Here is a 250948-nt window from a genome sequence, read left to right as displayed (position 1 = left end):
ATTAAATTATTTTTTTCACTTTTCTTCTATATTTAATTCCTACTTGATTGGTTGGCCTAAAAGAGTGTAATAGAAGAGAAATAAAAGAGTTAATTTGTTTTTTATGATGATAAAATGGAACGTTAAACTCAATTAAGTCTTTTCCAGTTAGTTGGCTGTGTTGATTTGAAACTCTATTTGATTCTTAGAAACAAAAAACCTGGAATTTGACTCGGGAGAGGAAATGAGACTTGCGGCGGTGTGGGAGTTTTACGAACTGTGTGAACGCCGTGAAAACCGAGGGCAGTGACAATATGGGGGGCTGTGGGGCTGGGAGTTGAAGGCTTCAGGAACTAGGAAGAGAAATAGAATTGGGAAGAAAGAGGAAGAAGGAAGGGAGGGGGGTTATTAAACCTTAGGTCGAAACAATGCCGTTTGACTTAAACCAAACAACGTTGTTTCACATATATTTTTTTTAATAAACTTCAAGTTTAAAACAACGTCATTTCAATTAATTGAGTTAAATGACCTATAATATAATATACCTATAATATAATATAATATAATATAATATATTTAGTCGGGCGGTTTGGCTATTTGAACCATATTCAATTCGAGAACGAATTGCCGATGTCGATCTTCATATATTTTACCGCCAGTCGATTGGTTCTCTACTAATTTTTTCTAATTCCGTAATTTGGCGGCCGGTTCGCATTGGTCACAGCCGGTTTCCTCGATTTTTGTACACCCTATTAGGTACGTAAGAGAGGGGTAGGGAGAGGTGAAGGAAATGACGGGTCAATTGGGTCAAGTTTACAGGTTTGGTCTATTTGGACATAAATCTAGGCCCGCCATCATTTTTTGGTTTCGTGCCCAATGATAACCTTTCAATAAAAGCCCAGAAAACCCAAAACCCTTAAAAATATCCAGAATTGATAAAAAGAACTTGTTTTTTTATCAATAAACCTAATACTATGAGAAATGATATTTATAGTTTTAGAATATTCAAATTACATCCATTTTCTCTAAAAAAAAGATAAATATGAGACTTACATATAAAAAAAAAATTATTTTTGTAATAGTAGACCCTATTTTTACACTATTTTTTTTAAAAATAAGTATGCATGATTTGTACACTTAAAACTATGAAAAAATATACTCATAAACTATTTTTTTATCATTCTCTCATCATCTCATGATATGATATTAAATGATAGGTTCACAAGTGAAACATAATAAATCATCTTCAATCATTTTATGTCATATTATGGAACAATGAGAGAATGATGAGAATTGTATGATGAGTAACATTACTCACTATATCTAACATTACTCATTTATAATTGAATAATGTTACTATGTCTCCTCAATTTGCTCTTTCATTTTGATCGCTCATGCATTTATTTATTTTTTAATTTTTTTCTTAATAGTTAAGGAAATGACTATTAGTGTATTTGTATTTTTTTTATTTTTTACAAATGTTCAAACATGTTTAACAATGTTTGAAAAAAAAAGAGTGTAATTTACATTAGAGGGCACACGAAGTAGCAAATTGAGAATGCATAGTAGCATTACTTTTTATAATTGAGCATTGTTATTCATAAGCTCTACACACCATACATTACAATTTTTTTTTTTATAATTTTTTTTCTGGTTTTACTATTCTTAAAACAATTGAATTATTTTACTCATTATCTATATACCATACATTTGGTAAAAAATTAAAAAAATTACAAAAAGAGTGGTGTGTGGTGTATGAGGCTTATGAATAGAATTTTTGTTTATAATTATATATATGCATGCTGGATCTAGAGTAGCAAACAAACCAACTGCACCCAACGCTTGGTTTTTAAAAAGAACTGGGGCAAATCTGAAGGCGACCAAATTGAAGCATCACAAGGAATTGAAAACTGATCGAGTGTAACACCATTTTAGTTTATGCATATGCTTTGTATTATTGTATTTTTTTTTTTTTGAGAAATATTTTTTATTTATATTAGATTTTGTTATTTATAGTTACACTTATTATAGGGCACAATTTAAGTAATTGTCATTTGAAATCACTTAAACTGTGTTGCTCAACAAGAATAATTGAAAATGACAAATTCTAAAATGAGTAATAACATTACATTATTGTCATTTTTTTAAAATTAATAAAGTTCCTCTAATTAAATCATCTTCATGTTTTACATTGGTTTTAACAAAAATATAACACTATTAAGGTGGTAGTCTAGTTGGTACGAGCTAATATTTCATGGATTCGAGGTCAGGTGTTTGAGTTAAGACATAAGTTGAAACCACTTGTAATGGTAAAGCCTGACCTTTGGGTCATAAGATAAGTTTTGGATCACCTGGATACTTTAGTGGTATTGTGGTGACGACCTCGTCTTGGGACAGTAGTTATGACTCAAACCGGACATTCTGTAGCTAGGAGGGGCTCCTATGGTCATGCTCAAGGAAGATTGCTACGCTGGTCGCCCCCGCCTTCCTTCTTCAAAAGAAAAAGAAAAAAAAAAACATATTTTCCACTTCTAGAACTTCCATGCATAATATGGCTGTGCAACTCGTTTTTTCCCACAAATCCACACACAAAAAGAAAAACCAACAACGTCCTGTATGCAAGATTGGCAATCAATAGTTTCTAACGCATACAATATACTTTCATGTTCTATATCATGGTCCATGAGATTATCATAATATCTTCTAAAACTTTAACATTTTCGATCCACGTGATTAAAATGAATTTATCTACTATGATTTTTGTTGTTGTTCTTTTTATAGATTTCAAATGAATCTAATTTTTAATCTCAATATAATTTAATACAATTAGTACTGTTCATTTGAGTATTGATTCAAGTATTCGGTTATCAGAAATGCTAAACCTATCGAAAAAGTGTTTCGAAGTAATTTTTTTTATTTAGTGATTAAAGAAGTATTTTTTAATGATACTGTAAATTTTTTATTTATTTTAAAAATATTTATAATGATTAAAAAAATACATGAAAATAAAAGAGAAATAGAAAAATAAAATGCACTCGAAACACACTTTCGACACTTTTTAGGTGAGTGTAGTGTTACTGTTACTCATCCGGCTAGACTAGGATTCGGATCCTGACGTATATCCACTAAGTTAACTTGAGTTAGACCAATATCCAAAAAAATACAGATTATTTAAATCTAAAAATTGTGATATCCACCTAAAAAACTAACTTTTTTTTTTTTTTTTGTTAAGGTGCAAAATATCTTCTAACATATTAAAATAATTGTTTTCCTAGTAGTAACTCTCTTATAGAATTAGTATTGAATTTATCATTTTAATCTTTAAAATTTAATAAAAATTACATATTTTTCATAAATTCAAAACTTCTCTATTCATAACTTCACATTGGATTAGCTATTAAATTAATCAAAATAATAATATAATATTATTTGTTTAATAATAATATTTTTAATTTATTTTTTTCATAATTTACAATTACACTAACTATATATTAATTAATAATTTAATTTGATACTTAAATTATTATTTTTCAACTTAAATATATTGTGGCTCAAAATTGGAAAATAATAATTTAAGTAAATAAAATAATAGTTATAGAGTGTGAATAGTGAATCTTCAAATTTGAAGATGAATTGAAATGCACTGTAGCTAAAAGTTTCAGATTTTATTGTTTGGTGAATCCAATACAGTGATTTTAAACATAAATTCATCAAATTTTGAAGATTGAACTCATTTGGTGTCCAATGCCAATGCTCTTATATTTTTATTCATTATTCTATCAACTCTAATTGGATCATGTATTTCATTTGTTAAGTCTAGGTTACATTAAAATGTTGAACTGAGTTGAGTTGAGTTAATAAAATATTGTTAGAATATTATTTTTTAATATTATTATTATTTTGAGATTTGAAGAAGTTGAATTGTTTTATTATATTTTGTGTTGAGATTTGAAAAAATTATAATGATGAGTTGAGATGAATTTAGGTTCCAAACGAAGCCTCTGAATAGCTTTAAAATGCAACGGGACTCTGAAAATAATGTAATGTTACTTACAATCACATTACTCGAGTTTAATTCCATAAAACTTTCAACGATTATTTTAAAAGAAGAATGTTATATTTATAAAGGGAATATATAAAAAGAATTCTATAAATTGACGTAATTTTATATGATTTATTAGATCTATTTTATAATAAAAATAACTTTACAATTTAACGAATTGTAAAATTATTTTTATATAATTTCTTTACAACTAAAGTATTTCACATTTTAAAAAATTGCAACTTGTGCAGTATCCAAATCACGAGCATATTGACCCATAAATAAGTTCAAATTAAATAGCGAGACCAGCTTAAAGGCACAAAGAGAAATCAAAATTGAAGGCATCTTCCCGTGATAAATAGCTACATGACCCAAAGATACAAAGAGAAATCAAAATTGAAGGCAACTTCCCGTTATAAATTGTGATAACAAATAACAATGGTACCCCAACGGCCCAACTTCACATGAACGAGGAGGCATACACCCGATGAGCATGTACCATATCTAAGGGCTAGTGGTTGGAGGAGGAGGGTAGAGGGATGTATCTGAGGAATTTGTGTGTTTTCCGATGATGGGAGCCGGAGGTAGAGTTGTCAAAGGAGGTAATGGGGGCAATACGGGCTTAGGCAAAGGCGGCAACTCCATGCCCGGCAGTGGAGGCAATATGAGCTTTGGCAGCATGGAGGGAGGTGATATCGGTGATATTGTGGGCGTCAAGTTTGTAATAGGTGGTTCTTCTGGCAATGTGGGTGCCGAAGTTGTAGCAGGCGGTATTTCTGGTGATGGAAAGGGTAGTTTTGGTGATATGGCTGGTGGCAATGGCAATGACGGAGGCGGTGGAACAGATGATTTTGGTGGTGGAAATTGCGATGGTGGAGGTGCTAGAAGGGGCAATTTTGGTGATTTGCGTGGTTGCAATTGCGATGGTGGAGGTGGTGGAACAGACGATTTTGGAGATTTTGGTGATTTGGCTGGTGGCAATTGGGATGGTGGAGGTGATGGAAGGGGCGATTTTGGTGATTTGGCTGGTGGCAATTGCGATGGTGGAGGTTGGAAAACGAGCAATTTTGATGATTTGGCTGGTGGCAATTTGGATGGTGGAGGTGATGGGAAGGGCGATTCGGGTGAAATGAAATGGACAGCAGAAAATTGAAATTGTGACGGTGGAGGTGATGAAAAAGGCAATTCTGGCGATAGGGCTGGTGGGGAAGTTAGGAATCGAGGCAAAGGAGGTAATTTGGGCTTAGGCAAGGGAGGCACAACCCGAGAGATTGTTGCTGGAGACGGACCCTTGGAGTTGGAGTTGGCATCGTTCAAAAGATGACGAGCTGTTGAAGCCACATTGCTGCCTGTAAACAGCAAAGCAACGAAGAAAGTTAGAATCCAACAATGACACGAAGCCATCACCAAGTGAGAATATAGTTTTGTCAATGTTGGGCTCAAGCAGAGCTTGAGCTTAAATAAGCAACATGTAAAAGCATGGTATTTTAGTGGGGAAGTAAACGCCCACTCGTGGGGCTTTATTTTTCACATCGGTTTAGGTACATTGAGTTGTCCGGGGCTCTGCAACCGTGTTTGGTGAGCTAGCCACCACAGCTGAGATTTTGGAATGCACTAAAGCAAGCAATTGAATGAAGTAATTCAAATGCACATGCATGTTTCCAATTTCTAGCAGTGTCATGAGGTATTGCTGTAAATCCAGGGTGCCATTGAAATGGTTCTTGGAGAGTAAATGGATCATTGAGCAGAAAGAAAATATAAAGTACACAGGTCAACCAAAGTCCTTTTAGTTCTTCCCAGAGAAGAATCAGTCTTACCAAAAAGGAAAACAATTCAAAGTCCAAACTCCATACAACGGCTGGATTATTTATTTATTTTTTTCCTTCTCTTATGGTGCCATTGAACAAGGACCAGTGCAGCAGCAGCTACTCTCTGTGGCCCATCAAAACGTTTTCAAGCGTCCAGTTGCCCAATATTTTACTGTGATTATGTGGGACTCGGCTGGCTAGGACTCTACATTAATATTTACTTTTAATATTGTGTCTGTCTCTTTTTGTATTAAACAATCTCGTAAGATTGATCAGACAATAAAAGCAATAGACAAAAACGTTTAAAAAATAGACCTTTACCCAAAAACTAAAAGAAACTAACAATGGAACAAACTTAATTTGACCCCCAGAAAAAAAAAAAAAAAAAAAAAAAAAAAGGGACTAGCTTTGTTGCCATGCATGATGCATGCAGGTTGAAAAACAGAGACTGCACGACCAAGCCCTCTGAGCGAGGTCAGACTGGTGGTAATGATAACTACCGGGTTCCAGTCTTTGTTCTTTCTATGGACGTACGTACGTATGTATAGCTTCCTAACATCCCATGCGAGAAGGGCGCCAGATCATCCTCCTCTGTTCCAATTTTCATTTTTAGTTTTTGGATGGTAAGATTTTACACAAGAAAAAGATAATCGAGTCTTGAATTTGCATCCTTAATTCGTACGTAGCCATCCCATATAATAATAAACTGGAAGAGGTGTTACCAAATCTAGGACCATGCATTTAATTCGCGTCGTCCCTGTCTATTACTTGGCTTAATTTATCAAGCGTTATGGAACTTTTTTTGGAGTCGTATTTCCTTATTAACAAATTTAAATCCTCCATTTGTTTTCTTAAGGCCAGATGCTATCTGCGTCCAATTTTTTATCATATTACATTTTATAATAACTTGTATAAAGTTTTATTGTAATATGTTATTTTATTTTGTCCTTAGATGTAATTACACCTTTTTGAGGTTCTTCTGCCATGTTTGAGAAAATGAAAGAAGGGGAAGAAGGTTATCAGATTCAATGAACCTGGCTCTCTGGTACCATGTAAGAAAAAAAAGGAAAGAAAAACTCAGATGGCAGCATAGAAAGATTGAAAGCAAGGCTTGTTGCAAAGGGGTATACTCAGCAGGAATGGATCGATTATCATGAGACATTCTCACCAGTGGCCAAGATGGTTATTTCTATTGCAGCTGTTAGGGGTTGGCATTTACATCAGTTTGATGTAAATAATGTCTTTCTCCATGGAGACTTAGAGGAGGATATTTACATGAACAAACCACCAGGTTATACAAAGGGAGGATGTTTGGGAACCATGAAAGTGGGGACATAAAACAACATGCGCAACAAAAAAAATGAAGGGAAAAAGAAAATGAAACTGCCGATAAGGCTTCTTGGTTATGCTATAATATTATGGTAATCTCATGGATTCTCAACTCTGTTTCATCTGAGATTTCTGTTAGTATTCTCTACATTAATACGGCACATGAGATCTGGAATGATCTCAAGGAGCAATTCTCTCATAAGAGTCGATTTCAACTCTTTCTCAAGGCCAGTTGATTGTTAGTGCCTATTTTACTAAACTGAAAGGTCTTTGGAATGAATTAATCAATTACAAACCAATTTCGGTTTGTTCTTGTGGAGCTGTTCACAAACTTAATTCCTATGTTCAGCAAGAGCACATACTTCAATTTCTTGTTGGTTTGAATGAGTCCTATACATCTATTAGGGCTCAGATCCTCTTAATGGATCATTTGCCTCTTCTTAACAAGGTTTTCAACCTTGTTTTACAAGAGGAACAGCAACGTACGATTTCTATATCTCCTGCATCTTCACACGACAATCATGCTTTTACTGTGAAGTATGATACTAATTGATCTGTGAAGCCTGTGTTCAAGAAAGAGCATCCTGTGTGCAAACATTGTGGCCTTGTTGGTCATGTTATTGAAAAGTGCTTCAAGCTTCATGGCTTTTCTCCTGGAAACAAATTCAAGCCAAGGCCGCAGTCCATGGTCAATCAAGTTGTCTTTGACAACACCTCTTTGGCTGCATCTCTATTTTCATTAATTGAGTCTCAATACCAGCAGTTACTAGCTATGCTTCAGCCGTCTGATCCTGTTACGTCCTCTGTCAATCCACCACACACTGCTAATGCAATTTCCTCTGTTTCAATTGCTGGTATAGACTTTTCTCATATTCTATCTATTTTTTCTTCCAATTGTGTTTTGCCTACTAATCTTGGTTTGTCTTCTTGGATTCTTGATTCGGGAGCCACATATCATATGGTTCCATCAACATCATTTTTTTCTTCCTTCATACCAGTCATTAACACTACTGTCAAGCTTCCAAATGGTCAAAGTGTATCTGTTTCACATACTGACACTGTTCACATTTCTAAGGATTTGAAGCTTAGAGATATTCTTTGCATTCTAGCTTTTTCATTTAAATTAGTTTCTGTTAGCAAGTTAACCTTGACTCTAATTTCTTCTTGTTGTTTTTTTTTTTTTTTTTTTTTTTTTAATAATTTTGTCTTTATACAAGACCTGAATCAATGGAAGCTGATTGGAGTGGGTAGGCACAAGGGAGGGCTCTACTTTTTGCAACAATCAGGCTCTTCTACTAGTGATTTACTTCAAACTCATTCTTTACCTGTAATAGCATCTAATTTAGCTAAACAATTGTTTGTTTGTTCTAAATCCTCAAAACATGCATTGTTTGAACTTTGGCATAATAGATTAGGTCATCCCTTTGTTTCTAGGATGAAATTTTTACATAAACTTATGCCTGATATGTTAGATACTGACTCTCTATGTCTTGTTTGTCCTCTGGCCAAACAAAAAAAATTGTCATTTCCTCATAATTCTCATATGTCTGCATTTCCATCTGATTTGGTTCATTGTGATGTATGAGGACCCTTTTCTACCCCCATTGTTGAAGGTCATAATTTTTTTTTAACAATTGTTGATAATTGTACACGGGCAACATAGATTTACCTATTAAAATGCAAGTATGAAGTTTCTTCTCTTATTCCTCAATTTTTTAAATTTTTTAAAACACAATTCCATAAATAAATAAAAAAAAAAAAATTCATACTGATCATGGTACTGAATTTTCTTTAACATCTTTCCTTTAATCTAAATGTGTTATCTATCATTTCAGTTGTGTTGAAACTCCTCAACAGAATTCTGTTGTTGAGCGTAAACATCAACACCTTTTAAACACTGCTTGGGCCTTAATGTTTCAGTCCAATTTACCTATTCATTTCTGGGGTGATGCCATTCTTACAACCACTCATCTTATAAACAGATTACCCACACCTTTGTTGGGAAATAAATCACCTTGTGAACTACTTTTTCAATCACCTCTCACTTATGATCATCTTAGAACTTTTGGATGTCTCTGTTTTGCATCTTCTCTACTTAGATTAAGATCTAAGTTTGATCCTAGAGCACGACAGTGTATACTTCTTGGTTATCATTTTAGTATTAAATGTTACAAACTGTTAGATCTTACTACAAATAATACCTTTGTGTCAAGACATGTCGTTTTTCATGAGCATGTTTTTTCTTTTAAATCTCATTTTCCTTTTGTTCTACCTTCAACTTCAAAGCATTTTAATATTGTTCCAGGTTAACCATCAATTTTTTTGAACATTATAATATGCCTTCAACTGTATCTTCACTTCCTGCTGAGAATTTTTTTTCACCAAATACAAATTCTTCCACTACCTCTCAAAACCATGCAGATACTAAACCACAACCCTCTTCATCCACATAAATTAATTCAGTTTCAGATTCATTCATAGAATCTGAAACAGTTTCTCTTCCAATTCGTAAATCATCTAGAGATAAGAGGAGCTCTTGGTTATTTGCAGCATTACTAGGGCAACTCTTTTACTACACACTCTACATCAAATTCCACAGGTTTTGTTCCTATACCAGTAGGCATTCCATATGATCTTAATCATTTTCTTTCTTATCATAGACTATCCCTTAAACATAAACCCTTTGCTTTATCTATTATTGCTGATATAGAGCCTGAGTTTTATTATCAGGCAGTCAAGCACTCTCGTTGGAGAGATGTTATGGCTGCCGAGATTCTAGCCTTAGAGAATAATAATACTTGGACTGTTACCTCTTTGCCTATTGGAAAAAAACCAATTGGATGTAAATGAGTTTCTAATATCAAATATAGAGCTGATGGTTCTATTGAGCGTTACAAAGCTTGATTGGTTGCTAAGGGGTATACCCAACGTGAATGATTAGATTATTCTGAAACTTTTTCTCCTGTGGCAAAAATGGTTACTGTCTGTACACTTCTTGCCATAGCTGCTGTTTAGAATTGGTCTTTGGTTCAACTTGATGTGAATAACACTTTCTTACATGGGAATTTAGTTGAGAAAGTTTATATGACACTTCATTCTGGTTTTCATACTAAGGGGGAGTCTAAAGTGTGCAAATTAAACAAATCACTCTATGGTTTGAAACAAGCATCTTGTCAATAGTTTTCCAAGTTTTCTAATACTTTTCTTGAACTTGGTTTTAATCAGTCTAAAGCTGATTATTCCTTGTTTACTCGTTCCAATGGTGCTTCTTTCATTGCACTTCTTGTGTACATTGATGATATGTTGATGACTTAAAACTGTTGTTGGACACTAAATTTAAGCTGAAAGATCTGGGTCAACTTAAGTACTTCCTTGGTTTGAAAGTTGCAAGATTTCCTAGAGGCATTTCCCTATGTCAACGTAAGTATGCACTTAAGATATTACAAGATGCTGGATTTCTTGGTGCTAAACCAACAACTTTTCCAATGGAATAAAATTTGAAACTCAGTAAAGACAGTGGTATTTTATTGGCTGATCCTACTGTTTTTAAAAGATTAATTGGTAGATTGTTATATCTTACTATTACACGGCCAGATCTCACATTCTCTGTTCATCGGCTTAGTCAGTATATGGATAAGCCCCGTGAACCTCACTTACAGACTGCTTATCGTGTTATGCAGTATGTCAAGTCCACTCAAGGACATGGTTTATTTTTTTTAGCTGACTCTGCTTTTCAGATCAAAGCTTTTACAAATTCAGATTGGGCTTCATGCCCTGATACTCGCAGATCTACTACGGGCTACTGTGTCTTTTTTGGAGATTCCTTGGTGTCCTGAAAATCTAAGAAACAACAAACAATTTTTTTATTATCTGCGGAGGCGGAATATCGTTCGATGGCCACTATAACTTGGGAAATTGTTTGGATTCTTTCCTTACTCTCAGATTTTAGAGTTTCTCATTCTAATAGTGCTCATTTGTTTTATGATAACATAGCTACACTTCATATTGTTGCTAATCCTGTCTTTCACAAGCGCACAAAACATATTGAGCTTGATTGCCATTTTATATGTGACAAGCTTCAAGTTAGGATTCTTAAGACATTTCATGTTGGTTTTCAATATCAACTTGTTGATGTACTTACTAAAGCTTTGAGCAGTCATCAATTCTCTACATTGATAGCCAAGATGGGAGTTCATTCCATTTACTCTCCATCTTGAGAGGGAGTATTACATTTTATAATAACTTGTATAATGTTTTATTGTAATATGTTATTTTATTTTGTCCTTAGATGTAATTACACTCATTTTACTCATTTTTACTTTAGCCTTTGTAGTATAAATACCTTGTATTATTTTACAATACTGATTGATTTCGGAATATACACACAGGTATTTTTTACATGTGTTTTACATTTAATAGATCATGTTCTTACAATATCTCAGAAGCTTCATCGACTTAATTATCCCCGGCCATTATTACATGGATTTCTAATTAACTTGCCAGTCATCGGCCGATGCTGGTGTGCTAGAAAAATTGACTACTCCGCAAAGCTTGATAAACTTCCAAATGCAAAATGAATCCAGATAGGAAGAGATCAGGGAAAAAAATAAAGAAAAGAGAAGAACGATGCACGAGGACTGTAAAACATCTAAAATATACTAGTACCCCATATCGATTATAAGAACATATATATATGATCAAACGAATTACTCCATAAAAGACGTAATGTGTGTGTGTGTGTGTAATATCCATAATTTAACACTAGATTAGCGATATCGATGCATCCGTATATGCCTGCAACACTCCCATGCAAGCAATATATAGTAATGGCCAGTACTGGGCAGCACATATATACAGATAGATCGATAGTAAAATCGCCATACTCATCAAGGGTTAGTGATTGCAGGGGGTGGGGAAAGGAACGGGATGGTAGGAATAGTCGGGACAGTAGGAACAGTTGGAATGCTTGGAAGTGGGGGCAAGGTGACCTTTGGGATAGTTGGAATGCTTGGAAGTGGAGGCAATACTGTAGGATTTGGCAGCGAGGGCTGTGGTAGTGAAAGCATAGGCGGCAATACTACTGTTTTAGGCAAAGGAGGGATTCCTGGCAAGGTTAATGGTGCAGGAGGTGTAATCGTTGTCGTTTGCAGAAGATGACGAGCTGCCTCGCTTGCATCGATGCTCGACAAGCACACGAGGGCGGATATGAATAATGCTAAGATGAAGCTGGGTTTGCAAGAGGTGGCCATGATCGCTGAAATCAATGAAGTTCAAAGGCGGATTCTTCGTTCACTAATTCAGCAAACCGATGAAGTGAATTTATATGGTGATCAGAGGGGATGATCATGTTAAAGGCCGTCCGTCACGCGGTTAATTGGTAATCAAAACTTTGCGTGATGCGTGCGGATCGGATGGAGACAAATTCCTAGTTAATTGGTTCACGACCTCCCTAGCTAACTTTATTTGACCAAAACGCCTTACGTTGTTGACCTATATATCATGTGATTGGGGCTTAGTTGAACAGATTCCTCCCATCCCTAGAGTCACGGCCTGTTCGGTTATCTAACTTGAGCCCACGACGCAGTTTTGATGCCACGACACGTGCGTACGTTGATCTCCGAATCACCCTTTTCTTTCTAAATTAAGCACTTATAACCCAAGTTAGTGCATGATGGACTCAGGACAGAACAGCTTTATAACCCAGCTTTTATCACTAACTCAAATTAATATAGATAAAATATGTGATAGAAAAAAAAGAGAGATAAATAATTAATAAAATATATATTTGATATATGCACAGTAATTTTCAAATTTAAAAAAATTTTTGAAAGTCACTGTAGCTAAATTTTAAATATTTAAAATTTAGCTAATCCATTGTGAGCATATTTTGTTCTCTAATAGCTAAATACTCAATAAATTTAACTTTTAACTAATCCAATAAGAGTACTCTAAGCCTGTAATTAGGTATATACACAGCTACTCTACTTGTTAAATTTTAGATAAACTCCACATTTATTTATGGCGTGTTTAGTCTAAAATACACCTCTTAATTGGCGTAGATTGCGATATTCTGCCATAGCTGCCAGATGAAATAAAATTAGAAAATAAAATGAGAGGTGGGTTTATTGTTGAAAACTTGCTTAAGAAAGGAAAAAATTAAAAGGACACTGCTACATGGACCGAAATTGTGACCGAATTCCATTTTTGTCTTCTATTTTGACTTACTTTTTTCTTTTTCTTTTTTGAAAAATTAGTTATCTTTTATTCATACAAAATAGATAAATAAGAAATAAAAAATATATATTCGGTCATCCATTTCATTTGTTAGTCAAAATAGCATTTTTCCTAAGAATAATTAGGGTTGATGGGTCGGCCTCGACATCATACCCGCCCCCGCGTGGAGCCAGGCTGGAAATCCACCAGCCCAAGTAGATGGGCGAGTTGGCTGCTTAAAAAAATAAACCTATGGGTGCATGCAATGATGCAGGGGGCAGGTGGGACTACCCACCCGCCTGGGTTTCACCCGTCCGACCCGCATGTATACAAGGAAAAAAATCCAAGTTCCTTTTCATTAGTCCATTCTCTCTTCTCTCTCAGTCCCTCTTGCCGTTCATCTTCACCTCTCATCTTTCAAATCTCATTTATTTTTACAGATGAGATAAGATAAGTTGAGATTAAAATTAAAAAGTTAAATAAAATATTTTTAATATTATTTTTATTTTAAAATTTGAAAAAATTAAATTATTTATTTTATTTTATATTGCAAGTTAAAAAAATTATAATAATTAGATGAGATGAGATGAGATGAGATGAAATGAGATATTTTCTGAAAACAAAAATCTCTTCTCTCTTCTTCATCTCCTCCTTCATCCTTAGCCCCAATGATGCAACAATGCAACATGTCTCATTCTCTTCCTCTATTTTTTCTTCTTCAAGATAGTGATATACCCATGGGTCATGGATCTATACAGGTCGTGAGCATGGTTCTTTGCTCAAACCCATAGTCACGATTGGTTGAAGTTCTTTGTCCCGAGCCACCGATCACAACATGGTCGTGGGTTTGCTCAGAGATCCACGGCCATGATAGGCCATGGGTCTCTACGAGTCATGGTGTACATCGCTGCAGTTTGATTTTTGTATTTGAGATTTGGTTTAAGAATTTGATAGATAGATCTATTGATTTTGTGAAGGAATTTATGAAATCTACAAATCTACATTATTTGATGGATTCAATATGATTTGCAAGGCCATCCGTCCGCCAAGAAGTCGAGCAGAGTTGCTCACCGAAGCGGGATGAGACCAGATGCCGGGGTCCATATGCAACCCTCCGCCCATGTAGGTATTAGGGGCAGGGTGGCCAGCTGCCCGCCCACTAGAGGTTGGAAGCAACCCTAATAGTAATTATTCTTGCCACTTAAATGTTTATAATTATGAGGATTTATTTTTCTTCTTCCATTAAGAATTTGTAATTTTGTTTTCTTTTATTAATTTCCTCGCAATTCCACCAGATTTCGAACCAACGATCTCACCCAACAACTCAGTCTTTAATTAAGGTGTGGTACCATTTTACACGAGAGTAGTGTTAATTGTACAGTTTTACTCGCAATGTACTAATATAGCAGTCCCACATCGTCACTGTCAACGTTTAAATTTTGGAACAGGGGAGAGTTTGAAATTCAAATCAGACCTATTTCCCTCAAAGTCAAAGTTATCTTCACTCTCTTTATTCGACGTGACAGTATTGACATCAATACGTAATGCTTTGTGTGTAAAACTATATAGTACAACCAACGTTAAAATTTTTTTTTTTTTTAAAAACTAGCATTATTCTTTACATAAAACCAAAAGTAAACCCATTGAGATGCTTATTACTTATTAGTGATACTTGCCCAATGAGCAACCACGTAAACGTTAGCACACATGTTATTACTTGTAATCTAGAGTGGTTACTATGAATGACAAAATGTTCTGTTTCGGATGTTATTAATGCACATGAAGTTTTAGGATTTTATACCTTTGTTCATGTGTTCCTGTAACACCAGTAAAGGCTGAAAGTGGCACAAGAGGAACATTATGAAACCAAGGAAACAACTCCATATTAGGAACTCAAACTCGTACGAGCAAACAAACAATATAAACTGAATTAAATGATCAAGACAAACTACGTATATATGTAAAGATCAACTGCAACAAACGTGAATGCCTCGAGTATTAATTTGCCCAGCGATGGAAGAATTAAAGACAAGAAGGCCTTCGAAAACTAACTGCACTGTATATCGCCCTATATAGACCACGAAAAACTCCATGAACTGAAGAACTTCGACTGAACTTCCTCAAGGGCTGGTGGTTGCAGGTGGGGAGAGAAGAAGGGAATGGAAGGAAATCCAGATGGAATGGTGGGGATAGTGGTAATGGTTGGGAAAGGGGGCAGGTTTACTTTTGGGAAAGTAGTGGGTACGGTGGGGAAGCTGGGAAGCGGAGGCAGAGTGGCGGGATTAGGCAGAGATGGTTGTGTTGGGATTTTTGGGACTGGGGGCTGCGGCAGTGTAGGAATAGAAGGCAAAGGAGGCGGCAATGCTGGTTTAGGCAGAGTGGGGACAGTCGTTTGTAAGAGTTGACGAGTTGCTAGGCTTACATGGATGCTGGAAAAGGACAGAGCCATGAAGAAGCCAAACAGGAAGTAATTGCAAGAAACCATTATTAAGGTTGAACTAACAAGGTTAATTTAGAACTGATGGAGCATGAACAGGAGTGAGCAATCAAGAACTCTGCTTTGGGTTTAAATAGCCAGTTAGAAATGTGTGGAGTGTTCGTCCATGATGTTTGTTGGTTGTGTATGGATGGGAAAAATAAACTGGATTTTCTTCCATGTTAGCTCACCTCCTTGTCCATCACTTACTGAATAAATATCATGTTGGTTCACCATGGTCTCCATGCTGCCGATGCAAAAGAGTTTGTGGATACCATACGATAAGATGGGTAGTCTTGAAAGTTACGCAATAAATAAATAGATACATCAATCTAAAATATTCAATAAAAAAAATGTAATTATTTTTATAATTAGTGATATGGATATATTTGTAACTTAACAAAGGGATGTTAACAAGTTTTTAACTTTTAACGCACTGTTCAGAATACCATTCATTTATAATATAGAGGAGGCTACTCATCATTCCACACAAACGAAACCATAAACCTCTCTTGTTACTATATTCTGATGCACTCCATTAACAGCGACGGCATTGTTCAAGCGCTTCATTGTCGATCTATTATTCGTTCCATTGTCCATTTTGACCATCGATGTTGCCCTAAGCAGCTCCTCATCTCTTTGAAATTGTTCAACCAGCTCTACCAACAACCTTGCCAGTCAAACCCACTTCACCTAACCAAACTACCAACCTTCGTCCTTCAATTCTAACCATTATTGCATCCCAACCCCGCACAGCCCACATAATTAAGTCCTTTGCCTGCACTGCAAAACTTAATTTGCTAATTAAAGCCCACACTCCCCGACTATTCCCCACTGTCCTAATCTGCCCCAGCCCACAACTTTGGTGTCATACCCACTTCGCCAAAGTTGACGCTGCTACCTTTTTTTGCCATAGCCCATATTACACCTATGCCTACTATAGTCTATCCCCAACTATCCCGTGACAACCCACATTGCCAATAAAGCCCACTGTCGTAGACTTGGTTACCCAATTAATTTACAGGGTTCGCACCACAACGAGAACAAAAGAGGTGTTAGTGTCGAAATATCACGCCTTCTATTTTCCAAGAAGGCAATGGTCCTTACTGAATGCTAAACATAATCACAATAATAAATGTACGGATCCACAAATTAATATGATTTTATATAATATATTAGATATATTTTATAATAAAAATAATTTTACAATTTAATATAATACATCAAATTATATTAATTTATAAATTTTTTTTTTATAATTTTTTTTTTTAGTAAAACATTTCTCCACCAGACTTTGTTAGAACTTGCAAAAAAAAAAATATATATATATATATATATTTTACAATTTAAACGGTCACATTTGATCTTACGTTGGAATGAACCAAAAGGAACGGTGTTTGACCGTGTACATAATCATATAGCAAGATTCTGGTACATGTTCGCCAGCGTCCAAAAGTGAATTAACTCCATAGCGAACTAACTCCGGCTGTACAACAAAAGTGGCCAGAAGGAACCCTCTTCCCAAAGTTGTAACACGCTCACTCTCACTCCACCAACGGATAAAAACAATTATCTAACATACGGATTTACTACGCACTGACTAAAATGCCCTCAGAACTAAATCATCCCCAACCCCAACTTAACACAAATCCCCCAGTCATTTCTGACAATCCCCCGGTCCTTTTTCGTCTATCCGAATTCTCACCTTCATTTCCTTCACTCCTTTCCAACCACAGTCCTCAACCGACGAAATCCACTGTTAGAGAGAAGGCGAGAGAGAGAGAGAGACTCTCTGTGCGTGCGTGTGTGTGTCTGAGCGAAAATGGACCCTAATAACAACGGGGCAGAGGCGGCGAGGTGGGTGAGCATAGCGGAGAGGCTCCTCATCGCACGTGACTTGCACGGTGCCAAGTCTTTCGCGATCCGAGCTCGTGACTCCGACCCGAGTATCCGGATCGAGTTCGCGGACCAAATAATCGCAGTGGCCGATACCCTCATCGCCGGCGAGACCCGGACTATCAGAGACCAGCACGACTGGTACGCCATCCTCCAACTCGCCCCGCTGACTCACAGCCTCGACCTCATCGCTACCCAGTACCGCCGACTTGCCCTCCTCCTCCACCCGGAAAGGAACCGTATCGCCTACGCTGATTATGCTTTCAAGCTCGTCTGTGATGCGTGGTCCGTCCTGTCCAACCCTTCTAAGAAAGCCGATTACGATAACGCGCTGAGTGTTAACTCCGCCTCCGGATCGACTCAGCCACCCCACCACAAAGAGCAGCAAGAACCACCTATGAGAAAAAGCCCTCGAACCAAGGACGGAAAAGCGGTAGTTGAGGAAGATGGGCCGAGTTTCAACAACGTCGCCGAGTCAACTCGTCAGCCTCGGCCTACTGCTGAGCCGGCTCGACAGAAAGAGTCGACCCGGAAGACTCTTCCGACTGAGCCGGAATCCTCGAATTTCTGGACGGCGTGTCCGTACTGCTACGTTCTATATGAGTACCCTAGGGTTTACGAGGACTGTACTCTTCGGTGCCAGGACTGTAAGAGGGCGTTCCATGCGGTGATGATACCATCACCGCCGGTGACGGACAAAGACACTTATTTCTGCTGCTGGGCGTTCTTCCCGCTGGGACTTTCTGTTAATGCTAAAGACACGAGCGGGTCATCGAAATGGACGCCCATCTCGTCAATGTTCGCTTGTCCTGTTCAAGCAAGTGGATCAAACCGAAACGTTTCGAAACGGAACAGTGGGCCGTGGGTTTATTACGACGACGAGGAAGCGTTACAGGAAATCTCTGAATCGAGTGAGGATTCTGACGATGAGTGGGGGAGTGGTAGGAGGAAGAGAAAGGCGAAGAAAAGAGCCTCCGCGAGCGCAAATGCGAAGAAAGTGCAGAATGACAGAGTAAAGAAGGGGCAGCCCAATATGGGTATTGGTGAAAATCTGGATTCTTCCAGGGCTGATTCGAGTAAGAGAGCGACTGCTGCGGGAGGTGCGAGGAAGAGGGGCACGACGGAGTTGGGGAAATTGGATTTGAATGTGGAGTTTAGTAATGAGGCGGAGGAGCCCGTGCGGGGGATTAGTGCAGGGAATGGGGAGGAGGATAACATTGAAGGGATTGGGTTTTTTGAGGGTCTTGATGAGTTCTTGAGTAGCTTGCCGATTCTTAAAGGCTAAAAAGGGTTGCTTGGTGAAGTAAGACTCGATCCTTTTCTTGTTGCTGTTCTTGTTTTGTACGATTATATTAAGTGGAGCTGCTGTGCATTTTGTCAGATGTGTATCGTTTAGCCAATCTTTTATATAATTCCACAGCAGTTTGCTCCCAGTCTGTTTCGTAACTGCTATAAGGAGGATTGTTTCCTCCCTGTGATTAGCCTCTTGTGTAAGACTCGATGACCGAGTTTTTAGTAAAGTTTGGTAACAACGGTGCCCATGAAGAGGACCAGGTTGGTCGGAACCTTTATTATCGTCTCTTCAATAGCTTTCTGTTAAAGTTACTCAAGACGATACTCTAAATAAACACTAATTAACTTCTAGTTTTTATTTGAGTGTTGTCGCTTCAATAGCTCTCTACCTATGTTCCTTTAATTGAAAAAGATTCTCTTCTCATGCTGGGTGGTCGTTTTGAGATTAACATCAGTAGTACCTTACTGAACAAAATTTTTTAGTAGTCCGGTCGTGCAGATCAAAGTGGCATGGTTGTTCTATGGTGACTCCGGGCCTTAATACATTGAGTTACTATGTTTTAGGGCATGTAACAGATTTATTTGCATCGTTGTTGCCGAACAGCAAAACTTAATTTATTGAACAATCCCCTGCTAGTGTTTGACCTGGTATATTGGTGTTTTCAACAATATCTTGTCAATTTTTTTTTTCTCTTCCTCTGTTCAGCTCAAATATACTTAAAGCATATGAACTTTTTGTTTGTTGTTTCAGATTCTGTGGCCCCATTGTGTGTTTCTTGTAGAAGCAGACTTACTGATACAGAAATTTTGTCTTTGATCAAAAGCTTTTATGATCTTAAAGAGTTAGAAGCCAATTAAATCTGCAAAAGGATATACCAAGCCCTCTTTCTCTCTCTCTAACATAATATTCCCACTTCTAATATTTTTCTGTCAATGTGCGTGCTTTCCTTATTAAGATTAATGATCGGATTCAAGTACATCCAGTTTGTGAAATACTATTTTTGACCAAGTGATCTGGCCATAATTCTGCTTATTTTTAAGTTCTATTTATTTTATTTGGGTAAGTTATTGAGGAACCTGATTGTTTTTGAAAATATTGCTCATCTTTTTTCTAGTTCTTTTGCTGATAGTAAAAAAAATCATTTGTCTTGGTGTACTTTTGTGATGGTATTCTCATTCTGTGTTTTCTTTTCAATGAAAGAATTCATGCAGCCTACATAACACTTTACTTGACGCTCATTATATGCTAATTTTTCAATGGTTGCAACAAAAGGGAGTTTCATTGTCTGGTGCAGTTGTAGAAGTCTCAGGTTTTCAGGAGCAAGTACATGGGTATGAGACTTTTGAGTCTTATTCTTGGTCATGTGCTATTTCTTTTTATCGATCAAAAAGAGTTTTGTTGACAATCAAAACTCTCTAGTTTAATTTAGAGTTGAATAAACTGTCATCAATAAAAATACATCTCCAAGGAACTTTTGCTATGTGAAACCTAGTTATGCTGAAAGTCATAGTTTTGGTTGTGATATGTTTTACTTGCTTTACAATTTTCCAAGATTGAAAATGCAAAATAGTTTCTTCTCTTCAAAAAATTGCCATAAGACATGAAAATCAAAATTTAAATGTATTAGTGTTCAATTCTATGCTGTCTTGATCTTAAGTTGAAAATGAATGGACCCTGATGTAATAATCCTTATGCTTGTTTCTTTTCCCAAATCTAGCTTTTATCTAACCACGTTAGTTTCTAGACCAAGCATTTCTCTTTTTATAAACACAACTGCAGATCACCTTAGAACCTCAGACATTCTGTGTGTGTAAAAGCTTAGTTGGAAACTCTCCAAAACAACTCTGGATATCCTTTTAGAAGTCATATTTTCTGGGAGTTGGTGAAAAGAGGTTCTTATTGCCAGAGAACAAGTGTGGGTTGATAAAGGATCTTTGCTTTGTCAAGAGAATGGACAATTCAAATTGCAATGGTAGTTTTGACCCGTCTCCTGCAAATAATTACACAACAAAGTGGCGGTTCCTGAGACAGAGTGACTCAAACATGATAGAAAAGCTGAGTATATAAGCATACCACCTTTGATTTGTACCATGTAACCTGACAACATGTATGAGAAAGTAACTGGAGTTTATGCTTCATGATCTTAAACCTGCAATCCAATGCTTATATCATCACCTGAGTACCATCATTTGCAGCTAATCAAATTTTAAAGAAATCATGTGAAAATTACTGTACAGTTGATTTCCCAAGGCTTCACATTCTTGGTAGGATTCTTGATACACAGTATGGAGTCTTTACACTTTGTTCTAACCATTGACAATTTATATCGAACACCATTCTGCCTATTGGCACTACTTTCTCTGGTACTCTCAATTGTCCGTGCAGAAGGAAGCTGTGCTTGTGTCATCTCTGATGCGAGCGGTGCGGTACCCTACTCTGCTTCTCTCTTCTGCCCACATCTGATCAAAGTTGCATATGGCCAAGTGACCTTATATTATGAGGTAAGTTTTTCTCAACTTAGTTCTATGACTGAAGTTTGGATGTCAGTATAAGAATGTAACGTACTGGAATCTTTACCTTAGTCTGCAAACTTGTATAAATCATTCATAATTTCTTATAGTTTGACCCATATAATAATGATCATCACAGTGCAGGCATGTTCTTACTCACGAGTCCTCTCAGATTCTCATTGCAGATTTACTTTTTCTCTCATCCAGTTCCCTCCAGATGAAGAACTAGGAAGCTTTCATTCTCTGCATATATATGTCCATTACAGAGAAACAATCTGCCATTCCAAATTCTAATGCGATAACTGATCTTCCCAAGCCCTGAATTTGGCTTGACATTAGAAAACACTTTCGTCTCTTGATCAGTAGCTGTTCCCCCGATTCTTTCGTGGCAAAGGATATTTTTCTTTTGGTTCCTTGACTTTCTCGTTTCTCCCCCCTTGGCACCTCTCACATTTTGTTTCTTCTCTACTTTTCTCCTTATTTTTCATGTGTTTCCCACGTCATTGTCGCCAACGCGGCACGCTTACCGCAGTTGACGTTAACGTAGCACATCGCTTAGGTACTCCTAGTCCTATTTTCACGTGCTTCTTTACTGGCCTTTTCTAGTGGTTATCATCGCGCTATTCAATTTTGCCAATGCGGCTTTTTTGATGTGTTTCACGCGCCGTTAAGATAGACTCGCCGAATTTAGCACGCGCTACATCTACCAAGTCTGGATCCGGCCCACAATAAAAGAAAGCGCATGAGTTCGGTCCGCTTGAATTCCTCGACCAATTCCTGCTTGACCCATTTCGAAAAGGGTAATAGTAGTGGATAGGGCTGTAAAAATAAATTGGAAAATCGGATCAGACCAGTTGGTTTGGTCTGGGACTGATTCCTCTATTTAAAAAACTAGTCATAACCAGTCTGGTCTTGATTTTATGTTTTCTAAAATTAGACCGGACCGATTCACATATTTATATATTTTTAATTATTTTTTAATATTATATATAATATTTTTTATATTATATGTAACTTGTATAAATTATAATTATATATGAAATAGTGTTATATTATAATTTATAACATAAAGTTTTAATTTTAAACATGAACATTTATTTGATTATATGTCTTAAATATAAAATATATATTAATTACATTTTATGGCTTAATATATTCTGAATACATCCCTTTTGATAAATATATAAGTTGAGGAACGCTTTGGAGCGGTCCGATTGGCCTTAACAACCCTCAATGAGAACCTGCCATATCAGCAAATCTACTTTAAGTATGATGAAGCTTATCACACCATATATCATATAGAGATCTCCTTATCACACCTGATGGGATGAATCCTTCAGCAGCCCTCTATCATTCAAGCCGTTGCAGAGTGCACTTTTTATAACAATTTATATGGGACAAGAGGTAAGCGAAAAATGAAGAATTTTCAGCAGCTTTTCCCCATGATCATATTTCCAAATTGAAAGATTACCAAATTGAACAATTTAATTTGTTGAAGATAATAATAAAGAAAAGAGTGGGCTTTATTACTACTCGCAGAGCTTGATCAGTTGCTTTTTCTAAGTCTGCCTTTTCGCCTAGCTCTGCTTCTCTTCTCAAACAAGCCTTCCCCCTTTGGTGATCGAAGCCAAACTCTTTCGCAACTTTAAACAAGTCTTGGAACATAGGATGCTTCAAGTAGGATATTGGAACCATGAAGCGCTTCTTCATCTTTTTCTCTTTCTCTCCCATGTATAAGGCAAAATGGCCTTTTGGAACATTGATTAGCACGGTACTGGTCATTAAAAATTGATGCTTAGAGGGAGACCACCTTTGAATAATTTACTTAGAATGAAGAATCGTCTCCAGTAGACTAATACCCATTTTTTGCCATTGCTACGTCAAAGAGATGAATTTGCAGAGATTTTTTTTTTTTTTTTGTAGAAGTGATTAGGATTTGCTGTAGTGCGGCTCCATTGTAGTTTAGATGGGAAGTCTACGTGGCATCAATTTATTGGGAGGCCGTTCTTTCATAGAGGCCGGTCGGATTGATTATAAGATTTAACTCATATTAGTAATACTTTTTTTTGATCGGTAACTCATATTAGTAATACTAATATACAATAGTATATTAAGTACTATATTATCCCTAATATGTAGTAATAGCACTATACCAATAGTATTACTATATACTAATAGTATTAGTGTATTACTAATATATATATATATATATATATATATATAAGTATAAGAGATTAGAGATTTAATATATATTAAAAACTGAAAAACTGGTAAAATCGGAAGTATCGGTTTAGGAGGGTAATCGATGAAGTATTGGCTCTTAAAAATGTAAAACAGGTGTATAACGTTTTGGTCTCAAAATTTGTCCAAAACCGGACCAAACCGGATTGGTTACATCCCTAGTCGTGGAGTGTGTGTAATCGTTTTGAAAAAGAATGAGGTTCATTATTAAAAAATTAATTTTTTTTATGCAGATCTCGTATTTACTTACTTATTTCAAAGGAATTGTGCGGTATTTACGCAATTCACGATTTCAAATATCATTTCTAGAATCGAGGTTGGGCTCAATTTGACCTACCAAATCTGAAAATTTAAAAAATTAAATTGAGAAACGAATTTTCTCTCTTTTTCCAAAGTCTTGGGACTTAGAACTTCAATCTTTCCTTCTGGGAATATGATCACTCAGGCCGAAGCAGCTTTGCGTTATGGACTCTGCACTTTTCGGAATCAGTTTTGTTTCCACAGAAGAAGTGGTTCTTTTAAAAAATAGAAAGAATAATTGGGTTGTTAATGTACTAGAGTCTAGAGAAGAAAGAAACACCACCACAAAATTCCTAGTCGCTAAGAACACTTAAAAAAAGTCGTAATTCTGAATTTCTTATTCTTCAATCATGTCATAACTCCTCAACCCGAATTATAAGGCACTTTTGGTCTTCGATAAATAACCAAATTTGTAAATCGATGTAAAAAATACATCCTAAATGCAGTCAAAATTCAATTTACAGAGATAATTTCTCTTTTAAATTTAATTTTATCATATTAACAACTTGTAGCGTGTGCATTTATTTCATACAAACTTGAAAGTATAATGATTAAATCTCGAGCCACCAATCCCCCCCCCCCCCCCAATATATTATAGATATGCGTAACCTTTGCTTCAAAACTAACATTCTCACTCTTGAGATTCTTTCTAACATTTTACTCGCACTCTTTTATATTTATTCTATATTCACTCTTAGCCTCGTTTATTTTTACAGATGAGATAAAATGAATTAAGATAAAAATTGAATAAAATATTATTAGAATATATTTTTTTTAATATTATTTTTTTAAAATTTAAAAAAGTTATATTATTTATTTTATTTTGTATGATTTAGAAAATTTGTAATGATTAGATAAGATGAAATAATAATAGTTATGAAAAACAAATGAGGCCAAGCGATGGAGCATTGGAGATACGATATTATTGAAAATTAAAGATAATTCGATAGAAATTTTCAACTAAATAACAAACTCTAGGAGTGGGCAGTGAGGGCCCACTCCCTGCTACCCCGCCCTGCATGGAAGTCTCCTAGCGGGGCGGGCTGACCCCAGCGGGGCCTTGCCCCACACTCCACTTGGCACCCCTCCCACATTTTATATAAATATATTGTATATAGATATATACAATTTGTTAAAAACTTAAAGTTGAATTTAAGTCAATGGATTGCCTTAGCATCCTGGACCAATATTTATATAGGAGGTTAAGACAATACAATAATCATACTTAAATAATGTGGGATTTAACAGATCAAAAATACAACTCTAATGAATTTATATTCTTTTTAAATGTATACATTTTAATTTATAATTTGAGCCTAAATAAATTTTAGATAAAAAAAAATTTATAGACCCAATAGGTCATTGGGTTGAGCAGGGGCAGGGCGGGCTACGGTTTCAACCCTACCCCTGCTTCTTGGGGATGGGGTTTGAAACCCTCCCCCGCATGGTGCGGGGTGGGGGGCAGGGAGGGGGTCACCCTGCACTGTATGGTGCGAGTATCACCCCTAACAAATTCTTTATTTTTTAAAGATCAATTAAAGTTTGTAAAATTCGGAATTGAATTGACAAATCAAATTTTGTGACATGGTTTAATGGAAATAGATAAATAACCCATGAACTGCAAACCAACGTGTAGAAGCACAAGTTTAAAAAACGGTTATAGAGTCGCAGGAAAAGATAAAAAAGAGGGCAGACAACTGTAGGGTTTCACACGACCTTTTAAAGTGGAAAGTCCCACAACGTGGTGGAGCACTGGAGCTTTATTGCCCGTAAAGTGGAATGGAACAAACACTTGGCCCATTTCTTCGAACTTCGGTTTCTCCGTCTTTCTTGGAGACACAGACAACTGTTTCTTGATCCAACCAACCGACTCATCTGCATTTTCCTTGTTTTTAGTTTTTAATACCAATGCTTCTTCCAGATCCACTCGCTGCCACGTTCATTCCAACACCCGCAGAGTCCATTTCACCTTAGACCTCTCTAATGGCCACTCCTTCACCAACCTCCTTTTCGCAGCTCTTCAATTCTTCCCTTGATGCTCGCAGAACTTCATCAAAGATATTGACAGTAAGTTCCGGCATGCTCTCTCTCTCTCTCTCCCGGAGGTTACTCGTTCTGTTTGGTTTCGTTAATCTCTTGCCGTTGACAACAGATCTTTTGTCCTAAGCTGAAATCAGGAGAAACTGAGCAGACCCATGTGAGAGTATTTACTTCTTTCAAGTAAGTTGGTTTTAAATTTTTAATTAGTCAACATGTCTTTCAGTTTCAATCTCGTATATCGATCTCTTAATATAAACAATAAATAAAAAGTTTGGGAATTCCCTCTCGTTAATGATCACTTTGAACTGAGAATTAGAAACTGGGCCTCAAAATTCACCCTACATAATGGTGATTTCATTTTTGGTTTGTACAAATGACATTTCTTTTGGTTCGAGTGCCATCCCTATCCTCTGACACAAAAACATGTCTCCACATGAATTATAAAAATCAACCGCTTTAATTGTATGCCTATGATGCTTGCAGGACTAGTCCACGTACCGAATGTAAGGCTTCAAAGGTGCCTCCAGGATCGACTCTGAAACTTGACAATAGAAGGGTGGAGAGCTTGGCTGAAAGTGAAAATGGATGTGATTTATTTGAAGATCTGAAACATCGGTTTCTGAGATTCAAAAGGCGTAAATTTGAGTAAGCCGCAAATAACTCTGGCCTAAGGTTGTAGGCTTCAAACCAATTAGTTTCTTCTAAAGTCACTTATATTAACTGCGCAGGGAAAACTTGGAACATTTTCAAAATCTTGCCCAGGGTCAAGCACCGAAGGTGATATTTTTTAGTCCTCATTGTTTATTATTTATTACATGTGCTATATAAATGTCGGGAACATATTGGACGGATAAGCCTTGGTTTTTCCCTTTTTATATTTCCTGAAGTGTCTGGATAGGTAGCCTGTTAAAACTAACAAGTTGCGGAACAGTTCATGATTATTGCTTGTGCAGACTCTAGGGTTTGCCCCTCAAACATCCTGGGGTTCCAACCAGGGGAAGCATTCATGATCAGAAATGTAGCAAATCTGGTGCCCCCATTTGAGGTGCATATTTCATTGCATTTGGTTTATTTTGAAATTCTATTTGCCAACAGGTGAGCATTGTGGCCACAAAGCATAATCCCTCTTCCTTTTTCCTTCTTTGTATGCGCAGGGTGGACCCTCAGAAACAAATGCCGCATTAGAATTTGCTGTAAATTCTCTTAAAGTGAGTATTTCATACCTAGATTTCTAGTGCGTAGGATTCTTTCTTTCCATGAATCATGTATCCTAAAAGCCTTTGAAAAACATTTTATTGATGGTGAGGGTGACGAAGGCAGCATAACAGTTCACTAGGCACTCGGAATTATCTGTAGTCGGGATTGATCAATAAAATTCTCTGACAAAAAACTTAGTTGCAGAGTCAGTTAATGATAGGTAAAGTTCTGTCTGTAATTTTTACGAAAACTTTTGAAGGAAATATTTCAGTAGGAGAATGAAATTCTGTCTGCAAGAAAAAAAAAAAAGTTATGAAAAAAGAAGTATATTTTTTCATTGCAAAGTTGTTAGAAATAATTCGGGACTATGAATTCAAGCGTCAAAATATATCAAATCATGAACCATAACCTTAAGCCAGTTTTCTGCGTGGGAATTGCTTAGAAATTGAAAAATATTCATTGGTTAATTCACTCTGAATCTTGCATCTTTAATCTGGAGTTTTTTTTCCTTTCTATGAGATGATATAACGACATAAGAGAGGCTCAAGCCACCACATATAGGTCAATACTCTAAAAAGACTGGTTAATGGTACAATTGGAGCCCCTTCAATTCATTATAAAGAGCAAAACCTTCTCGCTTCCAAACAATGCAGAATCCCATTTACTACCAATACACTCTCTTGGTACGGGGCTCCAAAAATGACGAGTGATAATTCCTATTGCAGGTGGAGAACATACTAGTTATTGGCCACAGTTGCTGTGGAGGCATTCGTGCCTTATGAGTATGGAAGATGAAGTAGATTCAAGGTAATTAAGACAACTGTACCCTTTTTCTTACTAGCCTTTGCATATATCATTAGGTACATGACATATTAGTACTTGGCATAGCTAGCAGTGGATATTTGTTTTTCACTTGGCTGAACGTTTCTATACAGTAGCTTTATTAGAAGTTGGGTTGTTGTTGGAAAGAATGCGAAGTTAATCACAAAGTCTGCAGCTTCGAACCTAGGCTTTGACCAACAATGCAGACACTGTGAGAAGGTAATTTCTTCTTTCATCCTTAATTTAAAAAATCAAATCTCATGGTATTACTGTGTGATATAAACAAGTATTCACATCCTTATTTCTGCAACAATGTAAACGTGTTCTCTAATAATAGGAATCGAGAAATGATTACTAGGTTAAGAAAGGGCACCTTTTGGCACAAAGACAATCATTCTAAATCATAATACAGTCAGGAAAAGAGGGCACAGGTACAGGGTGTGGATTATAGCGTTGTGGATGTGCAGGTGAATGAGTTTCAATGGGTGAAGCTTGTGAGCGGAGGTTTTAGAAACGCAGTAGAATACTATTTCTTGAAATATATTGATCCTCTTATAAGAGTTGGGTCTTTGTGTGTGACGTGTTAGTACACAAGCTTTGTGCAAATACAAAATTCAAGGCAATTATTAATGGAAGGTGCTCTGAAAATAGAAGACAATATTTCAGATTTATGAGAAGTTCTTGCTTCTTGTGTCTCAAATGCTCTTAACACGTTTCTATAACTCTACTACAGGAATCAATCAACCACTCCCTGATAAACTTGCTCACTTACCCATGGATAGAGGAAAGAGTAGCTAAAGGAGAGCTCTCAGTTCATGGCGGGTACTATGACTTCATCGACTGTACATTTGAGAAGTGGACAATGGATTACAAGGGAAGTAATTGGGAGAAAAATAGCAGATTTGCCGTCAAAAACCAATTTTATTGGTGCTGAATTTGGATTAAAATATGGCAACTGGACTGAATTCTTTCTGATTGGAAATTCCTGTTGTAAAGTATCAATCCTAAGTTTGTACCGAGACGTTTGCTATTTGAAAGGACCTCTTAAGCCAGCTTCGCTGAAGGGGTGGTAGCTGCTTTTAAAGTTGTGGAATTGACTTTTGATTCTACCACAATATAATCTTTGTTTCAATTGAGAAAGATGAAGTCAAGCTTGTAAACATGGGCTGCCTCAGATGAAGTCAGCTAGCAACATCGTCATCATCAATAAGCCTGCCACGAGCGGGACATATGCATTGGCGCAGAGCTTTTCTATCAAACACACGTAATTGGAGTAATTACGACCTCTCAATGGTATTAGTTTTGTGGTTAATACATATCAAGTTGATATTTAAGGTTTTTACGTGAATAATGTGTTGGGTGTATCGATAATCGAGGTTGCAAATTAACATTTTAGTAATTTTATGCATCTTGCATTTCCGAATAGATGAACGGATTATCGCACTTTCAAATCCTATTCATGGACCTCCGCTTATTGGAAAGAATCAAAACCAACAAGCATCGGCCCCATAGCCATCTTGAATAGATAGGCCTATTCTATGGTTAAAAGTTAAAAACATTTTCTTCTTGGGTCAATATTTCCTTAGGTCCAGTGGTCCAGTTTTATGAGGCTTCAACCCAAGTTCCTAAACAGTAAGTTCTCGTTTGAATATAAAAATATTTTCAATTCATCTCGTTTCATCTTATCTAAGTATTATAATTTTTTTTAAATTTTCATACAAAATGTAATAAAAAATTTAATTTTTTTAAATTTTAAAATAATAATAATATTTTATTCAACTAATTTAAAATTATTTCATTTTGTCTCATCTCGTTTCACTATCTAAACTAGCCTTAAAAGAAATTAAATTGACCAAGTATACATAACAGATAATTGAATCATTGATACTTGGTGACAAACGTTTCGATCAATTGCCCTAGGAACCAAATTCGTTTTGTACAAAATCCAATGGCAATAAAAGCTGCCAATTAATAGATTTTACATTTATAACTCAACTACTCTGGACAAAGTGTGAGTACCTGATTTCCACCTTCTGATGCCTGCCTATTACTTTCCGTTCCCAACACGTAAATCGTTATAAATAACCAATAAATTTGGGAAAATACTGATGAATATTTATGACGATCGTTTCTGAAGCTGTACGTGTGTTTGTGCGTGCGTGTCTATATACAGGTGAGAAGTTTGACAAACAGCACCAGAGCTTTCACACCCACCAACCTAATCCGCATGACTTTCCCATATATCACTTGTCCCAAAAGCGGAAGATAAAATTTTATTATTTATTTATATCTTATTACTCTCCTTTATATGTAAACCAGATTCTCTCTCGTAAAGTAAAATTTAGAGTTAGGACTTCAACTCAAAATTTCTATTCTTATATTATATAAAATTATTATTTATTTAAAAAATTTAAATTGATAAAAATAATTAAATTTTATTATCTATTTTATATCTTAACATGTAAAAATTGAGGCCCAAAACATCGTGATCATTATGCTCAAGCAAAAATCTAAAAACTTGACTTCGCTCTAGCTCCGCTTTGACTCTGATATTGTACATGTAACAAATATATTTATATAAATAGAATTTATATGGTTAGTTAAATTCGATAATAAACTTGTAATTAGTAATATGAGTTAATTATTATAAAATAATATACTTATACTATAATATAAATAGACTAAATTAAATAATAATAGTTTAGTATATATAAACAATGAACATAATATTATTACTACCATGTAATACTAATGTATAATAATACTAATATAATAACAGTTAATACTAAGTCTAGTATATAATTAAGTTAGAAATAAGTTAAACACTAGTATAGTACAAGTATAATACTAATGTATAATAACACTAGTATAATAACATGTAATACTAAGTCTAGTATATATCAATTAAGTTAGATAGTAAGTTAGACACTATTACAATAACATGTAATTAAACACTATAATATAAGTTTATAAGATGAATAAGTTAGACACTAGTATAGTACAAGTATAATGAGTTAATAAAATGTAATACTAATGTATAATAACACTAGTATAATAAATTATATTTAAATACTATGGTACAAGTCTATTTAAATAGTAATTTTTAATAATCAATACTTACAATTAAATTAAGTGATAAAAAAATTATAAGAACTATAAATAGAATTATCAATACTAACAAACTATAGTATGAAAACATATAATTAGGTGCTAACGAATTAATATTTACTAATAATCAATACTAACAATTATAAAAACTATAAATAAAAAACTTAGGGCCAAAACAAAAATTAAAATTAAAAGTAGGGTTTAAAAAAATAGGGTTTAGTTTAGTGTTTAGAGAAAAAAAGCCCAAAACTGGAGAACAAATTGGGTTTAGAAGCCTAAAACCGAAGTAACCCAACCCAAAAGGTGCTGCCAGCCCAAATTCAGTCAAAACGGCACCGTTTTGGCCACTTTTTCTATGCGTCCGCCAAGCAAAACAACTTTGTTTTTATAGGAAAACTAACTACACTGACTACTTTTCTACCCAACCCCACCCCCACGCACGACCTTACTCTCATTTTCATCTCAGATTCTCTTAAACCCTAGGTCCTAACTCAGTTGTTGCCTCTCTTTGTCCTCTCTCGCCGTGCGGCCGTCGATCAATTCCACCTCGCCATCTAACTCTCATACTCACCCATTCACTCTCTCTCTCTCTCAAAGATCTGCAATTTCGCTTAGGATATTAAGACATCAGAACCATCGGAACAACAAATACCATCAAGCGCAATGGATCAAACAACAAAGCACGCAAATATGGAATCGGAGCAACCAACACCCCTACCTTTGGATCCATGTCTCTCAAGTCTCGATTTGTGTCAATTTTTTTAGGTTTAATTTTTTGGTTTTAATTTGATTTTACATATGCATTTTGGTTTTATTTTTTGGATGATTTTGGTGATTGGGTGGTTCATGGTTGTTGGTTGTGATCTATGATTGGTTGTTTGTGATTTGTGATTGGGTGCCGGATGGTTGTGGATCCTACTCTGCTCCGATTTCAACTCTGACTTGCAGAAGCGGAGTTGGAGCATAGTCTACAGTGGTCGGAGTCAGAGTTTGAATCTAAACTCCAACAAAGTCAGAGTAGGTATTAGGGCTTACCGACTCCCGATTGAATTGGTGCTCAGCCCTACTCAAAAGTATTAAGTGCCTTATGTGCTCAGCCCTACTCAAGAGTAATCAATGCCCTCTAAAAAATACCAAAAAAAAAAAAAAACTTTCATTTGCCCCAACAATGGCTCAAGACTGCCTTCCTAACTTTATCTCTCGCATGTTGCTAACTGGCATAACCGCTATCATGATGTTGTTGATGAGCTGCAGCACAGTCTTTGCAGGGGCTCGACACCTTTTGGAGACAACGATGCTAGAGATAGCATGGCTTCTTAAGCTTGAGTTGCCACCGCTTCCCGATGTACCGAGTTTATCGAAGCCTAAGCTACCAACATTGTCCAAGACTGAACTTTCACCGTTATCAAAAATCGCGAGTTTGCCTAGGCCTGAACTGTCGATTGTGCCGAAGCTAGTAGTGCCTACAATACCTCATCTCCCAGACCTGCCGAAGCCAGCACTCCCAACCGTCCCAACACTTAACAAGGACATTCTCATCCCTCCTCACTCAACCAACAAGCCCTGAAATCTTTGCTCACCATCATCGTGATATGGCTAATTTGATCTTCATGTTCGGCTAATTGATGCAGTATCCTGTTGTCATATATGCGCCAGAGATTGGTCGTTTTGGAGTCTTCTACATGTGACTGACTTGTCGATTGTAATGTCAGTTCATATGCGTTTGTTTTACTGCATGTCGTTGCTTGATCAGCATTAATACTGATTCTGTATTGGTCATAATTCGCAGGCTTCAGTGCCCACAAAGGGGGGGAAAAAAGATGCCAAGCTTGACACGATGACCACATGAATGTAGGCTGTAGCGTTCCAAAATTCCAAATATGTGGATATAAAAAAAAGATGTACACGTGTATGTTGTTTGTGAACTATCATAGAACAAATTAATATCATTAAAGTCTAAAACGGCAATATTCTAAATTCCGATTTGTAATTTATATCATCGTCATGGGAGCTACAACTCATACACTATCATTGGCTATATGATGAACATCGATCAGTTACGTACGGATGTGACTTCATATAGCTAACCTAACAAATGACTATGCAGTCTTTTACTATTATTCTTGTTGTTTTTCATATTAAAGTGGTTTAACGGAAATGGAAAATGAAAAACAGATAAAAAAAATTTCAGTGATTTTTTTTTTTTTTTTGGAGAAATAAAAAAAGATGAGAAATTAGATAAGCAGAGGGGAAGTTTTTCAAATCGTACGCTGAGAACTCGAACTCATAATTTGGGCCAGAAAAATGGCTGAATAGCGCTGGGTAGTCAGAAGGAATCGTTTGGAAAATATAAAACCCAACCAAAAAATAGAAAAGGAGAAAATAAAACGAAATGGAAATTTTAAGGCCACATATTGATTTATCATCCTATATACTATATTTATTTATTTTAGTTTTATTCTTGTTAAATTAATTAAAAAAATTAAAAAATTAAAAATTATGTATAATGTATAGTATAAAGATGATGAATAAAAATTTATAATCCGATTGTCTATAAAATTGTTTATATTTATTTAATTATTAAAAATTTTGTTTTTATTTTATAATTTAAAATTTTATTGCAAAAGGCGTAATATATATATATATATATATATTAATAATTAGGTTTAAAGACATAATTTTCCATAAACAAATAATAATAGGACAAACAGAAGAAGAAATATTTAACTAATAGCTTTTCAACCCTTACCAGATTGATGGTGGTGGGGGACATGACGGGTACGAGGGTACAAACATGAATAAGAACTGTCAGTGAATGCGGCCAGCCTAGTTGTACGGAAATCAATGTTTACCATATACAAATAGGAAACCCAAATGCAGATTGAATTGCGTTTATTTTTTTTTTTTTTTGCACCACCAAATTCAAAGCCATGAGACAAAAAAAATTCTAAAATTGAATATTACTATGGTTGGCCATATTAAGGTGGTGGGATGCTGTTCTTTATGTAGGAGGTGTAGATGGACCCCACGGAAGAAAAAGGCTCTCTCTTGACCATTGGGGGCTTTATTATTTATTGGTTACTGTATTAGATCGATGTCAAACAGCACGGCGAAAGACAACAACCCAGAAAGTTAAGATAGATAAAGTAAACAATGACACCCATTAATTCCGGAGAATCCCTATATCTCCCACAGCCTCTGGCAACTTGCAATCTCTTTGAGCTTGGATTGGTAGGGTTCCCTGTTCTTCTTCTTCTTCTTCTTCTTCAACTCCACACTACTTCTTACTAGGGTTTTTTTCCCCCCTGGTTTTTGGTGACATTTACCAAAGTACGGCTCTTTGTCCCCTTTTCTGGACAGCCCATGTTTCTGTTTTCCTTTCTTTACTCTACACACCACTATCTCACTCTCCCTCTCTCTCTCTTTCTCTCCGTTTTTTATTTACGGAAATGCTTTATCCCTAGCAGACTTGTAGGGGATCTGCTAAATTAATTGACTTTTCGTGTGAAGGGTGGTTTGAATTTTATTCTTTTTCTCTTTTTTCCCCGGGGATCGAGGGGGAGAGTAAACCCAGTTTGATTCTTTGGTTTTTTTTCAAAAGATCGGTCTTCCATCTATTCTTATCTCAACGATTTATACTCTCTATTTGTGAAAAGAAAACTGCTAAATTTGATGCCAGTTTGTGTTTTTGTAAAGATCATTTCGTGATTTCTTTCTTATGTTTTGATTTTCTTAACGATTAGCATTGCAGCTTCTCCTTTTATGATTCACTTCGATTGAATTTTTAAGAAAGAAAATCATCCCTCTTTGGTGCAAGTATCGTTTTGATTTCTCCTAAACCATCTGAAAACCTATGTAGTATGACCTCTATTTCGTATCTCTCCACGTATCACTTTGTATCTTTCTTTCAAAATTTCCTTGTTAAGAGCTTCTCTTTTTGTCGAATACTAGTATAGACTGACTATTTGGTGGGTGTGATGAAGCGTCGGACGATTTTTCCGGGAAAATGACGAGAAAGAAAATTCAGATCAAGAGGATCGACAACACTACGGCACGGCAGGTGACTTTCTCTAAGAGGAGGAAGGGACTGTTTAAAAAGGCTCTGGAGCTCTCAACTCTCTGCGATGCTGAAATGGCACTCATTGTCTTTTCGGCTACCGGAAAGCTCTTTGATTACGCCAGCCCAAGGTTTCTCTCCCTCTCTCACACCTCTCTACTTATAGAAGAACATATATCCTATTAATTAGAGTAAAGTAAGTAGCTGCCTACACCTTTAGATTGACTTGTTCGTGCATTCACAAATGATTTCTTGAAAGAGAGCCAGATGCTTGAAATAAAAGATCTTTTAAGTAACAGGACTAAACAAATTACTAGATAAATGACTGAGAATGTACTACGATACATCAAATAAAAGAAAAAAGTACTACAGAATCATACGGTTTCTGCATACATAAATCTCAATCTTCATGCTAGAGATAAGCAAGAGAGACATAATTAATTTCACCCATAAGGGTTTAGCGTACGTTGCTAGCTGCTACTCATTTTGTAGACTGCTCGCTATAAGCCCTTGTGATAAGGTTAATTATAATTTACTACTAGCTTATAATGAGTAATTGATTTTTCAATTCATGTAACTCTAAACCAAATGCTTTAATCCCAAAACATGTTCCTAAATTAGTAATTCATGATATGATTCATTTGTATACACCCTATATTTTATGAAGATATCCTTATAGAAATGATGTCAACAGATTAGTAGGAGGACAACAAAAGTGGATAAAACTAGGAGGAAGTGCAAAAAGATTAAGATCGCAAGTTAAGGCATGCATTAAAGGAAAATGAAAACATTTATAGTTACATGAATCTCAATTCTACAAAGTAATATGACCAAGCCCACCATCTGATCTTCTTTGGTAAAGAACTTACAAAAACCCAACCTCAAAATCAATGGATATGAAACGTCTCATGTGTGCAACTTTATGATCAAGATGAAAAATGTAAGTGGAAAGCAGCTACTTCAATTCGAAGACAAATCCGTATAATGAAGCCACTTAAAATGTCCTGTCTTATCGATATCCTCAATCAATATTATGTCTTACGAATTAACGTCATTGTGACTAGTTTGTTGTTTTAGGATTGACCCTCCTTAAATCCTTTTCCTACCTTATATATATACGTGTGTGTATATATAATGTATGTATATATATATATGGTGCATGTATGACGTTAGTATCAATTAACTAGCTAGTTGTGGTAGTACTGATATATTGTACTGATAAATAACACTGCCTTTGCACTTGCATTCTTAATGTATGGAAAAAGTTCAAAGTGGGAGAAATATATGAGCAAGTACTTGAGATTATACATGGATCTTATGCTCTATATGATATACAATCACAAATAGGAGTAAAATATCGTAACAATGTTAACACTACATTGAGTACTGTATTCCAGTATGTATTACGTACATGCAAACTGGAGAACCTAAATTAAATTGTTTTTATATATCCTAGAACATATATATAAGCTAATCTCCCTCATAATTAGTGGTGCCTTTTCCTATTAGTGATGCTTGATTGATTCCGAAACTGTTTTTGCTTACATTTAGTACTAGTGCTTAATTTTCCTATATATATCAACCATGCACATCATGATCATCATCACCTCACGAAAAACTTCTCTAATTAAACTCCAGCACATTCAACTGCATGCACTGGAATCAAGCTACATTTCCTAACTGTTCTGTGCTTCCATTAATAGTAATACTGCATGCTAGCTATTTCCAATATCTACCAGGTCATCACTGTAGGAAAAATCCTTCTCTAATTTTTTGTTTTATAAGTAAAAGATATTTATATTAATAAGAATAGGGATAGCCCAAGTACACAGAAAAATCCTTCTCTAATTAAACTCATGCACATTCGACTGCACTGAAATCAAGCTGCATCGATCTGTCACCCACATTGAAGGAAAAATATAGAGGGGAGTAATAAAGATCAGGATGCTTCACCGCGTATTCTCTAGAACTAATTTGTCAAAAAACTACAAACACTTCGTTTCTTTATATATATATATATATATATATATATATATATATATATATATATATATATATATAAAGATGTTAATTAAAGTTATCCCGTCAGATACTTGGTTTCTTTCTCTCTTTGAGAGAGAAAAGGAGGTACGTAACACAAGCACGCACTTAATTACCAGGGGTAGATCATAGGCTCACCATCCAAGTCATGAAGAACACCAATGAGATACAGGAAATCTTGTATTTTTTGGCAATTATGAGATACAAAATATCACCACTAAAGAGTTCAACAAGGGATACAAAGCAACGAATTGCCACGCACTTATCAGAACTCTAATAAATGATAAGAGTTATTACAAGAGTAAATCTTTCTTCTCATGAGGCAGAGGCTGGTTTTAATTCAAATTGACACCTTATGCTTTTCCACTCACGATTTGGGTTTTAACTAGGTTAATTTGGAATAACTCTCCGAGCATATAGGCCTAATTACAACTTACATTGTTTCATGAAAAGACATTGAATATAAAGCTAGGACCCTTGACTAGATAAATCTAATAAAACTTATGAACTAAAATGGACACTTAAAAAAATGAAAAGATATATAAGCGATACCAAAAGCTAGAGATCATGATTGAAAGCAAGATCAGATCAACTTTAAAAACTTCATAGCATTCTGCCATCTCAGGCACCTGGCCTATTGTAAACTTGCCATAACTTCTTCTAAAAGAACTCCAAATTGCAAATTCTTTAATGCATCGGAAACAATAGACTTAGAATGTTGATGGTACATGGCAAGTATATATATAGGCTAATTATTTTGAAATTATCCTAAACTATTTTTGGAATACCCTAAGAAATACATATTGATATATTTTTTAGCTTACCTATATATATATATATATATATATATATATTTTCAGTACCTCATAATTTAATTAAAAGCCCATGACAATGTTATTGTCATTGAGGTGTTAAGTAAGATGATTTTAGATTCTGTGGAAGGCATTTTTGTCATGTCCCAAATTTTCTAAATATTGGGGATGAACCTATTGACGTCACAATAGTAATTTAAAAAACAAACGAATAAACTAAAAACTTCTCGATATAAGAAATTGAGTTCATATTTTTTTTCATCTCACCAAAACCATCAAAACAGCTTAGATTGTTCTTTCATAAAAATCTCAAATAAGACCCTAACTATTCTATAGATGACACTTATTTCCTAGCTCTCATTCTAACCCTCCTATGTGTCCTCTAAGCTTCTTTATTTGCATGCTCCTCTTTAATATCTGTAAAATAAGAAATTTTACAGGTGGAAAGTAAGTCCACGACTCGATAAGTATGTTGATTAAGCTGGGTGTAATATATGAGCCTCATTTATTAAATAAAAAATAAGATTAAAATAAAAACGAAAACTAAAATCATAGTATTGAATGTAAATTAAAAATCTTGTACTATGTAGGGAAGCACTTCAAAAAATTTATCTACATAGGGAACTATCCTTTCAAGGATAGCTGTCATTCCCACAAACTCATCTTAGGTGGGTCCCACAAAACTCACTCCACCATCTCAACTCATTATTATTCATAAAGAACTCAACTCAACTCGACTCAGTTCAGCTCAACTTAACATTCAAACGGGACCTAAAATTACAAGTTCTGATTAGTATTAAATCTCTCATATCTTGATGGGATATGACAACAAATATTGTCTGATATAGCATAAGCTGAACAATTCAAGGAAAGCTCAAACCACATATGAGCTTATGGATTTGGATTTTATAACTTTAGGGTCTAGAGTGGGAGAGAGATAGCTAGGCATATAAACTGGTCTCATAGCATTTGTAGCTGGCCGAGTGAATTTATTAGATAGTATTAAATGTTCAATAAATACTTGAGTCTCTCTCTCTCTCTCTCTCTAAATCTTAAAGTTCGGTCAAGAACTTTGAGAGATCCAAATCCACCTTATATTTTATCTCATTAAAGTCATTATAAATTGCAATAAATTCTTCCAAACAATTTGAGATTCTATTCATCACCATTCTATACTCAGTTTGTGGATTACGATTTTTGCTCTAAATTCTTGACGTCCTTGTTAGATCATTCTAAAGTGTATGGCTCAAGTGCACAAATCTATTGGTTCTGATAACATTTATAATACCCCAAGGAAAGTTTATGTCACACATGCACCTATAGTCAAAAAGTTGTAGTCGATATTATAATTTGAGCCTTTTATAATAACTACAAATAGAAAAACTCATCCCTCCCAAATAAGGTGAGATCCATTTGTTGTCAATATTTCAGTAAGTGTGAAAAATAAGACCTAATGGGGATCTTAACATGCTCAATCCATGAAGACAAAAGTCATGTAGCTCAGTCTGGAAAAAAAAAAATGTCTCTTGTGGGAGGAGATTATCTATTTAAATCCTATTGACATTGTAGAATAATTAGTATATATCATGTTTAATTTTAGAAGCTTATAACTTCATCAGAACTTCTATTTTATTCTGGGAAAAATAAAGGATGAACGAACTAAATCCGTTCTTGGTTTATTGTTTGAAGTATGCAGGAGGTAATTCAGAAGCTTGATCTGCGTTCAGAGAATATTGACAAAATGGACCAACCATCTCTTGAGCTACAGGTAAGATATGTATTTTCAGCGCGTGAATAATGTCTCTTTTAGAATATTTTAGCTAGATCATGACATGTTGATCATGTTATTAAATAAACGAATAAATAGTTTGAGGCTACGAAGATTTAAAACTTTCTGGACTCATAAGACAGTGCATAGTGGTACTTAAAAAATAAACATTACTATAATTTTTATTATTTTTATTACTATTATTTTGGAAATCCGATCCGTATCATTGACTATCTTGTTAGATTCTTAGCTAATACCTGCCAGACTATAACTACAAACACATTGCCAGGCCAACATACCCTCCTTTCAAGTTAATTTTATATTAACTTCATATATATGGAGCTTTAAAATTTCTTCAAAATTGATTTATGTGGTTCCTCTAACTTTTGGGTCTCAGCTTATTAATATCCAATGTTTATCAATATTATTTCCTAAATGATTGTCAAGTGTGTTAATTCAGGTAATCGTTTTGTGATGAGGAAACATGCTTCCAGATTATTTCATATTCCATCTCAGACTTGACAAAGCAGGATTGCCAAGTTTCCAACATTAGATTGCCTTTTTCAAGATAAACATTAGTTTTGTTTTTCTGAACATGTGTGGTTTCCTTTTGGGGGGAGCTTTTTACAAGAATTTTGTTGTAAAAGGTTTTACTCTGTCAAAAATGAGGGCATATCAATAAAGTCCGAGGCCTAACCTCTGTCATTTAAAAAAAAAAAAAAACAACTGTCATGAAAACTTTGAAACTTTCATATAACAGAAAATCATACTATGGTATGAAAATTAGCCTGGTTCGTTTTCTGAAGCTACTTAAACAAACTCCTTGTAGAAATCCCAGATTGATTATCCAAACATCTACGACATCCTTAAAAATTTCTTATGAAAAGGAAATGATCACTTCGTTATTTAGCAACGTTTCTATGTTACAAATGCTTGTAAACAGATCATGTACAGAATATCCTCATGAAAAATCTTCTTAATGGCTACTCTTTGTGCACTTTTAGCTTCAGCGCAATACCTGCACCCTATTGAGCAAGCAAATCGTGGAGAAGACTCGTGACCTGAGGTACCATAATAACATTGCTATCAACTCGACTGTAACAACATGCACATTCCACACAAAGTTAATTAATGTTGAGAAATTATTACACCCAACAGGAGGATAAAGGGCGAAGAGCTACAAGGATTGGGTATTGAAGAATTGTTGGAACTAGAGCAAATGCTTAATGTAAGCATGGGCCGTGTTTTAAAAACAAAGGTTTGTCTCTGTTTGCTGGCATTATAATGTAGCATTTGAAATTTCTGTACATGTGTCTTAACATAGAAAAATTTTTATGTGTTTCAGAATAACAGATTTCTAGAAGAGATCAATGCCCTTGAGTGCAAGGTTAGGTCCCAAGGTTCTAGTTTTTCCAAGACAATTTATGCAATTATTATAATCTCAGAAGCTATCCATATGTCATTCTTAAGTGATGGTATCTATGAATATGTAGCTGTAAAGAATGACTTCAATTTTAGAAGGGATTGTTTGATTATTAGAAATGAATACTGGGATGCAAGTTGGCGCCAGTGTATAATGAAAATCATGAAGAAGTCTGGCATATAATAAAACTAGCCGCTGACTGCTTTTGCTACATTGTTTATCCTAAGACTCCATCTAAACAGACTTCCACTCCCGCCAAAAAGGGTATCATGTGTCTAATCATGGACATTAAGAAATTAGGTAATAATTATCACGTTGAATTAAATATCTTTCCCGTTAAAGCTTAATCTTTTAATAATAATCTGAAATCTTTCTCCCCGCCTCTCCCTCTCCTGGCCTCTTCTCCTCTCTCTCTCTCATCTTACTTCGTCTTTTGTTTTTTTTTTTTTTTTTTTTTTTAATGCAGAGAGCAGAACTGATGGACAAGAACCAGCAACTCATGAAACAGGTATCAGGTCTCGATTTTCTTTCTTTTATTTGTTTCCTACTTTCTCATTTTAATGAAAATGTCTCTGCTGCAGATGGAGAATGCGTTTAACGTCGCCAAAACACACAATCTACTTGAAGAAGGTCAGTCATCTGAGTTAGCCACCAATATCTGCAGCTCAGCTGCTCCTCTTGATCAAGACCCTGACATATCCAACACTTCTCTCAAGTTGGGGTAAGTTTGCAATTTTACACTGATATAATTTCTGTGGTTTTAGCATGCATTTTATAAAAAATTCAATCCAATATTCAGAGACCTCATATTTACCAAAGCAAATATTTAGAGTGCTCATATTAAACAGCTTGACTGAACATGAGATGGATCTGTCCTTGAGTTTTTAATTAGTTGTTGGACCTGCATTATAACAATACATTCTTCTAACATTTTATTGGGGCTTATCGAACTAGAAATATTATAATGGAATGAAATATATAGTACTTGCAGTCTCTGCAGGGTGATATCAATAATTTTGGTTAGTGACCAAATGCCAAGATATGGAGAGAAACTGTTTTGTTTTACCTTTGTGTATGTTACCATGCCTCGCAGGTTACCTTTCCCCGACCGATTTTGAAAGATAAAGAAGAACAAGAGTGCAAGGATTTACATTTTTCCAGCTGGAAAACAAGCATCATGGCTAAGTATATATCAAAACCAGCTGATCAGTTTTAGTTCATGAGTAGTTAAATTCCTGCAATCTCCCAATTTGTTTCGGAAAGCCGATTCAAAGAAAGTCGGTAAAATATCATGTACGTGTAGGGTGATAAGCTGTAGAAGAATAAGTACTATCATGTTATGGACGCATCAAGGGGCCAATTTGTTTCAAGGGAAAGCTGTAAAGTCGGGGGGAAATAAGATCATCAAGGGCGGCGGCGGGGTTGAAAGAGTTGGGAAATGTGGCGAGATATTTCGAGTATTCTACTTGACAATGACATGAATATAAATAATGAGTAGAGGTCACGGAATGTAGCTCTGAATTAAAGGCTTCACAAGCCCAAAAACGGACCTCTCGAATCAGTAATAATATGAGAGGTCCCTTTTTTTTTGCTCCGGCCGGCCACATTAATATTATTCCTTATGATGATCTAGTGCATGCCTCTGTTTAATTAATAAATAATATATTCTTGGTTTCTGGTGCATGTAACTGCTTGCGATTCTTAATATTCTGAGTTGCTGCATATAATTAATTATAAGATAATCCATGAAAGATGCAGTCACGGATAAATTAATAAGCAGAAATGACCAAAAGTGGCAACAAAAACAAACTGTTCTTATCGTTCGGGTACTCGATCGGAGCCCGGACACGGGTGAACAGTCTGATCAGGAATTAGTGGAGTTTACAATTCTTCAAACATTTTGTATAGAAGTTAATGAATAATGATTAATTAAAAGTACAAAAACAATAATATAGGAATTAGCAACTATATGAATGGCCAAGTTTAATTAATTAGCTTCTGGAAACTTCACCATGCATGCATGCAGGTAGGCACATACATACATACATACATATATATATATATGTATGTTTACCTAGTAATTACTGATCAAATTAGCTAGCTAGGTATAAACATTATAAAGTCACTTAAATGCAACCGTGAACTATGTAAACGTCATTGCCTAATCGCTTTGAAAAAAAGTGGGGTTTACTATTAAAAAATTAAATTTTTTTATGTAGATCTCATATTTTATTTTATTTTTTAAAACGATTACGCGATGGTTACACAATTTACAGTTGTAAATATATTTTCTCATTTATTTTTATCATACCAACTAGGTAGTGCTAGCTCAGGCAGTGGCAATTCCTCCAAAGTACCAGCTAGGCATATATACATACGATCATGGGCATGTAACAGATCTAATATATATGTGGACTGTCATCCAGCAAGATCGGGACATTTTCTGGGTCCATTTAAATTTCCTAGCTCTACCTTTTGCAGTACTAACCTGTTTTCATCCATCGAAATATATTATATATATATATATATATATATATTAAGTACATCACATGACTCTTAAGTACTTATAATTTATTAATGATTATAAGGCCGTATCCTAGCCAAACTACGATAACTGATCCATTTAGTTTTTTAGATGATCATGTGTTTATACTTATACTAATTTTCAGAACATCAAGAGATTTGAGTTAAATAGATTATAAATAGGGTTACTGAAGTACTTACTGGTCCTAATTGGTTAATTATTGAACCAATAATATTAAATTATATTAAACTGCAAGCTGCATGCAGCAGCGCTAGGGTACTCTTGACGCAAATCATGACTAGTTTTTGTAATATTCGACAAACTGGAGGAATTAAAAAGTATAAAACCCATTGAATAAAATTATAAAAGCTGATAATTTTATTATATATTATAATTATAAAGTATAAACTAGATCCATCACACGTCGTTCACCTCAAACCACGACAGCTAGCTAGGGTTGTTTGATCAAGCTGGCTCGTGGACGCCACACGCTTGATGTACCGTGCGCGTAGCTCTCGTCCATGCGTTAGTCTCGTTCCCGCTCAAGACTTGTTCCAAGTCTCGCGTCGTATGATCGTATCACACACTCCAAATTAAACCGGTTCCCTCTCTCCCTCATCTTTTCCTAAAGCTAGCGCTCTCTCTCTCTCTGTCTTTCACTTTTTGCATCAGTAATTCTTCCATTTTCTTAACTCGAATGAGCTATGGATGAAGAGTACGACGTGATCGTTCTCGGGACTGGCCTCAAGGAGTGCATTCTTAGTGGCCTTCTCTCCGTTGATGGACTCAAAGTAATGCGTCTCCTTTACCTCTCTGACTCTCCTCTTGTTTGGCCTGTATTCGTTGTTTCTTTTTATCTTCTTTGTCCGTTGTTTTAGGTCATTGTAGTGATAGAATCATAAAAGGTAGCTAATTCTCTGGATGATCCCTAAATGGTTTGGAGAATGTCGTAATACATGCGGAAACAAGAGACTTTGTCAGCTTACAATTGACAATTGCTTTTATTGTTTTCAACATTGAGAATATTATTATAACAATACGTCCTTTTGGCCCTCCCATCAAAGTTGAATGCCTCGTATCCGTACAACAGTTAGTGCACAAGTATTCATCATTACAAAAGGTTTACTCAGAAACGGCAGATACCAACAACAAAATGATTAACGAGGCATGGAGTTCTTATATGATCGATCATGATTACAACCCATCTGCCTTGACGGTGGCTTCAACTTCTTTGTAATTTGAATTCAACTTATCGGAGATTACACCTTTTGGGTTTCGTTTTGATCGTCAGGGCAGGAATGTATTGCTTTCTTCTTTTGAATCTATGCAGTTGTTCTATGGCGAATCTCATTTTTTCATATCTTGTAATATAGTATCCAATATTAGAAGGATTTCAGCCATATTGATGGCGTGAAACACTAATGATGGCGTGTTTCTCTATCTTGAAAGGAACCTGGATTTCTCTGTTTGTTTTTATAACTCAATATGTGATGCATTTTTGGGGACCAGGAAAAAAATTCCGAGAAGAAAAAACAGTAATTGATTTTCTAATCTACCAATGCCTCTTTTACATCATATTATTTCAAAATTTGTTATGAATTATTGCAAAGCCAGTCTCTCGACTTGTTTTCTTAAAGGCATTATTGGGCACCCCAGCCTTAGGGCCTAATTTAAAACCTTACAAGGATGAGGTGATATTGAGATGAGATAAGATGAAATGAAAAATTCGTAAATAGTAATAAAATAATTTATAAATAATAATGAAATTGTTTGAGTTAACATGTTTTATGGAGTTTTGAGAAAAAAGAGTAAAAAATTGAATAAAAATATTATAAAATTAAATATTGTTATAATATAATTTTTTAATATAATTTTTATTTTGTGATTTGAAAAAGTTGAGTTATTTTTTATGTTTTGTTTGGAAATTTAAAAAAATTGTAATGATTAGGTAATGATTAGATGAAAATTTAAAATTAAAATGTGTTTGTATTAATTATGATATTTGAATGTTAAGATAAAATAAGATTAGATGAAATGATGCCATCTTGAAATCCAAACGGGGCTTAATGAGTCGAGCGTGGTCTTTTTATACGTCTGGCTTACGAACCAAGACGCAGAAAAAGGGTTCGGGATACTTTTGGCGACAATAGATTCTGGAGTCATGGGGTGCGGTCTTCCCATTTTTGTAGTGCTGGCAATCGAAAGTATCATGCATATTTCATTCTGATGCTTTCCTATTGGTTCTAATTATCTTAGAAAATTTGTTTCCTATTGTATCTACAGTTAAACCATCTCAACTTTTACCATAATTCATGTGATTAAAGTTCTGTAATCTTAGTTGTGCAACTTATATGTTCCAATTCCACCAAGGATATACTTGCACTTAGTATCTTAGAATTAGCTGCTGGTTTTTGCTATCTGGCTCAGATCAGCAATCCTTTTTCTAGTTCTGAGCTGTGTATTAATTTGAAACAGGTATTGCATATGGACAGAAACGACTATTATGGAGGAGCCTCAAGCTCTCTTAATCTTACACAGGTTACTATTGTTATAGTATTGCAGGCTCTTTTTCTTTATTTATCTTCTTCTTCTTTTCTTTTCATTTTGAAAAATTCACAGCAAAAAAAAAAAAAAAAAAACGATTATTTGTGACGAGAATAAACTCAATTTAGTAGGAAATAATCATTTTCATAACAAATAACTGGTGCATTTTTTCACCTATACTTACGTAGTCTGATTTTTTTCCCTACTTTTCTGTTTTTCTTTGTTAAAACTTTGTTTTCTCCTCTACTTCATAGCTCTGGAAGCGTTTCAGAGGAAATGACAAGCCTCCAGAAAATTTGGGCTCAAGCAGAGAGTACAACGTTGACATGATACCCAAGGTAGCCCGTTTATCAGATGATACTATACTGCTAATGTGATATTCTGATGCTTTAATGCTCTTAAATTGCACATTTTACATACTGCTTCTCAAACATCGTAAAGGCAGTGCAACAGCTGGATGTTGTATCTGTATAATGTGTTTGCATCAGAATCTGTATATTGCGATTTTGTATAATGGGCATAGCAAACACTTACTAGTTATGTATAGATTTCCTTACAAAGCCCCATTTGATCCATTTCATTGTATATAATATGATGTACTGTGTTCATATGTTAATTAAGAATGGAGTTATTATTTTTGTTATGTTAATAAAAGGGCTTGATTAATGAATTCAAATGGAATGCAACTTGTATCTTCTTGTTTTGGGCGTGTCCTTTGGTTTTGTGAATTTAAACGGAATGCAACTTGTATCTTAGTGGTATGGACCATGTCCCCTTTAACTGAATGATATAAATTGATACCACGCAACTTATGCCTTGGTTGCCTCAAAATAGACCAAGCATTACCCTGGAAAATGTTTATTGCTAAATCTTAATGGCGGTGAATTACTGCCTCGACATGAGTTGTGTCACATTGAATGTGCCGTGTTCTATACTCCCTATGTATACATATTGTGGTGAAAACCTTCAACCGTGTGTTTTTGTAGTTCATGATGGCCAATGGTACATTGGTCCGTGTTCTCATCCACACGGATGTTACCAAGTATCTACACTTCAAGGCTGTAGATGGTAGTTTTGTGTACAACAAAGGAAAGGTACGAAGTTTGTTAACAACTTATATTTTCTTCTCTCTCTCTCTCTCTCTCTGTGAGTTTGGTCATTTCCAGTTGAACCGTAAGTCCGTCAGTTCCACCTCTCAAAACAACATATCACTATTCTAATTAAGAGCTTATAAGGGAATATTATTTGGTCTAGATTGACAAAGTTCCAGCAACTGATGTCGAAGCGCTGAAATCACAACTGATGGGACTGTTTGAGAAGCGTCGTGCTCGGAAATTCTTCATTTTTGTCCAAGACTATGAAGAGAATGACCCAAAATCTCATGAGGGGCTGGATTTGGAAAAAGTTACGGCAAGGGAGCTTATCACGTATTTTCTAATTTCCTTCTCTCTTAGATTACTTTCTGTAAGAAAGCAGCTGACTTTTAGCCCATAATTAAGGAACTTGCACTTGCAAAATATTTTGAGTGCAGGTTTAGCTCCTCCTTAATTTTGCCTTCTCCGTATATTTTCATGTAGCCAAACAAGTTCCTATTTTCTAATTTCCTTTTCTCTTAGATTACTTTCTGCAAGAAAGCAGCTGACTTTAGCCCATAATTAAGGAACTTGCACTTGCAAAATATTTTGAGTGCAGGTTTAGCTCCTCCTTAATTTTGCCTTCTCCGTATATTTTCATGTAGCCAAACAAGTTCTCTAAAGCATATCCTATGTATTAGGCCTTATCGATTCATTGGGTTTTTGAATTCCCAAAAGAGAAAACAAAGAACAAGTAGCGAAATGGCCAGTCTTTTGTTTCAAATATTCACAGCAATGTTCCAAACCAACATCAGACATGCCTTTTTAAGATCAAATCTTAGCTTTTTCTCTTCAAAGAAGTTCTGTTCTAGAGTATATGAATACATACTCATGGTATTCTTTTATCATTCTGAAACATAATCACCGATCATGGTTATATAAATTCTTTTATATCTTCATCTTAAATTGGCTATGTTTCTCTGAAGTAGTGGCTGAATATCAAGAATGTGTCTGGTAATAAGTATTTTTCACTCCAATATAAAACTACCTAATTTGGTTGCTCTGCTAATTCAACAATGTCTACTAAAGATACCTTAACTTAATGTATGATACTGTGTTTTTAATGTAGAAAATACGGGTTAGAAGATGATACAATTGACATTATTGGTCATGCCCTGGCACTTCATATAAATGATAATTACTTGGATCAGCCAGCCAAAGATTTTGTGAAGAGAATGAAGGTGCAATTATTTTCTCTATTATATTTAGTTATAGCTTGTGTTTTTATTGGTTTTTACTGCATTCTTTGTTAATTATTTTATATCTTAAGAGTAATATATGAAGATTCCATATATAATCATCCATATCTTCTACCTGATAAAGTAATATGAGTAGGTAGCTAATCACAATGTGGTGTATGCCCATGCTTAAAGAGGTATGTCAGTGATATATCTCTGTTAATCTGCATAGTAATCTCAAATATCTTTTCTAAAAATGTACACTATAACACCATAGAGCATTAACAAATCTAATAAACTACACTACATATGATGATAATTTGTAAATGTTTCTATTGTCCTTTACTTGCTGATTAAATTACAGACATATTACTATTTATTACAAAACTCAAATTGAGATGTAGAGAAATAAATATAATCTATTAGTCTGACGCCTTCTGAATTATTTTAGAATTAGTGTGGGTCAATATTAAAGACATCAACCAATGTCTTGAACGGTTTTTTTAAAACCGATTGCCATTTTTAAGGACTCAGTATGGATTATCAACCAAAGATCAATGAGCTGGTAGTATTTCTTGTCATGTCTGTTCAAATGTCATCGTCATTTGCCAGTATTATAAGGGAAACTTAACGAGTGTTAGTTGTAATAACCACGAGTCTTACCCCACTAGGATTTTCAAATCAGCAAGAGAAGCCAATGCTCTACATCATGTCAAGATGACTAGATTACAGCCTTTTTTCTTGTAGGGTGGTTCTCGAGCTTTTACATAACTGAAACACTCTTAGAGTAAACCTCACGTCTGTGCTACCCACTAGTATAAACCTTGCCAGTAGTACTCTTATGAAGAAGGAAAATATATCTTTAGGTAATATAAAGCTGCTTGAGAATGATTATTTAAGTTCAACGCTATAACCTTTTTTTTCGCTTCCTCTCTCTCTCTCTCTTTGTAAAGCTTTATGCAGAGTCTTTGGCACGTTTTCAAGGAGGATCTCCCTATATCTATCCATTGTATGGACTGGGTGAATTGCCTCAGGTTTGGTTTTCATCTGTAACATTGTGCAAATGTGCAGAGCTAATATAAGTTGCCATTATGATTTTTTGTTTACTTGTTGGCAGGCATTTGCACGTTTAAGTGCGGTTTATGGTGGAACTTACATGCTTAACAAGCCAGAATGTAAGGTAAAATTGCCAAAATCTGAGTTTACAAGATATTTCACCGTCAGGTGCAAACATTCAAAGGCTCACACCTAGATGGAAACTCACTGAAAACGCCTTGAGGCTCAACATTTGAGAAGAGGATTATGGCCCTAGGGAACACCCACCTTAATCAAATAACCCAAAAGTCGGATGGCATCCATATAATACCTCACTTACAGAGGCATTTGCACGTTTAAGTGTGGGAACTTACATGTTTAACAAGCTAGAATGTAAGGTAAAATTGCCAAAATTTGAGTTTCCAAGATATTTCACCATCGTTTAAGTTAGGCACAAACATTCAAAGGCTCACACCTAGATGGAAACTCACCGAAAATGCCTTGAGGCTCAACATTTGAGAAGAGGAGTGTGGCCCCTGGGAACACCCACCTTAATCAAATAACCCAAAGTCGGATGGTATCTATATAATACCTCACTTTTTGAAGGATAAATCCATCTTTTGTTTCTTTTAATAATGTGAATTTTTTTCTCAAGTTTTATTCACAGCTAGTAATTCGTTGTTTTCTCCACATAATAATGGCTCTGCCTTATGGTGCTTCTCTGCATTTCTCTCTGCCTGCCTGCTCGACTATGGTAGATTTAAGCATCCTTCTCTGAATCAGAGTACCAGCCATCAAAACCTCGACGCCAGAGCCATCCTTATGCTACAGAGTCTTCATTGTCGGCGGTGGCCACCTCTGAGGCTTGGCACTTGCATGGAGTTTACTGTTCATTGCTTTTTGCCAGTTCCCCAACTCTATAAATCTTAACGGTCAACTCTAAATAATAAAAGTCCGTAGATGTCATTGGAGTGCTTTTCACCTTTAAACCATTCACCACAACTTTAGCTTTTGCTAATATGGCAACATCTGAATTCATCCGATCAAATTTCAGTTAATATTCAATATATTGGATGATAGGTGGAGTTTGACGATAATGGGAAAGCCTTTGGTGTGACTTCTGAAGGAGAAACTGCTAAATGCAAGAAAGTCGTTTGTGATCCATCATATTTACCTGATAAGGTAATTGTCCCCAACTCATTAACAGTGCAAATTTTTTCCTGCTCAACTGGTCAATACACAAGCCTGAATTGCCTATTTTAATTTTGAGCATCATATTTGGCTCTCATCCGGCAATCTTTTCAAAATGAAACAGGTTCAAAAGGTGGGAAAGGTTGCTCGTGCTGTATGTATAATGAGCCACCCTATTCCGGACACCAAAGATTCTCACTCAGTTCAGGTTATCCTGCCACAGAAGCAACTCGGCCGCAAATCAGACATGCAAGTTTTCTGAATTCCTTTCCAGTTTCCCCTAATTTCTTTTGATAATGTCAAGTGTGTTACAGCCTCTGCACATTTGCAACATGTAACATAATAGTGGTTCATTCTAATAATTATATGCTTACAATTGCCCAATGCTTGATATAAAAATTAAAGGAAATCGAAAATTTTTAACATTTTTTTTCCCAGGTACCTTCTAATGTGCTTCTTAACTCATGGTGCAGGTACCTCTTCTGTTGCTCCTATGCTCACAATGTAGCTCCAAAAGGAAAGTACATTGCTTTTGTTTTAACAGAGGCAGAAACTGACAAACCTGAGGAGGAATTGAAGCCTGCTGTCGATCTACTTGGACCTGTGGATGAAATTTTCTATGAGACTTGTGACAGATTTGTACCTACCAACAAACATGAGGAGGATAACTGTTTCATATCTACAGTAAGTAAAAGTAACCGCCCTATTTATATCTTGATTTTTCCATAAAGGATAAAGATTATTTGCAACCTGCTAACAACACAAGTGGAAAAAAGGCAATATGCCTATGCCTAGTACATGATTTTTTTTTTAATGAATTTCACCTTATAGTATCGTTTTATTATATTTAGAAATCAAGGACAAAGAAATTGCATGTCAGTCAATTTTCAAAAAAATAAAAAGATCCCATAGTTGGCAGGCAGCAAAGAAGTATATTCTGTTTATGGTATATACAAAAAATGATTAAATCCAAAAAGTGTGAACTGTAACTTAATCAGGTAAAAGTGTTGAAAACCCCGTTTTTGGTGAATTCAATGACATCTTGATGACCCAAAATGTTGTTTGATAATGACTGTCGATTTAGAAACAATTTTCATTCTCTTGTCTCATATGGAGGAATGTCTAAACCTTATATAATTGCTTGTCATGTGAGGATATGTGAGAGCCTAGACTGTCTTTCCTTCTCCTTTTGCAAACACATTGGTACTTCACAGAACAAGCTCATGGGTTAACTTCATTATTTCAGTGACAAAATCAGTGGTAGCTTCTGTTCTTTCTTTCTTATTTGTAGAATTTTCATTTCTTGCAGAGCTATGATGCAACGACTCACTTCGAGTCCACAGTTGAAGATGTGATTCAAATGTACAGTAAGATTACTGGAAAGGTAAGCTTTTCATACATCAGTATAATGTTTTAAATCAATTAAAAGGGTCATATTTGTAAACACATCTTTCATGGGGTTCTTTTTATTAGAATTAGTGCTGTTCATTTTACTTAATGTAGGTAATATAGGAAGGAAGTTCAACTTCTTGATCATTTTGGTCTAAAGCCATTCTTCATATTCGTTTCCATATGTAAAGCATATATATATATATATATATATATGTATGTATATTCATCTCCGTCATTGTATGTTTCAGGTTCTTGATCTCTCTGTGGACCTAAGTGCTGCAAGTGCTGCTGCTGAGTGAATTTCCTCTCGCTCCAATTTCCTGATCTTCAAACTTTCGTTCCTTTATTGAAGAAGAATGTCTTTCGTTTAATGTTTGTTATGTTCCAAAATAAAACTTGGGTGCTCTTATTCAACCAACTTATTTGTGAATTGGGATCACAATTTTGAAGATTTTACTTTCATCTCTTTTTATCTGTATTTCATGCCTTGCTTTGGGTCCTTAAAATCATGAAATTAATATTAGTAACAAATAATAAAGTTATAAATTAACATTATAATCTTTGATATTATTGTATTATTAAAAAATAATATTTTTATAAATAATTTTAATGACGAATAAAAATATCATTTCATACCTATTTTTAAGAGTGCCTAGTAAATTGGATATTTTATATGGATCCATCGTGCTACTGCTACTGCTGCCGATCAATTCAACGATTAACGAGGGCATTTAAATTTGACATTAATTAATGATTTGAGAGCAAAAGAATCAGGAATTTTGACTGATCGAGGCCTAGTTCAGGCCCATTTATTAGATACCTTGAGGAGAAAGCTACTGAACGCACCGCACAAAAAGGAACCGAAACTATAAGCCCTTTGAAAGCGAGTTTATTTTTAAACTGAATGTCTAAATATTTAATTTTTAAATTATTAAATTTATCTTAATTTAAAATTTCTTTACACAAAATTTATAATTTTTTTCAACGTAACACTTTAGGGCTCACAATATTTGTTAACTTTCCATAAATATATATAAATTTATTTTAACATCTGAACACATCTAAGTTTATCTTAAGTAGATTTCACAAAACTCACTTCACTATTTCAATTCATTACTATTTATAAATAATTCAACTCAGCTCAGTATTCAAATAGGGCCTAAATTCGTAGTATCTGAGTGACAAAGTAAGGAGTGACAATTCGTATTGATAGATCGTACTCGTTTTGTATCAAGTCAATTTAATTATATAAATTAATTTAAATATGATCCATTGAGTTAAATAAGTTAGCTCTTTAAATTCTAATACGATCCATTTAAATAACGAGTCGTCTTATGTCATCCGTTTTAATTCGTTTAATATTAATTAATTAGAAATTGATCAATGCAATACGACCTCATTTCAATCAGTTTTATATAAATAGGTTAAAATAATCCTCTTAACACATTTGACCTGATTAATATAATTTTTTATAATAATTAAAATTTATATTTATTAATAGTCACAATATTTCCACAAAAATAATAAGATTATCTACTAACAAAAAATATTAATATTTTTAAATTCTAACCTATGTCAATTATTACAAACCTAACAGTAATAAATATTATCATTCATAATTACAATTTAAACAATAAAAAAACATATTGAGATATTAATATTACAATTCAAAAATAATAAAATTATAATTTTAAAATAAAATTTAAATAAATTATTACGAGTTAATTTTAAATTAAGCAAATTTATTTATTAATCATGACTTAATAGATCAACTAACCTATTTGAATCACAGATTATTTATATCAAATTCAAACTTACTAATTTTATATGCATTTGTAGTAAATTGGTCTGGTTTGTTTTTAAGACTAAAATTCAAAATTTTAAAAAAATTTTATCTAATCATTATAATTTTTTCAAATTCTCACATAAAATAAAATAAACAATTCAATTTTTTAAAATTTTAAAATAAAAATAATATTAAAAAATATATTCTAATAATATTTTATTTAAAATTTTAAGTTTAATTTTAATTTTAATTAATTTTATCTCATCTTATCTCATCTCAACTTACCTCTTAAAAAACGAAGGTTTAACATTCATGTCACAAATTGACAACAGTATTATTAAAGCCGGAGAGGCCAGGCACAACCGTCGCCCGTCAGCGCGATGAGTTTTTCTTTTTTTTTTTTAAATAAAAGAAATAACAATAAAAAATAAAAAGTATCAATAATACGACATCGTAGAGACACCCAGAGCCAGAGGTTGTATGCTTGTAGAATAGATCGGTTGGTTTAGCATTTTCAGCGATATCAGAGAAGATCGGAGAAGGCAATAGATGGGGGACGAGAGGGTGAAGACGGAGGCGTTACAGATAATAGGAATGTTCCAAGTTCTTCCCCGATTGGTCGTCTTCGATCTCGATTACACTCTCTGGCCATTTTACTGGTATTTCTCTTTTTTTTTTCTATCTTGCTTTTATATATTCTTTTGGAGTTGGGGTTACTCCAAAAAGACCAGAATAAAATAAAACATGATAACTTCTACATAACATTCTCAATTGTGGGGTTCCATTGGGATTTTAGGTTTTTTCTCCTTGATTTAATTTCAGAGTTAATATTCCAATATCTTTTTCCTATGTTTTCCTGGGGATTTGTTAAAAGTTTTTGTTCAAATCCTGAGGGTTCTTTTTATTTCAGGAAAAACAAGTAACATAAAAAGAGATTTTCATCTTTGGCCTTCTGAGTTCTAAGAACTAGTTTTGAGTGATTGAAGACAAATAGCCTAATAAAAATGAAAAATGAAAGCATGGAGGAATATTTCTAGGTTTCTATTTGTATTCAGTCATGTTGGAGGAGGACCTGCATCATCTAGGTCATATTTATTTTATCAGGTTCAACATGGCGAGAATGATATTCAACCATTCAATATTGGTATGATGTCTTCCAAGACTTTCCGAAATACTTGAATCAATTGATAGTGACCTCTTGTTAGAATTGGGTATCTATTGCGATTAAACATAGCAGATTAGCAAACGGACATGATTATTTTAATTACAACATGGAGAAAAGATCTAATTACATAACTATCCCAGGTTTTTTATAGTCATTATCTGTTATGTATTCTTCCCTGATCCCGCACAAAAATTAAGCGTTTTAGGTAAATAAAAAAGGCTGAGGATGTACTATGGTAGATATTTATCTGCATGAGGATAAAAGGCAGAAGGAGTACTACGGCAAATTTTTATTGATGAGAAAAAAAAAAATCATTCGAAGGCAATGAATAATGTGCAGTTTCATGCTACTTATGGTGCATGTTCTATCTTCTGCATTTAATTTTTTTGGTGCTAGTATTAGTAGTTCTCTAGCAGCATTGCTTATTCTCTCCCAAATGGCAATTGAAACCAGTGTGAAGAATGAAAATGAATTGAAACCAGAACAAAGTACACAGCCTAACGAGTTTTTCCTGCAAATGCTTGGCTTCATCTTATCTGATGTCAATTTTGTTCTGGGTTTTTCAAAGTGAATGTCGCTCCAAACGTGAGATGCCATCTTTGTATCCCCATGCCAAAGGAATACTGTATGCACTCAAGGAGAAAGGGATTGATCTGGCTATTGCTTCAAGATCACCAACTGCAGATATAGCAAAGACATTTATTGACAAATTAAGCATCAAGTCCATGTTTGTAGCCCAGGTGAGCAAGGAAAGAAATGTTTTCGGCCCTACAATGAATGCTTTTAGCCATTTCACATTTTCTTATTAGCCTTGCTTGTTTTGCATACAAACACACACAGAGAAATGCCCTCCTCAAACCATTTCTGATGTAATATTTTGTTTGGCTACGATATTTAGCAGTAACTCTTGATTTAATTGTCCAGGAGATCTTTTCCAGTTGGACACACAAGACAGATCACTTCCAGAAAATTCATTCAAGTACTGGGGTTCCCTTCGACTCAATGCTGTTTTTTGATGACGAGAATAGAAACATCCAAGAGGTAAAAATGGCATTCAACAAATCTTTTTGTAATATTATTTTCAAAATTACCGTTTTTTCTCATCTGATTGAGTGTTAGCATCTCTTCTTGAGTTGGACATGTATTTTTCGGACTTTTAAAAAAAATAAAAAATAAAAATCGTCTCAGTTGTTTGATGTTTTGATTTACAGGTCTCAAAAATGGGTGCAACAAGCATTTTGGTCGACAATGGGGTAAATCTTGGAGCATTGCAAGAAGGGCTTACAAAATTCTCTGAAAATCGGAAAACAGCCGAGAAAAACAAGCAGAAATGGCTCACAAAGTACTCTAAAAATCCAAACTCATCCGATAAGAATGCATAATAATAATGATTATTGGCAACCCCATCATTTAACTTAGATGTGTTGTATAACTTGAGGTATGCTTTCTATTGTTTCCAGTACTGCTGGCATATGCTTGTTATAGCGTTTCCATAAATTTGAATTGCTGTGGTAATCATAGGAGATATATTCGTATAATAACACAAAGGTATGCCTTACGGTGGCAAATTGTTGTACCAGGGAAAGCCCCTTCCACCTTACACTACCTTCTATACCAAGGAAAATGTGTTCGGTTTGAGGCTTAAAAATACAACAGATTGACCCGAAATCTATAAATTTTAAATTTTAAAAAATTAAAAAACATAAAAGTTCAACATTGTTTCCGTTTAATTTTCACCAAATACTTTTTGTCTATTATTTTTCACGAATTTGTAATTTTGTATAGGATTGATCTAGGGGTAGAAATTATTCGTACCCCCGACCCTGACTCATGGATAGGTTTAGATAGTGAGATGAGAATTTTTTATTTTAGATAAAAGTTTAAAATATTATTTTTTAATATTGTTATTATTTTGAAATTTGAAAAAATCGAGTCGTGGTTTAAAAAAATTGAATTATTTATTATATTTTCTCAGAAAATTTGAAAATATCGTAATGATAAAATGAGATAAAGATAGAATTTTGTGTCTCACACTTTCCCCCCTTGGTTCTCAATATTTCTTTTAGTACACCCTGCGCTATTCGTCAATCCTCGTTAATGCTTGCTAAGTTCGAACAAAGCTAATTCCTACGTTCTCTCTCTCTGCTTTATTTATTTGTTCTCTTTTAATATGTCACCCTGTGGACCTCTTATTTGCACCAGATAATCGATGGCTCACTTTAACACTATATTTTTCTTTTAATAAGAAGTAACACAGCACTTGATATCTTACAAAAACCTTTCTCTGAGCTTCAAACACAGCATGGCCTCTTAACTCTTAAGCACCGCAATTTTAAACTTCAATAAGTACAGTTTTGAGATTGCATGTAAAAGACAATTGGCTTGTACACATCTTACAATCCACCGGAAGAAACTACACATGCAAGCAAGAAGAAAAAAAAAAAATCACATAACGCATAATGACATTCTGAAACAAGCGACAGATAAATTAATTTTTTTTTTTTTTTTTTTGTGGCATATTCTTCAGGACATAATCTTTTTTCCTGATTAAAGCTACCAATGGTTGACCTCTTTCAGCGGTGATCGTTCATCATCAACTGTTTCAAGTTTCTTTGCTGTACCAGAAAAATATGTGTCTGCATTCTCTCCTGTAGAATTAGAATTGATCTCACCATGCGCCATTGAATCCGTCGTGCCTCCTGTCTCTTCCTCGCAGTTCTGCGATATTCTTCCCAAAAGTTTCATCAGTTTCACCTCCTCGGAAGAAAATTCACCAATCCGATCCAATATTTCCTCAACATAAGCTAAGATATCTTCCCTTTCTGCCAATAACTTCTCAGTTTCCTGAAGAAGAACCCCCTTTTCAAAGTCAAGATCCTTAGATAATCCCTCCATACTCTTCTGCGCATCCATTAACTTTTGAGTTTCAAACTCGTTAGCTTCCAGTAATGCTTGAAGCTGCTCTGCCTGCCGTTTTGAATGAAGCAAGGATTCCTCCTCACATGCCAGTATCTTTTGTAAATTGCAGGCTTCTTTTTCTAAATTGACAATTACCTTGTTCTTCTCTTCAATCTCTAGCTTTATCAGATACTCACTTTTCTTTATAGCTTCACCAAGAACATTAATCTCAACTTCCTTTTCTATGACCTCTCGGAAATAGGATATCGCTGCACTTTCCAGATCTTGTTCCAATGAAATAGCGTGTACTTGGAGATCTCTGATGCTCTGGTCTTTCTCATTCATGACATACATAAGCCTCTCTTTCTCTTGCTCAAAGGCTTTCTCTACATCCTGCCTTCCAAGAACTGCAGCTTCTGCTTCTCTTCTCAGGCACTCTTGATTCAGAAAAGTAATATCTTTCTGAAGATTTTCTATTAAACTATCCTTCTCTTTAGCAATTACGAGAATGCTGTCTTTCTCTTGAACAAAAGCTTCCACTTCCTCCGCCATGACCGCAATTCTAGCTTCTAGAGAAACAATATGTTGCTGCTGACCTTCAATTATTTTCACTTGGTCTTTGGAAATGCTGAGAAGGCTTTCTTTCTCAGTCCTGAGCGTTTGCTCAAGCTTGGCTTGTGCAATAAGGGAAGTCTTCATTTGTTTACAGGTAGCTTGATTTTCATCCACGCAGGCTTTAAGGTGCTCGGCACTAGACTTCCAATTCTGTAATTCATATTCTAATTGATTGGCTTCACGAAATTTTTCAGTCAATTCAAGATTCACCTTTTTTAATGCCTCAAAAGCATCCCTTTTCTCATTTTGTAGAGCACTTTCCATCAGCATTACTTGCTCTTTCAAGCGAAGTTGACATTCAGACGATTCCTCAAGCATTTTCTTATGTTGCTGAAGCTCATCCTCCTTGGAAGCCTGCATATATTCCAAGGACACGAACCTCTTCCTTAAGGACTTCAATTCCTCATTTTCTTCCCCAACATCAAGACAAGATTTACTCACTTCCAACTGCCCTGTAAGAGTGGAAGTTTTTTCTTCCTTCTCTTTGTCGTGTAGCTCCATATCAGTTTTCAGTTTTTCGGTGAAAGCCTCAGAAAATTCTGATCTTAAAACCAGCCATACTATGGCATTCGCTTCATTCAAAACCGCAATTTCAGAATGGAAACTTTCAAGCTCCTTCTGAAGCTCATCTATATGTTTTTCTTTCAACTTCAGTTCAAATTTGTAACTAATAATATCCGTTCTCAACCTTTCCATCTGAAAATTCAGTTTCGGTTCTTTTGTTTTCAGATTTTTGGAACAGTTGCTAGGCACCTCTTCCAAGCCTCTGAGCTTGTTGTGCAGTTTTGTCCGTGAACAAGTGGCTCCCGCGTTCCTAATTTGAGCATCCAGAAGCTCTTTGAGAGATTCTCTGAGTTCTTGATTCTCTTGCTGGAGATGAACTATTTGAAATTCCGTTTCTTTTGCAAGTGTGTCTTTTCTTCCAAGTGAGTTTCTCAGCCTTGCAATCTCTTCATCCTTATGAATGGTCAAGTTCTGGATCTCCGACGTTTCTACTTTACACTGGGTGAAAACATCATCAAAATGTGACCGGAATTCAGATACTTGAACCTCCAGAAATTTTCTCTTGCTTTCTTCGTGAGCTAAGGCTTGGTTGCACATTTCCAAACGAGTCTGAAGACCTTCTAAGATACGAGTTTGAGCATCTAAGCTCGTCTGCAATGATGAAATCTCTTCAAGCAATGTCGATTTCTCCTTTTCCCACTCCTCCTTGCACATCTGGAACTGATCTTGGAGCTTTATGTGAGCTTCTTCAAGATGTTCAAACTGCTCATTCTTCCATTTCAACTTATCCCAAACATCTCTATTTTCATCCTCCAATTTAAGTATCATATCATCTCTCTGCCTCAGTTCTTTGGCTGTTTGAGCCTTCTGTTCAGCTTCAAAACACCTCCTCTCTGTAACTAGCAAGGTTCTTTTAAGGCCCTCGATCTCCTTATGACTTGCGCAAACATTCTGCTCCAATTCTTTGTTTCTGGCCGTCACTTCATCTAAACGTAACACCAACTCTCTATTTTGTTCCTCCAACTTTTGCGATTTCTCCCCACAATCAGCTCTGATTTTTTCATTTACGGAACTCAAATGCCTAAGTGATAATTCTTTTTCATGCAAACTGGATTTCAGACCTTCTTGAATTTGCATCACTTCAGACATCTCCTCAGACTTGGCATTTAGTTCTTGGGCTTGTTGCTCAATCTGCCGCTTAGCTTCTTGGTAACTGAGCAATTGTTCATCATAGGCTGTTTTTAAGCTCTCAGAATGTTCTATTTTAAGTCTGTACTCAGCCTTCAGTTTTTCCATCTCCGCTTTGACTTCGTCTAACTCTTTACAGAGATCCTCCATTTCACTTGCTTTTGAATATGGATTTTGAGGAATATCTGATAAAATTAAAGACGAAAGTGGGTTGTGATGTTGAAGCAAACAGTGTCATAATTTTAAGCCAATGATCTAAATCTACACTCCCTAATTGATGGTTTCCAGCGAAGGAAGGAAAACCATTCTAGTTTATGCACAGTAGTGCTTATACATTGTCACAAAAACTCAACCCCATTTTCTAAAATTTGTTGGTACTTGCAGAAAAAGTTCGAGCATGGAAAATGCACAAAAACACACATACACAACATCAATATCCATTTGCACTTGTAAAATCAGCTCTAAATCGGTCTCGCAGAAACCCCAAGGCTGTGAATATTGGAGGAGACAAACACAGCCTAAAATTGCAACATTTTCTGAATGGTTTGTTTCATACACTTCCTAAGAACCCAGTCGGAGGAAACCCTGGACAGTTTCGATCTGGGAAACTGACCAATTTTTTTGCCAGGAATCAGAAAAAATCAGAAGCGAACGTAGGGAGAAGCACAAATCATAGACTTAGGAACAAAAAGATTGATGAAGCAGAGAGAAACGTACCTATGAGCCAAGCTAATTCAGAGACGCCGCTGAAGAGAGTGAGTGCGAGAGAGAGGGTCGTGGTTGACGAGCGGGAAGCAGGTTTCAAATCCGAGACAAAAGGGTGGATTCTAAATAGGAAATTTCCCTTTTGCACCCCAAAACAATCATTTATTAAAATTGCTTCTCAAAGTGTCAAAATCCTTAAATAACATCCCAAATTATTACATATATTCATTTTTCATCCTAATTCCTACGTCTCTGTCAAACCTAATAAAAGCCCAACACACTTTGAATGAATTTCTGAAATGTACTTCCGTTAATATTAAAATCTCTGCTTTTCTTGAACAAAAACGACTCGCACTTTGTTCTTTATTATTTTGGGGCTTAGATTAATTCGTCCAAAGAATTAAGAACTTGAAAGAACGTATCTGTGTGTTCGAGAATAATTCTTGTACATGTACGTTCATTTTCGCCTGTAAAAATGTAGGAGTTGGGAATGCTAGGATATTGGAGTACTACTCATTAACAGCAATAAGCAGTTTCTAGTTGAGATTATGGAATGAAGGGTGCGTACTTTTTTTAATTAGGTTTTACAGTTACTGGAAAAGAAAAATTAAAAGGATCTTTGAAAATTAAAAATATCTTTCAGATGATTGGTGATGTGCCAACATTTTATTGTTCCAATCCTTTCGTTTTACTTTTCATCCATGTTTCACATCAGAGCTTGGGCAATAGGACAATGCACTATGCACATAAGATAAGATGCCAAAACATGGACTTTGGAGCAGATAGGGAGCATCAAGCACCGTCTTCCTCGGATACACAATGCTGTTCAAAAATGAATTCCAGGACAGCAAAGCATAGAGCTGCTGGGGTCTCTCTTGTTTAAATAACTAGCAATTTCCTCGGTCTTACCAGAAACATGCCTCTTGCCCATTTAGGCCTCGTTTGAATTCAAAACCCATCTCAATCCACCTCATTTTATCATTACAACTTTCTCAAATTCTCACACAAAATATAATAAAAATTTCCACTTTTTCAAATCCCAAAACAACTTTCCCAAATTCTCACACAAAATATAATAAACAATTTAACTTTTATTCTACTATTCACAAACCATCTCGATCCATCTCAACTCATTTCTGAATCCAAACCACTAAGTATACCATTACACACAAAATTTGGACTTCTTCCATACTCAATCCCATGAAGGCAACTAACAATTGTACACAATGAAACTACATGATCATACGACAATACAAATTCAAAGGACTAATTTTCCAGACTCGGTCCCGTTGCCTTTGAAACCTGAATGTGTTTGGACTACTCACGCAAATAGTCTTAAACCCTCTGTGTCTCTGCAACAAGCAATTGTTCGAGTTCCTCTCTACGTCGCTCCAATTCCTATAATTGTCGGCAAAAGCAAGTCAATACAGAGTTTCTGCATGAAGTCAACATCCATACAATTGAAGGAAAGGAGTTAACATCATTCCAAAGTACATGTATACAATTAGACAATCAACTGCCATCAACTCATTCTGGTAAAGTGACTTGATTTGAAGTGTGTATCTTTATGCCTATTTTACCAGTCAACAGGGCCTTCAAAGGAACCTGCCATAATTGCAGAAGATATGAAATCCTAACCCTCCAAATGCTATCACCTTAAACAGCATGGTGGAAAGTAGATTTATTGCAAACATTCCCCAATAATTACATAAGCCTACTATATTTGTATGAACGTTCTAAAATGTCCCATTATTATGCGTTCTGCATTATCAAAGAATTTCAATTTTAGAAGATAATCAAACGTGGAAATAATCGCAATTAATTTCCTTCCATGTTTGCAATAGTGACTAGTTTCTCCTGTTTCACACATAAATCTACATCATGATTAAACCCTGATATATTGAAATGAAAGAACCTATACACACAGTGATGGAATAGCTTACTTCCAGATCCTTGACAGCTTGGTCCCTTGTAATCTCCTGTTGCTGCCGAACACGTTTGAGATGTCCAATGCATAGGATTCCCTTGGAATTGGAACGGGAATCAAGTAATAAAATCATTACTTAAAGAAATAAAAAACTTGAAAGGGAACATATGCAAAACTACAAGCTCTGAGTTCATTCATTCCAAAGATGTCTTAGATTTCAAAACTCAACTAAGGCACTTATAAAAGTAAAAGGACCCTTATACATCATATTCATTAGTCAACTAATTCTTTAACCTCAACGTAGCGAGACATCATTGAATAACTGAAGCAAATAGGAAACCTATTGGAAATTTGGAATTGAATAAGAGGGAAAAAGCACATGCTCACACGCATGACTCCTGAAATAAAAATTTGTGCTTTCCATTTTCTTACCGAAACCAAATAGACTACGCCACAAGCAAGAAGCATATAACTTGATATGTTTTGAAGAAGAACAAGCTCCTTCCGAACCCCAGTATAGTCAGGGAAAGCTCTTGTCATCACTGCAACACTGAAGAGAGTTCTAATTCAACAACCAAATAACATTTTTCATTTGTTTTCCAGATTGTGTATTAATGAATCTAAAAGTAACTTATAGGGAAAGTCTAATGATTTCTTGAGAGTTCAACCTCATGCCCAATAATATAGTTTATCACACTCTCCATCATAGTCAAGCGTCCTTCTTATCTAGTTTGGTAATGGTTATGATTCATGAATGCGTTTAGGTACATTCCAGATTAATTAATCTAAGCCTGTTCTGTTTGGCACTGGGCTCAAATCAAATTCAACTCACAATCACAAAGATTAAAGACAAAATTTTAGGATTTGAAAATTTAGCTCAAGTTTACTTTAATTGGGTTTGAGAGTTAGACGCTGTCAGGAGAGAGGATATACAGGTAGACAAAACCAAATTTATTACGAAATTGAAGACATACAAGATCTGCAGCATACCCCTACCAACCCAATACTCCAACACCTGCAAAATGGTGACAGATTTTCAATAAGATCAATGATCTAAACGGTAACATATGCACTGTCAGACATTTGGATTCCATGAAGGTCTTTGAATAATAACCTAATGTCCTAACACATGATGCTAAGTAAAAAAACAACCAAAGAGTGCAAGGTGTCAACAAGCAACATAAAAATTTAAATGGTTTTTTGACCCAAGATGACAACAGTATGTCAAACTACTTGGAGAGATCAAATTTGTTGTCATTAGTTGAAAAGCAACCACACTAGAAAGCTGAGCTAACTGCCATCTCAATCTGTTCTCCAGGAAGTAAGTCATTACAGTCCTTTCAAGAGATCCATAAATATAATTTTGCTTTAAAGAAGATATATGAAAATATAGTTTTCTTTCTGTTTATCAATCGTATACGTTTCTGACTATTGTCTTAACGGAACTTTCATTGCAGGCAAGACACAACAAGTCTAACAACACTTTCAAGTTTTTGTCATCCCAGAACATATATTTTGATCCGTTTCACTCTCTTGAAACAACGCACTCGTGTCCATTCGTTCTTTCCCTAACAATATGTGTGAAGAATACGAGGGTATCGTAATTGTGTACACAGAGGAAATGGTTAAAAGATATGGAAGCAGAATCGAAAATTAGGAAACACATGGAAAGTCAGGGACAGAATCGCTCCAAAAAACAACGAACACTTCAAGCTTCAACTTCCAATTCGAATTCCTAGAACTACGCGTAAAATTCAAATTACTTAAAAATAACAATTCATATCGCAAATGAACAAATCGAACCTTCGAGAACTTGAGGATGAATCCCCATTCTGTCTCAGCCAGAACCACAAAGAACGCAATTCCAACGGCATAACACCGGAATATCCCATCGAATATCTGTAATTACCATCAAATAACCACTCAATATTTCACCTGGGCGTGGAATCAAATACATAAGCACATGTACACATGAGCGCGCGCACATATATAGACCGCGACAGATAAAAGAGGGAGAGGAAGTACATCAGATCCGTCCTCGAAGGATCGAATGGCAGAAAGAACGTTGACGACTATGCAGAGGATCGCAGTGAGAGAGGTTATGACGCTGAAGCCCCTACAGACCAACAAGAAAGGGTCTGATCTGACTCTAATGGTGGTGCTCGTAGTAGGAGATGTACCCCCCAAGCTCTCTTCCTCTTCGTTTCTCGACATTTTCTCACACTTTCTCAGCTCCTAGGAAAAACAAAAAAAAAAAAAAAAAAAAAAACCCTTTTTCTGCGCAGGGAAAAAAAAAAAAAAAAAAGGATTCGTGAAAATCCTCAAATTTCCATTGGAACGATTTGGAGCGGCGAGGTTCTGGAAAGCGGGATTCTTTCCCAGCGATTCAAGTAACTAAATTGGGAACTGACACGTGGCAAATAGGGAGTGATTTCTATACGGAAACATGTTTATTGGGAGGCCGTTATCTAGCAGATATTTGATCCACCGACGTTGGGCTCTTAATAGGTAGCTTGACCGTTCGTTGCAGTCCAAGTTTCGAAACCTTCGTGACCTTTACCCCACAACCACTACATCAACAGCTTCCTGATCCGATGGCTCTGCAACGGACCTCTCTATATCCGAACTGCGTTTGCTCCCAAAGTTTCTAATATCCTTTAAACCGACAAGGAGGCAAGAGAAAGAGACAAATCGTCTTTGTCATTCTGAGTCGTGTCGTTCTGACACATTTTCCATTCCACCGACATTCTCACCTTCTCTCCCTGTCAAATAAAGGAAATGGATAAATCCCAAGACGTTGAAGCAGAAAATGGATAAGTTCAAGAAGAAACTAAGGCCTTGAACGACGGTTCCATTTGTGGCTACGAGTCGCTTTACTCTCTTCTAAGCGCAAATCTCCAGCCTGAGCTGTTCCAGGTTATTTTCCTTGTCTCTCTCTTTTTCTCAGTTCTTTTATTCGAGAAAATTCCGTTTCTACTGTTATCACTAATCGTACGAGTAGGAATAAAAGTTGAATAAAATATTATTTTTTAATATTATTATTATTTTAAAATTAAGAAAAAATTAGAATATGAATTAGAATGAAATTTGTGGAGTTAGTTGAAAACGTGATTTATTTTTAATTGATTTTTAGAATTTTAAGTCGGGGGATTTGGTTTTTTAGATATATATGTTCAAGGATGGTGATAGCGGCCGCCAGCGTTTAGTTCTTAGCGTACCGTTAGTTTTTTTTTTTTTTTTAAATATTATTTTAACATTCTTAATTATTAAAAATAAATAAAAATATATATAATTTTATTAATAATCAATTCTTTAACTATTAAATAAAAAATTAAAATATATGAGCAATAAATTTGAAGGATTTCACTAATATTTTACTATGTCCAATCACATTGATCTGACTAGTTTTAATCGTCTAAAGAACAATTTGTTCTAAGGCTCCGTTTAGATTTTGAAAGTGTTTCATTTTATTTTATCTTATTATTATAATTTTTTTAAATTCTCGCATAAAATATAATAAATAATTTAATTTTTTCAAATCTCAATTTAATTTTTTTAAATTTTAAAATAATAATAATACTAAAAAATAATATTTTTTTAATTTTCATATTTCATCTAAAAGCATCTCCTCTCATCTCATGTCATCTCTAACATTGACATTAGCTTCATCAAAAATCTAGCCAAATGTAAAATATAATAAATTTTATCAAAAGAGAGCTGTATTGGATTAGCCAAAAAGATTAGTGTGAAACTTTGAGTTACAATAAATATATTTTTTTTTTCAAATTTGAAGGGTTACTGTTCACTTATCAAATTTATTTTTTATTCACTTTTAATCTCTAATAGTTTTTTTTATTTACGTTAATCTTTAACCGTCTTATAATAATAATGTAAGAATAAAATTAAATTATTAATTAACATATAATTAGTGTAATTATAAAATATAAAAAAAATAAAATATTATTATTAAAAATTAATATTATATTATTTTTTTAATGAATTTAATAATTAATCTAATGTAGAGTTATAGATAAGAAAGTTTTAGATATAAGAAAAATATTTCATCAAAATTTAAAGATAAATTTGATACGTCCAATACTAGTGTTCTAAAACTACTTGGCTACCAACGCTGTCGACCTATAATTAGCTTAGCAGGGCCAAATTGTCAATAATATATACGGCCAAATCATTTTTTCTCTCTTCAAGGGGTTAAAAATATTCTATTTATAAATGAGTGTGGCTAATAATGATTATATAATATAATTTGATTTAGGCTCTTTTGTATTGAAAAATTATTTCAATTCCTCTCATCACATATTATCGTTATAATTTTTTTAAATTTTTATATAAAATATAATAAATAATTTAATTTTTTTTAATTTTTAAAAAATAATAATAATTAAAAAATAATATTCTAATAATATTTTATTTAATTTTTAATTTTTATTTAAAATTATTCCATCTTATCTTACTATCTAAACGGAGATTTACATGAAAAATTTTAAAATAAATGATCTAAATTGTGTGTTTTACATAGACTTATAAATAAAAAAAGAAGTCAACTTTACTGCTTTAAAGATTCTTGTGATTGTGATGGAAGGTGGGTTATCTTTCTTCCTCTGTCTCATTTGAATTGAGATTATCTCAATTTATCTCATCTTATTATTATAATTTTTTTAAGTTTTAATATAAAATATAATAAATAATTTTATTTTTTCAAATCTCAAAACAATAATAATATTAAAAAATAATATTTTAACTATATTTTATTCAATTTTTAATTTTCATCTGAATTTATCTCATTTTAACTATAAATGTTGGGTTATTTACTGATGACATGGTTTCAATTTTACAGGAAGCTAGCCGCTTGCTTCTGGGGCTTAATTGTGAAAGAGCAATTGATACGCTAGATCTTCCAGAATCCGCTAAAGCTCTCTCGTCAGAACATGAATTTGACCTCCAGGTAGTCATTCATGCTAGATTTGCTATGGTGTTTCAGTTATAGAATCTCTTTGAAGTAATAGGCTCACCATAAATTCCTTTGCCTTTTGCTTTATTAGAATTCATACCGAGTAATTAATTCTAAAATAATCGCTGTAACATTATTGATTGATCCTAAGCTTTTGTATCAAATCCTTTCAGGCTTTTTGTTTTCGTGCAAACAAAGAGTTTTTTAGAGAACCCCGAGCAGTTAGGGTGGTCTTATTCAGAACTCCATAGTTCTTCCAACAACAGCCCTTTTCTGGAACAAAAGAGGGCTATCTTTCAGAAATTGCAGCCAATCATTGAGGCTGCCGGTGCTTCGGGAGTCAACGTATTATGCCTACAAGTAGGTCATGGAATGAGGGTGAAATAATTTTATCCATTCACTTTGCATCTCAAGTGAAATTTTTGTCAAAAACAAATTATATATAGAAGCCACTGTTTATTGAAGTCAATTTTGCACACATTAGTTGTCAAAATATACACTACATGTTTGAGAGGAAAAACGAGAGAAAGAGCAGAGATGAGAGAGAGAACGAGCGAGAGATGAGAGAGAGAGTGAGACGAGAGAAAGAGAGAGCAGAGATAAGAGAGAGAGAGCAGAGATGAGAGAGAGAGAGTGAGAGCAGAGAGAGATGAGAGAGAGAGAGCATAGATGAGAGAGAGAGCGAGACGAGAGAGAGAGAGAGAGTAGAGATGAGAGAGAGAGCGAGACGAGAGATGAGAGAGAGAGAGCGAGACGAGAGACGAGAGAGAGAGAGCGAGACGAGAGAGAGAGAGCAAAGATGAGAGAGAGAGCGAGAGCAGAGATGAGAGAGAGCGAGCCGAGAGAGAGCGAGACGAGAGAGAGAGAGACCGAGAGCAGAGATGAGAGAGAGAGCGAAGATGATGAGAGAGAGTTGATGAGAGAGAGATATGGGAGAGAGACGCTGGTGAGAGAGAGATGAGAGAGAGAAGCCAAAGGAAGAAAAAAAAAACAATTGGATGAGAGGCATCCACATAGTGTGTGCATTGTATGCACCACTACAGTAGATGCCGTATAGCACTTCTCAAAATTAAACCAAGAAGCATGGATGATGCCATGTCTTCTCTACACGGGAGAAGGGGTGATGTGAATTTGCAGAACCTGTTGATAGGGAATCAACCAAATTTCTTCAGGATCTCGCACTAAAATATAATATGGTCGTTGTAAGTCCAATTATTGAGAGGGATGAGAGTCGTGGAGAGACTCTTTGGAATTCAGTTGTTGTAATCGGAAATCATGGCAACATAATTGGCAAGCATAGGAAGTTAAGCTAATAGCTTGTCTGCTGTTTATAATCTTTCTTACTTGACATACTGAAATTGGACCTTTTTTGGCAGAACCATATACCCGGAACTGGAGACTGGAACGAGAGCACATTCTATATGGAAGGCGACACGGGGCATCCTGTTTTCAAGACGGCTTTCGGAAATATAGCTGTTAATTTATGTTATGGGAGGCACCATCCTTTGAATTGGTTAGCTTTTTGGTTTGAATGGTGCAGAGATTGTTTTCAACCCTTCTGCTTCCACCGGCGAAACCTGTGAACAAATGTGGCCTGTCGAGGTTGTTCTCTATCCATTTGCTTTGCTTTGTTGTTGAATTTCACTTTTTGTTTGATGGATTTATATTTTCTGAATCTTGATTCTGCCTGTGATAATGATTGTGTATGCTTGGGTTAAACTCTGGCACATACAAATCAGACATAACAAATAGTTAGATAGCAGCCCGATATTCTTCTGCATAGAGGTTGGTAACGATCCATTGTGAGATGGGTCCATCTACAAGAATTTTCTAGTAGCAAACGTCAAATGACAATAGTTTATTAAAATTACTTCACGTTATGACTACATATTTTAAAATAATACTACTCTTCATCCGGAATCTTGTCATTCTTAATCATACTTGCTGATGTGACACATTTTAAATAGCTTCACATGTCAACCATTTAAATTAACAACCACTTAAAATATAGCATATTAGCATTGTTATTAAAGATGATAAAGTTTAAGATAAAAAAAAGTAGCATTTCTCTCCCGATTGGTGTAGTTAGTAAAATCTCATTTTTGGCAATATTTTTAAGCCTTTAGAAATTGTCTTCTTCTTCTTCTTCTTCTTCTTCTTTTTTTTTTTTTTTTTTTTTTTTTTGCTTTTTCTAAGCAAGCTATTAGTATTAATAAAGAACCAAGAATACTTTATTTGAACTAGGAAATTTTCATGTAATTTGTTGGTTTTACAGGCCCGCAGTGCTGCAATAGCAAACAGTTACTTTGTTGGGTCAATCAATCGTGTTGGGACTGAGAAATTCACCCATCCATGCACTTCCAGTGATGGCAAACCTCCAAATCTTGGGCATTTCTATGGATCCAGTCATTTTTCAGCCCCAGATGCTTCTTGCACTCCATCTCTTTCCCGTAACAGGGATGGACTGCTTATCTCGGACATGGATCTCAACCTTTGTAGGCAGATAAAAGACAGGTGGGGATTCCGAACGACTGCCAGATATGAGTTGTATGCAGAGTTGCTTGCCAATTATCTGAAGCCAGATTTTGAGCTCCCAAGTCATTTCTGATCCCTTTAAATAAGAACTCTATGTACATTTCTGAGTGTTAGTAAGGGTTAAATCGTGTAACATTTAAATAATTGAAAGCCAGATTTAAATAAAGGAAAAAAAAAAATGTCAACTTTACACTGTTTTGGGCCATTATCATTTTATGGACTAAAATTCTCAAGAATTTTTCAGAGATTGTGTATGGCTGATTTGAGATGAGATAATTTTAGACGAAATATTAAAATTAAAAAAAAATATTATTGAGATATTATTTTTTAATATTATTATTATTTTAGAATTTGAAAAAACTGAATTGAAATTTGAAAAAGTTAAATTGTTTATTATATTTTATGTAAGAATTTGAAAAAATTGTAATGATGAAATGAAATAAGATGAAAAGTTTTTGAATCCAAATGGGGCCTATCAGGTCAATTTAAATATTAAAAGTATTTCATTACATTTCAATTTATCTTATTATAATAATTTTTTAAATTTATATACAAAATATAATTTATAATTCAATTTTTTAAAATTTTAAAATAATAAAAATATTAAAAAATTATATTTTATTTAACTTTTTAAGTTTTATCTATCATTTTCTCCCGTTATCCAAACAGGCCGAAGTCTTTCTTCAACCACCGCTTCGTAATATTTTAACTTATTGCAACGTTTAAGGAAATATAAATACAGTGTAAAATTCAAAAAAATTTCTGTAGAGGATCTGTGAAACTAGTGTTTTCCTTAAAATATCTAATAATTTTCTGATCTATTTCCAATCAAACCAGTTTGTATTAATCTAGAAAATGAAGATTTCGTAGAGTATTACTGACAACCAGTTTGTAGATTTCTTCAACCACCACTCAACCTGGTTTTTGCTTTCTCCCGTCATAACCACAACCCTGCCCAGAAAGCGACACAACAAACACTACTCTCGACCATTTATAATCAAACACAGCACGCGCGCGCGCGCGCGCACACACTCTCTCTCTCTCTCTCTCTTTCTCTCTCTCATGGCTTCCATTTCTCCTCCGACCTCTCGCAACCTGGTCTTCCCCAACCCCAAATTCCTCTCCCCTTCCCCTCTGAGAAGACCATCCTACCCGTCCCAGCCCCACTCCCTCTCCGTCTCTAGTATTTCCGACTCCTTCATCTGCCGCTCCCACCACAACGCCTCATCCTCTCCAGACAACACCATCCGCTGGCGATGGGACTCTCTGCTCCACGACGTCGTCAAGACCGCGATCGAACGCTTCAATTCCTACTTCAACTCCAACCGGAAAGAGGGCGACGATGTTCGCGATGGTGCTGAGCGAGAGCCGAAATTCAGAGGAGGAAGAATGGGATTGGGGTCGCTGGGGCAAGCATTTCGACGAAATCGATGGCCAGGAATGCCTTGCCTCCATTCTTAAGGTCGGCTTCATTGCAGTTTTTACGTCTTTACTATTGCATGAATGGGATTGCGATTTTGTTCGTATATGGTCGTTTGACGCCGAAGAAGAGCAAATTAGACAATGGACCTTAACGAACTAACTAAAAATTGGTTGGTGTAAATTCAGCAATTGCTTTATTAATAAAACTTCTTGGTTCTTCGTCAAAAACAATCGCAATTGTAGCCTACGAAAAAATGCATTGTTGGAAAGACAGAGAAATTCCCCTTTTCAGAGTTTTGAAAATAAAATGGCGTTACTAGTTCACTTTAACCCTCCAGAATACCAGGTAATCCCTAGTTCACTTTAACCTTCCAGCTTAGCTAGTTGACAACAAGGTATATATTGTTTGAGTAGTGCTACATTTACTTACACTTTTACTTATAAGACTGATTTTGTTAGATTTTTTTTTTTAAATTCAAATTTTGCATTTCAAATTTCATGATTTTAAGCATATCAATAACTAACATGTAGAGAAATAAGTTTTTTTGTAAATTTTTCTCAAATACATTTAGCATTTTCCAGATTGTTTTTACCAGCATTGTCCTTGCGGGTGATGCATTGAGATAGCGTGTGTCACGAGCTTTTGTGCTTTCAATACACTCTTTATATGATACTGTTGGTTGCTTTATCTTCAAAAGGAGTTTCCAGAATCATCCTTCCTACTTAATATTGTTTTTTATGAATTTCAAGAAACTAACTTATTTGATCGTATTAGGGGAACTTCCATGGCAAGTTCATCTGGAACTGCCATCAAATTACTGGATTGAATTATTATGTAGCTTTCTGTTGTGTGGACATAATTTATACGCTGAACTATTTTCTTTTGGTCTTCACAGTCAAAGTTAGGTCATGCTGCATATATAGAGGATTATGAAGATGGTGCTAGGCTCAAGGTGGCCATTGCTGCTGCAGCTACAAATGATACTGTTGGCAGAGTTATGTCTCATCTGAATGTATGAAAACATTCATTAAGAAAAATAAAATAACACTCTTTTTTCAATCCCTTCTTGGTTCATTTTATTATTATTATTATTATTATTATTATTATTTTGCAAATCTATTTGTTCCAGAAAGCCATAGAGGAAGAGCGTTTTCAGGATGCAGCTTACATACGATACAATGCTGGTGCTGGATTGGTGAGCTGCATAACCTTTTTTCCATGTTAGCAATTTGTATACATTGCAAAAATGTTTTTTGATGTGAAAGTGTAAAAGGTTTTAGATTGGTAAATGATTCTTTTAGTAGTTTGTTATTCATATTTAACACTAATGGCTCATGATATTTTTCTGTTATTCTTGTAACATTTCTGCATATATTCTCACACACAATTCTTTGAGTTGTTGCCTGTTGCGAATTCTTTTATTTTTTCCATTTTTCGATTTTTTTTTTTTTTTTTTTTTTTTTGGGGGGTGGGGGTGAGAGCAAAATAAATCCGAAGTCGGTCATTGTAAGAGGCAGCAAACAGAAAATCGCATTGGCTCATTTCCTCTATTGCAAAATTGTTGTTGTACGCTTGAAATGTTAACAAGTTTCTGTTTCTTTTCATTTATAAAATTAATATGGTTCTTGTTTGGTTCCAAACAAAGTTGCTAGATTTTTTTTGCTGGTGTGCCATCTTTTTTTTTTTTTTTAAGTAGAGAGAGGAAGTACTCGTTGAGCCAAAGCTCATTGGTAATACCATCAAATTGCTATTTGTTCACAGAATCAATATTCATTTTCCTGGAAGCGATGGAACACATTACCAAGACGAATCAATGATACCTAATAATAGACAATGCTGTCCTTAATAAGTACTGGAACACGTTGCTGATATAGTATACGGTTACTTGGAGTTATGTAGTTTTTTATTTTGTTTTCCAGGTCGGATGGTGGGCTGGCATTGCAAAAGATATCAATGATCCCCATGGTCTAATTATTCGAATAACGGCAGAGCATGGAAGATATGTGGCAAGAAGTTATAGCCCTCAGTAAGGTCTTTTTCTTGATTAGTTCTTTCATTTTGATCCTCAAGTTTTAGTCGGATTTTTTAGCCAAGATTGGAGCTCTGATGTTCCAAGTTGTTTTTTGTTGGGTTGTAAAGGCATTTGTGCCCTCTGTGTTCCTGGGGTTTCTTAGTTTATCGCTTTCTGTTTTAATCTTAATCTATTTTTGATGAATAAGAAATTTTATTAAGACAAGTAACAAGGCAAAGCCCAAGTACACAGGAAGTATACAAATATTGAACCGAGTTACAATTTCGGGCCACAAAGGAGATACCATAATGAACACTTGTCAAATTTTCACACAATTTCCATGTTTGTGAGACAACTTTCCAAATCCTTCCAAAATTTTAATCTTTTTTATTGGAAATCGATTATCTCATTTAAGATGTCTTGTTGGACAGTTTAATATTTAAATTTAGATCACGTTATGGTTTTTGCACACCTTTTCTTATATACTTTTAATTTAAAGTAATTTTGGTATGTCGGCAAAATTTTTACAATTGGATCCTGCGACATGGCATGCCACTTTTGCTTACTATTAAAGATTCTTATATTTTTAAGGCTTTCTGTTCATCAATTGTTTTTGGTTCCTTTTCTTTCTTCTTTGACAGGCAACTTGCTACGGCTGCAGCTGGTGTTCCCTTGTTTGAAGTTTTTCTCACAGTGAACAAGAGAGGTGAATATAAACAGAAGGTACATTTTCTCCATTTATTAAGGTCTCTTGTGTAATACGTTTTTTTTTTTTTATATGTTATCTATTTCCCCATTTTCATAGACATGTTTCAGGTGGTTTGTTCTTATGTACTTCTATGTTGAATGTTTTCTCTCTATATGTTATCTTTATGTCATGTCATTTTCAGGCCGTGTACTTAGAGTGGAGGGGAGTTTTTGAAGGTTCTTTGACAGTTCGCTCTAAAACATTTGATGCCACTAGCAGCTTGAATCCATTAGACTCAACGGAAGACAATGGTGATCTGTTTGCTGTGAATACTGAAGATCCCAAAGATGGTGATGATAGGGACGATAGTTCTGATCTAGCTGACGGTCTGTCTGGTTTCCAGAACATATTGAAGGATATGATTCCTGGTGCGAAGGTCAAGGTTTTAAAAGTGACAGCACCAGGGAAGGTAGACAGAGATTTAATATCTAAAGTGATTGAGCAGATTATAGAGGAAGAAGATGAAGACAAGGACAATGAGATAGATAGGGTAGAAGCAGAAGATCAAGATGATGGGGAAAGTGACCAAGAGGCAGATGAAATTGAAATGGATGCTGATCCTGGAATTATTGAAAGAGAGGAGCAAAATGAAATTGCAGTTAAAGTTGTTGTGGGTGGTCTTGTACAGAAACTCTCCAACAGTTTGCCTACTAAAGATTTACTACGAATACCTGCTAAGCTAGAGAAGAAGGGGCGTTTTTCATTTTCCTTATCTATAGAGAAAAGCATCAATGAGCAGGATTCTGGTGTCAAGAAACAAGCTTCAGTAGATAAATCAGCTAAGCCTCGAGGTCAACACAAGATTGACCATGTTGTGTTGGATCTTGCTAAATTCATTGGTAGGAAGAAGATACCCTTGAAGGTTGGTTTCAAGTTTTCACTTGGCATACCTTTGTACACATTTTGTAGAGTACGGATCTACCTAATATATCCCAAGCTTACAAACTTGTTTCTGTTGTGAGGTTTTCCCCAAATATGCTTAGTTTGTAAAATTATGCTTTAATCGTCAGGTTCTCAAAGATGTCGGTGAATTAATAAAGCTCTCGCTTAGCCAGGCTCAAAATTATCAACCACTTTCTGGATCAACAACCTTCAATCGCATTAAAATGCCAACATCTACAGATCCTCTAAGTGGTGATTTCCCATGGGACTTGTTCATTTTTTAATATTGTTGTGATTTAATACAAAACTAGCTTCTTATGGTACTTGTTTGTTATGTTTCTAAATCCTAGAATGTGTTTCCTCCTTTTATCCCATTCCCTTAAACCAGCTTAGGGTGTAAGGAGTTGAGAATATTTCTATTTTCTCAGGAATGTACATTGGTGCACATGGGCTGTCCGCATCAGAAGTCATTCATCTGAGCCGAAAATTTGGTCAGTGGCGAGAGGATGGTGGGAAAAAGAAGCCATCAGATCTTGAATTTTATGAATATGTAGAAGCCATAAAACTTATCGGTGATCCTTATGTACCAGCAGGCGAGGTAATTTCTTAAAACCAATTATTTTGTGTTATCTTATATCGTTAGTGCCTGATTTTGTGGATCTTATTAACTGGAATCACTTTTCATTACTGGTACATAACATACATTTGTGTTTCTTATTAGTGAGTGGTGGCTCCACAAATTTTCATAAATATCTTTTGTGCACCAAAAAATGATCTCTCTTTGAATTGGTCTAATATAGCTTGTAGCTTGTAGCACCTAAGTTTTGGACGTAAACCTACTATAGCTTGCGGGTTTATGTTAGTTTTAAGGTTAAAAGGCAAATAACAAACGTTATGTTATAGGTAATGAATAGAATATGGCCATAGGAGTTGATACGATTACTACCTATAAAAAAAAAATTCGATACCATTACTGCCTATAAAAAGATCTCCAGCCTGTGTGAATTTAATTTTTGACAAATTTACTCAATATTGGTGAAAATTTGGTAGTAATGATATTTATGACAAAAAAAAAAAAAAAAAACACATGATCCATGATTCATATTTCATATTTGTAAAAACTTGGAATTTCAAAGGTTTTAACTTTTGGTTTCTGCAGGTGGCATTCCGTGCAAAGGTTGGGAAAAGATATCAGCTTCCACTTAAAGGGATCATTCCAGAAGAACTTGGAGTGGTACATATTTAGCTCAAGCTGCCAAGATTTTCTAATGTTCTCCCCATTTCTGTTTTCATTATCGTCCCTTTCTCTTTTCTTTGAGCTAAAGAGCTTCTCATGATGCTGTTTGCTGCTCAGATTGCTCGCTATAAAGCCAAGGGAGGCTTGCTGAGCCTGGGTTTCACAATCCTCGATGGGTCGATGGTGAACTTGTTATTCTTGATGGAAAGGTCTACTTTTTGCTGTTGTATCTTGTGTAGTTGTTTTACCATATATATGGGTTTTTTCCTTGAACCTGTACTTAACTCTTTCCCCAAATGCATACTGATTGCATCTCGCACCTTCAATGGGATTCTGCAGTATGTTAAAGGGGGGCCTGTTGTTGGATTTGTCTATTGGGCCCCTGAATACCACTTCTTGGTGTTCTTCAATAGGCTGAGGCTTCAAGAGTAGATTTTAGCTGTACATCCTATGTTCAAGCTTGTAAATTCGTTGTGCAGATTTTGTAAGGTAAGTTCCCTTCATGTAAAAAGAAACAAGTTTGCATGCAGTTCCATCTTGGGGTTTTATTTTCTTGACATTTAACTATATTGAATTTTAGTGGAGCCTTGCATATATTTGCATCTTTTAAATTGTTGGCATGTACATACTATTGATGGACATGGCCCTTGTCATGTGCCACCATCTCTCCCTTGGAAAGGGGGATCCATGGCACCTCTAGCATAGCATACATACAATAATCTCTTTCAATTCTAGTATGGAATCAAGTTTTTTTATTTGCACATCTATGCATAACAGAGAATTCCCAAACCATGCATATATATGAAGGCGGCATTATGTGCATCCTTTGACATAAAAAACTTACGAGTAGCACTGGATCACAATTAGATTATTTACTACATATATCACGAGATTTTATTATGGCCAAGAAACATGGATGCCGAATGTTTCATAATATCAAGTCGTCACATAAAAAAGAAAAAGACATTAGTGGCCTTCCTGTTCACTTGGAACCATACACCAAGGGGTCTGGGGGAGCAAGCTAAAAAAATCTGAAGACGAAAAAAAGAATAATTTTTCTAGCTTCGCCCCTGCTTACAGAATTTCTCTATGTGAATTGTACTTCTTCAATATAATTTTCTCTAGAGTGACTCAATGTTGAGCCTGGCATGTTATAACAGAGTTTAAAATCCTCTTATTATGGTTTCCTTTGTCAACTTTGTTGTCCAGAATTGGAAGGTATTATTACTGAAAAGTTGCTGTTTCCAAGTATAGTAGAGAAATCCTGGAGCTCTTCATCACTCAACTGACCATTGCACTTGTAAGCATTATAGACTCAATGGGGAGTAGCCATCCTAGATTTGAAATACAATGAATGGCCCTTTCCATTGCTCTTTATTTTTAGGCACCCCTTTTATCAATGTATGTATAAATATTTGTAGTTCTACAAATCAATAATCAGGATTTTTCCGTGTAACTTGATGCAGTATATTTCCCATATACTAACCTGTAGATGGTCTTGTGAAATACTTTATCTAGAGATGTAAATATGCGAGGCCTGTTGATGGTCTAAGTTCTGGGATGCAGTTCAAAACCATAGAATTCAAATGCAAAACAATCAAAATTCTTTTCACAATTAGTAAAGCCAGCATTTACGCTCATTGGTGAATTGTACATAATTTTTTCTTTTTCAATTTATTTCTTCTTTGTGCTTGCACTATGCGTGCCACCGTGCAGGTCTGGAAAGTAATGTGGCTAGCTAGACATAGTTGAATTGGCACTCAACATGAGGATCCGCAATATAATAACGCTGGTTCTCCCCGTGGAGTTCCACCATCACTTTATCTGTGATATTATAGCCATTTTGCTTCTAATTTTCTTCTATATCTATTTTTCAGGACTTGCAGTATTTCTTTATATGCCCGCTTTGTCAAACAGCTCTCTCTATGCTTTTAATTTTACATCTCTAAGTGGGAAAGGAGTGGATTTAGTGGGCGGCTGCTGAGAAGATAGATAGCTTAACCAAGACCATCGTGATGCTAACAACTATGAAAATCACAATACATATGGTGAGCCCTGAGATCAAGTTGCAGGTTTATTAAAGCACAAAAATGGAGTTCTTATTAATGGACATCCTGCTACTTTAACATTCCGGGATCATTCGCATAATATCGTTGATGTAGCAGGCATATCGACGTGGATACTTATTTTCTCGTGTATACTTATTTTACTCAAATCTCATTTTTTCAAGCTCCATCGATACTTGGCACAACTTTATTCAGAAGAGAGAAGACAGACACACTTAATCATATAATTAAGTACTGGCCTCCATATGACACAAGATTTATTGATCTTGGTAATGCTGAACTCTCTCGCTCATGGCTTCTTTTGCGAGTCAAATGACACCTCATTCGCTATTTTTGCTCCGCTTCCTTTCGCCATGTATAGGCCAACATGATGCATAAGCTCCTGTAATATATGAACACGAGCAAGTTTTAAAACTCCATGTCAAATTGTGTGACATTATAGCCTTCAGTTGCCAAGGTAAGTTCCTATGAATTCTATTGACAAGAACTTAAATACCTTGTTTGGTCTTAGCTATATTAATTACCTGGGGATGAGCTAAAGTTCCTTTGGTGTTTCTGGCAACGTGGACAGAAAGATCATATGTAGCACATCCCCGGGAATACACAACTACATTCTTTAGAGGTGTGAGGAAACCACGATTTCTTGCCGATACTGCAGAGCAAACGAAGCCCAGCACGCAGATATCTGTGCATATCCCTACAGCCAATATCTTCACCAAACAAAATCACTAACGTTTTAATATTTGAAATCAAAAGATAATATGCTAAAGAAGTATAAAAACCTCTATAGATCATAATTAACTAGGGCAAATGTCGACTCAGAAAAACCACTTGCAGTACATGATATTCTAAAATTACTTGCCACTTTGATCTGATTTTACTTCACCAAATCAACAAAAGCATTTGAACCATCCTCCTCAGTTGAACCCAAATATCCATCAATGCAGTCTTTGCGCCTGATTGTTACATTAGCTTCAGTCTCTAACCATCGCAGAGCTGCAGTAGTGGAAGAAACCAACATGAGAGATCGGTCATAAATCAAATACAGAACAATCACACTATATAGTACACAACCTATATCTAACCTGGTTGGCCTTTTGAACTGTTGTGAAGTGTGATTTTTCTTTTTCTTTTCTTTCATCCTATAATTTTATACCGTGGCATATTTTGCAAAATCAGCTTTACAACGCAAACTTTATTGCAAGTTCCATTCAACAGCCAGGGGTCTACTTGGGACCTGAGTTTTAAGGCTTTCATACATGCTCATCTACTTACATCATGACCACTAGATGCAGCTTACATATACACTTCCCTCACTCAAATATATTAACTGATATCAAACTCTACTTTTTATGTGCTTCAAATATACACAAAACAGATCACAAACATAACAACCATTTTCCACTGCAAAGATTGTCATTTGAGTCAAGAGAACAAACAGGCAAGAAATCACATTGTATAAAAAGACATTACAGAGTCAAGTACCAGGAACCAAATTTGACTCATTGGTACCAGCAATACAATGAGGAGGGTATGGTTCCTCGGGTTTATCAGGATGATGAGAATCAATAAATGCCATAATAGGCCATTTCTTCTTGCAGAACAATCTGGCCAACCTTTCTGATTCATTGATCATTTGTGAAATCTGGATGTTAGGCTCTGTTGGCACCTGAAAATACATGTTTATGCTAGTCAATAAGCTTCCAATTCAATAGTTCTTGTTGAATACAATCTTGATATAGAGAAAGATGGTATGCATAGTAATAGACCCTTTTGGAGTTTCTTTCACTACGAATCCATGACTTTTGACTATATCAGGGAAAAAAAAAAATGCTTGCAGACATATTGGCATTAGAAGCTTAGAGAGAAATCATAGAGAAAGAGAACTAGCTAACAAAGCAACTTTTAGCGATATCTTCCAGTAAATTAAAGTACCGTAAAGGGCTAAAAGCCTAAAACCACGAGACATTAACTGTAGCAGATCAAGTTTACCAGATTCCCAGCACCAACAGTGCAGAAACCGTTGATGATGTCCACAAGGACAAGACCAGTCACAACATCTTCCTGCAAAACCACCGACTTCTGCTCGATAGGAATCTCACCCTTCAAAAGATCAATTGCCGGGGACACCATTTGAGTTTCCAATTACTTGGATTCACTTCACAATATTGTTACATATATATCAACCAAAGAGTAAGAGAAGGTGCATTTCAGATCGATGGTTGCGACCAGGATAATATGCACTTACAAGTTACATATAGAAAGTGGGGTGCTGGCAAGCTGCAGCATCTGGAGTATGGACGCCCTCATCTCGTTGTTTGTATGCTAAAATCCAAAGTCGAAAAATAGACTTGCTTTTCTTTCACAATTAGGTAAGTAAAAATAATCAAAGATAGAAACGTGTTCGTGCATATACCTCCAAGTAAATTAATCTTTATCACCTCAATGCGAATCTGACTCTACTTCCAACTTTCTTGGTTGCATGATAATAACTTCAGCCGTTTAAGTATGGCAAGACACAGTGAAATGGGCAGGCCAAATTGGTGGTGGCAACTTATAATTGGCTTGCCATCTGAAAACATGAGGATATCCTTGCCAATATGCTTTAAATTTCTTAGTTGAACTTGGGTATGATGAACGTGAAACCCAGAGTTTCTTCCCTTGTCCATTCCATGCTTAATTACCCTGATTATTTTGCCACGTTCTTGGAGATTGCTGATTAAGGAGAGGATAGGACTCCCAACTTTATTGGAACGACCAATTAAGGGTGCCGTCTCATACCTTTCCCTCTGATTCGTCGGTTCCGACCTGTTTCGGAACTTCGATCCATCAGGTAAACGTTGTTCTTGGATAGGTCATCCATCGTGTTATTTTAGGCCTCGTTTGGAAACGATATATAATACGATAAACGTGAACAATAGTAAAATAATCTGTAAATAATAATTAAATGATTTGAGTTAAAAATGTTTTATTAGATTTTGCGAAGGAGGATATAAAAGTTGAATAAAAATTTTAAGATAGTTAAAATATTGTTAGTATATAATTTATTAATATTATTTTTATTTTAAAATTTAAAAAAGTTAATTTTTTTTTTGTTTTATTTATAAGTTTAAGGAAGTTATAATAATTTGATAAAAAAAATTAAAATTAAAAAATATTTATTTTTTAATGATATTTGAGAAGAAAATCTGATAAATTGAGATAATTGAAATAGATTTCCAAACGAAGCCTTAGTGTTCCAATTATTTATTAGTAATTATATTAAGAGCCACCAATGTATGATTTTTCAACGTGATGATTATGTTTACGGCAATCCTAAAAACATGTATTTGCTAAAATCTTATTTTCCTTCCAATAAGCAGGCTAAGATTTTGGCAAATGTAATTGACTCCTTGTGGTCACGCATTGCATATTCGATGACATTTAGGTAGTGATATAATTAGTCTGGTTGAGTTTTGTTTTGGATAAATTTTAAAATCAAATCGATATATGTTGATTTTAAAAATTTAAGAATTAATACAGACCAATCCATCACTGAAATCGAAACTTTCTATTTTGATCCGATTTGATATGGTTTTTATGGTTTACTGTTTACAATCATGACACTATAAGGTAAGACTTGAGAGCCATTTTCTCTAATATTTGTTCTTCTCAAAAGTAAGTTTATATTAATAACTAATGTTCATGTTTAATATTAAAATTTCATGTTATATTAGTTTTATATTATAAGATTAAATTTTATATATTATTAAAAACTATAAGATTAATTTTATGTTATATCAAATGTCATATTAAGATTAATAAATATGAATAATCAAGTCAAAATTTTTATGTTATAATAATTAACAATTTAACATATAATATATATAATATAATATAAAAAATTTAAAAATATATCGTTTGGTTTAAACTAATTTTTAAAATATAAAAATCGATATCAAAACAATTTTGATCTAATTTCGATTCTTAAGAACCAGCGTTGAATTCGACCGATTACGAGCCAGAAGGAACCCATCGGTCCCATCAATTCAATCAGTTTTTCAATTTCTTTTTTATACCCTTATGCGTGGGGCATGCTCCATCACGTCCAACAGAATGCCCCGTATTATATAAATAGAGTCCTTCTACATGGCATCCACTATAGTGGTGCGCACAATGCACACACGACGCGAATATTTGTCTTCTTTAAAAGAAAAAAAAAATTCAAAACATACGTTTTGATTCAATTTGAAAACGTGTATATGCATTTTCATCCCATTTCGAATTCATCCCACAAAAGCCCTGCTCCATCGCAACCCGCGTCTGCTTCCACAACCCAGCACCTCCCGACGATGCCGTCTCTCTCGTCAGTGCCACCGAGCAGAGCTCCTTCGTCTGCCCAGCGCCTCCACTGTCCCGCGAGCTGGTTGAACGGAGCAAACAAGATTTCAATCCTGCGAACCCTCATTCCTCGCCACGAACCCGCGTCCGTGAGCTTCATCTTGCCAGCGCCACCTCACGACGGCATCTCTCTGTTCAGGGCCAACTCGCGACCCTAGTACGTCTGCCCAGCGCCGCCGCTCCCTGCGAGTTGATTGAACAGACCAAACCAGCAACGAGACCGAGTGCTCTGTTTCACCAAATGGTTTGCTAGGTAAATGTTGTACTACCATTTTCCCGTCCATACAAGCTATGTTCTTCATGTGTACATCGAGATGTGATTTTTGTATTTTTTGAGATGGGTATGCTTAGGGCATGGATAAATTTCCAGAAAATTAAGGTCCTTAACTGCTCTCTTCTCTCTCTTTCTCTCACCCTGAAAATTGAAGTAAATCCCACTCAATATTTTCCTACTTAAAATATGATGGACTGAAATTTCCAGCAGAGGGACATTTGGCGGACTTCGCTCACTCTCGCAAGGCGGAGCCAGGAAAAACTCACCGTTCCCTTTACGACTTCTGTCCAGTGTCCATTTCCAAAAACTAACATCCTCAAAGAGGTACAAATCTTTCCTCCCATCTCTCACAGGGTTTTTTTCATTAGGGATTGGTAGATCCGACGCCTTTCTCTCTCTCTCTCTTTCTATCTCCGATGGTAGGGTTTTGGAAAGTGCTATGCTGTTTTGAAGATTATTGGCTAATTTATCTCCGTCCGGTTCTCGATAAAATTTAGGAGAAAATATATAAGAAGATTGGGAATGGTATGTATTCATTGTGTTGTTTTAAAGGAAAGACTAAATTATCGTTTGGAACAAACTAAGATAGCGTAATAGGTCCGGTCTACTGACTTTAAATAGTTATATTAGCTCCATACGATTTCATTTTTAAGCAGCCAAACAAAGTTATGAAGTGGGATTTTGAGGAAAACGTAGGATTGAATCAATGTATGAAGTGGGGGAAATGGATTACTTTCCTTATCTTGGTATTATATACAGTCCACAACCTCCCATAAGCTGGTGCGATGATGATGTGCTTCTAACTACTTACAGATTAATACCTGACTTTGACATATTGTACAAATTGAGGCTGGAATTTGAACTTAGGGTGTTGTTAACAGCTAGTTAAATTTGAAAATGAGGTAATAATTTTGGGGAGCAATATGTAGTTTACCTCTTCTTTATTAACAATGTGATCATTTATCAAATAATCTAAGTTAATATTTTGACACCCATATCTTGTCATTTGAGGTATTGAATTCCAGCTCCAATTCTTGAACAAGATTTAGTTATTTAGGTAAAAAGAAATAAGAAAAAAGGTTTGAAACTTTTGTGTATTGGGACCTTTCCTTGTCTCTAAGTTGTACTAGCTACTATTCAAACTTCAAATATACAAAATTAACTTAAAAAATATATCAAAAATAAAATATTTTATTAAAACTATGTCCAATTCTAAGAAGAATCATAATCTTCCTTTTATTACATTTAGTTTAGTTTCCTCAAAATACACTACTGTAATATTAAAGATAGGACGATTTGTAGGACGATTTGTGATTACTACCAAAATGTTGAAAGGGTGATATATTTACAAACAGTAGTTAGTTATATGGTTCATACATCAATAGTTGTAGAGTCAATGGTTCCATAAGCTACCTATCTCAAATAGTTGTAGAGTCAATGGGTTCATAAGCTCTCTAACTCATGTGGTTACTCGTGAACTTTCCTTCTCATTGGGAAAGAAAGAATGGAAACAAGGTGGATACCAAAGAAGGAACTGCTAACAATGGTTTTCGTTAAAACTTGATTTTTCGTACAATGGGTTGAAAGTCAAGTTTCTTGAGATGCCAATCATGGATGAAATTTAGAGGATTAATAAATTTTATTGATTTAGGTTAAATGGAATTAGTAGCTCGAGTAGTGTCTGTGTCTCCAAACCTTTCTTAATGGTAATCAGATTAATCCATTGTTTCTTCTAGAATTTATGTTAGACTTAAGCAATGTAGTGTATTTTGTATGAATTTAGTAGCCATGTAATTGTTCATGCGAGGCTTGTATTTTGATCTTTGAAGCATGTTGTGGCAGAATTCATTTTAGAATTTGAGCATGTTGTTTATTAGAAGTTAGAGTGAAGTTGTAACAGATTGGCTTGTATCTGCAAATGTTTGTGGTTTGAATTAGTGAACAGGTCAAGGCAACTCCATCATCAAATTTTAAGTAATGTAATTCCCGTTTCATTATTTTTTCAAAGGGACCCACATAAAATAAGTAATGTTTGTGGTTTGTATTATATTCTAACATGACATGTCAGTATGATTGAGTTCGAAGGAAATCAATCTGTAATATTTCTTGCTTTATGCCAGATTAATAATCCTTTCACTAAATGTAATATTTTCTGAATTTTAAGGTTTATTTACATTGTCTTGTGATATTTTCAGGTGGTTTTGATGTGTTGTACATTGGAGGAAAAGCTAGATTGGTGCTAAAAGTATGCACACTGGAGGAAACAAGAAAATGAGACTACTTAGATTAGAATCTTGGATTTTGGAATATTGGATTCTGGAATGAATATTATGAGACTACTTAGGTCGTAATAAGCTGCTTTGTAATGTTTTGTCCAATTGGAATGAATATTATGACTCAATATTTTACTAGATGACTTAATCTAAGGATGATTATTTGATCGCAGTGTAAATGGTTTTGCGTTAAGTTGTGGAGGGATTTTTGTGTATATAATCGTTGTGGATTGTGTTCAAGTTTGTGTATAGACGGTTTTGTGTCCATTAGGAACAACTCCTTACTTTAACGTATCCTCAAATAGTAAAATTGCTTTGCAGCCAATTCTATGATGTGCAAACCCATTAATAAGAGCTGTCCAAGCTGCCACATTGGGTGAAAAGATGCCACTAAATGATTTTTGAGCATTGAAGTACATATTTATAAGAGATGTTCCAACATAAGCATTTGATTCAAATGGTGTTTTGATCAGGTGGGCATGAAGTAATTGTCCTAGTTGAAGAGATCCAAGGCATGTACAAGCATAAAATGGAGTAGAGAATGTCGATCTAGTAGACTATATTGATAATCTGTGCATGGTCACATATAGTTTGAAAGCCTCTTCATGGTGATGGTTTTGAATATAACCTGGCATCATTGAATTCCATGTCACTGGATTTCTTTCCCCTTTGGTTTCTTCAAACAGCCTCAAAGCTTTATCAAGTTCACCCTTCCTGGAATACACAGAAATCCTAGAATTCAAAGAAATTATAGTTTTTTATGTCATTCTATTAAAAATCCTCTCTGATTCCTTGACTTGACCGCTCATTGCATAACCTTTAATCATCAAATTACATGAGATTGGATTCATTTCAAGCAATCCATTAAAAATCAATTCAGTATCTTTAATCCTACCTATCAATATAAGTCCCCCAATAAGTGAATTGGAAGCATTTAAACATGGATTTCCCATTCTATCATACACCATCTTGGCATCCTCAACAGCCTTGCAATCACAATACAATTGAATCAATGCACCACCAATCGAGTGATCAAGCTCAAATCCATATTTTATCAAAAGTCCGTGGACAGTCCTCCCTCCGCTTAGGCTACCCAATCTCCCACAAGCCCTTAAAACGCAATCCAAAGTAAACTCATTTAGCATTACCTCACAACTCCTTCTCATCTTCCTAAACAACTGCAAAGCCCTTTCACATCCATCCTCACTCCTCACAAATCCGGAAATCAATGTAGTCCATGCCACAACATCTCAGGATGGCATATTTTTAAAAACTCTCATAGCTTCACTTATTAAGTTACATTGCACATACCCTACAAGCATCAAACTCCACAACAAGTCATTTTCATCACGAAACTCGTCAAACACCCTCTTAGCTCCTTCAATCTCAGTACAGCTCACATAGAAGTACAACAATGAGCTACCCACAAACTCAAATCTTTCAGACCTATATTTCAAAACTAAAAAATGAAGCTCTTTTCCCTCGTACACTAAACTCGAATGCGCGCACACACTTAGTATAGAGGAAAAAGTAGTCTCATTTATTTCCAGAGGTGCTGGGCAGAGGGAGGGTTGGGGGAGAGAATGGGCAATGCAAGGGTAGGGGAGAGGATGGTCTAGACGCGGGGATGGGGGTGGGGGAAAGGATAGGCAAGACGAGGGGGTGGGTGGGGGAGTGTGCAGATGGAAGGAACGCGAGGGATGGGAGAGAGGAGGTCTGCTGGGAAGATTCAAATAGGTGGAATCTAAGAGACGCGTGAGTTTTGTTACAGGGAGAAATTGGTAATTTTGTTAGGGTGTGTAATGGTTGCATCCACTGTAGTGGCTTTTCTTGAGAATTTCTCATATAAAAATTTCATCCCATTGAAGATAGAAACACACACACTGACACACACTCTCGTAGAAGTCTCCAAAGCCCAAATCTGAATTTTTTACCGGAGGCCAAGCTCCTCTTCTCCTCCTTCTCTATCTTTTTATTTTATCTATAAAGTTAATTCTAATTTCTTAGTTGTTTATTTCCTCTAAAGTCGAAAAAGACAAATGTGTAGTATTTAGGCAACATCTGAGAGACACGTGACGTACAAGAAGGCTCCTAGACCGTCAATCGTTCGGAGAGAAGTAGCAATTATGTGTTAATCGCCACGCATGTGCTTCACGCACCGCTAACAACCACGCGTGGGCCTTACGCTCCACCCTTTCTGGAAACTTTTCTCACCACACATGTCAGACCAATGAATTCGCCACCATCCAATATGGTTGTTGTGACTATAATGAGATATATGCATGGGCCCCACACACCGTCACAGATTTTGGAGTCTATTGGAGTTGGTCCAAATTGTAATCCGTCTATTTCTGCATCTATCTTATTGCTATTCTTATTGTTTTCCTTAATGTTTTTTCCAAATGTTGCTAAGATGCTCTTATATCTAAAGAGTTTAGTAAAATATTTGAATCGTTGGCGCCCGATGATCACATCCCCCCTCTTTGGTCTATTGGGGTCTCTCTCTACCACAACTCATAAGCCTCGGGTTTTTTTACTTTTGCCCACAGCATGAGAATCACATGTACTCATTTTGAAGAATGTGGAGTTTTACGACGACGTATAACGTGATGGATTTAAGATTTTTTTATCTGACTTTTTATTATAAGAGTTGTCCTATTTGGAATAGGATCATGAAAACAAAGCAGTGGACTTCTACAATAGTCACTTTAAGACAAAATACAATCACTACAATCACTATGGCCTACGGTCATGGAACTACAATCTCATTATCAGATTGATAAAAACTATAACTTTGAATGGCTCCCTCTTGGCAAGAAAGGGTAGGAAATATTTATTTGTTTCCAATGCCTATTTCTTTTTCCTTTTCTATAGAATTGCACTAGTTAAGAAATGATGCTTGTCGTAGTCCCTCTGCTCCTTATTTATATATTTCTTTATACCTTAATTATAATATATATAAATAAAAAATAAAAAGTGAGAATATGACATGATATATTTATTATTTTACACTAAATGACGCCTCACAATTTTTTATTTTTTTTAAAAAAAATGGAAAACAATTTTAAATTACATCCTAGAATCTCGAAAAGTAAAAATATTGGGTAATATGATTTTTAGGCTGCGTTTAGTTGTAAGATTCAATTGAGTTCAGTCTAATTTAAGCTGAGCCTAGCATCTAAACACCTAACTTTTAAATTGATCTTAACTCAAAACTTCTTACACGTGAGACCTACAATTTTTTTCAACTCGACACATTTTTATACGTGAGACCCACAACTTTTTTTAACTTCTCATAAAAAGTACTAAACTCATTTTAGGCTGTGTTTGGTTGCAAAACTCAGCTGAGCTCAGCTGAGCACAATTTAGTTTAAGCTGAGTCTAGCATCCAAACATCCAACTCTTAAATTGATCTCAACTCAAAACTTTATTATACGTAAGACCTATAATTTTTTTCAACTCGACACATCTTTATACGTGAGACCCATAACATTTTTCAACTTCATATAAAAAGTATTAAACTCATCTTAACATTTAAATATATTTTAAACTCAGTTTAGATAAGTCTTATATAACTCACTTCACTACTCAACTCATTACTATTTATAAATAATTTAATTCGCTCAACGTTGAATCGCAAGCCTTAGTATTCTAATATTTCACCCTCACCAAGTGAAAATGCCTTGAAATTACGATAGGATGCAGCATCGATTCATTTATATGAGAAATTTATGATTTGGGGCTCAATTAATGTGAAGAGAGGGGAGCACAGAATTATCTTGTGTTTCATGACAGAAGGGAGGTATCATCTTATCCCTTTTGTTCGGTTTTCCATCTTACGAACTTCATAAAGTCCATTTTCTTCCAAGCAGGTCTGCACAGCTCGGAATCTCAAATGACACAGTTTCTAAATTTCCAACCTTCGAACCGATTTTAACCATAATATGCAAACACCCAGAATAACTTTATACTCAGCACAGGTCCTCCCGCCAAAATATCGCTATATCCTGCCAAAGTTGCATAATTTCCCACCCAAAGGTCACCTTTTTCCACAGAGCCTCTTCTGTAGCAAACGAAGAATGGCTTCTCTTGGTGGATCTGGTTTTGTTGTCAGGTCACAGGTGGTGGATGGTTCTTCAATTGGTGTTGATAATGGTATCTGTACTTTAAATGAGTATGTGGGTAAGGGTGGAATCGATGTGGGAGATGATCTTGTGGTCTTGCTTGATCACATTCAGTATGCTTGCAAGAGAATTGCAGCTCTGGTGGCCTCTCCTTTCAATTCCAGTCTTGGGAAACAGACCAGTCTTGCCGGTATAAGTGGCTCCGGCAGGGATGCTCCAAAGCCGCTTGACATCGTCTCTGTAAGTTTACTTATTATTTCTGGTTTTTGGATTCTTTACCTTCTTTATTGACAGTATAAATGAGCTTCATAATTGTAGTCTTATAAATGCTTGAATCTTAATTTTCGATGTGGAGATTGTTGGCCTGAAGGAAGGATGCTTTCTTTTGTCTGCTAAGGATCTTTTAAGTTCAGGGGTTTCTTGTACTATATGCAGTATGCACACTCGTGTAATTGGATTTGATGCTAATTACAGCTTTCAATTGATAAAATTATGGGTAAAATCGTAGGATTGGACATCCCGTAGCTTCTATTTGACTTGGATGAGCATCAAAGTGATGGTATATTTTGAAATGCTTCCAGTATAGAAAAATGTAATGCGACGCTATTGCGCTTCTCCCTTGGACTTATCGAGTATTTATGTTGTTCCGTTGTGACCGAGTATGAAACCATATCACCCAACCAGGCCTTTTTTTTAACCACCATTCACATAATGGTGTGCAAATTTTTGCCAAGGTAAGTTGCTTAAATCGCTGTTTTAGTCATACAAATGCAAGCAAATGTGTGTATCAAATTCTCTTGTGCCACTCAATTAGAGAATTTTGTTTTTTACATTGCTCTGGAAATTTTTCTGCTGTGACATTATTGTTTTCGTGAGAAGATGGAAAACAACTTCATTTTACATCATGAGGTACATGGCAAGCATTTGGGTGGGCAAAATTTGACTCCCAGTTAAGCACCCTGTATATGTTGGAATTGCATGCTGCAGTAATATTAGCAGTAAACTCTAACCTGATTCAAAGTATGAGTAGCTCACCATACTTATACTGGCTTTCTTGCTATGGTGGTTAGCGATAGAGGTGCAGTTTGAGCAAGCTTTCCCAGTTAAATCCAAATCAATCCAGCCAAACCTGTTTATAGTTTTATGTTAGTGCTCCAACTCACTCGTGTACTCAAACATTTTCAACAGGTTGGGTTGGCAAGGCCACATGTACTGTACACATAGTGGGCCACGACCTGTAACCTAGTCAATCCCCTTGGAATTGTGTGAGATGAACACTGGTCCAGTCTCAGAAGGTCAGGCAGGTTTGGGGGGTGGGATGAGATACAAAATTCCCATCTCATCTCATCTCATCATTACACATTTTTCAAATCCCCATACAAAATATAATAAACAATTTAACTTTTTCAAATCCCAATTCAACTTTTTCAAATCCCAAAACAATAATAATACTAAAACATAATATTTTAAACACTAAAACAAAACACAAAATTCTCATCTCACCCCCCAAGTAGTGAGTGTTTCATCTTTTGGGAGTCCATAGGCACATAGGGTAATGTCTAATATAATTGTTGAGGTGCTTGCCTTAGGTTTGGCGACATAGAACCAGTAATATATCAAAATTTCCTGTCTGGTCCTATCTGGGTTTGGCAATAAAGGAATAACCCAACTTGTCATGGTGTTGAGATTTTCTGGAATAAGCATAGGCTTATTTTTCGAAAATTCTTGCATGATTTGATCACTGCTATGGGCAGTATCCCTTTTATTTTCCTTCTGTTTTAGATTATTCAGTAGTTTAGACTTTAACTTTTTGGGAACCTGTTAATCTTTCCTGTATTTCTAAGTTGTTCTGCCCCTTTTCTTTTGAATAATTTTTTACTTATCAAAAAAGGAAAATCATGCCTATGGCAGCTTGGTTTTCTCCACTGTCTGTAATGGCAAGGAAGGAAGAAACAATTATGAATGGCCAATATTTCTTCTTGTTCAATGTGCAGAATGAAATCATCTTGTCGTCTCTTCGCAATTCTGGAAAAGTTGCAGTCATGGCTTCAGAGGAAGATGATGCTCCAATCTGGTTAACTGATGGTGGGCCATTTGTGGTGGTAACAGACCCCCTTGATGGTTCTCGGAATATTGACGCATCCATTCCAACTGGAACAATTTTCGGAATTTACAACCGTCTTGTGGAGCTGGATGATCTACCCAAGGAGGAGAAGGCGTTGCTGAATTCGCTCCAAACTGGAGCGAGGCTTGTAGCTGCTGGCTATGTTCTGTATTCATCAGCTACAATACTCTGTGCCAGCTTTGGCTCAGGGACACATGCATTTACTTTGGATCATTCAACAGGAGATTTCATTCTCACACATCCAAGCATTAAAATTCCTTCTCGAGGTATGATGAATCTGTTCACTTGTTATATGCTAATTATGCATGAATGACATTATAGCTCTATATAAATTATTAGAATAACCCAAAGTTTATGCTAACTTTATTTGCATCTAATATAAAGGATCAGAATAACCCAAAGTTATCTGTGTTAGTGTAGATGCTTTTAGATTCCTTTTATTTCAGCTCTATATTATGTCAGGACAAATCTATTCGGTGAATGATGCACGATATTTCGACTGGCCTGAAGGGTTAAGGCGATACATCGACACCATGAGACAAGGAAAAGGCAGATACCCCAAGAAGTACTCAGCCCGTTATATATGTTCTCTTGTAGCTGATCTCCATCGGACTCTCATGTATGGAGGGGTGGCAATGAATCCCAGGGACCATCTTCGTATAGTTTATGAGGGAAACCCTCTTAGTTTTCTTGTGGAGCAAGCAGGGGGCAGAGGATCTGATGGTAAAAACAGGATTCTTTCAATGCAACCAGTTAAGCTGCATCAAAGACTTCCTCTGTTTCTTGGAAGTCTGGAAGACATGGAAGAGTTGGAGAGTTATGGAGATGTTCAACAGAAAGTAAATCCTGGCTATGAAGTTTGAAGATTAGTGACTCTATTAGTTTATAAATCAATCGCTTGTGTTACTAACAATGTCCATCTATGAAAAATCCAGAGATGACACCCAACAAAAAAAAGTTTGTAACTAGTCACTCCAAGTATCAGTTGTAAATTTCCAATCTTTCCTTGTCTTCCCCTATTTTTTATACTCATCTTCTCAGGAACTAAGAGTAGCTTGAAGATTAAAAAAAAAAAAAAAAAAAGGAGCAAGACAATAGTATTAAATAGCAAGAGGTCTATTCATGAGGTTGCATCCCAATATACAAATAAATAGGTGCATGTTTTCATGGCGATTCTGGGGAATAGTCCGGCTCTTTTAGAAAACAATAATAAGCCACAAGGAAGATAGAAACTCTACTTTTTTACGATTTTTTATATAGTTATATTTTGGTAAAGTAATTTATAAAAGAATAATAATAAACACACAACATATTTGACAATATGAAGATATTTTTATGAATGACATTTATTTTATAAAATATTATATAAATATATTCTTCATTTTAAAACATAATTATGAAAATAGATGTAAGTTTATATTTTTGTTGAGTTGTTTGGACTAATTTTTATTAGAATAATGCTACTATGTCTCTTCATTTTGCTCACTCATTTAGACTGTTCATGTATTTATTTATTTTTTTAATTTTTTTCTTTTACTTACTGATTAAGGAAGTGACTACTAGTGTATTGTACTTTTATATATATTTTTAAAATATTTAAAAATGTTAAAAAATATGAATAAGAAAAATTAAAAAAGTCAATTTTGTCTTGGGGCACCCTAACTGTAACTAATAGGCGACACCCTAGCTGCACTCTTTTTATTAAGAGCAGTGTTACACCCACTGAGGTTGTAGCACGAGAATGGCTCCCGACAAGATCATTTGGTCTTTTTTATTTTTATTTTTTGATTTACTTTTTTATATCCTTAAATATTTTTTTTTAAATATTCACAACATCATTAAAAAATACTTATTTAATTATTAAGTAAAAAAATTAAAAAAGAAAAACTTTTTTAGTATCGAGACCCATCCCTCGATGGGCTTAGCTTATCTCTTTGAAAAATTCTAAACATAAACTCTACACTCATGTACACCACTTATATGAGGATAAAAAAGTAAAAACATATATTTTTAAGTGATATGCAGAGTGTGGAGCTTCTGTGCAGCACGACTCTTTCTCTTTTATTAATATATTATGCTGACACATACTGTACTGATTCGAGTCATCTTGTTTATTCCGTGTGCGCCACGTTTGTTTATCACTGTCAACTCTTGACAGCAACGACTGGTGCTACTCTACTGGTGCTACTCTACTATCTGAGTAGCACCACTCAAATTGACCTCTAGGTCAAATTGGTATTTTTTTTTTAATTTTTTAATTTATATTTTTTATTATTTTAAAACATTTTTTAAAAATAAAAAAATCAATACATTAATAGTTAGTTTCTTAATCATTAAGTAAAAAAATTAAAAAAATAGTTAGAATAAAATATATGTCAAAATGAAGTGTCAAATTTAAGTGTCAAAAAGCATTTTCCTAACATTTAACATGGGTTCAGAAAATTAAAGAAAAAAAAAAAAAAAAGAACGTGGGTTCAGAAAATAAATCAAAGCGCTCCAGCGGCAGCCAAAAAGTAATAAATGGCGCTTACTTCAGTACGTACGGCGACGTTTCGCTGATCCTGAGTAGCCCCAAAACCCCCTCTCTCCCTCTCTGAAACTGCAACTCCCCGAGAATCCCTTGCGGTGACGCAGGCAGAATAGAAGCAACCCTAATCTGCATAGAGAGAGAGAGAGAGAGAGAGAGAGGGAACATACTTGTGTGCGTGAGTTAGATTATGGGCAGCACTTATCTCTCTCCACCAGTAAAGCGTTCGAATTCGACACTCTACGCATCCACCGCGGCTTACATGTACGACCCGAGCCCCGCAAATGGGGCCTCAAAGCGTTCCAAGCACCCACCCCCTCCACTCTCCACCCCCCGGGCCACGTGGCATTCCGCCTCCTCTGCCACGCCTCGCGCATCGGCGGTGTCATCGGAAAGTCTGGCAACGTCATCAAGACCCTCCAGCAGTCCACCGGTTCTAAGATCCGGATCGAGGAGGCCCCAAATGAGTCCCCCGAACGGGTCATTCTCGTCGTTGCCCCCGGAGCCCTCACCACCAACATCACTCTAAAGAACTGCAGCGGCTCCGGCGAAGAAAAAGTATCCCTGAATTCCGACGGTGTTGTTGAGGTGTCGAAGGCGCAAGAGGCGCTGATGAAGGTGTTCGAGAGAATACTGGAGGTGGCGGCCGAGAGCGACGGCGTGGAGGTTGGGGTCGGGGTCGTATCGTGCCGGCTTCTGGTGGAGGCGACGCAGGTGGGGTCCGTGATAGGGAAGGGAGGGAAGGTCGTGGAGAAGATCAGGAAAGAGAGTGGCTGCAAGATTAGGATTTTGACCGACAAGTTGCCTGCCTGTGCTGCCCCGTCCGACGAGATGATCGAGGTAAGGTTTGTTTTCAACTCTTTTGAAGTCGGGCATTCGCTGGTTGTTTGCTTTCTTTCTAGTGTACATTGTGCTAAGATTCATCTGTTGTGTGCTAAATTTTGTTTACCATTTAGTTGACTTCTTCTTGACCAGTTAAGCTAGATTTAGAGGCTGGGAGAGTAGTTGACGAGTTTCGATATTATGCAACGTCATGGCCTGCATTGTCGTGTGTTATGTAGTAGTAAGCAAGCATACTCAGTTTTTTGTGTAGTTTACTTTATGTTTTTTTAGTACAAATTTTTGTTAACGTAAAAGGTACAATCCAAGTATATATACCAGGATCCGCTCGCTTTTAGAAATTAGCTAATCAGGCATCACAATCCTTTATTCCTGATTTTGTTAGCTTTAGCAGTGGATGCATGAAATTATTTAAATTTTTTATCGGTTGCATCTTTTATTCATTGAATGGCTCTTATTGTTTTTCATTTTTATTATTACTGAATAGAGTTAACCCTCCCATTAGTGTTTTCCTTGGTATTGGTGTTCAAAACACTTGTTTGAGAGTGCAACTGCAAATATTGGACAGAGAATTGCATCGCCTAGCACCTCTTTCGATCACAACATCTTTTATAAGTAACAACATTAGTATTTGACCAATTAGGTACCAAGTCCTTACCCTAGGATGGAATGCAATGGTATTGATATTCAGTTTGAGAATACGTCAGTGAAACCAGTGGATCTCCATGGTAGAATTATATAGGCCTACATTTTCATGTTTTAATATTATTTTATCGGAGTCTATGTAACTTGACCTGAGGATTGAGATCCTGTATGTTTACTTGAAGATGTTGTTTAGTCCAAAGAACATTAGACGAGTTAGGATATGGTTTTTATTCAAAGAGCTAGGTCTAGGCAGTTACATATCCTTTGTGGGGAAAGGAGCAGTGAAAATTTTCCAAATCATGAGAGAGAACTAAATTTATTCTTTCTGTGATTCAGTTTAAAATCAGAGTATATTTTTTATAATTCAGTTTAAAGTAAGAATATATCGAATGCAATTTTCTAACATTTTCTAATAAAAATACAGAAATGTTTACTTATAAAAAAATAAAGAAATGTTTAGTGAGGTCAAGCCCTTGAATCCTCAAGCCAATTTTTGAAGAAAATAATTCCTATTTTTTTTTCTTGAACGATATTCAATAGCCTAATAAATTGAAAGAAAAATCCTAACCAGCGAGCCCTGGTTAATGAAAAGTTGTGCGCATTCTGGGTCAAAAACATAGTGAAAGGTATTGTAGTCTACATTTTAAAGCGAGAGTACCATTTCGTGCATGAGAAGTCACTATATCTTTAGTTGACTACCCCTTTTGCTTGTGTTTAGCCTCTTCCTTCAATCAATGGGTGGGGAGCTTTTTTTTTAAAAGTATCAATGGGTGAGGGAGCTTGGGAGTGGAACTAAAACGAGATATTGCATTTTTCATGTCCAAGTGGTCTGTTACGGCTTCCTGAGTGGCAGAAATGTAGGTTTATCTTCCTGTCTATGAATACAATATCTTTGATTACCTATCAAAAAAAAAAGAAATGTACGTTTATCTGATGCTTTCGTTTACTGCTATGGTATTTTAATAGGAAAATTTTCTCTTGTTCCCTTGTATAAATGGGTTAACAATGTTGCAGATAGAAGGGAATGTTTTGGCTGTAAAGAAAGCGCTTGTTGCTGTGTCCCGCCGTCTTCAAGATTGCCTGCCAGTTGACAAGACAAGGATGATTGGAAGCAAACCTGTAGAAGCAGTTCCCCATGAGACCTTATCTGACCTCCATTTAGATCATCTTTCACAGAGAAATTCAGGGCCACACAGTATGCCATACAGCTCTATGAATTATGCTTCAGGAGTTCATCCGGTGTCAATAGAGGTCGAGAGGGCTTCTACTTTGGAAACAAAAACACAGCTGCAGGATGTTATTTTTAAGATGCTTTGTTCCACTGATAGGGTTGGAGGCGTAATTGGAAAAGGGGGTGCCATTATCAGGGCTCTTCAAAGTGAGACAGGTGCTAATATAAGTATTGGAGCTTCTATAGTTGAGTGTGATGAACGATTAGTTACCATTACTGCATCAGAGGTTTGTTGTTGAGTACTCTCTCTCTCTCTCTCTCTCCCTTTCTCTCATGAAGTACATCTGCTTATTTACTGGTTATTAATACGTTTTATGGTTGGATTTCTATTGTGTAGAATCCTGATTCACGATACTCACCAGCACAAAAGGCGGTGGTTCTTGTTTTCTCTAGGTCTATAGAGGGTATTGAGAAGGGCCAAGATTCTGTCTCAACTAAGGGGTCACCTGTTACTGTGCGGCTTGTAGTCCCCTCAAACCAAGTTGGTTGTTTGTTGGGAAAAGGAGGTGCAATAATTTCAGAGATGCGGAAGGTTACAGGTGCTGGCATTCGAATAATTGGAGGTGAACAGGTGCCAAAGTGTGTGTCAGAGAATGATCAAGTGGTGCAGGTGAGATGTTGTCACTTCTTTTGAAGTACAATGGAAGGGTGGCAAAGGAAGCTTCAATTTTATTTATTCCTTATATCGCGTGGAGAGCTATTTTTTTTTTTTGGGGGGGGGGGGGGGGGGGGGGGGGGGGGGGGGGGGGGGGGGGGGGGGGGGGGGAATCCTTAGCTATTTATAAAAGCATTGCATATCCTTTTTTCAAATTAATGCCTATACTTTCTTTTCTCTTATAACTTGGAAGTCTAGTCAAAATTTTACTCATTTATTAACCTAGTAAAAAAAAAAAAAAAACAAGACTCAAAGTTAATTGCTTTTGGGTCTTTTTTGAGCATACTTTCTTTCCAGGTTTGTTGATATGAAATGATTGCTCCCATTCCATGTCCCTTTTTTTGGAATTCTTAGGTCTTCTGTGTTTCTTTAGAAGCATTTTAAATGCACTTCATGTGTATTTGAGCTTTGTCCTTTTTAATTCTGGTAAAAAAATCATTTTGATTTCTCAAGAAAAGATGTTTGCATTAGTAGTTTAATATAATTACCCTTGGGGAAAAAATCTGCAGCAAACTGAATAATACAGATTTCATTTGGTGATTTTTTTTTATATGGTGGCTTTAATCAAATAGAATAATCTGCAAGTACAGGAATGTATTCATGCGTCTATTTATTTATTTGACAGATTTCAGGAGAGTTTTCAAATGTGCAAGACGCATTGTATAATGTAACTGGTAGACTGCGTGATAACATTTTCTCCAGCACCCAGAACAATGTTGGAGCAAGGAGCAGTTCCTCTGTGTTGTCCGACACCAGCCCCTATGGAAGACTCAGAGATCCTGTGCCTATTGGAAGTCATCCATCAGTTTGTGTCTCTCATGGTCTCAGTCGACATGCTTCTCTAACTCAATGTACAGATCCATCAGTAGGTGTTTCCCATAGTCTCAGTCGACATACTACTTTAAGTCAAAGTATAGATCATCTTGGAAGTTCCCATGGTTTAGATCTTCCTCCTTCACCAAGGTTATGGGCATCACAGGTAAGATCTCTTATCTCTCTCTCTCTCTCTCTCTCCCTCCACTTCTTATGGGTGGGTTCATTTGCAGTTAGCAGTTGGAGTAAATCCAAGCAATACAGATTCTGGCATAGGATTTACTTCTCTCAAAGGTGGCTTAGAACTTGGCAGGTTGGTAAATCAAATTCAATTTCGTCTGGTTGTGATTCTGTTTGCCTGGGATGGTTTATATGAATGAACTTTGATATCAGATTTGTACAAACAATTAGGAAAAACAAAAGGTAATCAATGTTGTTTTTTTGGTTTTGGGGAATTGGATTTAAGTGTTGTTTAGGTTGGAGTGCCTGCTGGAGATGACCTATTCTGCTACCTATTATAGCATCAAATAAGGTAATCAATGATTAGTACCAACTAAAACTCAAATCAAAACATTCCAAGATAACAAAGATTAATTAAGCTCGCAAAGTGCTCCATCCATCGTTTTATCCATAAATAATTTCGTTTATACCTGTCTTTAGTTTTGTTTCCAAGCGAGTGGACTGCAATTTAAGTTTGTACTTCATTTCATTCACATTAAGAGTATAGTACATTGCAAAATTTTTAATGTTTATCAAAGCCTTTGTTGTTTATTGCTCTAGTGAGTATTAAATGAGATCTGCAGAGATAATGAAATGTCCTTTCCAAGTTAAATTTGAAATAGTGGTGAGTGTTGACTCATAATTAACTCAGATGCTGTTGTGCATTATCATCTTATGTGCATTCTTGCATCTTATTATTGAATATCAACTAAATTACCTATATGCACGGTTGTACCCGTGGGACCTCTTACATGCCACTCAGTTCTAGCTGATGCTTCATGCATATCACGTCCATGCCCTATTGGGCAGTAAACTTTTTTTTTCTTTTTTTTTTTCTTTTTCTTTTTATCAATAAACAAATTTTTATTGATCAAAAGAGTAGGCATAAGCCCAAGTATACGGGACATATACAAGAGCGATGCCTAGGCGTGCTAATTTAGAGATAGGAGGATGAAATGTCATGCCATGGAAATCAATTACAATCGACCAATGGAGTAAAGTATTGAAAAGACAATTTCTAAGCTCATCCATCGATCGCTCTTGGTCTTCAATGCTTCTTGCGTTCCGCTCCCTCCAAATGCACCACCGTAGACTTATAGTTATCATCTTCCATATGGATGCAATTTGAGAGTTGCCCCGAATACCTCTCCAAGAAGCTAGAACGTCACATTCGGCATCACCCAAGCTAACCCCAATCGAGCAAAGACTTCATTCCACAAGGTCATGGCAATCTCACAATGTAGTAGTAGGTGGTCAACGGACTCTCCACTCTTCTTGCACATATAGCACCAGTCCATAACTATAATACAACATTTCCGCAAGTTGTCCATAGTGAGAATCTTCTCCCAAAAAGCCATCGATACAAAAAATGCTGCCTTTAGAGGTGCCTTTGTCTTCCAGATGCTCTTCCATGGGAACAAATCTATGTTGTGCATGGTCATGGTTTGGCAGAAAGAGCAGGCCGTGAATGTTCCCTTCTTAGAGGGGCACCAATAGATCTTAGAACGCCGAAAAGTCATCCATTTCTCAATCTTGTGCATCTCTAAGGAAAGTAATATTCCATTGGGGAAGGCCATTGGAGATGATAAATATATCCGCAATCGATGCTTCTTTCATTCTTGCTAAGCTATAAACTCGTGGAAAAACTTCCTTAAGTGCCCGATCCCTACACTGTACATCATGCCAAAATTTTACCTTCAATCCGTTTCCAACATTGAAATGAGTATGTGCTGCATATGTGTCCCACCCTCTTCTTATATGTTTCCATAGCCCCACTTCATTAGGCCCACTCACCTTATTACACCATCCCCCCCGTGATTCTCCATGCTTCAAAGCAATGACGGTTTGCCACAAGGCGTTTATCCTTCTCCTTCGGCCCCCTTACATTCCAAGAAACAATTTTTGGTTTCATAAAACCACCTCCTTTGCCCTTCCCTTCACTTTCCCCTGGTTAGAGCTTTTTTCTCTTGCTCCATCATTTACTCTCCAATCAAGTCTTTTGAGTTATCTTGATTTCTTCTTAGCTGATGTGAGCTCCCTGGGTGATACCAAATTATTCTTTCCAGCTTCTATAGCTGCAAGGAGGGCTATGAACTAATCCTCGAAACCGTCGTATAAAATCCCCACACAGTGTTGAATCTCTTTTGCCTTGTTTAAGACCCAATCTGAGGCATGGATGTTGCTGTTCTTGTTCGGATGTAGGGACAACAATGGAGTTGGTTCTTCCCAACAAGCATCTTCACACACCAAAGGGGCTGCTTGTGCCACCTTCACTCTGTCTAAGCCCGAAACTAGCCTCTGTATATACTCTCCTTCAATCCCATTGGAGTCAAAGACAACCATCACAGTGAGATGGACTTCCTGCTGCCTCCGTATTAGCCTCATAACCGCTCACCTCTGTTGGATCCTTCTCCCGGCTTGAAAGGTCCACCATATCCAACGATGGCGCATTCTAGGGTGAGTTCTCATCTATGTGAGCAGATCTGTCGTTTTTGTATCAAAAACCAACCCAACTTCCCTTATGTTTGACGGCAGTGTGGCCGGCATCCCCCCATCGGCCGAGAATCTGGCCATCGGCTCTGCCTTCCCCCATCGGTCGATTCTGTGGTGACCCCATTCGGTGGGTGTCAGCCACCGGTAGATTTTGTGCAGCACCAAAGGAGACCCAACCTCGAACGTAGATTGGCATGCCATTGCTGGGCCTGATGTGAGATGTCCTACAGGATTGTGGGCTTTCTGTTTTCCCTTTTCGGCCCAAGCCTTTTCAGCTCCCCCCGTGTCCACCTGTGTACCCAAAGGCTTAGGTCGTGCCGTCTTCTATCCCAGGCCCTTCTCCTTCTTACCCTTCATGGCCGAAGTCTTGTTGTTAACTCCCAAGCCCACTTGAGCGCCTAGTGCCCCAGGAACATAACAGGCCACTTCCAATCCCTGATCCAGGCCCATATCTTGATCAATTTTGTTTATTAAGCTCGAGAGCCTCTTCCTTTCAGCTATAAGTTCCTCCTTTATGCTAAGTTAAAAGTCTTCTCAGCTACACTCCCCTTGATCAGAGAGCCTCCACCCCTTCTAGTGTAAGCACCTCTGACTAATGGTGCTACAAAGCTCTCCTCTCTACCCTTCTCTCTAACGGATACACCCTTCTCCTTCAAAATTCCAAAACTGCCCTTTAGTTTAAAGTCTGACCTTATTCTTCTCTGTGTCACTACTGGTCTGCCGACGGCACCTCTCGTGGCTGGAGCAGTGCCCATTATGGCCGCAGCATAGGTCTTGGCAGTGGTTATCTTCACATGTCGTTGGGTGGGAGCCTCATCACTCCCGTACTTCTCCCGTACTGCGTTCACCACACCACCACACATCTCACGAAGCTCCATAGCCAACCTTCTCCTGCCTTGGCCTCCAACATCTTTTGGAACGATGATGATGCTTCTCCTGCCACCACCTCTATATTCTCCTATGGCCAAATGTCTTCCGAAATCATTAGAGAACCTCTGTGCAATATAAGCACTGCTGCCATAACTGAAAGTTTTTATAAATTTCTTCTTATCATCCGATCAAGCGCATCCTTCAAGGGACTGCACAACCCAGTTCGCAGTAGTGAAACGGATTACCAAGTCTTTAGTCGCCTTCTTTCCCCTTTCTATGATGCGTAATGCTTGACTTCCAGCATGCACAATCTCAAATAACTTTGTTTCTATAAGGACTGCCTTCATGTACCCCATCCTTGACACTTATACAGTTATACTTCCTATAAGATGTTAATTCCTACTGGGGTTAAACCGCCATGGAATGTAGACGCGGAAGAGAAGTGCACATGTACGGAGAGAAAAAGTAGAGGAGAGAGAAAAAAGATATGGGGGAAATCAACCACAATCCCGGCAGTAAACATAAATACCTAATAAATTACTTATCTAAGATGTGATCATACACAGCTGCTTTGTGTATATCACTGCACATACCTGCAGTGATGCTTAAAGAGTGGAGTTTCAAGAACCAGAACCATCTATTTTTCTAATTGATTTATTTGAGTAAGAAGACACTAAGATGCACCCACTACACACCAGACACTCAGATGACTAGCATGGTCTTCCCCCATCAAAGAGCCACACAAATTTAGGATTGACTACATCATCGCTGTATTATCAATGTGTGGGTTGACTCAATAACTATCTTGTCCATGTGCTTTCTATGGAAAAAATTGAAGAGAATAATATAAAATATTCTCTTATCAAAAAATATTCAAAGGGTCTAAACTGTGTAATTGTGCGCATCTGCTATCGTTTGATTTGAATAACTATCTAGTCCACGTACTTTCAGAAAGAAAGAGAAGAGAGCATAACATATTCACAATCAGTGTCTGAAACTGGTTTTTTTTTTTTGCCTCCTTATAAGTATGTCTGAAACTGTGTAATTGAAGTAGGTGTTCTCAGTTGTATAACGTGGGCATGCCTATTTACATGATTCAATAAAACTTTATTTGACCCATCAAGATAAGAAAAAGACTCTGTAATTGCAAGCATCTATAATTTTTCAAAACTCCATGGCTACACTTTGATGATTTAATTTACTGATAAAAAAAAAAAATTGCATGCATCTTTAATTACCCTTTTCTTTTGGTATTTGCAGCAGAAACAAATCTGCCATTGTGACAAACACGACTGTAGAGATCATAGTTCCTGATAATGTAATTAGCTCTGTATATGGGGATAATGGTAGCAATCTGGCTCGTTTGAGACAGGTAACCCCCACCCTTTTTTTAAGCCAATTTATGCTTAAATACTGTGTTAGCATTGTTTCTAAATGTTAACATTGCAAGTCATATTTAATGATGGCGACCCATCTACCTATAATTCTAAAAAATTGCAAGTTATATATCTGTGGAAGTGACCTATCTCAAAACTCAGCAAATGCACGAAGTGGCTGTTACGACACTGTTAGACCCTCTAATAGCCTTTCTTATGTTTTCTTTTGATGCTTGTATACCATGGACCATGGTTGCCATCAATTTTTAGTATTTTTAAGATACCATTCTTAAAATCAACTTGTACAAAAATTATTCTCAAAAGCACTTGTATTTTCTCTCTGGCATTTCTGATCAGATATCAGGCGCTAAGGTCATAGTGCATGATCCTCTCTCTGGATCAAGTGACAGGATTGTTGTCATATCCGGGACACCCGATGAAACGCAGGCAGCTCAGAGTCTCCTCCATGCATTCATTCTCACTGGATCATCACGATGAAATCATCTCATCCTCGGCCATGGCTCATAATGTTTTGAGAGAAGACGACTACTCTTGTTTGTTGCTTGTTTTAGTTGCTTTTTCCCCCCTCATAATGTGTACACTGTACATTACAGTAGGAAAATTCAGCCCTTCTGGGCTTGCCAATCCTGGCATTTTTGCGAAAGCATTTTGGCTCTAATTGTTCACTGTTATGTTTTATAATGAGTGATTTTTCTAGGAGGACTGATGAATATTTTGAGAACAGAGAAGATGAAAAAAGTTTGAGCCCCGCTCCCAACTTAGGTCTTGTTTGGATAGTGAAAGTATTTTATCTCTTCTTATCATATCATTACAACTTTTCTAAATTTTTATATAAAATATAATAAACAATTTAATTTTTTCAAATCTCAAAATAATAATAATATTAAAAATAATATTTTTTTTACTTTCAATTTTTATTTAAAATTATCTCATTTCAAACCGCAATTAACAGCCTTGTCTTGAAACCCAAGTGTTATGTTGGATGGCGTTGTAGTCCTAATGTCATTGTGCTCAATTTCATTATTTGATCCAAAGGTTGTGTATGATGTTGTATATGAAGTTCATTCCCCATCTCAAGGTAATAATATTAAAAAATATAATAATTGCTCCCAATCCATTTTCGGACCCTTTATACAGTACCTGCCTGGGAGAAGCTTTGCATTGACATGATGATTTGTGCGCTTCTCGGCTTAAACTTGTGAGATAGATATCGGGATGACAAACTTGAGCTTCCATTTTCATTGTTGGGGGAGGGAAAGAAGGTCAAATTTCATGGAGAATCAAACAAGTGTAAACATCTTCTCCAAAGTAAGTTTGTCTCTTAAATTACACATCATAGAACAGCAAAACATTAAGCAATACTTCACTTCCAAACACGTCCCGGTGGGAGCAACAGCACAAATGTTCAACTCCCGACAGCTGCATCAGTTGCCACTGTGGCCGCTGCCACAGCAGCTGGCGTGGGTTTGAGTGTGATTTCTACATTGTCATGGACTCCTTGCAGCAGCAGCTCGCCATCATATGTCAAAACTTTCCGCTTCTTTGCTGCTCGGAGTGTCCCAACCAGTGCTTCGAATATGTTTGCACACCTATCATCATTGAATAGGATGCCAAATGTGACCTTCCAGACAGACACAAGCCAAATTTCTATCATTAGAAAAAACCCAGATGACATATTGAAGAACAAATGGAAATTGTAAAGCACAAGGTTAATGTCTCCACCCCTTACCCTGCATATCTTAAGGGGAAAATATATATTATATATAAAAAAAAACAGACAACTTTCTAACCCAACTTCCGACAAATGAATCCTCGAGCATATAGCAATATAAAGCGTTACACACTCCGAAATGTTGGCCATTTTTCAAACCCGCGAACCCTTAGATTTTTTCTTATCCTAGGATGGTCTGAAACTGAAATTGGCACGATCTAATTCATTTGGATATGTAAGGAAATCCAATCAGGCAATAAAATAAAAGGACCCGCAATGCAGACGCAGTCAGATCTCCCATCTATATCAGCTGTATGTTATAGATCGGCCATTTAAACGGTACGAAGAATCTGGATCCGGATCAAGATCGCATCAACTATCGGACATTCAAATACCACTCAATTCATTTATTGATCTGGGTCGAGTACCAAAGGAGCAATAGGAACTTGTAACGGTGAGAAAGATGGAGAAAAATGAGAGCAAATCTACTACTACGTGTAAAGGAAAAAGGGCAGAAACTGAGAAAGAAGCCGAGTTCTAGCGTGTACCTTGTAAGAACCATCGTCTTGGACCTTGCCAAGCCTCTTGATTTCTTCTTTGAGACGCTCAACTTCTTCTTCTACGTTCATGATTTCAGTTCTCCACAATATCTGTGGGTGTTGCGTTAAGGTAAATATAACAAACCGGGGGGATGGGAGTCATGGGACGCTGCTGGGCTTTGTTTGGATTTTCAATTACTCTCAACTCATTATTATAACTTTTTTAAATTTTAACATAAAATATAATAAATAATTTATTTTTTTAAATCTCAAAATAATAATAATATTAAAAAATAATATTCTAATAATATTTTATCATATCAACTCAACTCAACTCACTTCAATATCCAAACACACTCAACGAGAAATAACAGTAATCACTAAATCGTAATACTAATGTCAATGATTTTTTCAGGGAATATTAAAAATTAATGCACGAAGATCATAAGATACGTATTTTTACACTGAATCTAAGTTAAATTCGTACTAATAACATAATATAAACACTAAAGGGGATTTTTGTTGATGTATATATTATGATGACTATGGTGGAATTTGTGTTCACAATCCACCCACGTTGGCTTTTATTTTTGTTCATATATTTGTTCAGAGAAATGATTTAATTACAAATTGATCTCACATCAATATACTCTCAAATTGATGTGATTTAATGTGTTACATGAAATTATATAATTATTTTTATTAAGTAAATCTAACGTATTATATGAAGATATATTAGTTCGTAAATTTACTTTTATAAAAAATTTGTGATGGTAGCACTTATAGCCTGTTTAATCTATTTTTATTCGTGTATAAGAGCATTCTTATACGGTGCCCTATAACTTCTTTTTCTCTATAATTTGTGAAAAAGTTTAAGGAATGCTCTAAAAACCTCCCTCCATCCCAATCCCTATTTTAGAGAAAATGTTTAGGGAATGAACACTAGTTTCCCAAATATACGGAATCACTGTTCATCCCCTAAATCACTTTTATCAATATTTTATTCATTTTAATTAAATTAATTCTTATTTCAATCATCTATACTTTCTCTTGTACTTATATTTGTTATAGTTTTAAATAATAGTTTTAAAAATAATTTAAATAACTACTAAAATATAAAAAAATAATAATTTTAAAAATATTAAAAATAATTTAAATTATTATTTAAAATATTCACTAGAGTAATAATTCAAAATATAAGAAAAAAATATTGAGTAGTTAAATTTGTAAATGGAAGTGAGAAAAAAGTAATAAATAAAGAATAGAAAAATATTATTTTAATAAAATAGGAAAATGATGGAGAATGAGATGTAGAAGACTTTTTGAAAATGAGTAAAATTTAAGATAAAATTATAAAGAGTGTCATTTTTATCTAAAATTTAAGAAAAAATTTAAGAAACCGGATGAGAATGCTCTAATGATGATTGTAATGAAATTTTTTAGAAACTTCTATCTCACCCTTCCCTCCCGCATCCATGATAACTTTGAAAAAAAAAAAAGAGATAAATAATATTTTAACAATATTTAACGAGGAGTGATATAATCATAAAAGGTTACATAAAAATAATTTTACAAAATAACGTGTTTTCGTGTGATTTGTCAAATCTATTTTATAATAAAAAATTTTATAATCTGACAAACCATATGAAACCACATCAATTTATAGAATTATTTTTGTATAATGAGTTTGTGGCTATAGTATTTCTCTTTTTTAAATGAACTCTAGTAATTTTTGGAGATAATTTCGTGCTTTTTGAGTTAAATAATAATAGGGTTACTATCTTACTACTACTCATTTACTATTATTTTTATATTTAATTTTTAAAAAAAAAAAATTATTTTATCTAATGATTAAGGAAATGTGTATTAATAAAATTATATATTTTTTTAATTCTTTCTTAGCTATTAAAAAAGTTAAAAAAATACTTAAAAGAATATTAAAAAAATTATAATACATTTGAATAGTAAATAAATAATAATAGAATAGTAACTGAATTTTAGGTTTTATTTTAAATCCGACAATTTTGCGCTTTTGAATTGTTGTGGTTCCGAGCTGTCGACCTTCTCGAAAGCTTTATCTTCCTTGTGTTCGTGAATTCTTTGGGTTGTCTTAGGGCTCTTTGTTGTTAATCATTCCGGTGTTCGCCGTATTCTCTGAATTTAGCTTCTTTCTTTTTGCTTCAACGTGTTTTCGAATTGAATTGTCTCTGTAATGTAACGCTGCAACAATGCCGGAATCGAATCGCCAAGCTTCGATGTTCAATTCAGGAGCAATGACCAATAATATTGAGAGTCAAATTGAGGATGAAGACGAAGATGTTGCGGGCGGCGAGGAGTCCATCGACAACCCTCAGATCCGATTTGAAGATGGCGCCGTAGCTGTGACGTTTAACGGTGGCGTCCAGGAGGTCACTCCCAATACTATCTACGTTCCCAGCTCTGATTATCCTCCGGTGGCCGGTAACGGAGGCGCTGACCAGCTCACGCTTTCGTTCCAGGGTGAGGTTTACGTGTTCGATGCGGTCTCTCCGGATAAGGTTCTGGTTTTTGCTTATGGGTGGTTACTGAATTTTGTGAATTGTGCGTTGTTAATGTGTTTGATGGTATTTTGGCTGTAAGTTTAGGATCTTGACATGGGGTTTGATTGATTTGGTGAATTTTCATGCTCTTTTGTGCCATGGTGCCTTTTAGCCGTGAGAGTTTCGGTTTCTTTGTTGGAGTATGCAGTGTTATCATACTTATTCACTCGGGGAAGTCAGTGTTTTTAACTTTTTGGCTTGACTGTGATTAGTTTTTTTTAATTGTGCTACGTTTTGTAACTTTATGATGCTGTTTTCCAATTGTGTGCGCACACCCGCCATTTTAATGATATTTCCCCGTAAAAGAATACAGATTAGATCATTATAGTCTGTAGAGTTTTCAATTGGATCTTGGTTATAAGGCCATACCTTGTGCTTTCTATCTGCCCGCGGACTGCGTATTTTGTGAAGTGGTTCTTTCTTTTACTTTTTATATGACGCTGTTTTCTAATCGTGTGTACACGTGTGTAGAGTTTCCAAATGGGTCTTGGTTATAATGCCACATTTTGTGCTTTGATGCCGATCCACCAGAAAAAAGATAGTTTTCTCCATCCTCCATCCAAAAAAGAGAAGGAAAAGAATAAAGTGGTTCTTTAATGGATCTTGCGTGGTTTCAAATGAGCGGGTGTTTTTAGTGTTTAAAGCTTGTAAATATGATAAGGAAAATGTTAGTTTGCCCTCTCACTTTGCTCACTCACTTTGACCGGTATTTAATTTTTTTTACGTAATGATTAAAAAAGTGATTTTTAATGTATTTGTGTATTTTTTTATTTTTTAAAAATTTTAAATATGTTAAAAAAATATGAAAAAAAAAATGAGAAAAAAAAAAAGAAAATGCCACAATGGCCTAGCGGTCAAATGGAGCGGTGCTACTCAGACGGCAGAGCACCGCGCTCATATGAAAATACTATGTAATCTAAGCTTTTTGGATTGATTTGACAGGTGCAGGCAGTGTTGTTACTTTTGGGTGGATATGAAATCCCTTCTGGCATCCCTGCTATGGGAACAGTCCCTCTTAATCAAAGGGTACGTAAATGCGTAATTCGCTCAAGCTTTCTCAAAAATATAAAACATTCCAAAGAGTGTTGATTTGTTTTTGCTTTCCCTGTCTTGGCTACATCTTTTCCAGGGCATGAACGACTTTCCTGGGAGGTCAATTCAACCACAGAGAGCTGCTTCTTTAAGTCGATTCCGGGAGAAGAGAAAAGAGCGATGCTTTGATAAGAAAATCCGTTACAGTGTGCGGAAAGAAGTTGCACTCAGGTATTATATCCTGCCTATGTCTAAAGTACACTTTTTAGTGTAAAACAAGTTGCAAATTAAAAGCTCCTTATTATTGTTGAATTAATCCATTTTTATTATAAATGTAATGTTGGTTTTATATAAAAAAGAAAAAAAAACACATCCTTTTATCTTTGGAGAGGGGGGAGTGAGCATTGCCTAGTTGTTGGATGTTTCCCGATCACTTTGACCAAGGGATTCATATTTACATATCACAAAATTGGAGCTCAATAATCTTTTTGGTTCTTTTTTCTTTTTTGCCTTGGTTAATTAATGAACATGGAAAAATAAAAAGTGGCGAGACTTGGAATGCTAAAAAAGGCTAATGTCTATTCCTTCTGTACTAACATTTTGTTTCCAAGTGTTTACTTAAAAAAAACAACATTGGGTGTGGAAACTATCTTTTCTGTTCAACATAGAATACTAGTTGAACTGGTTTTCTTCGAGCCTTTAGTTTTTCTTTTTTCCCCACTTATATTTTTGCTGTCTTCCTCATTCTACCATAAGTTCTTTTCCTTCTGGTCACCTTCTCGTCTTTCATCTATGACTATGTCAGGATGCAGCGTAAGAAGGGTCAGTTTACATCATCCAAGGCCATATCTGATGAAGCAGGATCAGATTCTTCAGTTTATGGTGCAACACAGGGTCCTGGACAAGATGATAGCATGCAGGAGACTTCGTGAGTGTTAATCTTTTTCCCTAATGTATAAGTAAAACTTCTTGCTTATTCGGACCATAAAACAAGTCTTCCTATGACCTGCCTATTGCCCTTTCCATTTAAGGTTCTACAATAAATGCTCCCTGAATTTCTGATGCGTCTCAGAAGAGGAGAATGATAGCTGCAAGTTTGAACTTTACATCATTTTAATTTACAAAGAAAATGCTATAGAAACTCTTCTCTTGTAAAACCTTTGATGCGATGCTCTATGCAGATGTACACATTGTGGAATCAGTTCAAAGTCCACTCCAATGATGCGTAGAGGGCCAACTGGTCCAAGGACTTTGTGTAATGCATGCGGGCTCAAGTGGGCCAACAAGGTTTGTGCAATTACAAAAAAGTATACTGATTGATTTTCTTCTCTTTTTCATTGGAAATATGCATATTTAAAAAACCATGTATATTGAGTGCATTGAGTCACTACAGGCTGCACGGTTCTCAACCTTCACTGTTTATTGTAGTATTTATCAAGTTCAATTACATTTACCGTCTATACCCTTCACTTCCACTTTCTCCTTGATTTGATCCTTTCTCTTGGCTTCTGTAATGAACATTGTTAGAATGGATGAGGTTGTAGGATCATAGTTTTTGTTATCTGTTCCTTTGTATCACGTGCTTGAATTGGCTCCCCTGACCATCCAGAAGGATAAGAGAAAAATGTGTTCTTTGTTTCTACATCCATACTCTTCCCAATACTTTTAATGAGCACGAAAACATGCATCTTTAAACTCATAACCATGCTTCTTTTCCCACACAAAGCTAATTCATGGTATGTTCAGTGATCTCATTATAATAGCTTGAGTTTTGCAGGGAGTTTTACGAGATCTTTCCAAGGTTTCAACTATGGGTATCCAGGATCCTTCTTTGAAGGCAACTGAACAGGTAAGAGTTACAGCCCTTGTGAAGAACATTCTGCTTTCTTCGAACCCTTCTTCCACTAGGCAATTTCTGGTTCTTGGCCACATGTATGTGTAAAATATATGTGTGCGGGTGTGTAGTGATTCTCTATCCTTTATCATCACCTCTTTCCACGGGTGTTTATCACAGGGTGATGGTGACGCTAGTGAGTCAGATGCTGTAACTCCGGTTGCAGAGATTGTCTCCACTGCTAATGGCGATAACTCAGCTGTAACTGCAGAAAGATGAGTGACTACTTGCTAATCTTGCAGTGCCACTCCAGTTATTATAGCAGGGGAAAAAAAGTTTGACCGATCTAGATTCAACTGTAGTAAGTTTCAACTTGCTTTGACCGACTGCACATATAACGCGGTGTATTTAGCTTTCTCGAAGAAGTACTTCTTATATGTGTCTTGAGTGTAGTAATGTCCGGGCCATAATGAAACCCACCTCTATTTTTCTTTTCTTTTTCGTTTCACGTGTATTAGTATATCCTCTTTGAAAAAAATAACACTATTTTTGTGCGTTTCTTCATTTTTGCAGCAATAATATTGGCATTATTTATTTCTTCTTCAAATTAGACTTCGAATTCTGAGATTTCCCGTGGTTGATTGGGATTGGAGCAACCCAATTTTTTTGGTTGGTGGATGATGAGGGTTTAGACAAAAACATAACTTGCTACCATATACCCACAACCTTTTCAAATCGTATTGTGCGAGTTTCTTGAGCAAAGCAAAGGAGCCGAGCCGACTGGAATCGATAAGGGTACAGTATTATCCTCCTACCTGGTAGCTGAGCATGGTACTAATACAAGGTACTCCAAAGATGATTTGATTATACAATTGACTCAAAACCCATCACAATTCAACATATCTCAAACCAAAAAGCTTGCAAAGAAAAAAAAAATGTACATGTTCAATGGCTGCAGCTGGTGACTAGAGCAGGACTATCTGCTCCACGTTATTCTTTTTTATCCCTCGTAAACAATGCAATTATCACCTATATTATAATTGAGTAACAAAATAGAAATAAATAAAGAACAGAGCAATACCAGTATCTGGCCTGCACAAGTCAAGTTAGAAGAAAATGCTGACCCCCCCGATGAGCCCACCCTGGCAGGTCGAATTCCAACCATCTCCAAAGTTGGACAGGGCAATCAAATGAATAATAAAAGCCTTGATAGCATTAACAAATACTTGGACTAATGCGCTCAGTCAAATTCGTTACAGATCCACCGTCGGATAGAGACCTGGCATGTGCATGCGTCCACTTCCATTAGAATCTGTGTTGGCATAAATTGGTGGGTGAAGCTCCCCTGAGTGAGATGACTTCCGGGACTTCGGGTTTTTAGGAGAAGCTGAGTACGAATCAGTGGAACTGCTTGTAGAATACAGTGACGATGACGGCATTCCATGGATCTTTGGCAACCCTGTCGGATCAGCTCCCAAATTGTAACCCTTCTCAACTGTCTCAGCTTCCAAAGGCAATTCATCCAATGTCTACACGTGAAAGAACAAGTCTCAATGAAGTCCACAAATCTCCCAATTTTCACTAGTCTTATAAAATTTTAAATGCAGTAAAAGCGAATTTGCAGACCCTAATTTCACTAGACCCTCTGATGTGGGTTACCAATCAGGAACAATTACCCGGAAAGCCTGTTGAAGAACTCGGAGTGTTTCTCGAGTGCGCTTTCTCTTCATTGCTACATCCTCTGGCTCCTGCAACATCTCTTCAAACAGGTTCTCTCTGATTTGATCATAAAATGCACGGAACACAACCATCAGCACAGACAAACAAGTGAATAGACTGCAAGTAAAAGGATTATATATGACTATGCTACTCTACTTACCTGTAAAGCTTTTTGATGAAAACATTGTGCAGCTCGCGTTTTGTATGGTTTACCTGGATATGTAGCAATAACAGCCTAAATAATAATATGAACAAAATTGCCTAATGAGGAATCTTTCACCACACAAATAATGATAAGAGAGCAAGGCCATGTACAATTTTTATTGATTGTTGGAATCCTGCCATCATTTGATGCTGTCATAAGATATTTAGTGCTGAGCAAAATAAAAGATGGTCAACATTGTTTTCACATGCCTATAAGCAGTGGCGGATTCGGGAGCCTAACAAGTATTTTTCATAATTAATAGTGCTATACAAGAAAAAAGGTATCATAAACATACTTCCGGATATAAAAAAAGGTACCACTATATTTACCAGTTTGTAAATATAGGGCACACGTCTATATCAATTAAAAATCACAAACTATGGATAATGAGATTTGGGTTAGATTTTGAATTATAGCAGAAATCTGAACAATTTTTTTAGATATGTTCATATTAAATTTTTGGGTAGTGTGATGGTTTTTTTTTGGAGGGGGTGGAGGATGGGGAGATCTGCAAGTATGAAAAGAATTTCATGTAAGCTGCGTAAGGTCACTCGTAACCCAACAATCCATCCCAACAAATGCACATTGGCAAAAAAATAAAACTCTACATTATATGACGGGAAGAGGATGAGAATACCAGGAAGTGCATAATTGCTTTAGGTACAAAGTCCTCAACGTTCTTCCGAACAATATCATAATATGATCTTAACAGCAATTTTGTGGCTACAATTACAATAGCCTCCTCGTCTGACTGATTTTCTGTGGGCCTCAGCACACTTGGTGGCTTAAAGAATATCAAAAAGTATATATTAGAAAATATTAACATGGGGGAAAATATTGGAAAGCCACAACAGATACTAGACAGATAAAGTATACCTCTCTCAACTGGATTATAGAGAAGGCTTGCTCCAAGTTGTGAACAGGTTCACTAAACGACTTGTTCATCAAGCTTTCTTTAGCGGAAGTACGGTTATCACTTCCACCAAAAATTGATGAAATTCCCCAACTTGAACCACTTGTATTTCCTATCAATTATCAATCCTTCCAACTTTTATAAAATCTTGAAATCCTAGTACTAACAACTTTCATGCAATTCGCATCATTGAGGATAAAAGAAACGAACATAGAAAGTCCAAAACATATCATCAGAGAAAAAACAACTATGGATAAAATATCAAACTAACTCATTACCAGACAATGGGACTTTTTCAACATCAGCTACAGGCCTAACACCCTGCAGTCATCCAACAGAAATCAAAAAAACAAATCAGACAAACTGAATAGTTTTGTTCATAAAATATTGATTTGTTACTTTAAGCCTCTAATAACAAGTATGGGTAAAAGTTTTGTATACTGGTTTATCTTATGTTGCAGTGGGAGAAAAGGGGGGGGACAGCTTCTTTATAAGACAACTTTAGTATAGGGGGGTGAGTACGTAGGATGAATACAAGAGAAAGCATCTGACTAACAAACAGACAAATTGAGATAATTTTTTTTTTTTTTTTATAAGTAAGAAGCAATTGTACAAATTGAGATAAACTTTTTATCACAAAATAAAGTTATTAAGGGGATGTTAGAATAAAATTTTTTAATATTATTTTTGTTTTGAAATTTGAAAATGGGTGTTTTTTTTTTTTTTTTTTTTTTTTGTGTTTTGTTTGGAAGTTTGGAAAATTTGTATGTAATGATTAGGTAATAATTAGATGAAAAAATTGAAGATTTGAAATTAAAAAGTATTTGTGTTTGGATGATGTTTGGGAAGGAAATTTTATGAGATGAGATGAGATTGTTTATGTTCCCAAATAAGCCCTAATTCTAAGTAAGGAATAGGAATACGTGAAGCCCAACTACACAAAACGCATATAAGAGTAAAACACCTAATTAAGAGCTAGAAGAGATACTTAGAAAAGCCATAACTATTCTAAGCTGACATCTAGACATAAAGAGTCAGTTAGCACCAAGGATCTAAGTTCATCCTTTGTCTTCTCACAATGTTCAAAATTCCAGGCATTTCATTCCTTCCAAATTGAAGAAATATACTCTCCATACCTGATCAGACACAACACCATTGGCTTGCCTAGCAAGAATGGCTCGAGACTTCACACTTCTTTCAGATGTTGGCACCTTATCAGGCTCTACACCATCCTTTCAAAACAAAAAAAGGGGGAAAAAAAGGAGAAATGAGTGATAATACTGATTGCAGAACATACATAAGCACAGCAGATGTCTACCTTTTGCCTGGAAAGAGGAAGAGAAACCTTAGGAAGTTGTTGCTTTGCAATCTCTACCGATTTGCTCCCCCAATAAAATTTGGGTGGGAAGTGTTTATGTAGTCCATCTGCAAATTCAATTACATTACAAAATCCTAAGCATTCATAAACATCATAACTAAATTTAATGTAATTGGCCTGTCTGGCTCAACAAATCCATAGTGTCGATACATCATGAAAGATCCTGGGGAAGCATGGTAATAGATTGACAGAAAGCAATATGAATAACTTTATTGTAGAAATCGTGACGATAACATGAGCGAGAGAAGTAGGCAAAAGGACTTTTAACTTTTGACTGTTGACCTCACAAGCATTAGATTCCTTGTCCATCCAAGACCAGATTAGTTACCATGTTAATATCAAAAACAGATTAGTTACCATGTCAAAAGAAAAGGGGGAAAACTAAGGCAATGACTCACACTCAAGATAGCCAAATGCCGAAATATATGGATCTTATGCCACTACCAATAGCGTTTTATGTCACATTATTTAGATAGGGCATATTCATACATGTTTTGCAGGTGCTTATAAGCACAGGTAAACATTAACTAGTATATACGGATAAGTTCATTTCTGTTGACTGACACGAGAAATCCAAGTCATGGTGTGGAAAAATTGAAAATCATTAGCTGTTATCTGTTTCTAGTGGAAAAAATTTAATTAGAAGGCCCCATAATGAGAAGGAAAGTAAAAAAAGTATCATTTACATAATTTATGCATTATTAGTCTAGAGCATAAATTTGTATCTTGAATTCAATATACCTCCATCTCAATGATGTGCCCAATCATTGTTTCTGAGGGTTTAAGGCCTTCTCGCAGAAAGTTGCCAATAACTTCATCCACACGCTTTCTCAAAACAGGAAATCTCTGCAGCTCGTTCACTAGACAACGGTGGCTAATCTGAGAAGAGAACTGTGTTAATTTGAGATCAAGATTTATAAGTGCTTCAGTTGTGAGACCACCAGATATAGGACATGAGAAATCTCCCACCTTTATTAATTCATCATATATGAACCTGGCACACTGAAGGCTTGGATCCAATAAACGTGCTATTTGCCTTCGAACAAGAACCTCAAATGGCACCTAATACACAGAAAAAGTAAGAAATTATTTAATAGCATGATATTAAATAAGTTTTTTCTTTAAAAAAAAAGTAAGACCTACTTCCGGAGCAAACAATGCGGATCTGGTGCCAGTTGAATTCTGAATGGCAGTCCGAATGTCATCATCAGTTAGGTCCTCACATGGATCCACCACCTGCAAGAGAGATCAAATTGCACCAGAGACAGTTGGCATCAGATAAAAATCCAGCACTCTTTCCAAGGTACCAAAATGGAATTAATTACATCACCCATGGGAGCCTGCTAGCTCACTCATGAAAAATAACTTTATTCAACAAGTATAGTGATTGCCTCACACTACAATCATTCAATGAAAATAAAATTCATTTTACAGGGTGAACACAAAACCAAATATAACAATGGAGGAAATTCTATATTTGGTGGCAGATTTGTAAACTCTGGTTGTAGGGTGCATGAGAGGGAAGTTTCTTGTGACAAGCATGCCAAAGGTCACCCATTCTAGTACTACCCTCGCCCAAGCATGCTTGCTGCAAAGTTATGATGGGGTCAGATGCATTAGTATTGGTATGATGCATCCAAGTAGGGAAGCCACCTCTGGTTGCCCCCTCCTACCCTGTTTGCTTATGGGGAAAAAAACATACCAAAGGTCATTTTTCCAGCTATGGTATACAATTTTTTTTTGTCAGTAGTTATGGTATACAATTACATGCGGGTAAGGAATTTTTGAGGTTTCATAATGAGTAGACAATCAGAAGAGATATGAATGCAAGAAGAGAGTGAGAGATTTACTAATTGTAGGATTATCCAGAGATCAGCTACACTATAAATAGTCGCATTGGGTGGCGTATAGACAGTCAGAAGTAACTTTGTAAGAGAGATAATTGACTGATAATTGGTTTAAGAATATGTTCGGTGAAAGAAATGCATGTATGTGTATATATATCTGGATAATAGTTGTCCTTGGTTAAGTGTTTGCTCGCAATGTGATCTCATTTTAGTGAACAGAAATTTTACTTGCTTCAAAAGAAAATAGAGCAAAAATGCAACTCTAACAACCATTTACAGTTTTTCACATAGAATGGTATGTTGGTGGTACAGATTACCTAATGATTATAGCAAAAGAACAATAATTGGAAGAAGTACCATGCAATCACACCCCCAAACCTATATGCATTGGGGTGGGCAGGTGGTGGGGGAAGGGTCACAGGGAAGTAACTGCAGCTATCGAAACACACCTCTAAACTCTTGACAAAGATCGACTGAAATATATAATGAATTCTTGCTCCGCCAGACAACTCAGATGTTGACATTTCTTCATTTTTCCCCTCCACCATTGAAGAAAATGCTGTTCATGAGAATTAAAAAATGACAAAATCAATGAACCAAACAGGATATAGACATGGCTCAGAACATTAGTTTGATGGCACTATTGAGAGCTAAAGACGACAAAAACTACACAGACATATTTACCTTCAGAGTACTTTGAAAGAATGTTAAGAAGAAGAGCTCCCTGGCCAGCCTATTGGATTGACGAAGTGAGTTAGTATATGGGAAATAGTCAAATAACATAAAAGCAGGATGCCAGAAGAGCAAAAACATAGAACTGTAGCAACTTGCAAAACATGAGTAACCAAAAAAAAGCTTCCAACTAAGTGGATAAAGAGCAGATTACGAAATCAAGCCATGACATCTGGAAATTATTCAATCAATCCATTACCTAGAATTGCAGAGAGGAAACTAGATCGTAGGAAGGGCAAAATGCAAGAATAGCTCCCTGAACAGCTTATTGTGTGTGAAGGGGTATAAAATGTAGCGATCAGTAAAAATATTTTTAAAAAAATCCACTAGTGAACAGGTTGGAGTAAGTATAAGCAAAGCACTAAAAGGTAGCCAACAGAAGATTTCAAGTAAGTTAAAATTAAATAACAATTTACGAACATCAAGCAGTGACAAAATTTGCTCTTGTACATGTCTCGTGTACTTGGGCTATGCCTATTTCATCAATAAAATTCTTGTTTACGTAAAAAAAAAAAAAACAGAGACAAATTGAACAAACAAAAAATGGTTTCAAACTCCAATATTCCATACCATACACAACACTGGATCATTCCATACCATATACAACGTTGGATCACACTTAGCATGAAATGCAAAATTTACATTCCACTGTTATGCCTATGGCAAAACCTATAACCTCAGGACAAGCAATATAGATACAATCGGTTGAAAAATTAAGTCAACCAAAGTTGCATGCACTCTCGACATAACAAAACATGCCTTTGATTCCGTGATTTCTCCATAGCTTGCGTGCTCCTTGGCAATGGAAACCAATGCAGAGCTTATGCGTGACTTCAGCCCTGGAAGCACTGCCTTAATGTGCTGTACAAGAATCTGCAAATGAATATACACAACGAATCTCATGTTAATAGGGGATTTATGAATTAAAACCATAAGTTAGCATTCATGGCAAAAAAATACCATGAAGTTTCCAGAATAACATTAACTTAGAAGGGGCAAAATAATTGTCCAACTGTGTCATATGGAAAGGGGGCCAAGAGAGGGGAAGAGGGGTGTGCGCACATGCATGTGCACTTGAGCTGCAGTAGATGATGATAAAAGAAATCTACTTTGGAATAGTTAAATTATATTCTATGATATTCTATAGCATGTTTAGTGAATTGTGTTTTGCAAAATCCTACCTGGTTCAACTTCTTTGCCAACTGAGGAACGCCGCATCGATCAGCTAGACCATTATATACCTAATAAGAAGAAGAAAATTAAGTCTACTATTTTTTAATGGAATTTATATGAAGCACTGAATAATATGGGATGACATGGACATACTGGACGACTGCGGAAGAACTTTTCCTCGGCAACAATAGCATCTTTGATACTTCGGTTGAGCATAATATCCTGTTCAAAGCATTAAATTGAACATAGAATTAGGACCTTATCCTACTAGCAAACTAGCCTTGCATGCTACGTTGTCCATCCCGGTCTTGGCCCACAAGGAAAAGCTAATTTAAAGGATTATATTAAGACACATTTGTACATCTCCCAAAAGCTACATAATTACCTCTTGACTACGATTTATAACTCCCACGTATCCAAGTCGGAGGGGAATCACTTTTCCAAGCAATAAATTACGGGCATCAGTACCTCTATCCATAATATCCAACTAAAGTCATATAGATAAACACCAAACCTCATCAGAAAATGATCACGGTTTGCCAATGTTTGAAAGAAAAAAAATCAATAGCAGAGAAAGTAGGACTTCTTTTTACAATTGAAAGTCAAGTTAAGAAATAATATACCTTTGTGATTATACCTATGGTTCTATGACCTGCCATTAGAAAATTAAAACTTACAAGTCAAGTAAATACATGTAAAATAACAAAACGAAGACAACGGCATGCCAAAGAAGATATTTTTTCTCACTCCAGAACTCACCATCAGGATCAGCATTTCCTGCAATCTGAAGCGCATCTGAATTTGCTAAATCTGAATTTGCTGGTGTAACAGCCAGAATTAGACAACTTGGTGTCCTAATGTATGACATGATCATTGTCCTAATTCGTGCTTCAATATCAGAGGGCTGGTCACCAACAGGAACCTTTGTTATACCAGGTAGATCTACAAGTGTGATATCAAGAACATTTGGTGAAAAGATCTTCAGACGAATCTGCTTGTCTGAGACACCTTTGTTAGCTCCTGCTTCCCTCTCCGTCTCAGCCTATAGTAAATTGGGGTTATTTAATAAGAAAATAAAATGCAATAAAAGAGAAAATTGGTGCTCAAAAACCACTACAATGTTCATTCACGAAGAAATTTCACACAACTTGAGTACCATAAGATTTTAGCTACTCATCAAACCGAGAAAAAACAATGCAAAACTCCAACAGTCACAAGATAACTTTGCTTAGTGCAATGAAGAGAGGGAGCAATAGGTGATTTTTAAAGCATTGACACAACGAAGAAAACCGTGCCTCATATCCTCAATTAACTAAAAATTCTTTACATATATGGAGAAACAACATTGAGATGCTGAAAATTGACGGTGTTGAGTGTAGGGAAGAGCAGGTAATCCACAATCATGTAGTTGATTTCTTTGAGCAGCTACTAACCGAGCAGGCGGGATGGCAACCTACCCTTGACGATCTTGCTTTTGACTCCATTGGGCCGAATGATGTATCTCGGCTGGAGAGGGTCTTTGAGGAGGCGGAAGTTTACGATGTAGTGAGGAAAATGGTTAAAGATAAGGCACCGGGGCATGATGATTTCTCTATGGGCTTCTTTCAAACTTGTTGGGAAGTGTTAAAAGAAGATCTTATGAGGGTGTTTTAAGAGCTATTCTCGGTTGGAAAATTTGAGAGAAGCCTTAACACCACTTTTCTTGCATTAATACCAAAGAAGGTGGGGGCTACGGAAGTTAAGGAGTTTCGGCCCATAAGCTTAGTGAATGGGGTATACAAGATAATATTCAAAGTGCTTGCGAACCGTCTAAGTGAGGTTTAAGGGAAGATCATTACAAAACCCCAAAATGCTTTTTGTAAAAGGGAGACAGATCCTAGATGCGGTTCTTATTGCCAATGAATGTCTGGATAGTAGGCTGGCACAACATGAATCATTTACAAGCTAGATATGGAGAAGGCGTATGATCACATTAACTGAGATTTTCTTCTCTACCTTCTTGGGAGGTGTGGTTTTGGGGAGAGGTGGCAGTCGTGGATTCGGTAGTGCATATCAATGGTGAAATTCTCAGTGTTGATAAATGGCAGCCTAGCTGGTTTTTTTCATAACACACGAGGCCTAAGACAAGGAGATACGTTGTCGCCATTGCTGTTTGTTACTATGATGGATTAGCAGGATGACCTTGGCATTGGTTAATAGTGGTTTCGTGAATGGCTTTTCGATCGGAACCCCGGAGAGAGGAATCATTAACATGTCTCATTTGTTGTTTGCAGATGATACACTTATCTTTTGTAAGGCTGATCAAAATTAGATTCGAGCACTGAAGGCCCTGCTCCTTTGTTCTGAAGCAGCATCAGGGTTGAAAGTGAACTTTGACAAATCAAAGATGGTGCCAATTGGAGGTGTTCTCAATTTACGATAGCTGGCCAACACGCTGGGGTGTAAGATAGCCTCACTTCCTATGACTTACCTGGGCCTTCCGTTGGGGGCTCCTTGGAGAGCGTCCTCTTTATGGGACATAGTGATTGAGCAAGTAGAGCAAAGACTGGCAGGATGGAAAATGATGTATTTGTCGAAAGGTGGTAGGATTACTTTGATTAAAAGTACTTTATCTAACCTACCAACTTATTTTTTATCCTTGTTCTCTATACCTACAAGTGTGGCGTTTCGAATTGAGAAACTCCAACGTGATTTCTTATGGAGTGGAGGAGTTCGAGTTTCACCTAGTCAAGTGGGAGACGGTATGCCGCCCCATTTCTAATGGTGGGTTAGGCATTAGAAATATGAGGATCTTTAACCGAGTGCTACTTGGCAAATGGCTGTGGAGATATCATAAGGAACTAGAAGCCCTATGAAAGTTGGTGATTGAGAGAAAATATGGAGGTTTATGGGGGGAAGTAAGAAGGGCGTATGGAGTGGGGTTGTGGAAATACATTAGAAGAGGATGGGAGGTCTTGAGTCGACACACTAGACTTCATTTGGGTGGGCTCCAGGATTAAATTATGGAGAGATATTTGGTGTGGTACTAGTACTCTACAAGAGATATTTCCTTCACTTTTCCATATTGCTAGTGCTAAAAATGCATCAGTGGTCATGAAGATATCCAGGGGGGCAAATCCGTTGGAACATTATCTTTAGTAGGGCGGCACAAGATTGGGAAATGAGCAACTTGGTAGATTTTTACAGCCTTTTGTACTCCATAAAACCGAGCAATCAACAGGAAGATATATTGTGGTTGATACCCACTGACAAATGGGTATTCTCGGTTCGCTCTTTTTATAAGGCTCTCACACAAGAGCCCAAAATTCAGTTTCCGTGAAGAAGGCTTTGGAGACATAAGGCGCCCCCTAAAGCTGCTTTTTTTGTATGGATAATCACGTTGGGAAAGATTCTCACAACCAACAACCAGAAGAAACGAAGGGTAATCATTGTAGATTGGTGTTGCATGTGTAGAGAATGTGGTGAGTCTGTAAACCATCTACTACTACATTGTGAAACAACTAGGGTATTATGGAATGAGGTGTTCAGTAGATTAGAATTAGCTTGGGTTATGCTGGAGTCAGTGCTAGCGGACAAATCTAAGAGGCATGCAACAGATTAAAGCTATTTGGAAGATGATCCCTATATACATTATGTGGTGTTTGTGGCAGGAGCGCAATGACCGGATGTTTGAAGACAATGAGAGATCGCTGGAAGAGCTTAAAGATTTATTTTTTAGAACACTATGTAGTTGGGCCATTGTTGTTGACTTCAATGGCATGGACCTATTTCTTGTCTATAATGTGCCTACTTAGCTTAGGGCTTGCCTTTGTTTTTTCTTTTAGAGTTCTGTACATGGCTTTGCCTATTCATTGATCAATAAAATTTGTTTACTTCAAAAAAAAAAAAAAAAAATGTATGCTCTTGCTAGAATCTTTAAATGCAATACAATTGCCACCGCACTTATAAGGCAAGTGAGACAGTTCCAATGCAGATTAATTAAACCATTTCATAGCAGTCAAATATTCTTACATCAGTAAACTGTGGCATTGTCACAGCTCATACACTAAGCGATAACATAATCAAAATCACATTTCCTTAAAACTTTTCCTAGCAACCAAACACATTTTAACTACCAATCTGAAAATCCAACCTCTCTTATACTCACTCTCCCGCACTTACTCAAAAAACAATAAGATTCTAAGAACCATAACCCCACAACTAAAACCCCATGTCCAAACGGATGATCAAAATCATCACAGTTAAGCCTCATTTATTTTCACAACTCATTTCATCTCATCTAATCACTACAATTTTTCCAAATTACCACACAAAATAAAATAAACAATTCAACTTTTTCAAATATCAAAATACAAATAATATTAAAAAAAAAATTTCTAACAATTTTTTCTTTAACTTTTAATTTTAATCTCAACTCATCTCATCTCCTCTACAAAAACAAACGAAACCTTAATCATATTCTCTTGCACTTCCTTAACAATAAAAAAAGCAACCTCCAGTGAAACAAATATTCGAAACAGCAAAAGAGTACAAAAGGTACCAGAATTTCTCTCCGAATCTCTGAAAAATCGTAGAACCGTTTCCCCGTCAAGTGGAGGAACTCCCCGTACTCCTCCTCCGTCCCATCCGGTTTCCTCTTAGTCTGCAACAACTGCAGCACTAGCGGCCTCCGAGTACAGATATCCGATCCCCTGGGCAGGAAATCGCGACCGACAAGGGCCTCGAGCACGCTGGACTTGCCGCTGCTCTGGCTGCCCACCACGGCGACCTGTGGAAGCTCGATGGTCGACTGGCTGCCGAGCTGCGCGAAGATGTCCTGCAGCTTGTTTACTATGGGGATCACCGAGTGGCCCAGCGGCGCCGCCGATGACGCAGGAGGAGATTGTGCGGAGACTGTCTCGTCCGCCATGAAACTATTGAACTGGACTGGATAGGATTGGATCGTGGTGTTGGATTCGGAACCCTAGGGCTTTGGAATTTAGAGAGAGAGAGAGAGAGAGAAGACAAGTAATGAAGGACAAGTAAGGTTAGAGAGAGGTAGAGAAAGATCGTGAAGGTGTGTATGTATGATTGGGGATTCCGAGCTTTTTTGGTGTGGGGGCTCCCATGGAGCGATGGATTGGTGCGGAGTGTTAAACTAGGCTCCTTCGTGCTGAGAATGACGGTGATTTCCCCCCTTTTTCTCTTCTTTCTTTTTTATTTTCAAATTATTATATACCTTTTATATAAATGTTTATAGATTTGGTCGGGCGAAGACGATGGTTATTTTCTCCGACCTTGCTAATTTATTGGGTAATTGATATAATTTAATTTATAAAATCTAATTTAGCGTTTTTGTAGGATGAGTTTTATCTCAATTGATATCAGAGCCAATCTTGATATCTAATTGTTGTAAATTGCTTCTTCTTTATTGAACTTATTTTATTTTCTGACAACTCTCACCCAGAATTTCTATTTTGATTGGTCCAGGATCATCTTTCTTAAATTTTATAAATTAAATTATATCGCGTGTAATGATATATGATATAAAAAAGATTAAATAAAATTGCTTTAATTTGGCTTCATTTATTTTCGTAACTTTTTTCAATACATTTCATCTCATCTCATTTAATTATTATATTTTTTTTAAATTTCTATAAAGAATAAAATAAATTTTTTAAATTTTTTAAATTTTAAAATAAAAATAATATAAAAAATATATTTTATAATAATATTTTATTTAAATTTTTAATTTTAATCTCAACTCATATCATTTCATCTTATTAGTAAAACCAGATTTTATTTACCGATCTGTAATTCAAAAAAGAGAAATGAATTACACACGGCATATATTTAACTGGGTTTTATGCCCGTTGCCCGGGACGGTGGCATGCGTATTCTGATTTCACAGATGAGAAGATAGATCACATGATTTATATTATTTAAATAATAAATTTTAATTTGTAATATTTAAAATTTATTTTTTATATTAAATTATAGCATATAAATACATAATAAATTAAATATGTTATACACATCGAATTATAAATATATTTTTTACAAATACGGCATGATCCTATGTAGATACAGTAGAATCCTTTTCATTTTATAACCAAACAAATGACAACAAAAGAAAAAGGAATTTATGGAAGAAAACATCTCCTTTTTAACATTACTTTTTGAGCAACGGACTAATTTATTTTTAAGGATACTCTAATGAAATTTCACAATATAACTTCATGACATTAGTCTTGTTGATGGATTTCATGGCTAATTGGATTTCACAAGTATTAGGTACCGATAATACTTTACTATTATTTTTTATTTTTTATTATTATTTAATATTTTATTATATTTTTTTTTACTATTATTCACATAATCTCTTAGAATATTTATTATTTATTATTACTTTTTACTTACTCTTCACTATTATTTAATATTTTATTATTATTTTTTTATTACTATTTATGAAATCTCTTAGAATGCCTCACTGCCCAAACGCAACTAAGTGGGAATAATTTTTCAAAAGAGATGTGTTGTGTATGTTTGGGAAATTCCCAATAAATCTCAAAGCTTACTCTTTCATATTATTGGTGGACTTCATGCCCCACGGCCAATTGGTACATACTCTCCCACTTTCTATTACCAACCGCCATTATTAATCAAATGAACTTGAGAAGTTAAGTTATTAATTTTAGGGTTTTTAAGCAAATTATATATAAAAAAAAATGTAAAATTTATTAGTAAGAATTAAATTTTATTGATGTATAGTCGTGTGATCAAATGAATGATTTTATCCATTTACAAATAAAAGGATTAGAGCATTATCATCCCATCTCCCATAAAATTTCCTATAATTTAGCTAAAAACCACATTCTCTAAAAAATTTTCCTAAATTTTACTCATATTTCAAAAACCCCTGCGTCTCATTTCATATCATTTTTCTATTATTTTTTTGTTACTTTTTTCTCTCACTTTCATCTATAAACTTAACTACTCAATATTTTTTTTTATGTTTGAGCTATTATTCTAGTGAGTATTTTTAAAAAAATTTTTTTTTTTTACGGGTATGGTAATATTTTTAAAATTAATTTGTTTATATTTTAGTAATTATTTAAATTATTTAAAATTTATTATTTAAAACTATAATAAATATGAGTATGAGAGAAAATGTAGATGATTGGAATAATAATTTATTTTATTGATTAAAATAAAATATTGATAAAAGATGATTTAAGGGATGAATAATGATTCTCAATATTTTGGGAACTACTGTTTATCCCCTAAACTTTTTTCCTAAACCAGAGATTCTGATGTAGGAGAGATTTTAACTAAAATTATAGAAAAAAATAGTGTTATGGATAGGGTTGTTCATCCGGGTTCCAACCCGGGAACCCGGGTAAACCCAAATCAGGACTCGGATTTCAAACCCGGGCCGGAACCCGGACCGGGTTGGTCCAGGTCAGACCCGGGCCGAAACCCGGTTAAACCCGGATTTTTAAAAACCTGGATTCTTGGTTGAACCCGTTTTTTTTTTTTTTTTTAAGAAGTCTGTTTTTCATAATTTTTTTTCTTTTTATAGAAGTCTGTATTTAAAAGAATAATTTTATTTTAATAAAAACCTATACCATATTAAAGAATTTTCAAGAATAATCCATGTTGAAAATCATACTTTTTTTTTTTTTTTTATAAAAGCCTATGTGAAATTTTTTTCAAAGAGGTAATGTTAAAAAGCATAATACTAACATTGTGCAAAATAATAAAATATATAAAAATAAAAAACTAAAATGCATGCAATCTACTACATATTACATTATTACAAAATATAAAATTACAAGATATGAGTTACAAATCAATTACATAGTCTTCCATGTGATTTAATCACACCAAATAAAACTTCAAGCCTATTCGATGTAGCCACCCAACTGAAGACAACCGCTACATTGAATTCCTAGTATATCCTCTGCAGCCACCCAAACTGAAGAGTAAGAATGTATTTCAACAAAGAAAAACACAAACCATGGAAAGGAACGCCTAACACGAGCTATTGACAGTAGACACAATATATAAAAGCAGCTCAATGACCAAGTATTGACATGGAAATCAGTAAAAATAAATAGCTTGTAACCCCACAACATCCCACAAACTCCATCTCAATCCACTCTGAAAGACTCCCAGAGAGAAAAAACAAAGCAAAAGGGTTAAGCAATATGAAATCTTCTGTCTTCATGTGCTTACCTTTGAGCAAAAACAAAAAAAGCACAAACAATATTACTGTGTTTATGCAAAATTACTCATAATATTTCACAATATTACTGTGTATGCAAGAAATTAGGGATGATATATAATTAATCCTTCTAGAAATTAGGGCTAGCAAATGACTCATGGAGGGATAGAACCAAACAGACCCCTGTTTGTAGCAAATCAATCGGGCTAGACATGCATGCATACCTCAAAAATCATCTGCTCAATGCATGGTGACATTTAATTAGCAACAACACCAGAAGAAAGAATTGAATAAGTTTTTAAGGATGTTTGCAATTAATTAAACAAAAATGTGTAATTAAGTTTGGAGCTAATTAATGTAATTTTCTAAACAAACATAGGGTGCTTATGAACATTCAGAAACCTATATCTTAACAACCCACTAATAATGAAGGACTATTTAATAAGAAACCTATATCTTAACAACCCATTAAATTAGTGGCACTAATAATGATACATGAAAATCTTATGAACATTCAAATATTAATATTTAAAAGAATTAACAAATGTTTCTAAGTAATGAATGATTGATATGAAGGCATCCTCAGAGCCAATAACAGGATATATATATATATTTATATATATTTATAAAGCACTTCACTTTTTCAATGTCAGTGACTTAAGAAATTCCATGACCTGCATTTCTAGAAACACCATTGTCAAAAACCTTGAAAGCAACAACATAGAAACCCAAAATGTTCATCACTATAAAAATATAATCATCGGTACTGAGTTCTATTGAATTACAAGCATAAATCGCCCAACTTTGGCCAACTGCAACATGTATGTTAAACTATTACTCACAATCCAAGAACACAAATGAATTTTCATTTTTCTAAGGCATATAACCCCTTCACCATAGATGTGTTACTCTTATTTTACACTCCACCCAGAAACACAACTGATTTAAAAAAAAAAATCTAAAAAAATCAAATATACAACATCCTAAAACCCAATTCTTTCAAATACTAACAAATCTCTCTGTATCAAAACAAAATCCTTTGTTTGTGGGTCTAGAGCTTAACGAAACTAGAGTGCCGATTCTTATCAATAAAGCACATATCGATTTTGAAAACATCTAAGTACCTCAAAAACATTTTTTTTCCAAAAAAAAAAAAAAAAGAGCAGCAGCTTACCCACGATTCACTCCCAAAATCTTCCTGGCTCAAGCCTTCTGATATAGTGTCAGAAACTCCAGCGAGAGAAAATGCCTCAAAAACTCGAAGGCTATGGCTTTGGAGAGAGAGAGAGAGAGTAGAAGATACGGCTAGAGAGAGAGCTAAGGTTTCGGTTTCGGTTTGGACTTTGGGCGAGAGAGAGAGAGATCGAGAGTTAGGGTTTTAAAGAGAGACATCAAGAGGTTTCGGTTTGGACTCTGGGTTTCGATTGGAGAACGAGAAGATGGAGAGAAAGAGGGTTTCGACTAGAGCAGGGGCAGTGTTTGGACGAGAGAGAGAGGGAGAGAGTGAAAAACGAATAGAAAGCGGCGGCTGGGGCTTAAGATTAATAAAATAGAATCCGATATCTGGGTTTCAAACCCTACCCGGACCGGATAGATCCAGGTTTTGACAATCCGAATTCCGGACTGGGCCGGAAAAAAACCCGGCCCGGATGAACAATCTTAGTTATGGGTCACCCGTTGTGAATGCTCTATTATGACTACAATTATAGAGATGTGATAGTAAATAAATTATAATCTAAAGTATAACAATATTGAACTACAACCACATGGGATAAGCATTTCATCATTATGCTAAAGGGGTTTATAACTGCCAAAATAGGAAGATTCTATACATTATATTATCATCTTATTTTCATTCCGTTACGTAATATGTGATATATTTATTATCATCAGATGATCTTTTTATTGGATAATTATTTATTATCAAATAGTGATAAATGTGTTACATCTTACCTAACGAAATGAAAGTATGATGAGAGCGTCGCGTATAACATTACTCGCCAATAGAAAAAAATAGAAAATAATAATAATAATAGAGTTTCTGCTAACTTGTTCTTGATTATTGATAAAAAAAAAATGTTCTTGATTAGATAAATAATATTTGAAGTTGTAGAGTACGCAAGTACCGTACAATTCCTTTAAAACAAGTGAGTAAATACGAGCAATGTTTTGAATACCATTTCAGTGACCGTTTAGGTCGAGGCATTAAAACGATATATTTTGATAACGGTACCATTTCAGAATAGTATATATATGAATAAATTATATTTCAAAATAATAGTCTATATATAAATAATTTATATATAAATATATATAAATTATAAATAGTCTGGTATGAATTGGGAGGTCTAAAAATGGGTTTGCAATTTGAAGAAATGAAAAAAAAAAAAAAGTAAAGGTCAAAATATCAACCGGTAGGGGCCAAATTTCTTATCGGTACGAAACTATATAATTTTCTGTATTGGTTGCGCCACAAAAACGATATATTTTGACCGTACCAACTAGTATGGTATGAAATTCAAAACCGTACCAACTATACGTAGCATTATTCTCTTGATTATTATTTATTAAAAAGGAGTTCTTATTGGGCTTAAAAATGCCTTTTTGTAAATGGGTCCATCGGAAGCTCCTATCATAGAGTACTCCCAATGACTCTTTTAAAATACAATTTTCTTTAAAATATAAAGAAAGATTGCCAAAAATCATTTCCATTAGATTATCTATTCTATTTCTATTTTACATTCAGCTACAGTAAATCCTCTACATGTAGAGATTACTGTTCATTCATCCAAACAAATTTTTATTACTTCTCTCTCATTTCATCATTTTTTTCATTTTTATCTTATTTTCATTTTAACCTTTTTATCACTTTCGTACAGGTCCTACTCTTTTATCTCTTACATACTCTCTAACACTCTGTTTATAGTCCATTCGATTTTTATGTATGCATAAGTTTTGATATTGTTAATAATAAATGCAAGTATTTTCTTAACCTTTTTTAAGTAATTGAAATATTACATTATATACAAAGAAATATTACAAATATCAAAATATATGATGTATAGGGAAATATTTGAAATATATGATGTATAGAGAATATAATATTTGAAATAAATAAAAAAGATTAAAAAGTGTAATATTTGAAAGATATAAAGAAAAAATAGATAAGTTGATACATGATATATTATAAAAATTAATATGTAAAATAGAAAAAATAAATTTTAATAATATATTTAGAAGGATAAGATAAATAAGCCAGAAAAATAAATCATTGAGAATGCTCTTATTTAACTCATCTGCAGCTTCCTCGGTTATGTTCGGCCCGGCCCAAAGAGTAATATCACCCGGAAAACCATCACTCGATGCAACGTTCTGGGCCTCACATGAATTCGGCCTGACTTCAACTATTTTCAGGGTTTTAAGGAGCCACAGGTCCCGAACATCTCTAGTCAAGTCTCTGTGTTTTCATATTTCTGGAAGTTCCCATCTAATCGCATCTTTCTCTCCGCCGCCTCGTCACGAATCATGGCTCGCCGAAGCTCCGGAGGTGAGTGTCTTCCTTATCTCTCTCCTTACTTTCTTCACTCTGTTTCTATTTTCATGATATTTTCTAGGGTTTCCTGTACTCCGTTTATGTACGGATTTGTTTGGCAGCTGAGCGAACCACCGAGAAACTAAAAAGATTTCAGCTTTTTGAGGGCTATGCTTTGTAAAATAAAAAGATGCTTTACTAGGTCAATACTTGTATTCGGTTCTATTGTTGATATAGGGCTTTAGGGTTATCGTTTCCCAGATATTGGGAAATTTGAGATTTGAAAAGTTTTGTACTTTGTTTTGCTTGCGACCGTGGCCTAGTGGTTATTGCGCGTAGATTGAGCTGGGAACTTGGGATTTAGGGATAGGTGTATCGATTTTCTGTTTAAATATATATCTGTGGATCTGAATGATATTGGAACTTTGAATCAACATAATGCTTTCGTTTATCCATGTTTTATTGGTTTGGCTGGTCAATGATTCTGACTTCCGCTGCAGGAAGATCTGCTTCCCGTGCACCCCCTCGTCATGCACCGGTGCGAAACCCACCTCAGCCAGGTATTAATTATTGCTTCACGCTTCGTATGCATTACTTACGAGTTCTCTCTCCCAAGCGTTTCGTTTGGTTAATACCTTGTTCACATTTCGTGAGATTGTTTGGGCCATCCGCCTGATTCGTTTGCCTGTATCATATTCAGTTTCTTATTTTTCTGATTACGAGAGATTGTAATGTTTGTTTTGATGCAGTTAACCATGCTCCTCCTCCAGCTCCTGCGCAGGCCAGTGGTGGTGGATCCATTCTAGGAGGCATTGGTTCGACCATAGCCCAGGGTACGTGAAGGAAAAATATATTGGTATATTTTGATGTGGATTATTTCACTGTGCACAGCGTTGATTGTCATTTAAAGTGAAAACCAGTATAAATTTTTCTCGTTACAGGAATGGCTTTTGGCACTGGAAGTGCAGTGGCCCACAGGGCTGTGGATGCTGTGATGGGTCCTCGCACTATTCAACATGAAACTGTGGCCTCCGAGGCCGCTGCTGCCCCAGCTCCTACCACAAACAGTTTTGGTGGCTCTGATGCATGCAACATCCACTCCAAGGCATTCCAGGATGTATGAAATTCTGCTCTTACATTACATGTTGATTATTGTTTTTTCTGATGGTATATTTAGAGATATATTAGAGATGGAATTATTTTCTTTCATTCATGCTCACATAAAGAACTACAGTTTTGAAAATATCCACTCTCCAGGTGGCGGGATCCCTGGGTGGATGGATCTGCCAAACAAAATTTAAAATTTCCTATATATTGATCATATATGAAGATTCAACACTGTCTCTTAACAGTCAAATTGTGCACAATCGTTTGGCTTAATCTAGAATGTACTCTTTGCACTAGGTTTGTGGCCCAACATCTTTCGGACAAGTGTTTGAAGCTGCTAGCTCTATTGTATTACTGGAAAATGGTTAATATTCTTTAATAGGGACATTAATTGTCTGTTTTAGCTATGCTATGTTATGTTGAGAATCCCAGAATTTACTAGGCAATTGCTGAGTTGCATATCAGTTTTATTTTTCTCAGTCTTTTTTTTTTTTTCCCTGCTACATCATAATGCTTATAAGATATACTTGTTTTTATATATAGATGGCTTTGTGTTATAAATTTTAGATGTGGAAAATTAATTTAGTGGTAATGTCTCTTTGGCTTTGTTTTATTGTAGTGCTTGAACAACTATGGAAATGACATCAGCAAGTGTCAGTTCTACATGGATATGCTAGCTGAGTGCAGGAGGAACTCCGGTTCTATGTTGAATGCCTAGACACTCCCCGTTGCTTTGCCATGCAATGGAAACTTTGCACCAGTGAACCTAATTTTATGTTTGTTATGATGGTGATATGGTACTCCATTTATGGTTGAAGATTGGTTTATAATAATTTACATCAGAAGATACTGATAAGGTCGTTAAGCATTTTGTTCTTATTGGAACTGGGAAATTATACAATCCTATTTTGATTTTTGAGTTCTCTTAAAGTGAATTTGAATAATCAAGGATTCAAATAAGTGGTCTTTGTTGAAAGCTATCTAAGGTGCACTGAAGTGCTAAGTTGCCAATATATTGAGCACTTTTTAACTCGGACTCCGCCTCAGTTGGCTTGATCAGCTGGCTGTAGAGGTGGATGTGATGGTAACTTTGAGGTGCTGTTTATATAGTGAGTTGAGATGAGATAAATTTTTGTGATTTGAAGAAGTTGAATTGTTTATTATATTTTGTGTGAGAATTTAAGAAAGTTGTGTAACGAAGAAATGAGATGAGATAAAACACTTGTATCCAAATCTAACCTTATTCTAGGTTGTTGATACGCCATGCGGATTGCTATGGTTTTTGGTTTTCTGGCTGCTGAAATTTGAAATGCTAAAATAATTTCGATGGTTGAATATTATGTTCTACTACTCTGCAAAATATTTTCCTCAAATGGAATTTCCTGGTCGATCGAGTGAATATTTGGAAGCGTAGCAAATGCAACCCATCAGAAGTGATGGTCTAGAGAACTTTTATTTTCTTAATTAAGCATTGTTGTCTGTTGAGATGTGAGATGTGATGGTGAGACACCAGGAGGAATCAGCTTTCTGTTCTAATCAATAATCCCCCGATCTGCAATGCCCTTATAAAAAGGAGGCAAAACCCAATAGATTTGCAACTTGGCCTCCTGTAATGGTGTGGTAGGATTGGGTTGGGGAAAAGGAAAGAAACTTGTCGAACTTGGTTATTCACTTGTTCCCCATCTAATATTGCTGGGCCTGGGTGGCATGGTGTGGCTGCTTCCCTTCTTCCTACTTGAATAATGACATATATAGAACAACAATTGAGTACTCATTTGTTCGGAAAAGTTATGAAGAAAATAAAACTTCAAGATAAGTGGGCATAGGTGGATGTCCACATAAACACCGGACACGTCCTTGGTCGAGTGGTGCTTGTGAAATTACTACTTGTCTCAAAAATTTAAACTAATGAAAAAATGTAGATTTTATTATTTTACATCTTAAGTTTTAACAGTGCTCATAGATAGGTTTTGTCCAAATTTGCTCCAATTCCATCTGTAGGAGCTGCTGCTGCTGCCGTCGTTTTGGACTTGTGAAATTCGCTACCTGCTAGGTCCACAAAAGAAGAATGTTTTGCTAATGGTTTCCCTTTCTTCACGTCTTGAATATTTCGGAATAACACGCTTGTGAAAGTTGTGGGGTTCGTTGAAACATTCGAATGTATCGGGGATTTATTTATTTGTTAGAAAAAAAGATTACGTGCCGGTACTTCTGATGAATTATTTTTCTTGCATTGCTTTTGAATTCTCGGTGACCTCCGACCTACTTCTTTGCAAATAAAATACAAAATCATTGGTCGGGAGTATTATTATATCACATATCATATTATATGAACTGAGCTTGGAACATGAAAAATCTTAAAAATCGTGAACCGGTTCCCTTCTTTTTAGCCTATGTTGTTACCAAAACGCATGCGCCAACATTTACTTCCAACAAACGTAGAATATTTGACCTAGTCCTTGCTACTGTCAAACATTTGTTTTTGTCATTCCAAAGTCAAAAGTTAAATTTATATATCAAAGCCTGTCAAGGCCTTGAAAGGTCAAATTACGAATGGCCAATTTGCGACCAATCTTCTAAAGGTCATGGTTTCCATTCCCCACAGGACTCGATACATTTTGCTGTCTCCGATATTCAACTTCGGTAATAAAAGGAGAAAAAACGCTTTCAAAAAATGGACGAAAAGGAAAAACAAGAAACATATATATATATATATATATATATATATATTTTATCAGTTACTATTCATTATCTTACACCTCATAATCTATAAAAAAGAAAAAAAAAAGAAAAAAATAGTAACTGATGAATATAATTCCTCGTATAGAGAATAAAACAACCTTCACAATTCTCAATGACTTGGAATATTGGACTGGGAGATCAGTTCAAAGTTTCATGTTTCCTTATTCTTCCAAAAATTTGTGGTACAACACATACTTCCATTAATAGCGAGGAAAAAAAGAAAAAAAGAAAGAAGCTTTTAATTCCCACTGGTTAGTAGAGAATGCAACATAATTCCACTGTTTAGCTAGAAAGGAATTTTTTAATTCCCACTGGTACTACCCCACCGCTTTTGTTTCTTGATAGTTATCTCCACTCGGAAATTTGGGGAGAATGTCTTTTTACTATTCGAGATAATGCTATAAGTGGAAAAACCGATAATTTAAATTTAAATTTATATCAGTATGCAACTTTTTATATGGATAAATCGTATTTTATATTTGCCCGTCTTATCAATCATATTTACCCATCCATGCATGATAAATCATATCTCAATATATATATATATATATGTTAATTTATTATATTAATGTTCACTACAATGCAGGTATAATCAACAGATTTTATTTATTTTTTCATGGCATACTTAGTATTGCACAAAAATAAATACAACTTGGATTGTGAAAACTTTGGTAATTTCATCGATATGGTTGACTTTGGAGATTCCTTTTTCGATACGGATTACAGTTAATCATATCTCAAAAGTTAAAAATGCCAACTTAAAGACAGCTAAACTTGCCTCCTAATGCAGCAATGCATCTAGCTCACCGATGAATCACACATTTCTAATCCTTCATTAAGTTAATATTTACAATTTTATTTTATTCTTAATATTGAGATCGTCATTGTCATAATCCACCCTTGAGAAAGCTAATGCACAGTCTCTTCCAGGCCTCTCTATCAGGCTCACGTGCCCCGGCCTTAGTTTTCACCTCCTCAGCATAAGTATCCTGCATGCGATGAACATTTAAAAAAAAGTCAAAATTAATGTTCTTCAACGAACACTATCTACACCATTCTATTACTCAGCCTGATGTTTGATCGATCCAACAGAGGACATACCGTGATCATATCGCGCTGGAGAAGACGATCAACGAGGTGCAGAAGAATGTCTTGGGTGTACTCAGGGTGACCTTGGATGCCCATTAGATGGTTCCCACACCTAAACATCTCAATTCCAGTCTTATCAGACCATGCAATCTTCTCAGCCTTGGGAGGAAGTTCCCGGACCTGGTTTATATATATATTTTTTACATTAGGTCAAGCTAGCTAGCAGCATACATTATTATTTTTTTTTTGGGGGGGCTCGATCGTGTGATCATCTAGAAATTAGGGTTACCAGGTGGCCTTTTAAGGAAAAAAAAAAAATACCTCATCTCGATGGCATTCGATCAGAGAGAGAGTTGGAGGAAGTTTTAGAGATGAAAGGAACTTCGAGGACGATGATAGATGGAGGGTTGTGACTCCCATGTCCCACCCTGACATGTGCCGGCCTGTCTTTCCTCCCAACGCACGGGCCAGTATCTGATAAAAAATCACGAGTCACGTACTTTCGCCATAAAAAGAATCGTTTTTTTTTTTTTTTTCTTGATTTGGAAGCTATGAAACATGTGGCTCATAATCATAACTGTCACCATAAATACATTTATGAAAAAAACTTTAAAGAAAAAAAAAACATAAAAAACAAAAACAATCATTAACCGCATCTTGTCCAAATAGAATTGTGCACTCGACAATGCGTGATGAACGATATATTGTTTGTCCGACGACAAAATCTCAGCCTGATGGAATATCAATCAGAAAACTTCATCCAGTAAAACCAATCTTTCATGGGGTTAGAAAATCAGAAAGCAAGAGAACGAATGCACAAGTGGTACTGTCGGACATCCTTCCTTTCCGTACTCTTGACAACGGGGGATAATTAATAGAGGACATGTCGCTTTGGGAAATCTAATGTAGGACGCATGGTTCTTTATCGTTCTAAGAATTAAACTAGGATGGCGTGGCTGAAACAGGTAACCAAAGTACGTCCCCACACGTACGCACATCAGACAAAATTCAATAATAGCGATCAAAAGCGCATCGAGTGTCCACCGACAATTGCTATGTGACACATAGAATGAGCCTATACATATATATAAATAAATGGCTCGTGTCAACATTGCCAGCAGTGTAGAGAATGATAACGTATTTTAAAGTTTTGCACTTTGTTCCATATTACTTTATGGTAAGCATTATGGCTCCAAGACAATTACTTGATTGGATTATAAGCTAGATTTATGCACAGCGCAGCAACATGTGACAACCTTATGTGGGAAGCTTATCTCATCTATTTCCCAACAAAGCCACAACCCACAAAAGAAACCTGTCATGAACTAATATTATAAAAACAAAAAAGAGACCAATTCAATAAATAAAACCATCCAGTGGTTGAAACATGCCTGATCATTAGATAAGCATGTCAGTTGTACATGCTTATGTGACAAACCTTATGTGGGAAGCTTATCTCATCTATGTCCCAACAAAGCCACAACCCACAAAAGAAACCTGTCATGAACTAATATTTTAAAAACAAAAAAGAGATTAATTCAATAAATAAAACCAGTGGTTGAAACATGCCTGATCATTAGATAAGCATGTCAGTTGTACACATGCAGTGTCGAGATTTCTACTCAACTAAAATATTTTTCGTGTGGGCACTTCCACTAGTGATCTGGAACCATCTAATTAAGCTCTCCATATTATTTTTTTGACTTTTTCGAAAAGTCCTACCCACCAACTTAATTATGTCTACAAGGGGTTTTATCAGGAATTTGAAGTTTGTGGCATTGTTTAAATCATTTTGAATGTTGACAAAGCTGAGTGTCCTAAAGGTCAGTTTAAGGCCTCATTTATTTTTGCAGATAAAATAAGATTAATTGAGATAAAAATTAAAAGTTGAATAAAATATTTTTAAAATATTATTTTTATTTTAGAATTTGAAAAAATTAGAATTATTTATTTTATTTTACATAAAAATTTAAAAAATTATAATGATTTAAGATAAAAATAAAAATAGTTGTAAAAATAGGAGATAATAGAGTATGAAATGGGCCTATAGGCAGCTCACAACGCTTGCAGCAAATGGGTCCCTGGACCCATGTGGTGCGATCCAGAACCGATACTCGATTGTTTTGTCCATAAATCGGAGTGGGACCGAACCGTATAACCAACCGTCAACCGAGATCTTTGTTCCATTTAGGATTGTAAATGACCTAGATAGCTCCCTTGGTAGTTAAATTTGAATTAAATTTGATAAGTAAAAAAAAAAAAAAAATTCATCCGTGAAAATAGATATTTGCTTGATTAATAAATGATACATATCTAACAAAATTCGACTCGACTAGATTAAGATTCGTTAAGGCCCGTTCATTTATACCTGAGTCGACTCGTTAGCTCGACCCAATTAGAGCTAATTCATATATTGATAAATATATACCTATAGATATATAGGCATATATACGTATTAACTAATGATATAAGCATAACACTTTTATAATTAAATATATAATATGTAATCTAATTATTTATGTCTATATATTGAATATTCTTCATAGTTATATTTTATAATTTGTATAATAATTAGTCAATAAGATTTAATAATTTCATATACTAATATGTGGGAACCACATGAAATAGATATATACTATCATATTATTTGTATGTATTAATAATTTCTGTAGGCATATAATATATTATTATTATGGATAAATATAAACTAATTAGATATTAATTATTTATAAATTTTTAAAATCTTATAATTTAATAGAGGTTCTATTTATTAGTTATACAAATTTTAATATTATACTTTTTATTTTTATCTATATAAAATATTAATTATTAAATCTTATTTAAAAAATAAAAAAATACAATCGGCTCGAGTTCAAGTTGAGATTTAACGTAACGAGTCGAGCTCAAATAAAAAATAAATAAAAGTCTAAACTTAGACATCCTATAAACTTAAAGTTTAAACGACTCCAAAAAACTAATTGAAATCCCCATTGTCAAAAGGGGTTTCCATTTCTCCTTTTTTTTCTCTGCTCAAATTTAGGAAAGAAAACGGCCTAAAGCTTGAGCCTCCCAGATAGCCAGATCGGGGACATGTGTGCAAATAGCATACAATATGTGCATGGATCGAATTTTAGATAAATATGGAACGCCAAAAAGAAAAAAGAGAAAGAAAAACCAACCCTGATAAAGTATCATTTTAAAATTGGAAAGAAGAAAAAAAACTAAAACCCAGCAAAATATAGCTAGATATATACTAACGTGCTTGGGAGTTGGGATTGAATGGGCTGTATGTGCAATGTAATGTGGCATCCACCGCTTTCAAGTTCAACAGTCATGGTGGGTGGTGAATAACAACTAGGTTGGCATTTGACACCAAATATCAACAGGAATAAAAGCACAAACAAAAGCGCCACAACCACTCCCCCCCCCCCCCCCCCCCCGGCCCCGGGCCGGGAACCAAAAAGACTGTCCGACTATTCTGTTTGCGGAGAGACTTGGAAGCATTTCTATTCCTTTCTCTAATTTTTCATCGCATTTTCCGAGAATGATAGTTAAGAAACTAACATGTACGACAGGATGCCAAAAAGACAGCTAATTGGAGGTGATTTACAAAAAAAAAAAAAACAACCAATTTAAGTATTACGAGTTTGTATAGAAAGAAGATCAAAAGAAGAGATACATACCTGGTGTCCAAAACAAATACCCAGAACTTTTTTCTTCATGGAGTCCAATTTCTTCAACAGATTCAAGAGCTTACAGATCCAAACGTCGTTCCCATGCGCATCATTGCAGCTTCCGGTGATCACAAACCCGTCAAAGAGGGCGATCTCTTCGTCTTCCGGGAACTCGCCGAAAGCCACCCGGTACACGTCCCAAGTCTCGCCTTCCTCGGCCAGCATTCCCACGAACACCCCAAAGTACCCTCCATACATCTTCTTCACGTAGTCGGAGTCCTCTGCGCAAAGAAGAACAGCGAATCTCTTCCCACCCATTTCCCTTCTCTCGCCCTCTCTCCACTACTGTCTCTCTATTAATGGAGTTTCGCAGAGATAAAAGGACCGTTTCCTTTAATTCTATATTCGAGAATGCCTCTTTCTCTCTCTAAAGCCAGTTCAGAGAGAGGACGAGGGAGGGAGAGAGAGAAACAGGAGGTCGATGATCCTCTCTTAAAGCCTCGAGGTTGTCCCTCTTTGTCTTCTTCTTGGTGGCGGATACACAGCGTACGAGCTGTTTATAAACTAGTGGGTTGCAGAAAGAGTCATGTCTGGCGACATAATTTACAATCGTGGCCTCGGGACGGTATGCTCGGTTTGCCAAATATGCCCTTGTTTGAAACTCTCGTTATTTCACCAAGATGGATACATGCAGTGAGGAATCGAGGATGAATCTAATAAGTTCGCTTTGTTCTCACACGCCAAAAAAAAAAAAAAAAAAAAAAAAAAATCCAGTTTTATTCAACTTTCCATCTAAAAAGAGTTTCAAACGTTTGGAAATGAGAAGAAAGTGCAGTATCAGGGCGATTTTAAGAGAGGAAAATAGATAGACGGTGACCAGAATCTGTGAGTCCTATATTCTATTACGAATTTACGAGTAACTGAGCAATTATGGAGGATTTCGATTTAAAGCAAGCTTTTGTAATTAATGGATTTTACCATTCTCACAAAATCATAATTATGATCAAGTACGGTAGGGTGAGTCGTTCCTAAGACAGAAAAACAATATAACGATGGAATCCGATGAAAAAATGCCACCTATATCAATACGAGGTAAAAAAATTATAATATAATCGTTAATTAGTCTCACCATTTCCAATAAAAAAAAACATTAAAACCCTTTCACAAAAAGAAATTAAAAAAATTGACAAACTTTTATACTTCAATTGATATGTTTGTTGATATAGAATTCCAGTATCCCACACTCCACACTCGATAAAAAAATATTCACCTTTTATAAAAAAAATTAAAAATATAAAATATGAGAGTGAATAATGACTAATGCATAACATTTATCTTTAACAATATTACTTATCCTTCCTTTCTGTTTATATTTGGTCGGTTTTATCGTGGAAAATCATTTCTCAATCTTAGCCTTAAGTTGACACCGATAAAGAATGGATATTTTGTAATTATATGACGATATCAAGAGTTTAGTATAAACTTAATGGGGGATATATATATATATATATATTATTGGCTAGGTAATGTCATTCAACTAATTATCTCTGGAGGATAACTTTTTTTTTTTTAAAGGGAAATGATATCATTCATTCATAAAGAGAAACTTATATCCATGATAGGATACATGTCAGGATATCCACATATCAATCATTTAGAGCTCTACCAGTACATTACTGGACTGGTCTGGACTTCACTGCTGCGAAAAATCTCTACAGACAAACATTCAAGAGATAACACTCTACTTAAACAGAGACTCAACCCCACTCTTCATGGAAATGAATGACTCAACATCTACGGACAAACTGTCCAATAGATGAACTCATTTTTTAATTTTACTATATAATAAGGAAAACAATAACAAAAAAGTATGGTTTATAGTTTGGATCAACTCTGGTAGACTGTGACGGCTTGTGAAGTCAACAAGTTTGTCTATTTTCAGCAATAAAAGTCAAATCTAAAAGATCTGGTGGTGGTGATTATAGTGATTTGGCGCATGTGGTCTTGACTGCGTGAGGACCACACACGATGATTTTAGCAAAATCGTCACTATCCTCTGAACGATTTGCGGCCTGAGAGTCTTCTTGTGCTGCGTGTGTCTCTTAAGAGTTATCGGAATATTAGAGATCTGACTTTTTTGACTTTGAATGAAGAAAAATAAACTAAGAAATGAGGGATTAAGAGGGGGAAGGTGGAGGAGAAAGTATAAAGAGGGAAGGAGAGGGGAAAGGAGGAGTAAGCTGAACTCATATTTGGGAGTTTTTTTTTTTTTTTAGTAGTGACATAGAGGGATCCGAAGGGAAATATGACAATGTGATTTTGAGATTATTTTTTTAACCCTCTAGAGGATAACTTGATTACGGATATAGTCACAAGTTTTTAGCCCATACTATATTGGGAGCCGTGACTCTAAGGAATTATATATCATTTAATATTAAATCATTCTTACGTGGCAAAATAATTTATATCAATTTTAGTTCTATTTCAAAATTAAGGATTTTTAAAATTATTTACTTTCAGAAGGTAAATATTCGGAGTGAATTGCAACACAGGTTTTCGAGAGGTTTGTACTTGCTGACAGTGAAGGAAGTTTAAGAACAAATTAGACATTTACATTGCTTCAGCTTAAGTTGTGGTTCTGTGGATATCATGATAATGCCACTATGCCCTCCAATGCGAGGCTAATTACAAATATATATTCAAAACAAAAGAAAATATAAAAAGAGCCATTTGTTTGGAAGTTAAACTCAACTCAACTCATTTCAATTTATTATTATAATTTTTTTAAATTTCAATACAAAATATAATAAACAATTCATTTTTTTGAAATTTTAAAATAATAATAATATTTTAATAATATTTTATCATCTCAACTCAACTCAATTTAACATTTAAACGTAGCCTAAAATCTTAGATTCATTCTACTCTTTTAAATTTTTTTTTAATAAGGTACTTGACACTACATTGTAGTGTCAGATAAAGATATAATAGTGAATATTATAAAGTATGGGGTATAATAGTATTTTTCAAATGAGTAACTAGTAACAGATTAACAGTTGATGAGATTTTTTGAAAATAGAAAAGAAAAAATTAGATAATAATTTTTTTTTAATTTCTTGATAGATATTTCCATAATTGTAAGTGGAAGTGCCGGACAATACAAAGTTTTTTTAAGTGGTTCAGGTCACAATTCATTTAGTAAGTTCAGCGACTTTATAAAAAATAGACAGTAATCGAATCAAGAATAATTTCATCCCAAATGAAATGAACATGCATTATTCCAAGACTGACGAAGCTTTTAAATTTGGCCCGCTTTTTCATTGGTCCATGACATTCCAACCACTTTGAAAGCACCCGATCGAGGATGATGCTATGAGATTGATTGGGCGAGTACAATTGTAGATAAGCCCATTTGCCTTTGCTATTGCGGTTCCTATTACCGAGTACTACAGTTTTTTGATAACTAGGAAACCCACTTAAGAAACACTTTTTTTATGGCGTGGGGAAAGCTAGTGAAGAGTGAGAGGCCAATCAAATGCATGCACCCTATAATGATTTCGTTCTTTGCGAGCATGATGGAAGGGAATTGCTTATAATTTTCATGCCATCCAACACGTTTGATAATCAAACAGGGCGTCCACTATAATTAGACTTTAGCATGCACACGACCAAGTTTGCTTTTTATTAACTCAAGGATTGATTTTGGTATCACTTTGTGCATGTAACTCAAATTCAAGATGACGATAACAATAACACTATCCAGTTGAGATAATAATGTGATAAAGTCTCTTTCAATTTCAAATTTGTATTTTGAATATGTATTGTTATTTTTGTATAGAATTATTCTATATAATTATAAAGCCTTCACCTGTGTTATGGTAAGGTAAATAGTTTACTTATCGAAAAAAATTTATATGATATCAAGGCCTCAAAGACTCGTGTCAATTTTTTTTTTATCCTCATGACTTTTTCCTCTTCTGATGATTCTGCTCTTATTCTCATCACACACGCCCCAATTAGTTTGCATTCTTTTATCACCATCAAACTCAACAGAGATAATTATCTCAATTATCTCTAATGGCGGGCCCAAGTTGTTCCCTATCTTCCTCCATAAAAGACATATTATCCAACCTACAATTGCTTAATTGCTTAATGTAGTGCACTTTGAAGGGTTATGGAAATTTGAATGAAATAGGACTTACAAATGTGATATTTGAAGGAGATGTTCAAGCTATTATAAAAGCCATTAACAGTAAAGAAGAAAATTGGTCTTGGTATGGACAAACTATAGACGACATTATATGCCTTCTAAAAGGTAGGCCATCTTGAAAAACCTATTTCATTTATAGAGAATGAAACACGATGGCTCACCAACTTGTCAAATTAGCTTTGTCATGTCAAGAAGGACATATATAGATTGAAAAATGGCCTCCATCAATTCTCATTAAGAAAACGCTTTGTATTGATTGATATTTATTGAAATGAAACTGTTTCTTTAAAAAAAAATAAATGGTATTGCACGATGAGGGACCTCCTAGTAGTATATATGTACTTTCTTCATTAATGGGCTAGAAAGAAAAAAGAAAAAAAGAAAATTTCAATTTCCAGAAATGAATTAGAAGAATAGATGTTAACACTTTTTTTTTTTAAAAAAAAAAAGATAAATAAATATTTAGTCCAAAAAATAATTCTAAAAAATTATTTAATAAATTAGAGTGGCTTAATGTGTTAAAACAAATATATTGAACCCATTAAGAACATGTCAATTAATTAAGTACTTTATTTTCATGACTATAGATCTTGATTAACGTAACATTTTTTTAATCTTCTCTTTTGAGTCTTTGGGTTCATGTGAATATTCATTGCCTATAGCACTACAAAAATCAAGTGCTATAATAGTGACATGTGCATTTGTTTTCTTTTTGAAAAAAAAAAATCAAGAAAAAACAAATGCACGTGTCACTATTATAGAGGCAATGTCATGAACATCCCATGAAAAAGAAAGCAATAACAAAAACCAAAACAGCCAAATCTTCTTCACGAGTGGAATGCGTTTAAGCAGTGAGATCTTTTTAGTATTTTGTAAATAGTAATAAAAAAATAATGATCAAATATTAAATAATAATAAAAATATATAAAAATAATAATAAAATATTTTGAAAATATCAGACAATGACTAACTGCCCAAGCTAGGAAACCGAACTCTTTCGCATAACATTATCTTTGGTTGCCCCCTCGGAGAATACAAATAATGTTGAAGAAATTTAAAAAAACTGTCTTCTTTCGCTCTGTCTGGTTCATGAAGGAGGCAATGACCAAGGAGATCAACAAATTGAAGTGTATATGTTAAGAGCAACATCGTTAAACAAATTGAAGAAAAATAGAAATTTTTTTTCAAGTACGTAGCAGTCAGATCATGAGCATTGCAGAAAATTTGTTTAAAAAGGAAAGGAAGAGTTCGACGATGGGCTAAAATGGTCATTGAAGCATAGTGATATTATATTATAATACAGGGTAAGCAAGTACTTGTAAACGGACAAAACTAGCATGAAAAGATTTCTCCCAATTTTAATTTCTTATTTCCTTTTCAGTCTCAGCTCTGAATCCTCCAGACCGCAGTTGTTAATTAATATATATTGCTGTCAGGGCGAAGTACGTGCAAGTTTCACGGGATTTTTTAAGATCAGTGTATCCCGCTGTACATTCATTATACGGTTTTTTGGAAGATTTATTACGTGTACGTATATAGTCATGTTCCATTATATTTTAATCTATTATTTGCGTCTATCTCTCTCTCTCACCTGTTGATAGTCACGTGCACGTCATAGCAAATGGACGCCATACACGTATCCACCAGAATCTACAGCTATTGGGATTTTCTTTTATTCAGTTAATTATGATCAACTGTGCTCGAGCTTACACGGGATCGGAGACGAGTCACTTTGCATGAGGCGTGGGAGAGCAAACACAAAGAAAGTGCTTCTCCTGTCTATCCCATCCCATAAATATCGCACAAATTGGGGTGGAAAACAAGGCGTATACCGAGGAAAAGTGAAAGAGAAAAGAAATTTAAGAAACGGTCAGAAATTGAGGGCTGGGCATGGACCTCATTTTCATTTTTCACAGCATTCAATTGGCAGTTGGGTAGGAATGTGGGGTCAAGACTCAAGTGTCAACCCGAGTTATGAGATTAATGGCCGGCCGGTACGTAGCTAATTAAACTAGATATTCCAATCTACGAGCTACTTATTGCTTAATTATGCTAGTGGAAGCAAAACTAGTAATGAGCATTTGCTTCGTGTCAACGCTCGAATTTAAAATAGAAGATGTCAATAACTATTGTTTCTACTTTCTTGAATAGACCTTAACATATATATTGAGTGTCATATATATATATATATATATATTTATTTTTTTTTCCTGACTTAATATCGTGCTAGGACTTTGAATTTGATCATAAACAACTTTGAAATCAACTCTAAAAGGATATAGAACCGTAAGATGTAAAATTCTTAAAATTTTTCCAGCTCTTCGTACTTTTGAAAAATTGCGAATCCACCAAAATAGTGGTCGGAATTACCTAATTACTATCGTCATATAAATAAAAAATGAATAAAGAATGGAGATATATAACAAAGTTGATTGCCATGCCCCCCATTTTTTATTTTTATTTTTTGTTTCTTTGCTGGCTTTTGTAAAATGACTGGTTGTTGAGTTTTGAATATTTGATGAAACTAGTGAAAGAACATAAGCTCATAGTATATTTGTAAAATGAAGTTTGTGGAAGAGGGTTGTTGTACTCTTTGGACCAGGCCCAGTCCATTTCGCCAGAAACCGGTGGCCCATGTCCCAGTGGTCCAGGAAATAGAAGGAAAAAAACCCAGACCGGCCTAGGAAGGGAGAAGTATGCAGCTTACTTTTGAGCGCGGCGCATTAATAAGAAAAAGACTTGGTTAGGATCTGCCAAACAGTCGACAATCATATTAAATGCGCTGCCAAGATGTCCAAAACAGGAAGAGATGATGACAGTGACAGAGGAGCTAAAGGAAAATGGCATAAGTTTCTTTCTCAAATTTAGTTGTTATTAATCTAATTTTAAATTGAATTTAATATTTAAATATTTAATTTTTAAATTATTAAACTTATCTCAATTCAAAATTTTCTTATAGAAGAGACTTACAATTTTTTTAACTTAAAATATCTTTATACGTGAAACTCATAACTTTTTTTAATTTTCTATAAAAAATATTAAACTTATCTTAATATTCAAACACATTTTAAACTCAATTTAGATAGACTACATATAACTCTTTCGACTATTTAACTCATTATTATTCATAAAGAACCTAATTCAGCTTAAAATTCAAATGTAACCTAAATAAGAGAGAGTGGGTAAAAGGTAAAGGTTAATCACTCTGAACTCACTCTTTGCTCTTGCTTTCTTATTCTCAACATTTTATATCTTCTAATTTTGACATCGGAGATGTCATGGACACACTCGACCACCACACTCTTCTCTTTTACAAGCACTCGAAGCGATTTGAGACTGGTGGTTACAAATCATGCTGTAACAATTTGATTTTATTGCTTTTGGTTTATAAATATTGAGAACTTTTGGCAAGAACAAATCGCAGATAAACACGAAAAAATAGTTAGAAGAGGTATAAATATTGCTATAATCATAAAAAGATTTTATAAAAGTAAATAAAAAAATTGACATAGTTTTATATGAAATATTAAATTTATATTATAATTAAAATAATTTTATAATTTAATAGATTATATCAAGATATGTCACTTTGTAGATTTATTTTGTGAGATCCATGGTTAAAGCATTTCTCCAGAAGAGGGACCATGGACCACGGTTTGTAAATTGAACTTTTGGCAATATCTAGCTAGCTACATACTATATGCACGTAAACCTAGGTATCTTCTTTGTGCCAAAAACTGTGGTGTCGAAACAGAGCTGGATTCACTGCTGAATCCACAGAATATATATATATATATATATAGAGAGAGAGAGAGAGAGAGAGAGAGAGAGAGAGAGAGAGAGAGAGAGAGAGAGAGAGAGAGAGAGAGAGAGAGGAATAAAAATTGATGATAAAGAGGACTTGTTTTCGTTTCACTGAGTGAAGTTTTCAACCAATAACCCTTAATTAATCTGATGGCACCTCTAAGATATCCGGAGGTCGAATCCCTTTTAACCAGTGGTTCTCCATAAAATCTATAAGATATTTAGGATTGTGGATTACTTGGGGCGGAGGGGGGGCCTAGTTTATTTCATTACTGCTTCAAAGTCTGACTTTTGGGCAACGGGAGAGTGTGACCCATATCCGAATTTAAATTTTCATATCTATAGCTGCATAGTTGTGGGTTTGGGCTTTTAGGCAATAAATAGTTCTTCCAGTAACGATGGGCTTGTGCTAAATTGGGTTTATATTGCTGGCGGAAGGAGGGATTTGACTTCTTCTTTTGTTTTCCAATGTTTGAGATTGATGGAGTTTTATAATTGTAGGTAAGTTGAAAAAATAGGATTTTTACCCAAAACTTATAACACTACCCAAAACAAAACCAAAAAAGATAAACAGAGATCCTTTTAGTTTTGTATATGTTTCGTGTTTTTGCATCATTTCCCATAATCCTGCTGTGACATAAGAAGATTTTATTTACTTTCATCGTTTAGTAATAACCAAATTTGATATTCTAATGACATTATCATCAAGAAAAGATTTTTCTTTAAATTTAATTAACCTCGAAGCATCACACCTATTTATATTGATTAGAGTAATGCTATATATATTTTTAGAGTGTGCATGTTATGCGTATTTCTTTTAAGAAAAAAGTAAAGTCTTTTATTAAAAAACAGTTTTTTTTTTTTTAATAATGTAAATATCAAATTTGGTCAATTTTCTCAAAAATAAAAAAAAATGCACCAACTTACACACCCTAATATTTTTCTTGTATCAATCCTAACAACTTGGATTAAGAACTAAATAATTACTTGTAGGACATATATAAAAGGATAAAGTCGAGACAAGTATATACTTGTCATTAAAGTGATTGTTATAATTATTCACTGTCAAGACAATTCGGGATTATCAGAAGTTTTTTTGACAGCACTGACAACATTCGAAGAATTAGTTTTTGTCAGGAAGACGGTATTCCCTCTTCACATGTATATTCAACTTGTGATTTATATTTGAACAGAGTTAAGATGAGATAAATTAAGATAAAAATTAAATATTATATAAAATATTGTTAGAATATAATTTTTTAATATTATTATAATTTTAAAATTTAAAAAAATTAAATTTTTTATTATATTTTATATAGAAATTTAAAAAAGTTATAATTATGAGATTAGATGAGTTGAGTTGAGAATCAACTTTGAATCCCAACAGGGCAAATGAAAATCAATTCCTCTTTGGAACAGACTGGATATTGTAGTCCGTTTAACATCCAACAATCCAAACACGCCACGTTAGCACATTACAAGTTAAATAAATGAGATCGATCACATGGGATTGTTACTAAGAAATCAAAGTGTGAAGCCTACGAATTTCATCTGTTGTTTTTTCCTTCACTCATCTGGTATAAAAAATTTTCCTTGCTGCCAGACTACGTCGAGCCACGCCCATACGCCGTTGAGCCACGCTCGAGCGTCGTCGAGCTCCTATCGAGTCCCTGTCCAGAAGCCGCTGAGTCCCTTCCCTCTTGTCGTCGAGTCCACCGAACTCCTCCATTGTGCCACACAATCGAAGTCCTCTGCCCGCCAAGTACCTTCCCTCTTGAAATGATAGATTTATTTTATCTCCCTCGTTGATCTGTATAAACTTAAATATCTATTGAATCTACACCTACCTGGATAGCACATATTGCTTACCAAAATTCACGGGGTAGAGGCATCTAGGATGGGGTAGTCGAGGTTCCTAGTGGCCGATGGGAGAGAGGAACATGGGGTGGGTTGGGGCTTTACGGTCAATGTTAGGGATTTCCTTACACGTGTGTGTCACTTTCCTCGGTTAGTTTTATGGGTGGCCTACGTGTTAAGACACCCTTGGGGAATATTATTTGGTTTGTAACACTCATTCCTACTAGAAGATTTTCTCATTAAACATTAGCATACATGATTTTTCAGCAATTATAATTTTTCGTGTTATTTTCTGTGATGCTCCCAATCCCCGCTTGGGATGGAATGGGGACTTAGAGCGTCGGGACATGCAACACAAAGTTACATACCCCCGTTCATGACAGTTAATATGCAATGCATCATAGTATGCAACTAGAAATATGCATTAATCACAGCGGAAATAAAATGTTAAGGTGAAAAATATGCTAGAATAACTAAAACATCCTAACTTCATTAGATAATCATCATGTTCGAAATGCTAAAGTAGTATAGACTTATATACAAAGTCATAACATTCTCTTAATGCGATCTAAAGCATAAAGGACTTAGGCTATGAACATCAAAATTAAGTCCAGCTTCCTTTCCAGATCCGACTCCTCCTCAATCATGCAAATCCAATGCTCCATCAATCTCGTCTTAGTCGATTCCTGACACAACTTCTATCATTCCGAGTGTAATGATAGTGGTCCCATAAAAGGGTGAGATTCACTCGAAATCTCAGTAAGTTAAACAACTAACTGACACAAAGATAAATTAATTATGAAAAATGATAAATATGCAATGCATGAGATGTAGAAAATCAGTATACAAGTCTCCCATCCAGATTCCTCAACATTTTTTTTTAAATATGGAGACACGGATTTTTACTCAATAAGTAATTTCGTTATCATTTTTGAAAAGACATAACTTCTTCATAAAAATTTCATCATAGATTTTCTTCATTATAGACTTACATCATTATCTTTAATAACATAACGTGTGGTAATATTACAGTTCCTCATATGCACTGTGACTACCTGCCAGTGACTGTAGTATAACTTACGTTGAAACTACGTTGTCTATAGACTCGTTTTGAATGCATTGGTAAATAAGATAACATCATAAAAATCATAACGTGTACACCCACTAGCGTTAGGTGTCATAACATGTTGACTTCACTTCGGTGTTCTTTAAAGAGAACCCATTCGAAATTTATTGACTGTTCTTCGTCAATCCAGGGGTTACCACTCCATTATTAAACACTCCAGAGTGGACATATGAGTTCCACCAGGATAATTTCCCATCCTGGCCTTTGGAGTTGTGATAAAATGATTTCCATGCTATTCTTTAAAAAAATATTTTTCATGACATGTGTAAATGTAATAAATTTCATGCGAAAAAAATGACATTTATAAATGTAATATGAAAAATGGTGAAAATGTCATATGTCATGTAAGTATGCACTCGATGTGTCATATAACATGATAATTTATGTTCAAAATGATAATTGAAAAATAAATGAAGTATTTATCAATAATTCATAAGAAATTTATCAAGATATAAGTTAGAGGCCAACTTACAAACTTCTAGGGAAATTTGAAATTAGTGTTGTAGCTACGTAAATAGTGTGTATACTAAGTTAGGGTTAATACTCTTATGGATATGTTCAAAATCAAAGACTTCAAAAAAATTAGGTATTTACAAAAATACTCCTAGACTTTCAAAAATTGACATTTAGGCCTTAAATTTTTACTTATTGCAAATGAACTCCAAATTTAACCAAATTTCATGGAATTCATATTTTTGGCATTCTAAAACCATCCATACCCTTATATTTTCAAAATTCAAAGTGAAACTTGTCCAATTAGTCTCAACCCGTGACATACATCCTAATTGATGCCTATGTGTATTTCAACTATTGATCCCTATGAATGCATGCATATGAGATTTTCTTTAATCATTAATGATCACTAACATCTTTAAGAAAATTATGAAGTCTAATCCTTGAGTAATCAAGTTCATCCCAACACTTAATCAAAGCTAAGAAATCCTTAATCACCAATATGCTTAAAACCGATTCATACTTGATGATCAAAACAAGATAGATTTAAAACCTATCATGACATGCTTCTAATCACAAATTTAACCTTCCATAATCATATTAGGATAATGATAGATCATATCAAATCATGCTTAGGACATTCCATAGCTAAACTTCTAATTAAAAATATTCAATCATTCAAACCTTACTTTAATTGACCTGGTTTTGCGTTAAGCATCATAACCTTTTCAAAACTCAACCAAATTTCATACCAACACTTGGAAATAAAGCTTTAAATGCTAGCTAAGATCAAAATGAAGAAAACTTACAAATTTTGTGGCCTTCCAAGCACTCTAGACTGCTTTACACAAGAACACAAAAAAACTCACCAAAACTCACTCGGTTTGCACTCTTTTGATCTCTAAGAGGGGGAAATACTTTCAAGGCTCAAGATGATACTTGGAGCTGTGGTGTGAGTGAAATAAGAAGGGTAGAGAAGTATTTATAGGTGTCCAAGGGGTGAGGACGTTGGCTTGGGTGCTTGGTGATTGGGTGAAGTGGGAGGTGCTCAAATCTGAAAAATTTCCAGATTTGCTTGCATGAGCTTAGGTTACTTGTGTAGAATGAAATAGTGCCCTAAACCACCATCATTTCCTCTCTACAGTAACTGCAAGGGTCCTGTAGATGACTCTAGGTCGTGGGTCTTGGGGCATCATTTGGATGGCAGAAGATCCCTCAAACCAACCTTGAAAACAGGTGGATGAATGTGGTTTTGTGGTGGTAGAAAATCAATTCAGTTTTGGATTTTTTTGGGCAGCAAAAATGAGTCAAAATCCTTCATGATGATCATGGGACTTCTTGGTGATTGGGTGGAGAAGGAGGTGGCGTGGGGTGGTGGTGCCAACCATAGCAGGAGGCTGGTTCAAATTCAATCCAAATGGTTCCTGCACAAACTAGACCAAGGTGCACCCGGTATGGTTCTTTGAGTTGGTTGATGCAACCAATTTCGTCCAAGGCTCAAACTGAGTTTTGGAGGGTTTCGTAATATTTTTAAGGACCATATTACCCTTGAGGATAAACCACAAAAATTTTGGGCCCAAGGGCAAAACAATCCAAGCATTACAAAGGGCAATGCAAAAAACCGATTGAAGCAAGGTTTGAGCTTGTTATGTCATTTTTCTTTATGACATGTGGAATGGTTTAGTTAGGGTATTAATATGGTCTAATCATGGTTTAAGGGAGTATTAATTCAAAAATAATTTTGAATTAAAAAGTTTAAGAAAAGATTAAGCATGGTTAAGCTTCAAAGCATAGCTTAAAGTGCACTAACCTCAAGTATGATGGTTAATTACCTTAGCCAATTTTCAAAACTTAATTTGGATACTTTGAGTGTGATTTGGGCTTAAGGAAACCAATAGTATGGTGTATTGTGCTTTTGGTCTTTGAATGATAAAATGAGTCCTAACTTGGTTTTGGGCCATATGAGCTTGAAAAGAGCTAAGGGTCCAATTTACACCAAAAGCCTTATGCCTTCCTATACTTGGGCTAAGCCTAGTCTTGATTTTCTAAGGGTTTGGTTCAAGGTTTTTCTTGGGCTAGGCCCCTTGAATGTACTTGAGTCCTAAAAAACCTCACCAAAATTACTAATGGGCTTGCCTCTTTAATCCTTAGCTCATTAACACTAAGTACCAACATTAATATTAATCTCACTAGGAACCTTAATGAAAGTGATTAACCCATAATTGAAAGCCTAATCTATAGTACTTAAGGGTTAATCAAGAGTTAATTAAGCGATGTGTTACATTTTCAATTATACAGTTTGATATAGTATATTTTTCAATTATTTAAATGAAAGTGATTTAAGTTATGCCATGTAAGTGTATTTTGGATAATAAAATTTTAAAAACTAAACGGCATTTATTTATTTATTTAGACAAAAAGGGGGAGGAGACAAGACGTGATAAGAATTGTCGGATGGAGGGGCGCCCACGTGGGTAGAACCCTCCCTTGCTATGCGTTACAAAGCAATGTAACGTATAACGCATGGCTTTAATGCGTTACTGCCACTTAAATGTAGGGCTGTAATCTAGCCGAGTTGAGTCGGTCTTTGGCTTGCCGAGCTCGGCTCGACTCAAAATACTTGAGCTCGAGATTTTTTTTTATTTTTTGTTCGAGCTCGGCTCGATAAACTAAACGCTCAACTCGAGCTTGAGCTCGAACTGTGTATTTTTTATTTATTTTTTGAATAAGATTTAATAACTAATAAAATAAAAAAAATAAAAAATCTAATATTAAATTTATACAACTAACAAGTAGAACTTCTATTGAATCATTATATTTTAAAAAATTTATAAGTAATTAATATCTAACTAGTTGATATTTATCCAAAATAAGAATATATTATATGCTTACATATATTATTAATGCATACACTTAATATGATAGCATATATTTATTGCATATATAGTTCCCACATACTAGTATATGAAATTATTAAATTTTATCTACTAATTATTATACAAATTATAAAATATACTTATGAAGTATATTCACTATATAGACATAAGTAATTAGATTATATATTATATATTTAATTATAAAAGTGTTATGGTTATATTATTAGTTACTACATATATATGTGTGTGTATATATACACATGTGTATATATATATATATATATTTTTCAATATATGAATGAGTTTTAATTGAGTCGAGCTAACGAGTCGACTTGAGCATAAACGAGTGAGCCTTAGCTGAGTCGAGTCGAGTTTTGTTGGGTATGTGTCATTTACAATTCGAGTGGGTATCTGCTTTTACGAATGAGTTTTTTTTTTTTTTCTTTTCTTTTCTTTTCTTTTCTTTACACGAATCGAGTTCAATTTGAGTTTAACCGAACGAGTACCGAGCGGGCTATCGAACAGACTGGTTCATTTATAATCCTACTTAAATGACATAGTAAAGGGCCGCGTGAGGTGAGCTATATATAGCCGGTGTCATAACCACTAATTTATTTTAGGAGCTAACTTTTCTATCGTACGAGATGTTTATATAAAACGAAGGAATATTACAAAATTATAAATCATATATAAAATTAAATATTGATAATTTGCCAAATATCGTAGAAATAAAATTTTAATAACACAACTTAATAATGTCTACTTCAGATTTTTGACGATAATATTTTATAGAATAATATTCATCCATTATTATTTTTGTAAATATGAAATATTTAGAAACTATTTTATTCTTATAAGCTATCAAGTGATCTTTTAGAATGCCATCGTTCATTCTAATATCTAAGCTAGTTTATCAGATTTAATGTAAAATCTATCTATTTTGGTGTCACATTAAGCATAGAATACTACAATTGAAACCTTAACTAAACTTTTCCTTGCTCAATGAAATTTAGAGGATAAATCATCTCTACTATTTTTCATATAAATCATCAATCTTAAATGATTTTTCTGATATTTTCACTTTGAATTCTATATTAAGAAACTTAACATTGTATAGTAAAAAACTTTAGGGTCAATGTTAATAGTTTATTATTTCTCCTAATCTTAGTTTTAATTTAATTTTAGTCATGTGGCCACATCCTTAAAAATAAATAATATATAAAAATTACACAAAACTAGGGGTTAGAGGAAAAAAAATTAGAAATAGACATTTATATGTATATTGAAATTTTAGAAAGCATATGGGAAATAAGGAAATTATCAATTTTCTTGGGGGCCAATTTCGAATTATGAATAAAATTTAAGAGCTATTTTAAATTCTGGTTAAAGAAATTATCAAGCCATATGTAGATCCGTCACTGTATATAATCTCTCTCAGTTGATCATCTAAAATACAAAGTCTTCTCTCTTTTTGTTATCTCTTAAAATAGTATTTAGACTATGAATTATTCTAAGATGAGACGCTTGAGATTTGTTAAAGTGAATAAATTTGTAGAGCAATTTAATAAGCCGTGCGATATTTTCCACTGTATTTTCTTACACGAATTGAATTCTTTCTTACAAGAATTGAATTACTTTTAAACACCTACGAATGGTAGGTTTAAGATTTTTGTTTGAAAAATAAAGCATGCATTTAATGGCTTGAAAGAAAAGAAACTTGCTCGGTCGCCGTACGTCGTGGTCGTGGAGGAAGCTACGCCACAGGCCCACAAGTCGACGTTTAGAATATATTTAAAGCTCGGTTGGGATTAAAAATCATTTTATTTCATTTTATTTTATTTTATTTTATTATTATAATTTTTTTAAATTTATATATAAAATATAATTAATAATTCAATTTTTTAAAATAATAAAATATTAAAAATATTAAAAAATATTTTTCTAATAATATTTTATTCAACTTTTAACTTTCATCTAAAATTATCTTATCTTATCTCTCTATCCAAACCTCACCTAAAAAATGTTTATACAATATAATTTAATTTAAAAAATAAATTTAAAAATTCAAATTTTATAAATTAAATATTATTATTTAAATAAATGACATATATACTTTGTCCACAAATTTAATAAGTTGTTATCATTATGGCCTAGTTTAGATAATAAAGTTTTGAGAATATTTTATTATTATTTTTTACATATTTGTTACTATCATTTAATATTATATTATTATTTATTATTATTATTTATAGAATATTTAAGAATACAGTATTCAAAATCAAATTTATGTCTCTGGGCGTGTATGTTTCCTTATATTAAATATGAGAAGATCGAGACGTGAAATATTTTCTTTAACCAGCTACCAGCGCGGTCCGTGGCACGTGTTACTTTCCGGGCAGGTGTTTCTTTCCGCCAAAGTCTCTGGCCTGAAGGCTTACGTCCCGTTTGAAAGTTGCAATAAATAATATTTTTTGAAGAATATTGATTAGGAAAAACTTTCAGCCAAAGTAGTGATAGCGATTGTTGCATCCATCATCATCAGTAATGCGTGGAGCTTTCTAGTCCATGCATGGGGATGAAATGTGTGAGAATAAATGCCCAAAATTTTATAAAAAGATAAGAATGCTGGAGGTATTTGAACTGGAATACGGGCAGCTTGCTGCAGCTTGGAGTGTAAATTAATAAAGACGAAACATATATAATTATATAATTTGTAGTGTTGTTGGCGCAGTTAAAATCATATAAAAATTCATGATCCCAGTCGCAATGTATTTAAATAGACTATTTAAGAGGAAAACATGATCGTCCCCCTTAGGCTCTGTCTTAATTATTAAGGTTTTTTACAGATGAGATAAGATTAAAGTTAAAAGTTGAATAACATATTGTTACAATATATATTTTTAATATTATTTTTATTTTGAAATTTAAAAAAATTAAATTATTAATTTTATTTTGTATAGAAATTTGAAAAAAATGTAATGATTAGATAAAATGAGATAAAATGAATTGAGAGGAGTTGTGAAATTAAACAAACAAAACCTTAGAGCATTCCTAGCTAGTGCCGCAAAGGTACATTTTTCCTATAATTTGAGGAAAATTAATTTTAGAGATTTGGTTAAAATCTCTCCTACATCTGAATTCTTATTTTAGAGAAAAAGTTTGGGAGATGAACAGTGATTCTCTATCTCCTAAATTATTTTTTATCAATATTTTATTCTAATAAATAAAATAATTTTTTTTCACTCATTTACACTTTTTGTGATACTCATATTTATTATAGTTTTAAAAAATATTTTAAAAATAATTTAAATAATTATGAAAATATAAACAAATTAATTTTAAAAATATTATCATACCCGCAAAGAAATAATTTATTTTTTTTAAAAAATATTCACTAGAATAATAGTTCAAAATATAAGAAAAAATATTGAATAGTTAAGTTTGTAAATAGAAGTGAGAGAAAAAAAATAGAGAAATATTATTTTAATATAATAAAAAAATGATACGGAATGAGATGTAAGCAGATTTTTAGAAAATGAGTAAAATTTTAAAAAAAATTAGAAAATGTGCTTTCTATCAAAATTATAGTAACTTTTGAAGGAACGGGACGGGAATGCTTTGAAATGCTCTGAGAAGTGTTTTGAAATCAGGTGTTAGGTACACCTACGCTTCGAAGACTTTGAGATGATGACTCGCACCAACCGGCCAGCTGATTGAACGTTGGAACGTAGGATCCTTGTTCATTTTGTGTATATATGTAAAGATGGATGGTTAACGTTTTGTAACAAGTTACGTATTAGAATTTAGATCAGCATTGAGCATTCCTCGCTTGATCCCTCGCTCGATTAAAGACCTACATCCAGGCCGGGCAGGTTTGAGATCATGTCGCTCACAGAAAAGACCCCGCAAAAGCATGTGGCGGTGTTGCCTTTCCCATTCGGCAGCCATCCAGCGCCGCTTCTGAATCTGGTTCGCAAATTAGCACACGCTGCCCCTGACGTTCGGTTCTCTTTCATAAACACTGCCAAGTCCAACCACTCACTCTTCTCCGCTGCAAAAGCCGACGTCACCTTTCCGCCCAACATAAAAGCCTATGATCTCGACGATGGCATACCGGCGGGTCATGTGCTTTCTCAAAATCCACTGGAGGTAGTGGAACTTTTTCTCAATGACTCCCCGGCCGACAACGTCAAAAAGGGGATAGAGGCGGCAGTCGCGGAGACTGGGAAGAGTATCTCCTACTTGTTCTCCGATGCATTCCTGACATTTGCTGGGGACGTGGCGGAGTCTTTTCATGCTGCATGGATCCCGGTTTGGCTCGCTTTGCCCTCCTCACTCTCTTCTCATGTTTACACCGACCTTCTCCGCAAGCGTTACTCCTGTAATTACGTTGGGGCTGGAGCTAGACGTGAAGATGAAGATGGAACCCTGGAATTCATTCCAGGGCTGTCATCAATGCGTGTTTCCGACTTGCCGGAGGAGGTGCTGGTACCGGAGAATCAAGAAGAGTCACTTTTCTCACGCGCGCTGGCCCAAACTGGATTGGTGCTACCACGAGCTACTGCCGTAGTAATGAACTTCTGTGAAGAGCTAAACCCTCCTCTTCTCAATCAGGATCTAGAAACGAAGTTCGGAAAGGTGCTTAACGTGGGCTTTCTCACCATATCGTTGCCACCACCGCCATTGCCACCGTCGAGCTCGGATTTAACGGGGTGCCTGTCGTGGTTGGATGAGAGGAAAGCTAGGTCGGTCGCTTATGTTAGCTTTGGAACTACGGCTTACTTACCCCATAAAGAGTTAACAGCAATTGCCGAGGCACTGGAAGCGAGTGGGATTCCATTTCTTTGGTCTCTCATGGATAACATGAAGGAACTCCTGCCCGGAAAGTTTCTTGAAAAGACAAGCTCGCAAGGAAAAATAGTGGCATGGACGAATCAAACACAAGTGCTTGCACATACTTCGATAGGTGTCTTCGTGACGCACTGTGGTTGCAACTCTGTGTACGAGAGTATGGTATTTGGAGTACCGATGATCGGCCGGCCGTTCTTCGGTGACCAACGAATGACTGGACGGATGGTAGAGGAAGTATGGAAGATTGGTCTCATAGTAGAGGGTGGAAAACTCACAAAGGGTGGTTTGCTTAAGAGCTTGGAACTCATCCTGGATCATAAAATAGGTAAGGAGATGAGGGAGAAGGCCCAATCCCTCGAAGATATTGTACACAAGGCTGCTAGCCCCGGTGGCAGTGCTACACGAGATTTCAGTAATTTGGTGGAGTTGATATCTGCGTCTTAAGAAAAATGATAACACAATTATATTTATTTGATAATCATCAACAACAAACATATATATCTTCTTAAAAATTCAGAAAAATTAATTTAAAAAAAAAAAAAAAGATTGTTGATGGTTAATGTCAAATAATTATCAATTAATTGTGTGCTAGCTCTCTAAGCTGCTAGCTAGCAAGACTCGTGTGCAAGCAGTTGATGATCTTCGTGTTTTCTGACCAATCTGTGTAGCTGCTTCAAATTAAAGTGATTCACCATGCATCTATGTGATGAATTAGTTTCTTAATAAATAATCCATGCGTGATTTGTATTAATCTCTTTGCTGCTATGAGCTATATATATATATATATATATATATATATATATATGTTAACTATTTTACTTTCCTAAAAATTCTACCTCAATGTTAGACGTATTGACACGTAATTAATTGCAAATTAGTATAAACAGTATTAATATGTTCTTTTATTTATAAGTAATAATATATGAATCCTACAATAGTACTGTGTTTTGAGTCTCGACACTCTCATGCCTTTATCATACAATAAGAGTAGACATCGACACAAGAAACTTTTAATCACTGTACTACACACGTACGGACAGGCCGCCGCCGCCGCGTTGCATTAATATATTGTCTACCAAGAAGTTAATTTTTTTCTTAAACAGTTTTTAAAATTTCTTATTAAACATTAAAAAAATCATAAACTCATTAAAAAATATTTTTTAATTAATCATTAAGTAAACAAAAAAAAAAAGTCAATCGGTGGAGAGTCTCTTGTACGTGAGAATATCATTTCCCACATGGTAGGGGAATTGGATTATAGTATTATTCTGAAGTATATGCTTTGAAGAAGACGTGGGTAATGCATGAACCTTAAGTACAAGATCACGAGATCGAGCATGCAGGCCGGAGGAAGTTAATATCCACCAGAAGAAAATAATGACTTCGTGGCTTCAGGGGTTACAGAGAACGCGGTAGGCACGTGGTTACACTTGATTGGTAACTGCTTGCATTATTATTGGTATATATATATATGCTTCTATTATGGAGGGCAGCAGTTATTATATAACGAGAAATCATTAGGACCGGTCCGGCTGCTATTAGCTAAATAATAACCTCCCAATCACACAGTGATATCTAAGACTTCCATCACACTTATCTTCAACAGCACCACATAAGAAAAGTGCAAACTCTTCTTCGTGATTGAATCCCCTTACCCCTTGCATCCCCTTGAAGTTGATTTCAGCCCATCGAAGCTGATTGCAGGTGAAAAACTAGGTGTCTCAATTGAAACCAGAGGTAGAAGAGACCAAAGGCGACGAGGATGAGAACAAAGATGCAAAGGAACAGCAGCATGCACGACAACAGCCATTTTGGAACTCAGATTTCGCTATTCTGGTTTTCAAAACGATATTGTTAAAAAGAAAAGAAGCAAACCATTGGTTCAAACTCAAACCCAGAACTTCCCCTTTGCATTGAAAAAAAAAATTGAATTAAAATTGATAGAATATGTAGCTGGGAAGCAATGAAAATGGACCAAAAAAGTTAATTTACTCTGTTTAATCCGTTTCCAGAGATATTAAGTCAAATTTTTCATCGAGTCAAGCTTCTCAATGTGGTTCGTGGTGAACACAAAAATCCTCTCGCTCCCTCAGCAAGACCATAACCCGTTTGTAAAATTTAACAATCCCGAGAGCGTAATCGTATTATTCCCACCATCATCACCTGAGCCACAACCCCCACCTCGCATTTCACCCGAGTCAAACTTAGAGAGCAATTTATGTCCTCGATGACAATTATGGACTTGGAGCTCGTCTTCATCAGCAGCTTCGTGAGTCAGAGAGTGAAGCCTCGTTTCTCTTCTGGTAAAGGACGCTATAAGAAGGTTTGAGCTTGCCTTTGCGTGACAATGTGTTCCCAGAGAATGGTGATGCCGTTGTAGGTGTCGACGATGCTTTCATTGTTGGAGAGGCCAAAGGTGATGGCACTTGAGTTTAGGGAGTGGGTGAGGCTGAGGCGGCTACTGGTGATGGAGACGGAAGAGCTGAGGTAGAGCTGGACGGTGTTGTAGAGCTCGTTTGTGTTGACTTTGTCGATCTTGGTGATGTTGAACTAGTAGTAGGAGGAGAACCAGTGGAAAATCCGGTTCAAGAGCTTGACAGTGGCGAACTGGAGTTTGGGTGGGAAGAATACTTACGTCGGCGTCGGACTGAGGGTGGTGCACAGAGAGCAGCGAGGAAGAGAAGGGCAGAAGGCGGTGCAAATGAGAAAGGGGTTAGCATACATAAGACCTTGATTCTTTGTGGTGGAGTGTATTTCTCTTTCAGTGTTTTTTTCTTACATGACTTAAATTGAATGAAGGGCTATTTTTGTGGGATTTGCAGTCTGACCGTTGTGAAGCGGTTCTGTTATATAATATATATATATATAGAGTTTTTTCTTTCTAAGCAATATATATGTTAACATGATGTTTCGCACATTTTTGGGCCAGGTTCCGACAACTCTAGTCTTCCAAAACGGGTTTGCAAAAGACAAGTGAAAATATAACTTGGGGAGGACGGCCTTGGGGCTAGGAAGTCTCTAATACTAAAGTTAGTAAGTGTTCTTGAAAATTTGTAAATAAGTAAAGGATTATAGGGATCAGAGAGCTTTCTCGTATCTAGAGATTGCTATTTATATCGTGGGTTGGGGGAGGTGAAGATCGTCCTTTTCCTTACAGAGGTCGTGCCTTTTCTGTTGTTTATGCTGTCAGAATCTTTTAATGCGGTGTGGCTTCTGCGACGGCACCATAAATGTGGCGTGTAGTCTAGTAGTGGCGCAATTAATGCGGTGTGGCTTCCTGGCCTTGTGTTCATCCCTTGTGAGCCGTAGATGGTCTAATACCGATGGATCGAGGGCCTTCTGCATTTCCCGCTGCGCTCTATGAAATTCTCTGGGTTCTGAATGCGGCCGCAGATTGTCTAACTGACTTGTCTTGTCGACTGCTCGACAACTTTTCCTGGTAGCTGTTTCGCCCCCTATACGGACTTGGTGGCCTTTGAGCATGGTATTGGGCCGAGGCTCAGTGAGCTTTGTGAAGTGGAAAAAATCTTCTTACAATATATAATATATATATATATATCTATAAGTAGTGTTAATGCATGCATGGATTATACATGTATGGAGTATGCCCCCCCCCCCCCCCCCCCCCCCCCCCCCCCAGGAAGCTCCCATTAGTTTAAATTCATTTTTTGTGTATTTTTTATTTTTTCTAAATGTTATAAAAACTATACAAATGCACTAGTTATAACTTTTTTAATCATTTAAAAAGAAATCAAAGCGGTAGCAATAACTTTGAGGGAGCAAAATGAGGAGACTAACTAGTATTATTCTAGTAATATTTATATATGCATGAGGTTGTAAGTATGTAATAGATAGAGGGTAAAATTAATTTTACAGAAGTACACTTTTATCTCATAATATAAATATAAATATTTTCATCACTTTTAGATTATTTCTTTATACTTTTCTAAAAGACAATTAAAAAATTGATTAACAATATCACCTCGTTATAGATAAAAAAAAGTAACATGAAAGTCATGTAATATGTAAATTGTTTTGTACAGAAAACTTCACATATAATTAACATCTGACACACAATATATATATACATATTTATAAATAATATTTACAATCTTAAGGAGTGTAAACTTTGTACACTATTTTTAAAGAAAGTAAGTAAATTTGAGACATATATCAAAATTTTATTTTTTTAATAGTGGATCTTACTTTTTTTCAAATAAAGTTTACGGAATTTACACACTTTAGAACAATATCTAACTCATATAAATATATATATATATATATGCTTTGGGGGTAATTTAATTTTTGATAGAGGGCGGAAGTGCATCCATGTTGAACTGTTTATAAATGCTTTGTGACAATTTCTGCTCAAATTATTTGCGATGATAATTTTAATTTGGTCATAAAAAGTTATTTTTAACAACAAATTTTTACCCGTCGGAAATAAAATGAGGGAAATGCAAAAAATTGACTTTTTGCGATAAAATTAAAATTGTCGCAAAAGAATTGGTCGCAAAAAAAATAAAAAATAAAAACCAATTTTCTTGTAATGGTTTTTGCGGCAACCAAGAAATGCCGCAAAACTTTAAAATTTCGCTGCAATAAAAAAAATATACTATTGAAATTGCCGTATGACACCATTTTTGCCGAGCAATTTACATACACATGACTTTCATGTAAGTATCCCCTCGATGTTTTTCCTCAATTCGAGACAACTGCTATTTTATGTGGAAAGCTCCATAGACCATCATGTAAATCTCAAGTATCATTGAAAAAGATAATATTATGTAGAATATTCTATTTCATATAATATATAGTACTAATATTACCAATTATTTATTGAAATTCAACAATAAATTAAGGGATTTAGTATCTCAACCTAGCTGCCCAAAAATTAAGGAAAATTAAATAAAGTAAGGACGACCGGTTATAAAACAAACAACTATGTAGTAAACTGGACCAATGGTTATCAAACTAATTTTATCTTTTGATGGTGTGTTTTCACAATTGGAACAACGGTTAGGCTTAATTCCCCAATCTAAGAATTTATAGAGAATTAACTTAGTATAAAACAGAGAGAAGAAAACTAGAGAAGGGAAAGTAGAAAACTGTAGAAAAATGAGACTTCAAGATTCGCGTCTTTCTTGATTGACTACTGAATGAATATATATAGTTAGTTTATTTACACGTGTTGTATTTCTATTGTTAGTTAATTACAAGTAGACTACGTCATCTTTAACACTCTCCCTCAAAATGTGAAATGAATGTTCATGATTCTCATCTTGGAGAAGAGATAGGAGAATTGTCTAACAGGTAATGCTTTTGTAAGTATGTTTGTTATTTGATGTTGAGACGACACATCCAGTGTACAAATGAGCCCTGATTGTAGCTTTTCTCTAACAAGATGAAAATCAATTTCTATTTACTTTTTTCTCTCATGAAATACTGGATTTGCTGCTATCGGTAATGTTGTCTTACTGTCACAGTACAATACAGCTGGAGAGGAATGTGTTACACCAAGATCCTTCAGCAAAGAAACCAACCATGTGATCTCACAAGCACTTGATACAAGAGCTCGATACTTAGCCTTTGGAGATGGTCGTGATATAGAATTTTGTTTCTTGAATTTTCAGGAGATAAGTAAATCACCAAGAAATATACAAAATCCAATGACTGATCTTCTAGTATATGGGCATGTGTCCCAATCTAAATATGAAAAACATTTCAAATATAGAGTGGATTTTTTAGAGAAAAATATACCTTTCCCTGCACTATTCTTCACATAATGTAAAATCTTATTTGCAACATCTAAATGTATAGCAGCAGACTTGTCCATAAAATTATCCATAAATTGACTCAAGTTATTTACAACTAAAGCTAAATTTGGTCGTGTAATGGTCAAGTATAACAATCTTCCTATAAGTCTCTTGTAACTTGTAGGATCAACCAAGAGATCTTCATCTGATTTCTTTAATCTAAGATTGGGTTCCATAAGAACTTGTACTGGTTTACAAGCAAGCAGACTTGCAACACTGAGAAGTTCTAGTGCATAATGCCTTTGGCATAAAGATATGCCTTTTCTTGTACGTGCCAGTTTCGAACCCATGAAATATTTAAGATTCCCAGAGTCTTTTATCTAGAACTGATTGTGGAGATAAACTTTGAAATCTTGTACTGATTGTAAATCATTGCTAGCAACAATGATATCATTTACAAAAGCCAGCAATATAATAAAGGAAGAATCTGTTATCTTTGTGAACAAATAATAGTCACACTTGGACTGAGTGAATCCACAACTGAGTAAAACCACTGCTTAGATGTCTGTTTAAGTGTTTAAGTCCTTAGAGAAACTTAACTAATCTACATAGTCGAGTCTCCCCCTTGCTACCATAACTAAGTGGTAGTTTCATATAAACTTCTTCATCTAATGACCCATGGAGAAATGCATTATTTATATCAAGTTGATGTAAGTTCCAATTATACATTGTAGCAACAACCAATAGACAACGTATAGAAGTTAACTTGGCAACTGGAGAGAAGGTATCCAAGTAGTCAAGACCTTCTTGTTGGGTGTAACCCTTGGCAATAAGTCAGGCTTTATATCTTTCGATTGAACCATATAAATTGTAATTGATTTTAAACACCCATTTACTTCCAATGAGATGTTTATTAGGAGGTAAAGTTGTGAGTTCCCATGTATGATTTGCCTTAAGAGCAGTCAACTCTTCTACCATAGTTTTGCGCCAATGAGGATATTGGACAACTTGATGATAGAATTTGGATTCAAAGTTTAATGACAAACTAAGAGTGAAAGCACGATGTGCAAAAGAAAGTTTGTCATATGATAAAAAACTAGAAATGGAGTAAAGAGAATAATTGTGCTTACCAGTAGCAGTAGCCATAGAAGAAACAAGAAGGGTAGAAATAGATTGTAGCAAGTTACAATGATATTGCTGTAAGTATGAAGGAGGATGCTTAACCCGAGATGACTTTCTGACTTGTGGAATGGCAGTATTTGTTTCTATTTGAAGTGGGAGTTCATCAACAAAGTTTGTAAGATTAGGTGTATTATCAACAAAAGAGTATGGGAGGTCAGACTCATTGATAAGTGTAGGAAGAACAAGATAATCAAGAGAGTCTGTGAGGTTAGATGCATTGATGAATGTCTCATCTAAGGAAGAGTCAGGTTTAAAGGAGAACAAATGTTCATAGAAAATAACATCTCTAGAAAGAAATATGGAGTTAGTGTATAAGTCAAAAAGTTTATATCCTTTGATAACAAATGGATATCCAAGAAAACTATACTTTAGAGCACAAGAATCAAACTTAGATCGATTAGCATACAATGTGGTGGCATAACACAAACACCCAAATACCTGAATGTGAGAATATGAAGGAGGAGATGAGTGAAGCATTTCATAAGGGGATTTATTTGATAGAAAATGAGTAGGAAGTCTGTTTATGATATAAGTAGCAGTGAGAATGCAATCCCCCCCAAAATTTAAGGCGTAAATTGGATTGAAAGCATATAGCTCTGGCCACTTCAAGAAGCTGCCTATGTTTGCGTTTTATTATACCATTTTGTTGTGGAGTGGCAACACAACTACGTTGATGAATAATGCCTTTGGAAGAATAAAAAGAATGCATGTTGAATTCTAAATCATTATCGCTATATAGGACTTTCATGGTTTTGTGATATTGATTTTCAATCAAAGAAATAAAGGAAAGCAACTTAGATTGAACATCTGATTTGACTTTGAGAAGGAAAACCCAAGTGGTTCTAGTGAAGTCATCTATAATAGTGAGGAAATAATGAAAACCTTCCAAAGTTGGTGTGGAAAAAGGGCCCCAAATAACACAATGAATAATGTGAAATGGACAAGTGGTAGATGAAGAACTAATTGGAAAAGATAAACGAGATTGTTTAGCATAATGACAAACATCACAATTAGAATGAAAAAATTTTATTGAAGGACATTGTTTGTGCAGTAACAATTGTTTAGTATGAGAAGTGTGACCTAAACGACAATGCCACAAATCAAAAGAAACAGTGTTTACATGAGTAGGTACAAAAGTGTTGTTTATGTGAGTAGTATTTACAGAAACAATGTTTACATGAATTGTGTTTGAAGATACAACTGAGTTTGAAGAAGCTGATGGAGACAACAAGTAATATAGGCCACTTTTTACTTTACACAACCCAATCTTCTTCTATTGGTATAGGTCCTCGATAAAATAAAATTGAGCAAGAAAGATTAGGGAACAAGTGTTACAATTAACCAACTTACTGGCATATAAGAGATTGAATGAGAAAGAGAGGATGCAAAGGACATTATTCAAGATTAAAGATTTAGAAAGCTTAACAGAACCAATTTGTGAGACAGGAACTTTAAGACCAGTTAGAAGGGTAATAAACATGGAGGTAACAACTGAGAAAGATTGGAAAAATTGAATAGAATAAACCATGTGCTCAGTAGCACTCGTATCAATAATCCAAGTAATGAAAGAAGAATTATGAAAAAAATTATGTTTCAATGAAGAAAGAACGAAAGAAGAAGCAATTATACCTGATTGACCAAGAATAGATTCGATATTATGATGAGAGGAACTACCTACAAGATTAACCATGGGAGTATTAGCAGAAGATTTATGACTCTCAATCATGGATAAGAGTTGTTGGTACTGTTCTTGAGTAAAAGGAAATTGAGGGAACTCAGCAACTTGAGGCTCTTGTGAATTGAAAGGTAACTCGGATGGTTGGCAACCAGAAACGGAATTAAGCCAATGTTTATTCATCTTGAAGCCACACGGGTAACCATGAAGTTTGTAACACTTTTCTTTGGTGTGGCCAGTCATACCAAAGTGGCTGCGAAGAGGTTTGGGTTTCTAATTATTACGTTGAGGTCGTGATTGAACCCGGGAGTTGATTGTTGGTTGAACATTGATCAAGGCAGCAACTTCAAGACTAGGTACAAGAACAGGTAAGATAGCACGTTGTCTTTCAACTTGTAGAATCAAAGAAAAAACACGGAGTAATGAGAGAGAGAGGATCCATAAGAAGGATCTGATCCCGAACAATAGAGAAAGAATCACTGAGACTAGTCAAGAAACACACGACATATTCTTCATTGTGGCACTCAATAAAAGCTTTAACAACCCCACATCGACAATTAGAAACACAACCACAAGTAGGAATAGGATGATAGACCATCAATTTGTCCCATAGGGTTTTGAGTTGAGTGAGATAAGAGGTTACAGAAAGATCACCTTGTTGCAGAGAACCAAGTAATTTTTGCAATTAGAAAATGCGAGAAGCATTTTGTTGAGAAAAACATTTTTACAGAGATCTTTGGTAGTACAAATGAAGATACAACTAGCAGCAATCTCTTTTGGTACAGAATTTAGCAACCACGATAGGATCATATCATTGCAGCGTAACCAAGCTTAATGGAAAGCATCAGAAGAATCTGCTAGAAACTGCAAAGAACCATTAATAAATGAGAGTTTATTTTATTTTTATTTTTATTTTTATTATTTTTATTTTTATTTATGTTGGAAACCTCTCCAAGGCAAGGCCCTTCAAACCCACAAGTACAAAATAAATCCCGATCCCGTGCACCGCACCTTCGAAAGTTTCCATACACGAAATTAGTTAAATCGCTAACTTTTCACCAGAAAATGTGGTCCCAAAGGATTGTTTATACCCATGAGGTGTTGAACCTTGACTTTGAAGGGAGTAATATCCTAAAACCAATACGTTCATCACTTAGGCCAATCCCTTAGGGTTAATAAATGAGAGTTTATTCTTGGCCGATAAAGCCATGCGTATAGATGGACTCCATGTGTGATAATTTTCACCCGAGAGAACTTGAGTGACAAGACTAAGACCAAGATTATCTCCATGATGGAGAAAGTAGGAAGCAGGGTGTAGAAGAATTATCATTTGGATTAACAATGGAAGAAGCGGAAGAAGAAGACGCCATTGTTGAAAGAAAAATCTGATACCATGTAAAACAGAGAAGAAAACCAGAGAAGGGGAGAGTAGAAAATTGAAGAAAAAGGAGATTTCAAGATTTGTCTTTCTTGATTTCTGTGCATGTACATATGACTACGGAATGAATATATATAGTTAGTTTATTTACACATGCTGTATTTCTATTGATAGTTAATTACAAGTAGACCACCATCTCTAACGGTTGGTAGTATTAAAGAATACAAGTCTCAAGTCTGCATATCAAACAAATTTATCAAAACAAACAAGAATTATCAGCTCTCACAGTCAGAAATCTCATCATCCCAAATCAAGTTTATCCAGTACCCATCCATCATTCTAATAGTGATCCTGACTGACTATCTTATTGCAAGAAGTCAAAGGCAACTCTGGAATTGGAATTAGTTGTTCACTCCACATTATTCAGACTTGACATCAACTTTGGAATCTAAATTCTAGAACTGGTATGGCAGATCTACTGGCTGCCCCCAATATTGGTTCCTTTCAGGGGCTGCCATCGAGGACCCCAGTTGGCCATCATCGAAACCCAAACCCAGTATCGATTCCATGTTACATAGAGGACTATTGTCTAGGAGCCCCCTAAGTTCATCCAAATCACACATTTCATCCATAGAATAATCATGTCCACCATCCCAATAACAATTCCCAACGCCACTAGCTTCCTGTTTGATGTCATGGAGATCATCCTTTGCTTCTGGCCTCGCAGAATAATCCTGTCCATCCTCCCAATGAAAGTTTGAAATGTCAGTAAATCCCGGTTTGATGTCGCAGGGTTCATCCTTTGCTTCTGACTGTGACATCCTATTCGGCATGGCAGCTTCAGGTACTGCAGCTAGCCGACTACACATTCTTGATTCAACTTCCCCACTCTCATTTCTCAAATTTGGGATAAGAGGCTTCACATCTATTTCTTCGGCTGCACAGACCCCGGAGTGGTTGAATGTAGTCGTAGAATCAGAGCCTGATGGAGTTGCTTCCGCACAAGTTCCTGATGAAGTGGTGACTGAACAACAACCCGGAAAATTGAGGCGGGCACGAGAACCATACATTGCCTTTGCAGCGTCATCATAAGCAAACGCAGCTTCAACTGCATTAGCATAAGTACCAAGCCAAAGCCTTTTCCCTTTGTTTGGCTGCCGAATTTCTGCAACCCACTTACCCCATGTCCTCTGCCGAACTCCTCTGTAATCACATTTCGAGTTCTCAGGCCCTCCCTTTCCTTTCATACATCCCTTCTTCGACCCAATAGCCGGAGCTCTACCAATGGGTTTATCGTTGCAAGAATCAAGCTGGGCGGTCTGTTCTTTCCACTTGGAGAGGGTCTCAGCCACGGACAAACATCCATCTCGCCCCATACGCGACTTCCCCTTCCTGGAATATTTCAACGAAAAAGACGTCATATTAGCACCTTATTTTTGCAGAACTCTATTCACAGAATCTAGGCTATAGTATTGCACAGCAGAAGCAACAATCAAGTAACAAAGTTATTATTCCGAATGTGGGACTGTCAGAATCTGCACTACCATTGGAAGAAAAACTCAATAAAAAATAAATAAATTCAACAAAGAAATGCAGTGACTTAACTTATAAAGATATAGCTTAATATCAAAAGTAGTTCGCATCAGAGCAAAAAACCTATTAGTTATTCCCCACAAACAGTAGGCCAGTTTTGCACAAAATCTAAGACTTCATTCGGCTCCAATTTCTCGAATTTTTATTTTACGATTTCCAAATGCAAACCTGTAGTACTCTACCCAGATAGAAGACCAATTGATTCCCAAATTCAACGAAAATCCTAAGCCCCACACAATCCAAAACCCTTTTTTCCACCGAAGTCCCGAACCTTCCCAGAATAAAACCAACTAAGAACACAAATCAGGAATCCCTAATCGAAGCCGCTAACCCCCCAACCAAAAAAAAAAAAAAAAAAACTAAAAGCAAAACCAATGAAATGAAAAAGGAAATGTTCAAATCAACCAACCTCGTAATGGTAGCATCCGACGACACGGCCATCGAAGAAACCCACCACCGCTTATGATCGTGATCTTTCTTTATTCAGTGCGCGGTTTGTTTGCAGATGTGGTGTACTCTAAGCTTTCCAGGGTAGAGAAACACAAAAACGTTAATTCGGAAGGAGCTTCAGAGATATTTATACGCTTCTCCACTCCAGTAGATATTTTCTCACGTGGCGCTTTGTAATGGCGTCGTTGCTTGCGTCAAATGTCCCTCGAGAAGCTACCCGAAGCCCGGACCACTCTCAAGAGTAAAGCCAGGCTGTCTTTGGATTAGGAAAAATAAAAATAAAAAATAAAGAAGCCAGGCTGTCTTTCTTGGCTCCGAAGTCTTTTCTACTTTTTATTTTTATATTATAAATATCTCTGTACTCCTAATTTAACAGATTGGGTCAAACTTGGCCGTTGGTCCTTTTCTTTTTCTCGAAGGAATTGATCTTTAGCACCCATTTGCCAAGTTAGTCTGGATCAATATCTTAGCCAATAAGGAAACGTTTGGATATTTACATAAGATGAGATAATTTTTGCATCAGTTTTTTTACGGGCTGGAGATTTGGCATAGGAATTGTGCACGAACGAGTTGATTGCCACGTCAACTATAAGAAAAGAAATAAAAGAAATAAAAAGAAAATAGAATATGATTGCCCAACATGAACGAAAGGTTGAAAGCTGCAAAACTAAACTAGAGGTGTTCGTCGTTCCTTCGCGATCCATTTTGCATAACCCATTTCTGACACCATTCACGTTCGTCTTCCTCATTTACATTTGTTATTTCTTTATCTCCAAAATACTGATTTTTACAATCCATTTCTGAAACTCATTCACGTTCGTTGTTCCTCTACGACCCGTTCCTCGGCTGGGCTGCGTTTCACTCCTCTACCACCCACCCCACCGTCAAAGCCTCCAAGAAAGTTTGAAGACAAGTTTTTTTTTTCCTTTTTCTGGGATTGAGCTAGTTGTCCTTGATCAGTTCCTTCTTCTTCTTCTTGTATCTTGGCCTGCGTTTTGTTCTCCATCTCCTTTGTTCTTTATCGTTTTAATTAGTTTTTGCTCGTTCTTGGAGAGAACTGAGAAGAAATCATATCATCTTAAGAGATGATTGCGGCTCCAGAAGGTCAAAGTGTTACTCTTGATCTGTTAAAAATCAAGGGTTCATGATATCTATTAAAAATCATAAAGATAGAGAATCATTTCATATTTTCCCTTTTTTCTTTATGGACTTTGGAAGATTTGACCAAATAAATTAATACAACTAAAACTAGTTGGATTGACAGAGAATGGAGGAGGGAGTTTGCCAAAAATGGAAGAGAGAGTCCGAAAATGGAAGATGGAGGAAAATGGAGGAGATGGAAGAAAATGGAGGGAAAGCGAAAAGGTAGAAGAGTGAAACCGAAACGCACCGCATCATTTTTCCCTCTGTTTGCTTTTCGTGCGCAATCCCTGTGCGAAGTTCCCTACCTATATCATTTTTCTTTTTGTATACAAACGAGTTTTAAAAGTTTTGACCATCTCATATTTAATCATTATAATTTTTTTAAAATTTATACATAAAATATAATAAACAATTTAATTTTATCAAATTTCAAAATAAAAACAATATTTGAACAATATTTTTTTTCAATTTTTAATTTTCTATTTGATCTCAACTCTACTCACTATCCAAACTTCCCCTAAATTATTATTTGAGGTATTAAAAAAATAACTCGTAATTAACTGGTGACACCCTTGAATTTAGTAATTTTCAATATACAAAATAGATGCATGAGGAAGTATCTTTTGGCTCATGTGAATATTTAAAAGAGTAGTGCTAAGTTGTCGCCTAGCATTGACAACTGGGTGTGCCGTCTAGGGGTGAAAACCAACATCGTCGGTGTCGATGCCATTCCACTTAAACTTAAGTGGAACGGCGCAGTTTTGATAAGGGTATATTAAAAAATATATATTATATTAGTCGGTTTAGTAGTTCGGCATAGCTTCAAATTATGATTGAACTGTTGAACGTCGATTTCTTCAAATTGCCACTGCATGCCGACCGGTTCTCCACCGGTTAGCGTCGATAACGGCCGGTGGCGTCAGTTTCCGTATAACCCTAGTGTCGTCTAGCACAAATTTATCTTCTCTTTTTTTCAATTTTTTTTTTATGATTTTTAAACATTTTTTAAAAATATTAAAAAAATATCAATACACTAATAAGTATTTCCTTAACTATTAAGTTAAAAAAAATTAAAATAGAAGGTGTCAAAGTAACATTTTCCTATTTAAAATATCAATAAATAATAATAAAATAATTTGAATTAAAATGTTTTGTTAAGTTTTAATATTTTTTTGTTTTGAAATAAAATTAGTAGACTATCCAGTCAAGTGAGGGCGGTTAATGCTGGAAAAACCTACAATAATTTTCAAATGAGAAATATTTTAATTATAAAGAGATCACACAAAAATAAACTCAAAAACTGACGCAACTTTATATAATACAATAGATTGTAAAACTATTATTGTAAAATTTACTTAACGTATCATATGAAGCCTTGTCTTATTGTGAATTTATTTGTATGAAATTTAGCCTATTGGAACTTCAACTAGGATTGCTTGAAAATATATACACGAGCACATGCATGACACATGCATACATACATTAATGGAGTGCCCATTTGTTAATAGATTGTACACATTCACAAAATTAAACCTGTTCATAAAATTTACTGCTATATATACATGTATATCCAGGACTAGATGCTGAGGGTGATGGGAGCAACTGCTGGCCGGAGAGCAAGGAAGCTAACCGATGAGTCAACCCAAGCAGCCCTCTCCCACTTCTATATAGACCACATGTTATAACCACTAAGAACTTGCCATTGCCAGGGATGCATCATTGCTGCCTGGCAAATCTTTCCACTGTTGAGTCACTGTCTTCCCCCGGGTGTAAAACTGAATTCCAGCCTTGCCTGCAATTCAGTCTCATTACAAATTTGAATATCTCAACCACTACACGATTGCTTCGGGAAAAAAAAAAAAAAAAACCGTGGGAATTATACAGCAATATTTCCAAAGCACTAAAAGTTACCATCTAAATTGAGATCACCAGCAAAGGATGGCTTGCAGCTAGTAAATGAGGAAAAAGGCAGGGGTACAGAGATGGGAACATTTATGCCAACCTGTCAAACCAAGTTAATGTGGTAACAACCAATAAAATTGCAACCAATCTAAATAAGAACAAAAAAAAAAAAAAAACTCCCAATCTGTAAAAATATATATGATTGGATTCATTAATCCATGCAGTGAGCATTACAAACAAAACGTACATGCCAAATTTGTGGAGAAAACTAGTATCTTGAACTCTGCTCATTGAGTGCTTTAGATTTTTTAACGGAGTGGGAGCAGAGCAAGAGATGTGACCAAACAAGGAACTCGTGAAGTTTATCCAATTTTAGATATTTAATACTTTTCTGATTCTTTTGCCTTGTGGCAAGCTGCAAAGAGATGGCTACCTGCCCAACTTCAATCTCAGTTTGGAATTTCCTTGCAGCAACACCAGAGGTTGTAAATATAGAAGCTCCATTGCCATATCTGTAAGACAGCAACAAATAGGTATACAAAAAAATAAAAAAACACACCTATAAAGGACTCTCATCTTACAATGAGGATTGAAAAAGAAGGTAAATCTGGGAATACTTATTTCTGTTAACAATGTTTATGGCCTCTTCGATGCTTTCAGCCTGGGCATCAAGAATATCGAATCTTAAAATCTTAAAATAGGAAACAATCACTTATTTTTTGAAAAACAGGAAACTACTAACTTGCTAACTAGATAAAGATGAGTAGATAGATGGATACCAACCCGCATACAAAGGAGAAGTGGGCCAAAAAATTCTTCCTGTAGAAACCAAGGTAAAAGACCATTTAAGGTGATAACCGGGTCAAGTCTCTTCCTTCAGTAAAATCCATGATTGCTTCTAGAACACGATAAAAGATACCTTGTAACACTCCATGTTGATTGTGACATTGGACAAGATGGTGGGACCAATGAAATTGCCATGTTCATATCCGGGAACCTATATGTTATCCACAAATCAATACCGTACATTATGTCAACTTGGGACACTCTAAATCATAAAACAAACTGCAGTTATGAACATGCTTCTTACAATCCAAACCACAAGATCCCAGTAACTTGTTTATGGCCAATTAAGTATGCAAGTGAAGAAACTGCATGATATTCCTGATTGTTGGAGATTAACAAAACAAAAAAGTAAAAACGATAAGACTTGAAAAGGACACCTATAAACAAGATGAGAAAAATAAAACATAAATATTTCAAGTTATCAGAAAGATACTAGCATCAAATTAATATGTATTTCTTTTTCATTTCTGTTGACTTTTTGTTTATTATGTTTCATTATTTTATTTATGTAGTGTTTTCTGTTTTTTTTTTTCGCTATTATTTTTTGAAGATTTTTTTTTTTTTTTCCATTTTTAACTTCTAGCATTTTTAAATTCGTTATTTTTATTTTATTGATTGTATGTTTTCAGATTTTTTCAGACAAGTGACATGCTAGGTGTCCATTACCCATGTAACATGCAACATCAGCAGTTTTGATCAATTTTAAACGAAAAAGTTAACTTAAAAATAAAAAGAACCTAAGGACTAGAACAAGATTTTTGCAAACTCAAGGACCATTTTCTAAGAATCGAATTATTTAAGAGAACTGTTACAGACACAAAGAGATTATACAAAAGTAAATCTACAAGCTAAGGTGGCTTCACAAAATCCATTAGATCTACATTATAGTACAAGTAACTTTCTAATTTGACGTACATCTAACCACATCAGTTTGTGGGTTAAATTTTGTGTAATATATTTGTGGCTAAAGTACTTTCATCATCACTATCAAATTATCAATCTACATAATAAAAGCAAAGGCATAGATACACCCAGAAACAAAATATAAGAAATCTTCCGTAGTAGTGAAAGACAGTACCACAATGTTTCTCCCATCAAGGACCAGTTTTGCACCAGTATCAACACCTGTTTGGACCAATCTGCATATTTGTTCCTTTGCCTGTCAGTAATGGAGAATGTTAAAGAATTATGGAATTATACCAAGACATATCCACATGTTGAATGTGAACTGCTCAAAATACTTCCACTCAGGCACCCAATATAAAAAATTCAAAATGCTTAAGACCGCTCGTATTAATGCACCCCAATGGAATCTACTACAATAACAGACAACTCCTTCCACTTGAACGACTGAGTGGTCAAGGGTTTAAATATGAGTCACCTGCTTGCTAATCACTGGTCCAAGGTCAGCATCTGATTCTGTTCCTTCGTTTACTTTAATTGCTTTGGCATGCTCCACTAGTTTATCTTCCCTGGAAAATGATAAACCCTTCTTACAGAAAACCATGGGATGTCACACCACACTAACTCAATACAAGAAGCAACAAAATCAAATAAATGTAAAGATAAAACAAACGCAAATGCGGAGAGAATTTCTTAAAATCAAGGAACATAATTCCAACATACACAAGAACCTCTGATATAGTTTCTTTTTTATTTAGGTGCATCCTATGCATTGTCCATGGACCTACAGCGCCAGGATAGAACCTATGCCTGGAGTCTGCAACCAGCCAGACTTTTCCCACATAAGCTATAACTGCCACAGGGTATTGAAAGTAGGTTCAAATTGTTGTTTTGCGATAAAGAGCATTTGGAAGATATAGGTGCTGAAGAAAGTGGCTTTCTATGTGAAAACAGCACAGCTTATGGGCAGAATTTCACTTATCAAGGAAGTGGAGGAAGATCAATGTGAAACCTCTGTGTAATTGAAGTAAATTGGTGGATCACATATTAAATTGAAGTAAACCGTTTCTCTTACAACAATATTATTATTTATGAGAGATAAAACAGAAATGAAATTCATTTTGAACACTTGAAATGGAGCAAGATATTATATGATTAGTCACAAAATGTGTGAACCACCTTCCTAATCCTGAAGAGAGAGAGAGAGAGCACCCAGATTTAAAAAGTTCAATAACATAGATATTTAATAGGGAGGCAAAATGTAATACCAAGGATTTAAGCCTCCAACAAAAACAACTGTGCTAAGGGCCATGCACTTTTGTCCTGCTGCACCAAAACCAGCAGCAACCAGGGCATTCAAAGTAGCTTCTACACTTGCATCAGGCATTACAACTGCATGATTTTTAGCTCCAACATTGGACTGAAGACAAGAGTCGCCCAGCCAATTTTTCATTGACCTCAGCTATTGCCTTAGTGAAACAGCAACCACAATGCTCGTAAAAGGAGAGTTTACCTGAATGCGCTTCCCTTTAGCTGATGCTCTTGCATAGACATAAGCACCAGCCTTAAAAAATAATAAAAGTAACAATTGAAAAAAAGGAATTATTTATCCATTAAAAAAACCAGAAACTTATAAATGTATTGAAAATATTTTCGTATAGAAATATTGACAAAAAATACACATTCTGAATTATAAAAAAAAAAAAAAAAAAAAGACCCTTATGGTATGACAAACAAAACGTTAAGGTTAGACCATCCCTATGGTTCCTTGACTTTTAAAGTTATACCATACCATATTATAGTCCCGACTAATTTCATATATTTTTTCACTAGTATTGTGCTTGTCAACCATAAGTGACAAAGGATTGTCTGTTCTGTTATACATTCATTCACTTCCTTTGGATCACTTGCAAACAATTTAACATTCACTTCCTCTGGATCACTTGCAAATAATTTAAGAAAGGGGAAAGGGCACCAAAGAAGAAGAAGAAGAAGAAGAAGAAGAAATTGAATGTCCATAAAAGAATTACTTGTGATCACTGATTTGAAAAATTGTAACCACATCAGTGTATAGGCAACAAACTGCAACTTGTATCATTGTTCAACATTTGCGAATAACTTACCGCATTTGGACCAACAAATGAGACAGCTTTAATATCATCATCATCACAAATCGCGTTAACAATGTCCTGTTCCAAGTCAATGATAAGAAAGTGAAAAGCTAACAGAAGAAAGAAAAAAGAAACATGTGTGATACAACAAAACAAGTTTGATTGAGCATGAAGATAAAAGCAAAGTTACACATGATGCATGTGCTAAATGAAACAGATTAATTTGTATCACATTCACTAGGAAAAGATTGATGCTTAAAATTAAAAATCAATAATATATACTGATGCTAAAGTGAGGTATTAATGGTATGAACAAGGCTTTGTAATCCATTTTTAGAACCTTACATTGGTGCCATGAACAATATTTAGGACACCATTAGGCAAGCCAGCTTCTACGGCTAGCTCTGCAAGCATTACTGCAGCCCCTGAAAGAAAAAACAAAATAAGTTAATTAAAGTGCAAATGTCTTGGTCATATATATCCTATTTTGAGCATAAAAGTCATGCATTGTTAGTAAGTAAGTCGAACAGTAAACAAATAGCTAGATTCTCAAAAAGACCTCTAACTCCAGTCATGGAGTCACAAACATCTTTTCCTAAATGGGAAAGGAAATTTTTTTGTTCAGCAAACAATAATTTTATTAATGAGAATTGGGCATAGCCCAAGTACATGGGACATATGCAAGATAATGCTTGGACAAATTAAAAGGAAGAAATTACCTAGCCCAAGGAAATTTAAAAGGATGAAATCATAAAAAAGAGATGGACAAGTTACCGACAAAAGAAAAATTAAATATATACATATACATACACATACACCACATAATTAGAAGTTTTAGTATGCCACATGTTTGATGAAATGTCGTATTGACAGCAACTTCAATTTAAATAGTTGGGACTTTATCTGAGGGTCCAATTGGTTGTAGCTATTGGGTATCATATTGAACTCTTTTTTAGGTCTTTAACATGGCTATCCTTGCTGGATTTTAAGAGAAACCATAACAGATAAATCTCCTCATTTAATCATGTAAATTTATATCCCTTTGACAGGCCAGTTTAGATCTGGTCTGCCAGCAGGTGGTGAAAGGCAAAATCGAGTTTCAAGATCCATCACCTTACCTACCCCATCTCTCTCTATCCAATAATTGGTGCGCAGAAAACACCACCAGAAGCGATACTTACAACTTATCAGCCTCATGTAGAGCACCAAACACAGCATAACGAGAACCTCCTCTTGCTCTACCGTTTAAAGAATAATAGAATAGAGTAAAAGTTCCATGATCATATCTTCCAATACTGGGAAGGATTTCAAAATCACCTGGATCCTTCTCCGATGGCTTCAGAATAAATGTATTACCACATGTGACTGAAATAGGAAACATCTGCAAATGAAAAGAAAAATATAAACCTCCTTTGAACAGAAACATTCCTCGTTCATTTAATAGGGGTATATAACTCATGACTGAAATAGGAAAAAAGTCTTATTTTACGTTTTTCAGAAAGAAAATTGATAGGTAATCAAGAAGTTTTATTAATAAGATAATAAGCATACCCCCAAGTACATAGGACACATACACAGGACGTTTTTCAAGAAAAATCAAACAATTATATGAGATTGAACCCATGACTTCACCCTCTTTATTATGATCCAAAATGCGTAAAAAAAAAAAAAAAAAAAAAAAAAAAAAGAAAAGAAAAAAAAAGAAAAAGAAAAAGAGAGTAAAAAAGGCTTAATATAAATTTCAAAGGTTACAAATATCAAAAAGGGGTGTGGCCCAAGTACAAAAATACCATACAGATGGAAGCACCCCAAAAATTAGGGAAAAGAATTGAGAAGTACAGCTCAAGACCTTAACTGAGAACATATATAAAATGGTAAAGAACAGTCCATGAAGTATGATGCCAAGTGGGGCTATTTGCAATTACTAACAACTTTCGTAACCCCATCATAACTACAAATTGATGTGGTTCTTTTTATGATTTTTCTTTGGGATCAATCACAAGTTCTTTAGTCTCACATTCTAACGGTGACAGAGTATCAACACCTGTAGACTCCAAAAGTTTCAATAAACATATTAAAATCAGAAAATTCATCTATAAAAAACACATGCCCCACCACAAACAAGTCTTGGACCAATAAATATGGCCAACCGAGGAGAGCATAAACAGTGAATATTGAAGTATAGCAAGCTTACCCATAAGGGAATCATAGCCGGAAAGTCAAAGGGGCAAATCCCAGCACAAACACCAAGCGGCTCTCTAATGCTGTAGCTATCAGTTCCATTAGATACATTAGAAACAAATTCCCCTATTTGCAAAGTCGCCAGTCCACAAGCATGTTCCACCTCCTCTATGAATGAAGATCAAAAACTTGTTGGGCACAATCAATGCCAACTAAGCCTTTTCATATACAACAAAAGACAAAAATTAAAAAAAGAAAAAAAAAAAACTAACCCAGCCCACATAATACATCACCATAAGCATCCTTCAATGTCTTTCCATGTTCAGCAGTAATAATCCTAGCAAGCTTATCCTAGGCCAGAGATTATATGGTAAAATTAGTTAATATTAGGGAAAAAAAAAACTGTAACTTGAATTAATAAAAACTAAGGCCCAAAAAACTTACAATGTCTCTGCGAATAAGCTCTTGGAACTTGAACATGATGCGTTGACGAGTCACAATTGGCATGTTTTGCCACAATGGAAAGGCCCGCTTTGCTGCAAATACCGCAGCTTTGAACTCCTCAATTGTAGTTATGGGAACTTGGGAAACAACTCGCTGTGTTGCCTATCATTTAGGAAAATAGAATACAATTATTGACTTAAACTACCAGGAAATAATAAAAAAAAAAGATTTTTTAAGGCATTTACCACACTTACAGGGTTCAAAACATCAATAGAGGTGAATGATTCTGAATCAACAAATCTACCACCAATCAGATTAGGAACTCTCTGATATGCATCACGAAATAAGTTCAAATATGGACTACAGAGAAAACCCCATTGAAAGGGGGAGCAGGGCAAGCAGTGAAAGAAAGAAATAAGATAAAGAGTAATTTAGGAAGGATTAGCAGAAATATATTATTTCCTTCTCTTTTTTTTTTTAAGTAAACATATTATTTCCTTCTATTTTTTAAAACTTTTTCTTCTTACCCAGGTATTAAGGATAAGACTTCTTCAGCAGAGTTACATCTAAGCTTACCGGAGGGTTGCGCTGCCTCCAAGATGGCTTCGTGACTGCAAGATAATTGTTTCTTACAGCAGACTTCTGAGGTCCCAAGGACTTGAAGTTCCTCACTGCAGTACAAGCATGCCATCTTCCACTGTAAGGAAATTGAAAGAGTGCTTAATGACATGAAACTTCAAACAAAAGCCACACCTGTCATATTTCCTTGTCGGAGCTTAGCTTTAACATTGTAAACATGTTTCGGAGTTGATAAAAGATCTGGATTGCTTTGCCTTAGTCTCTTTAGAATTTGGCGAGGTTTTAATCCAGCTTCTGTCATTTCTTTAATTATAAGAATTTCTCTCTCTGTAAAGCGACGAGCAGAGGGATGCTCCGAGATGTCTTTTATGGGTTCATGGTTGTGTGTTCCATTTTTTATGGTAAGGACCCACAAGCCATCATCCTTCTTTCCCACAGCTTCAAAAGGACAATTAGTCAGCCGAGTTCCGGTTTTTCTTCTGCGAGTACATTCAGCAGATGATTCATCAGCAGATTTCCGCCTGTTACGATAAACACCTCCTCTATCACAGCCAAGGACAACCACTCTGTCTCTCTTAGATTGCTTAATTGTAACTACATATCCCTGGGACACAGCAAAGTCCCCAACATGCTGGATTAGTTCTTCACGATCCACAAATGTTCCAGGTGAAGGCGGAAGCATCTGTGGGGGTTCACTCAACTCTGAGCAACTTTGAATGTCCATCATTAATAACCACAAGAGAAAACCTGCACTCTCACCTTAGCATGGTCACCTTCCATCAAGACATCTTCGTATCTTACATCAAACTTATTAGCACCACGGCTCCACTTAACAAAAGGAGAAATAGTTTTAGGAATTAATAGCAGCACATCTCAACTGTTGCATCTGCAGATATGCTTGGTTGTAAACAAAACCAAGACCGCTTCTTCTGTTTAAAACTTCGTGGATGGAATTTTTTTTCATCATCAATCATGACTATCCCATCTCATTTCACTGTAAAAGTAATGGCATAATGCATCCAACAAAAGAACATGAAAAACACCACATAGAACAGCACGGATATCCTCCTCTAGGATTTCACCTTCAGTTGAAACAAAAGAGAGATAATACCCTATAAAAAGTCCTGCCAAATGATTGGATCAATTTAAATGATAAAAACTTCAAACAATTCAAGATATGCAATACCCACAAGCCAAATACCCACAGTTTTTTTCCAGCCAGTCATAAGCACAAAAAGATTGAAGTCCGAGCAAGCAATGAGTTATAAGTATAAAAAATCATATCAAACAGGCATGCCCTGTTTGGTCCCCATTGGGCCATTATAGCAGAAAAGGAAAAGAATCAAATTTGAACGAGACCCTCCGTCTATACTTGACAGAACAAAGTCAGAAATCAAAATTTCCTTTCCTCTTCCACTTTCCCTAATTTTCTTAAGGCCCAAACCCAGAGAGTCTTACCGGCGACTGGGATCGGCCCCTTAGCGACGGTACCGATATCCGGCTAGGACAGGGGTTTCTTCAGCCCGTTCAAGTACCAAAGTGAATGCCTGTAACTCGACCCGTTTGGTTTTTAGTTTTACCAAGAGGTTCAGAATTGAACCAGAAAGTAAGCCATTGATTCAAGAAAAGGGAAATTGTTCGGGGTGGTGAAAACGAGAAGAGGACTGTGCTACGTAGAAGAATGCGTTAAAAGAGTAGCAAATTGCAATCAAACGGCCATTTGAGTCGTAAGTTTTACCACAAATATTGGATATTTTCATCGTTTGATATAAAATAAATTTCATACGTTTAGGTGTGATTTGGATTAGAAATGAGTTGAGATGTATTGAGAAGGTTTGTAAATAATAAAATAAAAATTAAATTATTTATTATATTTTATATAAAAATTTAAAAAATTATTTTAAAATTTGAAAAAATTAAATTATTTATTATATTTTGTGTAAAAATTTAAAAAATTTATATAATATTTTTATTTTATTATTATAATTTTTTAAATAAAATATAATAAATAATTTATTTTTTTTAAATCTTGAAATAATAATAATATTTTAAAAATATTTTATTTAACTTTTAATTTTCATCTCAACTAACCAACCATATCTCAGAGCCACGGAAAAATATTATTCTGTTATTATTCTTCCTTATTTTACTTTAATAATTGATTAACTAATCACTTGTTGCTTTAAAAAAGGCTTTAAATCCTCATACTGAATTAAAAATGGTTCTAAGAGGAGTCCGAAATTGCAAATCTGTTGTAAAAGGTAAGATTAGATTATCAAAAGTTGATTACTTTTTATGATTTTTATCTGGACATATCCATTATATCTTATCCGTTAAAAGGCACCTCTCGAGTGCCAGATGGACAGTATGTTGTGGCGATAAAATAAGAATGATATCCTTACATCTTAATTATTATTTTATTATTATTCAATTTTTTTTCTTTTTATTATTTGAATTTGGATTAAAAATATTAAAATATGATATTTTTACATAATCTAAAAGAAAATAAATTAAATCAATTAACGTAATTATGTAATTTAATTAAAAATAACTATTTTCTTATAAATTATACAAAAAAAGTCATGTTCTAAAATTTTTAATCCAAATTTAATGAGAAAAAAGAAAAGAAAAACTTGATAATAAAACAGTAATAAATGAAGTTATATAATTACCAGGCCAAAAATATTATCTTGTTTCGGATGAGCCCCTCACTTCATTCTTTGAGCTGATCTTTGGTGGGAAATGGCATTCCAGATTCGCAATGCAAGCTTAAGTCAACCCTAACCTAGGCATCGGATATGCCTGCTCCGCGACTAGCGGTTAATTTCGTTTATAGGATATATATCCTTGTCCGACCTTGAGGTTATCGATCCCTTTCCAGGAAGGGGGCTAGCCATATTCAGAAAAGTCATATATTTTAGGTGGAATGCATCATAAAAATATATATATTTTAAATAGAAATGACGTAAAACGCAATCACTGGTGCTAAGTTTAACTTGGAACTATTACGTTGTTTATAAATTATTACATGCAATATAAAACCCATATATTTCAGGTACAACGCACTTTTCTGTACATGGTATCCATGAGTACTTATAACCAACCAGTCTTTGCATGGCTAAACATAAATCTTTACACCTAAGATCAATAAATGCCAGATTAAATGCATCTCTACCAACATTCAAAAGTGATACAGATGTAGAGGATGAGGTCAACTGGGAGGAATTGGTGTTGTAACTCTCTGGCTTGAATATTGGGATTTCCCCCCTCAGAATCAGTAGCAGCATTGGACGTGTTGAGGGAGGTCTCAGCTGGTCTATTGACTCTATTAGCACGTGGAGGATATACTGGTGCCGGTATATTTGATGGGAGAACAGGCAATGGAGCTTCAAAATTGAGGACATGAATTGTCTCCCTTATTGAAGGCCTAAGGTTGCGATCAGGGTGAGCGCACCACAGCCCAACAATCATCAACTGCTTCATTTGCTGCTCATTAAATTCTCCAAGCAACCTTGGGTCAGCCGCCTCAAGTACATCTCCTCTTCCATAGAGCCCCCAAACCCACTCCAACATTATTACTTGATCTTCAGGGGCTTTAGGAGTAACTGGTTTTCTTCCACAAGCTATCTCCAAAGCAACAATCCCAAAACTATAGACATCCGATTCCTTGCCGGCCTGACCGCTTGTCACACATTCAGGAGCCATGTAACCCATGGTGCCTGCCAAAACAGTGGTTCGCGACCCTTTGTCATGGTCCACAAACCTAGCTAACCCAAAATCTCCAAGTTTAGCATTGAAGTCTGAATCAAGCATGATGTTGCTTGATTTTATATCTCTATGCACCACACATTGTTCCCATTCCTCGTGCAAGTAGAGTAAGGCCGAGGCCAAGCCTTGGGCAATTTTGTACCTCAATTCCCATATCAGTAAGCTATTGTCTTTAAAAAGAAATGAATCTAAGCTTCCATTAGATAGGAACTCATAAACGAGCAGGAGTTCCCTCCTTTCATGGCACCACCCAAGGAGTTGCACCAAATTTCTATGTCTTAATTGGCCAATGATTTTACTTCTGATGCATACTCCTTTATCCCCTGTTTAGACACTTTTGATACTCTCTTAATAGCAACAGAAGCATTTGAGTCCCTTAAAAATCCTCTGTAAACCACTCCAAATCCTCCCTGGCCTAGCTTTTCTTCATCACTAAAATTCTTCGTGGCACGAGCCAATTCCTTAAACGAGAATCTCTTTGGCCCAGTTCCCCTCTGAAATTCCTCATCCATGTATACAGCAAAGGCAAGATCATCTTCTTGATCTCTCATACTCTTCTTCCATAAGGCCAACAGAACCAAAGCCAACCCACCAACCAAAACAAATCCACCGGCGCCCAACCCCAAGGCTAACCCTAACTTCTTGTTTTTACTTCGGCTTGGAGCACCTGACCCTGTTGGATTAGTTACAATACCATCATCAGTTTCCAAACTGGAACTAAAATCCCATGAGTAAATGTCATGCATTGCAAAAGCATTTCCTGTTGCGACTGAGAATCCAAAAGCAACAAATTCAGGTAGATGAAGTCTCAAATCAACAATTTCAGAAAGGAACTGCCTTACAGGAACATTGTTTCTTAAACCAGTGAAGACAACACTCAAGTTATGAGAACTAGAATTATAGCTAATCCAAGCTTCATTCTTTCTCCCTTCCATAATCGAGGTATTACTGATTAACCATGACACATTCGCAATAGATCTCATGGACTTGATATCAATACCTACATGAAGGCCGGGAGGATCCCAAAGGCTGTTCTGATAGATATCGAACTCCACCGCCACAAAATGATTGTCTGTCGTGTTTAATTCCTGGCCATCGCGAGTAAGACCCATACCGCCACCTTTTGTGACGGATTCGGGAATCTTTGAACCAGCACGATCTAGGAAGAACACAAGCCCATCTCCATATGCCGTTCTATTTTGAGAATCGATGACAAAGGAAAAATGGGTAGTGAAATCAGTGAGGTTTCCGGAGACCTTATCCCACAGATGCATCAGAAGGGAATACGTGGCGCGACCCACGAACTGGTTTTGGGCCTGGTTGCCGGTGAGTCGGATGACGTTGTTTGCGGCGGTAGCTCTCTGATCATATGTTATGTTGGAGTCGTCGGAATTGAAGCTGGTATAGTTGAAGGATATCGCACTTGTAAAAGGGATCAGTAAGAAGAAAGTGGCGATCATTGATAGATAAAAGATGAACGGGGGCTTTGGAAAGAGGAAATGTTTGAGTTTGAAGTCGTTGCCAGCCATGATCGTAGTTTGGAAGGATTGAGGATGTTGGGTTAAAGATACTGCAGAGTTTAATGCGAATAGCTACAAGAAGCTCTTATAAAGAAACAGAGGATTCTGTTCTGGAAGGAGAAGAAAAAAAATCCATAATTTGGTCGACTAGGTATAGATACCATGCATGGATAGAAACGGTCAATCTATACATGATAACTTTGATTGTTTATATGTAGAATAATTTAAAATCACGTGCCAATAAATATTAGCTAGACAAATTAAAATCTTCATCTTCTTCTCTCTCTTTTTTTTTTAATATTACATTGAAAGGAGAGTTAATATAGTATATTCAAAAGAAAATGTCGATCGAGAAGTAATGAAATCGATCGTCACAATGCAAGCAACGTCCTTGGATCTTCATTGATTTTTTTAGTCTATCGCTAGAATTGAAAAGTCATGTAGTGTGGATTTGTGTGCTTGTTTCAGCGGATCAATTAGATACACGATATTGGGTGCACTTTCATGTAAAAGTATATTCCATCCGGCCCATCCATCTCAAAAGTCAAAGCTGAGGCCGCGTAATTTACATATTTGATTTATTGAATTATTATATTCTCTAATCAATCTGTAGAGGAGATCGTGATTTATCTATATTATTTAAATGATAAGATTTAATTTGATTTATGTTTCAAATTAAATTAAATCTTGTAAATACTTTATTAAACAATGAATTCTATACACAAATTTGAAAATATAATTATTTAGTTATTAGCATCGTATTTTCGTCTAATATTAGATTAAAAATCATGATATCCCATCCACGTTCATGAGATGGCTTTTCTTATTATTTTAAAAAACTAACTATATCAGTTTTGATGGATCAAAATTAAAATAATCCAAATATATTTATAATATATATATATAATCAATTAGCCTTTTTGAACTTCTAGAACGATTACTTACAAAATGCAACTTGTTTTTTGAGTATTTTATCTTCCAAGGATACCTAAGATCATCGACAAGACTATTTTTTGCAAACAATGATAGCTTAACCACACTACTATTAATTTAGCGTACTACGTATGAGTCATAGTTCTGCATGTTCTACCAAAACCACGCTAGCAAATGCTTTCCCAAGCACATCTAAATTCTAATACAAAAGCCATGCCATCGTTTTATCAGTCCTCCAAAATATTGCAAACAATATGTAATTTTTTTTTTTCTAATATGGAATATTTCCAATAAAAAATAAATTGTCAATGTCGGATAACTCAAGATCATTATGCTTTCTAAGTAGACTTGGAACAAGTCAAAATAATATTTACTGTTGTCCGTATAAATATTTCAAAAATTAGACTTAATACTTATTTCTATCTTTCTCCCACTCGAATCTCTCAAAAAATTGACTTTTCCTTTTCATATCTCGACGTGAACGGTTTCCTTCAGCCCATAATAGTTAATTCTCGACACCTGAAAGTGGCTCCTTACGTAATTAGGTGGCGTTTTCTTACCAATTAAAACGTTTTTCTTTTTTTTTTTTCTTGTCGTTTGAGGCATGAGGTGTTGTGGGCCATGGCTTTGTCACCTCATCAGAAGGCTATATTCTCACATCAATTACCAATAAATTTGGGTTGACATACTCAACTTGATTCCGGAGTGTTTGATGCAAAAAATTAGCACAACAAATGGAAGAAAGAGTCATCTTCAACTCACGAGGGTGACCCGATGGTCATTGGTGGGTAGGCATGCTTGAATTTATCCATGAAAATAAATAATAAATAAAATACAAATAAAAAAGAAATACAAATTTATTTAATTCGGTACAAAATCTAAGTTCATATAGTATTGGAGAACAAATTCATTATAATTGATAATTTTACAATTTTTTTCATATTTTCTCGTATCTTACAGTACAATAAAGTTGGAGACCCCTTTGGAAGACCCTTTTTTTCCATAGGAGTCTTTCAGAGGGGTGTGTCAGCTTCATGTCACTTCTTCGTTCCTTATTAAGTGCCTGACTATACTTCCTCCCTCCGCTCTTGCCTTCATGTCTTGCCTTCCCTTTCTTTTTCCTCATCAAATTACTGATGGTCGTATGGTGGACTGGGCCCAATATTTTTATTCCCTAACACGGAGCATTCTCCGTCGTGCTGTTTTCAAGGCTCATAGCATAAATACAGCATATTAGGAACCACTAAACAACTTTTTCTAATAATTACATATTCAGTTGCATGAACGCATTGCATTAATTGCATATGGAAAATTATATACATACAACCTATTTACACAATCTTGTTATAAGTGAGAGATATTTTTTAACTTATAAAAGCAACATAATTTTATATAAATACTTTCAATTTAAAAATATGGGTTATATAAAGGGTTGTGTACTGTGTATCATTTTTCATAAGATATATGTAATATTATCGTCAAGTATATATATATATATATATAAGTTCTTGATACGTATAGTTTGAGAGAGTGATTGTGAAAACTGATAATTTAGAGAATAATTGCAAATTGAGTGGTACTGTTTTCTCCAAATTAATTAGTTCCATCCTTACTACTCTTGTCGCTACAACGTAAATAATACAAGAAGTGTAATGCATGTGAGCATTTTTAACATTTCGTTCTTCTTTTTTTTTTCCTATCTTTTTTCACCAATAGATATTTGAGAGACTTTCTATACTTATATTTAGGCCTGGTTTGAATAGCAAGAGCATATCTCATTTCATATCAATATCCAAACACCACAAATGTAAATATTTTTCAATTTCAGATTTTTAACTTTTTTATCTAATCATTATCTACTCATTACAGTTTTTCCAAACTTCAAAACGAAACATAAAAAATATTTCAACTTTTTAAATTCCTAAACAAAAATTATATTATAACAATATTTTAATTTTATAATATTTTTATTCAATTTTTTGTATCTTATTTTTCAAAATTCTATAAACATCTTAATTTAAATTATTTCACTATTATTTACAAATAATTTTACAGACCATCTTATCTCACTATCTAAAACATGTGCATGCCTTATATTTACAATGTTTTAATTTTCTACATCTTATTAATTTTCTTTTTTTACGAATGAACTATCCGCTTCTTTTCTCTTCCAACTAATTGCAATATTAATTTGCAGCGAGTTGTACGTACGGTCGAACATACATTGCTGCATGGCCGGATAGCATTAGCATTTACGTACAAGCGGGGCGCAGCAATGCGGAACCCGTCGTCGCCGTCGGTCTTTGCCTTAATATTAGTCATCACGTACCTAACGGGCAAAAGTTAATGCTCTTCCGGTAGTGGCCAGCTGCATGCCTAGATTACTGACACTATATACAATTTTCTTTAGTGGATATGGAAATAAATCACTGTCAGATCAAGACTTCTATTGTTTGGAGAATTAATGTGGGACATTAAAGAAGCGCGCGCGCATGGGATATTGGGATGCATACATCCACGATCTTAGTTTACTTTGACGTTTCAACCTGACTCTTTATATATCCTGCACCCCCTAGTATATAAAAATAAGGAAAAAAAATATATTTGCTAAATAATAGATAATAAATAATTTTTTAATCATCTAATATTATATTATTAATTAGACGATTACAGGAGAATGCTGATAAACAAATATATGAGCAAGCTAGACTTCTCTCAATATTTTATATATATATATATATATATATATATATATATACATGTCTTTGTACAAAGTCAGTTCGGGTCAGAGATACTGGGTTTTCCCCTTACGTGTGTGGAAATCATCAGTGCATACACGAGGCCGGGGAAAGAATAAGTAAATTACAAAATAGGGACAGAGAAGCAAAACGCAGTGGAATAATTGAATAGGAAAGTCAGCTTCGAGTACTGAATTTATATAGATTTTTAATCCGAGTGTGATTGACCGATTCTAATGGTATATATATAGATGTAAAGGTTTGAGCTGATCATGTAATTTAAACCCAAACCGAGGCAAACCTGCATTGGCATGATCCTATGTTTTTAAAAAAAAAAAATACAAAAAAACAAAAAACAAAGCAAAACTCATGTGAATGGATCATGATACGACGTAGATCATCAACAAGCAAATTATAATTAACAGCATTCACAAAACCCTTTAGTTCTATTTGGGTTTGAAAAGTATTTAATCTATTTTATTATTATAATTTTTTTAAATTTTTACATAAAATATAATAATAATTTAATTTTTTTTTTTATCTCAAACAGTAGTATTAGTACATGTAATACTCCCAGAGTTACCTTTGACGTTTCAAAGATTTTAAGAGGCGGGGAACCAATCAAGAGGTGACAGGTCATCTAAATCAAAAGCGCGTTCATATTGGGTGTACTTTGCCAACTCATGAAGGTTAGACCATTACGTACCTGGAAAATCTTCCAAATAAATGCATATATGGCTAATTATATATATATATATATATATATAGGTGCGTATATGGCTAATTATATCCCAGTTGATAACAATATATGCATGGTCATTTAAATTATTGAAATTCGGTCTAGCTAGCTAGGTTTGGAATTTAAAGTTCATTTGCAAACCAGCTTATAATATATATACGTTCGTTGGGGCTTAATTAGCTCGATTGAAGTTGGTGTAAATGTTTGATTAAAAAATTGTAATGCTATATATAATTATGGAATATGTAAATACTATACAGTCATATATTTTAAAAAATAATAAAATTTATTATTAAAAAATTATTTTATTTTAATATAAATTCTATATTTATTCATTTTTTTTAAAAAAAAATTATATAATACATACACGCTCACAAATACTCCTATCATTTCTCTTAAAAAAATCTTTCCTAGCCAGAAGTTTAATTAATAGGACCCTCAGCCTCACATGAAGGATAACGGATGTGACAAGCAATTCATTAATGGATAATCTAATTATTCTCATGCATATTGTACGTCCTTCAAATAGTCGTACTGCTGTGATGACAGAATAAATAAATCCACACACACACATACATATATATATTATATATATATATATGTATATATATACACACATGCGAGTACGTGCATGATGATCATACGATTCGGACAAGTCCACTTGGACTGGGACAAAAAGAGAGGATCGAGTCAGCAGTCTAGGCTCCATTTGACATATTCAAAAGCAGTAAAATTAGGATACAAAGAAGCACACAAGAAATATCCTTCGCCAAATGAGTAGCAACTACTTTAAATAATAAGCTCGTCTTTGTCTTCCCTTACCTGCATAATTGCTTATTTTCGAATTCCTCTTTTTCCTCCTAAACTGTCATTGCATAATTCGCTTCCCAATATGCATCTCAGTGGCAATCTTAGTACTCTTTGTTTCTATCACTGGGTTTTTGTCAGTTACTTAGCTCTGTTCCATCTTCCTTTGCATTATGCTCTATCGTTCAACTTCCCTTATTTTACAAATGAAGGCAGGCTGGAGTTAAATGGCACTGCTTCCATCCTAAATGGAGTTCTATCACTCACCAGTCACCCCAATAACAATACCTCAGCCGGCAGAGCCGTATATTTTGAAGATATGCAACTTTTTGATCGGAGTACTTGTAAATTCAGACTTCATTACTCATTTCTCATTTCAAATATCAACGGTTACTCAACCAGGCCAAGATGGGCTTGCCTTTTTCCTTGCACCCAAAGGTTCTCTGCTCCCGGCTGATGCTCAGGGAGGATGCCTTGCACTTTTTAGCAGATGTCATGTTTTCACCGTACCAAGAAAAGATGATCAGTTAGTTGCTGTTGAGTTCGACACCTATCCCAATCATGATTGGGATACATTCGATGGTGAACATGTCGGTATCAACATCAATTCCATCCGATCAGTAAATAGCAAGGATTCTGGCCGGAGTTTGAAAAATGCATCAAGAGTTGATGCTAGTATCCGTTATAATTCTAAGGCAAACGAATTAAGCGTATCCTGGACTTTCCCAGACGATCCACTTGTTGGTGGGAATACAAGCCTTTCACATCGTATTAACCTAACGACAGTTCTGCCTGAATGGGTGTCTATTGGCTTTTCTGCTGGATCTGCCTACTTCTTTGAGACACATGAAATCCTTTCATGGGAGTTTGTAACAAGTACGGAATCATCACCGGACAGCTTTAGTGTCGGATTGATTGTTGCTTGTGTGATTGGTGGGTTAATTTCAGCTTGTCGTGTTGTTTCAGTGTCGGTGTTTGCATGGAGGAAGAGGACTAGAGGAAAAGGAAAAAGGGGTACTGTAGAGAAATCTGAGTCCATGGAACGAGAAATGGAAAACGGTACAGGACCAAAGAGGTTCCCTTACATTGAACTTGTTCAAGCCACGAACAACTTTGCAGAAGAAGGCAAACTTGGTGAAGGAGGGTTTTTTTTTTTTTTTTTTTTTTTTTTTTTTTTTTTTTTTTTTTTTTTTTTTTAATATAAAGGTTTGATATTATAGATATCCCTCACTTTTAACGGAGGAAAACCGTGGTAACAAAACATTATGCCTGCAATTACATTTTTTTTTTTTTATGACTCCCAAACCAGAACAAGAGGCAAAAGGCTATATAAAATAAACACAAAACAGAAAAACACACCCATGCCAAACCAAAGCCAACATCATCAGTCCAGAGATTTTAAACTAGCCGAATATTGGGGAGACTTGTCTTTTCTAGCCTCAATATACCTTTAAGTTCCTGGGGGACATCTGTTGGAGACCCCCATTGACCACCACACCCCTCCGCACCCATCCTTGCCAAGAAATCTACAGAAGCATTTCCTTCCCTGTATATATGTGATACTGTTATCTCTAAAAACTTCGCAACCTCCAAGATTTCCTCCCAATATTCCTCAAGGTACCAGTTCTCACATCTCTGCGCCTTAAACCATTTGACCACCACCAAGGAGTCTAGTTCCACATCTAGCTGTTCAAGACCTATATTTTTTGCTATACGAAGACCATGTAGTAAACCCAACAATTCAGCATAATTATTGGTGCCAGTACCTAAGTCAACCGAGAAAGCCATAAGCAAATTTCCCCTCCAATCTCTAAAAACTCCACCTGCACCCGCCCTTCCAGGATTCCCTCTTGAAGCCCCATTGACATTGAGTTTTATTAATCCTGGTTTCGGGTGTTGCCAATAAACAAGTTGTGCATACTTTTGTTTTGCTACCTTGGTTGGAATATTTAATGCCTTAAAAATTATTTCATCCCGAGTGGAAGCTAATTTCTTAGTTTTTAGTTTGTCTCCAACCCGTGCCATCCATAGCTTAATCTGAAACCAGGCTGATTCTACCGATTGAAGAGAACCTTCCATTCTTGCCCGACACCTCCTTTTCCACAAGATCCATGTGATAATAAAAGGTAGCAAGCCTAATATCTGCCCCATCTGTGAGTTCCTCGACGCCTTAGTAAGCCAGGCATTAAATAATTGGTACCATGAGGATCCTTCAACATCACCTAAACCCACTTGAGAAGCCGCAAGGTGCCAAATTTGTTTAGCAAACTCGCCTGCTGCAAGCACATGATTCATATCCTCATAACCACCCTGTCGACAACAATCGCATTTGGAAGCTATCAGGATCCCAACAGATTTCAACTTATCATCCACACTTAGTACGTTGTTCATTGCCTTCCACATGATGACTGAAATATTTTTTGGTATACAAGGGTGCCAAATCCATTCAGCCCAACGGAGTTTTGGAGCTCGAACTCTAATGCACTGCCATGCACTCTTAGTAGTAAATTTTCCATTTGTATTTTCCTTCCACACCAGGATGTCCACCCTTTTTCTTGCCTTGCTTAAAGTTTTCAGGATCCTCTCAGCATTCTCGGCCCCCAGCAGATTATGTAATCTATTAACATCCCATCCATCCTCTATCTTACATTCATTCACTTGTAAGTTTTGACTCCCCACAATCGGGTAAGCATCTCTAAGAGGGCCCTCATCAGCCCAGCTATCCAACCAAAAAGCTACGTTACCATCCCTTATCTTCCATTTTGAGAACTTTAGAACGTCCGAGATACATGAGTGAACCTTTCTCCAAAACTGAGTACCCTTACCTTCTTCCAAAAGCGAGATGTGTTGATTTCTCACGTATTTGGCTTGAAAAAATCTGGACCATAAAGAATTCTCTGTAACTATCTTCCAAGCAAATTTCATAAATAAGGCCTTTTGGATATCAAGAAGACTCCTGAATCCCACACCCCCCTCCTTGGTTGGCAAACAAAGTTTCTCCCAGAATTTCCAATGCTTTTTGGGTCTCCCATCTTTAATACCCCAGAAAAAATTACTAAAACATCTATTGATACTTTTCATAATCGATAAAGGGACATGCACAATAGATAGCAAGTGTATGGGCATTGTCATGAGGACATGTTTTAGCAAAAGCACCCGAGCACCATTAGAAAGTAACTTGTTTTTTCCACCCCTCTAGCTTATTTTTTATTTTTTCCAATATTTCTTCAAGATATACTGCCTTCAACCGACCCGAAACAATTGGAACACCCAAATATTTAAACGGCAAAGTTCCTTCCACAAATCCCAGGATTTCTTTCAATACTCTACGTCTAGCCAACCCAATATGCTTAGAGAAGGTAATTGTGGATTTAGCCTTACTCATTTGTTGACCCGACCACTTCTCATATAAACTAAGAATATTAGCAATAGATCGAACCGAGTCTTTGCTACCATTTGCAAATATTACTATATCATCAGCATATAATAGATGAGAAATAATAGGAGTAGAGCGAGGATGAGAGAACACACCAATTTTCCTTTGACGAAACTGCCTTTGGATCAGCCTTGAGAGGATTTCTTCACCAATGATGAAGAGGTAAGGTGAGATGGGATCACCTTGCCTCAACCCGCGCCCATTTTTAAAGAAACCTTTAGGTACCCCATTCATCACCACAGAAAACCAAGTTGAAGAGATGCATTTTTTTATCAAATCACAAAATTGTAATGAGAACCCAAAGGATTCGAGGACATGCAAAATGAAGCTCCAATCCACACTATCATAGGCTTTCGCCATATCAATCTTGAGGATAATATTCCCTCCACGAACAGGTTTATTCAGGCTATGTGCTAATTCTTGGGTTAAACTGATATTCTCAAAGATGTTTCGTCCCGGAATAAAAGCACCTTGTTCCGGAGACACCAACCGAGGTAGGAGGGGCGCTAAGCGACTCACCAAAATTTTTGAGCAAATCTTGTAAAATACAGAGCATAAGCTAATGGGTCTGAATTTATCAAAGCTGGTAGGGGATTCCACTTTTGGAATCAGAACCAATGAGGAAGCCGAAAAATACCTAGGCAGTTCAGCACCCAAGAAAAAATCTTGGACTGCCAAAGCTACATCCTCACCAACTATATTCCAGCATGACTGATAAAAACCCGACCCAAATCCGTCCGGACCTGGGCTACTTTCCACCGGAATGGAAAACACAGCCTCTCTAACCTTTTGGATTGAAGGGAGCTGTATCAACTTGGTATTTTCCTCTTCCATAATAATTTTTGTCACCAAACTAGATAAATCTGTTTCTTCCACCTGCCTTTTTTCTAAAAACTGATTAAAAAAATTCACTGCCCCATTGTGGATCTCTTGTGGTGTTTTTAGCCAGCTCCCATCTTGAAGTTTCATCGCTCTCACCCTTTGTATTTTTCTTAGCACTAAAGGCCCGAAAAAATTGAGCCGAGGCTTCCCCTTTCTTAAGCCAAGTCTGTTTAGCTTGCTGTTGCAGCCTTATTTCTTCCCTATCCTGCCACAGATCCAATTCTGATTTTGCCACTAAATAATCTTGTAAATCCTCATCATTATTTCCTTCCTGTAGTTTTATCTCCAGCCGAGACAATCTATCTTCTAAATGCCGGATATTTTGACCGGTATTACCAAAGACCTCTCGGTTCCATATTCGAAGAACTTGTTTAAGTTTCTTTAACTTCCTGGCCAATCTAGCCATCCCATGATCCGCAATCCCATCCTCCCAGGCGTTAGCAACACAATCCAGAAACGAGTCATGCGTAACCCACATTTGGTGAAATTTAAAAGCCGGGTACCCATACGACACAGATTCAGGTTCCAATTTGATTAGAATTGGTGCATGATCTGATGTAGTAAGTGGTAAATACTGCATGTAGGCTTCAGGGAACATCGTAATGCACTCTGCACTAGTCAAGGTCCAATCTAATCGAGCCCATCTCCTCGCACTTCCCTGTTGATTATTACACCATTAAAATTGATTCCCCTCAAACCTTAATTCCGACAGTCCTCCTCTTCTCTCATGATCATTTCTTGTGACATTAAAGTCCCCCACAACTATCCATGGCCGAGAGTCAACAACTCCAGACGACAAAGAATTCCAAAGCTCCCTCCGATCCATTTGTAGGCATTTTGCATAAACAAAAGAAATGCAAACACATCTATTATTAACCGTCATATTGACAGTAATAAACTGATTAGTGGACTGAACCACCGACACAAGGACTCCTTGAGACCACATAATCCATAATTTTCCTCCAACATCTTCATTAGAAACTCCACCTGCCATATTCAAACTTCTTTGCAACCCACATAAATGCCTCTCAGACAAGAAAAGGTTCTGCTATAGCTATAATCTCCGGCATAAATTTTTTAACAATTTTTCCTAATCTACGTTTGGAGGTACCAACACCCCTAAGGTTCCAGAACAAAATAGGATTCATCATAGGTTTAGTTTTTCGGGCCTGCTCCTAGCCCGGGTAGAACTCCTTACACGATTCTCTCCTTTGGTACTAGCACTGTTTTCCGAGTCTGAGAAATGAGACTTACATTTTCCCAAGCTTTCCAAGACCTCCTCCACCTCCGACTCGGAATGATGATTTAAATTCTGATGGCCATCCTTATTTTCATCCATTTCAGGTGGTATAACAGCAAGGGTCAAACTAATTTGTCCATGATCTTCACCTTCCTCAACCACTTCTGTTAGAATACAATTTTCAACTTCTACCATAGGACTACGATCCAAAACAACTAGATCTGAATTTCTATTGACTCCCAGCCTCTCATTATTTTCAACACACAACCCCTCATGAATTTCAGCCACAGGCAAAACACCCATATTTTCATCTTCTTCTTCCTCCACTACTTGAGCAGCTGGGATTTCATTGTCCCCAGAACCTAGACTGTTTTGGTCCCCCCCAACCGGAATAATAGACTCCAATCCCTCCTTAATAACAAGATTTTCTTTTTCCTCTTTACGCATCCAAGTTTTCCTAGCTTTTACTCCCTCCCCTTGCGGTTTCCCTTCTTTTCTTCCTTCCCATTTGCAGGTAGATATATTATGTCCTTGGGTGCAGCAACGATTACAGAAGGCAGGCAGAGTCTCGTAAATCACTTCCTGAAGTCTACTCAATGGATGGTTAGAAATACCAATCCAAAGTGATTCCAGAGGCGGTTTCGAAATATTCATGCTAATACAAACCCGAGCACCGTCGGTGCGAGTTGCACATCTTGTGCTGTTATCCCGTCGGATGAACTGCCCAATAGGCAGGGTGATGTTTCTCAGAAAGGATTCATGGTAGAAATTTGGAGGAAGGCCTGGCAAGACTATCCATACCGGTACCATAGGTGATTCACAGTTTTCATCAAATTCAGGACTCCATTGAAACACACGGTAATAAACCCCTTCTACCTCACAAGATTCCCTAGAAAAAGCTTTAATAAAATCAAGTTCATTGGCAAACCTGACAAAGATTGATCTCGGATTGAGCATTGCCGAAATCACCGGTTGAGTTTCCAGTCCCCATCTACTTCGAACGAAGACCCGAATGTTATCCAGCGATGGCCTCTGTTTCAAGAACTTCAATACCAGAGAAAAGCGGAAAGGGGCGGCAGAGCGGTCCACCTCCTCCTTCGTGAACGCGATATACGGGACCCCTTCAAGATACTTCAATGGTCGCAGCGGGATATCCACTTCGGGCAAAGGCTGAGGTGTCAGCGCCACCAAGTCTGAGTAAGTTCGTTGTCTCCCTGACAGTGTCAGGGGGCCTTTGGGAGCCCCAGCGGCAGCCATCATGCGTGCAAAATCCCAACCCTAGCAGAGCAATTTCAAATCGCCTTAAAATAGCCTCCTTCACAGCTTGCTCCTAGTTGAGCGACTCGGATCAGTTTGTTGCAGTCAAAGTTTCTAGACGCTCCTTTCAGGGAAAGAAGGCATACATATCAGAGGTAAAAATCATTAGCAGATTGAGACATAAAAATCTGGTCCAACTCCTCGGTTGGTGCCATGAAAATGGCGATCTTCTTCTCGTCTACGAGTTCATGGCGAACAGTAGCCTTGATTTTCACCTTTTCGGAGGTAGAACAATGATTCCATGGGCAGTGAGGTATAACATCACACTTGGTCTTGCCTCTGCACTGCTTTATCTGCACGAAGAATCAGGGCAATATGTGGTGCATAGAGATATTAAATCGAGCAACATAATGCTGGATTCAGATTTCAATGCGAAGCTTGGGGACTTTGGTCTAGCGAGGCTGATGGATGAAGAGCTAGGCGTCAGGACAACTGGAGTGGCTGGAACTTGGGGTTATATGGCACCAGAATACGTAAGAACAGGAAAGGCAACTAAAGGAACAGATGTCTTTAGCTTTGGGGTGGTGGCGCTGGAAATAGCATGTGGAAGAAGACCAACAGAACCCGAATACGAGGGGCCTCACGTTCCCCTGGTTGCTTTGGTTTGGGAGTCGTATGGAAATGGAAGGCTTCGTGATGTGGCTGACAAGGAATTGGGCATGAAGTTTGAGACGAAAGAGATGGGGTGTTTGATGACGGTTGGACTTTGGTGCGCTCACCCAGATCAAAGTCGGAGGCCGTCCATAAAGCAAGCCATGCAGGTTCTCAATTTCGAGGCACCGTTGCCAAATCTTCCAAACAAGATACCAGTTCCCAGCTACGATGTCCCTGCAGACATCCCACCCTTAACCCCAGCGTTAACCAGTACGGGTGCTGCGCCCTCGATCTCTTATTCGTCGATCAATATCGGCCGTTAATTAGATATATCATGTGATTTCTTTCACGGTGGTATATAATATGTTCGAACATAATAATATATATGCATGCGATGCTATATATAATTAATTAATTGTCTGCCAGATCGTACGTGATATATGTTTTCCTGCAATAATGATTGTGAAGAATGAAAAATTTCTATTTTTTATTTTTTTGTCTTGAGCAATGCATGCCATACATGCTGATATATTTTAAATAAAATTTTTCGGGTATATTAATTAATGTAATATTTTTATTTTCTCAATAATATTGTTTCCTTCAAGCGAACGCAAGCAAAGAGTACTAATTAGGACAGCTGGACCCGGCCCACAGAGTACTAGGTAGCTAGCAGCCTAGCCCTATCTATCTATCTATGATCTATGTATATACATGTGGGTGTATCTGTGTGCATTCGAGTGCATCACAAGGGGTACTATAACTAGCTAGAAAATATATGTAAGAAATTAATTAAACAAAGAACTTAATAATGATTTTCTGAAGTTAGTAGATGCAACAGTTTCCTTATTGTAAGCTAGATCAATATTAAGGAGTATGTGCTAGTACTGGTTGGCCTCTCATATGTTGTCGTACATTAATTAGCAAGTACGACGCACGTTCTCAAGTACGTCGCGGTCTCTTATATATTATAATTAGTTATAGCCCACACAGAATGAAGATCAGTTCGATCTACGAGCGAGCGGAGGTTGTTCCAATATCTACATGCAGCATCATGTGATCGATGTCGATGAATACAGCTTATAAGTTTACAATTGAACTTGAATTAGTGATCAATTAAGATATACATCTTATATATAATAAGAGCCAATGTAGACGAATTTGATTCATCTTTTTTTCCAATTTTATCCTTCGTTTGGCATTTGTTTCTCCTTTTTGTCTCTGTTGTCATTCTTAATCAATTTATAATTTCGTCTTTTTTTTCCTTACTTTAATTCCTGTATTTTTTTTTTTAGCTTCTAAATTTTTTCTCTTCTTCCTTTTTCTATAGCCTTCTCAAATTCCTTTTTTTTTTTTTTTTTTTCCATATTCCTGTCCTTCAATTGGTATTTGGGCCATTTCTGTCAGATTTTACATTTCCATCCGTTTCCCGCCACCTTGACTATTTCTCTTATTAAATTCTAGTATTTTCATTTATGATTTTATCCCTCTTATTAAATTCTAATATTTTCATTTATGATTTTATCCTTTTGTCTTTACATTTTTTGTTCTCGAATTTATGTGTTCTCATTTTTATCAGATTTTAAATTTTTCCTTTACCGTTTTCCGTCGACTTCTGGATTTCTTCCTTTTTTTGCTTCTTCTCATATTCTTAGATTGTTTCCCATCTGTTTCCTTACCGCCCCCACTGTCTCTCTTATCAGGTTCTTATTTTTTTTACATTTCTTTACCACTTCTACCGCCTCCTTATTTCTATAAAAATTATCTTTATTTTTACATTTCTACATTTATCAGAATCTGATCTTTTTTGTCTTTAATACCGCTTAAGCTGCTGACTATCTCGTATAAGAGTAGCTTCCCTCTCCTTTAATTTCTATTGTTTACTATCTCTCCTTTTAACTTCCTAAAATCTGTTTCTTTAGACTTTGGGTTCTAAATTTGTCTTCCACCTTTCGAATCTTTCAGCTCAGTTTTTTTTATTTCTGTTTCCTAACTATTTCCTTCAGTTATTTACATGAATGCAATGGTTAAGAAATAAAAAATTTACATCGCTATTTGGATTTAAAAAACTAAATTTACTTCAGAAATAGGACTGAATCTCCATTTCTTATTGTGTTGCAGTTCTTGCCTCCATTATTTTCTGAATCTTCATTTCTTTATACTCTCTTTAAATTCCATTCTTTGTTAATATATACAGTATCTGAAAAATTTATTTCTGCTCCTTTTACATTTCATTATCTGTTTATGTATACAGTATCTAGAAAAAAAATATAAGAAAAAAAAATACAAGTAAGAAATAAAATGAGAAGAGAAATAAAATTATAAACTTCAAAACATGTAGTACATCTATACATATACAAATATTCATTAAACTCAAAGGAAAATTGATACTAGACAAAAAAAACTATCAGTATAGGTATTTCCTAACAAATATCAAACATCTCAAATTATGCTAAAAGAACACAAAAGCATATATATAAAATATATATATATATATATCAAAAGATGCATCTACAGATATTCATTAAATTCAAAATAAAAATGATATTGACAAAAAACTATCAATATAGGTCAGGGAAAAAAAATTTAGCAACACATGAACTACACATGTTCAGATGACATGTAAACGAATATGAGACATACTAAAGTATGTTAAAACAACACAAAAACATATATAAGAAATAAATCAGAAGATAACAAATAAAAACTTCAAAAGATGTAGTACATGTGTACATCTATAGATATTCACTAAGCTTAAAAGAAAACTGATGCTAAGAAAAAAAAAATCCTCACACATGTTCAGATCACATCTAATCAAATATCAGATACAATAAAATATGCTAAAACAATATAAAATCATATATAAAAGATAAATCAGGAGATGAGAAACAGAGAGGTAAAGATTTATAAACATTAAAAAAAAAAACTTTCAACCAATATATTCATCACAACAGCCCAACGCATAAAATAAAATGGCAAAACAAATAAATAAATGAGAATCTCATCAATGTAACCTTACAACTGTAGTGTTGCGAAGAACAATTTAAATATCAGCACAAACATAGTTGAGAAAATATATCAGGAAGAGTAAACCTCAGAAGATGGTAACTGTTAAAATAAAATCAGAATGTCATTAATGTAATCTTCGATCTCTATGTGTTGCCAAAAATAATTTACATATGAGCATAGACATAAGAAGGAAATATATCAAGAACAATAAACTTTAGATGATAATAACTGTTAGCGTATAGAGTATCTGAAAAAAACAATACAACTAAGATAGTCAGATAATAAACAATATTGCAGTGACATGCAAGAAACAATATTAGAGAGATTTCTTAAACTCAAAAGAAAACTAAAAAACTACGATTTACAAATGTTCAGGCCACATCTAAAGAAATATCAAATATAGGAAAGTATATATAAAAAATAAATCAGAAGATAAGAAAGACAAAAAGATTTCTAGCCATTTGAAAGTTAAAAATTTCCAAATAAAATATTAATTCCAACATCCCAACATATAAATAAAATGACAATAAAAAAATAAAAATAAATCAGAAGATGAGAAATAGAGGTAGAGATTTATAAGCATTAAAAAAAATCAACCAATATATTCATTACAACATCCCAATGCATAAAATAAAGTGAAAAAATATGGAAGAAACGAAAACTTCATGAATATAACCTCAGATTTGTATGTGTTGACAACAACAATTTAAATATTAGCACAGACATAGGGAGAAGCTAGATCAAAAAGAGTAAACCTCGAACGATAGTAACTGTTAAATTTGAGCATAAAAAAAAGGCCCATTTGGAGTTTTTGCAACCCAGATTCTTCGAAGAGGATGATAGCTTTGGAATAAATTTGAGGATTTTGATCAAGTCGACGCTAGTGTTTCCAGGGGTGTACCAAAACTGAGAGATATGGAAAAGCTTTTTTTGAAGTTAGATTTACATGAATAGGTCCAAACATTCTATAAAACCTCAAAACATACGGGAAAAGTTAAAAAAAAAAATTTGCACATTTGGGGAGATCCATCACTGTTCTTGTTTTGGAGGCACCTCTGTTTGTCGTTCGGGTGTAGCGTGGGGGTTTCTTGGCATTCGTCTTCTTGGTCTTCGTCGGGCTGAGACTAGAAGCAATTGGGGCTGAGAATAAAATAAAGGCAAACCGAGAAACGAAAAAATGGAGACAAAAAATAAGAGAAATTGAGACCAAAAAGGAGAGAAACGGAGACAAATGTCGAAGATGAAGTATAGGAGAGAGGACTTTCCTGAGGAAGTTATAAGCAACCAGGAAGAGAACAAAGGAAATTATAAAATGCGAGAAGGGAGAAGAATAAGAAATGAGGATGAAAATGGGTCAGGATGCGTTTATACAGGTGTGTGTAAAATTAGGGTTTTACTTTGTCAAAACGGTGCCGTTTTCAGTCTGGGGTTGGTAATGGCCTAGCCAAATATTTTACTCTGCAAGTGACTGGTTCTCAGCCAAAAACTCCAACATAGACTTCAAGAAAAAAGCATGGCTGCTATTGAAAGCCCCTGCAGAGGGTGGGAATGATCGGGATAGAACCCTAAGGGAATAGGTACTTGAAACTTTGATCTCTTTGTGTAAACCAACTTTTCTGAGTGCTGTGAGGACATTTTTCATGGCAGGTACTATTAGGGTAGAGAGATTACTAGGGCTTTCTGTAACTTCAAAATTGACAGTTATATATGTATGTGATTTTTGTGGCTGGATAGTATGAAAGGATGTTGTTCTTCAGCCAAGTGTCTGATAGGGAAGAAGACCGTCGCGTGCAGGATACCGTGGCACCTCTCTTCGTTTCAGTTCTTCTTTCTGATGTTTCTTTCTCTTCTATCATATTTTCCTTGTTTTTGTTTTTTTAATAAAAATAACACTTAACAAAAACATTAAAATAATAATTGGTATGCGGGTTGGTTCCCCAAACCCGCTTGTACTTAGAAGGACTGATATATAAACACGAATGATGGAGTAACAGTATTTTCGTCAACACTTTTTGTTCTTCCATTTCTGTCCCTATTTTCTTGGTTTAATTCTCAAGTCTTCTTTCTGTAATTGTTTTACTTTTACCAACTATTTATAATTGTAAATCTATTATTTCCTAAAAAACCCCTTCTTTTTCCAGGAACTTCTCACTTGTTTCCTCTTCTGCATTCATTTGCCGATAATATTTTTTGTCTTTATGTTTTGCACCGTTATCCCTGCAGCATCTTTATCCTATATATATTTTACACACCGCTTTGCCATACAACTTTTCATCCACTTCAATTCACAATTTATCTATTTCTTCAAATCTTCAGGGTGTCATTCAATTTCTCCAAATTTTGTTCTCTACTTGTTAATCTAGGCATCACGTGGTATGCTTTATTCTACTTCTTCTTGTTAGTTAAATATTTTTTTATTGTTTATTAAGTAATTTATTTAGATGTAGTACTTAGATGTAAAAAAAATTACATAAACTCATACGAAATGTTGTTTTGAGACAATTCCAGAAAGAAGACGAAACCCAAACAAAAACAAAGTGAAGAACAGGAATGCTTGAATTTATATAAGAGTAAAGTCGACCAAAGTTTGTTGGAACTTGTAAAAATTGACCAAAAATAAATAAAATTATATACTAGCACTAATCCAAGGAAAGAATGAAGAAGATGAAATTAACTCGAGAAGGGATGGGGGAAACTGAGGCTGATATCAGTTTGATAAGAAGACATCAACCTCATCAAAATATATAATACATTTGTAGATTAAAAAAAAAATCTTAATACGAGAACAAAAAACCAGTATACAGGAAAGAAGAAGAAAAAATAACAATTTTTTCAGATGTAAAGAATAAACCTTTAGATTTGTAAGGACTAAAAAAAAAGAAAGTGAATCCAAAAAAAGGAGAAGTGGCGATTGTTGTTTGTTTGGTCGAGTGATGCGAGATAAGGCTACGCAAGATGGCAATGTCGTTGCTGTTGGTGTTGATGCAGCTTAGAGTGGAAGCAGGAGACAGAGAGAGAGAAAGAAGAGAGAGGAAGTGAAGAAGAATCTGGAACGTTGGGGTTATGAGAGAGAACATTTTGTGAGGGAATAAAGAGGCATCAGCGCTGGGTTTGATCCCAAATACATCTCAACTCATTATTACAACTTTTTCAAATTTTAACACAAAATATAATAAACAATTCAATTTTTTTAAATATCAAAATAATAATAATATTAAAAAATAATATTATAACAATATTTTATTATTTTAACTCAACTTAATTCAACATCCAAACGCAACCTAAAGTTTCTACTTTCTATACATCTAAACGACGCAGTTTAGACGTTGGGAAGGGCTGGGCTGTGTTGGGCGTTGGGTATGAAATTGGGTAGTGAAGATTTGGACTAACGTGTGACAAATAGATAGTGTTGTAAATGTTTTTGAATTTTTTTATTTTCTTAAGAAAAGTGTTACTCTATATGCCAATTGCTAAAAAAATTGTAATAAAAAAATTGAAAAAATAAATTCTAAATTTTTGCAGCGTTGTTTTCCGTCTATTTTGTACTATAATAACTAATTTATTTAAATTTAGACACAGTATTTGAGGACTTTTACAATTTGTAATGTCCTACGGTTTATTTGCAATCTTTTTTGTAGTTATAAATGATGAAAATTTATATTATAATTATATGGTTAAATTATTTAACACCTACTAATATACTTTCTAAATTTAAAATTAACACATTATATATTTAATTTATAAGTGATAAATATATAACATATTCATTCCACTATTATTAATAAAATTAACAATAATAGTTCTATTTATTCATATGTCATATTTAAAAAACATATGAACTTGTAATTATTGATTATATCGATTCGATATTTCTTATATGTAAATATTTTTTTCTGTAGTTGTCAATGATGAAAATTTATATCATAATTATATGATTAAATTATTTAATACTTATTAATGTACTTTATAAATTTAAAATTAACATATTATATATTTAATTTACATAAATCAGTTAATTTGTTTAATATAATTTAATTATAAATTTTAATAAGATAAAAAAATATGTTATTGATAATTTAAATAGATTCATATATTGATTAAATCACTTAATGTTTTCATATAGCCTTATTTAATATAATTTATTACTAAATAAGTTCGATATTTTAAAATTTTAATATTAATAACCGAATATTAAATTTTCTATTATTAAAGAATCTTATATTTATGACATTATTAATGTTTTTTTAGTAACACTATTAATAGAAAATTCCATCTCGTACAATATAATATTCTGTTTAATTTTTTATTTTATAAATGTCTATCTTATTGACTGTATTTGTTATTATTCTTAATATTTTATTATAGCCTCATTCAATAAATATAATTCTAACTTTATTATATTCTATTTTTTTAATATGTTTTTTGTCACAGATTTACTAATTTTGTTCTTATTTCGCTTGTCGTCATTCTACTGCCTATTGATTTGCTCCATTTCCACTGCTCTTTTATTTGTCCTATACTTTGTACTTTTTATCCTTTTGAAATAAAAATGCTTATTCTATTTATTTTGTAATATTTATTCTATTTATTCATATGTCATATTTAACAAACATATGAATTTGTAATTACTGATTATAATAATTTCATATTTTTTATATGTGAATTTAACCTTTTATCTCGAAACAATTTAATGTTATATTTGTTAATTTAATGTAATGTGTAGGGATTTTATTGAAATTGAATGTTTCTTTGTTGTGCTTTAAATATAAATAGTTCTTATATTGTTTGTGTTATATTTTCATATATATGCATGTATCTTTGCATGTTTTGCTGTTTATTTTTTAGATTAGTCTCTCAAATCGGTGCGGAATCCCTAATATTTTATAAAAAATGCCTATTGGTAAGATGATATTATTAGATAAAAAATACATTTAAATTTTATAAATACCACCTTTATTAATTTTTATATAAATCCTTCTATAAGAAAAAGGTTTTAAGAATCTAAACAAAAAGCCGTAAAAATAAATTGGTATGCTGGTCAATCGGAGGTAAAGAAATAAAAGATTTGCTGAAAGAAAAGAGACAGATATGCTGAGTTAAAAATAACTATGGTCACAAAATTCAAAACGTAAGACAATATATACTTGCTACTTTTGTAATATATACTTAAAAAATATATGTATATAGATGTGAATAGGTTTTGTGAATCGTTGTATCATAGTTGTAGATATTTTGCATGTGGTGTATATGATATGTGTTGTAAACATGGAGAAAATTTTAAAAATATAGACAATTGTATCAGTTTATAGTTTAAAATTTGAGACATTACAAAAAAGAACTTGTTAGATACAAGCAGTTTGATGCACCAAACTAACACTTACATAGCTTTTTTTTATTAAAAATAAATAAAAGAAATTTTTTTTTAGAGAAGAATAACGTCTTCTGTCTTATGAAAATCATTTTCATCTTCAATTTATATTGTTTCATTAAACGAATGCCTTACATTTAATATTAGTGCACGGTTTGGTATGCGAAACTGCTTGCAAAAAGACTTTTCCTTACAAAACTTGTCAACTTGGCTTGCCCTTACTAGTTCATAAGAAAATGTCGATCGAGAAGGTAATGAAATCGAACGTCACAATGCAAGCGATGTCCTTGGATCTTCATTGATTATTTTAATACTCGTTTGTATTCAAAATTCACTTCAACTCATCTCATCTTATTATTACAATTTTTTCAAATTTTTACATAAAATATAATAAATAATTCAACTTTTATTTTATTATTTATAAACTATCTCAACCTACCTCAACTCATCTCTAAATTCAAACGACTCCAGCTATCGCTAGAGCCTAGAATTAAAAAGTCATGTAGTGTGGACTTGTGTGCTTATTTCAGCGGATCAATTAGATACACGACATTGGGTGCACTTTCATGTAAAAGTACATTCCATTCGGCCCATCCATCTCAAAGCTCAGGCCGCGTAATTTACATATTTAATTTATTGAATTATTATATTCTCTAATCAGTCTATAGAGTATATCATAATTCATTCATATAATTTAAATAATAAGATTTAATTTCACTTGTCTTTTAAATCAAATTATATCTTATAAATATTTTATTAAACGAATTCTATACACAAGTTTGAGAATATAATTTTATAGTTATTAGCATCATCAAATATAGTTGTCCAAAATGAGGTAGTGGTATCAATTAACTTACTTTGTAAAAAGCATCGTATTTTCGTCTAATATTACATTAAAAATCATGATATCCCATCCACGTTAGGTGAGATGGCTTTTCTTATTATTTTAAAAAACTAACTATATCAGTTTAAATGGATCAAAATTAAAATAATCCAAAGATATTTATAATATATATATATATATATATATATATATATATATATATAATCAATTAGCCTTTTTGAACTTCCAGAACGATTACTTACAAATTGCAACTTGTTTTTTGAGTATTTTATCTTCCAAGGATACCTAAGATCATCGACAAGACTATTTATTGCAAACAATGATAGCTTAACCACACTGCTATTAATTTAGCGTACTACGTACGAGTCATAGTTCTGCATGTTCTACCAAAACCACGCAAGCAAATGCTTTCCCAAGTACATCTAAATTACTACTTATTTATTATTTATTTTATATTTAATTTTTTAAAATTATTTATTTTATTTAATAGTTAAAGAGGTGACTATTAGTAAAATTATATATTTTTTTAATTTTTTCTTAATGATTAATGATGTTAAAAAAATACTTAAAAAAATGATAAAAAAATTAAAATGAACTATGAGCAGTAAATAGAGAGTAATATTAATTTTCTTTTTTTCTAATATGAAATATTTCCAATAAAAAATAAATTGTCGAGGTCGGATAACTCAAGATCATTATGCTTTCTAAGTGGATTTGGAACAAGTCAAAATAATATTTACTGTTGTCCGTATAAATATTTCAGAAAATTAGACTTAATACTTATTTCTATATTTCTCCCACTCGAATCTCTCAAAAAATTGACTTTTCCTTTTCATATCTCGACGTGAACAGTTTCTTTCAGCCCCATACTACTTACCGAGCCCAAGAAAATTCTTATTACTTTCAGCCCATAATAGTTAATTCTCGACACTTGTAAGTGGCTCTTTACGTAATTAGGTGGCGTTTTCTTACCAATTAAAACGTTTTTTTTTTTTTTTTTTTTTTCGTTTGAGCCTTGAGATGTTGTGGCTTTGTCACCTCATCAGACGGCTATATTCTCACATCAATTGCCAATAATTTTAATTTTGGCAATAATTTTGGGTTGAGATGCCCAACTTGATTATGAAGTGTTGATGGCAAAAATTAGCACCAACAGTCCAAATGAAAGAAAGAGTCATCTCCGACCCACGAGAATGGCCCGATGGTCATTAGTGGGTCAGCATGTTTGAGTTCATCTATGAAAATAAATAATAAATAGAATGCAAATAAGAAAGAGATACATATTTACATAGTTCTGCGCAAAGCCTAGGTTCATAGAGTGTTGGAGAATAAATTCACTATAATTGATAATTTTACTGTTTTTCATGGTTTCTTGTGTCCCATAGCACAATAAGGTTGGAGACCCTTTTTTTCCAAATGAAGCAATATTCCTAGAGTCTCTTGGATTGAGGTTGAAGAAGACCTCTGAGTGGTAGGACTGTAAATGAACCAGTCTGTTCGATAGTCCGCTCAGTACTCGCTCGGTTAAATTCGAAATAAACTCGACTCGTGAAATAAAAAAACTCGTTCGTGAAAGCAAATACTCACTCGATTTGTAAATGACACATACTTGATAAAACTCGACTCAACTCAACTAACGTTCGTTAAGGCCTGCTCGTTTATACTCGAGTCAACTTGATTAAAACTCATTAATATATCAATAAATATATACATACACCTATGTATATATACATAGATATGTATTAGCTAATAATATAAGCATACCACTTTTATAATTAAATATATAATATGTAATCTAATTACTTGTGTCTATATAATGAATATACTTCAAAGGTATATTTTATAATTTGTATAATAATTAGTCGATAAAATTTAATAATTTCATATACTAGTATATATGTGGGAACCATATATGAAATAGATATATACTATCATATATTAAATGTATGTATTAATATTATATGTAGGTATATATTGTTATTTTGGATAAATATTAACTAATTAGACATTAATTATTTATAAATTTTTTAAAATTTTATAATTAAATAGAAGTTTTACTTGTTAGTTATATAAATTTAATATTATATCTTTTATTTTTTTTATTTAATTTATTAAATATTAAATCTTATTAAAAAAATAAAAAATTCAAATTCGATTCGATTTGATTCGAACTTATTTGTGAGACGAATTCAAACTTGAATTAAAAATTTAATTTATTGAATCAAGCTCGAACAAAAAAAAAAAAAGAAATTTGAATTCGGTCTCGAGCTCGACAAGTCAAAAACTTCGACTTGATTGGATTACAGGCCGTGGTCCCGCCAGAGTCACCTAGTCGCTTTTTCCCTCTTCCCCTATATTTGGTAGGAAAGCCCTTCCTTTCTTGAGGCAATATTGTGAGTGGTTGGTGGGGTGTGTAAGCTTTATGTCACGTCTTCGTTCCTTATTACGTGCCTGACTATACTTCCTCCCTCCGCTAGCTCTTGTCCTGCCCTGCCCTCCCCTACCCTCCCCTCCCCTCCCTTTACCTCATCAAATTACTCATGGTTGTATGGTACTGGACGGGGCCTAATATTTTTATACCCTAACACGGAGCATTCTCCGTTGCGTTGTTTTCAAGGCTCATAGCATAAATACAGCATATTCGGAACCACTATACAACTTTTTCTAATAATTACATATTCAGTTCCACGAACGCGATTGCATTAATTGCACATAGAAAATTATATACATACAACCTATTTACACAATCTTGTTTCAAGAAAGAGATATTTTTATAAAATAATCTATAAAACTAACATAATTTTATATAAATACTTTCAATTTAAAAATATGAGTTATGTAAAGGGTTGTGTACTGTGTGTATCATTTTTCATAAGATATATGTAATATTATCGTCAAGCATATATATATATATATATATGTATGTAAGTTCTTGATACGTATCGTTTGAGAGAGTGATTGTTGAAAATTGATAATTTAGAGAATAATTGCAAATTGAGTGGTACTGTTTTTTCCATAATAATTAGTTCCATCCTTACTACTCTTGTCGCTACAATGTAAATAATACAAGAAAAGCAATGCATGTGAGCATTTTTAACGTTTCGTTCTATTTTTTTTTTTTTTTTTTTTTATCTTTTTTCACCAGTAGATATTTGAGAGACTTTCTATACTTATATTTAGGCCTAATTTGAATAGCAATAGCATATCTCATCTCATCTTATATCAATATCTAAACATCATAAATTATGTAAATATTTTTCAATTTTAATTTTTTCATTTAATTATTATCTACTCATTACAACTTTTTCAAATTTCAAAATAAAAGATAAAAAATATTTCAATTTTTTCAAATCTTAAACAAAAATTATATTAAAAAAATTATATTCTAATAATATTTTAATTTTATAATATTTTTATTCAATTTTTTATCTTTTATTTTTCAAAATTTTATAAACATCTTCATTCAAACTATTTTATTACTATTTACAAATAATTTTATAAATTATATCATCTCATCTCACTATTCAAACTATGTGCATACTTTAAATTTACAATGTTTTAATTTTCCACATCTTATTAATTGTTTACGTACAAGCGGGGTGCAGCAATGCGGAACCCGTCGTCGCCGTCCGTCTTTGCCTTAATATTAGTCATCACGTACCTAACGGGCGAAAGTTAATGCTATTCCAGTAGTGGCCAGCTGCATGCCTAGCTTACTGACACTATATACAATTTTCTTTAGTGGAAATAAATCACTGTCAGATCACGACTTATATTGTTTGGAGAATTAATGTAAGACATTAAAGAAGCATGGGATGCATACATCCATGATCTTAATGTTAAGTTTGAGATGAAGACATGAATCAAGCTTGAAAATGAAACTCGAGATGGAGCAGAGAGACCTGAAAATTGAGAAAAATGCTTTTATGAAATTGACAGAATGAATTAATTATAAAAGAGGGCTCTGTATTTATATACAATTACCAGAAGAAAATAAACTGACTGACTAACTTTATTCCTCTTTCATTTTAATACGTGCTGCTTTAGACTTCAATTCCATTTGTTCAATTTTGGATGCTATGCTCCAATACTCCCCTCAAGATGAACATGTATATTAATGATATACATCTTGCATAAAATATGGTGAAATGGGAGAGAACCAAGGATTTGGTTAGTATATCTGCCAGCTGCAATGTTGAAGGAATGTGAAATAACTTGATGACTTTTTGCTGCAGTTTTTCTCTGATGAGATGACAGTCTATTTCTATGTGTTTTTTCCTTTCATGCTAAACAAGGTTTGTTGCTATTGATAAGGCTGTTTTGTTGTCTGTATAAAGCATAGTTGGTTGTTGGTGATTAATGCCTAAGTTTTGCAAGGCATAAAGAAGCCATTGGAGTTCACATGCTATTGATGCAATGGCCATGTACTCTGCTTTTGCAGATGACCTACTTATTGTGGTTTGCTTCTTACTTTTCCATGAAACCAATGAGTTGTCTAGGAAAATAGCAAACCCTATTACAATTTTTCGAGTGTCAATGCACCCTACCCAGTCACTATATAAAAAGGCCTTCAATTGCAATTCTGATGATGAGGGAAAAAACAATCTCAGTCCTGGTGTTGCCTTTAGATATTTAAGAACTCGAGTGGCTGCTTGATAATGACTAACTGCTGGCTTGGCAAGGAATTGACTTAAAACCTGAACTAAATAGGCAAGGTCAGGTCTAGTGATGGTTAAGTATAGCCAATCTTCCAATCATTCTCTATAAGCTAATGGATCATCAAACAAGGCAGAATCTGTTCCAATGAGCTTAAGGTTGGATTCCATTGGAAATTTAGCAGGCTTGGCAACAAGTATCCCAGTATCTTGAAGTATATCAAGAGCATATTTCCTTTGACATATTGAGATTCCATTCTTAGACTTTCCCACTTCCAATCCGAGGAAATATTTGAGTTCTCCCAAGTCTTTAATTGTGAACTTGTCGTATAAAAAATCCTTGAGCAATTGAATTTCTATCAAACTGTCACTAGCCAATAGAACATCATCTACATAAACCAGTATAGTTATGAAAGATGATTCAGACCTCTTGATGAACAAAGAAGAATCTGAATTGCCTTGGACAAAACCATATTATTGCAAGGCCTTTGACAGTTTTTCAAACCATTATCGACTTGCTTGTTTTAAGCCATAAAGACTCTTAAGAAGTTTGCAAACTTTGTTTTCTCCCATTTCAGCCATACCAGAAGATAATTCCATATAAACTTCTTCATGTAAGTCATCATGTAAAAAGACATTATTTACATGTAGTTAGTGAATATGCCAATTTCTAATGGCAACTATGGCTAGGATCAACTGTATGGAAGTAACATTTGCTGCTGGAGAAAAAATGTCAAAAAAATTCAATCCCTCCTGTTGAGTGTAGCTTTTAGCTACCAACCGAGTCTTGTGTCTCTCTATAGTTCCATTTAATTCAAAATACCCACTTGCAGCCTATGGTTTGTTTGTGTTTAGGGAGAGTAACGAGTTTCCAAGTCTTATTTAACTCTAAGGCATTTATTTCATTTTGCATAGCAACTTGCCATTCAGGTATTTGGACAGCTTGTTTAAAGGATTTGGGTTCTTGAGAGGTTGAAATTGATGCTAAAAAGGCTCTATGAGATGAAGACAGTCTACTTGCAGATATAAAATCAGAGATTAGATAGGGAATACCTTTGTTATGAGGACAATCAACATGAGGAGATGAAGAGTTTGCATTTGTAATATTTTGGACAGAGCCACAAAAATAATCCTACAAGTATATAAGTGTTTGTTTAATTCTTGATGACCTTCTGAGCTGCTGATAGTGATCAATATTTTGAGGATGTTGATCACCAGATGATTCTGTATTTAAGATTGATTCAATGGAAGAACTGTTTGGTTCTAGCATAGCATTTCGAACATTTGGTTCAATCTGTGTTTCAGTGTTTGTCATTAGTTCAATCTGTGGATTTGATTCACTAGAATATGGATTTGAAAGATTTTCAGAAAAATGAAAATAGAATTTTGAGCAAAAGTATATCACGGAAATAAAAAGGAATTACCTTTAGAATTAGATGGGAGAGCTTTAAAAGGAAAATTGCTTTCATAGAATATTACATTTCTTGAAATGAATATTTTGTTTGTGTTTAGATCTAGCAATTTATATTATTTGATATCAGGGGAATAACCTAAGAACAAGTACTTTGAAGCTCTTGAATCAAATTTATGTCTGTGATTTAAAAGTGTTGATGCAAAGTAAATACATCCGAATACTTTTAGATGAGAAAGATTAGGAGCTTTATGGACGAGCATTTCGAAATATGTTTTATTTTTAAGGAGAGGAGTAGGTATTCTGTTTATGATGCGTGCTACTGTCAACACACAATCACTCCAAAAAGTTAAAGGGATGTTTGCTTGAAACATTAGGGCTCTAGCAGTGTTTAGTAGGTGTTGATGTTTCCTCTCCACAACACCATTTTGTGTATTATGCAATTATCATGATAGAATTGAGTAAGAAGAAATTCAGACCCATTGTCTGACCTTATAATTTTGACAGAAACATTAAATTATGTTTCCACCACTTTACAAAACATTTTTAAGATGGAGGAAACTTCAGACTTTGCTTTGAGCATATATACCCAAACACAATGTGTGAAATCATCAACTATTATAAGGAAAAATCTGAAGCCAGAATAAGAGACAACACCAAAATGGCCCCATATATCACAATGTATCAAATCAAACATATTATTTGAATTTGTCTAGAAAACAGGGAAAGAAAGTTTTCTTTGCTTTGCAAAGTGACATGTATCACAAACATTATTTGAATCAAGAGATATGGAAGGTTCTAATTGTCTAAGAATATGTCATCTTGAAGCAGAAACATGACCTAGTCTTTTAAGCCAGATATTTAAATGACTTTGTGTAATAGCTGAAGCAAAAAGTAAAGAATTAAACTGATTCTTGTTGCAAGTAGTAGCTTGTTTGAAGTGGTAAAGTCTATGTTTTTCATTAGCATTCCCAATCATCCTCTTTGCTGATTGATCCTGTAAAAGGCAATAAGAGTCAAAGAAAGAAACATAGATGTTAGTATCTTTGGTTAGTTTTGAAATATAAAGCAAATTGAAAGAAAAGCTAGGAACTCATAACACATTATTCAAAGATAATGTGTCAGAAAGACAAATGGTACCAATGTAATTGGCAGGAACTGAATGACCATTAGGTAGGTTAATGAGAGTATTCATAGGTTTAAGTGTAAAGGATTACAGAAGAGGTAAACGAATCATATGATTTGTTGCACCAATATCTAATATCCATGAAATTTCATGCTCTAAGACTGAAGAAACATAAAAGCAGGAAGAGTTTAGAAGTTTACCAGAGAGTACGAAGTGGCAAGATTCATAGCTGGTGTGGGATTTGTTTGAGTGGGTGTAGTATTTGAATTAGCAACTGCTATAAGTTTGTTAAATTCCTCATGAGTTAAAGAAAACTTTTGGTTCTCGTTATTGTTGGAAGTGTAGACCTCTTCATTAGAAATGGTTGCATTTGCAGTAGGTGGATGGCACTTTCCTTTAGGTCCAGTCCAACCAGGGGGATAGCCACGCAACTGGAAACATATCTCCACAGTGTGTCCATTGTATCCACAGTGAGTGCAGTACAGAGAGAATTACTTCTACTTGTCTTTCGAGAATTTAGGCTGCTGATTAGTTTGCTTGACCAACAAAGCATGAGTTACAGCGTTATGCAATTGTCTTTGACTTTCTTCTTGAATCAGCAAGGAAAATACTTTTGCCATGCTTGACAATGGAGAACACAGAAGTAATTGACTCCTAATTGAAGCATAAGAGTCGTTTAAACCAACCAAGAACTTTAAGACATAGTCATACTGATGTCTTATTAGCAAAAAATCAAATAGGTTGTAGGTATATGAGGCCATCTTCCCGCAGCTACAAGTTGGAAATGGTCTGTAATTGAGATATTCATCCCATAGTGTCTTGAACGAACTGAAGTACTCAGTGATCATCAAAGAACCTTGACTAATGGAACTTAGAGATTTTTCAAGATGAAAAACTCTAGGACCATCACTTCTCAAATATCTGGTTTTCAATTCATTCCATAGATGGACAACAGAGGCAATATAAAACAAGCTATTTCTTATTTCTTTTGATATAGAATTCATTAGCCAAGAAAGTACCAAATTATTGGCTCGCAGCCAAGCAGTGTGAAGAACACATTGATTGGCAGGAGGAGCAAGAATCGATCCATCAATGAATGCGACTTTGTTCTTGATGGTTAACGTAATGGTAATCGATTGACTCCACGTGATGTAATTATCACTAGCAAATATTTTCGAAATAAGCAGCGCACCATGATTATCACTTCGATGCAAATAGTATGGACTAGAAGAATCGTCCGAAGCAAATACATGAGGGGGAAAGAATAAGTAAATTACAAAATAGGGACAGAGAAGCAAAACGCAGTGGAATAATTGAATAGCAAAGTCAGCTTCGAGTACTGAATTTATATAGATTTTTAATCCGAGTGTGATTGACCGATTCTAATCGTGGTATGTGTGTGTGTGTAAAGGCTTGAGCTGATCACGTAATTTAAACCCAAACCGAGGCAAACCATTGGCATGATCCTATGTTTTTTTTGAAAAACTATACTATGAATGGATCATGATACGACGTAGATCATCAACAAGCAAATTATAATTAACAGCATTCACAAAACAATTTAGCACCGTTTAGATTTGGAAATTATTTTATTTCATCTCGTTATTATATTAATTTTTTAAAATTTTCATACAAAATATAATAATAATTTAAGTTTTTTAATTTAAAAATCATAATATTATTAAAAAATAATATCCTAATAATAATTTTTTCAACCTTTACTATTTCAAATTCAAACGGACTCAAATAACTCAAATAAAAATAATTACATCCAAATTTATCACTCTGCGGGCAGGCAGTTATCAGCTGGCCGTATCTATGTAGTCCGGTCAATATATAGACCAATATAATAAGAGAGAGTCTACTTTGTTTCCTTAATTTGACATCTTTATTTGACATTTAATTAAAATTTATTTTTTTATTTTTATTTTTTTTACTTAATGGTTAAGGAATTAATTTTAAGTGTATTAGTGTATTTTTTTTATTTTTTAAATATATTTAAATATGTTAAAAAAATATAAAAAAAAAAAATTTACGCTGAGCAGTATGCCCAGCGGTCAAAATGGGGCGGCATAGTAGCCTCCCCATATAATAAAGAAGCAGTGGTGAGTTTTCCAAAACGTAATTACATATAGTACTCCCAGAGTCCCAGACTCCCAAGTACGTACTCCCTTTGACGTTTCAAAGATTTTAAGAGGCGGAGAACCCGTCAAGAGGTGACAGGTCGTAAATCAAAAGCGCGTTCATATTTGGTGTACTTTGCCAAACCCATGAAGGTTAGACCGTTACGTACCTTGAAAATCTTCCAAATAGATGCATGTATGGCTAATTATATCCCGGTTGATAACAATATATGCATGGTCGTCATTTAAATTATTGAAATTCGGTCAAGCTAGCTAGGCTTGGAATTTAAAGTTCATTTGCTAGCTAGGCAAACCAGCTTATATATACGTTCGTTGGGGCTTAATTAGCTCGATTGAAGTTGTTGTAAATGTTTGATTAAAAAATACTTTCCCCGGCTACAAGTTTAATTAATAGGACCCTCAGCCTCACATGAAGGATAACGGGTATGACAAGCAATTAATTAATGGATAATCTAATTATTCTCATGCATATTGTACCTCCTTCAAATAGTCGTACTGCTGTGATCATGACAAAAAAAATAAATCCATATATATATATATTATATGCGAGTACGTGCACGATACGGACAAGTACATGCTTGAAGGACAGGAACATAAGAAGAAGAGTCAGTCGACGCTCCATTTGACATATTCAAAAGCAGGAAAATTAGGATACAAAGAAGCACACAAGAAATATCCTTCGCCAAATGAGTAGCAACTACTTTAAATAATAAGCTCGTCTTTGTTTTCCCTCACCTGCACAATTGCTTATTTTCGAATGCCTCTTTTTCCTCCTAAACTGTCATTGCATAATTCGCTTCCCAATATGCATCTCAGCGGCGATCTTAGTACTCTTTGTTTCTATCACTGGGTTTTTGTCAGTTACTTAGCTCTGTTCCATCTTCCTTTGCATTATGCTCTATCGTTCAACTTCCCTTATTTTACACATGATGGAAGGCTGGAGTTAAATGGCACTGCCTCCATCCTAAATCCAGTTCTATCACTCACCAGTGACCCAAATAACAATTCCTCAGCCGGCAGAGCCGTATATTTTGAAGATATGCAACTTTTTGATCCGAGTACGGGTAAATTCACAGACTTCACTACTCATTTCTCATTTCAAATATCAACGGTTACTCAACCAGGCCAAGATGGGCTTGCCTTTTTCCTTGCACCCAAAGGTTCTCTGCTCCCGGCTGATGCTCAGGGAGGATGCCTTGCACTTTTTAGCAGATGTCATGTTTTCACCGTACCAAGAAAAGATGATCAGTTAGTTGCTGTTGAGTTCGACACCTATCCCAATCATGATTGGGATACAATCGATGGTGAACATGTCGGTATCAACATCAATTCCATCCGATCAGTAAATAGCAAGGATTCTGGCCGGAGTTTGAAAAATGCATCAAGAGTTGATGCTAGTATCCGTTATAATTCTAAGGCAAACGAATTAAGCGTATCCTGGACTTTCCCAGACGATCCACTTGTTGGTGGGAATACAAGCCTTTCACATGTTATTAACCTAACGACAGTTCTGCCTGAATGGGTGTCTATTGGCTTTTCTGCTGGATCTGCCCTCTACTTTGAGACACATGAAATCCTTTCATGGGAGTTTGTAACAAGTACGGAATCATCACCGGACAGCTTTAGTGTCGGATTGATTGTTGCTTGTGTGATTGGTGGGTTAATTTCAGCTTGTGGTGTTGTTTCAGTGTCGGTGTTTGCATGGAGGAAGAGGACTAGAGGAAAAGGAAAAAGGGGTACTGTAGAGAAATCTGAGTCCATGGAACGAGAAATGGAAAACGGTACAGGACCAAAGAGGTTCCCTTATATTGAACTTGTTCAAGCCACGAACAACTTTGCAGAAGAAGGCAAACTTGGTGAAGGAGGGTTTGGTGGGGTTTATAAAGGATTCTTGAGCGACTCGGATCAGTTTGTTGCAGTCAAAAAGGTTTCTAGACGCTCCGTTCAGGGAAAGAAGGCATACATATCAGAGGTAAAAATCATTAGCAGATTGAGACATAAAAATCTGGTCCAACTCCTCGGTTGGTGCCATGAAAATGGCGATCTTCTTCTTGTCTACGAGTTCATGGCGAACAGTAGCCTTGATTTTCACCTTTTCGGAGGTAGAACAATGATTCCATGGGCAGTGAGGTATAACATAACACTTGGTCTTGCCTCTGCACTGCTTTATCTGCACGAAGAATCAGGGCAATATGTGGTGCATAGAGATATTAAATCGAGCAACATAATGCTGGATTCAGATTTCAATGCGAAGCTTGGGGACTTTGGGCTAGCAAGGCTGATGGATGAAGAGCTAGGCGTCAGGACAACTGGAGTGGCCGGAACTTGGGGTTATATGGCACCTGAATACGTAAGAACAGGAAAGGCAACTAAAGGAACAGATGTCTTTAGCTTTGGGGTGGTGGCGCTGGAAATAGCATGTGGAAGAAGACCAACAGAACCCGAATACGAGGGGCCTCACGTTCCCCTGGTTGCTTTGGTCTGGGAGTCGTATGGAAAAGAAAGGCTTCGTGATGTGGCTGACAAGGAATTGGGCATGGAGTTTGTGACGAAAGAGATGGAGTGTTTGATGACGGTTGGACTTTGGTGCGCTCACCCGGATCAAAGTCGGAGGCCGTCCATAAAGCAAGCCATGCAGGTTCTCAATTTCGAGGCACCGTTGCCAAATCTTCCAAACAACATGCCAGTTCCCAGCTACGATGTCCCTGCAGACATCCCACCCTTAACCCCAGCGTTAACCAGTACGGGTGCTGCGCCCTCGATCTCTTATTCGTCGATCAATATCGGCCGTTAATTAGATATATCATGTGACTTTTTTCACGGTGCTATATAATATGTTACGAACATATAATATATATGCATGCGCTTATAAAAAAAAAATATATATATATATATATACGCATGCGATGCTATATATAATTAATTAATTGTTTGCCAGATCGTACGTGATATTTGTTTTCCTGCAATAATGATTGTGAAGAATGAAGAATTTCTATTTTTTATTTTTTTTCGTCTTGAGCAATGCATGCCATACATGCTGATATATTTTAAATAAACTTTTTCGGGTATATTAATTAATGTAATATTATTATTTTCTCAATGATATTGTTTCCTTCAAGCGAACGCATGCAAAGGGTACTAATTAGGACAGCTGGACCCCGGCCCACAGAGTACTAGGTAGCTAGTAGCCTAGCCCTATCTATCTATCTATGATCTATATATGTGTATACATGTGGGTGTGCATTCGAGTGCATCACAAGGGGTACTATAACTAGCTAGAATATAAATGTAAGAAATTAAACAAAGAACTTAATAATGATTTTCTAAAGTTAGTAGATGCAACAGTTTCCTTATTGTAAGCTAGATCAATATTAAGGAGTACGTGCTAGTACTGGTTGGCCTCTCATATGTTGTCGTACATTAATTAGCAACTAGCAAGTACGACGCACGTTCTCAAGTACGTCGCGGTCTCTTATATATTATAATTAGTGATAGCTAGCCCTCCCAGAATGAAGATCCGTTCGATCTACGAGCGTGCGGAGGTTGTTCCAATATCTACATGCAGCATGATCATGTGATCCATGTCGATGAATACAGCTTATAAGTTTACGATCGAACTTGAATTAGTGATGGATTAAGATATAATATATAATACGTAAAGCTGGGACGTCCAAGATTATTCTTATTTCTACGTCCTCGTAATCCCGATCAATTGTCCCAATAATTTATTAATTTAATTTGTAGAATTTGATTAATAGAGATTGATTATAATTTTTTTTTATGAGAAATAGATTTCATTTAATTTCGTAAAGGAAGTTACACTATAAATTAACAGTACTGAATTGAACTAAATCATACTCAAGCAGTAGTCAAACTTCTGACAGTTCTAACAATTATCGATCATTATAAAATAAATGAGTATTTATGACGAATTATCAGTGACGAAAATGATTATTTGTAGCTAAAATAACTAGCTAGTTAAGAGTTAAGCTACTCGAGGATCAGCTGGGACTCGGCTGCATTGTAGCTACTGCATGTAGCACTATTGCTGCATGCATGTGACGCCAGTATCCACCATTCGAAATAATATATAATAATAAATATGTGAGTAATAATTAGCAGAAAGTTTTACATGATCGATGCTCTAATCGTACGACGTTTTACCCTAAAAATACATCATGAATATCAAGCACTAACGCACCCAACTAATTAAAGTAACACACTAAATTCGTGAGTTAAACATGATTTTGAAAAATTTATTTAAAACGTGTCAGATGCATGCATTTATTGATGTGGATGGAAGATGTCAAAGTTTAAAATAATAATACTAATTATATATAATCCATGCTATGGTAATTAAGCTGCTTTGTTGAGACAATTAATTTTGGGGAGTCGACTTCCTGTGGCTGTCTAGATCTGCATCGAGTTAATTAGCACGCGGTATATAGATATAGATATATATATTAAAAAAATGTTGAAGTTTGTAGCATTTTGGAATAAAAATAGTACTGGTGATATCTTCATGCTGCTAACCTAAGCGCATTAAACTAATTAATTAGCAAAATCTCCATGTGATTTGCTATATTTATAGGTCGAAGGTCAGCTAGCGAGCATGCCGTTTTCATCCCCCACAACACTCAATGAAGCACCCAACGCACGCTATTTTTTTTTATGTTATCCTTTCTCATTGTGGTATTTATTGAGTAGGCCCGGTTTGTATTCGTAACTTATCTCAATTCATCTTAACTCATCTTATTACTATTCATCAATTTTAACTTATAAATTTTATTACTATTTACAATCTATCTCACTATTATTCACAATCCATCTCAATTCATCTTCAAATTCAAACGACACTTAAGCATCATCGTGCTGTATTTTTTATTTACGTCATCCCTTTTGATAAAGTTTTGGGCCTTCGGCAATTCAGGTGCCTAATAAATGTCTTCATTAAATATGTACATTAGTGTAAATAAAAAATAAAAAAACTAAAAATTTATTAATAGTTATTTTTTAATTATTAAAAAAATATAAATATATGAATTTATATATTTGATGGACATATTTAATAATCATAATATCATTTTCTTGTATAATATATATATAGGGTTGCCAAGTGTCCTTCATCGAGAAATCCTAGGATGTTTCTATCAGTTCATAACATTGACAGTCATACGCTGGTCTGGTCCTCGAGCTCAGTGCGTCAGAAATGGTACTTTCTGTTAAATAATTTAAGCTCCTAAATGTTTTTTATTTATTTAACCTGCGTGTTATTATAATGAAGAATTTTTTACAATATTTTACGTAATTATTAATAAAGTTTATTTTTATAAAATAATTTATAAAAATGACATTATTTTATAAAATACTTTCATCTTAAGATATTATTGTAAAACATGTAGTGAAAGATGATGTATAGGTTTATTATTCTATTATAATATGATCTAAAGTCAGGCTAGTAGCCTATTATATTATAAAAAAGTTCATGCCTAGTAACGCGATCTATGCATATCTTTTGAATAGCAAATATTTGGTATATAACTCACATATCATTTTATTTTTATTTTTTTTCTTATCAAATATTTGGTATATAAATAATGAGTAAAATAATTCAATTAATTTAAGATCAAACGTAAAACAAAAAAAATATTTTAAAAAGTTAAAATAAATAACATAAGTATTGTGCGTGATATATATAGATGATGAATAGTAAAGCTACCATGCTTCTATTGATTGGGGTTTGAAATATAAGTAGTGCTACTATGCTTCGTCAATTTGCCTACTTGGTATGTCCCTAATAAAAATTGTACTTTTTTTTTGTATTTTTATTTCAAACATTTTAATTTAAAGATATTTAAACATTTTTTAAAAAATAAAAAAAATACTAATATACTAATAGTCACTTCCTTAACCATTATGAAAAAAAAAATAAAAAAAAATAAAATATATAAATGGTCAAAATAAATATGTAAATTGAGGGGTATAATAATATTATTCTTGAAATATATCATGTGATCTAACCCCAATACATGAACTAGCTAGTTTTTTAACCGCCAGAGAAGATAGCATGCATAGATCCGGATCCTCAACTCATCCAGCTCGTACGTGGCTGGAACATTCTGGCCGGGTGATCATGACCAAAAGATTGGCACAAAAACTCCAACCAAAGGTCGGTGCAATACATGAGACCAGAGAAAAGAGATAAAAATTAAGAAAAAGTATACTTATCATTTTTACAGTACTCCACGTTAATATATAATTTATCATTTTTATTATTTTATTTAAACACTCATATAATAAATAACATTTCTCTAAAATTAATAATTAGGGCGTCCCCTGAGAGAAAAAAATAGTACTAATTTGTACATGATGATCAAATTAAACGTCTATCGAGATGGTGACACGTACGTGAATCTCACGCATAATATATTCGTGACAGCTGGTGGTGCTAGTTACGCCAAACAATAGAGATCATAGCATGATCATCACAAATTAACCATCTTGCTAATTATTATTATTATTATTATATATATATATGTAATTAATCACCGTTAAAGTTAGCTAATATGGATTATATATTTGGATGTATAACAAACGCTAATATCTAGTAGTGATCTCTCTAATTAGTAACAATATAACATGTTGTATTAATTATAAGAACTGAGATTCCATGGTGTTCTTTGTCCAAATTTCCTCAGAGTATTTTAGAGAGAGCCCTTCTATATTTAATCATGATGATCCCTTCTATATATAGAAAAATACTAGTATGTCGTCTGAGTTTGTCCTCTCATTTTGACCACTCATATATTTTATTTATTTTTAATTTTTTTACTTAATGATTAAAAAAATAACTTTTAGTGTATTGGTATATTTTTTATTTTTAAAAATATGAAAAATATATTAAAAAAATATGAAAAATAAATAAATAAATAAATTTGTGCTAGGCAGCTAGCACGCCCTTCCTTAGTACTCCACTCAGACAACTCATGCATATTATAACTAATCATGAATAACTTATACCTTGTAACGGTAAGGATTGCCACTTGGATCATAAGCAAAGAATAGATGAAGATTCTAATTTTATTTCGCAAGCAAATTAAGTTATTTATTTAAGTCTTGGATCTGAAATTGATCATTCATTTCACTAATTAATGTTATTGCAATATATCGGATACAATTGTAAGTATCTACACAAATCAACTCGAGCTAATTAATTTCAAACCTTACTTGACTAATTTGAGTCTACGATTGAATTCAGTAAATTTAAATAATAAAAGTAAAAAAAAAAAAAAAACGTTACACATACAATTTTTTTTAACAATCACTAACATAATTTTATTTTAAATCGGGATCATTTTTATAAAATAACTTATAAAAATAATATTGTTATATACAGAGTTCATTAATTTAAAATACTATTATATATAAAAAAAAAGTTATACATATATCATTATTCTAAAAATAAATTAGGAAGACGAATATATATCTTCCTAATACTTAAAAGCATGTATAAGATCTACAGTAGTGAATAGTTCTTCCATCCAGCACTCTGTTTCTCGTTGCTCTTTCTCGTTACCTTCTAAAATTCAGTTACAATTTTGATCTTCTTCGTTCAGTTAGCATGATCTACACACTTAAAATATCTGAGATGAATTTAAAATATCTGATCTACACACTTAAAATTTAGATTTACAGAACAATTCTCAAACTCAACTACACACTTAAAATTCAGATTTACAGAACAATTCTCAAACTCAACTCGAGTTAGAAAAAAAAATTCCCGTGCTGTTAAGATTTCTTCTCGTCGTTGGTACGCAATTCTCTTCTGATTTCACCTCTAACTTATGCATCTTGTTTCTTTTTTTTTTTTTTTTTTTTCTGTTTCTCGCATGTTTTTTTTCTTTCTACACCTCAAATGGGTTTTTGGGTTTCTGTGAATCTCAAACTCAATTCAGATTCACAGTGTGCGACGGAGAGGCAAACGGAATCTCGTGGTGGCTAGGTCTGCTAGAGGTTGTCGTCGGTGTCAACTGGTGGAGGTGCGGTGGCTTGGGTGGCTGCCTACGGCCGCAGAATGGGTGAAATCCATTTCGGTTCGGTTTCCGTGGGGGAGAGAGAGGGCTACACGTGGGGGACTTCGACGGTGGCTGGGATGGTCGCCGCCTTGAGGGAGACTCCTCGGTAGTGGTCGTGAGGTTCAGTGGCCACGTACGGCGGCGTAACATGACACAAATGGGTGAAACCCATTTTGGTTCGGTGTCCATGGGGGAGATGGAGGGTTGCGCGTGGGGGACTTCGACGGTGGCTGGGTTGGTCGCCGCCTTGAGGGGGACTCCTCGATGGTGGTCGTCAGCTTCGATGGCCGCGTACGGCGGCGCCAGCTCACATAAATGGGAGAAACCCATTTCGGTTCTCTTTCCACGGGGGAGAGCCATGACTGCGCGTGGGAAACATTGGTGGTGGCAGGGATGCTCGTCGGCGTGAGGGGAACACGTCGGTGGTGGCGGTGATCATGGCCGGGGCTCGGCGGCGCCGGGCTGCGCTGGAGGAGAAGCAGCCGTGCGGGATAATCGCCTAGGAGAGAGAGAAAATTTAGGAAGAAATTTTTTTTTTCCTACAAAATGACTTAAAAAAATTTTTGTATGTTCCAATATTTTACAATTTTCCATCTGAAAAACATTAAATAATAGTAAATTCTTTTTTTTTTTCTTTACAACTTTGCTTTTGTCCTTACTAGAATATTACATTGTTGAATTTTTTACATAGGTTGAGCTCCGTGAAGTTGAAAGTGGAAACAAGATATCCCAACAACTAGCTACTTATAAAAGTGTCAAAAGTATGGATCCTTTAACTTTTTAGTTTCATACTGTGAATTAATAACTGAAATAATCTATTTTGTTTCTCTGATTTTAAAATCTTTTAAGTCATTTATTTAATGTTATTTATTCAATAATTATTCTGCATGGACTTTGAACTGTTTTAAATTATAATTTCGAATTAATTTAAAAATAATACTACGTTTTAAGAAGATTTTTCTTGAAATCTTCCACTGTAGATTATCTAGAGTATTTTGCAAATATAGCAACTTCTATATAAAAGAAAATCTACTACATTTATCTTCCCAAAAAAAAAAAAAGGATCTCATCTCACATTTACATCCAAACATATATTAAGATAAATCATATAAAAATAATACTATATTTTATTTAATGAAATAAAATTGCTTAAAACATTCACTAATAATATTTTATTTAATTAATTCCACCTGTCTTAATTGACTTTTAACTATAAGTTTGCTTCTTTTATAATTCCAAAATAAACAAAATACATTTGCTATTTGAAAAATTACATCAATATTTACAGTCTTACTTATATAATTATATGTAATCAATTATTGAAATATTGAAAATTTTAAAAATTGAAATTTCAATTAAATAATTTAATAAAATAGAGTACATACTCATTAAAAATAATATTCTGCATAAACTTATACTCTAAAAGGTGCTTGAAAAATAAAATGAAATAAAAATTTTGTGAATATTAATAAGAAATTTTGTGAATAATAGAGATGTAATTTTGGATTAAATACTTATTGAATTTTAAGAAATGAGATATAACAGTTAAATAAAAAATATTATCAAATTAAAATATTTTTAAATTATAATTCTGTAATTATACCTCTTTTACTATCATCTTACTACTAAGCAATTTTTTTTTTCCTTTTGCTATTTATATTTCAATTAAAAACCTCAGAATTTATTCTTATTACATAATATACAATAAAATTAATTGAATCAATCAATATAATTATATAATTTAATTAAAAATAAATTTAATTTTATAAAATTTGACATTCTTTTGCTCTTTGAGTTTATTTTTATCATCAAGTAATATCAATTTCTTAAAGTTATAAACTTATAAACTAACGTTCCGACATAGTTAAATGTTATATCTTATTAGTTATATATGCATATTTATAAAAAAAATTTTTTTAACAAAATTGCTATAAAATTACTCATAAAATTTTACCAACAAATTTAGTTCTATATGTAAATACTTACATCAATACTTAGAATTTTACCCATATAATTATACATAATCAATTATTAAAATGTTGAAATCTTTAAAAATTGAAAATTCAATTAAAGAATTTGATAAAATAGAGTACATATTCAATGAAAATAATATTATGCATAAACTTGTATTTTAAAAGATGCTTCAAGAATAAAATGAAATAAAAATTTTATGAATATTAATAATAAAGTTTGTAAATAATAAAATTTGACTGAACACGACTGGAGGCTGTCATGTTCGGTCAAATTGCAGAAGAAGCTCTAGGTTGCACAACAATCGAACTAATGGAACATACAGGAGAGGTAACCAACTTATTCATATTCCAATTTGTATTTTAAAAACATTTAATCTTAGATATTCAAATAGGAAGTTATCAAAAATATCTTTTACATTATATTTATTCATCATACAGGAACATTTACCGTATATCCAAAATATTGCAAAATTATGTTCAACCAAAAAATGGATCATACAATTGGGCGCAGATTTAGATCAACTCCAAAAACAACGTCACAAAAATTTCAATGTTCTCTCCATAAATGTTGTAAATGACGAGAACACACCACTTTGAATCCATAACCAGCAAACTTTACTTTCAGTAACGAAAGAAACAATTATGTAATATTTAGCAGTTTCAGACTTTACTTTCAGTAACGAAAGAAACAATTATGTAATATTTAGTCGTTTTAGACTCTATTTTCAGTAACGAAAGAAACAATTATGTAATATTCACTTTCCAGACTTGCTTAAACATATAGTTTGTTTAAATCATTTATCAGAGACCTTAAACAATCATAGTTTGCTTAAACAATTAATTATATTATCTTTATAGACCTTATCATTAAATTCTTTTCTTCTACACTAGATGTTTATATTTTAGAATAATTTAATACCGTGCAAACGTGCATCGCACGTAAATTCACTACTAGTGATATTCAAACATGGTAGTCAAGCTAAATATATCTGGATTCACACTGAAGCCAAAATTAAAACGAAATTAATCACATAATTGGACCCAGCTAGCTGAGCTTATAATTAAGTAGCTTAGAGATAGATGCGATTTGAATAGTAAGATGAGATAATTTTAGATAAAAATTAAAAATTAAATAAAATATTATTAATTAATAATATTATTTTAAAATTTAAAAAAGTTAAATTATTTATTATATTTTATATAAAATTTTAAAAAAATTATAATAATAAAATAAAATAAAATAAGGTATCCAAAGGACACAGTGTACACACACCCTGGCCGATCATTTGGAACCATCTGCAAAGAAAAGTAGTTTTCGTGTGGGGGTTGTGCCTTTTACGAGAAAATGCATATATTATATAGACACGAGAAATTAAGAACAGCTAGAAACCTTCCCCAGAGGCAGAAGCCTTTAATCTCAAAAATATTAAAAAAATAAAACCTTCCCCAGTGTTTATATTATTATTATTATCTTTTTAATCGCTGAGCGTAATTTGCTTTTTCCACGAGCCCAATAATCATGGGGCTCTCTCAACGTACGAGGAATCCCCATTGCCTCCATATTCGCTCGGATTAAAGTTGTTTTATACTCGCCAGATGGTATCGACGCCTGTCCATAGCAATCTGTCTCTGGCACCTCCCAACTCTCCCCTGATACTGTCACAGTGCTTCACACCCTTCGATAGATACTTTGCCAAGTTGTCCTCAAACAGGAGCGAGTAGAATTCTTTTAAGCACCCGGGCGAGTATAAGATCAGCCGATACAATTTGAAACTACTTGGTGGTTTTGGGTGCGCAGAGACGATTATTGTCACCTTAAATAAAGACCAAAGAGGTTTACTCCCGTTGGATGCCACTTTCATCCTTCCATATAAAGCATAAGATTTGCACATCTCAGGCGCTTCAGGTGAATTCGAGCGACCGACGATTCTTCCTCTTCTCTCTTCTGATCTAGTGCCCTACTCCTCCATTAACGATCGAAACAAGTAAGCTCAAGCTCTAGTACTTTTGTTTTTTCCTTTTTATTTGCTATTGGATCTTCATATTCTTTTCATTTTTGATTTTGGGCTTGCTGATAAGCTCAAGCTCAACCTTCTTGATATTCGCAGATTAATAGTAGGAAAAAACAATCTGTTTTACCCCTGTTGATTCTGATGGTATCCAGCAATCTATAAACTCTTTTGTACTGCAGATCTAGTCGGATATATAAGAGGATCGAGAAAAACCCTAGCTAGGCTTATCGGAGGAAAAAGAGATCGATGAAGAGAGGTAAGCTAGTGATCCGGAGGATTGATAATTCCACGAGCAGGCAAGTGACTTTTTCAAAGCGTAGAAATGGATTGCTTAAGAAGGCCAAGGAGCTCTCGATCCTTTGCGATGCAGAAGTTGGGGTGATTATTTTCTCCAGCACCAACAGGCTATACGATTATGCCAGCACAAGGTTTCATTCTCCTTCTCCTTCTCTCTCTCCCTCTCTCTCTCACACACACACACACACACACACTCTCCAGATAAAGTTCTACATATTTTTCATTGATTCAAGTGTGATTAAATTCTTTTACCAGCTTTTATTTGCTCTATCCCTTTGTTGTTGTTGTTTTTTTTTTTTCCTGTTTGCTTTTTTAGCTTCTTTGTATATAGCTAAAGTATAATATTCCAAATAAAAAGTATTTTGGCTTGAGATTTATATTGGAATTCATGTATACATACGGTTGGTAACCGATCGAAGAAATACTGATCAGGTAGATTTCGCTAACATAGATTATGCATGCTTTCCTCTTGAAGGTCCTTGAAGATGGACATGCATCTATTTCAAGAAAGTAAGAAACTAAATCTGTAAGCTAATATATTCCATTAAATAATCGGTGACGTTTTTTCGGCAAGGAAATCAACATTTTCCAACTTTCAAGATATATAGTTCTGTTCAAGTTCATAATTGAGAGATTTTGCTAGAACGTCGGTTTGTTTTTTTTTAGTAAAAAAAACCAAAGTTTAATTAGCTGGTTAAAACCGTGGATCGTTTAGGTTTGGTTTCGAAATTCATGGCTTCTTCTGCTTTGGTTTTGAAATTCATGGCGTTAGACAACGGATGAATCGTTTAATTGAGTACGTACAGTGGATCGAGAACTTAATTATAAAAACGGTATATAGTACCAGCTCTCTAGCTAAATCTAGTTTCTTTTAGCTCCTTCAGTCTTTTCTTTTTGGGATCGAGTTGTCTCTTGCATTTTTGTTGATGTAATATTGGAGGAAAAAGTCTACCCTCACCATACCGCCCCGCACCATGTGGGGGAGGGTTTTCAATCCCGCCCCGCCCTGCTACTAGGTAGGGTTGAAATAGCACCCCAGCCTGTCCCCGTTCAACAAATCTTTTTTGGGTTTAAGATTTTTTTTTACCCTAATTATAATATAATATAAATTATAAATTAAAATTTATACATTCAAAAAAAATATAAACTCATTAGATTTTTATTTTGAATTGTCTTGACCTCTTAAGCCAACTTTTATATAGGAGACCAAAATAATATAATAGTTATATTAAGCAATGTGGGACTTAGAGGCCAAGGGAATACAATAGTCATACTTAAGCAATGTGAAACTTAGATGCCAAGGCATTTCATTAACTTGAATTCAACTTTAAGTTTTTAACAAATTGTATATATCTATATACAATATATTTTAAAAATATTATTTTTGTAATTAAATAAAATAGGGGTGCAGAGCAGGGGCGGGCCGAGTCCCCGCTCGGGTTAGCCTGTCCCCCGCCCCCGCTAGGGATCTCCCATGCGGGGCGGGAACCCCCCCAACCCCCCCCCCCCCCAATTGCCCATGCAAGGACAATGCGGACGGGGGCGAGGTAGCAGGGGTCGAGCCCGCGTTGCCCACTCCTAAGAAAAACATAGAAATTTGAGATTTTATATATATATAATATAGCAGTTGAGCCTTAGAGTTCTTCTGTATTATATCATGTTCTATCTCCAGTAATGCACGATGCTAGTGACAACAACCACCTTGTTACCAATCATGTAAGGACTGGTTTGGATTTAGAGATGAGATGAAATGAAATGGTTTTATATAAAATATAAAAGTTGAAAAAAAATATTGTTAGAATATTATTTTTTAATATTATTATTATTTTGAGATTTGAAAAAGTTGAATTGAAATTTGAAAAAGTTGAATTATTTATTATATTTTATATAAAAATTTAAAAAAATTATAATAATGAGATAAGATGAAATAATTTTTTAATCTAAACGAGCTGGCATTAACTTGTCAAATCAATGTTGGGCTTTACTGGTACTTAAAAATAGGGCGCATGCTAGCATTAACTTGTCAAATCAAAAGGCATTTCAAAATAAATGGCCGGGATACAGCCAAATGGGAATTTTCAGGTGAGTTCCACTAGCATGAGCTAGCGATATTCTATGCATGCACCAATATCCTTTCGAACAGTTTACCATTTTCTTTTCCTTTTTTCCTCTGAAGCAGTTTACATCTTTCGATATTAATATGCATTTTTGAAGTCTTTTTGAGTAGAAAATGTCAAAGTGCACTCACAGGCTATGGTACTTCTATATATATAAGACATGTACGTATTTATATATACCCTGTTAATGGAAAGGAAGAGAACCGGTGACTGAACCATCTGTCACTTGACAATTAGAATTGCAGGCTATTAATAAAAAATAATCCACGAATTAGAAGCATTAAGGATAAATTAATTTCCAATACTGTTTATTCATTTATTTGCAAAATTATTTTAACCTTAATTATCTAGGGTGGAATATTATTGTAGAATGCCAAGCGCATGAAATAATAAGCTTACGTAATCCTCATATGAATTATGGTGTGTGTATATATATATATATAAGCTATGTAAGAAATTTTTCTTAGATCTTTCACAAAATTGCCTAGGAAATATCCTGCGAAAAAAAAAAAAACAAAAGATAAAAGATAAAAAGAAAACCTATGGCAATTAGTGAGAGCTTATTCTCAATGAAAATTTATATTCACCGTCTGGCGGTCATCATTTTAATCACCATCCCTTTAAATAATAATTAGTGAATGATAAAATAGTTTTTCAATATATCACTTTATATGCATCAACTACTATTCATTCTCACACTCCGTACCTATAGTTTTTTCATAAAATATGAGTGTTTTTCATAAAGTATAGGGTGTTTTTTATAGAATGTGGAGTGTGGAGTGGTAAATAGTAACTGATGAGAATAATTTTTTCATGAATAATGCTAGGTACAAATCCCAAATAGACAAGCCCCATGTAAGCCTTTTATAAAAAACTGTGTCCCACTAATAAATAATAGTTTTTTTTAACACTTTCTTAATGTGAGATCCACTTTTTTACAAATGTTTGAGCAGGACTTGTTTATTTGAGACTTGTATATATATATATATATGTATGTATGTATGTATGTATACACACACATCATGTACACACTCACCATTGTTAACAATGATGCCAAAGATCCAAAGAAAATGCGAGGAGAAAATGTAGTTTGCGCCATGTAGCTATTAAGTGTTTTATGTTTTGGACACTAGATTATCAAACTAACAACGTTGTACCATCCCATTATAGAAACTGCGAATATGCGACATGCATAACGCAATCTTCATAGTAGATCTTTTAGTCATAGCATACATTATAGTTTTTGATAGTTTTAAGGGATACAATATGTCAATTTTGTAGCTTAATATTTAAAGTATAAAACTCTAGTAGTTTAAGGGTAAAATTTTTTCTTATTTTTACTAAATTGATAAACATGAGGTTAATACATTTCAAAACGTTAAGCTGGCTGCGCGAATTTTTCTCAGTTTTTTGGAAGAGGATATGAATAGTTGTTTAGCCTGGCCAGGGGAATACCGTTTGGACCCAAAGCATGACAAGGCCCATCAACTATGACCAATGAATGCGCTTCAGATTCTACTTTCGTTTATGTTTTATTAATTTTTACTGCATTCAACTGTGATAATCTCGTTAGTCCCATGGCAATGACAAATGTGATAATTCTCTGCAAATTTGATGGCCCATTTTGAGTTTTAACGATGATATTGCCCATATTTATCAGCATGAGATCTGTTGTTGGGCGTTACAACAAAGCAAAAGAGGAAGAATACCAGCAGAACAATCCTGCTTCGGAAGTCAAGGTAATTTATTTGATGAACCAATCATCAATTTCCTCCAAAGGATTTCTCGCATCTGTATATTGTCATATTTTACTCCCAACAGTGCACAAAAGCATCAAGACCACCCAACATTTAGCTCGTTTGATTCATTGATTGCACTCAACTTAACTAAATTCAGTTCAAATTTTGACCTCTTCTAATATCCAAACACTCAACTCTCAAATCACTAAATTCATCTAAACTCAAAACCTCTTTACACGTGAGATTCACAACATTTTTCAACTCAACACATCTTTACACGTAAAACCCACAACTTTTTACAACTTCACATAAATACATATAAATTCATCTTAACATCCAAACACATCTAAATTCATCTTAGATGAACCTCACAGAATCCACTACTATTCATAAAAAACTCACTCAGCTCAACATTCAAACGCAGCCTTAAAGAATAACTTGCAAGGCAGCATCTGCGATGTATTGTTTTATGCCTTTTTGTAAACTCTCTTTCCGGCCATTTTACGCAGAATAGTTCAGAAGTAACAGATCAGCATCTGCTAAAACATAATTTTTTTTGTACTGTTAAACAGTTCCAAGTCTTTAAGTGATCTAAGCATGCAGTCCCACATGACACGAATATATCCCACAGGCTAATACTTGGTTTCTACTTGCTAGTTTTGGCAAATGGAGGCAGCAGTCTTGAGGCAACAATTGCAGTACTTGCAAGAGTGTCACAGGTAGTACACATGTATTGCAATTACAGAAGCAGTACTGCTATTGCTATTTGCTATACCTAGCTGCAAGTGGCTTTTAGGCATACAAAGAATATATATAATATATATATTTATATATTTATATATATTCAGGGTGTAAATGAGAAGACTAGAACACAACATATTTAGATTTAGGTGGGTATGGGGAAAGTATGCATCAACTAATGTTCCAAGAGTCGAGTTACACTCATGGCTTACTTCAATTACTACCCTTCTTCCAGCTGAACATACCAGGCCTCGAATGTCAATTTCTTTCATTCTCCACCTTCTATGGTCATGTAGACGGGGTTAACCTGGGTTAAGCTGCATGCCATGGGTGTGTTAATCTAAATATTATTCCAAAATATTAATATAGGAATTGCAAAGATGGCCTGAATCATCTTCAAAGCCACGCATGGTGGAGTCTGAAGATCATTTCTAACATCACCGAAGTAAAAAGAATCAATTTTCATACATCAGATACAATGTTATGACAACATCGATTGAGCACAGCCTGTGGAGACCATAGCTCGTTTGCCAATGAGTCCTTGAGGCTGGGAAATAAAAATAAAACTCTTAACACAGCTAGGAACCCCCCATCCCAAAAGTCCGGGACCTGAATTGCAAGACTAGAATGGGTTTCGGGCTTGGGCTACTGACAGTCTGGTTCAGCACCTAAACATAACTTCAAATATATCTCGGGGCCGGTCCTTTGTGCTCCTGACAATATCTTTTTGCTCCTGACATTGCTACGAGAATACTCTTTAGTATATCACTTGAAATAATAAGTTGAACATTGAATAGAAAGATTTCCGAAAGGGCATAAGGCCCATAACCTCTGTAAACATACAATATCCTTCATGGTATGCACAGGAAATTGATGGGCGAAGAACTTTCTAGTCTGAATGCCAAAGATCTACAAAACCTGGAAAATCAGTTGGAAATGAGCTTGAAGGGTGTCCGACAAAAGAAGGTAAGAGAGTATTAGCCTTATTTACAATTTAATCCAGCAATTCTGGATTTTATCTATAAATAGCACAGACGTGAACCTTTCCATATCTATTCTTTTTGCAGGAACAAATATTTACTGATCAAATAAAAGAACTAAACCAGAAGGTTTAGCGGGAGAAAACAGCTAAATTTCTCCTAAGTTTTATGTTTAGGTGTTACTTTCCCCTCATCCGCTTTCTTTCTTCTGTCTTACTGTAGGTAAATCTCATTCATCAAGAAAAACTAGAACTCAACAAGAAGCTAGACCTCATCCATAAAGAAAATGAAGAATTGAAAAGGGTATGATCTAAATAACTGCATATATACATCTGTAAACTTTTTTTTTTTATTTTTTTTATTTACCTTTCAATAGCTGAGCATATACAAGAACCTTCAGTGGGGGTAAGAAAGAACCAAATTGAATGCCAATAAGCTAGATATCGGGCCTATGGTATTTATCTTGAAACAAGAGAAGGTGAAGGTAATTCTTGCAACCAAGCTTAAAACAAGTTTTTGCATCCTAGGTTCATAGGGAAAGGGATGTGAATGAGGCAAGCAGAAGTTTGCTTGTTCCATACACCATCAGCACCGGATACGATCTGAACACACCCATCCAGCTTCAGCTAAGCTGGCCGCAGCCTCAGAATAATGAAGTAGGAGAAAAAACAATGAAACCGGGGTATCTCCTCAACAAACTCACTTGCTATTCACCATTTAAGTCTATCATCACAATTACTTCTTATATTAATCCAATGACTCCTCAAAATTGCTACAGGTTACAACTAGATTAGCAAATCCATTTTGGCAACCGTGGATGGTCATCTGTCATTATCCCATCAACAATTTGCCCATTGTGGAAAGTCAAGCTTCCAAAAGTGAGATTCCATAATTCATCTATTAGACCCAATACAATAAGCAGGAGCATAAAATTTGGTGTGAATGTTCTATGAAGCTTGCCATAACACTAAAATCTAGACCAGATACCTATGTAAATTTACACAATAATGGGAAAGCACTAGACATGGCATGGATTGCTCTAGCTGTTTAAAAACTTGATGTGATCAAACAAATGGACTATTGGTGACAATTGCGGTAGATGTGCTATTCCAACGGTCTAAAAAGTTGTGCTAACCAATCAAATGGACTATGGTGTCAATTGTGGAACAATTCTAGCTACCTAAATATTTGTAGTGATGGATGAAAAATGCACTATTGGTGCTATCCATGGTACCTTTGTTTAGTCAAATTAATGAGCATCTTAAAAAACCACATCACTGAAACTTATGGAGCAACCGAAAAATGTTAAAAAAACAATATGGTTTCTGACTTCACCATGCTTCATTAATAAAGCTGTAACCCCACCAGTGTAATTGTAAAGAATTTAAAAGCATGCAGGGATAGCCAACCCATTCAGATGCAGGCATGTGCCTAATGCAACAGGAAAACTGTAAGCATTCCAACTATTTGTCATGTATCAATAAAACATTCAGCGCTTTGAACAATCAGTAATTTTATTTATTTTATTCAAGAGTTCCAAATTTAAATGTTCCCTCTCAATAAATTACTTTCTTGATGGGTAAAATAAGATTTTATTGATCAAATAAATAGGCAAAGCCAGAGTACACAGGAAGTATACATAGATACCACCCAGTTACAATAGCATGCATTCATCATAACTTATCCAGCCATACAAGATGGATAACACAATAGCATGTATTCATCATAAATTATGCAACAGATCCTGTGCCAAGAGTAAAACTACTGGGACAAAGGGATAAGAAGAGGAAAAGAGAAAAAGAGAGAGGAAACCAACTTGTAAAGCCGGAAACTAGTACTAGTAAGGTGCGTTACACTTAATTTTATAGCATTGAACATCATCCAAGTAACCTCATGCAACCTGCCACTGCAAATGACTTAACCACAAACTTATCAGCGCCCCAATACTATAAACGGAAGATAAACATTAGTTCAGTCAACTAATACTGAAACTGACTACCTAAGAAGCGGAGGTTTCCTACGATTATATCATATGTGATTTCCAATTGCCAGGTATAGCAAAGACTAGTGCATCTTTATGTTTCATGCAACTTAGGAACTACAAGGCATGCGATATGAACAAATGTCAGCCTTTCTAACTTTGGTACCCTGAAAAGATTCTTTCAGAGCACCCACATGACTTGTATTGGCAGACATCCCATGATTTATGTGTTGAATAAAGGCTATAATTAATGTTTCTGGCATCATTTTAAGATTTTTTTACCATCCCCTCCAATGCTAAGGTCCATTGAAAAAGTCATAGGTTTTACTGTCTGCCAATAGAAATTTCAGATGTCTATCATTTTCATAAAAAATTCTTGTTCACCAGTTTTTTTCCCCTAAAAAAATCAGATGTCCAGAATGAAAAAAGTTGGACTTTCAAAAGCTCATATGCATACTCAGATGTGAAACTACAAAATTAAAAGAAGAAAACGAATAAAAGGCATGAACCTGTAACTGAAAGCCCAAAAATCTGAATATAAAAAGGAAAAAAAAAAAAAAAAACCATGGAGAAGCAATTTTCAGCATTGCAAGTCAAATTAAAAAAGGCATACAATCATAATGCGCATTATATCTGTCTAATGCAATCACACAGGCATGCTGCAGGTGTGGAGATGATATGGCAATGAGTAAACATGTTATTTGGACATTTTCCCCCTCTTTAGCTAGGAATATGTTAAATGGACAAGGTGGCTCAATCGACATAACCAAAACATACTACTTGGTTTGAGCTATAACAAACCGATTTGAACTGCTAGTTTCTTCACAGTATCAAAAGGAATTTAAGTGCCAATGGTTGATGACTTGAATGGTCAATCTTTAATAAAGCATGTCATAAACTTTTAAGACAGGTCAAGAAAAGGAAGCTCTTAATCGAAGTAAACAATATTGGTTAGCAAAAGAGAGACGAATATACTATTATTTTCTATCTGGTGCAATGTGATAAGAAGAAGTGTCAGTTCTCAAGGAGGTTGGAGTTGAGATGCTCTGCTGACAGCACTCAGCATTTGATGATAATATTATTTCATTATGGCAATGGCATCTTGTGGACCTTGTGCAATCACTTTGGGGAAAGCATATTCTGAAAAGTTTTCTTGCCCAAGAAGATGGCAGTGGCTCAATGTAACGCCCCAATGGAAGAACCAACCACATGGTCTATTCTCCAAAAGGACTAGTCAACGATATAATTGGAGCCCCATTGGAACCTTATAAAGAGCAATAACTTTTCATTCCCAAGTAATGTGGGATCCCATACACGACCTACCCTTATCCTTATTATATGGGGTATCACACTCAAGTACACAAATGAAGATGCTCAAGGAGTTGAGAGATAGCGTCCCTATCTAAATCTAAACCTAATACAGCTGCTAAGGAGAAAGTTCTATGGCTTCCTAACACCAAGGATTTCTCTCGTCGGAATCTACTGGAATTTCTCTACCAAAGTCAAGAAACTGGGTGTTTATACTTTTCTTTTCAGGTCAAGAATCTGAAGTGGATCAAGGAGCTGTTGGAGAGGACAATGCTTGATGTAATTGGGGAATGGCAGTCCAAATGAGGTGTTCCTGTTTGGGACATTTATTTTCTCCAAAGCAATTTGGTTGTCGAGAGGGTTTCCTGGAGTCTTCTATGTTGGGCTTGAACAGTTGAAGACATGTTTCCTTTGGTTTTAATGGATGTACTTAACCTACAAACCGATTAACAAAAGGTGTATCAAATTTCTGTTTACGAGACATGGCACCATTGGAAAAAGCTTCAAGAATCTATACGTGTTATTCACCTCAAGTTGCAATATCTAATATTTGTTTTATAGGTGAGTTGCAATATCTCATTATTGGGAAACCATCAATCTCAAAAGCATATGCTATCAAGAAGTGGGCCAACAATGCATACAAAGTGCACACTTAAAGTATCATTCAACTAATCTCAACCAATTCAGTAAGGTTGCAATTTGCAGGCAGAGCACACTAACATCCTTATTCCCTTGAGGACAGTGGTCAGAGTCAATCTACTAAAGCTAGAACTTAATATTATTATTTTTTTATAAGTAAATTAATTTTTTTTTAGCCATTCCAGTAGGAGAATTTTTTCATCAACATGGTAGGATAATTCAATTGAAAACAAGCATTTGTCAAAGAAATGATTCATCAACCTCAAAACTCACCATTCATACATAAAAAGACAATGTGTGTAATAACCCAACCCAGCCCAAACCCAAAGCCCAGCCCCTTTCTTCTTCTTTTTCTTTTTTTTTTTTTCTTTCTTTTTCTTCCCCCCCCCAAACTCTCTCTCTCTCTCTCTCTCTCTCTCTCTCTCTCCCTGATTCTTTCTCTCAACCCCCATCTCGTCTCACTCTCTCAGTTCCCCCCCCCCCCAACCGCACATATACTCTCTCTCTCTCTCTAACCTCCACCCATAACCACTGTTCCTTGTTGTTTTATTCAACGACAATATTAGGTAAATTCTCATCCCTCATAAATAATAGATTTAATGAATTTTTGAGTATAAAATTTGTAAATATTTGTTGAGAATATACCTAGTTGATCATGCTGTTAGGGTGTATTGAAGATGAATTTAATATTCAAGTCTTAGTGGTGGGTATTAGCTAGAATTAATCTATTTTAATGGCAATGTTATATGGTTGAATGTAGACATTATTTGCATTGAATTAATAAAGGGATAGAGGTCGGTGTACATGTTGTCTGGCAGAGTATTTGCAACCTAGAACTTTAGAGTTTATCAATTTTGGAGGATAATCTTTTAGAATAAGTCTAAATTCATGTTATTAAGTCCTGGGTCGACGGGCCTCGGCAATAGCGTTGAGGGCTGTCCAACGTAGGTCCTGGCTCCGGCGATTTGCCTTTTTGTTTCCGCAAGACTATTTCTCAGAGTTATTTCTCACCACTGGCTGCTGGCTCGCGGCTTTGACCACCAGCGAGTTATTTCTCACCACTGGACCAGACATGTGTGACGGGCTCCGGCAACTCTCTTTCGAGGTCGACCTGAGCCTTTGCTGGGGCACAATATATATATATATTTTTTTGCTTTAAGAAGATGAAGGTGGGGCAGTAGGGAGTAGGGAGTAGTGGGCACAGATTTGCAGTGGGATTTGACGATGATGACGCGCGTTGTGGATTCGTCTCAGTTGGAAGGTGAGATGTGGTATAAAGTGGAATAAAAAACTTTCGTTTTTACGAAAGAGGGAGGAAATAATTTTCGTATATCTAAACGTAGCAAAATGATAGCTAAGTTCATGTATCTAGGGGAGACGACAGCTTCATGGGTGGTTAAGGGGATTGAGGCTTGTGTAGAACTTATCTGTCGTGAAGGTTTCTTCAGAGAGCTAAGGATGGGTAATGGAGTTTTTATCATTCAACATCATGCTAATGCAAGGGGCAGCTTTCTGCAACTCTCAGAATTCCAGAATGGAAGGAGGAAAGGGTTGTTAATGATTCCAGAAAGCGCTAATGACATTGGATGGAAAGGCTTTCTGCAGTCCATTCGAAGTGTTACTAGAGAGTTTGTTGATGGAAAAATAGTGGGAAGGCAGTCCTCAATCAAAGGTGCTTCTTATGCTGCGGTGTTAAGGTCACCGACGGGTAGTCCGACCGAGATTAGCTCAACGGCAGAAGGAAAGCGTAAGGCACTGGTAGGGACAAAGACCGTCAGGTGACATTGGGAGAGCTGGAAGGGGTCTTGTGGGATGTCAAAGCTCAATTGAAGGAAGTTATGGAGTATGTGAGAGATTTGATGACTAAAGTGGATAAAGGGCTGGACTTAGTCGTGGGTTTTGGTGGTGGGGCGAGCATGGATGAGGAAGGGCGGGGGGTAGATCCTTCAGGTTTGAAGGCCACAAGTGTGCCGGCAAAAGGCGTGTCAAAGCCGCCACAGATAGAGTCATTGGACGCTAGCATCTTTGTCCATGCCAGTGTCACTATGCCCCCTAAGGGAACTGTAGGACCTCAGGCACCAGATGCAGATGGGGTTGGTACTTCTGTCCAGGGTTCAATTGAAGACGGGGGACCCTCCAGGGTCACGAGTACTTTGGAAGAAACAATCAAGCATCTTTTGGAAGATGCAAACGGGGTTTCAGAAGGTAGTGCTTCCCCTACCTGTACTACGGAGGGAGCAGTAGGGTCAGACCATGTGGGGTACTGTGGCAATGTTGATGGAGGGGAGGAACTAGTAATTGTGACAGAATCAATGGACAACAACCATATAGCTGTCGAGCAACAATATGGCAGGAAGAAAACTAGCGGTTTGTCGTTGGTGCCTCGTGGGGGAAGGTTTAGAATCGGGAGTGCAGTTGGGTACTGTGGCTGGGGATAATGTCGTTCCCTTGGTTTCTCTTCTTCTGTTAAACGATATAGCAGGTTCACCATTGGATTGGGATCTGAATAAAGTTAATGGGCTTTAGCAAATCTTGGAGCTTTCATATGGAGAACAGGGAGAATATGAAGACCAATTTAACGCTTTACTTACTGCGATTGAGGCGAGTCACACGCTTCAAACCAAATCACATTTTAAGAAAAGCAGAGAGTTAAAGCGTCTTTCATGTGCAATCAACTACAATGTTAAAGGAGGTAGCTCAAGTAGAGGGAAGAATAAGGGAAGGGCATTGTGAATTTTGGGTAGAGGATTAGTTTTATGGAAACAAGGGGCTGGGATTGGGGAGGTGTGTTACATTCCAATTCAGGCTTGGTGTATTTTGGGTAGGTTTCATTAGATTTTTAGCTCATTAGGGGCTCTCTTGTATGAGCTAGATGTTTTATTGTATACGTTCAGTGTACTTGGTTACTCCTATTAATATATATATATAATATTATTACTTATAAAAAAAAAATTCATGTTATTAGGTATTGTGTGAAATTTTAGAGTTATGTGAGATCATTTTTAGTGTAGAAGTTGACGGATTATAATGGCCTTGAAATAGGTTCCAAGTGACCGTTGGCAAAGGAATATCGTTACTATTTTTAATAAAAGAACTGTTAGTTTTGTTTGAAATGGTGCACTTGGGTATTATATTTCAAACTTGTGTAAACTTTGAATTTGTGCACATTCTTATGTTATTTTGGCTCTACTTGTGGGATTTGTGCAAATTTTGTAATGGTTGGAATGTTTGAAAAATGTCATGTGGCTTATTAAATTTGAAAGTTAAATGTGAGCGTTTTAATTAGTCTTGAGCCCATGGTATGAATGTCTTTGTGACATGTTTGACGTCCCTCGCAACATATTTGGCTGAATATGTTTGTTGAGATAAAATTGTATTGCTCACATTATTTTATTGAGAATTTATTCACTCTCTTATAGTCAAGAAAATTGTCAACTCCCACAACCCCATTAAATTGTTACTTACTGAGCATGTGGCAGCTCACCATTTCACTTCACATATTTTTCAGAGTTGTAGAAAGTTCCTTCCTTTGAAGTGATAGCTTTTGAGCCAAACATTCCAGAGCGGACTTGGTTTAGTCACTTGAGGTTGGAAGTTTTGGGGTTTGATGATTTTGTTGCTTGAAGATGGTTTTGGTTGTACAAAGAGTTTTCTTACGGTCATATTTTAGTTATTTTACAGTTTTTGTTGGAGTAACTGTATTTGTAATTATTTAGAATTTAATGGCTTTAGCCGAACCTGTGAATGGGTTTTTGAGAATCATTGTATTATAGTTGTAAATACTTTGGAGGTTGTATATATGATATATGTTGAAAACACAAAAAGTTTTGAAAATATAGAAGGAACTCTATCCGTTTATAGTTTTGGGTTTGGGGCATTACAATGTGCACGAATGGATAAATGCCATGGATCAGAAAATGGTGAATTGGCCACATTGAAAAACAAATGGGTCAATGCTAGGGGTCCATTCCGCCTAGTCAGTTGTATTTACCATCTGAACACAAGAAAGAAAATTGTTACGAGGACGTGTAAAAATGAATGCTTTTCATGAAAGCCAGTGAAGTAATTCCATAAAAATAAAATCAGCTTTAGAAACATCAGCTATTTTCTATCTTTGAATACACCGTGAATCCAAAACCATAAAAAATAGACCTTTTCAAATAGCCTAGATACATGATACATGTGATGGAAAAAAGGGTCTATAACTCTAGCATCTCAGACTTATTCAATTGAGCATTCCTACAATGCCACTAGCAAATTCACTAACCATCCCAACAACATTTCCTGAAATCTATAAGCAAGGACATGACCATGTCTATATATATATATATAATCCCTGTTTCATATGCTGGGGGCTCTTTTAAAACCTTATCTTTACTTAAAAGGGTAAATCTCAGAGATTTTAATCTTCTCTGGTTGCAACCATACAAGTCATCATAGACTAATAACTCATGGATTTTATTTGGTTCTTTTCATTTCCTTAACAAAGCATACTATGGGCCCACAAAAACTCCAGCTTTCTTATAGTCAACATCAGCCACTCTAGACAATTATTATTGCTATTTTAATGTTGAGGTAGTAAGAACTAAAGGCTAGCATTTATCAATCCACCAGATTTATAGAAAATTAATACACCACAACATTTCCAAACAAAAAAGAGCTATAAACAAGATGAAAAGAAAATGAGAGGTAGATTTTTTATATAACATTTTGATAACTACTTCACCTTCACATAACCACAAATAAAGAAACTTCCAGTTCTTGCACAAATTCCACCTTGTGCTGTTATCAATTACTAGAGAATATTTAGAAATGGAGGAACCCATTTTGGAATTCCAAACTAAAGCTATGCAGCCCAAAGTGTGTGGATAATTTCTTTTATTAATTTTACTCTCAAGTCTTTCATTTGGCATTGCTTTTACATAATGGTTTTAGTTTGATGGCCATCAAGCTGGTGTAGCACGAGTGAGTTATTGTTCACATGAGTGCTATACTTCACACACTGAATACCCTAGCAGCTTATTCACCGAGCTTCTGTAGCAGCTCATTAGTAAAGGTGTTTCGCACCTTTCACTTTGCCTTATTACAATTTCCCATAAATGGCTGGGATTAAATGGTAGTAGTTTTTATCAGTGAAAGGAGACTTGTAATATAACTTCTTCTTCTTCTTTTAATGAATTTTGATCGAGATTGCAGCTTAAGTTTTGTTTGAAGGGACATGTTTGCCAAGGGATATCAGCCTTCTACTTTGTCATTCTTTCTGTTCTAGTTGTTATTGCTTTTAAAAGGCCAAACCAGCTATATTATTCTTAGAAGGCCTCAAAACATTTCAAGAAATTCGTGAAACCTCTGAGTTTGTCTCTAATGCTCCACTCTACCAAGCCCTGGTCAGGCCTAACTTTTCTAACAATAAAAAAACTAAATTCAAATTTCAGGGCTATAACCTGTAGAACTCAAGCCTAATCATGTGAAAAGAAGACAAACCATTAGTAAAAAGAGAAACTACCACCTCCAACGCACAAAGCTTTGCAAATTTTGAATATAACAAAACATGAAATTAATTTCAAAGAAGCTTCCCACAGCAATCACCATGCCAGAAAGCAAATGCTCACACCTGACTTGGAATGCAATAAAGACAGAATATATCCCATAGTCTCAATCTATCAAAATTCATGCCTAAAGCTGAAAGGGTGAAAAAAAACACCCCACAAACGAGCCAGCAAAAGCCAGAACTTTTCATACTAACCATAAAAGAACAACTCAAAACTTTTCCCATATTCACTATTCACCTGTAAGCTAGAACTCCTAGAAAACAGCACACTTCCGAAATAATGATCAATATTTACTCAGAAAATCATAGAATAAGTTGCAAATACCTTATGCGATACACTACGCACCTTATACTATAGCTTAGAATTTAACAGGCATGTCAATATATCTCCATTCAGCGGTTTCACAATCAACAAACTATGCAACGAAATCACCAATACCTAAAAGAAGACAATGTAAAAGATTAATACCCCAAGTCATCTGAAGTTGCTGAAAAGGCCAGGTGGACGGTTTAATAAGGTTTGAAAATCCGATAACAAATACTGCATGAAAAGATGCACTTCCTAAAATTGTCTCCAAACCCTAGGATCAAAAGATACAAACCGAAATTTCCAAACTGACATGTTCAAATACTTTCTCCATTTGTCTTTACAGACTATGAATGGAACTCCAATGTCAGCCAACTATTCAAGCACTTATTTATGCTATTACCTTCAGACCCCAATGTCTCCAGTTTTTTTATCTTCACTCATGCATTTTAGAAGCTAATTAACCACCCAAAGGAATCACTTAAGTTTCCCTATAAATAAAGAAGGTTTGTCTAAAGAGTCTTCACCTCAAAATAACAACATCCTAATCCAAATAAGCAATGGAGGAAAATAACTAATCATATGGTTGAATAAACAAGGGATGCAAATTAGTTTTGAAGCATTTACAAAGAAGGAAATATTTTGACCCAAATTTGATTTGGAAATGTAATGAAAAGAGAATTATAGAGTTATCATGCCTTCTTAAATGCGGATAAAATATAAGACAGCTATAGAGAGAGATTATCATGGAAAGAAGATGAAAAAACAAAGCATCCGCTTTACCTCACCTCATCAACTTCGGAAGCGCCTTAGGTTGTTCGCCATAGTTAATAGCAATCGTTCTTTTCAAGACATCAGAGCGGCGGAAATACACCGAGCGCTGCATACAATTCATAACTGCATAAGCCAATGCAGCGATATGAAAGTTGCCGCAGTTGCGCGCGCGCAGAGAGAGAGAGAGAGAGAGATGCGGAAAGAAATAGTAATAAAATGTGGTATCATAGAGAGAGAAGAAAATATCTGAGGGCCAGGAATCATCTGCAGTAAGACTTATGTACTCATCCGTGCACTCGGGTTTAATCACCGTTGAGGTGCAAAAACAATTGGAAATCGGATCCATCATTGTTAAAACGGAGTGTTGCTACGGTGTTATAACGAGCTTCGTAGAGAATCCCATCCCTCGTAGAGAATCACATCCCATCCATATGCAATCAAGTGTTGAGCAGATTGTAACTTCAACGTCTTTTCAAATTCTTGTCCATAATATATAATTTAATAATGTTATACATGATAGTAGTTGAATGAATTAGCTAAAGTTAAAATATATTTTTTATGGATATAAGATAATTTAATTTTTTATTATTCTATTTATATAAAGAGTAGTGCTACATCTCGATAGAGATGTAGCCCGAAAGTCTACCGAACAGGTAAAAGTATTTTTTTATTTTTTATTTATTTTATTTTATATATTTTTTAATCATTATAAACATTTATAAAAAAAGTAAAAAATTTACAATATTATTAAAAAATATTTTCTTAATCACTAAGTAAAAAAAAAATAGGGGGTTTCGGGTAGGGGTGTGCAAAATTCAGAGAATTCCGACTCCGTCCGACCTCCGCTCAGACGCCGACTCCGACGGAGTCGGAGTTGTCGAAATTCGGAGTCGGAATTCGGAGCTACTCCGAATAGTGATTCGGAGTCGGAGTCGGAGTCGGAGCTCCATGTAGCTCCGACTCCGACTCCGAATTTTTTTTTAAACCCAGCTGTAAAACAACGTCGTTTTACAGCTGGGTTTAAAAAAAATTATTGAACGACACCGTTCCACTTAATATGGAACGGCGTCGTTTCATATGTCTTCCTAAGGAAGCCTTCTCCTCATACGGTTCCCCCCTTCTTCTTCCTTCCCCAGTTCTTCTTCTTCTTCCTTCTCCCTTCTCTCTCGCGTCTCCCATCCCAGTGACTGAACCATCCCTTCTCTCTCGCGTCTTCCGTCCCAGTGCCAGCGTGTCGCCGTTCGTCGTTGCTCCTCCGTGCCGCCGTTCCTCGTTGCTCCTCTATTCAGCTTCCACCTACGGTGAGCCCTAAATTTAATTCAAGCACGTCTCTTATGAATTGGAGCCAGCAGTTGTGATTCTTGTGAATTGGTTGTATTGAATATTCAATATAGTCCCAACACGGCGCTCAAAACCCTGAATTTTACATTGTATTGCAGACTTGCGCTCGAGCGAGGTGTCGAGCGCAAGTCGAGCGCACGTTGTATTGAACATTGGCTCGAGCGCCACGTCGAGCGCAAGTCGAGCGAACCTCTCTGGATGGATTCTGCTCGAGCGCCACGTCGAGCGCACGTCGAGCGAACCTCTCTGGATGGGTTTTGCTCAAGTGTCACGTCGAGCGCACGTCGAGCGAACCTCTCTGTATGGATTCTGCTCGAGCGCACGTCGAGCGAACCTCTCTGGATGGGTTCTGCTCGAGCGAACGTCGAGCGCACGTCGAGCGAACCTCTCTGGATGGGTTCCGCTGAGTCGAACGCAAGTCAACCGAACCTCGATGTAATAATATATCGATACAATAATACATGTCCTATTGTATAATACAATAGCCTAGTTTATTTTTAAACTAATTTTTTGCTTCTAATTTAATTTTTTCAGCTTCATTGATTGTGATATGGATCCTAGACATAGTGGAGATGATCGTCCACAAAGGGATGTGGCGGATGCCAATGCTACAACTCCTACACCGGTGGGTACTTCCACCCCTAGAGCCACATCTAGGGCAGCTACATCTAGAGCAGTTACATCTAGAGCAGCTACATCTTGTGCGAGTAGTCGACTCCCACTTCCAGTTGATATAGAGGATGAGGATATGTTCAACGAAGAGGAGGAGATGCCCATTGAGCAAGATCAACCACCACGACCTTCTAAAAAGAGGTCGTGGACATGGGAGCATTTCACCAAAATTCCTGGTGAAATTGCGAACCCAGTAACAAGATGCCATTACTGTGGATCACTTTGTGGATGCCATTCGAAGAAGCAAGGTACCAGTGTGTTAATAGCACATCTAAATGGTTGTCAACGATATAAGATAGCGAAGGGATTGCAAGCCACTGATCAGACCAACCTCAGTTACCAAACTTCTACAGCCACTTATGGTACACAGACTAAGAAATTGGTCATCCCTCAATACAGTGAGAAGATGTCGAGGGACATGCTTGCAGAGATGATAATTACTGATGAGATGCCATTTACCACAGTCGAGAAAAGAGGCTTTCGAAAGTTTCTAAATTTTGTTGAGCCACGATTTCCCATTTCATCACGGTATACAATGATGCGAGATTGTATGAAGAGGCATGCGAAGGACAAGGAGGAGATGAGGAAGATGTTTATTACCACTGGCCAGAGAGTGTCTTTTACGACTGACATATGGACTTCCATACAGAACGTCTGCTACATATGTATCACAGTACACTACATTGACAGTGAGTGGATTTTACATAAAAAAAATTATTGGTTTTAAAGAAATTGTGGATCATAAAGGTGCATCCATTGGGGCGAAGATGGATGATTGTTTAAAGGACTGAGGAATTCGAAAAGTGCTGTGTATTACAGTTGACAATGCCAGTGCGAATGAAACAGCAATTGATTGGTTTAAGCGGAACACGACGGTGAGAGATGATGTCATTCGGGCCCACGAGTTTATTCACGTTTGATGTTGTGCTCATATCATTAACCTCATAGTTGTTGAGGGATTAAAAGAGGTTCATGATTCCATAACCCGAGTCCGCAACATTGTACGATATGTGAGGGGTTCCCCTCAAAGGCTTGCCAAGTTTAAGGCAATAGCAGAAGATCTGAAGATTGAATGTTCTAGTATGCTGTGCTTGGACGTTCCGACTCGATGGAATTCTACATACATGATGTTGGATGTGGCACAAAAGTACCAAAAAGCATTCGAGCGGATGGAGGTCGAGGATGGGGGCCTGAGGTATGCTTTGTTGGAGCCAGCAGTACAGGGGCTCGGTGCGCCGGACGCACATGATTGGACCAGTGTGAGTTATTTTGTTGAATTTTTAAGAACTTTTTATAAGATAACCATGCGGCTATCTGGATCCAAATATACGACTGTGAACTCATTTTTCAATGAGCTCTCGGAGCTTCACTTACAGTTGAAAAATAGTTGTACTGACTCTGCTGGATTGTTATCTGCTATGGCTACGAGGATGAAGATCAAATATGATAAATATTGGGGGAATATTGAGAAGATAAATAGATTGCTATTTGTGGCTGTGATCCTTGACCCCCGAGTTAAGTTGGCCGTTCTATAATTTTGGGTAAATTCCGTCCTCGAGGCAGTGAAGGCTGTGACTTATATCATCACTACAGTACTAGTGCTCAGCCTTCATCCACAGTTGGTAGCTCCTCACATTCGAGGCCGACAGGATTGACAGTTTCCTCAGGTGATACTGACCCATCTGTAGGGGTTAGAGGCAATCGTATTATACAGCAGTATCATCAACTCATGTCAACAAGGAATATTATGCATTGTATATCTGAGGTTGAACGATATTTTATGGAAGCTGTCAAGGCACCTAGTGATGTATTTCAGTTATTAACTTGGTGGAAAGTTAATTCCACCAAGTATCCAGTCATTTCCCGTATGGCCCGAGATGTGCTAGCCATTCCTGTCACTACGGTTGCCTCAGAGTCGGCATTTAGCACTGGAGGCCGCGTATTGGATGCTTATCGGAGTTCATTGTCACTGTCAACCGTGGAGGCCCTCGTTTGCACACAGAATTGGATAAGTGAAACGCCTATTGGACTAGATACCGTTGGCGTTGATGCCGAGAGCTATAGGCTTGAATCGGGTAAGTTTATATGCTTTTAAATGATGATTTAATTATTTTTAATGTTTCTAACTTCTAATTTTTATGATTTTATAGATCTAATTGTGAACCCTAACATAATTACCGATGATTGAGAGTCTGGAACGGACGCTACTTGAGAGTTGGGATGGAGTTGAGAGAACCTCCTTTCTTGGTAAGAATCAAATTATTCTTTTACCGTATTCAATTTTTTATTATCAAATTTTTTTCATCTATTGATTGCTACTTTCTATCTTCATTTCAGGCATGACCAATGGAACAAAAAGTATTTGAGTGAAATCCGTGTTTAATCGAATTGTAGTTATATTTCAAATTATAGTCATATTGTTATTACGTTATAAATGAGACTGTTATAACTTATGGCTGCATCATACATATTATTTACTTTTTAAACTATTTATATAGTTATATTTATGTAATTATATCCCGAGCAAAGACGTGAGATAAGTACTCTTTATTCTATAATTTCTATTAGTACTTATTCATCCTCTCTTAAACGTTTAGAATTTATTATCTAACTGAAATTAATCGAATTATAGAAATTCGTACCATCATTCTTTTTTATAAAATTTTAAATTTATGTAATTTTCAACTCATGAGCACTTTTAATG

General features: G+C 35.2%; 21 protein-coding genes, 2 long non-coding RNA genes and 5 pseudogenes across 39 annotated transcripts; 17 read left to right on the top strand and 11 right to left on the bottom strand.

The window, feature by feature from the left end:
- Window positions 1-4592: 4592 nt before the first annotated feature.
- Window positions 4593-5174, top strand: LOC121254179 (keratin, type I cytoskeletal 9-like). The gene has a single exon (XM_041154136.1). It carries the CDS (start codon window positions 4593-4595, stop codon window positions 5172-5174), a length of 582 nt encoding a protein of 193 aa, XP_041010070.1.
- A 12135-nt stretch (window positions 5175-17309) lies between these two features.
- On the top strand, window positions 17310-19394 carry LOC121255414. Its single transcript, XM_041155718.1, has one exon. It carries the CDS (start codon window positions 17670-17672, stop codon window positions 19026-19028), a length of 1359 nt encoding a protein of 452 aa, XP_041011652.1. The 5' UTR covers window positions 17310-17669; the 3' UTR covers window positions 19029-19394.
- A 6433-nt stretch (window positions 19395-25827) lies between these two features.
- On the top strand, window positions 25828-29287 carry LOC121255467 (annotated as a pseudogene).
- Window positions 29288-32423: 3136 nt separating this feature from the next.
- Window positions 32424-32822, top strand: LOC121254172 (protein PELPK1-like). The gene has a single exon (XM_041154129.1). The coding sequence runs from the start codon at window positions 32424-32426 to the stop codon at window positions 32820-32822; it is 399 nt and encodes a 132-aa protein (XP_041010063.1).
- A 1509-nt stretch (window positions 32823-34331) lies between these two features.
- Window positions 34332-43038, top strand: LOC121255491 (MADS-box protein JOINTLESS-like). Of its 4 annotated transcripts, none has more exons than XM_041155852.1 (9): window positions 34332-34486; window positions 35239-35443; window positions 39854-39932; window positions 40937-40998; window positions 41091-41190; window positions 41278-41319; window positions 41822-41863; window positions 41937-42076; window positions 42449-43038. In XM_041155852.1, the coding sequence occupies exons 2-9, from the start codon at window positions 35262-35264 to the stop codon at window positions 42471-42473; spliced, it is 672 nt and encodes a 223-aa protein (XP_041011786.1). In that variant the 5' UTR covers window positions 34332-34486; window positions 35239-35261; the 3' UTR covers window positions 42474-43038. The 4 variants fall into 4 exon arrangements, with proteins under 4 accessions (XP_041011786.1, XP_041011784.1, XP_041011785.1 ...); XM_041155850.1 differs by having other exon boundaries at window positions 41934-42076; XM_041155851.1 differs by having other exon boundaries at window positions 34439-34585; window positions 41934-42076.
- Window positions 43039-44454: 1416 nt separating this feature from the next.
- Window positions 44455-52814, top strand: LOC121255418 (guanosine nucleotide diphosphate dissociation inhibitor At5g09550). The gene is made up of 13 exons (XM_041155722.1): window positions 44455-44670; window positions 46355-46417; window positions 46678-46761; window positions 47410-47517; window positions 47678-47850; window positions 48626-48737; window positions 49688-49768; window positions 49852-49914; window positions 50850-50951; window positions 51085-51209; window positions 51434-51644; window positions 52270-52344; window positions 52601-52814. Exons 1-13 carry the CDS (start codon window positions 44584-44586, stop codon window positions 52649-52651), a joined length of 1335 nt encoding a protein of 444 aa, XP_041011656.1. The 5' UTR covers window positions 44455-44583; the 3' UTR covers window positions 52652-52814.
- Window positions 52815-54568: 1754 nt separating this feature from the next.
- LOC121255503 (magnesium-dependent phosphatase 1-like) lies at window positions 54569-56971 on the top strand. The gene is made up of 4 exons (XM_041155866.1): window positions 54569-54797; window positions 55872-56043; window positions 56228-56344; window positions 56515-56971. The coding sequence occupies exons 1-4, from the start codon at window positions 54688-54690 to the stop codon at window positions 56683-56685; spliced, it is 570 nt and encodes a 189-aa protein (XP_041011800.1). The 5' UTR covers window positions 54569-54687; the 3' UTR covers window positions 56686-56971.
- Window positions 56972-57641: 670 nt separating this feature from the next.
- On the bottom strand, window positions 57642-61414 carry LOC121255354 (uncharacterized protein At4g38062-like). Of its 2 annotated transcripts, none has more exons than XM_041155626.1 (2): window positions 61226-61414; window positions 57642-60693 (listed from the first exon to the last, which is right to left on the bottom strand). In XM_041155626.1, the coding sequence occupies exon 2, from the start codon at window positions 60656-60658 to the stop codon at window positions 57857-57859; it is 2802 nt and encodes a 933-aa protein (XP_041011560.1). In that variant the 5' UTR covers window positions 60659-60693; window positions 61226-61414; the 3' UTR covers window positions 57642-57856. The 2 variants fall into 2 exon arrangements, with proteins under 2 accessions (XP_041011560.1, XP_041011561.1); XM_041155627.1 differs by having other exon boundaries at window positions 57642-61116; window positions 61226-61406.
- A 911-nt stretch (window positions 61415-62325) lies between these two features.
- Window positions 62326-65723, bottom strand: LOC121255501. Of its 2 annotated transcripts, none has more exons than XM_041155860.1 (6): window positions 65166-65723; window positions 64944-65039; window positions 64115-64155; window positions 63573-63690; window positions 63157-63237; window positions 62326-62611 (listed from the first exon to the last, which is right to left on the bottom strand). In XM_041155860.1, the coding sequence occupies exons 1-6, from the start codon at window positions 65352-65354 to the stop codon at window positions 62549-62551; spliced, it is 588 nt and encodes a 195-aa protein (XP_041011794.1). In that variant the 5' UTR covers window positions 65355-65723; the 3' UTR covers window positions 62326-62548. The 2 variants fall into 2 exon arrangements, with proteins under 2 accessions (XP_041011794.1, XP_041011795.1); XM_041155861.1 differs by having other exon boundaries at window positions 62326-62648; window positions 65166-65703.
- A 5824-nt stretch (window positions 65724-71547) lies between these two features.
- LOC121255376 (protein EXECUTER 1, chloroplastic-like) lies at window positions 71548-78585 on the top strand. The gene is given in 14 exon segments (XM_041155666.1): window positions 71548-72024; window positions 72026-72106; window positions 72963-73079; window positions 73197-73262; window positions 73987-74093; window positions 74720-74801; window positions 74969-75688; window positions 75837-75960; window positions 76137-76306; window positions 76868-76942; window positions 77063-77075; window positions 77078-77154; window positions 77285-77434; window positions 78155-78585. Coding segments are annotated over 13 exon segments (2043 nt in total). The 5' UTR covers window positions 71548-71706; the 3' UTR covers window positions 77378-77434; window positions 78155-78585.
- On the top strand, window positions 73319-93188 carry LOC121255429 (fructose-1,6-bisphosphatase, cytosolic). The gene is made up of 5 exons (XM_041155734.1): window positions 73319-73331; window positions 88005-88010; window positions 89697-90302; window positions 92057-92453; window positions 92650-93188. The coding sequence occupies exons 3-5, from the start codon at window positions 89883-89885 to the stop codon at window positions 93048-93050; spliced, it is 1218 nt and encodes a 405-aa protein (XP_041011668.1). The 5' UTR covers window positions 73319-73331; window positions 88005-88010; window positions 89697-89882; the 3' UTR covers window positions 93051-93188.
- LOC121255495 lies at window positions 79301-81144 on the bottom strand (annotated as a pseudogene).
- Window positions 86175-87710, bottom strand: LOC121254171 (annotated as a pseudogene).
- A 1515-nt stretch (window positions 93189-94703) lies between the features above and the next one.
- On the top strand, window positions 94704-104634 carry LOC121255373 (KH domain-containing protein HEN4). Its single transcript, XM_041155664.1, is given in 8 exon segments — window positions 94704-95040; window positions 95043-95554; window positions 97214-97657; window positions 97768-98040; window positions 98711-99064; window positions 99132-99211; window positions 103741-103852; window positions 104214-104634. Coding segments are annotated over 8 exon segments (2052 nt in total). The 5' UTR covers window positions 94704-94904; the 3' UTR covers window positions 104355-104634.
- A 459-nt stretch (window positions 104635-105093) lies between these two features.
- LOC121255517 (costars family protein) lies at window positions 105094-106286 on the bottom strand. The gene is made up of 2 exons (XM_041155881.1): window positions 106137-106286; window positions 105094-105498 (listed from the first exon to the last, which is right to left on the bottom strand). The coding sequence occupies exons 1-2, from the start codon at window positions 106215-106217 to the stop codon at window positions 105283-105285; spliced, it is 297 nt and encodes a 98-aa protein (XP_041011815.1). The 5' UTR covers window positions 106218-106286; the 3' UTR covers window positions 105094-105282.
- A 1834-nt stretch (window positions 106287-108120) lies between these two features.
- LOC121255466 (GATA transcription factor 24-like) lies at window positions 108121-112179 on the top strand. The gene is made up of 7 exons (XM_041155812.1): window positions 108121-108664; window positions 109649-109732; window positions 109836-109969; window positions 110544-110666; window positions 110920-111025; window positions 111516-111587; window positions 111753-112179. Exons 1-7 carry the CDS (start codon window positions 108356-108358, stop codon window positions 111849-111851), a joined length of 927 nt encoding a protein of 308 aa, XP_041011746.1. The 5' UTR covers window positions 108121-108355; the 3' UTR covers window positions 111852-112179.
- A 238-nt stretch (window positions 112180-112417) lies between these two features.
- LOC121255359 (dynamin-related protein 3A) lies at window positions 112418-124740 on the bottom strand. The gene is given in 21 exon segments (XM_041155635.1): window positions 112418-113101; window positions 113249-113348; window positions 113452-113504; window positions 114134-114280; window positions 114373-114521; window positions 114688-114730; window positions 115546-115641; window positions 115728-115792; window positions 115795-115834; window positions 116529-116666; window positions 116757-116849; window positions 116931-117023; window positions 118084-118193; window positions 118319-118367; window positions 119126-119239; window positions 119548-119607; window positions 119693-119761; window positions 119925-120026; window positions 120163-120191; window positions 120299-120581; window positions 124080-124740. Coding segments are annotated over 21 exon segments (2478 nt in total). The 5' UTR covers window positions 124449-124740; the 3' UTR covers window positions 112418-112825.
- A 6376-nt stretch (window positions 124741-131116) lies between these two features.
- On the top strand, window positions 131117-133300 carry LOC121255512 (hemiasterlin resistant protein 1). The gene is made up of 5 exons (XM_041155876.1): window positions 131117-131292; window positions 131778-131837; window positions 132027-132110; window positions 132219-132394; window positions 133004-133300. The coding sequence occupies exons 1-5, from the start codon at window positions 131271-131273 to the stop codon at window positions 133100-133102; spliced, it is 441 nt and encodes a 146-aa protein (XP_041011810.1). The 5' UTR covers window positions 131117-131270; the 3' UTR covers window positions 133103-133300.
- Window positions 133301-135783: 2483 nt separating this feature from the next.
- Window positions 135784-140433, bottom strand: LOC121255482 (gamma-glutamyl peptidase 5-like). Its single transcript, XM_041155836.1, has 4 exons — window positions 139899-140433; window positions 136537-136689; window positions 136228-136395; window positions 135784-136115 (listed from the first exon to the last, which is right to left on the bottom strand). Exons 1-4 carry the CDS (start codon window positions 140205-140207, stop codon window positions 136014-136016), a joined length of 732 nt encoding a protein of 243 aa, XP_041011770.1. The 5' UTR covers window positions 140208-140433; the 3' UTR covers window positions 135784-136013.
- Window positions 140434-157987: 17554 nt separating this feature from the next.
- Window positions 157988-159817, top strand: LOC121255408 (anthocyanidin 3-O-glucosyltransferase 7-like). Its single transcript, XM_041155709.1, has 2 exons — window positions 157988-159510; window positions 159670-159817. The coding sequence occupies exon 1, from the start codon at window positions 158098-158100 to the stop codon at window positions 159508-159510; it is 1413 nt and encodes a 470-aa protein (XP_041011643.1). The 5' UTR covers window positions 157988-158097; the 3' UTR covers window positions 159670-159817.
- A 9307-nt stretch (window positions 159818-169124) lies between these two features.
- Window positions 169125-171320, bottom strand: LOC121255464 (dehydration-responsive element-binding protein 2C-like). The gene is made up of 2 exons (XM_041155810.1): window positions 171060-171320; window positions 169125-170449 (listed from the first exon to the last, which is right to left on the bottom strand). Exons 1-2 carry the CDS (start codon window positions 171089-171091, stop codon window positions 169513-169515), a joined length of 969 nt encoding a protein of 322 aa, XP_041011744.1. The 5' UTR covers window positions 171092-171320; the 3' UTR covers window positions 169125-169512.
- A 2355-nt stretch (window positions 171321-173675) lies between these two features.
- On the bottom strand, window positions 173676-182943 carry LOC121255369 (methylmalonate-semialdehyde dehydrogenase [acylating], mitochondrial-like). Of its 10 annotated transcripts, XM_041155659.1 has the most exons (21): window positions 182668-182940; window positions 181969-182006; window positions 181384-181891; window positions 181207-181301; window positions 180885-180956; window positions 180631-180792; window positions 180459-180537; window positions 180200-180354; window positions 179323-179386; window positions 178351-178430; window positions 178018-178083; window positions 177408-177458; window positions 177163-177314; window positions 176373-176463; window positions 176070-176150; window positions 175065-175142; window positions 174929-174964; window positions 174763-174806; window positions 174579-174657; window positions 174155-174245; window positions 173676-174035 (listed from the first exon to the last, which is right to left on the bottom strand). In XM_041155659.1, the coding sequence occupies exons 2-21, from the start codon at window positions 181987-181989 to the stop codon at window positions 173932-173934; spliced, it is 2109 nt and encodes a 702-aa protein (XP_041011593.1). In that variant the 5' UTR covers window positions 181990-182006; window positions 182668-182940; the 3' UTR covers window positions 173676-173931. The 10 variants fall into 10 exon arrangements, with proteins under 10 accessions (XP_041011593.1, XP_041011587.1, XP_041011586.1 ...); XM_041155653.1 differs by having other exon boundaries at window positions 181384-182333; window positions 182411-182940; XM_041155652.1 differs by having other exon boundaries at window positions 181384-182333.
- A 1254-nt stretch (window positions 182944-184197) lies between these two features.
- On the bottom strand, window positions 184198-186711 carry LOC121255371 (annotated as a pseudogene).
- A 4958-nt stretch (window positions 186712-191669) lies between these two features.
- On the top strand, window positions 191670-199729 carry LOC121254170 (annotated as a pseudogene).
- A 15209-nt stretch (window positions 199730-214938) lies between these two features.
- On the top strand, window positions 214939-239242 carry LOC121255531. Its single transcript, XR_005938789.1, has 3 exons — window positions 214939-214951; window positions 215220-215225; window positions 238905-239242. It is a non-coding gene; the product is annotated as an uncharacterized LOC121255531 (long non-coding RNA).
- Window positions 218357-220576, top strand: LOC121255377 (L-type lectin-domain containing receptor kinase IX.1-like). The gene has a single exon (XM_041155667.1). The coding sequence runs from the start codon at window positions 218495-218497 to the stop codon at window positions 220529-220531; it is 2037 nt and encodes a 678-aa protein (XP_041011601.1). The 5' UTR covers window positions 218357-218494; the 3' UTR covers window positions 220532-220576.
- On the top strand, window positions 229606-236684 carry LOC121255484 (MADS-box transcription factor ANR1-like). 3 transcript variants are annotated; one of them, XM_041155840.1, is made up of 9 exons: window positions 229606-229770; window positions 229894-230225; window positions 233872-233950; window positions 234608-234669; window positions 235558-235657; window positions 235759-235800; window positions 235894-235974; window positions 236199-236353; window positions 236450-236684. In XM_041155840.1, exons 2-9 carry the CDS (start codon window positions 230044-230046, stop codon window positions 236463-236465), a joined length of 717 nt encoding a protein of 238 aa, XP_041011774.1. In that variant the 5' UTR covers window positions 229606-229770; window positions 229894-230043; the 3' UTR covers window positions 236466-236684. The 3 variants fall into 3 exon arrangements, with proteins under 3 accessions (XP_041011774.1, XP_041011773.1, XP_041011775.1); XM_041155839.1 differs by having other exon boundaries at window positions 229609-229770; window positions 229977-230225; XM_041155841.1 differs by lacking the exons at window positions 236199-236353; window positions 236450-236684 and having other exon boundaries at window positions 229609-229770; window positions 229977-230225; window positions 235894-235995.
- A 6393-nt stretch (window positions 239243-245635) lies between the features above and the next one.
- LOC121255527 lies at window positions 245636-246444 on the bottom strand. The gene is made up of 2 exons (XR_005938785.1): window positions 246246-246444; window positions 245636-245948 (listed from the first exon to the last, which is right to left on the bottom strand). It is a non-coding gene; the product is annotated as an uncharacterized LOC121255527 (long non-coding RNA).
- Window positions 246445-250948: the final 4504 nt, after the last annotated feature.

The sequence above is a fragment of the Juglans microcarpa x Juglans regia genome, chromosome 3D (genome assembly GCF_004785595.1).
Source record: "Juglans microcarpa x Juglans regia isolate MS1-56 chromosome 3D, Jm3101_v1.0, whole genome shotgun sequence".
In the NCBI taxonomy this organism is placed as follows: Eukaryota; Viridiplantae; Streptophyta; class Magnoliopsida; order Fagales; family Juglandaceae; genus Juglans; species Juglans microcarpa x Juglans regia.
Note: the sequence above shows the minus strand (reverse complement) of the source record. Positions and strands in the feature narration are given on the sequence as shown.

Coding starts and splice junctions, on each gene's coding strand:
- LOC121255464 (XM_041155810.1), bottom strand. CDS start 171,091: ATGGCCGTGTCGTCGGATGCTACCATTACGAG. Junction 170,450..171,059: donor TCGGATGCTACCATTACGAG/GTTGGTTGATTT, acceptor GAAATATTCCAG/GAAGGGGAAGTCGCGTATGG.
- LOC121255377 (XM_041155667.1), top strand. CDS start 218,495: ATGCCTCTTTTTCCTCCTAAACTGTCATTGCATAATTCGCTTCCCAAT.
- LOC121255369 (XM_041155653.1), bottom strand. CDS start 181,936: ATGATGGACATTCAAAGTTGCTCAGAGTTGAGTGAACCCCCACAGATG. Junction 176,464..177,162: donor GTTGGAGGCTTAAATCCTTG/GTATTACATTTT, acceptor ATCATTTTCCAG/GGAAGATAAACTAGTGGAGC. Junction 174,036..174,154: donor TGGTGATCTCAATTTAGATG/GTAACTTTTAGT, acceptor ACTGAATTGCAG/GCAAGGCTGGAATTCAGTTT.
- LOC121255517 (XM_041155881.1), bottom strand. CDS start 106,217: ATGAACGTAGAAGAAGAAGTTGAGCGTCTCAAAGAAGAAATCAAGAGG. Junction 105,499..106,136: donor AAGACGATGGTTCTTACAAG/GTACACGCTAGA, acceptor TCTGTCTGGAAG/GTCACATTTGGCATCCTATT.
- LOC121254172 (XM_041154129.1), top strand. CDS start 32,424: ATGGCTCAAGACTGCCTTCCTAACTTTATCTCTCGCATGTTGCTAACT.
- LOC121255414 (XM_041155718.1), top strand. CDS start 17,670: ATGGACCCTAATAACAACGGGGCAGAGGCGGCGAGGTGGGTGAGCATA.
- LOC121254179 (XM_041154136.1), top strand. CDS start 4,593: ATGGGAGCCGGAGGTAGAGTTGTCAAAGGAGGTAATGGGGGCAATACG.
- LOC121255491 (XM_041155850.1), top strand. CDS start 35,262: ATGACGAGAAAGAAAATTCAGATCAAGAGGATCGACAACACTACGGCA. Junction 35,444..39,853: donor TTTGATTACGCCAGCCCAAG/GTTTCTCTCCCT, acceptor TATTGTTTGAAG/TATGCAGGAGGTAATTCAGA. Junction 41,864..41,933: donor ACCAGCAACTCATGAAACAG/GTATCAGGTCTC, acceptor ATGTCTCTGCTG/CAGATGGAGAATGCGTTTAA.
- LOC121255408 (XM_041155709.1), top strand. CDS start 158,098: ATGTCGCTCACAGAAAAGACCCCGCAAAAGCATGTGGCGGTGTTGCCT.
- LOC121255482 (XM_041155836.1), bottom strand. CDS start 140,207: ATGGGTGGGAAGAGATTCGCTGTTCTTCTTTGCGCAGAGGACTCCGAC. Junction 136,690..139,898: donor GTATTTGTTTTGGACACCAG/GTATGTATCTCT, acceptor ATTTTTTATCAG/ATACTGGCCCGTGCGTTGGG. Junction 136,396..136,536: donor TCGAATGCCATCGAGATGAG/GTATTTTTTTTT, acceptor TATATAAACCAG/GTCCGGGAACTTCCTCCCAA.
- LOC121255354 (XM_041155626.1), bottom strand. CDS start 60,658: ATGGAGGATCTCTGTAAAGAGTTAGACGAAGTCAAAGCGGAGATGGAA.
- LOC121255429 (XM_041155734.1), top strand. CDS start 89,883: ATGCAAACACCCAGAATAACTTTATACTCAGCACAGGTCCTCCCGCCA. Junction 90,303..92,056: donor AGCCGCTTGACATCGTCTCT/GTAAGTTTACTT, acceptor TTCAATGTGCAG/AATGAAATCATCTTGTCGTC. Junction 92,454..92,649: donor CATTAAAATTCCTTCTCGAG/GTATGATGAATC, acceptor ATATTATGTCAG/GACAAATCTATTCGGTGAAT.
- LOC121255503 (XM_041155866.1), top strand. CDS start 54,688: ATGGGGGACGAGAGGGTGAAGACGGAGGCGTTACAGATAATAGGAATG. Junction 54,798..55,871: donor ACTCTCTGGCCATTTTACTG/GTATTTCTCTTT, acceptor GGTTTTTCAAAG/TGAATGTCGCTCCAAACGTG. Junction 56,044..56,227: donor AGTCCATGTTTGTAGCCCAG/GTGAGCAAGGAA, acceptor TTAATTGTCCAG/GAGATCTTTTCCAGTTGGAC.
- LOC121255484 (XM_041155840.1), top strand. CDS start 230,044: ATGAAGAGAGGTAAGCTAGTGATCCGGAGGATTGATAATTCCACGAGC. Junction 230,226..233,871: donor TACGATTATGCCAGCACAAG/GTTTCATTCTCC, acceptor CATATTTATCAG/CATGAGATCTGTTGTTGGGC. Junction 234,670..235,557: donor TACTTGCAAGAGTGTCACAG/GTAGTACACATG, acceptor TGGTATGCACAG/GAAATTGATGGGCGAAGAAC.
- LOC121255501 (XM_041155860.1), bottom strand. CDS start 65,354: ATGTCGAGAAACGAAGAGGAAGAGAGCTTGGGGGGTACATCTCCTACT. Junction 65,040..65,165: donor CCTTCGAGGACGGATCTGAT/GTACTTCCTCTC, acceptor TGGTAATTACAG/ATATTCGATGGGATATTCCG. Junction 64,156..64,943: donor TCATCCTCAAGTTCTCGAAG/GTTCGATTTGTT, acceptor ACCATTTTGCAG/GTGTTGGAGTATTGGGTTGG.
- LOC121255512 (XM_041155876.1), top strand. CDS start 131,271: ATGGCTCGCCGAAGCTCCGGAG. Junction 131,293..131,777: donor GGCTCGCCGAAGCTCCGGAG/GTGAGTGTCTTC, acceptor CTTCCGCTGCAG/GAAGATCTGCTTCCCGTGCA. Junction 131,838..132,026: donor GCGAAACCCACCTCAGCCAG/GTATTAATTATT, acceptor GTTTTGATGCAG/TTAACCATGCTCCTCCTCCA.
- LOC121255418 (XM_041155722.1), top strand. CDS start 44,584: ATGGATGAAGAGTACGACGTGATCGTTCTCGGGACTGGCCTCAAGGAG. Junction 47,851..48,625: donor ACGGCAAGGGAGCTTATCAC/GTATTTTCTAAT, acceptor TTTTTAATGTAG/AAAATACGGGTTAGAAGATG. Junction 52,345..52,600: donor ACAGTAAGATTACTGGAAAG/GTAAGCTTTTCA, acceptor TGTATGTTTCAG/GTTCTTGATCTCTCTGTGGA.
- LOC121255466 (XM_041155812.1), top strand. CDS start 108,356: ATGCCGGAATCGAATCGCCAAGCTTCGATGTTCAATTCAGGAGCAATG. Junction 108,665..109,648: donor ATGCGGTCTCTCCGGATAAG/GTTCTGGTTTTT, acceptor TTGATTTGACAG/GTGCAGGCAGTGTTGTTACT. Junction 111,588..111,752: donor CTTTGAAGGCAACTGAACAG/GTAAGAGTTACA, acceptor TGTTTATCACAG/GGTGATGGTGACGCTAGTGA.